Source organism: Mytilus californianus, unplaced genomic scaffold, assembly GCF_021869535.1.
Source record: "Mytilus californianus isolate M0D057914Y unplaced genomic scaffold, xbMytCali1.0.p SCAF_14, whole genome shotgun sequence".
In the NCBI taxonomy this organism is placed as follows: domain Eukaryota; kingdom Metazoa; phylum Mollusca; class Bivalvia; order Mytilida; family Mytilidae; genus Mytilus; species Mytilus californianus.
This window is the reverse complement of record NW_026262626.1, coordinates 11,620,155-11,908,512: the sequence shown is the minus strand read 5'-3', so window position 1 is coordinate 11,908,512 and position 288,358 is coordinate 11,620,155. Positions and strand designations below refer to the sequence as shown.

The 288,358-nt window shown below is 32.3% G+C and overlaps 3 protein-coding genes across 7 annotated transcripts; 1 reads left to right on the top strand and 2 right to left on the bottom strand.

The window, feature by feature from the left end:
* The first annotated feature begins 163,630 nt into the window (after positions 1–163,630).
* Positions 163,631–187,234, top strand: LOC127724184 (uncharacterized). Of its 3 annotated transcripts, none has more exons than XM_052231082.1 (2): positions 163,631–163,802; positions 184,881–187,234. In XM_052231082.1, coding segments are annotated over exons 1-2 (2,217 nt in total). In that variant the 5' UTR covers positions 163,631–163,800; the 3' UTR covers positions 187,096–187,234. The 3 variants fall into 3 exon arrangements, with proteins under 3 accessions (XP_052087042.1, XP_052087043.1, XP_052087044.1); XM_052231083.1 differs by lacking the exon at positions 163,631–163,802 and adding an exon at positions 174,392–174,722; XM_052231084.1 differs by lacking the exon at positions 163,631–163,802 and adding an exon at positions 180,825–180,908.
* A 12,194-nt stretch (positions 187,235–199,428) lies between these two features.
* On the bottom strand, positions 199,429–202,011 carry LOC127724892 (serine protease inhibitor dipetalogastin-like). The gene is made up of 3 exons (XM_052231895.1): positions 201,899–202,011; positions 200,751–200,791; positions 199,429–199,595 (listed from the first exon to the last, which is right to left on the bottom strand). The coding sequence occupies exons 1-3, from the start codon at positions 202,009–202,011 to the stop codon at positions 199,429–199,431; spliced, it is 321 nt and encodes a 106-aa protein (XP_052087855.1).
* Positions 202,012–232,546: 30,535 nt separating this feature from the next.
* LOC127724180 (agrin-like) lies at positions 232,547–287,489 on the bottom strand. 3 transcript variants are annotated; one of them, XM_052231075.1, is made up of 24 exons: positions 287,456–287,489; positions 285,701–285,810; positions 283,943–284,045; positions 282,790–282,915; positions 266,213–266,338; positions 262,653–262,778; positions 261,671–261,796; positions 260,622–260,747; positions 259,323–259,451; positions 257,477–257,602; positions 256,068–256,193; positions 254,934–255,059; positions 253,013–253,138; positions 251,823–251,954; positions 249,463–249,582; positions 248,603–248,731; positions 244,949–245,083; positions 242,820–242,945; positions 241,196–241,315; positions 238,309–238,437; positions 237,359–237,493; positions 235,281–235,430; positions 234,379–234,398; positions 232,547–232,654 (listed from the first exon to the last, which is right to left on the bottom strand). In XM_052231075.1, the coding sequence occupies exons 2-24, from the start codon at positions 285,765–285,767 to the stop codon at positions 232,626–232,628; spliced, it is 2,658 nt and encodes an 885-aa protein (XP_052087035.1). In that variant the 5' UTR covers positions 285,768–285,810; positions 287,456–287,489; the 3' UTR covers positions 232,547–232,625. The 3 variants fall into 3 exon arrangements, with proteins under 3 accessions (XP_052087035.1, XP_052087036.1, XP_052087037.1); XM_052231076.1 differs by having other exon boundaries at positions 285,701–285,804; positions 287,456–287,473; XM_052231077.1 differs by lacking the exons at positions 238,309–238,437; positions 241,196–241,315; positions 242,820–242,945; positions 244,949–245,083.
* Between the last annotated feature and the right edge of the window lie 869 nt (positions 287,490–288,358).

The following is a 288,358-nucleotide window of genomic DNA, read 5'->3' as shown; positions in this document are numbered from 1 at the left end:
GAACTTACTCTTTTCCGATCACCCGAGACCCCCCTTCTCGAATTTTAGCGATGTTAGTGTTGCCCAATCTTTAGTTTTCTTTGTAATAAGTAATTATGCTTATTTTTATCGTTTTTCTTTTGGATAGCATTGTGTTGTCGGTTTTAATTCGACTGGGGTTTTAGTTTGCCCTTTGCATCCCCCTCCCACCCTTTTTTGTAGACAAATTTGACAATAACTGTTTGTATGTTCCCGCGCTCTTACTTAAGTTCGCCTCTTGCAAATTTAATGAAACTCATACACAATGCTAAGAACCAAAACTCGCATATAGAGTTCGAATTTGGGTAGTGAGTCACTATCTGTTCTAGAGTTATACCCCTTTATAACTTTCTAAATAGTTTCGTTTACTCATTTTAACTTAAGTTTGTCTCATCTTAATTTTATGAAACTTATACACAATGCTAAGAACTACTACACGCAGACATGGGCCGAATTTTGAACGCGAGTCAGTCACCGTTCTTGAGTTATCGTTCTTGAGTTATCCCCCTTTTTAATTTGTAAAATTGCAAAGATTGAGCGGTGGCATCCGTGTCCTCAGACACATTCTTCTTTTATCTTTCATAAAAGTCACTGACATTTACACAAAGTTTTAACGGTAACACAATCAAACAAATGCTCACATGTTAAAAACATGTTTCTAGGTTTCTTGGTATTGCAGCAAACCAAAATTTTGAACAAAAAGAACTTTCAGCGCTTTTATCGCATACATGTATGTACTAACACAATGAAAGGTTGGCTTTTTTAGTGGATGACAAATTGTTATTAGGAGCTGTTAATTGTGCAGCAGCTATTTTACTATTCTACTATTCTCTTATGGTTATTTCTAAGTTATTAAGACAGTTTTGTTATTGATTATCGTTGTCATTATTGCATATGCTATCTTTTCTATCTATTTTGTAACTGTAATAACTGATTACTTTAATAGGAGAAAACTGTAAAATTGTCAATATGACATAATATATGTAGTAGTGAACTAAGAATTGAGTAATAAGTCAGTAAAATAGTTGTACTAATATGGAATCGTGATATTTAAATGTAAAAATAGTTTAAATGACCATTTTAACTGTTATTAAGCAGAAGAGTTAAATGATTTCTGCGGTAAAAATACTTTTGAATAAATAATATATTTCCAACGATGGAGTTTTCTTACGAACTATTTTGAAAACGACGTTTCCTTTATTCAAATACGGTAATTGCATTATCATAACGCCCTCATTACAAAATTAGAAATATCTTTTCGATGAGCTATTCGATATATCTTTTCGTAAGATTCCCGCAAGGGTCCTCGGTGTATATACATTGATTCCAGTTTAACCGTTTGAGAGGTTCAAACTTCACATTAAGGGTCGTTATTTTGGCTGTTGAAGACGTTAAATACTTAACTACGCCTGGCCTGAATCCAATGACTCGTGGAGGGATAGTTCTGCTTAAGACTCTTTGAGTAGTCCTTGGGTGACATGTTGCAAGGAAATGTTTTGTCCCTATTCCTCCTTTTCAAATGGAAGTTCAAATTTCTCGCCATCACTATGGTCGACCCACTTTGTGGAGTTATATTATATCTTTTGTTAATTTGTTCTCGTCTTTAAAATTTTCATGAAATATTCGTAACTGAACGTTAAGAGATCGAATTATCCATAAATAGTATACGCGTAACCACGGACGACTCCCACTCCCTCTTTGAATACAAAAACTACTTGTATAAAACTATCAAAATAGAGTTTACGATTGAAGTGTGCCTATTGAAGTCAGAGCTTCACATCCTAAAATGATACTCCTCAGAGACATCTGACTACGGGCCTTATATAGCTAGACTATATTCAATGATTGTAATATAAAAACGTTTGTGTCGCAATACTTTGAAGGCAATGTTTGTAAAAATCAGCTGACAATGCTGTGAACTATGTTATTTTTGTTTCTGGGGCCGGTAACAAGAAGCTCTCTTAGCACTTAAGCTCATCTTAAGACTGTCTTAGTGACAAAGAGTGTAACAAGAAGCAATCTTGTATCAATCTTAGAATGATTGACAGCCCCTTATACATTCAAATTACTTACGGAAATAGTGGAATTCTTCGCATCCCCTTATCATAAACTTATATGATCCTCAAATTTTCTCCAAAACAATAAAACATTGTCGTTTGGGATCACGAAAATGAATGAAATCTTTCCTTTATTATAGATCGATAACCAATGAAAATGCATCGGAAATAAACTGGTCATTTCAAATTTTCCTGTTGGGGAAAATGAGGATATTTCCTCTTGTTTAAAATTCGGTTTTCGTGGTCTTTTGCACTGAGCCATTATATTCTTTTTTCTTTTAATTTTCCCACGTTGTGAACTTTATCTGGATAAATAAATTAACAGACTATGTAAGCGAAAAATCATGTTACTTCAAAAACGCACGAGAGATTTTTATTTGGCAATGATTAAATCAAAGAAAGAAAACGTTGACGGACAGGACGGAAAGTTAGTAAGTGCACTTAGAATTAGACCACCTAAAGGGTATTCTTAAACGATGCTAGGAAAAAGAAAAGGGCGAGCAAAGCATGGTTCTGGTTACACTCTTAAAAGATTCTTAGCGCACTCTTTTTGCGATCGTAAACTATGACTAACGAGAACTTTAAGGGAAATATCTTGTTATTTGGTCTGTTCAAAACGTGTATTTAATGTTCTAGTACGTTAGTACCTACTGCTTCTGCTGAAGAAAAAAAAACATCGTAAAAACGTTTAAACTAGAAGCTACATCATAATGTTCACATTGTTTATTGGAATCCTATAAATATCACTCTATAGAAACCTTATAAATTTCTTTTTTTATTTCTACATCCAGAAATGTTTAACTACAAAATATATTGGCTCTTCTGACTTGTACTCTTGCAACTGTTCAGGAATATATGACTTTTTTGTGTACTCTTGCAAGTGTTCAGGAATATATTGTCAAATACTGACAAAGCTTATGATGATAACTGTTTTAACTAGCTCTGGAGTGTTAACAAATGTGTGGTAGTCCATTTGTACAATAAGCTGTGTTTAGTTTAAAGGTCAGTTTGTCTCCGCTGAACATTATGACTCATCTTCTTTGTATTCAAAATTATCATTATAGAAATTTCATATGGCTTGCGATGTGAATTGCAACGGTTTACAATGTTTATTTTCGAGGGTATTAATCTGCTCTGTCACCTTTTCAGCTATTCTCTATTTAATTTATTAGATGTATACGGAAAATTCTCTTATAATTTTCTTTAATTTTTGTTTTGTCAGTTCCTTAAATGTTTAGTAAAACGATATAGTAACATGATCATTGTTCCCCACCGGTCAATGTGTTCAGAGTAGAATGTTATCATGTACACGATTTAGTAATATTTGTAATACTCATTACAACTCCTGAAACTGAAACTGAAATTCATTGGACATATTTCTTGTTATGACTAAAACAAATGAGGTATAATCAATGAAACGTCAACCCAACAACACAAATAACCAAAATACAATAGACAAGTGTCATGAGCATCCTTCACGCGGTCTTTGGATTTTTATGTTTTATGGTGTTTTGTAGGTCTCAACATCTGTTCAACGTATTTCGTTTCTTGTCATATTTTTGTTAGTCCCTCTTTGACTTATGAGTTTTTATTCTCTTTTTGTTATCTTACGCCCCATTTATGACTTACTGTCTAATTAAAAAATGCACCACTCCATAAAAGGAGGCAGCATAAATGATAGTCTTGGTAGAATTTACAGAATAGAGAATAATGGCCAATAAAATAACGAATAGAGAAAACTAAGCAATATTTAAAAAGAATAAAGAATAGTTTGGTGCGAAAGAATAAAGAATAACTGTTAAAAATAAAAGAATTAAGTAATAACATACTGATTACAGAAATTAACAATATACAGAATAAAAAAATCCTTTAATTACAGAAAAATAATAGTAAAATCAAAAGGACGCCTCCGGGTGCGGGAGTTTCTTGCTGCAGTGAAGACCCATTGGTGGCCTTCAGCTGTTGTCTGCTCTATGGTCGGGTTGTTGCCTCTTTGACACATTCCCCATTTCCATTCTCAATTTTATCATGATTATTTTACAGAATAAGCATTATTTCTAAAGAAAAAGAAAAATGCCCTTAAATATTAAAGAAAACAGAACCAAGGACCCCATCCAGCCCCTCATGAAAGACATTATCATCAAAGAAAGTAAAACACAACCATATATTTTGGTATTTAGATTACGATTAGAGGTTCTGTATCGAGGCCTAACAATAACTAACCGCTAAATTTGACGATCACTATTAATGTTTGATGTAGTAAATATAAGTTAATAAAATTGAGAATGGAAATGGGGAATGTGTCAAAGAGACAACAACCCGACCAAAGAGCAGAAAACAGCAGAAGGACACCAATGGGTCTTCAACACAGCGAGAAAATCCCGCACCCGGAAGCTGATAAATTTCACTTGCAAATGTGATTTACGTGTAACATTTTTTTCCCTTTTTGTTCAAAGCAATTGAAATCACTCTTTTCTTCTGTAGTTGTTCTTGCATTTTGCAAAATATATTTCACCCAAAATGAGAATATACCTCGTATACAATAAGACGCTTTACGCAATATTGTGAAAATTTACTAAAGATTGATTCTTAAATATTCAGGCTATGAAATCGGATATTAAAATATGGATTTTCTGTGGGATGGCAAGTTTTGTGTCCAATTTCCTTTTTATGAAATTGACACACTTTCTTAAACATTAACAAAATTACATTTGAACCATTTATTAGTCATCCTATAACAATTCTCTGCAGCTTTACATTGATGCAAATTTCAATGAATTTCAGAACAAATAGAGACAATATAACTCCATGATCAATCCACGGGTAAAACTAACTAAATTTATAATATGATTAAAACGAATTTGAATAACTAGATGTTGAAAGCATTTTTCAGTTTTATATTTCGAAGAGTAATTATTCCGTATTGCATGTTAGCTGATTACTTTACTTTTGAAATAAAAGGAAAATACGTTGATGCATTTAAATAAAATTGGTATCAATTTTTAAGGGAATGCAATCGGTGCTTTGTTTTAAGATTTACTTGGATACATTTGAAACTCAATTCAAATACATTTACGGCAACAGACAGTTTAGTATGTTTTGCAATACAAACGTATTAACCCTATTTCAGTTGCTCTATACGCATGCGCGAGACCAAAAGATTTTGAAGCAAAGAGTATTTCAAAGCATCGATGTCAAAACAACTTAGTAATAAATTAAATACTGCAAAGTTGCATGTGAAACATTTAGGCCCGAGAACACAGTTATTTCGTAGTACATTTCTTCTAGACAATAAATGAAAATTAATATTTTAACCTTTTTCAGCTGGACCAAATCACTCCTTTGCTTTAAAATTCATGACCCAAACTATTTTACAGTGTAATTTCATCCCCCTACTTGCTCTTTGAGGCATACAAAAATGAAGAATTAATTTTGGAAGGGGTACATGTATGAAAAAAATTTGCAACTAATACACTGTCCACAGTAGGGACTATATTTGTAAGAAAACAAAAATTAAAGGACGATAACTGTGTCCCCGAATCATGTCCCGGACAGGAGAATATATTAAATACGACAAATAACGAATAAAATTATAATATGTGTTTATACGCACATAACTTTGTTTCATATATTCGTACTTGTTCAATCTAATTAAACTCATCATGGATACCAGGATTGAAATTTTGTATTTGCTCCAGACGCGCGTTTCGTCTACAAAAGACTCATCAATGACGCACGAATCAAAAAAAATAAAAAGGCCAAATAACTCATTTAGCTAGATAGACTTACCAATTTACTACATGTACACTTACCCTTTAATCTTACACCCAATTCCAACTTTTTTTTTGTATTATTGCGCAAGGACTCCAGAAACATTTTGACCTTAGTGTTAGTGTCAATATATAACAAAGGAAAGTTCAATAAATGCAGCAACTTCAGTACATTTTCCATTTATGAATTATATTAGTTACAGATAAATTTTCTGACAAAGTTTGTGCTTGTATTAGTTGTCTTAGAGCTTAACGACCATGCCTGCGATAATATATTTATGCTTGTTTTACATAAAAAAAAAACTGTGAAGTATGCACCCTAGGAGTCTGTGTTGATAACTTCCTCATAAGTGAAGTCAGTACGACTTTTTTTCTGTTTTCCTTTCTTTTTTTTTTTCCATTGATAATTGACAGTATTATGTTCCGTGCAAATTCACTGTTTTATCCAAATTACGTGATCAATTATGTAGTTCGAATGAGACAAGAGTGAAGTCATCCGATATTAACTACATTAAAAACATTTGATTTTAACTCACGTTCCTAAATAATTCAGTTTCTAGGATTTGATCGCAAATTGGTTCTTTCGTTCAGAAGATTGAAGCTCAGTGTTTAATAACTTTAACGTCACTCGATCTGGTCGACAATTTGCACCGAATAAGGCATATTTACACGTAGCAACACGGTAGCTAATATTGTACCTTAATATACTATACTTGATTGATTGGTGTTTGCTTTAAGCCGCCTCAGCACAAAAAAGGCTATATCGCGGCGACTTTAATATACTTGAATTGATTCATATATGTATTTGTTCTGGCGGTTTTTTTTTTTGAAAGTTTTTTTCTACATATTTCCAATACGCTACAATATAAAGCATAGACCAATGACCGTGATCATATTGCCCGGAACCTGACTTATAACCGATGTCATACTGTTTGACCTGAAATAGATAAGTTTTGAAGAAAAAAAATATTAAGTCATCTTTCTGGATAGTTTGTGGGACAAAATAAAATACTATGTTGTGTCAGGTCATATCTATTCTACATTATTGGTAACGTTTTCCAGAAATATTATATTGAGAACATTTTGTCAAATTCGGTTATCAATACATTATTGTTTCGGTGTGATACTTCACATTCTGGCAATGTAACGACGTATATATAGGTTGTCCTTAGTTCCAGATTCCAGACAGAAATAAACGCAAATTTTGCTTAATTGTCGTACGTGTAAATTTCTCTTTTTCTCTAAAAAAACAAACTAGATGCAATCAGATTTATTTTTCATTTTACATGTTATTTTATTATGAAGAAACAAGTGTTTTATGTCTATAAGAAGTCTCGTTTAAAGGCCTTTTTACGTTTATATAGATGATGATAAATATAACTTACATCATGCTTATGGTCAAGTTACACTGAACTTATTATATAAAATTTGTTTTGGCATACACTTTGAGGAAGTTGAACGTTTACTAAAAATTAAAATAAAATGTATAATGATGATCATGTATCTTGAACGAAGTTAGGCATTTGACAAAAATACACCAAAAAAATAAGAGGACAAATATTCTTCTATGATACAAATATTCAGTCAGAATAACGGTTGCGCGTGTCAGTCTAATCAAGTAGATCCGAATATAACCTTCGTGGGCTAGTGGATAATTTACCAGTTTACTTTTTTACGTACTTTGTATCATTTTAATAATAATAATGAAACTGAAACCAAACAAAAGTACCCAAAAAATTGAAAATAGTAGTAAACTAATACTTCTGAAATAAAAACTATCGTTTTCTCTAAAAATCTTTAAAAACCCACAAAAACAAAAGTTGAGTATTATACTGGGAAGCACTCCATTGCTTTTTGGAAAAGTTAAACTTGTCTAGCCTAATTTTTGCGTTACACAAACGTTATTTTAGTTGTTTTTTGTTTTAAGAAATAAGTACGAAGTTTCACGTATTTTTTTCTTTAGAAAAATCCAATACTGTAACTATTATATATGTCATTGAAACAGAAACTTTAATGTTGAAAGGGAAACAAGCGCGGTAAATTTCATCTCTAACTAAATTAATCGATTCACTTTAAGGCGGCTTAAATAAACAATCCTGACCTGAAATATAATATCACTCATTTTCATGGTTTTTTAAGCATTAGTTTTAGACTTATCATTTCTGTTTTCAGTATATTAAAAGTCTTTTATTTAATGAAAGTTATTTGCGTGCATGCAAAATATTTTATAGTATTACTATTGTTTGTTCTTAATCTTGGAAAATATTTGAAAACATAATTTTGGACGATTGCTAATAACAGTAATTATCGTTATGATACATATTTAATCGGAATTAACATCCTTCATCTCGATGTCTTTTGGTTTTCTTGTGTTGTTGGGTTAAGGTCTTATTGACGTATTCCACACACCTCCTTTTACTCATATCTGATATAAAGACGCGAAGATTTCAAATTTATTTCAGAACATAGTTTGTTTGTGGGTCTGGATAGGGGTTCATCATTTCTGTATTCTGTAATTTGTTAGTTCATTTTTCTCTATTCTTTATTTTGTCTGCCTATTATTCTCTATTCTGTAAACCCCATCCTGACACTCCTGTTTCCTTGTTTCAAACATTTTTTTATCTAGATCAAACGGAAGACCTGTTCGGTTCGTTATCTCAAAACAAAATATACTTATTTCCTAAAATAGTTGCCAATTTCTAAAGTTTCGTGCTTTAAGAAATATATATATAATGACATTTCCTCGTTAATCTTTAAATGTTTTTTTTACTTATTTAATATGTATGTTTAGGAGCTCATAGTACTAAGGTCCATCATTACCTGATATTATAGAGAAATAACCTGTCATTTTATCTAGCTTCAAAAGCATACGACATCAGATAAATATAGGTTTCATGTATGTACCGTCGTAGAAAATAAAAATTGCTATAGAAACGAAACAAAACCATATAATTTCAAATGATGACACAGTGCTATTTATTAGTAATATAAAAGATGTTCTTTTGAATAAAATCGATCTCAATATAAATGATATAAATCTTTAATGTATAGAGGTTATAAATTTTTGAAAAAAACTGTTCTGAGTACTTGGCTCTGTAACTTCATAACATTGGTAAGTATATAATTGTTCTTTTTATATACTAGTAATCATACTTTGAAAAAAAAGATTATAATAATTATTTATAATTCTATTTTATTTAGATTAAAATTTTTACAAGTTATTTGAAAAGACCGAATGCATTTGAGATTTAAATTAGTTGCAACGGAACGATGGAGCAGTAATTGCTTAGCTTCAATGACCTCAAGGGATTGTTAGCGTGAAATTTGAATTCACAAAAGTCCATAGAAAAACACACACAACAAAACAAAGTCAAGTGTTATTTTATTGATAAACAACGCCTTTTTAATAATGGATCAAAGGCGGTGCTGTTAATATGCAAATGAGACATCGACCCAAAGAGGGGAAAATATGTTTAACGAAATGTATACTAGTCAACAAGAGAAACGATCGGCTGTGCCTTTTCCGCATACAGAATGAAAATGGATGCACGGTACATAGCTAAAACAAGCCCTATTTGTCTAATGTTTACAGAGTGTTATATTTCTAATCAGAACCAATGACTTGGGGAAAGAAACGTGAAATGTTTTAACTCACAATTATTTGATTTCAAAAATCTTTTTTTTTTCAGGAATATTTCAAAAACCGACATTTGAACTTAAAACTGAAAACGTAAACAAAAGTCTGATTAAAAATCGTAATTTCTTTGCATACATTTTCATATTCGAAATTGGATTTCGATTTTTGCCATAATAATCCGAAAAATAAATTTATTTGACTCCTTTGTTATATAACACGATATTTTCATACTTTCCGACTGGTTCAGATTTTCTGACTCGTATACATTCTCTTTGCAAATTGAGTATTGCACCACTTAAAGCCTAGCATTGAACATTAAAAAGATTGATTTTGTTGCTGTTAATAGTGTAAAATAAGGACAACCAAACAAGCAACATTAAATCGAATCGATACAAAAGAATATATTAAACCAATTTTCGGTTAATTTGCAAATGAATATTAATAAGTGAATATCATCATCTATAATATCTAAAATCAAGTGAAAATTGTAACAATCGAGCGCATAATTAAATTTGACCGAGCGGGTTGTTCCTGACACTTATTTGATATTCTATGACCTTTACTGGGAGCTAATGTGAGAAATAAGTGACAATCTGTCGATAGATTGGCGGAAGAGATTTGCCAATCATAATGATAAAGCCTTTATTGACCTTTTGTAGGGGTATACATTAAGCTCAGATAAAGTAGCTAATATTCCATAAAATAATCGGTATTTATTTATATTATGGAGATTTAACTTTATATAAGAGATCAAAGGCGTCACTTAATATGATCAATGGCTTCAGGGTTTGGTTAAACTACTTGTTGGATACATCGGAGAATTAGCTGAAACAAATCAATAAATCAATTATAGCAATGATGGTATCGAGTCATCTTGCTTCAACCTTAGTAGTGGAATACTGTTTTTTTTTTTATTATTATTTTCAGCTAATATAGAAATAAGAAGATGTGGAATGATTGCTAATGAGAAAACTCTCCACCAGAGACTAAATGACGTAGAAGTTAACAACTATAATAGGTTACCGTACGACCTTCAAGAAGGAACAAACCCATACCGCGTAGTTAGCTATAAAAAGTCCAAAAATGACACAATATAACAATTCAAAAGAGAAAACTAACGGCCTGATTTATGGACAAAACAGTAAATGAAAAAACAAATATGATATACAGCAACAAAAGACAACCACTGAATTACAGGCTCCTGACTTGGGACTTAGTTTTCAAGTTTTTTAAAACATTACATTAACCAATTTCAAATAAATAATAGCTAACAAATTTAACCACTAAAACCATTAGAAAAAAATTAAAAAAAGTAGAAGTAATTACAGTAGAATATACGATAAAAAGATTTCAGACTTAACTGGGGAAATTTCACAACATTCATGCATTTTCAATTAATTTTGCATCATTGGAGCAATACTTTGGTATCTTCAAACAAATATTTATCATGTTTATGAAAACCAAATCTTATGTGATGCACAATTTATACATTCTCATAACTACGGTGGTACGTGGAAAAATTATCGGGATTCAAAAGTATCAGCAAGTATATGCCAGCAACGAGGCATCATAACTATGACATTTGAAGAGAACTCACTAGCTATGTAACTACTATGAGCCTCTTAAATTGATCGAAAGACATATGGGAGGGGGTCAGGATCATTACTGTAATATAAAATTGACATGCGATAAGCCGGTACATACTTTGAGAAATGTTAAACTTTAATTTGTTCATAAAAACTTGAGGAAAAAAAGGGATATTCTATATAAGGCATATGATTATACAATCATATGATATTAAGATAGCATTTAATTTACGATTTCAAAAAATAGTATTTAATTTACGAGTACAAAATGTAACAAAATAGTATTTAATATACGAGTGCAGAATGTAACTATAGTTAAGGACAACTATTCAGTATTTGAAATATAATTATCCGTATATATTACAAGCATCACGTACGGTCAGTGTCTTAATCAGATTGTTCTAATCATCATGCAAATCTCATACTGTATAAATTAGTGTGACTCAGCTGTCAACCAGTATCCCTTGTAATCACCCGTATTATTCTTCTCAAATTAATTCTCAGATACTTTTCTCTCTCTAATTTTAGGTAAAATGCCCAGATATGCAGTTTGGCTTCTTGTTTTTGTTTTTGTGATATATGCTTTCATCTGGCCTGTGCTTGCTGGATTTGAGAAGTATTGTATGTCACAGACAGAACGGTTTGGCGGTCATAAAGATGGAATTTGTGGAGACGAATTGTCGCTTGTCGTTACTCTTGTGTGTGAAGGAAAATTTAGTCTACCTAAAAAGCGTTCAGTTGACCATAAAAATCCTAATGAAGGTAAGTACTACAAAAACCGTCTGTTTCCAGGAAATATGCAAATTTTCTATTTATTTTATTACTTCGTCTTGTGTAACAAATGACAAAAGAAAGAGAAAACAAATTTACTTCGAGATTCTTAAGTACGTACATTTCAGTATCTTTTTACAACGATTATAATAATAATAAAACTATTAATAATAATATGAATTTAGTGTCAAAGAATTTGAAATTAACAAATAATAACAGAATATTGTGTTACCATTTTTTTATTTTGATTGTTTGTACATTTGGTTTGATTCTGTGTTTCTGTTTTTGTTTTTGTCTACAAACAATTCTACTTGGTAATACATTATCACGTGACATGGGATAATTCAGTTAATTTTCATTTAATTGCAAGGAAGGGCGAATAACCTGAAAAATGTACACCCAACGAGGATTATTCACCAGCGATTTATAACCTTTTTAGCTTCATGTTTTGTGCACGACTTATCTCCCTTCAAAGTGACGTCATTGGCGTATGTAAACAAAATGGCAACAGCCAGGTTAGAAGCCCATCTAGTGACGAGGAAACAAAATCAAACAAGGTTTGGAAATTCATCTAGTGCAGAGGATGAACGGCTCTTTTCAGGGCCATCAATATTTTACAGAAAGAGTCTATCATTGTTGTACATACGAGAAATTCTTAGACGAAAACTAATTTCTAACGTAAGAGTTTTCACAATCTGGTACTACAGTTAGACAAGTCATTTTTCAATGGTTCAAAGTCCCTTCCACTGTTAGTTCGGTATAAAAAAAATATGGGCCCTTAGAAGCGATCAATATCCAAAATTGTCAACCCTCAGTGAAATACCCTTTTACGATTGACAATTGTAGATTTTCACCTTTTCTACGGGCCATAATTGTATATTATTTATATTTTATTTATCTTTATACTGCACCTCTTACCCATTACCCTCTATTCTGTTAAGATCATCCAGACCCTCGTACATTACTCAAAGCATACAACAAAAGGTTGTGATTGGTTAACATCGTCCTAAGGGATGAATAACCAATGATGGCAGCCATTTTTTTATTTTGGAGTATACGAAGATTTTTTTTGTTATGACTCGGCTTAGAACTGGTATACAAAATATCCTAAAATAATATCATAAAGCTACCAAAAACACCCTACAGGATCCGAAACAATAAAAAAGCAAACAAATAACCGATGATGATGATGATGATGATGATGATGATGATGATGGATGGCTGCTTAACGTCTAGCGGCAAATTAAAATTCATAATCAGGACGAGAAAATGTTAATGCAATATGAATATTAACCCTGCTTTGTATTAGACCGACACGCGGATCCGTATTTTTAACGTGCTAGTTCACAAGTTCACAAGACAAGTTACCCTACCTGGACACATTATTCTGACTCCAAGCCGACTAGTCTTTGCTCTTGCTCCTTAAATTCATGTGTTTAGCGGAGAAGCAGCTAATACCAATTTTTAATTTGGTTTGACTTGGCCAGGGTTCACAAGTCCGAGAAGATAAGAAGTTAGCAATATCCTTTAACTTTACGTTCCGCTATATAGATGGTGTTCTCTCACTAAATAATACAAAATTTGGTGACTATGTTGAATCTATCCCATATAACTAGAGATAAAGGATACTACAGATACAGTTAAGTCTGCCTCATATCTTGACTTACATCTAAAATTGACAACAAAACTTTACGATAAAAGAGATGATTTCAGCTTCCCAATTGTGAACTTTCCATTTCTATGTAGCAACATTCCAGCAGCGCCTGCATACGGAGTATATATCTCCCAATTGATACGATATTCCTGGGCTTGTATTTCCTATCATGATTTCCTATTTAGAGGATTGCTGCTCACAAGGAAGCTATTAAACCAAGAGTTCCAAATGGTGAAGTTGAAATCATCCCTTCGTAAATTTTATGGACGCCATCACGAGTTGGTTGACCGTTATTGAATGACCGTTTCACAGATGATATCGGATATGTTCCTTATGTCGTAACTACAATACCCTTCCCTTTTCACGAATGTGACCTTCCGAATTAGACTATTTACCGGATTTGTAATAACATAAGCAACACGACGGGTGCCACATGTGGAGCAGGATCTGCTTACCCTTCCGGAGCAGGATCTGCTTACCCTTCCGGAGCACCTGAGATCACCCCCAGTTTTGCTTAGTCTTTAGTTTTCTCTGTTGTGTCATCTGTACTATTATTTGTCTGTTTGTCTTTTTATTTTTGGCCATGGCGTTGTCAGTTTGTTTTCGATCTATGAGTTTGACTGTCCCTCTGGTATCTTTCGTCCCTCTTTTATACTCTTGTCCGTTAAAAGAGAAGGGAATATTTAATTTTCAATAGCTACAATTCCTTTCTAGGTCGAAATAAAAAGTCCTTGATAAAACGGTTGATATTATGCAAAATTAAATGTCTGACATTCTGAAATTGAATATAAGAGAGGCGAAAGATACCAAAAGGACATTCAAATTCATAAGTTGAAAATAAAGTGACAACGCAATGGCTAAAAAAGAAAAAGACAAACAGACAAACAACAGAACACAAAACACAACATAGAAATCTAAAGACTGAGCAACACGAACCCCACCAAAAACTGAGGGTGATCTCAGGTGCTACGGAAGGGTAAGCAGATCCTGCTCCACATGTGGCACCCGTCGTGTTGCTTATGTTAGTACAAACCCGGTAATAAGTCTAATTCGGTAGGTCACATTCGGGGAAAAAGGGACGGGATTGTAGTTACGACAAATGGAACATATCCGCTGTAATCTGTGAAACGGTTATTCCAGATATATAGAATACTCCAGACTATAAGCATTAACACGTGATTTACTTCCCCCTGAACAGTGTTCACTTTTCTTGTAACTTCTCCATGCATTACATTTGTTCGGTATATGAAAGTATTATAACGAGATCAGTTCAAAGGTCAGGAGTTCAGCTGTAAACAGACACACGTGAGAGGGAAACCGGTTGGAATCGCATCGCCTAAAAACTCAACTGGCCCGATATTTTTTGTTTTTATTTTAATTATATTTTTAGTTAGACCAATTGGTCAATTGTTACAGGTGCATTTGTCTATAATCAATGTAAGACAGGCTTCCCTACTTCTTCCAGACTTTTGGTATCATTACCTATCACATTTTCTAGATGCTTTTGTTTCAAGTGAATTTGTATTGGTGCCTGGAAATCTGCTTAATGGCTCCTATTTCACAAGAAAATTGGTTCTGTATTTCCTTTCTCATAATTAATGCCTTAAGTTAACAAATTGATATTAACTAGTCTGGCGCATTCTATTTATAGCTAAATGTCTTTTACGGCCTAATTGTCAGTAGGAATTAAACTTTAAGGAAATTCATACTGGCTTTTCTGATTAGTGGTTATAAACGTGATTTGATAACCGTGGCAAATATTCAATTACCGTATATCATCTTTCGTTGTATAGCTATCATGCTCATTAGGTTATTTCAAATCTCTCCCACACGAGTTTCTGCGTGGTTTACATTTAATTTGTTGATAATTTTTGGAAAACCAAATTATTTACTTTTATAAAGATTAATCTAGTTTTGAAATTATTACTTTTATTTTACAATCTCTTATTGGAATGTGCAAGTTTTATGAAAAACAAACGATAAAACCATTGTGTTCACCGGCATGGTGAAATCTAAAGATCCATTATTTACTGTATACCGCTATCCTGAAATATAAGTTCCAAGCGGAAGAAACATTCTGTAATATTTTTTTCCACTGGAACAATTGTTACAGAATTTGTTCCGTACGGAATGAAGGCTATATAATATTTGTTCCAACAAGAACAGATATAATGACATTGTTTATAACAAAGTTTGCAGGGGAACTTCTGTTAGGCGGAACAAATATGCGTTGACACCGCTTTCTAATAATGATATTATTAACCAATCAAACAATGCTTGTTTTTTCTGTGTTGTTGGGTTGTTGTCTCAATGACGTATACCCTACATTTCTTTTTATTCATGTCAATAAAATATTTAATCCATATCTACATTCACTTTAATTGTATATGTGTGTAAGGAAGCTGTGGGGTATACGTCAATGGGACTGTAACAACGACAAAAATTAAACAATTATAGACAACTAGATGGCAACCTAAAGTTCAAACATTCCTATAAAAATAGGAAAGATGTAGTGTCGTTTTATATCTGACCATCTTTAAGTCAATCAGAAATTTGTAAACAGAAGCTCCGTACAGTATTACCACGAATGTTGTTTAATACTATTAATATCTGGGAAACGTTAATACATGTATATCAAAACCCCGATGAATGTTAAATCTGAATGCAAAATCAATGATATAAAATCGTAAATTCGAAAATAATTTAGTAGTTAATAATAAGGCCATTTGCTCAACAGAGAGTCAAATAGTCATATCATTACTTCGTCCTGGCTTAAGGTCCCATTTGAACAGTTGAAATCCTCCTCTATGTTATGGCGACAATCAAAAACGACATAAACGTTTAATATTTCAATGATCGTCGTCTATTTGTTTGTTTATAATGCATTGGCTAGAGGTATAGAGGGAGGTTGAGATCTCGCAATACAAACTTAACCCCGCCGCATTTTTGTACCTGTCCCAAGTCAGGAACCTCTAGCCTTTGTTAGTCTTCAAAGTTGTGTGTGTGTTTTTTTTTTTTTTTATTATTTTGGTGCATTAGTATGTTTCGGAGGATAGTGTGGCGTCCATTTCGCTGAACTTGACATTAGGATACATTGTTGTTAAGGGGCCAGCTGAAGCCCGTTTCCGAGATTTTCTAAGACCCATTGGTGGCCTTTTGGCTGTTTTCTGATCTTTGGTTTAATATGTCTCTTTGATTAATTCCCCGTTTCCATTATTTATTCTATGTGTATATGTAACTGGTATTTTTACATTATGGCATATAGCGACTTTTTGTAGCTTATTTCACGGTATGGGTTTTGATCATTGTTGAAGGTTGTACTTTGATATATATGATTGTTTATATCCTTTGGTCTCTGGTGAATAATTGTCTCATGCGCAAACATACCAGATGTATTTTTTATCCACTAAAACGGGTTGTATGTCCTGATATGATTAAATCAAGCTCAATTAATGTAAAATAGAAAGCAAGCAATGTTTTATTCAAAGGAAAGGGTATTTGGAATGATGTTTTTTGTTAATATTTCATAAGACATGTATTAAGGATGGCAGTTCTAATAGAATTAATTATCATAAAAGGCTAACACAAACGTAATATGATACTGGTTTCAGTTCTAGTTACACATCTTTCTGCGATAACATTTTAAACCTGCATACTAAATGTTAAAGTATCAAATACTTGAAATTGGCGAACATCAAAACTAAATAGGGTTTCTTTACTTGAAAAAATTTACCGGTTCAGAACTTATGCATTCTTGGAAACATTTTCAAAAGCGTACACAAATGTTGTGATTGGCTGAAAACGCCCAAACAATGGACATGTAACCAATGACACGACGTTATTATCGGGTACGAACAACGATACTAGTCATAAATCTTTGCTTTACGAAACGGCATATTGCAACCTATGTTGTAGTAGAACTAAACAAAAACTGTACCCGATCAGTTAACTTTTAAGTACAATTGTTTTCTTAAAAATATGTAGGCTAATCCATTCATCCAATTAATTAAATTTTCTAAAAATAAAAACATTACGCCTAAATGACATATATCGAATTCTGTAACAAGCTTTGAAAATCTAGACTTCTCAATAAATCTGTTTGAACAAGGCCATAACAAACATTACATGCGTTTTATCTTTTATTTGTTAATTAAAAGAGCAATTAAAGGCTATTCCAGATACCATTTCACGGCATCAGAATCAATGATAACTACTTGACATATGAGATCTTAATCTAAATTTGTTTGTTCAGCTGTTGAGATACCCATTAGAACGAAATATTTTTGTAAAGGAGTGTAGTTCTTAAAAACTGTTATCTAAATATACAAGTTGTAGGATGTTTTTATCATTTAATAGAATGTTGTCATTCGTCTTTTTTTCAGACAATGAAATGTAATCTTTAAATTCTTGTCATTCTATAATCTACGTTTGTTCGTATTTGTGAGAACTTTTAATGTAGTGTTATACCAACGAAAGAGCATTTCACAAATAATCACAAAATTTTATAACAATTCACATATGAATAAAAAATATCAATACATATTATCAGACTAATGTCAGAAAGCGATCTATTTAACATTCTATAATTACCTTTCTCTAGAATCTGATTTTTATTCTGTCTATTACGCAATCCATATCTATAGGTATCCGTATTTATCCTGTAATTAGCCTTGAAGTTCTATTGTACAAATAACAGGTACACAAATGATGTTTTGTTTTATAAATAAAGTCTCCTTTGACTCTGCTTCATATTGAGAATACGGTAATATGAATATTTCTTTTTGTGTGACAGTTCATTTTTGGGTCTTGTCCGCGGTCCGCGCTCAAACAATGCTGTTTTCTTAGGAAAATCCGAAAACTATTTGGATTCAAACAACTGAAGCTTAAAGTTGTAAACACAGGATAAAAAACAATAAATTTACTTTTTGGGAAATATGATCTGTAGAGAGCCTCCATTTTCGTCCTGTTTCAAAAGCTCGTACAAACAAATTTTATATTTTCCGACAATGTATTTATATTTTATATTGTTTATATATATGCAAACTAAGCACTTTATTTCATCAAAATTTATATCACAAATCATTTAGAAGCCGGACAGATTTTTTTTTATTGGGTACACATTAACCAAAAGAAATCTTAACAAAAAGTATAGAGAGTGATATATATATTTCTCTAATTCTTCGTCAATTTATCCCTTTCTGCACCCATTGTATAAAAAAAATTTAATCAACGTGTGGTTCGTTTGATCTCAGTTCTTCATTGGTTAAAATCCGATTATGACGTAGAATTTTCTTGCTTTCCTCTGAATTTCCTATTGTGACGGCATGAAAAAAGGCGACCATGCCTGATGACGTCACATAGAAAGAACACATCTTTTTGCAGATCATTCAAAAAGAAGGAAGAAGTTTGTCTGCATATTGTTTGAAAATTATTAGAGAAACAGATTCCACCACCAAATCTCGTGTAATACGATATTTATCCACTCTCGACAGTTAAATTTTAAATATTTAAGACGCTCGGCGAGCCTCGCGTTTTAAATTTGAAAATTTAACTGTCTCGAGTGGATAAATATCGTATCACACTCGATGCAGTGGTAGAATCTATATATATCGTTCATTAAATTAGACACAAATTAAGGTAAAAACTAAAACTGAGGGAATCGCATAAACAGCAAAAGAAATGAGATCTGATGCTTCGACAGGGTAGCGTAAAGAAACACATGATAACATAACTATAATACACAATACTTGAATTCCGTTTGGTAGAGAGAAAACTAATATTGTCTGTATCCACCGGTGCTATCGATATTCTCTATTTATCATTCAAAGTCTGTTAATTTTTACAGCTTACTCAGGTTATAATTAGACAGGTGTATTTGCGATCAGAATAAGAAGGATAAAAAAAGTCAATGGATTAATGTAATCGGACAGAGGATACATTACTAAATGAAATTTTGTCTTAAACGGTCATTTTGATCTCAACATCATCTGAAAGTCTGAACAAGAAATTTTTTAATTACGTTCTGTTTTTCAGTCAAATTACACACTATTTACTACAGTAAATTTTAAGTAGTTTCAAAACATTTGCTGGCAGTCAATTCAGGACTGTTCAGCAGCTTTTTCAGACAATTCAGTATGTTGTTGATGTACAGGTAAAAAACATCTATTGAAAAGTCTTTAACTAACTGTAAGAAAATTGTCTGAACTGTACCAGTTTACCACAGTGCATAAGTATGAAAATTGACTGTAAGACCGAATGTGACTTAATAATTTATAGTTTTTTAAGACTTGTTCATATCAAAATGACCGTTGCAGCTTAAAATTTGTTTACTAGTGGTGGATAGAACTATCTAATAATTGACTGGATTTTAAGATACAATTAATTGATTCGGGATTTTTTTTTCCCTATTTCTATTTAATGTCTAATTCTTTATTTGTAACACATTTTAACAGTCATATCCATATATGTATCAGACAGCAAAGCCAAATTGGTTCAATTCACGTCACAGGTGTAGCATCTACTCGTAATTTCAACTCTCAATGAAACATGTCAATTTCTCAAATAAAGAATATTCGGATGCATTGACGTATATGATAAAACTCCACTACAAATATACAGTTGTTAGAATTTAAACGGCATGAAAATACATTGAATGGGTTAACAAATTCAAATAAGAATGAAAAAGATAAGCATTTATCTTCTAACTTAATTGAGTCCTCTGTCGTATCGATAACAGGTAGACGTTATTGTGAAAAGTAGTGGGTTCGTATTGCTCTATATTTTATTTCTTGTAAGTGAACTATGAACTGTTGCTTTTTTTTTTGTATTCTATTCTATGGCTATTGTGCTTTCTGTTTGTCTTCGACTGATAAGTTATTTTATTAACCCTCTGCATCATCTTATAAATAAAGGCAACAGTAGTATACAGCTGTTCAATATACATAAGTCGAATAAACGAAAACAAATCCGGGTCACAAACCACAACCGAGGGAAACACATCAACTATTAGAGGAAAACAACGGAACAACAGAAACACTGAACTGCTATAAAAAACCAACGCCGACATACATAGAAACGGATTATTTGATAACAACTGCCATATTCCTGACTTGGTATATGAAAATTTAAGAAAAAAGTGGCGGGTTGAACCTGGTTTTATGGCTAGCCAAACCTTAACATTATAACATAGGTAGAGGAGAAATATTCAAAAACAGTTTGTATTTGGTGAAAAGTTTTTATCGACTAGTGTGCATTGAGGATAATATGTTAGTCCTTCTTTAAACCTTGTAATTATGGTATCGATGGATACTCTTAGATTGCGAGCATTGCGTACATTATTTTAATATTAACCGCTTAAGGAAGTACACCACTAATTCATGGCCCGATTGCTTTCTATGTTAAATTCCTAAATTTCAAGCAAGCACAGCTCTTTTGTTTTAAGTTCAAATAAAGTGACAATCATTGCATGTCAAAGCAACACTTCATGGTGCCTTGTACTGAAAAAATCAACACACCTTTAATGGCATATAAGAAAGAACTAGTTCCCGGAACTTCGGATATACCAAAACAGGTACTCCAGATCTGACAAACAGGCAAAATGTACCCTCTTTTTTAAATTTCATGCATTTTTTTTATTATCCAAAATTATAAGTCAAAAAGTGTTCTACAATGATCACCAGTCATTCAGCTTTCATTTGATACCAAAATTACATAAATATTCTACATATTTTGAAAGTTACACCCATGCGTAGAAACTATTTTGTGTTAAATATGTACTACTTTCTGGTATGTGCTTTCTGGCCGGGCCGGAATTAGTGGTGTTTCACCTTAAAGATACATGTGACGATAATTTCTTGGAAAACCATCATAGACATGTATTGTATTATGTATGAATGATGGTTAATATGATAATCCAGCATTAAATATATAAATATGATGACGACCTGAAATCTAACATGGCCTCAGAATATAGTAAACATCAATGCTATATAGGACTTATAAACTTTGAATAAAATTATGTTCGAAGGACCATATAACGGTCTTTCCTAGTACTTGTACAGTTCGGTTCAGGGTCTATAGTCATTAAACTTGACTCAGTGCTCGGAGTATAAAATGTGTTGCTCAAAACACTAAACACAGTATTTGTATTGGTTAAATTCTTAGTGTTAGTACAACAATCGTACTCCAAATGTTTATGACCGCAAGTCCAGGTCTAACCTCTCTTAAAATCTGTCTGGAACTGTCAGGAGAACAGAATATAACAGAATCTGTCTAAGGGTACAACTGTCCAAAATATCTGAAAATCTATCACTGAATATACTCTGACAGCTCTACACTGAACAGATTCTGAGAACTTGAGAACACTTTTAATCAATACGTTTTTCTTATATTTCAAACAAAATATTCTATGATATCCTATTTCCTTTTCATGATTACTTAGTATTCCTTTTATTACTGTCAGTATCATTTTTTTCGATTTTTTTTTTCAAATTTAACTACTTTCTCAGTTGTTGCTATAAGCGGACATCAAAATTTACATAATAATACTAAACCATATTTTCAAAAAGAGAAAAATCATGGTAACACACACATAAGCTTGTCATTGTGTTCAATCATGTTAACTCAAGTATTCCCGATGAGAACATGATATGGCAAATGTATAATCCAAATATTTTACCGGTAGTAAACACCCCTAGAGTACTCTTCGAACTGTTTAATTATCTCTTAAAAGACAATATAATAGTTAGATAATATTTACGAAAACATGTATGATTACAAATTAATCATAAACACGGAGAAAAAACAGGACTTGCATGCATGCAAGACTTTTATTCATTTTGACTCATTAATTCTCTTCTCTAATATGCCTTACATGGAAAGTCCAAATAGCTTCCGCATCAATTAGAAATATTATAAATCAGAATCAGAAAACTGCTGGAAATAACGGCGTATGAAACTGCTCTTCACTGAACAGATCTTCACAGTTCTAATACTAAAGATTTAGACAGTTCTAACCTAAAACCGATCCTGATTTCTCTACCTTGGAAACCACAGAACATGTTTGGACAGTTCTACACTAAAACAGTTCTGGGATAGAACCTTTCAAGAGCAATGCATAACAATTTTATGGTAGAATATTCTAACATTTCTGAAGAGAGGAACGCCAACTGCGGATGTTAATATATAGAACGATATATAGTTGGGTAGTCCCTCCTAACCTTCTTTCGATTTGCATTTATGAGCACTTCCACAGTAAGGGCCAAGTGAGCAATTACATCAATCCAATAGCTCCAGTCGTTCGTCATCATTCGTTATTTGTTTTTACAAAAACCGTCTACTCTAAAACTACATGTACTAGGTTAAATTAGACCAAACTTAGCCTCAATTATCATTATAGTATATAGTTGGCAAATTGTGTCCGATGGACCCGCCTCCCAAACCAACATGCCTGACATGGCTAAAAGTAGAACATAGAGGTAAAATGCAAGTTTTGTCTATTAGCTTGAAACCGTTATAGAAATAGAAAAATCAGACAGGTAATAAAATGATTACAATATTGAGATCTTACTTATATCGATTAACATCAAAACTACCAGACGACTTCTTATATGAGTTATTGTCCTTAAATGACGTATTTAAACAATTCTTTTAACTTTTTTTGCCTATTTTCATAAAAACTATAATAGAAAGAAAGAAAATTCTAATAACAAAAACCAGCAAATCAGGATCTTCAGATGTGTGATCATGGTTAAAATTGTCAGACGACTCCTGATATGAGTAATTGCCCTTGATTAATGATTTTTTACCACTTTTGTTTTTTTTTTTTTTTGTTTTTTCCTATTGTCTTGAAAACTGTAAACGATGGATAGAAATTGTATACAGTTAAAATGATCAGCAAGACGTAATATTCAGATAGGTAAATATTCGTTTTTGGCAAACTATTGTAGATATAAATAGACTTAACAGAAAAATTATCAGTAATACGATATCATCAAAAAAAAGAGATTGAAGCCTTGAATGTTTTTCTAGACTACAATGTTGAATTGACATTTGTTGAAGATTCACATAGATCCAAGTGGGCGCCACCGACTCTTGAGATTCATTACTTATCCTTGGAATAAAAGGTTTAATTCACATTCATCCATATAACATGACTTATATAGATCATGTATTGTTTTTTTAAACTAATATAAAACACATTTAACAGCACTTCTGTGTTGACATGAATTATCATTGATATGGTCATAATTATAAATTAACTGAAGAATAAGTATTAATACTAAGGATTTTCTACCTCAGGAATAGATTACCTTAGCTGTATTTGGCAAAACTTTTAGGAATTTTGGTCCTCAATGCTCTTCAACTTCGTATTGATTCGAGCGTCACTGATGAGTCTTTTGTAGACGAAACGCGCGTCTGACGCAAATACCAAAATTAAATCCTGGTATCTATGATGAGTTTTTTTAAGATAAGTTAATACTAAAATTGTGGTGTATGTAACCTTTGGTACGCTAGGAGTTTGCTAGGCGAGGCATGCATGCTCCTCTGCTTAAGTGTCCTTTGGTTTGAATGGTTAAATCACGGTAATATGAATTCTGATAGAGTAACAACAAAACATTTCTATAAATAACTTATTATATAATAATAAAGAAACAAAGAAATTTATACATGTTGTGATATACACAAAATTATTGAAAAAATGATAATAATGATACGATTTGGAATATTATATTCCTTTAAAATCTGTTCATACACACCCCCTATTTTGTTTCTTTTAAAACTATAGCCTTGTTCTTGTGTCCTCTATATTTCTTTCTGAAATAAGGTTTTATCTACGTTCAATGTCAAATGTTAAAAAAGCTAAATACGGATACAAAATGTAGAGTATGAACACGAAAAGGACTTCAATATGAAGACAGAACACCCATGACTGTTAAAAAACTGTATCTCAAAGACATTTGTCGTTGAAGAAAAGGGGGGATTACAAATCATAAGTCCATTAAATACAAACAACACCGTGACCAAAAAGTTACTCAAGATACATCATAGTGTTGGATAGTTTTGTTTGATCTTAATTACTGTTACACGTACACAAATTTGTATAATTAAAATTGTCTCATGGTGTCTTCTTATATATGTCGTATGAATTACAATGTATGTTATTATTCACAGTTCTGTAATTTATTTTCGCCACCCGTATTGATTGCCTAAATGTTAACTTGGATGGAGAGTTGTCTCAATGCACTCATACCACATTTTCTTATATCTATTGGCATGCCATATTTGATAGAAATGCGGACGTGAAAGAAACAACTCTTCACAAAAGCGTCAACGGGGATGACATTCCCACGGAGGTTACATTTCGACGATTTCGTCATTTATAAAACAAAATACGCGTTTCTGAAGGGAAAAGTTATACTAAAATTTAAGGTTGACACCAATATCGATCTGCTGGGTATAGAATTTATATTTGAAATTTGTTTTGTTCAGAATACACCATTCCACAAAAATTGCAAGCTTAACAAATCTCTGCAGTTTTTACGTTACAAAAGACGTTTTTATGCTTCGACATGTCGATCCGCGACTAACGTCGCAGTGTCACAGTTTTTTAAAATAAATATTGAAATTTAGTTAAATAAGAACTGTTTGAGTATGAATCAGTTATTAAATAACTATGGTTTCATTTATATTCCCAACATTCTCCCAAAGTTTGTCACAGTTCCTTTTAATTTTGTGTCAAAACTCGACGATCTGCTAAAATCTCCCTTTTAATGTAAAATTAAAGTAATGAAGAAACTAGCCATTAAAGCAAGAAGATGAGTTTGTCGTCGGATCCAGTGAAGACAGGAAATCATATCCAGTCCGCCGTTCGTTTAAATATTTTGATGATTCAATGAAAACTACGACAATTTTTTCACCTTTTTTCAATTTTTAACTATTTGAACTGCATTAACATTTGTATTCAAGGAATGTCAAGTATGAATGTGATCGTGGGCCGTAGGTACGCTCATAGTTTAAAATGCAGAAAAACGTTTTAAAACTGCCATTTTTCTACCCTTTTCGCGAATCTTGAGATGTTTACGGCAACGTTTTCTGCATTATTGAAAAAAGGGCCTGATTGACCAAGTGGTCTAAAAAGTTTATCGACTGTAACACATCCTGTCAACACTAAGGTTGTGAGTTCTAACCCCGTACGCGGCAGGTGCGTTCGATTCCAATCTTGATTGACAATGAATGTCGGTTTTCCTGCCGACGGTCGGTTGTTCTCTCCGTCTTTCTCCATCAATAACAACTGATCACCGTAATATAGCTAAAAGTGCTGAAATAGCGTTTAAATCAACAATCAACCAATCAATATTAAAAAGAAAGTGTCTTATAAAAGTACTTAAAGTCAAATAAAATTATCCACAAACAAGTGCCAAAAGATGTTTTATTTTTCATATTTTTATGTATTTGTCCTTAGTACATTTTCAGTTTCAGTTGTCTTAAGCTAGTTACTTTCCTAAATAATGTTCACTGTCTATGTTCAATATATATTGCGCATTACACACTACATCATGGGCAGATAAGGATGTTGGGATACAATAATTTGAATTTGAATCAATGTATACATACGGGAAATGGATTTGGAAAATTAATTTTTAATACTTTCTTATTAAATACTTGCTTCTTAGGTCCAATATCAAAATTTCATTAACAAGGTAATAAGGAGTCAGATGTTTTGTTTATAATTCTATACACTATTTCTAATATAATTTACATATGAGGGTCTGGATGGAGTTAACAGAATAGAGAATAATTGGGAGAAAGTGCAAAATAAACGGCTAAAATAAAAGAATACAAATATAGGTAAAAAAAAATTTAACAAGAGAGAACAATGTGCAAAATAGATAAATAATATAGAAAAATGGTTGAAAGAATAAAGAAATGAAGGATCTCCATCCAGACCCTCAAATATCAAAGGAGAATATCTTGGTCAAGACACTGCCATTTTAATTTAAATTAGTTACAAGTTAAAAGCTGCTGTGATAAAAAAAAACATAACTCCCTCTGTATATTTTTGAGCATTTAATAGCAATAAGATTAATTTAGCCACTAGATGCGAAATTGGGATTGTTAGTTATTTATTTTTTAAGATCTAAATAACTCAAATGAACAATAATAAATGTATCAGAAATAGTAAGAATTTCGAAATATGTTACCAAAAGTGTATTAGAGGTCCGTGTACTCGTAACGTTACGAGAAATATAGGGGTTGCTGGGCAAAACTTTTGAATTCATTGCGTGTAGAAACATAAGACATTAAAAAAAATATAAGGAAAACGTGAGTGATATGTACCCTTTCGGATTGTCTTACAAACGATTTAGGCTCTCAAACTCTGTAACGATTTACATGTGACCAGTTATGTAACTCTTTATTACTTTTATTACTGATCAAATACCAAATGAAATGTTATCGAACATCTGTCCATTGTAAGTGCACATGTACTTTGTACTAAATAAGTGTTTTCCCCATATCCACACATTAACAGGAATAATGACATTTCTATTCTTAATTACGACAACTAAGAACACTACGCTATAAAAATAACTGGTTACGATTATCTGAAATAAGAAAACATATATGGTTAACGATAAGAAAATAGTCACCTTCGACGGTTATCGAGCGACAAGTAATTAGGGAGAATTTTCCAAACAGAGAGAAAGTTGACAACTGTAATTATATAAATTTATGCCCAATTGTGTAGGCGTCTGGTCGAAAAATTATTTTGTCGTTTTGTATTGTCTAGGTTTTATTATACAAAAACCTGAAATGATTCAGGGTGCAAACGAAGGTCACAATTACAAATGAAATTAAATAGAGCAAAGTAACTGAACTATCTTGAAAGAAAACATATTAACTTCAGATTTATTGCACTTCTTCACAATTAGATTTACACAAGTTTTAAACAATTGGAATCGAATATTCTGATATTAATTCTTAAAATGTTGAAATTACTTGAAGCTGTTAATTGATCTGAGAATATACAACTGTATGCATGTAAGACAGTGTATATTCACCAAATACATGTAGTGTATTGTTTTAATAAAAAAAATATACAAATAGTAAGATGCTCTACAATTACTTCCAACTAACAACACTGAGAAACAAAAGATGAGAGTGTTTTCTATTGATCCACAGCGAATCATTGTTCGACAATTTTGGACAAAATTGAAAATGAAAAATGACAATTGTTCCACTGTTATAAATAAGTTTTAAAGATTTAAAAAAAAACGGGCAATTATAGTTTCCATTTCCAATTTCTTTAATTAAGAAAAGTTTTGCTTACACAAAAAATAAACTATTGTAGAAAGTTCATTTGTATTATGTTTGGAGGGACTTTAGATATGTTAGAGGAGTATGTTCATGTGTATTAAATTGTGTGGGTTATTAACTGTAACTGGAAATATGTGTTATGCAGCCACATACGATTAAGGAAACGTTTTGCTCTTCTCCATATATTTTTTGAAACGAAGATTCATTAGTTATTACCATTCTGTACCATCTTCTCACATTATATAAAAAAAAATTGAGGCTAATTTTGTCCTCAGACTGGTTCTGAATTGGGCAAAACAGGTAAACTACAGGTTTGTAGTGGCCTGAATAGTTAATCTAGTAAATAAATTGCTCAAGAAAAGGTAACATTTGACAAATTTAGCTAAAGATGATTTTCATTTTATCTATCCCCTGAAGTTTAATTACTACTTCCCTTGAAGTTTCAAAAGAGAAAGAAAACTATTTTTAAAGAATCTTCAATATATCATGTCTGCCATGTTTCGTTTAAATTGAGCTCTTTTTTTTTAGCATATTTTTTTTTAAATAATGAAAATAGTAAGGACGAACGAGCTGATCATGCATCTTATGTCTTTCTAACACTTTTCTATACTCGATCTTGGTATAAAATGACCTGTTGCAAGCAAAGCAGAAAACGCTTTTCCTATCGACGCACCCGGTCTCGCATTAATTTTTTGAATTCATGCGATTCCGTAGGATTTTTCGTTTCCTTTGTTTGTTTCTACTAAATCAGTTTATGAGATTTGAACATCGGTAAATTATCATTGTCCTCCTTTGGAAAGGTCAAATGTATTCTTCATATGATAGGACTAAACTGTTTATGTTGATTATGATGTCATTCCTTTATTTAAAACTGATTTAGTCTTTTAATATTGTATCAGTGATTCGATGTACTTTTTGTATTGTTCGTCATGGCGAACACTTTCCAAGTAAGCATCAAAGAAAAGCATTCCACACGTGTAGTTGATAATGTGAATTACAGTAACTGTTACACATTGGTTAAACCGAATGAAGTTATTGCCGAAAGGTTAATGAAGAGCAATCTATGTCTTTATCGTTCGTTCCTGCATACTACATATTATCGGTGTTAATTTGAATCACACACCATTAGTATGCCTCTCTTAGATCCTTTAAAACATGTTGAAATATACTTTAGTGTTACATATTAAATTAAAATATTGCAGACGAGTAGTTGCAAAAATGAGAGGTAATCAAGGGACCACGACTGAAATAAATTAAAAGCACAAAATAATATTAAACGTATTATGAAATTAAATAATTTGCTCATAGACCAAAATTACCTTTTATTTATTTTTTTTTTAGAATAAAATAACTTGCAGCATTTAAACGAGGCAATAATCAGACCTAACTAATTCCATTGTCCTACAAAACATTATTCATACACGCGTAGTAATGCGCTTTTTTTATATTGTAGATACTTTCCCAAGGTTTTCACCACTACAAGGACAAATCCTGGGTAAAAGAAATGCACTATCATATCTTGGAAAGAATAAGAGATTTTATGATTATGGAAGTTCGTACCAAGGAATAGTGTGTGAGTGTTGCTACAATCATTGCAGTCTGGATGAGCTTTCTCAATACTGCCTCCTAGACAAGAAAGATTCATAACATCAGCAGACAACATCGAAAATGTACTGGATGGTATTCATTATCTACAAAAAAGACAAATGTGTTAGTAAAGACCAGAATATTGTCCTGCTACCAACTTTTGTAAAATGATTTATTTCGAAATATTTAAGTGTATTATGTAATGATAACTGTAGTACATGTTGTATGAAAGCAAATGTGCACCTTACACAAAAGACACACTAAACAATTGTGTTGGTTTTATTTTATTTCATGGCAGCTTTAAACGTAAATGTAACTTTGACCTCGGCGGATGTGGTATTAGATATGAGGTTTTGCAATGTTGTAAAATCTGCGTTTATTCACATTCATTTGCAAAAACGAAGGACAATCATGGTCAATATCCAATTTTTCAACTAATGCTTTTAAATAAAACATGTGCGTATGCCCCGCTTATGTAGGGCGCACATTAATTTATAGTTTGTGCATTCGTCCTTTATAAAGTTAAGGTTGTGGTATAAGGTAATTTACCATGAAGTAGCGCCAAATCAACTTGAAACGTAGAACATATGTTTATTAACAACTGTTTTGAAAATGTGTCAAATAAGGTTCTTACCCAGACTTCGCAGTGCATTGTACATTACCGGGAAATAGTGTTCCTTGGAACACCTTTTCTTGTTTAAATATATCTTTGAAAGAAATGTATTTCATATTCCTTAGAACACATTTTCTTGTTTAAATATATCTTTGAAAGAAATGTATTTCATATTCCTAATGTTTCTTATTAATTTCTGTAATGTCTGTGCAAGTTTTAGGTGTCTTTACAAATGTACCCTGTCCTCTAAGTATTACGAAACACGGTTTCTTCCGTGACATGTTTATATATTTAAGTCTGCACCCTGCGAATAATAGGTTCATATGATAAACGCATTGAAAAGATACCAAAGGGGAAGTCAGAGAACTTAAGTCATAGAAATGAACACCACTATGGCTAAAAATAAAAATCTCTTTACGATTTATTGCAGTCACAGAAAACTGAAAACTGAGCAACACTTACCCGAATAAAAACTGGGTTGAACTTAGGTGCTCCTAAAGGGATAATAGTTTTGTTCCAATAGTGACATCTGTAGTGTTACTTTTGTTAACATACAAAAATACATAATCATTTGTTTTGATGTTTATGGATTTCATACTTTCTGTCATCAATTGCAATTTACTTTATCAATATTCATAAATTCAATAATGTTTTCATCAGTCATTAATGTGCACACATGTTTTCCGGGTTTTCTAAGAAAATATTCAGACAAGAAAATAAAACCTATCATTAGCGTATAATATAAACATAAGTGCAATTATCATTCTGCAAATCATCGTTTCCTTTCTCCACGTAATAGTTGAAAGTAGTCTGAGATATAATATGATATAGAAAATGCATACCCACAGGCTTTAAAGATTAAATTCTACTGTTTACCGGTACAGCACTTAACAACTTTATGATTCTACTGATACAGCATTTTGCATAGTGAAACAGTCAGTCGATACCAATCATCTTCAAAACAAAAACAAGTAAAAACAGCCTTCACAAACAGAAAAACAAATACGCAAAAAACAAAACCCCAAAAAAACAACAGAAACAAAAATATCCTCTGATATCTCAATAAGCCTACAATTGTAACTACTTTTTGAACTTAATGGACCTCTTTATAAAGACAAATAAATTAATATGTCAATTTTTGGACAACATCATCGCAGTCTTTTAAGAACTTTTCATTTTTTTTTTATTGTTCAGTCATTTACATATGGAGAATGAAAAATATTTTTTTGCTTGCGAATTGAATACACATTATTTTTATTGGGTCCAACAAGAGAAAAAAATGGAAAAAAAAAATATTCCGAACTCCACGGAGAGTCCATTATCAAATGGCAAAATCAAAAGCTCAAACAAATCAAACGAATGCAAAACAACCGTCATATTCCTGACTCGGTACAGGCCTTTACTAATGTAGAAAATGGTAGATTAAAACTGTTTTTATAGCTAGCTAAACCTCTTGTATGACAGTCGCATATAATTCTATTATATTGACAACAATGTGTCAGCAAAACAAACAGACATATTAGGTAAAAATGTCAAAACTTGGAGTACAGCAGTCAACATTGTGTTATAATCTTAATCACCTTAGAAACAAACACTATGTCAACAAAGAAAAAACAAAATGGCATATGGACACTCTATAGACAAAGCACATAAGCAAAAAAGAAAGACAAGAATACAAAAAATGACCATAGCACAATAACACAATGGCGGGATGTATAAATACCGAGCCACGTCGAAAGGATATTACCGAAAATTAAAAATAATAAGTTACATTGTTTTAGATTATTAGCTTTGACAATAATAGCGTAACATGACACAAGCTACGAGAAGAGAGGCAGATGACATCAAAACGATAGTCAAACTCATAAGTCGAAAACTGACAAAACCATAAAAAAACGGACAAACAATCAACAGACAAACATCGGCATACAAAAACACATCCCAGAAAACTAAAGATTACGAAAATATTCCGGGTTGTGTCCTTCAATCTTACATTTTTCCTTTATCTTTTTCGATAACAATACTCTATTTTTATTATACTCTAGTCTGGATTATTCATAGTGCTTAACATAATGAGAACTGCCCACAATGCAACATTGAGCTATGAACAAATAGGAAAATATGCTTGTATTGCATTTTTAAAAATTAAATGCAAAATGAAATGTTACGCGTGTCTTCAAAACAATAGGTTGTAAATCATTCACTACAAACATTTCAAAATTATTTCAAATTAGTTCGATGAAGATATATTTAGTTTAAACAGATTAAATTTTTATCCTGGTATCTATAATGAGTTTATCAATGACTGAAAAACATAATTAATTGCAGGAATATAGGATTATTTCTAAATAAAGTTTTTTAATTGGGTAAACAGATTAGCATTTGAACATTTAATCAATTCAAACAACACTTAACGAGGGTCATCTAGTTTAAGACATTCAATCAAACTGATTAATGTTATATCTTTTTTTGGTGTGTTTGTGAAAAATCTTTTTTTTTAACTCTTTTCGAGTTCCGAAATAACAGATCAGTAATTGATGCAAAGATAATTATTAAAAAAACGAAGAATGTAGTTTAACTTCTTGTTGAGTGACAATTTATCGCTAATAAAGTTAACACTGTTTAGAAAGTTAAAATGAAAATAATACTTTATAGAAAAAATTTCACCCGAAGCGCTTGTCTGGATTTACCTTCATCAGGAACGTTCAAAGCCAAGGATGTTAATACGCGAGGCACTTGAAGAGCTTTATTACCAACAATGACTTAAAATAATAGCTAAATTAATCTCTGGTCAACTTTACCTGAGGGAGTTCGAATCTTAGTTTCTTAATAATTTATTTTAATCTTATCAACGGAGAATTAGAAAAAAAACACTTTTGTTAAAAGTCAAGTCAGCATTTAAGCACTGACTACCGAGTATCGAATAGCTGCTTTTGAATTACTTTTCTATCATGAACACTCAGTAGCAGTCTTTAAACAAATTTATTCGTTAATTTGATTAAACAGCTATGCTATGCGTGCACCATCCACCTTGCAAATTTGTACTCAGTTAATATTGACACGAGATGGAAAATGAATTATTTTTATTATCAGTATGTTTTGAGATCAGACGACTATTATGGTGTTCGAAGACCGGGAACCGCGTATCTTATGAGTTAATCCACATACACTAAACATCTATCTTTGCATTCAAGATAGTTTTATAAAGCTTGTGAATTGTCCAATGCATGTCGTTCTTTGTCATAACCGGTAAGAATTGATCAGATGGTATGTTACTTATGAGATATGGGTAATAGATATTGTTAAAACTATAATCATATATTTTTCGTAGAACCTAGAAGATGTTCATTTGTGTCAATTTTAAGAAAAATGTTTAGTCTCGACTGCAAACTAAATTTTGATACAAAATAACAAGTCTGCACTCTTAATTCCTTTCGGAACATATCTACCATGAGTAAATGAGGAAATAGAATAAACTTCAAATTGTGGGATGCTGGGTGTATCGGCATGTTGGCGATTTTAGATCTTATACAAATGACTTAAACTTCATTATTGAGAGCATAATGTTCAATTATGTTCATGTTTATCATTCTTGTAATTTTACATTAACAAAAATGTTTTGAATGGTTTTGTCAAAGGATTAATTAAACATTTCTTACAAATGTACTCTATGTTCCTATAATTCTTTCGATTTAGAAAATGATAGTGGAATTTTAGTTTAATTCAATCAAAGACTATGCATTTTCGTGACTAATTTTAATATCTACTAAACTTCTCTGCACTAAGGAAAGGCTTTAATTTAATCAAATCAGTTCATGATTGATCAAAATAAAGCACTCAGACACGTTTAAATATAAAGTACATTACGTTTATTTTAAAAGTATAAAGGGAAAAGTGATATAGCATAATAGTTTTGGAAACGTAATGTTTTGTAAAACTTGTTAATTTAAATCAATATACAACTGTAAGTGACAAATTTAAAACAATAAAAAGAAATGACAAATTCCAATTATTTCTAATAAACAGATTTGCTTCATTTTGCTAATTCATCATTTAACAAAAATGGAGTCTGAACAAATCGAACTAGTGCATTAATCTTTTATAGTATAAACTTCTATATAAACGATATTTCCCCTGGGAGACAACTTTGAGATCTTTTTAGAAAATATGTAATATAAAAATATTTACTTCCTCAACCTTTGGTCTCAGATTGATAGTTGGCCTATTGATAAGCACACCATAAGTCCTTATTTCATGGTTGTGAAAACAAACACAATTGTTTCTATCAATGGCGTCTAATTGTATCAGTGAAATTTAAATAAAACCAAGTGTTATAATATTACTGTTCATGTAATCATAGGTTTTTATATTCAAATCGAAGACTGCAAAATTTCCCCTCTTTTATGAAAATCTTCGGCTTTTATTTTGCTGCACGTCTGCCATAGGTGGAAGGGGATCTGCTCACTTAGATCACCCCAGTTAGTGATTGAGTTCGTGTTGCTCAATCTTTTAAAAAAGAGGGAAAAGATACTAAAGGGACATTCAAACTCATTAGTCGAAAATAAACTGTTCTTGGACCTGTACAGGAAGTTTTATCTAGCACTAATTGTATATTGTTGATATTCACCCCATATGTACCAAGTGTTAGATTAGTTTTATTGATATTAAAGAAATTTCTTGGTATTCCCAAACGGAAGATTTTATAAACACAGAAGAAGAAGTATACTTAACAACAAAATTATTTTCATTTACCTGTGTATAATATGACAAAAGTGATGATTTTCTAAAAATTGTTTGACATTTCACAGTGATATCATACTTTAACTTTGTTTAAACCTGTTTATTTACTTTTGACTTTAATTATTTATCCCTTGTAATTTTTTATTAACTGTGTATTTGCATTCAGGTGTCACAGGTCAAATTTATTCGTTCATTGTGTGTTAATTTACGTTGTTTGATTGAGTTAAGCCTTCCAATTGACATTTTATAGTGTGTTTTTCTATGTAGTGATGTTATACTATTGTTTCATAAAAGGGAGAAGGTTTGGTACCATTAAAACGTTTAATCCCGCTGCAAATGTTTGCACCTGTCCTAAGTCAGGAATCTGATTACAGTAGTTGTAGTCTGTTTATGTAGTTTATACGAGTTTCTCGTTTCTCGTTTTTATATAGATTAGACCGTTGGTTTTTCCGTTTGAATGGTTTTACACTAGTAATTTCTTGGGGCGCTTTATAGCTTGCTGTTCGGTGTGAGCCAATGCTCCGTGTTGAAGGCCGTACCTTGACCTATAATAGTTTACTTTTATAATTGTATCTTGGATGGAAAGTTGTCTCAATGGCACTCATACCACATCTTCCTATATCTATCTAGGTTTTTTTGCCATGGCGTTGTCAGTTTATCTCGAATTATGAGTTTTGAATGTCAGCTTGGTATCCTCCACCTCGTTTTATGATTAAAATCCATGAAACTTCATGATTCATGTCCTTATTTTGGACAAGTGTTTGAACTTTATTATTTAGTCGTAACAAATAAACGATTAAACAGAATGTGATCATATAAAACTATTATTTACAAAAAAAATAAGGTTTTTTCCACACTTTCCAAATCGGCTTAAAAAGTAACATAACAAAAATACAGAACTACAAGGAAAATTCAAAACGATGAGTCCCTTATCAAATGGCAAAATCAAAAGCTCAAACACGTCAAACGAACGGAATAGAACTGTCATATTCCTGATTTGATACAGACATTCCCATATGTAAAACATGGTGCATTAAACCTGGTTTTATGGCTAGCTAATCCCTTCACTTGTATGACAGTCGTATAAGATTCCATTATATTGACAACAATGTGTGAACAAAACAAACAGTCAAAATAGGAAAAAATGTCAAAAATAGGGGTACAGTAGTCAACATTGTTTTATAAACCTCTGGACATTACGGCGGATATGTTATATTTAAAGAAAGAAATGTTTATCTTTGACTTGTGGTTGTTTAGAGAGTTTGTATAATTCAAAGCTTAAGTGTGAAATCTTTACTTTTTTTAGGTTTTATTTGATTGCACATACCTTCAGGATAATTTTAAAAGATAAATATTGAAAGTAGATGTGAGGTATACACGTACACGTCAATTAGAAACACAAGAGTTGTTACCATCCCTAAATTCCTTCAGATATTTACTTCAAATACACACGCTATTCTTCACTTCATATAGGCACATTTTCATTAAAAGCAATAACAGTTTTTTGTGTAGGCCAAATTAAAATTTTTCCGTGATTTGTTTAAAATTTAATGTAAACATTAAGCTTGATCATGTTTTGTAATATTACTTAATTTAACAATAATAAAGAACTCGACTAATAATTATTTTGATGAAAATTATACATGTCTGTTTATATCATCCCCGAGGGTACCACAAGCTCTGTAGTCATCATTGTTGTATTGACATGAAAAATCAATGACATATTAATTTTCTGTAAATTGTCCATTTATAATGATTCTTCAACTTCTTCGGTTCTTATACATCCTTGGCCTTCAACATGTTCAAATATTCGGCAGTGAGCGTTTTTGATGATAGGTAATCTAGAAAAATGCGTAGGCCGCATGAAATTTATAAAGTGTTGTTTAATTTCTTAAACTTCAATATCATAAATATCTTAAATAAAGTAAACATTTCCAGGTAAGTTAGACTATTAGTGACAATATGGACGTACAATGAAACAAATATAATTCGAACCGCTTGAAATTAAATATTTTCTACAAATTATACACATGTTCCTTTGTATGTTCTCGTGCTAAATAAAGGATTTTGGCTTTTGCATGGTTTGGTCGAGACAAGTTGAATGGAATTTAATCTTCAATATAATATTATTCATCAATTCAATTCAAGTCAATAAACAGCTCATAGAAAAAAGAGATAAATTAAATGCAAAGATCTGCAATTTCCTTCATTCTTTGTTGACATCAATTATCATTGATATGGTTATTATAATAAATTAACTGTGTACAAAACTATATTTTTTTCAAAATACTAAGAATTTTACCCCAGGAATAGATTACCATAGCTGTATTTGGCAAATAAGGAATTTTTGGTCCTCAATGCTCTTCAACGTCGTACTTTATTTGGCTTTTTGTAAACTATTATCATTCATGCGTCACTAGTGGATGAGTCTTTGTAGACGACACCTGCGTCTGGCGTACACAATTTTAAGTCTGGTATGGATGATGAGTTTATTCACACCAACACATGTTTATCTATGCACATAAAACATCACGAATACACGATTGGAAAGTTGGGATCTCCTTCTACACTCTAAATTTTTAATATAAAAACACTCTAAATTTTTAATATAAAAAGGAAACTACGAAAAACAACAATTTTAGAACATATTACTGAAATTTTATAACATTGTTTGCAATGAATTACCGTGGTTTCCGGGTGAAATAAAAACCGATAATTTCATATGTGAAATAAACTCGGTTATTTCACTCGTCTGACGTCATACAACAATAGGTGTTGTCAAGACGTTGTCGATGACGTCGAATCAAAGAAATTGTGAATGCGTAGAAAACGATATAGTTTCTTGCATATTCTACTTTAATTCCATTAAAAAGCCCATTGTCAATGTAATAAAAAGAATAAGTAATCAAAAAATTAAAAGATCGAAAAACATTCAACTCGTGACCGAACAACACTGATAATTATTTCGTGAATTAATGTGTTGGTCGGTCACTCGTTGAATAGTTTTCGATATTTGTATTCTTCGATTAGTTATTCTATAAATATTTTAGAAATACAACTTATCAGATGAAGTTCCATTGAATATCAATATTTAAAGTTAAGGAATAGGTTTTAACTAATATAAGCAGTTTCACATCCCAAACAATAACTGAGAGATAAACGTACGAATCATAACTTATTTTATATTGATTATTTGGTGTTTAACGCCACTTTCAACACTATTGTGCTATTTCGTGGCGGTCAGTTATTATTGGTGGAGGAAGCCGGAGTGCCCGGAGACAACCACCGACCTTCGGTCGGAAAACTGACAATCCTAGTCATTTAAGATTGGAGTCGAGTGCACCTGACATATTTTATATATTCCATTACTAATGCAATATAACCAAGTGACAATCTTTCTTCCAAAACGAAAATCAGTATATTATTAATATTATGGTATTTTAAAACCATGTAAGTGAAATATTAACTGCATATATGTTAAACCGACGGTAAAATTAAAGTCTGATTAAATCATTTAAAATTGAGAATGGAAATGGAGAATGTGTCAGAGAGACAACAACCCGACCAAAGAGGCAACCAATGGGTCTTCAGCACAGCGAGAAAAAACCACACCCGGAGGCGGGCTTCAGCTGACCCTAAACAAAAATGTGTACTAGTTCAGTGAAAATGAACGTCACACTAGATTCCAAAACATATAAATGAACTAAAATAAAAAAAAACATACAAGACTAACAAATCCAGATTTGTATAATTAACAGCTGAATGATAATTGGTAAATTAATTATAAATATGAGACCACTAATACAAGTAATAGTACCATTTTTGCTTATGTGCTTTGTCTATATGCCATTTTGTTTTTCTTTGTTGACATATTTGGTTGTTTTTTTATAGTAATTAAGATTATAACACAATGTTGACTGCTGTATCCCTATTTTTGACATTTTTACCGATTATGTCTGTTTGTTTTGCTCACACATTGTTGTCAATATAATGGAACTGCATGTGACTGTCATACAAGTGATAGGTCTAGTTAGCTGTAACACCAGGTTTAATCCATCATTTTCTATATAAGAAAATGCCTGTACCAAGTCAGGAATATGACAGTTTCCATTCGTTTGATTGTTTGAGCTTTTGATTTTGCCATTTGATAAGAAACTTTTCGTTTTGAATTTTCCTTGGAGTTCGGTTTTTTTGTAATTTCATTTTTTAACATATATCATGTTGGATACAATTAATACACTGCAATAAGAATTTACCAATAGTTTCTGCCAAAAAAGTCTAAAAATCACCATTTTAGAACAATAAATCTTATATGGAGTCGACTGACGATTGCGGCCATTTATACTCAATTATATATTTTGTCCTGTGTATAATTTTTCATATTGGTACGGTATCCCTAGCTACTATAGTTTTGCTTACATATGCACATAAACACAAAAATAGGTAAAATTCGTTATTCTAAGGCAAAACTCTTATCAGAATTAAACTGACGATTTCGACCACTTGACTAATTTATAGATAATTTGTGTTTCCATAAAAAACACTAAAATGTGCAAAAATGTGATACAAGTACAATAATACCTATTAGCAAAAATGATTAGGAGTCGACTAAATCGACTTTTTTGCAAATTATTTGTATCTTTACAGTTCCTCCGTATCTTATACAGTGTATAAGATAATAGTCAACATAAAAAAAAGATCGAAAGTAATATAAGTACAATAACTCCAATAAGAAGTCGTCGGACAGTTTTTGGTCTTAATAGATTGTACGTAGATCTTGACATTCTGAATCACTTTTGCCACTGTTAGATTTCCTTCATATATAATGGTTCACAAAATAATATACTCTACTTAGATTTTACCAATGTGTTTTATTTTTCATGCGATTTGTGTTACACAATCATATTTTTACGTTGTGTTTTATTGTCCTTTTTTTGTCTTGGTGTTTGTTTCCATGTTCTTCAGCGTATGATTTTTATTAATTTATTTGGTTTTCATATATTTGCATTCACGTTTTTTTTTATCCTTTTTCCTCCAAGTTTGGATTCAGTATTGACGTCTCATACATTTCTTATTTCTTATTTTATTAGCTTTGTGATGGGATAACTGCAAAATCAGACACAAGTTTATAATTCTTTTGTTTAGCATTGAAAGATTATTGGTTCTTCCTAAGGTAAAATTTTATATCAAACTCTCAAAATATATGACCCACAAATTCAGATACTAAATTGTCGATTTATGTTATTTTTCATAAGATTTTATCCGTCTTCTTGTGTTCATATTTTTTTTATGAACTGATGCATTATCTATCGATATTTTTCTTTGAATAAATATAATTACAAATTGAAACGAAAACTCATTCTTTTTCAAAGATAGATATAATAATTTGATGTGTTGTGCTTTTCATTGTTACAGTAACATTTCGTGGAAATCAATTTAATAATAGAATCCTCTTAGAACACTTTTTTGGCATATGATATGTCATTTTGTTTTCATAGAGAAACAAATGATTTCCGTTGTTAATTCGAACAAACATGGTCATAAATGCTTTGAATTTTATTTTTTAATATCACAATAAAGAATCATGAGTATAGATATCATAACAAAGTCGATTTATGACAAAACAACAATTTTGTACACATTTATTTTAGCATATGAAATGATTTTTTCCTTCCGAATGATAGAAAAAAATCACTGTAGACAATTAAATAAATAAACGCATTTTATATACGTATTCTATTAATAGACTTGTTAGACAGGTCAATACGATTTCTGGCGCTGATGGTTGAAACATTGTAAAAGGAAGTAACTAAAAATTACTGGTGCCAGCTAGTTTTTATATCTAGGATAATAGGTAGAAGTAAATCTATTTTCGGCTGCCCTGTTAATTAGAAAACAAAATTGAAATAGTGAGAAAAAAGCAAAATAACTAAAATACCGAACTCCAAGGGAATTTAAAGACAGAAAGTCCTTTATGAAAGCTTAAACAGATTAAACAAAGGAAAACAACTGTCATATTCCTGAATTGGTACAGGCATTTCATAATGTAGAAAATGGTGGATTAAACCTCGTTTTATAGCTAGCTAAACCTCTCACTTGTATGACAGTCGCATTAAATTCCATTACATTGACAACAATGTGTGAGCAAAACAAACAGACATTATTAGGTAAAAATATCAAACATTGGGGTACAGCAGTTAATATTGTCATATAATCTTAATCACTTAAAAAGCAAATAACTACTTCAACAAAGAAAACCAAAATGGCATATAGACACAGTACAAAAGCAAAAATGAAAGACAAGTAAACAAAATTAACCATAACACAATAACACAACGGCGGGATGTATAAGTACCGAGCCACACCAAAAGTATATTACCAAAAATGGACTAAACAGTAAAGGTTAAAAAAAATTTACACGGGCAGATAAAAAGAACGCTATAACACGTAATTAAGATGATAAACAACGTCAGTACCTAGAATCTATACTATGAGAAATGAGTGTTGGCTATTGGTGTAGAAATAGCGAGAAATTTCGAGGAAACTCTCAGTGATGAGCAATATTTTCTGTGCAAAATTAAGCAAGGGTGTTCTTCATTCATACTTTTTCGAAAATTCCGGAACCATATATAGAGTACCTTTAAAAAATGCCACTTTTCTATCAAAAAAGCTGCGGCACCATATGAGTTTTGCTGTTTTGTTCACACCCCAAGGTGTTGAAAATTCAGAATTTGAGAGCTTTATCAACGGATCTGTTATAGTGAAAACGCAGAACCAAAACAGGTTACCATTGTCGCCTATGTAGATAGTTACTTCATTTTAACCTGATGTTAGCTACGAGTACTACTACAGGCTATAGGGGCCGGGGGGGGGGGGGGGGGGCATCTAAAAAAAACAGATAATCATTCAGTATGGTTAACGTATGGCTGTGTTTGATATTGCCGAGATGATTTTTGAACAATAAAAAAGAACAATATATGCCACATTACGCAGACGAGGGTAAAGCATAAAGTTAGATCGTTATTTAAATATAGTTATTAAGTCTCCAAAACAAAGTTTGGGAACTTATTGTTTTGGCTATTATTATTATAATTATTATTATTATTTTTTTTTTCTTCCTCTTTAGTCGCTTTTTTAAAATGATGTTGTCCGCATCCGTTCTCCAAAACCACTAATCAGATTTACTTAAGGTTCCACAATATGGACGGGGTGGAGGTGTCCCCAGGGAACTAACCCTTTATTTACATTTGATGTGCTTTAGACTAAAATGTCTAGTGGTGCAATTAGGGTTTTGTTTTTGTATTGGGGTCTATAAAGGGGTACTTTGAGAGGCCAAAACAAGGGAGGAGTTTACTATAGAACCCTATGGGTTTTAAATTTTGTTTATTTTCATATGACTATAACTTGAAAACAGTAAGTGATCGACACAATCTTTATAATTGAAAATGTTCTACACGATAAAGCACATCAAATAAAATAAAGGGTTTGTCCCCAGGGGTCACCCCACCCCCTGCCATTTGAGAAAGTTCTAATATCTATTAAGTGGTCAAGATCCCCACCCCTAAACCATATATATTCTGGTTTGTCATGATAAATCACATTGAATTTAAAAAGGGTTAGTCCCTAGGGATCACCTCCACCACCTGCCATTTGAGAAAGTTCTGATATCTATTAAGTGGTCAAGATCCCCACCCCTAAACCATCTATACTCTGGTTTGGCATGCCAAGATGATTTGAATGGTATAAAGGGTACGACCCAAGGGGTGATCCCCACCCCCGTCGTTTGAATATGTTCAAATATCTTGTAAATGGTAGAGATCCTCACATCTAACCATATAGTATTCTTGTTTGTCATGCCAAGAAGATTTGAATGATATACAGGGTAAGACCTAAAGGAGTCTTCCCAACCTTCTGTCATTCTGTCAATTTAATCAAATCACAAATCTAAGATAATACTCATATTCCTGTAAAATAGAAGTTATTTTAATTCCCTCAATTGTTTTCCATGAAACCCTATATATTTGTCATACCGAAAACATAACTATTTTTGAATTGTACATTATGTAAAAGACGGACATTTTACACTTTTTAAAAGCAGTTCAAAAACACATAAAAGCGATGCTCGAAAATTTTCTTCCCTCGTCTTGATCATTTAATATAAATGTTTAGTCATGTCTAATTTAAGAAACTTCGTCATCGGGTCATCGGTCAATTCGGGTTGTCTGTGGAGTCGAAGATATAAAGGCAATATTAATGTGCATGAAAAAGATGTATTTTCCTTATTTACAAATCATCAATATGTATTTGCCGCTCTTGTAGTAAAACACTATACAACAAGAGCTGAGAACAATTTGACCGAGAATACACGATAGTTCTATTGGAAAACCACATCAATTTTCGCCTTTTGATTGTCTCATCTCATTATGTTTGTACACAAAAGCCTTTATACCGATTTTATGGGAAATGTATTCTCAAAAGATAGGCTGCCATAGTTATGGACAATGGTTTTAAACACATTGAAACTAATCGAAGCTTACAAATGCTTTGGCAACCATTGATGATTCCATGTGGTATACAGACCTCAAATTGAACCACAGGAGCGACTTTACTCGGGACATCCCAATAGTCACTGTAATTATTACCTTGTTTCAAAAATTGGGATTAACTTGGAATTAGATTTTCCTCCAAAATGTGTAACTTTATGTGATAAGATTTATGCAAACCATCTACCAACAGTTATGCTATATAGGAGACACCAATTAAACAAAAAAATGTAAGACAAAACCACGAAGCAAAAAAATAGAAAATGCAAAAAATCATAAATAGAAAAATTTCAGAGTGTCGAGTTCATGTTAAACACGCCATAATAAGTTTTTAGACATTTTCGACTTTGGAACTTGAACTGTGGACTGGACGTTTGGGGGATTGGTCTATTAAAAGTGTTTTTCTCTATATCATTCAATGTATATATTTGGGCTTTGGCCGTAAACATCACTATCCCCATTTTCATTATTTTTATTTTGCACTCCTATATAAAACAAATACCAATACATAATTATATTAATATTTGTGAAATCCCAATGCACGTCTTAAAATTACGAGACGTTTTGGCTACACGTATATTGTATCAAACACACCACAAAGGTAAACTATACTACGCCTCGATACTTTTCATTGCGATTGTATTTTGAGAAAATCCGCACTTAAATCTTTTATCAATATTGTTATTTTACATCACCGCAGTATTCAAATTCCTTTCCTAGCACGTCTATATTAATCTATGCAATTATGATTATAGCGTTTGTATGCAATGAATTGGAAGTCTGAATCGCTCCCTAGGTACATTTACCTCATATAATTATAGGCTCAAATATACGTTAGCTTCAAATGTTTTGTTTTCGTCAATCCCGTTAACTTTCAATATAGTCGTAGTTTTAAGAGAAAACTATTTAGAAAAGAAGATTACATCTCATGACAAAGTTATTCATCAGATGGGAATCAACTTATTATCATTTGGAGAAGACTTTCAATACATGATTGTATGAGATATTTCATTGCTGATTGGTTTCTATAGTTAGGGAGCGGGAAAGGAAATTTGCGTATATCAGATGTGAAACTGGATGTTATTTCATCAAAAACGGGATATGTTTTACTTGCTAACACACATATGACAACACTAGTGGCTACTAGTGAAAATTATTCATCCACAGACCGAATCTGTTACCCAAGTCAAGGTTGGCAAAAACCCGGGTTTTATGAGTATTGTCCAACCCAGTGAAAACTACATGTGGAGGGAAAACATGCGTTTTATGACAACAGTATTAAAATATGACCTGTATAGATAAGTCTAATAATCAGTCAAAAAGAATTATTTTAAAAAGTCAAAAACGATAGACAAGCGCAAATACAATATGTCAAGCTCAAAATATACCAGAGTATAGAAAAGCTGTGATAAAATAAATTAAACAGAGGTGTTTAATTTGATTTCCACATCAAGTTCCTTAAATGTCACAAATAAATGTTAAGACGCAATGCTTGAACTTCGTATACAACAGAATAAAATATAACTTTCTAGTATTAAGCAAAAAATAAATATTTAATAGCAATTTCAAGAAAATGTTTTAAAAAGAGAATTTGTTACTGTAAAAAGCTGTTATCCATGTTGAAATTTAATGTAATAACTGTTAATGTTGGAAGTATTTAACTGGGAAAAGGTACACAAAATTAGAATGTATACTTTGAAAAAGCTGTATTGTTCAGAGAAAATGTCTCGTCTTAACAACAATATTGTTATAAATACTTAACAGTGGTGTTTGTTTAGAAACTAACTCAATTATGCAAGGCTTAAAATGTGGTTCACCAGACGCGCGTTTCGTCTACATATGACTCATCAGTGACGCTCGAATAAAAACACTCGAAAAGCCTAATCAAATACGAGGTAGACGAATGAAATATTTGCCACTGGACGTTAAGCAACCAACATTCAATCAATCAATCAATCAATGGAATAATTGCGCATAATGACGTTACGAAAATGTTGAAATCATAGATATTTATTCTTTTATTTTAGGTTACTCTTGACCAGAACATTCAATGATTGACTCGTATTGTAAATGCTATAATTATATGCATTGAAAGCGACATGAATTTAAAACAAGATGTTTAATGATTTAATTTTTTATATGCAATTTCGTGTAAGTAATGACAACATGAATGGTCACGGTATTTGAGGATACGCATGCTTTGATCGTGTATGTCTCAATTTGTTCATCAATTCTTCCCAATTTGCTCTTCCTGTTTATCAAATTAATTTCAGTCAATTTATTCCTTTTGCAATTTTCACGACTTTCCGAAACCAAATTTTCATTACTTCCTTTTTACTGGGTTTGTAGAAAACACTAACATGTTTATCCCCGCCATTTTCTTTTTTGTGCCTGTTCCTATTTCGTCATATTTGTTTTTCTTTTATTATTTTGACATAAATCAGAACATTTCATTTTCTTTATTTTAATTGTTTCAAATTTTGTCATGTTGGGCTTTTTATAGCTGACTATACGATATTGGTTTTACTCATTGTTGAAAACTTACGATGACTTACAGTTACTCACATCGACGGCATTTAGTGGATATTTGTATACGACATCTCTGTATTTTACATTGTTTTCCATTGTGCCTTTTCCCAACAATTTTTCTTATGATGAAAACGGCAAACATCAGAGTGAGGAATTTTAGTACTAATCTAATACCAATTATATCTTTTGCAAATGTACACTTTTTTATTTTTTATATTTTTGTTCAGGAATAAAAGACTGGGGATGTTCAAAATGATTGGGTTAGCTGAGATGGTATTTAAAAACTTGTGCAGTAACACGCTTTGTGAATAACGGAGCGCTTTTATAATGAGTCTTCTGATCCCGGATTCTTAAAGGTAAAGCTAGACAGAATTAAGTCTTTAAACTTTTTACTGGTACCATGAATGATTTGTTTAAATGTCAATAGTTATACCACACATTGCAACAACAACCCAACAACTGAACAATATATATGATTTCAAAAGGTACATTAATAGATAAATATGTTGTGTGCAATCGTTGACAGGTGTCAATACCATGTGGCAGCCTATAAATATTTCGAGATTTAAATGAGTAGTGGATTGCTTGCGTGTAGGCTCATACGAACAAGATGGCCTTTTTCGGCAACCCAGATTTCCAAGTCCGGATTTTTGTTCCTTCAGTGAGTAAACTCCACTAACTGCGATCTAAAACAGCCGAATCATTTGCAAAAGTGTTTGCTTGTTCCACAGGTGGCGAATTATTTTCTTGTTGCGGAGGTATTTTCTGTTAAAATATAATAAAATTGAGAATGGAAATGGGGAATGTGTCAAAGAGACAACAACCCGACCACAGAACAGACAACAGCAGAAGGCCACCAACAGGTCTTCAATGCAGCGAGAAATTCCCGCACCCGGAGGCGTCCTTCAGCTGGCCCCTAAACAAATATATATACTAGTTCAGTGATAATGAACGCCATACTAAACTCCAAATTGTACACAAGAAACTAAAATTAAAAATAATACAAGACTAACAAAGGCTAGAGGCTCCTGACTTGGGACAGGCGCAAAAATGCGGCGGGGTTAAACATGTTTATGAGATCTCAACCCTCCCCCTATACCTCTAGCCAATGTAGAAAAGTAAACGCATAACAATACGCACATTAAAATTCAGTTCAAGAGAAGTCCGAGTCTGATGTCAGAAGATGTAACCAAAGAAAATAAACAAAATGACATTAATACATAAATAACAACAGACTACTAGCAGTTATCTGACATGCCAGCTCCAGACTTCAATTAAACTGATTGAAAGATTATGTCTTCATCATATGAATATCAGGCACAATCCTTCCCGTTAGGGGTTTAGTATCATACCATCATAACATATATGAGAAGAACATAACCCGTGTCATGCCAACAACTGGTTTTTAAATAAATGTGTTTAGTGCCGATGCAAAGACCTTATAAGTGAATCAATATTAACGCCAAAATATTCAATCTTTAATGACCTGACAACAGTATCGTAACTATATCCCTTCTTAATAAGTCTATTTAAAGGTTTTGTTAGTTTCAGAGGTGAATACTGACATTTTTGTGCTTTATAAAGAATATTTCCATAAAAAATTGGATGTGAAATACCTGAACGTATAAGAAGTCTGCATGTTGAGCTATATTTACGAATGATGTCCTTATACCGATGATAAAATTTAGTAAATGTTTTGACTAGTTTGTGATATCGAAAACCCTGGTGTAATAATTTTTCAGTAATACATAAATTTCTCTCGTTAAAATCTAAAACATTGTTACATACACGAGCGAATCGTACAAGTTGAGATATATAAACACCGTAAGATGGTGACAAGGGAACGTCACCATCTAAAAATGGATAATTAACGATAGGAAATGAAAAATCATCTCTTTTATCATATATTTTAGTATTAAGCTTTCCGTTAATGATATGGATATCAAGATCGAGGAAAGGGCAGTGGTCATTGTTAGTATTAGCTTTATTTAAAGTAAGTTCAACAGGATAAATTTCTTTACTATACATACTGAAGTCGTCATTATTGAGAGCCAAAATATCATCCAAATATCTAAAAGTATTATTAAATTTGTGTATCAGATGTTGTTTCGATGGGTCTTTACTGATTTTTGTCATAAATTGTAACTCATAGCAATACAAAAAAAGGTCCGCAATAAGTGGTGCACAGTTAGTCCCCATTGGAATTCCGATAACCTGACGATATACGGAATCTCCAAAGCGAACAAAAATGTTATCTAGTAAAAATTCAAGGGCATATATAGTATCAAAGCATGTCCAATTGACATAGTTTTTTTGTTTATTGCTACTAAAAAATGACCTAAAAGAGTTTGAACATATATATTCACATTCTGACTTTTTAAATGCCCATTTAATTAGGTGTGTGAATTTTTTCTTAATGAGAATGTGAGGCAATGTGGTATATAGGGTAGAAAAATCAAAACTTTGAACAGATTCAAAATCACCAATATATGCATGCAATTTATCAAGTACTTCCAACGAGTTCTTGACACTCCAAAAGTAATTAATTCCACTATTTTCGAAGGCCTTATTTGAACAATGAATTTATATCCAAATGAATATATGGAACAACAAGAAAGGTATTAAATCAAAAGACTGAACCCGAGTGGCAAAAGTAAATTGCTTCGTAGGCAGCATTCAATTGACGTAACCTTGTTGTAATGTGTTTATCAAACAACAATACCATTTGATTTCAGTTCATTTCTATAAAGGTTTAAATCTACGGCTTTAAAAACAAGGTCATACCTTTTGTTTAAAGCATGAAAGGAGAGATGATTAATGACATACAAACTAGATGCTTTTGGCAAAAGAAAATGTATTATTAGGCCACTGTTTAGCCTTTGTATTCGAAATCAAAACAAATTACAAATTATCATCTTACCACCTTCAAATATTAACATGACATCAGTCTGTCAAAAATAAATACTTTACTTTAGAATTGTGTTTTGTATTTTTATTTCACAGCTTTAAGTACATCGGTACTGGCTTGAAATTACGGATATTGTCTTGTCTAGTTTGCTGGAATAACATATTTGAAATTAATAGATATATCTTCCTCATGCAAAGCCCTAATTCCTTGCCCTGCTTTGGCCATACTTTGTGTCCTTTCTATTTTGTTTTATAAGGTTTTAAATTTTTGAATAACTTTTGGATTTTCAAATATTTTGGCCTCGGGCATCACTGAAGAGACATTAATATTCGAAAAGCGCATCTGTTGCAGTAACATTGGAACCGTTAATGTCATTAAAACATTTTGCATAAAAAGAAAGCCAGAAATAATTGCCAAAATAACCCCATTCTGAAGGCTTTTTATTCATATTTTAATCTCCTTAACGGTCATACTCTAAAAGATATCTTGGTAAAAAAATGTTAATGTGGGTAACATATCATATTGGGTGGTTTTTGTTCGTATTTACTTTTGTCCAAAACTATTAGTGATCGTCATTTAAGGTCATATTACCATTTTTGACATGTTAATGACATCAAAGTGACATAGCAACTGTTATTTTAACACTGAAGTGTCAAGATCATATCATCTTTTTCATATTTATCGATAAAATTAACACAATTTTGAAAGTATTGACTATTTTAGGCATATTGCAATTTCAGGGGCAAAATAGGGTCTTTTATCATAATCTTTTGGGAATTTATTCGGCTGCATAAAAAGACACTATAAAGCAATATACCCGTTGAGATCATTCACAGTAAATAATACAGAAACACCATTGTAAGGAATTTAAGAGCATTAACGTTATCAATTTTACTGCATATAATGCTAATTTCAGATCTACTGTAGAAAAAGACGAAACTTTTTCTCTAATGTACCATTCATAACAAAGTTAGTAAAGAGAATCAAGGCAATAATATTTAAGAGTTTCCTTTTGCAAAATAAGATAAAACTAACAAATATACTGAAAATAACTTTATCCATAAAATAACATTATATAACATGAACATTTTAATATAAATATAATTCTCATTACGTAAACAATAACAGTTATGGACATTTTCATATCTCCTAAACATGTAAAACATAGACTCACAACTGTCTTATATGTTCACCCGGCTTCAATCATACTTTTTCTGTATTTACAGATATACAAAGATGATCTTGTAAACTGTGCTCACCAAAAGCGTACGAAAAGGACAATATCGAATACAGTTAGTCAAAGTGAGTTTTTGGACAGCAACTCGTCATGGTTTTCCCAATTGATCAATTCAAAATATTATATGACTATACATTTTTTTCTATCTCATTGGCTAAAATCAAAGAGAATATTCTTTGATAAAATATTTTATTTACCGCATGAGAGGTTAATATAAATTTGGTACAGTTATTGTGTACCTAAAAAGTTATTTTCCTAGGCATCGTCAATACGTAGGTTTATGACGTCATGTAATTTCTCGAGGTTTGTTTTTCTTCTTCTTTGTTTTGTGTTAATTTTTTTAGTAAATTTTATTAAATATTTTAACTTGTGAAAATAAGCAACTGCAAAAACAGATAATATACATAGTGTAAAAACAAAGACCATTTAATATCTCGTTCAAATGCTAAAAATTGGAGATGAACAAAAAAGTCATATAATAAAATAATTGTTGACTAGTTATCAGCTGATACAATGATTTATCAACCATATCAAAATTATATTATTGTATAATAGTATTGGTAAAACAAAGCAATTATGTTCAAGATAACTAAGACTATGCAACGTAATCTACCTGAAGGGAAGTAGAAATTCATATTTTGTCTATTCAAACTTAAACGAAAGTAGAAATTCTTACTCTGCCCAATTATCTATTTAAACTCAAACTGCGCCTTATTCTTAGTGGGGCAAATCAGATATCAACTTTGCAGTGCCACAGAGTACTCTCTTTTTTGCGACGATTATTCTCTCTATGTAATATTTATACAAAATTAACTTAATATATGTAAGCGTATATTTCATAAATCATTCCAAGCATATCACATATTGGATAAATATTATCATTAGATTTATAAACTACAGGAAAAAAACATTTAGCTCAATTGTACATTTTCCCTACTAATTTTGATTACTGCAGATTGATTATTATTTATACATTTGTAGGACACTAATTTTTGGTGGATTTCTAGGGTAAAGTTGAACCATAACTTTACGTTTTTGGTACAAATTCCTATTAGCTTGTACACATACATACATGCACAATTTGTGATAAAAACCAAATTAATATCTCACAACCTTGCAAGTTTACCTCAATCCAGAAAATATGGTACTCTCGAAAAATAAAAACCCCACAGTAGAAAAAATAAGATTTTGGGCAATTATTTCAATTAGTTCGTATTGAGAGCATACATGTACATTGAAACATTCAGCAGCGTCTTTGATAAAAATAGGCCTTAAAAATCAAATTTATTTAAGATTTCCCAATTGTGTAGAAATAAATGGTGTACAGGTTGTTACTACATATTTTTTTTAAAAAGACTGACAGTTCAGGTTTGAAAAAAAAACCTTTAATCGTTTATACAATCATGAAATGACAGTGGCCGAACTAAAACGATCTTGATTGTTTAACTATATGCAGTGCTTATCTATGAACGAGTCTGTTTTATGAAAACACAGACAAACTGTGTCATTACGTTCAAACTGAAATTGACACATTCTTGAAATCCTTAACTCTGACGATTGTAAAATTACGATTGATAATAATATCAAACTATTTGTATGTTTGCGAATTTGAAGGACTAAATCATAAGTACATTGTTGTTGTAGATATTTTTCCTCATATGATACTTTTCATTAATGATGATAATTTTGGGAGAAAGAGCATTTTACATACTGTTGTTTTACAAACAATTTGAATAAATAATATTTTCGTATAAAAAAAACCTTTAAGCATATTACCTTTAACAAAGGTTAATTGATTTCCAAAATTTAAATTTATTGTTTCAATCTTAGTTGCAGTACTGTTCCATTTCGCTGTATTCGCAAGAATTATGACAACATTCACAAACAATGTGTGTCCGTCGTTTAGTGAAATATGAAATCGCTTTTCTTTTACCCAAAATGATTCCATGAAGTGGTGATTCTGTAGTATCTGAAATAACAAACGATTTAGTTTTAAATGAGATAAGCAAATGTATAGAACACGAGATAGGAATATGTATTGAACACAAAGATATTCAACAATTCACATAAATATGTAGTTTACGTTGGAGAAATCGATCATCAGCATAAATCTTCACAAGTGGTCCTGACTTCATTCGGTCAGTGATTATGGTTTTCAAAACTTTCCATTTGTTGAACAGTCTATAAGGGTTTAAATAAACTCATCATTGATACCAGTATTAGACTTTAGTACGCCAGACCAGCTTTTCTTTTACAAAAGACTCATCAGTGAAGTTCGAATCAAAGCTGTTAAAATGGCCAAATGAAGTACGAAGTTAAAGACCATTGAGGACCAAAATATCCAAAAGGTTTTGCAAAATACAGCTACGGTAATCTATTATGGTGAAGCTTCACAAAAAAAAATGATATATGCGTAATGAATTCTTTTGCACAACTTTGACTCTGTTTTGGCTCCTAATTGCTCTTCAACTTAGTACCAGTACCTTATTTTGCCTTTTTTAATTTTTAAATTCGAGCGTCAATAATAAGTGTTTTGTAGACGAAACGCGCGCCTGGTGTACAATGTTTAAACAACAACTACTAAACAGTGTGAACAAAAACTGAACAGATCTTAATTTACTGACTGCAATGGAATTACTAAATAAACCGCATTGAATAAGTCTGAAAATTGACTGAAAGTCTGAAAATTACTAAATCATTTACGTTTAATCTTTTCAGAGCTGTTCAGATCAAAATGACCGTTTTAAATTAAACTTGGTTTAGCAGTGACTACCAGAATATTTTACTTCATGCAGAACTATACTGCCAATACCAATGACATATATTTTGGCCTTTTTTAAATTTTAAGTATCGATCTATATATAGTTGTCGTTTCATTATCTGTTGCATAGCATTTACGTTTGGATTCTAACACGTAAGCAGCATATTGTATCAAATCCTAATTATTTTACTTCTTGGTTGATATTTCTGCATAGAACCAACTATGGCCGACAGAAAGCCCATAAGAATAATACTTCCTTTGTAGGCTTAATATATAAAATTATAACTATTGTATATTCTGTCAGGGAGATGATACTGTTATCTCCAAAATAAATATTCTGGGTATGCTCACAAGTAAGCACACTAGGTTTATAATATAAACAAACGAAGTTAAAGTCAACTACCTTCTATAACTTCGCCTCGTTTTGACATTCTTGAGTTGAACCCGCGATCTCCACATATAAGTTGCATTATATTTGACAATTCGCTTCCACACACACCAAACGGGTGGGGAGTACTTTGAGAACTGCATATTCTGTGTGTCACTACAAATGGTACAAGCAAATGTGTTGATAGTATAACAAGAATCATATAAGACCAAGGATCACCACTACTCATATTAGAAAATAAATCTGAAAAAAAAAGTTTAACGAATTAAGTAATCTGAAAATAAAATGTTCAAATAAATAAGTAACTTGGATTCAAAATGCAATGTTCTGAAGAATAATCATTGTTAATGTTAGTAAGACAATAGTATCTAAATTATGCATTTAAAATCACTATTCATAACCTAAATCAACTTTAAGTATTTGAACTTGATTTAAGTAATTTGAAGTTTTCTTTGATAAAGTATTGTATTGCGCCTGTTCTTTTGTTATCTTTCAAACTGGAATATCTCATCAACGTCTTCTTATGTGTTTGTCTTATCGCACGTTCTATTACTTATCTTCAGTCCTTCAACTTATTGTTAGAAAATAGAGGGAGAAATGAGATCTGAACAAATAACTCGCATATTTGTTCATGTATCTGTTCCAAGTCAGTAACTTAGTCACTATCTTAAAATGATAGGTTGAATCGGTATTTTTTTAGTTTGCCTTTGTTTTTCAAATTTTTAGTTGCCTTTCTGATGAAGATAAATCAGTAAAAGCTCTTCGGACGCACCATATTCATTAATGGTTATTTTAATTGTATTGCTCCTTGCTACTGTAATGTGCATGTGACATTGATGTCAAGTTCATTTCTGTGATGTTTGATCTCCAATAATGCTTAGATAAAATAATGCAAGATAAATTTGTCAATGAGTTCTTTCTACGAAATAAAATAATAAATAACAAATGTTCAAATTAACAAAAAGGAAGGATAACTCGTAATTAAAAAATGAACGATGTGTACACAATGATGCTATTAGTAAGTTAAAAATTTTGAAGTATCATGAAATGTTTTAACATATTTTAGGAACAAACTTTCTTGCTAGAAAGACATACAATTCATTAAAAGATGTCAGGAAATTTAATACACACGATGTTTAAGAACGTTTAAAATATGTGTTGAGCGCTTTGAACATCACTGAAGAGACATTGAAATAATGAAAACAACACGTTATAAATTTCATGCTTCCGAAGCGCTTTTCTGGATTTACCTTCATCAGGAACGCTCAAAGCCGAATATTAGAAAGCCAACATAAACAGTCGAAGAGCTATATAACTCAAAAGGACCTTAAACAAACCAAATCCAATTAAGGCCTACTTTGCCTGAGGGATCTGAAATCTTAGTTTCTATATAATTTCACAATTTAGAAATGAGCAATCTGGTGCAGTAAAATTAGTACCGTTAATGTCATTTAGATACATTTAAGTTCTAAATATTTTTGAATTTATTACTTCCTATCCATTGCAGATTTAAAATTCTCTTAGTTCTTAAAGCTACTGTCAAATAATGATTTCAGCTAAAATATGATTTCAACTTATAACCTTCAACATTTAATAGTATCACCATAATCTGGTCAATTAAACTGCTTAAGAACATGTAGCTCATCAGTATTCTTTTAAATTCGGAAATTGAAAGGCAGTAAATTGTCTAAATTAAGTTTGAAACTTCCTTATATAAAATATAATTGTACAGATGATACTGTACCTGACAATTTCTTCATCTGTTCTTTTTACTTTTTTAGATATTTTCCTTGTCATATGTAATGCATCATCATAAAGGAGGAATACAATATATATTTACCTTTTTATATCTTCAGACAAAACCAAGTAAAGCCTACAGTGTGCTTAATTTCCGATATTAACCATAATTTGTATATCAGCATAAAGTCATATTTATTATCCAGATAGGAGTGTGAAAACAAAAGTTAAACTATACGCCAATAATTATCAGCTATTTTCCGTCGTTCGTAGGTTTCTATATTCAAGTATAAATCACCTTCCATTTATATATTGCTTAAATATTGATTTGAATTTCTAACCTTTTATTATTGGCTAATTTGAGAATTTGTCCACAAAACATAATGCCTACGAATGATTTCGAGATTTTTGTAACTTCTTCTATATGGTATACAGACATACATCTCAATACCCAAACAGAATTGGAGATGTGTTTTGATTTTAGAAGATTTTTGGCGGGAAGTTTTTTGTACGACAATTTATACACATTATCCAGTAAAATTATTGCTAAATTTATCAAAATGAAGATTTAAAATACATTCTTTTCATTTGTACATTTATTAATAAATTCATATTTTTCTTATGTGTCCACACATTCCCTCCAATTTGAATATATATGGTATGGTCATTTAAGTCATAGAATGGACAATTTAGAATTTTAAACAACTATTTGAATAATAAACAAATTACCAAATGATTTCCCCATTTTTTTGCTTAAAAATTGACATGGTGTTAAATATGAACAACTGAACACATTTTTAGTCGTATATTTATAAATCGAGTGTATATTGCTTTACGTTCACTGGCAATTGTATATGTATGCTAAGGACGAGAACATATTAAAATAAAAAGTCAATTGTTCATGAACAATTGAAAGGTCTTTCCTTTTTTCTTTTATTGATAGCCTTCTTAGTTTAAAAATATATGGTTGCTAAGGACTTTTATGTTCATAACAAGTGTTTGTTAAGGACAAAAATCATTCCTAAGGATAAAAATATTACTTCCAGTATTAAAAATGTCATATACTATTCATAGTCTTTCAAGTTAAAAAAATAAGTGATTGCTAAGGACTTATATGTCGTTGCTAGGGACAAAAATGTCATTTCCAGTATTAAAAATTTCATATTTATATTATTCATAGCCTTCTAAGTTCAAAAATATATTGTTGCTAAGGTGTTTTATGTCGTTGCTAGGGACCTTGACCACTGATATTGAACTAATTTTTTAGATCTTATTATGCTGAACATTTTGGCAATTAAAAGTTTCCTTCTATCTCTTACCTCTTTTGATTAATAAGCAAAAAATCGTCATTTCGGACCCGAAAAACAGTTTTGGTGCCCTAGGTCAATAATTGTTGGTCCAATAATTTTAAACCCAACATAACAAATGTAGATATCGCCAAGACACTTATTTTCTCTGTTACATTTTATCAGCCATCTTTTACGGTTATTGAGTAAATCCGATAACAAGCTAAGGTCAAAATCTAGGTCATGACCTTGACCTTTGACCTTAGGTCAATTTATCATGGTCACATAAATTGATGATCATTGGTGAAGATCCTAGGTGGCTACAACTTACGGTTTCTGAGTTTTAGTGGCCAACCGACATTGGTTATTTTTTAAAGGGGCATAACCCTACCAATGAGTCGTTGAATCTTTTCGATCCTAATGTAACGAAGAACCAGGGTTTGCTCCTGAACAAATTCCACACTTCGTTTTTTTTCTAGCTACTAGTATTATGGTTATGGAGTTATAAAGGAAATGTTACGCGGTCGTGCCCTCACCACAAGATAGCTTTTGGTCAACCGATACTAGATACCTAATATCATTATAACATGTCGCGTACTTTTTTTGGAAAATGTCGTTAAAGTTTGGCGGAAAGAATAATAATAATAATAATAATAATAATAATAATAATAATAATAATCAGAAGAAATACAGTATATACTTGATCATGATGAAATTCTCAATTTTCAAAATTTCAAAGTTATACAGCTGTAAATTTTACCTCATCTGCATGTTTTTGTGATGTGATAATGTAACAGTTTAACAAAATAAAACCTGTGGGAAACATTATCGCTTATTTAGTTTAATTGATAACAAAATTGCCCACAACTGCTGCTGTTATCATTATAAGTTGAACATGCACGTGACAAACTTAATTGTACATTTCAATAAAGATGAGTGTGCAAAATTGTCAAAACATTTTCGAAAATAGTTTTCGTTTGGCAAACCTACATCTTTGATGGTCTGAATTTCGTTGAAAGCTTAAGATAGTTTGCCAATTAAACAGTGTATGCCTCTTGCTCTTTATTGACAAGAACTTTGTTTAAATAACTTCTGCGTTTCAATCTTATATACGAATACATAAAAGCCAATCATGTTTCAGTTTTGTACCAAAGGAAAAGAGGCATGACAGTCTCTAAGCGATAACGAATTGAATTGAGAAATCACATCAAATTTTTTGTAAACGCTTGTTCTATTTCATGCTTTATAGATACAAAGATAAGGTATTCACATGCCATCTCATTTTTATATTGCTGTCACACCCATTTACGGTAAGCCCTAATCTTTTTAACAATGGAACTATCGCTGTATTTTAAAAATTGCTTCCATTTTGTTTTAATTGCAAAAAAACTACAACAAATAAAAACTTTTGACTTTTCATAATTAGTTCCTAAAACAAATATAGAATATTTAAAGTTACACAAAGGGAAGTAACTCATACATCCAACTTATTACCCTGTACAATGTCAGATAGTATAATGATGTCCATTGTATACCATTGACAGATGGTTAGTGTGAATATTTGTTTATATATATCTCACAATTAATAAATACCTTTTTTTTTATTATTTTACAAACTTAATATTGCCCTCTTTAAGTATGTTTCACGTGGTTTTAAATTGCATAACTTCACTTAACAAAAATTGTTAAAAAAATATTTTTAAACATTTTCCCTGATGTCTTATAAATAGGTAGGTGGAAAAAATGAATTTAGTCACGATATAAAAATAATTTCCGCATAATTCCACGCTACTCTAAAGCAAAAGTAATAGCACTTTTATGTTTGTATAACATGCAGAGTCAGCAGCAATAAATCCAGGATTTATTAAATACATAACGCAGAGTAAGTAGAAATCCGTGAGAATATCTGATAAATGTTAACATTTTTATTAAATTAAATGTCGTACACTTTGGACATGGTGATAATTGCCTTTTTGACAATTATCTACCAATGACATGTCACAGTATGATTGTTTAGCCATACTATGAGGTACATATAAGCTTTTTAATTCCCATGAAAATAAAAAAAAAAAGATGAAACAATTAAACTAATAGCTTTGAATAAAAATTTAACAAAAATGAAGCGTAAATCATCCACACATGAACTACAGGCAGGCAAGTGCAGTTCCATTTTAGCCTTAATGTGCTTCCTATATAAGAGTATTAAAGTCGGTGGTCAAAAGATCACCAGGTAACTAGTATGCACATTAAATTTATCTGTGTTTTCCTAGTTTGATTTCAGTAAGTCTTTTATGACTTTAAAGACACTTAGCTATATTTCATATGCTTATAGTACATGTATATCTGATACTACGAAGCTTCGGACGCTTCGAAAATATTTTTCTTCACTGTACGATTTATCAGTATACCAAAGAAAAGATTTCTATAAGCAAACTTCTGTAAGAAAATCATTCATTCAAGTAAAACGTATTTTCTTGTTTTAAACCGTCATAGCATCTTCGCTGGTTTAAAACAAGAAAGACGCAATTTGTATAATGTTCTATGTCTTATGCATTGATAGCCTTTCTTTTATGTTTCTTTATCTGTTTATTTTATTGGTGATATATTACTGAAACCATCACTTCGTAAATTTTACAGACGCCATCACGAGTTGGTTGACCGTTATGGAATATCCGTTTCACATATGATATTGGATATGTTCCTAATGTCGTAACTACAATACCGTTCCCTTATCACGAATGTGACCTGCCGAATTAGACTATTTACCGGTTTTGTAATAACATGAGCAACACGACGGGTGCCACAGGTGGAGCAGGATCTGCTTACCCTTCCGGAGCACCTGAGATCACCCCCAGTTTTTGGTGAGGTTCGTGTTGCTTAGTCTTTAGTTTTCTATGTTGTGTCATCTGTACTATTATTTGTCTGTTTGTCTTTTTATTTTTGGCCATGGCGTTGTCAGTTTGTTTTCGATCTATGAGTTTGACTGGTATCTTTCGTCCCTCTTTTCTTTTACTAACACTGCATGATCACTCATTCAGCAACTAATTCAGTTTGTTTACTACATTTTTCGTTGATTTGTAAATTTTTCCGATTAATTCACAATCTGAATAAAAGTCCCAAACACTGTTTAAACCTTGAGAAAAAAGGTGTTAAATTCTTACGGTTTTAAATCCAGACATTTGGGGTTTTCTTGTGTATCGTGCATGAGAATATCACACTGAAATCTACATAGTGTTTATATAAATTGCGAAAGTAGTTCTGGTAAAATGGTTTATTGAAGTGTGAACCAAGAAAAACACTTATAATCAGATTTAAGTATTTGCAGATATGCAAATCTTATAAGAATTATCTCGTATACTTATTTGTTTAGGGTTTTATTTTATTTACTTTAAAAAATACTTTGGCAATGTTTGAAGAAAGGCCGCTGCCGACTTCCCGTTTTGAAACTGTTTGAAATGAATGCTGGCAACATCGAGAAATACTTCCAAAATTGACAATTCTATAGACACATTTATTGCAGTAGACAAATAAAATACATAAGCACTTGGTATAGTTAACCCATAAAAAGACAACTATTATTCATCCATCCCAATTAATCGACAAACGCTTTGAAAACAGTTAAAGGTAAAATTCTTAATCAGCGACAAATAGGACTTCGTGTACTCTATTAGAAGAAGAAAAGCTGAATAATCATTTTTTCAGGTAATCTTATAGAATACAGTTAATAGGTTATTATCAAAATACAAAAGATTGTATTAACACCATCATTAATACACATATTTGCTTACTTACATGTAAATAATAACTTGATAAATTTCATGATTCAGGTTAATTGAAAAAACATGCTCATATATGACACTGACCGAAAAAGCAGCCAATCTACACGGAAATTCTAAATAATTATTGATTCTTATTCATACAGGTCCATCCGATCTAAGAGAGCTAAACAGTAAACTATAATATCATCATCTACAAGTCCGCCTTACGCCTCCTTTGAACATTTGAATGTCCCCAGGACGTATTGGCTGCATTAACTACACAAATAACCTCTCATAATATTATTCCATCTCTGCCTCCAGTATGTGTTCTACAACAAATCTGTTTTTGCTTTTAACTAGCTCTTTATTACTCTCAAAGAACCCATCATTACTTCTGTAATAAAGCATATGAACATAATGGCATTAAATATTTCTGGATTGTAAAGAAACCAATGAATATCTTATATAAAGTATGTGCGTTTGATGGTCCTTTCTATTCGGTTAACAGTTTTGAATTTTTGACTCTGTTCAAAACAATATCACACAATTTTATTAAACAAAAGTTTTCCTTTTCAATTAAATGCTCCTTTGAAAAATCTGATTGCATATTTATTTGCTGCAATTCATATAAAGCTTTTTTCCAGAGAGGGTGAATAATCTAGATATACTTACTGTTATATACTTTTGTTGTATATCAAGCAATTGGTACTACAGGATCCAAATTACTATCAGGTTAACTAATTATGTCTGTTTGGGTTGCTCACACAATTTTGTCAATATAGCAGATAACTATATAAATGTCAAATAATTAGAGCTTTAGCTAGCGGAAAATGTCTGTACCAAGTCATGAATATGACAGGTGTTTTCCAGTCGTATCCTTTTTTAATTAATTTTGCAGTTTTTTTTTTGTTTTGTTTTTTTGACACATTTTTACTTGAAGTGTGATGAAATGTAAAAGCTGTAAATTTTCTCCTTCACAACAGCTGTGTACGTTTCGGCAAAAAGGTTTTATTGACCGATTGTATGTATTTCCATAGGCATTACTTATACACTTGTTCCTGTACAGTGTATGAAACAAATCAGTAAATATTTATCGAACTTCTTGTATGCAATGTATGCAGTGTAAGTGCAAAAAATCATCAATTTCGCTTATATATGATCTATCGTCTTCCTCCGTCTCGGAAAATACAACTACAAAATAAGACATATTTTATGGAGTGCTCTGACATTTTTAACAACACTGTTGAAATCCCAAAGGAAATTATTCTGACTGGGGACTTGAATTTCCATCTCGACGAAAAGATTGATTGTGACTGTCGTAAATTTGAAGAGATTATCAACGACCATGGTATCGTACAGCACATTGTCGGCGCTACGCATATCTCCTAAAAGAGCAGAATACTTCGATTGAAAATTTAGGTACGTCATATGAATTTGCGCTTCGATCTGTCCTCAACACGTATGCTTCAATACTGTCAAAAGTGATCACTCTAAAACCAAACACAGAATGGTACACTGATGAGTTGTGATTTGTTAAGCAGAAACGCTGGATAGTTGAGCAACAAATGCGAAAGACAAAGCTCGAGATTCATAAACAGATTTACAAATAACATTGTTCCAACTCCTCTTCAAATGCAAGACAGACTGTTATTCAAATAAAATTTCGGCAGTTGAACACGATCAAAAGAAACTACTTAAGCTCACCAACGGTCTAATGGTAGACACGAACGCTGTCATTTTGCCTTCATGCCACACTGAAATTAAACTATCAATTAGATTTAGAATGTTTGGCCTTGGTAAAATTAAAACCATAAGGACCAATCTATGTATAGTAAATGAATTGTCTGACAATGCCAATGAACTTAAATACGAATTAAAATTTGAAGGCCGCCCACTCACTGTCCGTTAATAAATTTCAAAATTATTATAAACTAGGGTTTTAACTCCCTCAGGCAAAGTTGACCTTAGATGGATTTCACTAATTTTTTTTTATGTCCTTCTTGGTAATATAGCTCTTCAACTGTTTCGGTTCTTGTACATCCTTCACTTTCAAATATTTGCTTTGAGCGTTCCTGATGAAGGTAAATCCAGAAAAGCGCTTCGGACGCATCGAATTTATAACGTGTTATTTTCATTTTTTCACACCTGCATCTTTAGAGGAAGTACGTAAGATTGTTCTGAAAGCTCTAACCAAATCATTCGAATTAAATCCACCTCCGACAAAGATACTCAAACCTTGTCTGCACAGTTTTGCTATCGTCATCACAACGATAGTGAACTTGTCACTGGAACAATCTTGTGTACCACTATCTTTCAAGGAGAAGGTTGTCTGACCACTCTTGAAAAAGGCGGCCTAGACAAAGATGTGTGGAAACATTATCGACCCGTTTCGAATCTTCCGTTTGTATCATAAGTGCATGAAAACCATCCTATGTCAAGCGCTCTTCACAACAATATACAACTAGCTTAAAACTCTATTGTAATTTTTTCAAGCCCATTTGCGAAACATGTAAATGCCAAACTATGTGCTATCACTGCTATGCAGACGACACATAAGTTTATCTTGTTTTCAAACCACTTGTTAATTGGACAAACATATCAAGGAGATTTGAGGCTTGTGTGACTGACATCAGTAAGTGGGTGAGCTCGAACAAGGATAAAACTGAACTGAACTCAAAACAATTGAGTGAAGGACCTTTCAGACTTTCATCTCAATTTTGATGGAAACATTGTCAGTGATGTTGCGTGCGTTACAAACCTAGGTATTTATTTTGATCAAACTTCGCAATAACAAACAAATTAGTTCTGTTTCGAAATTCTGTTCCAATCAAATTAGAAACATTGGACGAATTCGTCCATTTATTATCGAAGAAGCAAACAAAACATTTGTATACACTCTAGTAACCTCTCGTTTTTTTTTACTATGGGAACACATTGCTGTATGGAATTCTAGCTACCATCATTCTGAGATTATAGTGCGTCCAAAACACAGCAGCCAGGTTCATTACAAGGAAGAAGAAGTACGACCACATCACACCAATCCTTGAGTCACTTCAGTGGATGCCTGTAACCTTTCGATGCCAATATAAACTTCTTCCGTGTGTAGTCAAGGCTTTGCACGAGAGGGCACGGGTCTGCCTACAAGAATTCGTTACAAACCGATGAGAGCACTGAGATTTGAAAATGACATGTTTTTAACAAGCCAAATGTTGAAACTAAAACGTTCGAAGAAAGAAGATTCGGCAAAACAGCCGTTGTTCTAAGGAATGATATGCGAAACATACATTCTGTGAACGTTTTTATGAAAAATCTTTAAAAAATCATTTTTTCAGATATGATTTTTTTATAGTTCTTAAAATGTTTCTACCTCGTTGTGATTTTTAAATTTTTAACTAAATATTTTTGAATTTCTTACTACTTTTTATTTGTATTTTATTGTCTTTTTATTTTACCATGTACATTCTTTCCACATTTTTGTTGTTTGTCAGTAAATTTAATAGCATAGTTTTATATGCAAGATACATAAAAAATCACACTTTTATAAATTTTAACATCTCTTTTTCATCTTTTTAAAAATTATCAGTGATCATTTCTCATATTCTAAATTTTTATCATTTGCTTTCATATTTTGTAAATACTTGTATCGGTGAATTGATAATATATTGTAAAGCGCTTAGGGTTATTATCATATTATATAATGCGCTATGTAAAATACTGTAAAATAAACAGTATAATAAAATATCCGTCTAAATTTCTTTAATTGATTAATTCAATTAACATCTATCATTACCTTGATAACATTTTTTCGTTAGACTATAATGAATGCAAAATGGATACTGCCGAATAGTTCCCAATTTAACACTTTAATAAGATATTTGAAAATAGTTTTTTATCGGTACTAACATTGATGTTGTTATCGATAAATTAAAGCATAACTTAAAATGCCAGACAGTTATTTTCACTTTAATACTGTTCTATTTTCTGTCGATACTTAAAGTTTAGCATTGCACAAGGTCATGTTGTCCTGTACTGTTGATGACCTATTTACACTTTTTATCAGTGAATGTAAACTGATTGATATTTAGCCTTGGATACATGATCTTTTTATAAGTTGTTATTGGCTTCTTACTTGCTTTTCGTTACTGTGAATACTCTCTGATTGATACTTTTTGAATTTGGTGTATTCTGGTAGTTGTTTTTGAGCTTAGAATCGATCTAAGGATTCGAGCTTTTCTCAAATGATTATTATAGTTTGTTCGTATATTGTACTGTTACTCCATTGTCATTGGGAAAGTGTTGGGAACTCACAAACACGTTTAACACCTTCACATTATGTATGTGACGGTCATAAGTCAGGAACCAACAAATCACTGGATTCTTTTGTATATTGTTTTTCGTATGTCGTGTTTTATACAAATCGGGCCATTGTTTTTACCATTTAAAATGTCTAGAATGTTTAAAATCTAGTCATGTCTTTTATGTGTTGATATGCGGTATATTCATTAGATCCATTAGGTTATAAAAGTCTGTTCCTTCGTGCAGCCTACTTTAAAAGTTGTTTGGCGGTTGAATTCTTTATCGAGTCTCGTTACACGGAATCTCAACACGTCTCGTTTATTTAACAAGTAATGTCGTCTGATTATATTTCTATGGGCACTGAAAACATCAAGAAGACCTGCCAAATTACGATCAGATGAGCCTAATGAACACATTAATTGATAGTGCTCTGGAACTTCAGAGAAAGTCCTTCATAGAAACAGAAGAAAAATTTGAAAGTTGTAAGTAAGCAATGATTTATACACGTTAAAGTCACAAATATGATAAAATACGAATTAAAGTCCTAATTACTTTCATACTGAAATTCCAGAAATATTTCAATATTTTTGAATATCTTGGAATTCTTCAAACGATAAATATATGTATTAAGAATTTTGCCGTTTGGGCTGGGTGTATTTGGCGGTATATTAACTTCTTGTTAAACGTTGACGCTCGTTTGGTTACCATATCAATACGTATTTATATGACGGCTGAACTTAACACGATGAAGCAAATAGTCGCATCGTTAGCAATCACGTCCAGCAAGATTTCAATATGCAAGTTTTGTTGTTAATAATGAAAAAAGGATTTTTTGATCCTACTGAAAGGCTAGAATGTTTGGGTTTTATCTTGGGTTTGAAAAAAGGTAGCATTGAAATTTCCATAAAAGAAATATTTGATCTGAGAATCAGTCTTTTTGCTCTACCCCATGATAAAAAAGTAGTATCTGCTAGATTTTTGACTCTCACTACATATCTAATCATTTCAATGCCTTATGCTATTGGAAGTGTTCGTTAGATAATGTATAGGTACATATTCCGTGCAGAGTGTCATGGGACAAGACAGTAACTTTGGATAATTCAGTTTTGGTAAAAATTGTTGTCAATATAATAGAATTATTTGCGACTGTCATACAAGTGAGAGCTTTAGCTAGCTTTGAAACCAGGTTAAATCCACTATTTTCTACACGAGGAAATACCTCTACCAAGTTAGGAATAAGACAGTTTGGGCTCTTAATTTTGCCATTTGATAAAGAACTTTTCGTTTTGAATTTTCCTTTGTATTTTTGTTATTTTACTTGTTATGAATTAAGCTTTTGCAGAAAAGCTTCCACATATATCTCTAGTCCTATCAATAAGGAGCCGGAAATAAATTTATATTTTGACGCCAGTGCGTATCCTGACGCTTTTGTTTTATTCGAAGCACAAAATAAATCTCTCATTTTATGTTTTTTATGTTTCTGATAACGGCCGCACATACGTGCATGGTTTACTTTTTATTTTTGGCCATGGCGTTGTCAGTTTGTTTTCGATCTATGAGTTTGACTGTCCCTTTGGTATCTTTCGTCCCTCTTTTACTATCCTTTCAAATTTTTCCATCATGGCTTGGAAAACTTTCATAATTATGCCTTTGAGTCATTCATTTCGAAGAAGATCACCTTCTGACAGATTCGGATTTTCAATTTCACTTTTGTGTCTTGTTTGTTAAGTATGAACGTATTCGATTCGCCATCTGTTCCATAAAGTTTCGGTTAAAGATGGTGCTTACTTCCATTGAGACTTGTGCATATCCTTTTTAAGTCAAGTTGAGAAAATGTATTGTCAGATAGTTCACTTTTCACCGTAAGAAGAGTTGATGGACTCAAAATTTCTATAAAAAATCAGAATCGTTTGATCCAGTAACAATTTGGCGCCTATTTACTATAGCACTGACTTCAGTCATAAGTGTAGAAAGTACATCTCCAGTGAAATGTTTTGTCCCAGTTTCGGATAACAAAGAATCTACAATTTACCTTGCTGTCACAATCATTCGTTCCCAAACTCCTTCAAAGTTGGAAGAGTCTGGCGGATTGAAACATCATGTCGTTCCTTTGTCATATAAAAAATGCTTTATCGATTCGTCTTCTACATTTACCACATGTATGCCTAAGGCATCTGTAGCGGCTACAAAATTTGTTCCCCTGTCAGATTGTATTTCTTTAATATTTCCACGGATGGCAATACATCTTCTTAACACATCTATAAAAGCGGAAGAACTCATATCACAGGTAAAGTTAATGGGCCAGCACTTGCAATGTGCTTATCCACCTCTGGTACGCCTGGTAGAACGGACCATGGACATAAGGGTCAACACCAACAAAAGGAAATGGCGGTGAACAACTCAAACGGTCACAGGGTAGGTCTTACAAGTTTAAACATATTTTATTGTTCAGAAACTAAACAAATGGATGAGACACAAGTTTTACAACTTAGTAATGTCTTCTCCAGAAGTTCCAACGTTCCTCTGTATTACCTACTGCGTGTCCATTATCTACTATATTTTTTTACAGTTGTTGACACTGAAGATGACATCGACGTTTTCAACATCCGAAGATTACTTTAGAACTTAATCGCTTACCACCGGTTGCCAAATATCCTGCACTTCTTACAGCATTCTCTGTGATTTGCCTTCCCTGATGTGCAACTAATTGGTGATAGTGACGTTTTAACAATATTGCGATATGAATTCTTCCAGGAATTATTATTGGGTATTTTTCACTTTAGCTAACAACTAACATTCGACCTATTCAAACGACCACCGACTCTAATTTACACCATTGTCATCAATATACGGATTCAAATTCATGTTTCGGGTCATTATTTCTGTAACATAAGAATCGTTGGAAATTTCTATGTTCTTCATGAACCATGAAGCAGTAAAAATCTGTTCAATATCTGCGGTAATTACGACTGGACCCTTTCGTACGAAATCGTAGAAATATGCCTATTAGGCCGTTTTTGTTTTGTTTTTCATCTGGACCTGCTTACAACAAATCATTTAAAAATACGTTGACGAATCAAACACTATTCTGATCTTATTCGGTTTCTTTGGGTGGTAAACCCCGAATATATACCAACGTTCCTCTGTCTTACCCACTGCGTGTCCATTATCTACTATATTTTGCATAAAATCCACAAAATATTCCGATTTAACTGTGTCCTTCAGTAAGGTACTATGCAGTAATTTAGCTCTTTTCAGAGCTTGATCCCTGTTGGTAGGCAGCCGTTGCCTTGTCCGACGGAATGGACGCTTATAGAATTACCCTGTGAGTCCTTTTGAAATTCCTTATACGTAATTTGAAGAAACTTCAATAGACAGACCCTGGTTTGCTTTTATTTTCTGTTCGTGTAAATACAGTTCTACTTTCATGTTCATCACCATTAAGTATGTTTTCTGTGTGATTCTGTTTTGATAGACGGTCGATTGTTTCGTAGAATGTAAATTTTATTCACATTGACATGTTCTTGTTGGTGAACCTTTCCCGAACATGTCTTACCAATAACTACAAAACCAAGGCTCAGTATTTGCGCGTCAGGAGATTTATACGATGCAAACCTGTGTTCGTGTACATAATGATTTGCTATTGAGTCCCTGCCTATCAGTAAAAGTATTTGAGCTTCATCATCAAGTGGAGGAAAACTGCTACGAATATCCCTTAAATTATCATGGTAGTAAATAAACTCATCATATATACCAGGATTCAAATTTTGTATACCAGACGCTCGTTTCGTCTAAAAAAAGACGCTCGAATCAATCTTTGATAGGTATGCAGCTTTTTTTAACTGGTGTAATTTTTGTCCTTTGTATGTTAATGGCCTCTCTCTTTTGTCTGTTGTTCCATGGAAAACTGTTTGTTTTAATGTAGCCATTCTAATGCAAATGTAATGTGTGTACTGTTCACTGAAAAAAACGTTTAAATAATGTTAAGGCAATGACTATAGTCTTTCCTGCGTAGCATTTCGTAATTGTTTTCCTCTGGTTTAATGGAGTCATTTTACTGTACTGGCCTTAACAATTCAAAACTTTCCAATTGTAATTTGCAGTATGGGACACCAAACAGTTTAACAATAAGATCTGAATTATCGTTATTTTAATGTTAATGTATGCACTGTTGTATGTTAAGATAATGTTATTTCTGTTGTTTTTTTTTTGTCGCTATTTGGGAATCTGCGACACTTGACCCGTTAATCTGCGACACTTGAAAAATTGACGTCATACAACAATCACTTTTTCTTTGTTGCGTCAGACATTTCTATTGGGACGTCAAAATTTTTCGGGAGCCTTTGTAATGTCCAGTTATGGCAAACAAATAGCGATATGGTGTTTGAGGTATTAGCTGTTTGATAAAATGATCATATATGGAACTTACATTGTGCTGTGTTCAAGAAAACAACTGTTTTAAGTTTGCTGGTATGAAATTCGTAACGTTATATCTTGTTAAGACAAATAAAGGGAGATAATTCAAACAAAACCTACGTAAAAAGCAAATTTTACAAAAAGCTGGCGGCACAACGCTAAATAAAGTTGAAGAGCATTGATCACAAAAAAATTAGAAAGGTTTTGCCAAATACAGCGAATGTATCTTTTATTCCTTAACCGCAACAAAAAACACACACAACAAAACAAACACACAAAAAAAACATAACAAGTAAATATAACAGCTATCTTTCAACAATGTGTATGAAAAATAGTGAATTAAAATGTCGTTTTCATAATTTTATCAATATAATAAATTATACAAGAACGACAATTATCCTCAAGATTCAATTATGACTTTAAACACGTTAAATACGTTTTTAAACTCAGATAGATCCAAACGGTTGCTCCATAACATGTTGAAAAAAAAATTTTAAGATCTCTTAAACAAGCCATTAAAGAGGAACCTCATGTTTTGAGGTCTCGTAAGAATATATTTAACCAATTACTCTGAGTGTGACAATCGATTAACTGTGTGTGGAAGGGATTCAACAAATATAGGCGATGACAGTATTAACAATATTGTTATTGAGACTACAAAGTCGTCATAATATCTTTGCTGTCGTCTTTCCAACAAGGTCATGACTTTTTTTTTGTATTTGATTGATCACATATTGGATAATATGCATTTTATATTATCACATTTTTATAATGTAAAATCCTTATCTTATCACATTTTTATAATGTAAATACTAATAAAGTGGTTTTGGGTTTGTTTTATCCATGTGTTTCATTGGCATTATTTTAAAGATATCTTAAAAAAAAGGTGACAGACAGATGATAAATTTTTACTGGGATAGAGAGAAAAAGACTGACAAGGGAATCAATCTCTACTTGCATATTTGAAACTCCCTCTTCTACCCAAACTATGAAAGTAGAACTTTCTACAGTTCATTGAGGAAAACATTTTGCTATATATTTTATCAATATGAAACTATACACAGAAATATTTTACTTTAACATGTGTATCCTTTATACCAAAGCCTAACAGAACTTAAAAAATTGGACTAAATGCCAATATTGAACGAAACCCAAATGTAAAAATCTGAATTCATTTATGGTTCATCGCATAGTTTAATTTAGATATTGAACTCGCGATATCCTCCTTTTCATTTAATGAAAGCACGGTAAAACGGACAAGGTGTAATAAAGTCCTTATACAACCTAATTTTGGTACTTGTTTGGCTTTATACTGTTTTGATCTGAGCGTCACTGATGAGTCTTATGTAGACGAAACGGGCGTCAGGCGTATTAAATTATAATCCTGGTACCTTTGATAACTATTTACACCACTGGGTCGATGCCACTGCTGGTAGACGTTTCGTCCCCGAGGGTATCACCAGCCCAGTAGTCAGCACTTCGGTGTTGACATGAATATCAATTATATGGTCATTTTTATAAATTTCCTGTTATAAAACTTTGAATTTTTCGAAAAACTAAGGATTTTCTTATCCCAGGAATAGATTACCTTAGCCGTATTTGGCACAACTTTTTGGAATTTTGGGTACTCAATGCTCTTCAACTTTGTACTTGTTTGGCGTTATACTATTTTAATCTGAGCGTCACTGATGAGTCTTGTGTAGACGAAACGCGCGTCTGGCGTATTAAATTATAATCCTGGTACCTTTGATAACTATTTTCACAGAATTTTGATTTGTGTATCCAAGATTTCCATGTATGTCTAATTTCAAAATGAAAAGATACGAAATCCAAGCAGGTAGTGTACTACATCATAATAAATGTAGCTATGACATCAGAGAAAACAACCTTACTGACGTTTATTGTGAAAAATGATTTTAATTTAGGGCCCTCGGCGCATCATCCTCTTTCTTGGAATAACATAGATAATATTTAGGTTTATCATTTAAAAAATGTCATTAGTTGTAGACTTTAAACACCTTTTTCTTAACTGACTTATTGTTTTCTTTTGTAGCAAATTCGGATATATTTTAATGACCAACTAGGCTGAAACCGACTCGATTAAAAACAAAAGCTGCTTAATATAATGTATTCAAAGGAAGATCTCATTACAGAAGGAACATTCGTATTCAATTAAAACAACGCAAAAACAGAACGAACTTAACTAACGAAAAATTAAATACAGATAACGAAAGATTCAAAAGGAAGACCCGACTACAGAAATAGTTTAAAAAAAACAACTAGAACTTAGTAAAGATTGGAAACGGAGATCATTTCAAAGAGGAGTTTGAATGAAGAGGAAAATCCGATTCAATTAGGAACGATTCGAAAATGAAATAAAAAAGGATAAGGAGAGACTTTAAATGATCAAGTCTTAGATACTTGACTTTTAAATTTATTTGTTATTGGCTTTGAACTAGCTGTAAGTAACTGCGAGTATTCTCAGGTCTGTACTTAACCTTTTCAACTGATTCTTATAGTTTGTTCTTATGTTGTACTATTACCAAACTGTCCCAGGCTAGGGGGAGGGATTGGTGCCAGAAAACAAGTTTATCCCCACAACATTTTGTATGTGCCTGTTCCAAGTCAGGATCCTGTAATTCAGTGGTTGTCGTTTGTTGCTGTTGTCATATAATTTGTTTTTCGTTCATTGTTCTGTACATAAATCAGACCATTAGTTTTTCTCGTTTGAATTGTTTTACATTTGCTATTTCGGAGCATTTTATAGCTGACTATTATGGAAAGGAATATCCGCCATAATTATACATTTCTTAATTTGTAACATGTATGTTTTCCATCCGTTAAATGCATTTCTACATTTCTTGATTTGTGAAATGTAACTTCTTAATGTGTAAATGCAATTTCTTAATTTGTTAACGTATTTTCATCGTTCGTTACATGAATTTCTACATTTCTTAATTTGTGAAACGTAATTCTTTGTTTGAGTCACGTTTTTGGAGAATGTGTCAGTGTGATTGTTACCGCTTCCAGCCAATGAGAAGTTCCGTTTCTCAAGAAAAATTACAAGTTACAAATTAAGAAGTTTTACAAATCTAGAATGAAATAGTTCCACAATCTTCCGCACGAGGTCGCTGTGGATCCATATCAACTCGCACCTTAGCCAACTCGTACTCAATATTTACCAGCTCGTACTTTTTATACACATTAAAGTTTTTATGTTCTTTTATAGAATATACAAAATACAATACGGTACAACTTTATTGATTGGTAATCTGATGCAGTTTCTTTTCAAATCACAAATATGTAGAAGTAAGTGATTAATATGTGAAAGTGTTTGAACGATGATTTATTTCATATACATGTTGAATAATTATAATCATACAATATTCTAATCAGTGACCATTAGTCAGTGGCGGGTTGGGGTCCAGGGGTTGATACCCCTATATGTTTAACAAATAATGCTTTTGTATTGAGACATATGGTAGGAAACCTCCCTTTTCATATGACTTGCATGTGATGGAACCCCTTTTTAAAAATTGCTGGATCCGCGCCTGATTAGTTTGTTAATAGGCTCGGACCTACAAAAATAGAATGGGGTTGTTTAAATGAATAATAAACATAGAAGGGTTTATGAAAATACAGATTTCGGATGAATGCTGCACTTTTAACACAAAAGTCCGTTGAGTTTTACTTATTAGCTTAAGTTTGTAAAAACCAAGCTTGGGGAAAAAAGGTCAAAATGTATGATATTACATTTGTAATCATGGTTCGTATCTGTTATAGTTTCTAAATAACTGTTTATGTAAAAACGTTTGGGCTATGTTTAATTCCTGTACTGGCTTTATCGCTTCAAAAAGATTAGAAAGGCCTTCATATTCTATGGAGCTTTGTTTTTACTAATTTTTGCGTTGAACATGTGTTCAAGAAGATTTTTCTAGTTAGTTTACATATGAATGCCTTTCGAATCTCTTTGAGGTGATAAATTCAGCACAGAAATTAAACATAGTCCAAAAAATATAGATATAATCGTCTGGTAAGTTTAAATTATCTAAGTCGGTTAACATCGTTTAACAAAAATACAGATAGCATGTCCAAGCAAAATTCCATTGAAATCCGGAGACAGCAGTCTTTTCTTCAGCCTACAAACATTTAAAAAACAAAACTTTTAGCTATCGTTGTTCAATTTATATTTACTATTTACAGTTCCATTACTGGTCGATTTCTTTTTAGATAGTAATCTTGCACCAATCCCTTATCTGTCAGAAGTCGGTAGAGCATTTGGGTTCGGTGGACGAGGGGACGGCCAAAATTTTGTCATTTGCTAGGTAGGGTATCACAAGAGTAAGACCCTTTGGGGTCGTGGCATGATTTGTTGACGAAGAGCTGGTACGATCTGTTCTAGATTCGTCTAATACAATGCCAGGAATAAAGAGCTAATTGTCTAAGGCGAATGATTAACTTTAGATACTTCTGATTTGAAAACAAATTGCATCAGATTACCAATCAATAAAGTTGTACTTTAATATAAAATAAGGAAATGTGATATGATTGCCAATGAGACAACTATCTACCAAAGTTCAAATAAAGTGGATGTAAGCAATTAGAGGCAACCGTACGTCCTTCAACACTAAACTACAGACTCCTTAAAAAATGTGGCGGGGTTAAACATGTTTGAGAGCGCTCAACTCTCCCATAACCTGGGACAGTGGTATAACAGCACAACATAAGAACAAACTATAAAAATCAGTTAAAAAAGGCTTAACTCATCAGATCGATAGAAAGCAGAAAATCATAAAAAAAAAATACCAACACAGACCGGACGTGGCAGAGTATTATCCATCCCTCATCCCAAACATCAAAAATGACACTTTGCCAATGAGACAACTCTCCATCCAATTCACAATTTGTAAAAGTAAACCATTATAGGTCAAAGTCCGGCCTTCAACACGGAGCCTTGGCTCACACCGAACAGCAAGCTATAAAGGGTCCCAAAAAATGACTAGTGTAAAACCATTCAAACAGGAAAACCAACGGTCTAATTTATATAAAAAACGAGAAACGAAAAACACTTATGAACCACATCAACAAACGACAACCACTGACCATCAGGTTCCTGACTTAGGACAGGTGAAAACAAATGCATCTAAGACTAAAATATCAATCAGAAACATAACAACTTTAATGCGTCTAAATAAAAAAACTATTGGGTATGAGTTGGTAGAAATGCGAGTTGGTAAATATTAGGTACGAGTTGGCTAAGGTAAGAGTTGACACGGATCCAAAGCGACCTCGTGCGGAATAATGTGGAACTATTTCATTCTTGATTTGTAAAACTTCTTGATTTGTAACTTGTTGATTTGTAACTTGTAGTTTTTCTTCAAGAACGGAACTTCTCATTGGCTGGCAGCGGTAACAATTACACTGACACATTCTCCCAAAACGTGACTCAAACTAAGAAATTACATTTCACAAGTTAAGGAAAGAGAATTTCATGTAGCGAACAGAGAAAATAAGTTAACAAATTAAGAAATTGCATTTTACAAATTAAGCAATGTATAATTATGGCGGCTATTCCCTTCCATAGACTATGTGGTATGGATTTTGATCATTATCAACGGCCGTACGGTGACCTATAGTTGATAACTTCTGTGTCATTTTGGTCTCTGGTGGAGAGCTGTCTCATTGACAGTCATACCACATCTCCTTATTTTTATATAAATATCATGAAATAAACTAAAATAAAGTAAAGATGAGGAAAACCGATTGAATTAATAAAAGTCTCTGAAAGGAAATATGATAACACCATTGCAGAGTTTAAATGATGAAGAAAATGAAGTAGAGCGTTTTCATATTTCCACATGAAAATCAAACTTCAGAAAGAATTTAGATCATTTATAGAAACTAGAATAAAGTAAAGATTCTTAAAAGAATTCTGATAAAATAAAAAGTTTATCAATAAATAATGGAAAAAACTCAAGGAACGAAATAAGTTTACCATCCTCTTCATATATTTATCCGTTTTGAATTTCCCTTGGAGTTCGGTATAATTTTAGTTATTTTACTTTTTATATATTATAATATTAGTTTTTATTTCACTGTGTTTTGAATCAATAAATTCAATTCTTAATGTATCTTTTCATATTTTTATGTTATATGCATCTTATTTTATCAAACCAATAAAGTTTATCAAATTAATTTTCAAGGTCGGAATATTTAATTTTGTTCAATACGGAGAATAATGCGCGATGGTCCCTAATGGACTTTCCTGATTGCCCCATTTATACTTGTTATTATCAAACTTTAGAAAATCAGGATGCCGTCTTTATAATCGTTTATCGAAATAAAGTTGTCTGTATATGGCCATCTTGACACTGAGAACAAGACAATATCAACGTTATCGCTGTGTAAACAATCAAATATTGGTCCTGTTTTACAGCTACTTCATAACCAGATGAATTTATCTTAAAAGCGTAAGACAATTAATAATCAAACAATTGCTGTCATTAGTCAACATTTTAAAAGTTGTATCATCTTACTCGTTTCTTCGATATAAATATTGAATTCTTTTTTCTCAGAGGTGCAGTTTCCGCCAAAGTTTCATTTTAAGACTTTATATTTTAGGTCATTCAATCAATTCCATATGAGATTTTTCTGTTTATGTCAGGCATATATCCTGACAAATCAATATTTTAACAGTTTAGTAGAACGTAATAAATGCGTAAAAATATCATACCAACCAACAGGGTATACCACTTTTTTATTCAGTAGATTTCGGACGGAATGACTGACGCTGGTTACAAATCATTGTAATAATCATCCCCAACTTGTGTAAGAGTGCATTAACTACAAAGTTGATTTTGTTTTTCTTTGTTTTGCAATCTTCCTATTGCCATTGGTAGTTTTATGTTGTTTGTTCTCAATATACAGAAAAATATAGAACTTTTAAAATCTATGATATTAAAATATTCCTCCAACTCCAATTTAGTCTTAAAAATTCCTTTTTGAAGGAACTTGTTTACAAGTCTATGTTTCATGACAGCCTTCGACCATTCCTTATTATCAAAAAATGTGAGTTCCCATTCATATGTATATTTACAGTTATCAACATGTTTTTTTGTGAATATAAGATCCATGTAACATTCACATCATAATTTGTAACATATGATGTTGAAGTCGAATATTTATTTATTTTCGAAAAATAACACAATCCAAACAGGAGATACTTCTAGTTTTTACATCTACGTAAATTGAATGGCGACAAGGTCGCCATATACAGTGTAAATGTACAGTGTAAATGTTTTCGGGTTACATGTGGATTTTCTACCATCAAGGCTGTATCAACTGCGTACAGTAAAACTCATTTTCTTAGTCTTTATAAATTATTTGAAGACCAGAAATGTATTTGTTTGATAAAAAATTTCTAAACAATTTTAAAATGATGAAAAAAATAATTAAGAATGTGATAGAATTTTTCCTTTCCCTACACCATTTGCACATAGGAACTATTCATGCCCTTTTAGAGCAACAGAGTTCAATTAAATTTGATGCTTTTATATGTCTTCATCAATTTTTGTTTTTTTTTAATGCTGTTTGTCTTTTCGTCTTTCCTATTTTGTCCATGGTGATGTCTTTCGTTTTTTGAGTGATGGCTATTTTGCCCCATGGTATCGTCATGATATCAACTGTACTATCCATTAAAGGTCAAATTTAGAACGCTTTTCAGGGTTATAAATGTTCTATATTTACAACCAGACAGTCGAAACTCTTATAAAAATACTGAATATTTCGCTGTTAATCATTATTAAGATAAATTATGATTAACTATTGAAAAAACTTGTTCTTATTTCTTTGCCATTTGGGTTCTTATGCAGTCGTGGTTTGACAATGTACGATATATCGCTACCTACACGTATAAGACTTCTTTTCGGGAGTAGATTTGATATAATCCGATCCAACTCGCGTATTTTAAACACCTTTTGCAGGACATTTTAAAGTACAAATCTGCCTAAGAATCAAGCAGTGATGAAAACATAACAAACAAAACCCCACTAAAGTTTACATTAATGTATATAATGGTGCACGAATATAACATTCGTTTCCTTTCCCTGTTCTGGTAATTCAAGATATAATTTGGTTGAAATGCACTAGAACTTGACAATTAAGGGGAGATAACTCCGTAATTTGCTATCATTCTAACCGAAAGATCTACCATTTCTAACTCAAGATGAGGGTATCTTCAAAATAGGGTGGTTAGGTCGGTGGGTTTTTTTCGGCCATGTTTTGAAATTTTTCTAATTTGCCTGATTCTAAAAAAGACTGCGCTTTAAAAGCAACCAACAATAAGATGATGTAATCATTTATCATTATATGATATCACATTTCAGTCTATCATTTATTCCAAACAAAAGTTGACGAATAATAAAACCAATCGAGTTGCGAAAATGTATAATTAATTATGGGGTAATAATTTGTCATGGGTTCAGGAGGTCATGTGATCAAATCCGACAGAATAAAAAATCAATTTGCTTTTGCAACTTTTCTGAGTGGCACACCACTTTAAGAGTGAGAGCAAAGCCTGGTTGGCTCGGAGGGATTGGTTGGAATTGTATGTCTGTAGAAGATAAGAAGTCTTCTTGGTGGCAAAACTTTTTGAGTTTAGAACGTTTAAATCGACAAAAAACGTGTCGGCCTAGTACTAAGAGTTTTATACATACAATGTATACATGTACATATATGTCTTTAAGTAACATTTATTTGTGGCGTTGGGTCAATACACTTGGCATTTCCTTTTATTCAAATAAGTTAACAATCAATCATTTTATGTATCACTCAAAAATACCGCTACTGAACCTGAAATAAAAAATAATTGATCTGGACAAAACATATTACTCATGAAATACAGGTACATGTACTAAAATTTAAATGTCTAACTAACATGTAGGGGAGAATGGGGTAAGTGGACACATTAAGCGTATACACACGTTTCAGCTCGCTGGGGTATAGATAATATTTTCCACCTGCGTTCCAATAAATTCAGTGTAGACCTTTCTTCATATTTGTAGGCATTTTTTTCATTTCCTATCACGATGATAGTCCAGCAAACTATTGACAGCACAACCCACTATAATAACTGGTCATACTTTGAAACATGTCAATGTTTGTTACACACGAAGTGTGAAAGTTTATGCCCAAACTTTCCAGTACACAACTCATGATACCAATCGCTACATCTCGTACACTTAATCCAGTCTTCATCGTCAGAGTCGTCATCCATGTAGTTCCCGTTACAATAAGTATAGCAGGAGTCAGACTGATCTTTAGCCAATGACCTGTCATTCTCTTTTTTTTTTGGCCAAACGCTTCTGTGTGTTCTTCTTTGCCTTACTGCTCTTCTTCAATATTGGTTAAAGTTCTTTCGTCTTCTTCTTTTCCTTTGATCTTTTACCTCTTGAACTCTGTTTTTCTTTTCTTCTTTTCGTTTCAGTTCATCTAAAAATTCTATTTCTGTCAGACATCTAGCCTCAGTGTTCTTAGAATTTCCCTCAATTAGTTTCCTTCAGATGATGTTGATGGAACTTGCGGTGACACGACAGAGAAATGTTGCTCTTCATTGGCGGTTGCAGTTACTCGCGACTGGTTCTGCTCATTGTGATCCTCACTGCCATTCTCTGTTGATGTTTCAACCTCGACTTCAACCACAGACGTCGTTGATGGTCCATATGCCTCTATTGGGATTGCATTCGGTTTAAATGGAAATATCCCAGTAACTCTGAAGCCACTGAATATATTGACTAGAATCATTTTTACATTAAAGGCTTGCTTGAATAAGCCACAAAAATCGTAGCGCGTGACTATTCTTCCTGGATTCTGCCTACGAAATGCCTCACAGCATAGATTGTACGACTTTTTCAGCGATTCAAATACGCTTTTATCGAGTGGCTGTGTCCAGTGCGTAGTATGGGGAGGAAGACAGAACATTTCTATCTGATTATATACGGCTGTTTCAAACAGATCCACTGTTATTTGTGAAGAATGTCCATCTAGTATGAGCAAAACAGGTCTCTGAGGAGGAAGATTAGGTATAAACAGCTTCTGAAACCAATTACTGAATAAATCTGAATCAATAAATGAACTCTTACTGCATGCAAATAATGTGTGTTCTGGTGCATTGCCCATCAATGCTTGGCTTATTCTTTGTCCCTTAATTAGCTGGGGCTTATCCTTAATGTTCAGTTTATCCATGAAACTTCCAAGCTTTTGAAAGTAAGCTGAGATGACATTTGGATTCATCATTGAACTGCGGGCTGCGATAAGACCCTCTGGTATACGTACAGATAAACATAGATGTCGATCTCTAAACCCTTGCACCAATCATATCCGGCACTTTTCTTATCATTGTTAAAACAATGCTTTTTTCCCCGACATCACGGCTATCTCGTAGGCTAGCTTTCGGACATCTGTGATGGTTAAACCAAACCCTCTTTCCTCCATTCTTAGTATATTCCCGGCCAGAGCTTCTTCATCCTTTATAGCAAGTACTGTGGGTTTTGTTGCTTGTGAATCCAGGTCCATAGTTTTTAGTCTCCGAAGTAGTGTTGTTCTGGTATAGTATATATCTTTGATGCTTTTAATTTATACATGCTCCCACTCTTTACTTGGCGAACCGCTTCTATCAGACCCTCTTTTGACCACTTTCCTTGCTTTGGAGTCCATCCTTTTTTTCTTTCTAGCCATTTTGCTGAAATAAAAAAGATGTAGATTGTATTGCTTTATATGAGTGTTTTAAACGCTATATATTTAAGACCTGAGACTGGCGTCGATATACAGACTTAAAACCAAGAAGATTGCGGGAAACAAATATTGTTTTACAGACATTGGCTAGTATCAGTAACTTTTTTATCAGATTCTCGAGCTCTTTGGGATGTATCCAATCCAACATGTTATTGACCGCGAGTCCGCACTCCCCCTCCCCCTTTCTTCGTTTGGATTTGTTCATATCAATGTACCTAAAATTCCTCTGGAAAACCTTTTATAACCTTTTTGTTAGTTTTCATAAATTTTGATGCACAATACAAAACAATTGAAAAGCAAAGACACATACCAAGTATTTAACAAATTTATTCCTTGTAGACCATTTAATGTTATACATTTTATAATGATGCATTTGTTGTAGCTATTGAATTATAACTAAGCTTAAATGGGGTTTGTGTGCACTGTTCTGCTTTAGGATATATTTTATGCAAATTTATGTTTTTTTAATGAATGCTATGACGTCATATTGCAAGCTACTTGCAACGCGGCACCTCTTCTTCTATTTCACTCAAAGCAGCAATTTCCGGAACAGGTAAATAAGTCTTTGGGTTTGGATCGTAGTCCTTGATATCCAAGTTAGATCAAGTCAAGTTATTTTCAACGGAATCCCGCAAACATTTATTGTAAAAGACAATTTTGAGAAACGTACATATTTGGCGGGTATACGACATGTACGCCGCCATATTCCAGAAGCAGGATATTTTCATTCATTGTACTATCAAAAGCATCATTGAAAGTCTCTTTTAAGGCATATTTGACGTTTTGAGAATCTCAAGTATGCATTCACGAACGTTTGTCGCCAAACAGGACATCTTTCTGTGTGTTTTATCATTAAAACAAACGTATGATACATTAGAAATACTAATTATCTCTCACTTCAACTATCGTTACCAGCAAAAAAATAATATGCATGAATATTAACTGCTACGGTGCATTGACCTTCAATTTACCAGTCAACTTTTCTTTGTCTTTGTCCGTTGTTTTGATCATCTATGTGTCCGACGTAGACGACCACTTACCCCACATGTCCACTTACCCCACTCTCCCCTATAGTGCTATGAACCGATCGTACTCATTAAAAGGTTACACATGCTCTTGATCACTTGCATTGCATATGTAATCAACGGAAATAATTTCCGGCTTCAATTACTACTTAATAAATCTGGGTAGTTTAATGTTTCCAGGGATCTTTGCGATTAAAGGCAAAGTGGTACACGTACAAAAAAGTTTATTCATATTCATGATTTGCGTTTTCAAACAAATACGGCGTGTGACATGTATTGCTGATATTCATTTTGACACTGGCTTATTTTTTTTGTGAAAAAATCCAGGATTATGTTAGTAGTCGACCTTAGCTCAGGAATAATTTACAGGAAAAAAACGTAATTCCTTTCGGAAAATTGTATAATCGTCATATTTGAAATATATTTTTTTGATTATTTTATTCTTGATCAATCTACAAATCCAAGTGTTAAGCAATTACGGTTCTACGAAATTATAGGGTTGGCTATGGAATTTTCATTACAATCCAACCTTCTTGCTCTGAAAGTAAAAATCCATGTTAGTTCGCTAATCATTTCCTAATGTTGTACAATATGACAATTACACAGATTTATTTCTAAGTATTTGTGTTATACTAGGAGACTTAGGTATTATTTATGACATATTTTCTATTTAATTTGACTATCAATAACTAGTGCATGATAATTGGACTAATTCATTACTGTTTTATAACTATATTGTTTAGCCTTTATCGTGGAAGTTCTTCTGGCTGACCTTATTATGATAAAATAAACGGATTCAATATGTCTCTTATATCAAAATTATTCTAACAAATAAGATAGTTCATACGTACCAAATAAATAAAATTTTGTAATATATGATATGATCGAATCAGCCCTAATACGAATACATCACCATGCGAAAAGCTGATGAAGTCGCACTGTTAATACTAATAGGCGCATGATATTTTAGCGAAATTTTAAAACTATTAGAGGACATTTTAGCGAAATTTATAAATAAGAAGATGTGGTATGAATGCCAATGAGACAACTCTCCATCCAAGTCACAATGTATAAAAAGTAAACAATTATAGGTCAATGTACGGCCTTCAACACGGAGCCTTGGCTCACACCGAACAGCAAGCTATAAAGGGCACCAAAAGGACTAGTGTAAAACAATTCAAACAGGAAAACCAACGGTCTAATCTTTTAAAAAACGAGAAACAACTATGAACCACACCAACAAACGACAACCACTGCACAACAGACTCCTGACTTAGGACAGGTGCATAAAAATGCAGCGGGTTTAAACGTTTTAACAGGCGCCAACCTTCACCCTAACCTGAGACAGTAGTGTAACATTACAACATAAAAAGACACACTATAAAATATCAATTGAAACGGCTTAACTCGATCAAATAGACATTTAAACAAAAACAAGTAAACATACACTGAACGAAGAAGTTTGATTTATGACACAATATAAATATAATATTAAAACGTAGGTGCCTACATAACATTATGATATATACCTGGTTTAATAAAACTCACCATTCTAAAACCGTGAACATCAATTTTTGCTGGCTTAATGGTTAAGTTGTTTGCATTTATACAGTTGGGTTAATTATAGAAACAAATGTTGTTGAAACAAACAGAGGAAACGTCAACCAGCCATTTACGTTTTCTGGAATTTTCATCAATTTAAAAACAACAACATATATCAAAATAAGAAGTATCGATGAATATGCACCTCTATCTAGACAAGATAAAGATAAGGAAGAGTTCACATCACAAGTTTAGGAACAGAATTTCACAAGGGGCATCGATAATTTCACTTTTCGCTAAAATGGGTAAAAACATATGCGTTGAAATGGGCTATACTTTGACGCTAAAACGTCTGATTTTGTTTTGTTTTGTTTTTTTTTTTTTTCGCTAAAATGTCGTCCGCAGATATTTATACACCTTTTCTCTACAACGGGTAAAAAATGACAAATTTTTTGTAATATGTTATAATGTCAATATAATCAGTTCCGATTATTGCCTAGATCATAAGAATAGATATTCATTACAATAATAAAGGAACAAGTTTGCAAGAAGATGATCATCCTTTCTTCTCACAGGAAAGCCGGTTGACTGTTTCAAAAAAGTAATGAGTACAGGCAATTACTCTTTATAAGAAATAATTTCATAAAAATTGAACAATGCGTTTATGGTTTCATAAAATTATTTATCCTTGTGTACTTTTCTCAAGCAAATAAATCATCTTTGGAGCGTAGTGATTGGATTGAGAGTATGAAATTGATTTTTCTTGATTTTTTAGCTACTGCGGAATGTAGAATTCCAGTTTATTAGAAATGTTTAAACACTTGACAAATTTTTGGGAACATGTAAGAAAACGGATTTTTTCATAAAATGGTTAAAACACATGGACCTATTTTTGATATTTTTTTCCAAAATATGTTTTGATTTTCATAAAAAATTGTGTAAAATGCAGTTTCTATTGATGATTATTACTACTGTAAAGCTCAATACGACTTGCTGCTTCTTGGGTTTAATATCAAAAACTAAAATACATCTTGAACAAAGGCCTTGTCCTGATTTCCATCATGAAAAGTAGCAAAACTAGATTTTATGACCATTATTGCCTTTAATTAGTTATCTAATACTACTACATGTAGTTGTGTAATTCGATGGATGCTTACCATTCCAAAGCAACTTGCATCAAACTTGTTTTATTGGCGATTAATTTTAGTGTTGTCAGTTCAGTACATGAAAATGGGAGCAATACCGTGCAAATCTTTTTTAAAAAGATTGATAAATTGATGATTGATTATTGTTTAACGCCACTTTCAGCACTATTGTGCTATTTCGTGGTGGTCAGTTTTTATTGGTGGTGGAAGCTGGAGTGTCCTGAGAGAACCGCCGACCCTAGGTAGGAAAACTGACAATCCTATAGTCAATTAAGATTCAAGTCGAGCGCACCTGCCACATGTACATGAGGATTGGAGCAATATTGTGCAATCTTTTTAAAAATAAGAAGATGTGGGGTTTTTTTTGACAATGAGACAACTCTCCACCAGAGATCAAATGACGTAGACATAGTAATTTAGTTGCTTTGTAGTTTTACTCGATACATTGTTTTTGTCCTATGGATTAACGACGTGAGCAGGATAACCAAAAGTAAAGCAGAAACTTATTTTGCTTCAGGAACACCCGAGATAATTACCATGGTAATAATACCCTTTTTGATAGGCTTTATATTATACAATATTTAAAAATTCTTTTGACATAACGTTGTCTGAAATTCCTTGGCATTTTGTATTTAACCTGGACATTTTCTTATATTGAAAACTTTCTAGAGAATAATCGCTATGAAATTTTAAGTCTATACTAGTCCTCTAACAATTAAAACAGGAGACTTAATGATATCCTGGTATTGTAAATGCATATAAATACGATTAAAAGACAATAAAAGAAAAAACATAATCAAACTTAAGAAAAGATTTATTTTCTCTTTGTTAAAATCTTTTCTAAACAGAAAGATACCGTAGAATCTTGGTGAAGAAATGAAAAGGAAATTGAAATTTGAACTTAGTTATAACAAAGGTACCTTTAATACGCTGAATCCTTGGAGGTGATATGTAAGTCCGGGAAACTAAGGTATATCCATTAGATTTCGGTAACTGCAAGTACTCTAATATTGGCACCTTGTATCTTTTGTCATGCTGTTTGTCATTTTTGGTGCTTAGTAAAGATCCGATCAGTCTATAGCCCTTTTTCAATATTTTTTTTTTTAATGTGGTTCTATTATTGTACTGTTACACTATTGCCCTTAATTAAGGAGAGGGTTTGGTCGCTCTCGAATATGTTTTACCCCGCAATACAACTTCTATATGTGCATGTACCATACAAGGAACTGTAATCCAGTAGTTATCGCCGGTTACCGTCTGCCATTATTATTTTGAGCATAAACAAAACCTTTGGTGTTCTCCTTAGAATTGTTTACGAGAGACATGTTGTCACTCTGGGGCTTCTTAAAGCTTACTATACGGAATGGGTATTGCTAATTGAAGGCCGTATGATGACCTGTATTTGTTTACATTCTTGTTCTTTGATAGACCCCATCCCCATTTTTATATTAAGTTCCAAATATGTTTTTTTTAAATAGTAGAAAATAGGAAGTTTGGGATTTTTTTTTTCATTCAAAATGTTGGAGATTTGCTGTTATTGTTCTTATGTGCTGTAGATACCTTCTTACTAGTATAAAAATGCACTTTAGAATAATGTTTTTGATTTTTCGGTTCTGTGTTGTTAGGAACATGAAACAATATATTCAAACATGCGAAATACAATTGCATGAAATACTATTTTGAAACTTAAATGTAAATGAGTGCGTGCTAAATTAATTGAACAGTATTGTTTGAGGGTCTGAATGGAAGGTCTTCATTTAATTTTTTCAGGCCATTTTTCTCAATGTTTTTTTTTTTTTTTTTTTGCCTCATTTTTCTCTCTATTCTTTAAATTTTAGCACCACGTTATTTTGTATTCTATAACAATAATAAGAGCTGGTTTAATTGCAAATGAGACAGCTCTCCACCAGATACCAAAATGACATAGAAGATAACAACTATAGGTCACCGTACGGCTTTCAACGATGAGCAAAACCCATACCGGATAGTCAGTTATAATAAAAGGCCCTGAAATGACAAATGTAAAACAATTCAAACGAGAACTAACGGCCTGATCTATGTACAAAATAATGAACGAAAAACAAATATGATATACAGCAACAAACGACAACCACTGAATTACAGGCTCCTGACTTGGGACAGGCGCATACAGAATGTGGCGGAGTTAAAATAGTTTGAAGGTGCCAGCCCTCCCCTAACCTGGGACAGTGGCGTAACAGTACAATATAAGAACAAACTATAAAGATCAGTTGAAAAGGGCTTAACTCATCAGATCGTTACAAAGCAGAAATACATCTAACAAAAACACAGACCGGTCGTGGCTGGGTACTTATACATCTCCACAACAAAAAAGACGCTAATAGTTATATAAGTACAGATCTGAGAATACTCGCAGTTACTGACAGCTAGTTCAAAGCCAATAACAACTAATCAAAAATCATGCATATAAGACTAAAATATCTATCAGTTCACATCCAACATCCAATGAATTTAGTGTACAGACGTCATTAAGAGTCGGAGAAAACATGACCTTGTGCAATGTCAAGATACACAGATTGTAGAGTCATGGATGTGCATATGTATATAAAAATAAATATTTAGTTTAATTTTAATTTACTGATTACAAAATCAATATTAATACCAATAAAAACAATATTCAAAGATTTAATTACAGTGTTGAATTTGTAACCTTTTATTATATGTTTATTTAAATGGATCGATAAGTTTACCTGGATTATATCTTAATTTTCAGGATCTCCGTAAAAATTAGGATGATTGCGATATCCCGTTTGAAATAAGTTTTCTACGGGTACAACCAAAATCCAAACCACATCTTTGTATCTATGGAAAATTTAGTAAAGGTTTTAAGTAATTTGTGGTAACGAAATCCCTAACTACATAATTTACTAGTAATACATTGAAATCTAAAACATCACAACAGACACGGGTATAGAGAACGAGTTGTGATATATAAACACCGTAAGATGGTGCCAAAGGAACATCACCGTCCAAAAAAGGAAAAGTAACAATAGGGAACGAAAAATCGTCCCTTTTGTCGTAAATTTTAGTGTAGAGTTTCTCGTGTAAACTGAAATATCTAAATCTATGAAAGGACAGTTATTACTGTTTATATTTGATTTATTTAAAGCGAGTTCCTTTGGGTAAATGTTTTGGGCTATTTTGCTCTACTCTTTAATTTGGTGTGCGCTATACTCTGTACCTTTTGCCCATTATTATCTTATCTGTAAACTACATCCAGACCCTCTTGTTTATGTAGTGAGAGAAAAAAAAACAAATTCATACTTTTTCTATTTTTATTTCCTCAAAAGATCGAGTAACAAATATAACAACTGCATTCGTTTTTCTTTGAATGCTTGAAGACACAAGCTGGTATACAATTTTACAAAAAGCAACATAAATTTTAGGACTATTGGACCCTTGATGTTACAAACATCAGCTAAATGAAAATTTTTCTTATTCATGCATCTTATGAACAAGCCTATAATGATTTCATATTCAAACCTTAGATTCACTAACTTGCAAGAGAACCTCTAATATTCATTTTTCTTACAATATTAATTCTAAACTGAAATAATGCCCTTTAAAGAATCCTTTGATTTGAAACCTGTTACAAAAAAACAAATATGAAATATTATCTTGAGCAAACTTTCTGACAAAACAATATTCGTATGACTGATACAGACAGTGCTACTATACCTATGGTTAAATGTGTTAAAGAATTCGACAATGACGACATTTTTTTAAAATACCAAACCATCTTTCCTTGGTTCAAATGCTAGTACTAAAAGAGACATTGCTCTGCACACAATACAAGTACCGAATATTGCAAAAAGAAAAACCAACAACCGTCATTCTTTTCCAGACAGGTATACCAGTAATGTCGAAATTGTATTTTAATGAATCTTGACGGAAAGGTTGTCGTGTGTTGTTGAGAAATAAGGCGCCTTAAAGTGTTAAAAAGTAGCAAGTGTAAAATTTACATGATAAAAAGTGATAGACACAGTAAAAAGCGTTTTCTAGCCAAATTAGCCTTTTTTCCTTGAAAATGGAAAATAAATTTTAAAATTTTATATTTAAAATATTTCTATCTTAAAAATTCTGAAACAATTTATTTCATGGAATATGATATCGTAGGTGAATGTGTGTAAAAAATAAATATACTTGTAAATAAAAGATACATACAAGTGGTATTTATATATATATATATATATATATAATAAGTTTAAACCTTAAAATAAAAATAAGGTGTAGAATGATTGCCAATGAGACAACTCTCCACCAGAGACCAAATGACATAGAAGTTAACAACTATAATTCACCGTACGGCCTTCAATAATGAGCAAAACTCATACCGTAAAGTAAGCCATAAAAGGCCCCAAAATGACAAATGTAAAACGGGAAAAAACAAACGACCCGATTAAAAGACAATTCTATCTAAACATTTCGTGCTTTCAAAGGTATTTATGTTTTAAAAACATTCTAAGTGTTATAATTTCAGTACTGCTTTTAATAAATCAGATATTTTGCTGGAAGATAAAGAAAATATGTACAGTTCATTGTAGAATTGTTATTGGGTAAATGTCAATGAGACAGCAAACCAACAATGAGATCAGTAACCCCAAATGCATACAATTTGTATTGGTATCTATCGTATTGTTTGGCAATGCATTGATATTTAACTAAATACTTTACTTTAGGGGACAAAAAACTAAAGCACTTAATGGGAAATATGGATATAAAAGTATAGATTTCCTTTCAGATTTGATATTACAGAAATCAGATGATATTTTCCACAATTTATGATGATACCGAAAAAATTTTGAACAGTCCATCATTGATCAAAATAAACAGATCGTACTGTGTTGAAATTAATTTAATTGTAAAGTTCAGTCTGATTTGAGAAAAATCTGAGTAAAATATAGACATTTTCGCGATCCTTGGTAACTTGGTTTAGCAATAAATACTTTTATAAAAATTTTATAGCAGAAATTTCATTGGTTCACAATATAATTATCAAACAGAAGGTAAAACGGGGCGTAGTCATATCCTTGACACGGGGCCTGCATTTCAATCGGATTGTTTTAAAAACAAGAACAGCTACAGCATAAAAAATCACACCAAATTTTCTACTTCGTAAATGGTAATATATAATATAAAGACGTTTTATCATATTTTTGTTTACTAAAACCTTACTTTAATTAAATGCTTGAAACCCGTCAAAGTACCCGTAAGAAAAATATTTTAAACAACATGCCTGCCAATATTGTTCATTTAATATCACCATCTCAGGAGATTCTTATATCACTGAGATCAAAATGAATCACAGGGAAACATGTATAAGTAAAATCTATTTGTGAGGTAAATCTCTCTTTTTTCGAAACGAACAATATTGAAGTAATTCGTCATAAGCGCATTGATTGTAACAACATTCACAAATTATCCCTTGAAATTGTATGGCTGAAGATCTCTTAGAAAGATATGAAAATGCTTCCCTTTTTCCTAATATTATTCCTTGCAATCGAGAAACTCGTGGATATTGATCTGAAATATAAAAAAAACATTGTAAAACATAAGGGATTACTTTTTCAAATTAACATGATTAAGATTACTTAGAATGAATAGGAAATGTCAGTAAAGGATCTGGTTGGGGGGTCTTTCATTTCTATATTCTATACTTTAAGTCTATTGTTCACTATTCTACATGTATATTAAATTTGTTTTGCCCATAATTTTATTTTCTTTATATTTTTTGTCTATTCTATTCTATTCTTTTCTTTTCTTTATTTCTTTGGTTCTTTATTCTGTGCTTTTGCCATTATTCTCTATTGTGTAAACCCGAACCGGACTCTCATAGCTACGTTATATTTGTGGATCAAAACCAACTATCTACAGTCAGTTTTGTAAGTCCTGAATTTCATCAGCTCTTTTGAAAGTCCTGAATTTCATCAGCTCTTTTGTAAGTCCTGAATTTCATCAGTTCTGTTTTCTGTCTCGTAACACGTTTGTCTACTGAGAGTTTGGTATTTTGTCGTTTTTTTAATTAATTTCCGTGTCTAGTTCGAAACAATTTAGAGGATGCCAAGCAATGGGTGTATTTTCCATCATTAAAGAGAAATGTTGTAACCTACATACACATCGTTGGACTTATTTTGTTGCTTTGTGATACTCTTACCCCATATTCCCATTTATAAATATATACTAAAAGTTTCAGTGCTGTATAATATAAGAAACCGTTCTGGATACACCCAGAAAAAAACCTGGAACATCCCATTATAAAAGAAAGTCTGTGAATAATATAAATTTCAAAAAGGGGCTGTCGTTCGTAATTGGAACAAACAGAATATTGCATTACGTAGATTGCCAGAGAAAGTGACTGGGAATAATCTTTTTTCAAGACTGGTTTCATTTTTCCATCCGAACAAAATATTCCAGCAGTGTTAACGAAATTTATTAATTTATGCAATTGATAGGGTTATTACTGCAAAACACAAAAAACACAAGTTCAACATTACATAACGAATATGAAAAAAAAATATAGGATTTTTGTTTTCATAACATTAAGTGATCCTCTTATTTTATTTTACGTAGATAAAAAGGGTAGATTTCTAACCCACACATTCATCGAAAAGTAGTATCGTCATATTTAACCAGAACCAAAAATGTAAATAACTTTTCGGAAAATTTCATACATTTCTTTATATAATATTTAGTTTAATATATGTTGGATTGATCGATTGTTGCTTGCTTCAAGTCCAGTAGCAAATATTCCATGCATATTCACAATTATTAATCTAATAAAATTGAGAATGGAAATGGGGAATGTGTCAAAGAGACAACAACCCGACCATAGAGCAGAAAACAGCCGAAGGCCACCAATGGGTCTTCAATGCAGCGAGAAACTCCCGCACCCGGAGGCGTCCTTCAGCTGGCCCCTAAACAAATAAATATACTAGTTCAATGATAATGGACGTCATACTAAACTCCAAATTATACACAAGAAACTAAAATTAAAAATGATACAAGACTAACAAAGGCCAGAGGCTCCTGACTTGGGACAGGCGCAAAAATGCGGCGGGGTTAAACATGTTTTTTGAGATCTCAACCCTCCCCCAATACCTCTAGCCAATGTAGAAAAAACAAACGCACAACAGTACGCACAGTAAAACTCAGTTTAAGAGAAGTCCGAGTCCGATGTCAGAATAGGAAACAAAAGAAAATAAACAAAATGACAATAATACATAAATAACAACAGACTACTAGCAGTTACTGACATGCCAGCTCCAGACCTCAATTAAACTGTTTGAAAGATTATGTCTTCGTCATATGAATATCAGGCACAATCCCTCCTGTTAGGGGTTTAGTATTATACCATCATAAAATATATGAGAAGAACATAACCCGTGTCATGCCAACAACTGGTTTTAGAATAAATATGTTTAATTCCGATGCAAAGACCCTATAAGTGAATCAATATTAAAGCCAAAATATGCAATTTTTAATGACCTGACAACAGTATCGTAACTATATCCCTTCTTAATAAGTCTGTTTAAAGGTTTTGTTAGCTTTTGAGGTGAATACTGACATTTTTGTGCTTTGTAAAGAATATTACCATTAAAGATTGGATGTGAAATACCCGAACGTATAAGATGTCTGCATGTTGAGTTATATTTACGAATGATGTCCTAAGTATAGGTTCTACAAGGTAGATCAAGATGGGGGATGGGAAATTTGAACTGCGACTGAAAAATGGGTAGATATTTTAACGTTCATAGAGCGAGGTTAATCAATTCATAGGATTAAACGTTCCATTCAGACCCGACGCGGTTGTGTATTTATCGGTGCTTTGCTTTTGCGCCAATTGACATTTCATTTACGCCAAAATTATCTTTCATTTGCGCCACAAACCATATTTCATTTGCGCCAAAATAAATCATTTCATTTGCGCCAATTATACAAGTAAATACTTGTAAATAGTAAAAAAAAATAGTTTTATTCAAAAGAGACTTATAATAATAATTTTAAAACACAGTTTTTGATTGCATAATAAAATATATTCCTCCGAAATCAGTCATCGTAACCATAATAGAAGCACTATACAATGATACGTTCTTAATAAGATACTTTTCATAATAATGTTAAAACACAGTTAATTCTGTTATAAACTAACGTGATCATAAAACCTTAAAGAAAGCACTATACACTGGAGTAAAACCAAAAGTTTTTTCTGTCTCGAGACTTGTAAGCAATCGGCAACCGTACGGCCTTCAAAAATGAGAAAAACACATACCGTATAGTCGCCTATAAACGGCCCCAACATGCAAAATATGAAACAATCCAATTCTGAGAAAACTAACGGCCTGTTTGTCTCAGAATTGACAATGTCCATCTTGACACCTCAAACATGTGAACACTATATAATTTTAAACCTAAGTGACTCTCAGTTTTATATTAGAAATGAGTATGAACTTACTTAGTTTCCCAGGGGAATACTCTAAAAAAAAATCTTATTCACGATGTAGCAATGAATATTTTAAACTTTTCTGTTATATGTTACCTGTAAATATATAAAATGGCACAAATGTAGTTTTTTTTTTGGCGCAAATGATATATAACCTTGTGGTGCAAATGAAAGACTGGATTTGGAAAAATTGGCGCAAATACAAGGCGTCCGTATTCATATATCCCTAAAAGCCAAACGGACGCCCTTCTTCAGCGAGGGTTTACTGCCAAATGAGAAAATGCAAGGGATGACAATTTTTCTATAACCCAGTCAACCATGCAGAAATGAAAGATTTAACGCCCATTTGTGCATCCTAAATATATGACTGTTTATAATTTTAAATTCTAATGCAAATACTATTTTATATTTTTTGGAATGTTTGCAGAGATCTAATGTATAATTATATATATTAGCTAATAGATATAAGAAGATGTGGTATGAGTGCCAATGAGACAACTCTCCATCCAAGTCAAATTTTATAAAAGTAAACCATTATAGGTCAAAGTACGGTCTTCAACACGGAGCCTTGGCTCACACCGAACAGTAAACTATAAAGGGCCCCAAAAATTACTAGTGTAAAACCATTCAAACGGGAAAACCAACGGTCTAATCTATATAAAAAAAACGAGAAACGAGAAACACTTATGAACCACATCAACAAATGACAACTACTGAACATCAGATTCCTGACTTAGGACAGGTGCAAACAAATGCAGCGGGTTTAAACGTTTTAATGGTACCAAACCTTCACCCTTTTTCTGAAACAATAAGTATACGTGAAAATATTACCTTCGTGAACATCTCGTTTCCTTGGTATTGGAATGTTATATTGTCCCATACATATTAGTTGTAATGTCTCTGAAAGACCTCGTCCACATAAACCATGTTGGTGAGCACGTGCCTCTGACGAACAAGTTTTGTCAAGCCCGGCCAGCGTTGGAGAAATTGGCATTAATATCACAAATAAAACGTAGGACCAAAGGCCACTAATGCTCATCTTCTTCCTGCAGCACTACAAAAAGAAATTAAATTGAGGATTACCGCTTGGATGAATTCAAATAATTCCGGGCTTTAGTGGGAACCATGTTTAGGTTTGTTTTTTTTTTTTTTTTTTTTTTTTTTTGGGGGGGGGGGGGGGGTATTTTTATTAACTTCATGGGCATGTAATGGCCGTTATAGAAGTAACAAATTTTGAGAAACTTCTGACGGTTTACCGAATAGAGAATGATGGCAAAAAAAATAATGAATAGAAAAAAATTGGCAAAATATATAGAATAGAGAATAATGGGGAACAAAAGTATAAAGAATAGATAACTGTGTAAAATAAAAGAATTAGTTTAAACAATATTGGTTACAAAAATGAACGATGCACAGAATAAAGAATAAAGAAATCGTCTACTTGTAAAAAGAATTAATAGTAAAATCATTTTCGTGAGAATTTTAAAGAATAACCGGTTTTTTTTCAGAAAGAGAGAAATGTCCTTAAAATTTGAAAGAATACAATAATAAAGCCCCCCCCCCCCCCCCCCCCCCCCCCCAAATCCAGACCTTATACTTGGGGCTTAACGTGCACACTCGTCTAACAATTTTTCTTATATTTATTTCAAAACCAATTCTCACTGATTTTACAATTTATCTGCAACTGCAGTATACATCTTTAATCTATTGAATATTCTCGGAAAACTAGATTTTATTAATTGGGAGATGATCAGTGTAGACTCTGACATCTAGAATATCAATCGTAAACGATATGAAAAAAATCTTGAATTAATAAGAAGACCATAAACTGGAGGCAGTCTGTTTTAATGGTCTATCAAATTACGTCACGATCTAAGTTATATAGACAGGTCAATATTATGTTACATATAAAACATGAGGAAGAATTAATGGTACTTTTTAAGTGCTGAAAGGAACGTTATTCCAGAAATCGTCGCCCAAAATAGTGTTTGATGAAAGTTTTATTCGCAAATAGATATACCTTGCATTGAAACAATATATTGAGGACTGTCTAAAATTCCTGAGTTACGCACAAGTTATAAATAAGATATTATTGAAAGTTTAATTCGCAAATAGATATACCTTGCATTGAAACAATATATTGAGGACTCTAAAATTGCTGAGTTACGCACAAGTTATAAATAAGATATTTCATAATGGGATCATTAAGGTTAAAGTTAAAATGGAAATTATGTCCAGTGTCTCATCTCAGATTAATGACAGATGCAATGTGTCTATGATCAATGAAAATGAAAGGTCAACAAGATTAGAACGTCTTAACTGTGCTGAAACTCTCGAAGAGATACTTAATTACGTAAAAATTCAATACAGTCGGATGATGGGTCATATTAAGGCGCACAAGATACAATCAAATTTAAATAACAAATTTCATTTTAAATCTATGTTGAAAAGACATTCATTTCCCAAGAATTTAGGACAAGATAATAAATATTTAATTGTACTTGTAGGTACATTGTCTAAAATAATTTAAGAGCTGCCTAAAGTGTCATTTGTTATAGATCGCGTTTAAAGATATAATTGAAAAATATCTGATTTAAAAAATACCAATATTATAGGGTAATAGCATGAATATTTGTGAATATTGTTCGAGCTTCCGAGTGCGATATATATTCTACAAGGGATGATATTCACTTATATTCATGCATAATTTGAAAACTTAAAAACGATTGTGTTACTGATGACGTTGATAATTTGAAGCTATATTTGCATTAATGCAATATTATACAATTACTGTCTTTTGATGAGGTAAATATGCGGTTTTATTGACTTTTGAAAAATTAATATTCACTGAGGCCGACGGCCGAAGTTAATATCAGTTTTTCAAAAGTCAATTTAACCACATATTTACCGAAACAAACGACAGTTATTGTTTTATTCCATTTTCCCAGAGAAAACAATGTATTTGAAGTCAAATATTTACCAAAACCAACTGTATATCAAACATTTTACCATAACGTTACAGTTAAAAGCGCGTGACGTTCAGCACGGTGAATATCACTTTTCACCAGGTGAATATGCTTTTTTATTCAAAATCCAATTCATAAAGAGAAAACGTACTGAAATAATAACAATATGGAATAATATACAATTACTGTCTTTTGATGAGGTAAATTTGTGGTTTTATTGACTTTTGAAAAACTGATATTCACTGAGGCCAACGGCACTATGGGCACTAGTTCTCATGGTCAAAGTCGAGTTTATATTGTCGGATGTACTACGTAATTCAACCGTTAGACAGATAGGATATTACACATGTAGAATAATAATAAACTCATTCAAATTACCCTGTTTACACTTGACAACTGCACGTGTTCTCTTAAACGATGATGGACTGTGGAGATCACTTCTAACCTCTCATTAGAACTGTCAGAATAATCTATCATAGAACTGTTCTAAACTGTCATAGAACAGTTCTATCTAGAACAGTTCTACCTAGAATAGTTCTACCCTAGAACTGTTCTAAGTAGAACTGTCAGAATCAGTTCTAGGTAGAACTGACCAAATCAGTTCTAGGTAGAACTGTCAGGATCAGTTCTAGGGTAGAACTGTCCAAATCAGTTGTAGTCGTAGAACTGTCAGCAGAACTGACCAAATCAGTTCTAACCGTAGAACTGTCAGCAGAACTGACTAAATCAGTTCTAACCGTAGAACTGTCAGGATTGTAGAACAGTTCTAAATGACGTCACTGCAGTTAGAGAAATGTTAAAACAGTGCTGTGATGAGAATTTTTTAATATATATTATATTCTTTTGACTTATTAATATTTTAGACAAAGAGTTCTTAAAACTGTTCTATGGAACGAACTGACTAAATCAATTCTAGCCGTAGAACTGACCAAATCAGTTCTAATCGTAGAACTGTTCTAGCCGTAGAGCTGTTCTAGTCCTAGAACTGTCAGGATCAGTTCTAGGTAGAACTGACCAAATCAGTTCTAGGTTAGAACTGTTCTAGCTAGAACTGTCTAAAAGGTGTCAGGATGACAGTTCTACATACTGTCCTAGAACAGTTCTCCTGACAGATTCTGACAGATTTGATGAGAGGTTAGAAGTGATCTCCACTGTATATAGTTGTTAACTTCTATATCATTTTGTCTCTGGTGGAGAGTTGTCTCATTGACAATCATATCATATCTTCTTAATTCTATATCAATCGTATTTTTAAATACACTGTATTATTTGATACGCAAAAGCTTCCTACCTTAAAATTTTGCCTGAAAATCAGGTTGGAATGGAAACTGTATTCTTGTACAATTTGTAAATAATAAATTGTCCAAATTTAAATAATCCAGTGACAAAGATTACATTTACGTCCTTCATTAAACTGAATGTAAGCTGTTAAGCACATTTGCCGGATCATTGTTAAACAAAATACGACGTTATGTAATAAGAAGCGTACATTTTGTTTATATGTAGGCGAGACTTTGTGTTTCGATCATTATTTTCACGCTACTGTCATAGACAATGAAAGGGATAATTCAGTATATGAGTGTCTAATGAATAACTTAACAAAACAGCATTGTATCAACAAGATGAAAAAATAATCCTATATATTTTAGTAATGATCTTAACAGATGCAAATCGGTTAATATAGATATTAACACAAGACCCAGTGATTTATACTACACGATTGCCGAGGTGGGCCGACAATGAGATATTTTCTAACTCCAGTAAAGTGTATAAGTTCTGTACATCAACCTTGTACATTTAACTGCTATTGTTTTTACATTTGGGTAATTAATTATACCTGGCTGTACATAAAATACGTACATGTACATTTGACTACTATTTCTTCACTTCCGGGTTAAGAAGTGTTACTATATTAACTGACTCAGTACATACGATCTGTACATTTAATCACAGCTATTGGTTTGACTCCCGGGTAACTGAATCATACAATTTGTACATATTACTACTATGTTTTTGGTTTCTTTTTTTTTTTGTTACTTCCGGGTACCTAAGTAACTGCTCATAAATAGAGTAATTATAAAACACACCCATGCAATACAACCATGCATGCAATATTGCCTGATAGGACCAGAGATGGTCAACTAATTCATATGTACCAATAGAGATAAAAAAAAAGTTATCGGTTTAAGAATAGGTTGAAGAAAGGACAGAAAGTAAGCCATCGGAAAACTCAAATCTAACGACAAAATACTACAATAAGACGAAACAAAATCATCAAAATTACCAGCCTTATAATTTTGTACGCTAGACGCGCGTTTCGTCTACCAAAGACTAATCAGTGACGCTCGAATCATAAACGTAAAAAGGCGCTATAAAGTACGAATCTTAACAGCATTAAAATGACTCTGATTATAACGACGATGAAACCAAGGATGCTATTTTCACATCACAGTAATCATCTCGCTTCTATTCATGATACATCACATGCAGTAATCATGGAAATAGTAGCCTTGGTATCATCGATGTAGTTATTAATAACCTGTTCTTATTGTATTTTGTCGTTACTTATAATTATAATTTGCATTTTTCGCAGGCTCTATCAGAAACAGAAGCTAACTAAAAGACTATCAATTACTTGCAACGTAATTTTAGAATACTAAAAAGCTATTGAGCGAAAGGTTCCGTGGTATCATTACATCCTAGTAGCTATTTTAAACTAATGCGCCCTTTTATAATTTGTATTGGAAATTATACAATGAGGAAAGAGGATGATCTTTACGACATGTGACCAATGAATGTAATTGATAATAAGAAATTTCTTCAAAGATAGATGAAACATAACGAAAATAATTTGTCCACAAACGTTGTATGGAGCGCGTTTCGCGTCTTTTTAGAATAACCCTTGACACCAAAAGTTTGATATGCCAACAAAACCACCAAGTCCCTAAACAGACAACTGACGGTATTTTTACCTCTAAATGGCTTTTTGATTATTTGGGTATTTCCTTTGCCTTACAATTGAAATATATAAAAATCTCCCTTTTTAATTTACGTATTAAAGACCACAACTGAACATGCATTTAAAAATATATTTGCCAGTGCCAAGAATTAATGAGTCGGTTTCATTGTGGGACTCTATCCCGTTGGATCCATTCTATTCTTCAACAAGACCAATATCGGGTCTTGACCTGCGTCGCTCAGATGTGGATCCAGGATTTAAAAAAAGGGGTGGGGCCCGAAACTTAGCAACGTTTTGAGTGGAATAGGTAAAAAGTCTGCATTAACCATAAATGTAGCTCCATAATGGGTAGGGGTGGGCATCCTGCCCCCCCCCCCCCTTAAATCCGCCTCTGTCGCTGCATGCATTTGATTGAGGATACATGATCAGTATACTGATCATTCCCCTCCATGAAAGCTAAGAAAACTTTGACGAAAATTTTCCTTGTACAGTGGATGTTGTAAAATTTCAAACCATTGGAAAAAAAGGAAATGGTTGCACCACTGATGTAAACATTGCTTAAATACTACCACTTTAACACGCTTTATACCAACAATAAAATCATTCCCTTCCATAGAAGCCAAGAATAATTTGACAAAAAATTTTCCATGTACAAGGAGTTGTGTAAAACTTATACGATTACAACTCAACATTATCAAGCTTCAGACTAAATATTAAATCACCGATGAGATAACTATCTATCAGAGACCAAACACGTGGATACGGCTCTCAACAATGTACTAAACCCCTATACGGTACGGTAAGCTTATATGTATTATAATCGCTAGTTACGAAATTTTCCTTAATCTAAATTTGATCTTACTGACTGATAATTTCCTTTCTCAGCACAGTAGAGTAATATGAAAAATTATCGCTAGAAACTAACGGCGCACGTGCCGTTATCAATGAAATTAACAACGTCGTCATAGGTAAAATAGCGATAAACAGATTATCATTGGTCATCCCAACTCGATTGCTTTTCTCACTTTCGCCGTACCGGCTCAAGCGAGAAAATCAATCTCGTTGAGATGACCAACGATAATCTATAATTATAAGTTTATTTAAACATTATTTGACCCAATTGTAATCAGTTCTCGTTCAAATTTTGCTGATTATACTAGTTTCTTACATATTGTACTAACTCATTTATAGACCAGAAACTAAAACGGTCAAACCCTTTGACTTTCAATGTTAGCAAACTTAACACTCGTAGATATTTTGTGTTGAAGTTAACATTTTTTTTTAATTTTCTATGAAATTAAAACGCCAACTTTACACTTTCGTGCACAAAGGGCAATATACGTCATACTCAAATATCAATTTATCAAGTACCAAGTATTTACTTAATCGATTAAATCTGCCCCTAAATAACAGCATTTCATAAGCAAACAATTTTTAAAAGCAATTAAGCCAATGTGTCTTTCTTGTTGTTCGATCAAAAGAAATTGTCATCGTTAAAAAGGAAGTTTCAAATGAATAGTTGATTACATTTTTTATTTAATTAAACAAAAATATTCCATTAGTCTATTTCTAGCTGCAATGGTTGCCTTTGTGGACTACAAAATCAGTGATTCCCTTTCATAGAAGCGAAGAAAAGTTTGACGAAAATTTCCCTTCATCAGTGAGTGTTGTAAAATTCAAACTATCGTCAAACAGGAAGTGGTTGCATAACTGATGTAAAAATTGCTAAAACGCTGCAACTTGACTTAATCAAGCTCTATACCAACTATAAAATCATTACCTTCAATATAAGCCAAGAAAAGGTTGAAGAATGTTTTCTACCCAAGGCCAGTCTTTCGGACGGACAGACGATTGCGGTTACTAGACCTGCGCCTATAATAATACTTATTTGAACATTCATTTTGTATGACCCAATTGTATTCATTTTTCATTCCGTGCACAAAGGCAACATACGTCATAATCAAATATCAACTTATCAATTATTACAAGTATTTACTTAATCGATTAAATCTGTCCATAAATAAGAGCATTTTAGTAGGCAAAAACTTTTTAAAAGCAAACCAACGTGATTCTGTTGTTCGATCAAAAGAAATTGTCATGATTACAAAGAAAGTTTCAGATGAATAGTTCATTAAATTTTGTATCTAATTTAACAAAAATATTCTGTCTTTAATTTTTAGCTCCTTTCGTTTACTTTGTTGACGACAATATCAGTGATTTGTAATCTAATTCACAAGCCCAAATTTAACTTCGTCATGGAAATTAATTAAATATTTGCCACTGGACGATAAGTAAACCTAAATTAATTAATCGAAGAACCCCCTCCTAAACTAAGAACGTATAAAACACCCTTCAGCTGCCATATTGGAACACGTTTCAGTTTTTCGCGAAATGAAAAATGATCAGACTCTTCACATGTCATCTATCAGGTATAATTAAATCAAACAGCATCGTTTTTTATTATATTTACATCATTATTACTAACTTAATAAAAGCTTAAGTGTCACTAGCTGAAATGTACGCAAAAATCAATTGTGTAGGACACCTTTCATATATTACTATAAAATTGAATTGGCGCTAATTTGTTGATCCAATTACGGGACACTTTCCTTTACGTAATTTGATCAAGTTAATTAATTGCACTTAGATGTTAATTTCAATAAATCATATATAGATAGATAAAAACAGACAACATGAAACATATTAATGAGTAATCGAACAAACCATTAAATAAAAAATAGTATATGCTCATGATAATATTATATAACAATAAAATCAGAACAAAATTTGTTATAAAATTTTTACATTTTCGTACATTTTGCAACATGAAAAAAAACTGAAAAAACATACCAGACTTATAATTTTGTATGCGTGGCTGAAATGACACGATATTAATACGCAATTAAAAGTGCACTATTTTTTAAACACTGTTTCAAACAGAAATAACTTTAAAAAATCGTTGATAATTTTATTCCAATTGAATTCCAATATAAAAAAAATCAATTTAAAACCATAATAAAGAAAATACATACCTTCGGCCGTTCGGCCTTTGTGCGACGCATTAACTTCTTTTTCAACACAGTCCTTATCTCTTTCGCAAAAGTGCCTTAGATCTTTTTCTTTATATTTACAGATAAATAAATAAAGCCATATGAAGTCCTTAATTTCCTATAAAAACCATGAATATATTTCAAATGTAGGAAAAAAGACCTCCAATATCCTCAATTTCCAGACAAAACCCAACTATTGTACAGTTTGTCACCGGTTTGTAACACACCATTCGTTATTTATTCGACGGGGATACTTTCTCACACTTTTCCATTAATTACCACTCATCGTTTATAATGCTTTCGATTCTCTCCAAATCGATCCGAATTACATATCAATGATTGGACAAACGAATCTAACACGACAGCAAAAAAATATTGTCATATTTGCTGATTTTTATTTTTTATTTTATTTCTTGTTTAAATATCGGTCTTGTTATATTGCTGATTTTTTGATAACTCCTAGTCTGAATATCGGTCTCTAGAAAAAAAATAACGGTGTCTGTTTGAGAAATATTTCAGTCAAACACACGATGACAAGATCAAATATTCTACTTCATAATCAGAGTACATTGCTAATTTATCAGACGATAATGATTAACATCTAAATTCCTTTCATTCGTAAGGAACTTTATATACAATCACAGATACTAGTCACAATTTCAAAATTTTAATTTTTGATTTTTTGGAATTTTTCAAAATTTATGAAACTATTTTTTTGTATGATTTAAACTGCCAATTTCTTGTGAAATAATTGAGATTGATCAGTGCATTTTGTTATACGCTGGTCATGTTCAATTCTCCTCTAATTAGAACGCGGGGCCTTTTATTTCGCCTATTAGTTCCATGTACTTTTATTATAATTGAAGGGCAGATTTTTTTTATTTCCTATATTTGACTGCAAAATTTCTATTGCTTTTCTATTCTTGTAGCATGCACCCTTTGTGTTTTCTGGAAGAATTTTTAAAGGGTCCTTTAGGAGAGCAATACAGTTTTGAGTATAAATAGGGTCATTCTTTAACTTCTTTGTTAAATTTGAAACGAAATTTGGTTCATTTACTCAAACAATCATCCACAATATACATTTCAGAATCGCACAAAATTTTATAGTTTTTGAAAGTTTGATGGATTCCCTTTGAATATACTACATGTTTAAGCACCTTAACATATTCAGTGTCATCTTGGCAAAATATCCCATTTAAAACATGATAGATTTATTAGGGGCTTCATTTGTAGGTATTTCAATTATATTGGCTGATGACAAGACCCATTATAAAACAAAAAAAAAACGTTGTTCAGAACAAAATTACCACGTATAAAGTTGAACCATATATATAGCAAAAACACACTATTATAGCATAATTATGTGTGCACGTCTTTCCTTAACCTATTAAGTAAGATACAATTATCATGGTACATGTAGCATGAAAACTCGAATATTATAATATATCCCCAATATTTTAATAGGCATTGCTGCTAAGAAAAAAATCTTAAGCAAAATATACATATTTCTGTTTTCTGTCACCCTACTCTATACGTGCATACCTACACAGTCTTTTTTTGGTTAAGCACTGTTACGGTACAAACTTCGGTTTTAAAAGCTCTTCAGAGCTTATGTTTTATACTTGTATTTGTACATACCGACTCTAAATAAAGCTTTTTGTCTTTTGTCTTTTTTTTGGTTAAGCACTCGGAGTTTAAAGTAAAGTCATTCTGGGTAAGCACGGTTAAAGTACAGACATTTTTGTTGAGCACAATTTAAATCTCGAACATTTTCTTACACAGTCGATGTAAAATAATTTGAAATTATTTTACCTACCTACCCGCCCTATTTTTTCTGTCACGTGGCAGGAAACGAGGACATTTTTTTTTGTAGCTATCTGTGTAGATACATTATAATCTGTCAACCAGATGTTCTAAAAGTAAATGATCATCAATCAGTTCCATCGTATTAGATTGCATGTAATTAAAAAAGCGGAAAAAGCAAACCAATATATATTTATATTTCTAGAAATGGACACCATAATATCAACATCTAAACGAAAGATAGAACCGCTGTCATACATTAAGCGACTCAAATTCTACGAAAAAGAAACTTTAAGGCTATGTACAAAAATAGGCACGTCTTACTATTTTTAAAACAAAAAAGCCCTACATTTTAAACAAGATTTCTTGAAACCATAGTACTTAATTGGTCTATGAAGTGTGATGAATATCTCATATTTTGACTATTTTTAAAAGTGAACCGGAACTTAAAAACTATATTGACTATTTCAAACATGATAACCTTAAAGTTTCCTGGAGGGTTTCTGTATCAACAATGTTGCATGTTTGCATGACAGACGATACGACAAATTAGGCGTGAAATTGTCTATTATAACGGAAATGATTACCAACAGGCAGGGATACCGGCGTTTCAAGTTGCAAAAAACATTGTGTCACATTAAGAAACGTTATGTATACACTTGTTGTTCCTGCGGTTTAAACACTAAGGGAGCTACCATTTGATTTTTATGGGGGGTGGGGGGCTAGGATGAAAAATTTTGTCCTGCATTTTTTTTTAGTTGTAATCTCTGTCCTGCCTTTTTATTTTTCACTCTATTCGGTCCTGCATTTTTTTTTATTAGTTTATCCGGACTTTTTTTACATAAATTGTCATCCTGCATTTTTTTTTTTTGCCAAGTTGCTCATCCTGCCTTTTTTTTTACTCAAAACTCCTGTCCTGCCTTTTTTTCAAATTTCATCCTAGCCCCCCCCCCCCCATAAAAATCAAATGGTAGCTCCCTAAACATTCATCTTTTGTGTGGTTATTGGTTTTTTTAATGAATAATTTGATTCACTTTCTTAAACAAAATTAATTTATTTCAGTTGGGAAGAAAAAACATAATTTGATTCTATTGAAAATAACTTGTAAAACATGTAAAAAAATTAAATATTGCATTAAAAAAATTTTCCTGTATGTTAAAGAATCATTAAAATTTGATTTTGAATAACACTTTGCAAAAAAAAATTTCTCTACAAAATCGAAAACAAAAAGAAGAATGGTTGAAGCCTAAAATGAAATAGAGTTCTCGTCAACATTAGATATACATCATGTACATAGCATTTGATTAAATGTTAAATATTTAATTTGTCAAAGAGGCATTGATTTTGTATTCAATATTTTATCACCCTGATTGAGAAGAGAATTTAAATATGAAACCAACGAAAATATTTTATCACCTTGATTGAGAAGATAATTTAAATATGAAAACAACGAAAAAGCAGAGCACGACCTTTTTCTATAAATAGATATTATAGTGCCAGATGTATATGTAGTATTGAGACATGCATCCAGTTATCTGACATCTCAATGAATAGACGTTAAGTGCATAGTTTGGGTGTGTTATAATTATGAATGAAATGAACGTCAATATCAACAAACAAAAAATGACACATTGACATTTTTAGATCACATTTTCTTTATCTTATGTTTTTAATTGAATACAACTCCTGCCCATGAATATATTCTGTATTATGGGATGTCCACTAAAAATTGAAAACTTATCAAAAAAACTTGAAACAGTAATTAGCATATTCCAACGTAGTCAAATGTAAACACCGGGCATTTTCAGGCTTCTTGTACGCCTCAGAATGAATTCCACGTAAACGGATTATAAATCCATTTCATGCATACAACTTGTTTTAACGGAATGAATATTTAACGTCTAGTGTAAACATTTCTGAAAAAATCCAACCAAGTGCTAATAATATTCAGTGCGTTCAACAACCGATAACCTCTTAATTTAAAGCAATGCACTTTTAACTGTACAAATAGCAAAATACTTCCCAACATGTTAAAACTATACAAATCATGTGACCTGAAATAAGCAATATCTCTGTTATACTCAATGATGATATTTTTGGCTTAATATCAAATTTGTACGTATATCTGGCTGATTATCAGAATGTGAGGGCAAACTGACATTTATCGATATGATAAACTAACAATAAAAACAGCTGAGTAAGCAATAACTGTTCTATTAGTGTTTAATAAAGGGCGGCAAAATAAACTTTTCAATTGATATTCCATATTTCAAAATTAACGCAAAATGATTTTTTTACATTAAACAAGGTCGGTTGGTAGAGGTTAGAAGGACTTTAGTATATTGTGAAAAGATATACTTTACCAACGTTTTTGTGTAAATATTATTCAAAAACAATAAAAGCAGAATATGACATGATGTCGTATCTTTTATTTCAAGAAAATATCAGATAACAATCCAACGTTAGAATAACAGAAAATATCTGAAGTTAATATATGTAAGTGATCGATCAATTTATCGGGGAAGGGGAAACAGGGGGGGGGGGGGGGGGATTTCTCATTTTCTTAAAAATAAATTTGTTTGGGAATGTAAAAACATATTTCGTTTCAATTGCGAATTAGCACGATTAGAGAAAAAGTAAATACAACATTTGTGTTTGAAAACAAAATGTCTTGGTCATGCGTGTCATTGAAAAAAATAGTTTTCTTTTGATTACTGTCGAAATAAATGTTTGTACGGAGGAAAAAAAACATTCCCCACAAAAAAAATGAATAGTCGGTGCCTAATAGAATCCCACACACTGAAATCAAAGATAAACGTTTAAACTCTGCAGATTTGAGCCGCTTCGGATTGCGTATTGTTTTCTTTCTCTCTGTTGAAAAGTCAAATATAAGAAACTATTTTCTTTGTTCAAAATATCGAATTAATCATATTCATTATGTTTTGTTTATTTCACGAGTTTAAACAGCAGAAGTAAGGCAAAGTTTATTTGTGGACGAAGAAACCCGGGTTAAACATTGACCTTAGGAAAACTGTATAAAACTACTGACAACAATGCTGAGAACCTCCACAACGGTTTTTGCATACGCTTTGTTGCATAGTAGTCGTTTCAATTTCATAGAACAAATGTCCTTAAAAGAAGTCGATCGCATGCATGTTTACGCGAAATAGATATTAATATCTTGTTTTGCATGTAAACAAATTTATTCTGATCGGTTTTGCAGAATAAGCATCTTAAAATAAAGACGTTTCAAGGCTACAAGTGAATTGCAAATGTTATTATAATCAAACCAAAATGCTTGTGGTCATCCAATGGTCAAGGTCGAAATTAATTTGCTGAGGTCAATGGTCTTTGAATAGCTTTTGTATTTCAGGAAATTATAGCAGAAATCTTCTGTTGCTGTCGTTGTGTCGAAGTTGTTCAAGAATGTAATTGATGTACATTGTACACGGTGTCCAAGATAGCTTATTTTGACAATTTCTTTTCCAGATTTGTTACAAATTGATATAAAGGCACAACTATTAAATAAAAAAGAAAAATTAATTCCATTTTCATTCATATCGTTACCAGTATTCTTTCTAATTTTCAATTGTTGACCAACCCCACCCATTGTTCGATTTGATATTTAGAGAGTTGGAAAGCACATTCAAAAATTTTAATTACATTTCAGGCGTAGTAATATTATTTTCATATTATGAATCCCCCCCCCCCTTTTTTTCCATAAAATGTAAGGATTTGAGTTGCAACATGAATTTATTGCTACATATGCCCTATTTCGTATTTAAGAAAGTTATCCCCGATTTCTTAAACCAACAACAGCTGACACTCTTTTGAAGATACATATATTTATTTATTTTTAAATAGAGATAAAAAATATGTTTTAATGACAATTTCTCATGGTTCTACATATACAGCTTTTAGAAAGCCGTACGGACATTAGAAATATTTGTTTCTATTAATTTCTATTAAAACTTTAGTATTCCAAAAGTAAGATTCCCTGGTCCACTCAGTGCTTCACTAATAAAAAGTATCCGAAAACAATACATGACCCCACACCACCTGTCAATTATAAGTAAGAATGCAATTTTATTATTTTATAATTTTAAATGATTCTTTGACCATGTTGGTAGTTAATTTGTCATAGCAGATATTCCAACTTTTATATTTAAAAAAATGTTTAGCAAATTATCAGCGTCTTGAGACAAATTTGGGGTTAAAAAAATAACTTATGTCTTGAAGGCAACTTTTAAGGCACACTATTGTCTCAAAATATTGGTAAGAGTGTACTACATTTGTAATTTAATACAGATACAAAAATAAGACGCCAAATCCACAAGAGACCAAATGACGTAGGAACTATAAATTAGTTTTTGACGGACACACACAACTCATTTCAAACTATCCCCCTTTTTGTTTTGTTAGTCATTTTCAGTAACCTTCAAATATAGCATAGTACCCTCGTGTAGTTTGTGTCCATAGTCCTCACAATTATATCGTCGTTAATTCAGATTTATCAATTAACAAATTATACAACTGTTAGCTAGGCACGTGTCAATTCATCAGGGTCAAGAGATTAAGACATTCATCGAGGTCAAGAGATTAAGAAACCCATTAGTACATGCTGATATAATACATTTACAAGATTGTAAAGTCCGAATGCTGACCATCATCTGCTAAGAAATGAGGTACAATCGGGGGTAGTAACAAAGTATATATAACTAAAGTAATCTATAATCTATGAATGAAGCAATAAATAAAATGGCAAATACATTTACTTGTGATGCAATGAAAATAATATTTATTCATGCGATTATTTTGCAAGATAACCAATCTGTCGTACTTGATAATATAAACCTTCAACGAACTGTATGTTTACTATAGAAAATAAAAGAAAACCCTTACCTTTTTTTAGCGTTATTTTGTATTTCTATATAAACTGGTTAAATTTCTGGGGTAGATATTCTTCCCGGAGTATGATTTGACAGTCAACGGACTTCGTTTTGGGCACATTGGGACGAGGAGCTTCGCTTTGGGTGTGCACCTTTCTCTCGTCAAATTTGAAGTGAACGCTTTCCATTGCCGAATGTTTTCGTGTCAAGGTCAATTTCTGATCAACGATAGTTACTGGCTTTTGATAGAATACAGTTATGTTTAATAGGATATGCGATAATCCCTCAGAACTGTCATTAATAACCCATTTAGCAATCAAAGGATTAGCTGTTTTTTGTTTACTTGTGTACATTTGTTAAAGGTTTTTTGTTTGTTTATTTCTCTAAAAAAATTTGGAATGTATTATATGCAACAATATATTATTTAACAATTTGAACATTTTAGATATCATTTTATTTATTTTTTTTTTTTTAATATATTTGTTCATATCAAAGAGAAGTAGAAACTAATCATATAAAAAGTGTATTTTTTTATACATGTAGTACTGGGCTGTTATGCATAAAACTACTTATTATAAGTTAAGATTTTTTTCCGAACGGACGGATTTCTCTACATGTCCTACGATAAATAAGTTAGTGCTACGATTGGATATCTTCACTTAAGTGGTTTTATGCATATCAGCAATAGACTATCCTAGGACATATATTTGTCCTAAGTGGGTTTATCACACATGTCGATAAAAGAGGGACGAAAGATACCAGAGGGACAGTCAAACTCATAGATCGAAAACAAACTGACAACGCCATGCCCAAAAATAAAAAGACAAACAGACAAATAATAGTACAGATGACACAACATAGAAAACTAAAGACTAAGCAACACGAGCCCCACCAAAAACTGGGGGTGATCTCAGGTGCTCCGGAAGGGTAAACTGGCCCCAGCTTTGTTACCTAGAAAATTATATACATATTTAATGACATATTCAAGCCGCTAAGTATCTGAGCAAAAAGTTGATGAACCAGGGTTATGTCAAAGAACGTCTCGTCCCTTTTCTAAAAAAGTTCATCGGAAGATGCCAAGACCTTGTTGATAAATATTCCGTATCAACTTCACAAATAATACATGATGGTCTTGATGTATAGATTCTAGGTACTGACGTTGTTTATCGTCTTAATTACGTGTTATAGTGTTCTTTTATTTGTCTTTGTAAATTATCAACGTTTACTGCTTGGTCCATTTTTGGTAATATCCTTTAGACGTGGCTCGGTACTTGTACATCCCGCCACTGTGTTGTTGTGCTGTTGAAATTTTTTTTATTCTTGTGATTCAATGTTGCGTATGTGCTTTGTCTATATGTCATTTTGTTTTTCTTTGTTGACATATTTGTTTGTTTTTATAGTGATTGAGATTATAACACAATGTTGACTGCTGTACCCCTATTTTTGACATTTTTACCTGTTATGTCTGTTTGTTTTGTTCACACATTGTTGTCAATATAATGGAATTTTATGCACCTGTCATACAAGTGAGAGGTTTAGCTAGCTTTAAAACCAGGTTTAATCCATCATTTTCTGCATAAGAAAATGTCTGTACCAAGTCAGGAATATGACAGTTGTGTTCCATTAGTTTGATGTGTTTGAGGTTTCGATTTTGCCAATTGTCAAGGGACTTTCCGTTTTGAATTTTCCTTGGAGTTCGGTATTTTTGTTGTTTTAGTTTTTACATAGTAACTACCCCTCCAGAGTATGATATTCAACACGCACGATAGCCATGATAACGTAGTGTTGAAGAATGTTATCTGCATTTCAACGTGAATTTTATCGGATTGACGTATGCTAACTTTGAGGGTTGATTGACGATGTCAATGCGATAAGTGTAGTTTTTGCTTGACGGGCGTCATATATCAGGGTCTGGGTGGGGTTTACAGAATAGAGACTAAAAGGCAAAAAATGTAGAATAAAGGTTTAAAAAAGATAGGCCAAAAAAATCAAGAATAGAGAATAAGAGGGTGCTAAAATATAAAGAATAAAGAATAATGGAAAAAAATAAAAGAATAGAGAAAAATGGACTAAAAAGTTTAAAGAATACAGAAATGAAGTACCTCCCCCCCTCACCTTTTCTAGAACTTGCTCATTTTTTTTTCTTTTTGTGTTTTGATTGACAATGAAACATTTGTTTAAATGTTAATTAAATACTTCTTTTTGAAACAACCAATTATCATATGATTGTGTCTGTTATGCAACGTTTTATTATAATTAATAAATAAATAAATATTTAAAATCAAAGTACTGAAGTACTGAACATCGGATGACCGCAAATTATGGTGGATCATAAGCACTTGCTTCAGAAAAAAATCATATCTCTTTGCCTGAAAGTTAAGTTAAGGTACATAGATATATATTTTTCTGAGACAAGTTCCTGTGTGGATAATGAATAAATGACAGGGAATTCAACCTCACCGTAATAACTATTACATTGTAGTGATATAATCATTTGTTATCAGTATACTCTGGTTTGTTGTTTTATAGATCTATTATGTTAGCATGTGTATAGCAGTTATATATATAGCAGATCATCTTAATAACTCTACAGGCAAATTTTCATCTATCTGTATATCATTCTATTCTACTATTCTAATGATAGTGCAGTGCAAGTGCATGGTGGACACTCTTCTGTAATGATTCGTTTTTCTAATAGATTGGATTTGAGTACTCATTCATATTTTCCCGCTTTTGTTGCAAAACGGTCTTGAGATATTCTTCCGCATGTGTTAACACAAATTTTCTGATATATATATTTCTCACGACAAAACATTGTCATATCATTTATCTATGTTCGTAAAAAATATTTTCATGAATATTTATTGATGAAATTACAAGCGATAAGGAATGTGTTATTTTGCACTCGATAATGTCCGCGTATTTATACGATCGGTTACCAGTCAAAATCGAAAGTTAAAGTACGTGAGTAGAAATCTCTGTGGCAACAATACACCGGAATGCTCTAACGGTCATCCGATGTAAAAAGCCTACATTTACCCTTCGTGTGAACAACAGTTAAATCGATTAATTCCCTATTTAGTCCAGCTGATTCGTGGAAATTTTAGAAGAATTGTTGGTTTGATAATAAAAGCATGAAACTTTGCACAACTGTAGAAGATAGAAGGTAGTCAATTTAAGCTAAGGACCCACTCTGAAAAATCCAATATGGCGACCATTTTCAAGATGTCTGCCAAATAATTCGAATTTCACATCCATGTATATATAATAAAGCAAATAATATTCAAAACAAATCTTTTAAAAAACATATGAAATGTATTCCAACGTTTTAATAAGTCAGGACGTCATATTCGACTTTTCTTTTTTTTTTTCAAAATGGCGGAAAATATCAATATGTCCGCCAAAGAGTGAAAATGAACAAAACTAAGATTTTGCTGATGCATGTATATTACTTTTATCGAATTGCATTTTACAGTTCGTACAATATTCTATATAGAATATTTGTTTGACCGTTAAGTACCATCTGACTCACAAATGATAATGGATATGTTCAACTTCTCTTTGCCACAATCCTTTCTTTTTCCTCGATTGTGATAACTTCAAGAAAATCAATAACAACGACTAATCCCCGAACTTCAATTAGTAACATCACGAGTACTACCAGTTCCGGAACACCTGAGTTGACCCCTTGTTTTGATGAAAAAGGACTCGTGTTGTTTATGCTTTCAATGTTGTGTTGTATACCAGTGAAGGTCGTGTTTTTCCATCTTATAGGCATGGGAAACCTCATTTCGTTTCAAACATTCACATTCGATCAAGTTTTAGATAATTAACATGTACATATGGTTTTTACATGTTTTAAATTTTGTGATTCTAAGGGTTAAAAAAGAGAAATATATAAATCCACTATTATATGATATACGCCTAATTATTGGATACGACTCATCAATCTATTTAAACAAGAGCACCCAGGCTGGTATCACTTGAAGAAAAGGAACTGATGACACTTCTTGAGCACCTGGAATCATACCCAGTTTTTTGTGGGGTTGGTGTTACTCAATTTTTAGATTTTTGTGTAGTGACTTCTTGACTGCACACGGTCTTTTTTCCCGTTTTTTATCCCATTGTCTTGTCTGGTTTTGTTTTACTAATGCTTTTTTGAGTGGCTTAATTAGTATCTTCTCCATTTTTTTTATCATCTAAACAACAACATATTTTTAATGCAGTTTTCAAAATGGTTTCTTAAGGACAGCCCATTTAGTCTTTGACCCCCTCCTTATCACATTTTAAACAGCACCGTACATAACATCATTGTCCTCGCGCATTTTCATCATCTACTGTGACATCCGTTTTATATCTGTCGACCACATTTTATTAGCTCATTACAATAACATAAACAGAGATGAAAGATATTGTACAATGTGTAACGAAGATTAATTGAAGATAAGTGTCATTTTATTTAACAAGCATTCTGAGAGTATTGCATGGCAATACATAGTCCCCTACCGGATAAAAATTCATTATACTGGAAAAAAATGCTAACTTGTTCTATAACTTGTCATGGTGTAAACAAAAAGTAAATATCATGTCAATATCTTCAAGCATGACTAAAAACAGTGTGGAAAACTAGCTGATTATATGCGTGAATTTTTCAAGTCCAAGGACCATAACTCTGCACAAAATTATTAGACCGAAACAAAAATTTGAACTTGATCTGTAACTTGTCATGATAAAACTAGTATATATATATACCAATTATCAATATCTTATAAGCATGATGAAAAAAAACCATCAGATATGATTAATAGTTCTCTAAAATTAGATATGATGTAATACAGTGTATATCTATTTTCAAATTATAATCAAATATAATTAATAGTTCCAAATATTTTTTTCTTTCATTTGTCACAAACTAATATAGATTTGTAACTTGTCTATAAAATGTCAACAACTTTTATCTACACAATGTAATGTATTGAAATATATACATTAATGAAAATAGATTATTATCTAATTAAAGGATTTCTCTTCATAATTTTTTATATATATATATAGCATTCAGAAAATTAGTTTATACTAAATAACAAACAAACCTGCCAAAATATTCTTCAAATAATTTAACAAAGAATGTCTTTTAAAAAATGAGTTATCTCCCTTTGTACAGAAAATATGGTTTAACATAGTACTCTAACTTTAGATATGGTCCAGAGTTATGGTCCATAACTCTGGACTTAATCATCAGACCGGAACAAAATTCGAACTTGATCTATAACTTGTCATGATAAAACTATATAACAAATATCAAATCAATATCTTCAAGAACGAAGAAAAAAAGTGTGGAAAGCTGATTTGCCGGACTGACGGATGGACAGACGGATGGACGGAGGACGGAGTGCAAACCTAAAGTCCCCTTCGACTTCGTCGGTAGGGGACTAATAAGTAAAAAATATGAAGATATATAAAACAGTACTATTGGAGAAATCCTTCAACTTTAAAACTTGTTCAGTTATTATCAGTAATTAAATAACACATGCATATCTGACTGTTACCCCTCGAAAAGACATTGTCAACCTTGGCTTCGCCTCAGTTGACAATGTTTTCTCGGGGTAACAATCTGCTCTATCACCCTCTCAGCTATGTGTTATTTATATGATATCGATATTCGCTAATTATTACTGTTTATATGTATGTGTATTGACATTTGATGTGTATTTTGTTATATGCCTATAAGCTGTATTGCTTTTGGAAATAAAGTATTATTATTATTACAAATTCTGATACCCAATAAGGTATATGCCATCCACATTTACTCGAAGTAGTACTCTGTGGAAAAGGCCGAAACATCTCCCCCGCCTAAAACTTTCACATGGTTTGATTATGTAGTGTGTTTGCTTTTAAACCGTTCTTGTGGATTACCTTATCACGTTATATTATTCCATAGGTGGATTGAAACTTGTAATCTACTATGGTAATTCTAAACAAAACACCATTAAGTGCTGTAGTTGTGTGATATTGATGGTCGATCTGATTGCCCCACCTCCTCCTTTTTCAAGTGTATAATTCTACTCATGTGCTTGATCTACATCTATCCTTTTCAAATTAAGTTTGCAACACTTTACCTGTATAGTTAAATGGCATAATATTGCGCGCGGGTACTAGACGCTATAATTTGGATGGGAAAATGCAAAGAACCAATGCATAAGCAGTATAATGGAACTTAACATGTGAGAGGTTTAGCAAGCTATAATACTAGGTTTAATTCACCATTTTCTACATAAGGAAATGCCTGTACCAAGTCAGGTATATGATCATAGTTGTTTACCATTTGTTTAATGTGTTTGAGTTTTTGATTTTGCCATTTGATAAAGGACTTTCCGTTTTGAATTTTCCTTGGAGTTCGGTATTTTTGTTATTTTTACTTTTTTTTTTATACATTCTCTTAAAGATCTCACATCAACATGTCTAGTTCAATCTTTAATGTTACAGACCACTTGTGGTTAAGTGGAATCTAAATTTCCCTATTATTACTCCATTTTAGGAATGTTCCATATAGGTCTCGTTCCTCAGCAAAAAATATTTGCATAAGAATGAGAAGTACACCAGTCCTACTGTAACCTCATGGAAATGTCTTGTTCTTGATGCATTAGAGCCTCTAAAATAATCTGCTGTTCATGAAGTACTATGTTTCCTTGACTGAACAACTGTTCAACTATTGGTTTCTAACCAATCACATAAGGTTCTCAACAATGCCATTTCTAAATAAGGACCCAAAAGAAAACTATTATTTGTTCTGCTAGAAATATGTTTGCCCAGTTCCACTGTTCCGATTTTAGAAAAGCAAAACAACGATTGATCATAAGTGATAATTGATAACTATCATAAGTGATAATTGATACATGTCTCGGAAAAAATTAACACATTGTTGGATTGTATTCATGGAATGTCGAATCGTTGTGACATATATGATCTCTTCCTGAAAAATTGGTTAATGCGGAATGATTTATATAAAGGCGGATAGAATTTGTCTTGGCTCTACATGCGTGGAATGATGTCCAGACTTATTTAATGTTTTCATTATCATCTGCTTCAAGCCATCTGTGTTATCATTTTGTTAACTTATTTATACCATGAAAGGATAGAGTTGTGCAATTGACTAAGTATACCAGATTGGCATACATGTATTTATGGTTAGACAATTGACAGAATGCATGCCCATAAAACGGTAATTATAATATTGGAATAACGCCAGTACCTATACGTGATCCCTCGTTGTAGACAATTGTTCTGCAAGAATAGTACCGTAGTTACGATTTTCTATACTTTCCTCACTTTACATTTACATAAACTTACATGTTTGGCTTTAGTATATAAATGTGGCATACACTTGGTCTTATAGGGCACTTAGGTTTACTGAAGATACGTCAAAACAAAACACTTTGTAACTTTCTTATAGCGGCCATCTTGGAAAAAGCCGCCATATTGAAATGTTAAGGTGGGTTCATAGCAAATATTTTTTTGAAACACCCAGCACTACTACCATGCCAAATTTGACCTTAAATGTAACCTTATATAAGTGATATATGTTGATTTTGATATTTTATGGCGGTCATCTTGACAATAGTCGCCATATTAAAATTTCAAGGTTGGTCCATTGCTTCTATTGTTTAAAACACCCAGAACTACTACCATGCCAAATTTAGTGCTTTTATCATCAAACCCACAATGTTGTCACCGATCTGCAGGACTAATTAGATTTCTTATCGGAATAAAATACACCACTGCTTTCGGAAATATTCTAAAACGGAGTTTGAGTAAAGGTAATTTATTATTACATACTGGACGATCAGTACTCGTTGTCTTAGCTATTTCAATTACTATTTGTTTTTTAAGAATCTGTGGTTATTACAATGCAGAAGGAGATACACTTAAATATATGATGACTTTTGAGAAATATTGATATAAAAAAGGGTCTACAATTTAGAAATATATTTTTATGAATATTGTAAATTTCGGTCATTAATTTATTTTTTCCAGTACAAACTTTCAGGTTAGCTATAAAAAAAGGTGAATTAGACAGTTTTGGACAACTTTTCTGTTTTTATATAAACTTTTAAATTTGATTTTAAACCATTCAATTGCACACCAGTACATAAGTATAAAGGTGACCCACGTCTTTCCTGGTACGCAGCTTTGATTGTTTATACAATCTGTAGCGTTACTCGCCTTTCAGTCTGTCAAAGAATGGGAACGCTCATCTGTATCCTAAAACGAGTGCATGGCTCAAATAGTTACAGTGAAAAAGTAGGCGAAACCAGTGTAAACCAATCAATAAAGCTTAAACAAAATGAAGACGTAATAAACACGTGTAAAATAAATGTAAAAGGGGCGTCAATTTTTGTTTGACAATAATCAATACTGACCGATGGCATATAACGCTTGAGAGGGGCACATAAAACATTTACCTATAAATATTTACTTACTTAAATTGTAAGAATTAATTATATATATATATATAAACGTCATCATTGTATGTGTTTTGTACGTCACACTAAAATATAATTAAAAAAACTTATCAAAGATGCCAGGCTTCTACTTTGTTTTGTCTAAGATTTAAGGAGAACCACTTATGGTCCGGGAACACAAAATAAAGTTCCTAGTGTGGGCAGTGTATTACTTTCAAATTTTTTTTCATACTCCTTCCTAGTTTATTTCTTCATGTTTTATGCATCAAATAGTAAGGAGGGGGGTGAAATTGCAATGTAAAAAAATTGGGTCATGAATTGTTAGGTAAAGTAGTGATTTGGTCCAGTTGAAAAAGTCTACAAATTAGTATGGTTGATGCTATCAAACAGAATTCAAGACCCCCTTAACATAAAATTGTTCATATTTTGAGTCACAGCTGATGAAGTTTTCTATAATTCTGAGAAAATTTGTCTCAAAATTAGCACACCACACTGTAAAAATATTATTGAGAAAGACCTGGTGCGATTTTTTAATTTGCATTTGTTGTCTAAAAGAAATGCACTATACGAAATAACTGTGTTCTCGGGCCTTATGGTAAATCAAATATATTTAGTATGCAGTTGTATCAGCATTGGCACATCTCTTTTCCATGGAGATCATTTGGCCCTACCCCCTCAGTCATGCATGGTCTATTGAAGTGGAAACTTGCGAATGGTTTACATGTTAAAGTTTATGATTATGTCAGTTTAAGGGGAACCACTTATGCTATTATTAAGTCAATGATATTTGATATGCAGTTGTATAAGCATTGGCGCATGTAATTTCCATGGAGATTAGTTGGCACGCCCCTCAGTCATGGTCTATTGACTTTTAAACTTTTACATAGTTCACATGTTAAAGTTTGTGATTAGGTCAGACCAAGGGGAACCACTTATGGTACATGTATGTCAATGATATTTCGTTTGCAGTTGTATTAGCATTGACATGTCTTATATCTCATAAATCATCTGGACTTCTTCCTTCTGTCATGGTTCATTGACTTTAAATATTTTGCTTAATTTACATGTAAAAGCATTGCTATTTTCATTTCAACAGTTGCATTTTACTATCAAATTATATTCAGGCGAGACATATCTCTGTGTCGACAGTTTACGTAAATATTAAATTCTTCGGCCGCGGGTCCATGATTTTTTTCTGTGTGTGCACATGTGTTGGGGAAAGGGCTTTGAAATGTTAAAAAGAAATCTTCTTAATAAAAATAACTTGTTTTGTTTAATTTCGGGGCAGCGGATGTGCCCTTGTCTTTTAAAAGAGCAGTTATAAGAATAAAAACACGAAGCACTGACTATCTGACTTCTAAGATCGATGAACTATAGTGTGCTTGTACCCTTTTATCGCCATTGCTTCCTGGATAAGATTGCGGTTTATAAAAAATTATTCACGTCAACGGTGAGATTATTGTTGCAAATGAATGGTAATTTAGCGACCTTTTCTTCTCATTAAGATAAATAATGTCGTTAAGGATAGTGCGTTATTTATAATACTGTTTCATTTAGTAGGTTTATAAAGGACAGATTCCATGTCCAGTAGCTAGACCATAGAGCCATGTCTGTAAAGCATGCAGCATGATTTCAATATCATTATGTATATATTTGTATAAAATGATAATTATTATCATACATGTAATAATATGGTATGTTAATCTTTAATCTTAATAAACTGAGTGAAAAAAGGTTAAGCGACATGAACTTTACTTCAAAACATAACGGTGTGAATGGGGTTTTACAGAATAGAGAATAATTGGGAAAATGTGCAGAATAAAGAGCAAAAAAAAATGAAGAATAGAGAAAAATATGTTAAAGAATAACGTATAAAGAATAATGGGGTGCTCAAATATAAAGAATAGAGAATAACAGGCAAAATTTATAAAGAATATAGAACAATTAATGGCCTAAAACATTAAAGAATACAGAAATGAGGATCCCCTCCCATCCAGAGCCTCATACATTATTGTAAAGGAGAAAAATAAATCAAAAGTTGCTATAGTTTTCAATTTTCTAATCATCACACGGGTAACCAGTAAAGTTGACATAATTCTTATTAAACCAGTAACATACAGAGTTATCGAACGTAACTATGACTGGAATAGTTGCATATGTTTACACAACAACAAATAATCTTAAAAAAATATTGCAGCAACTCTGATTTTTTTAATCTTAAGCTTTTCAATTATACTTCATCTTGGGTTGCTAAACCTTTTTTACTCAGTATATATAATTGATTGATTAATTTATTGATCAGAAGCAGATATTTCAGGCATGTTCAGGAAGAGAACAAATTAACAATAAATACAATAGGAAGGTCCTTTAAAAGAGGCCATCCGGGGTGACGATCGGAGATGTTATGACTGCCACTGGAAAATGAGGATATATAGGATAGCGACAGTAACTATGAAGATGGGCACATACTTCAATGAGACAACTATTAAAGATATACGTATAATTTATGCAGACATACAGAGAGAGATTTTTAAACAACAGACCTAGGAACCATAAATAATAAGGATATCCGCAAGGTAAAAGTAATTCCGAACTTTGCAGGAAAATATGTACAATTTCCTACGCTTAAGTACTTACCTGGCTGACTTTTTTACCACGAAAGGATCTGTATGATTGGTAAATTGTATAATCATTAAGGTCCCGTGGCCAATATCACATATATTTTAAAGTAAAGGACGAAATTAATATCATAAACTTACATCGGTTCTTACGTTGCAGTTCGGAACATGAATGCAGACATGGAGTGATAGACAATAATTCAATTATAAATAAGTAAGAAAAGGGGGAGACTAAAAAGGGGACAGTAACGGAAACTCAAGTATCATTCTGTTCCAAAACGAGTTTCAGGCGAGACAAAAACTGCATGTTGGTCAGTGTTAAATTTATAAACCTCCTTAATGAATTAGGATTGATGATCGAAATCAATCCCTGAGCCCTGTCATTTTTTCTCCAAAAAAGATTGCCACCGCTACAAACATATATATATTCTACAATGAGATTACTGGAGAAAAGTACACTATATTTCCGAAATGTTATTACATAAATTGTATGATCCCCATTTGATAAAGCCAACTGCAATCAGAAACATTGGCATCAATCAGTCTGATAGTGAAATAGTGTTACATAATTTGCTATTTGCTTTTAAAACTATTTTCTTCCGTATTTTGTATTTCGTAATTGTTTCATCGATAAAGTACAATCTATTGTATAACGAATTTGTCCAAGTAAGAACAACCTCATAAATATGTTTCCCTAACCATAAAATATATTTTAATTTTTAGAATTCCTGTTTAAGAACACATATCTGATTTTAGCATTATACTGTATGCTGCTACTTGCTTTGATGGAAAAGGAAGATTTGGTCATAATAATGTATAACTTTTTACAAACGCTATGGTCTGTTAGAGGAACCACCGCTTGATGGAGATGAGGGGAGAGCAAAGAATTCAGTTAATTTGAACAAGCTAAAAGGTAAAATAAAAGAGGAAGAATTGAGAATATATATAATAAATATAAAAGAAGAATGTGTCCGAGGACACGAATACTCCCGCTCAAGCATTGCTATTCTCCAAGTTAAAAATGGGCATAACTCGGACTTCTCTTGAACTGAATTTTAATGTGCGTATTGTTATGCGTTTACTTTTCTACATTGGCTAGAGGTATAGGGGGAGGGTTGAGATCTCATAAACATGTTTAACCCCGCCGCGTTTTTGCGCCTGTCCCAAGTCAGGAGCCTCTAGCCTTTCTTAGTCTTGTATTATTTTTAATTTTAGTTTCTTGTGTACAATTTGGAGTTTAGTATGGCGTTCATTATCACTGAACTAGTATATATATTTGTTTAGGGGCCAGCTGAAGGACGCCTCCGGGTGCGGGAATTTCTCGCTGCATTGAAGACCTGTTGGTGACCTTCTGCTGTTGTCTGTTCTATGGTCGGGTTGTTGTCTCTTTGACACATTCCCCATTTCCATTCTCAATTTTATAACTACAGTATATAACAGTGCATGAATGCCTCGCTGCTTATAATAAATTCGAATTTTGTCTGAAATCTATTCACCGTCAATTTTACATATAGTTGACAATCATCCGTGATCACTAGTAATTTTTTGCCACTTTTTTCTGAAAAAAACACGCCGTTACCTTGTTTTGATTTCTATTCTATAACAAATTAAAGAAAATCGAGAAAAAATAGATGCATTTTTCACAAGACAGATATTTTTTTATATTTCCTTTGTGTATATTCGTAAGATCTTATTAACTCAACAGGTATGTAAGCCCTTGTATGTGTAAATTGTTGGCATACCTGAAAATACTTAAAATCAAATGGTTCGACATCGAACTAAACATAATATGCAATTTACCCAATTTTATGCTCAAATATTGTATTCCTCGATAGTGAAAAGTAGGGTGAATTAAAAAATGTTAGCCCGAAATATCTCAAGTCTGATTTTGTCCTTTGATAAAGTCTGTTGTACAAAATGTAGAGTGCTAAAGTTGTGCAGAATTTTAAAAAGAGTGGTCAAAAGGTTTTTTATTAAATCACAACTTTTGACATTTTGGACAATGTTTCTGTAATCCCTCATGAAACTGAGACAAAGACTCTATGGAATCATGCTCTGGAAATGTTGCACAAAATCAGCTTGTCATATATACGCCTGATTGCCAGAGATTAGTGACGTATACGTTTTGTGTTCATTTAACATGAATTCAATGCGAAGTGAATATGTTTCTTCGGTTTAAGCACACCAATTTCTGAAATTCAATGATCTGAAGACATAATGTAACTTTTAAAAAGGTGAAAAGTACGTAATGGGGGTTGTTCTAAAATAACTTTGGTTTCATGAAATAAAGCAGTATGGGCAATGCCTCTTACATTTGTTTTAATCATAGATGCAGAATTAGAAAGTTGTGGATACTCAAATAAATTTGAAAATTAAAGAGTTTATATGATAATAATCTAACATTTAACAATTAAGATAATTTTGTTACGTTCTTGTATTTTAAACACGTGTTCGCAAAATTTAAATCGACTATTTTAATCCGGAAATGTAAGCCATATTGTACATAGCTACATGTATTAATGCTTTCCGGTATCTTTGTTTTGAACGCACTTTTTTTTTGTGGATAAATGTTTTAAAAAATCTATCAAGAGTGCACTTTTGGATAGATATAAGAAGATGTGGTATGAGTGCCAATGAGACAACTCTCCATCCAAGTCACAATTTGTGAAAGTAAACCATTATAGGTCAAAGTAACCTATTTAAGCAGATATTATATTGTTTAAAAAGCACGAATGACATTATCATATAAACAAATTAACTTCGAGTATGCTAAAAAGTATCCTAGTCTCATTGCATATATCCTACACCCCGTTTGATTAACTTGCATGAAGCTATATTTTTAACTTTCCTCAAGATTGAAAGACATTTTGAAAATGGTGTTGTTGTGTCATATATGAAGGGGAATGGCGAAGATATGATATTAAGGCCTCGTTTTGGACTTTTCAATTCGAAAATAAAAAAGATGGAAGAAATCTATCGAATTACACCCTTCAGATATTCAAACGACACCAATCTGTCAGATATTAGTTATTGTATATTTTTTTCAGTTGGGTTATTAAAAATCTAAATTAGAGAAGAACTACTCTGATTCCAACAACAAATACACACGAGATGATAAAGAAATGAAAATGGAGATTTTGTTCGACAACATATTTGTTGAGTTTGTTAGAATGATAATTCAACAGGCAGTCGTTATTCCAATGGGTACTTAGTGTGCACTACTATACTGGCCGACTGTTTTTCGTTCATATTGAGCCTTCTCAAACACAAACAGAAAAAGCATCTTACAAAGATCTTTAATTAATCTGTCAGATATATTGGTGATGTCCTGTTGCTCAAGAACCCCCATTTCAGTGATCTTGAGATTAAGGATACTACGGAAGCAAGACGGTTTGCTTCATATATTGATCCTTTCCTCGATATTGACACAGATGAATGACTTCAACTTTTAAATTGAAAACTTCCCATTTCTCAGCAGTAACATACTCTCTGTCCATCGTATATGGCGTCTATACATATCTCAATTAATATGCTACTCTCGTGTATGTTCACACACAACGAATTCATTAGCAGTGGTGTGCTCCTAACATCAAAACTGTACCAAAAAATGATGAAAAACGACTGAAATCGACACTACATAAAAGTTTGACTGTCACCATCACGAATTATTTGACTGATTTGATGTTTCTGTGTCACATCTCACTTTCGCAGATTAAGTTCTCTAGATACCAAGATTATGGTCCGATCTGTAAATTCACATGATGGAGTGACGCTTTTAACGCATCCAGTTTCGCTCCTTTTAAAGTTTATGAGATTACCACAGTTTTTGTAGTTTACCTTGATTTATATCTTCTTTATGCAAAACAGCCTCGTTTTGAGATCGTTTCATTTATATTTTGGGCATAAGCAAAGGTCTTACCAAAAATATATTTTGATATATAGAAAATGTTGATATGCTGTTTTTACTTTAAGTTATGTTAATGTAGCAAATTAAACTTTCTATAGTAACGGGGAAGGGGCATTTTTCAGAACAAGCTGTCTATGAAGATATATAACAGCTACGGAGAAAGCGACGGCATTATCTGATATCAGCTTTGGATCTCTTGTACTTGGGCGATTGCAATACTGGTACATGTATATACCAGTATTGGAATAACAATTTTTTATTCCAGTACTGTATAAAAAAAATAAAAAAAGAGTACTACATGTATACTGGTATACCAGTATTTTACACAATACTGATGGTATTTTTTGCTTAAATCTGATTGTCATGTCATGTTTCCTTTATTATGTTTTTCCACCTGGTATAGTTTTCTTTTAAAAACCACAATACTGGTACAATACTGGAGCAAAAAATGTATTCCAGTATTGTACAATACTGGTATACCAGTAATGCGATCACCAAGTACAGGAGATCCCCGATTTAAATGGAGCATTTCCTATTCCGAATTTTAATATACTCTTTATTAAAATGGGAGAAGATTGAGATCTCAAAATTCTAGTTTAACCCCGCAATATCGCTACTCCAAAGTCATGAACCTCATCAGTGGTTGTCTTTTGTGATATTTTAGTGGACATTTGTCCTTTTGAAAATGTAATGATGAGGGAACATCTTTGTTTTATCTTCTATTAAATTTATTTAAAGTTGGCATAATGTTTAGACATTTGAAAACAGTATACTGACTTATAGATATATTTTTGTGTCGTTGTTCTCGTTGACTTTATTCCAATTGTTTCATTTATATCGTTTTTTAACTAATAAATAATTAGATGTTTGGTTCAAACATTAACAAATGGTTTATCCAAGGATAATTAAATAGTCTTGAAGTACAAGGGTGTCATTCGATCTATCAACGACTCAGTCCGTTGATCTAAATCTATGTTCGAGTGAAGTTACATTGGAAATAACTCCGTTGAGAGTACTATTTGTTAAAGCTTGCTATTTATATGGTAGAATTTCATAATATTCTGTCATTCATATATATAAATAAATGATTGCATTCACTTGATTTTATTTCTGCAATATTTGACTCATTTTACAGAAAAATCTCTTGTATAATCTATAAAATTACTTTCAGAATTATGGTTTTGATATGCCTCAAAAAACCGTTCCAAAAAAGCGCTCCGGACGCATGATATTTCTAGTATATAAAGTATTATTTTCATTTAGAGAAGTAAATTTCTTAAAACATTTTCTCAACGAACCGAGTTTCAAGAACATCATAATGATTCATCAATGGACAATTATATTAAATTTAAGTGAAAAACCTTGAAAATTAGACCAGACAAAAATTTTACGTCTTAAAAAGTAAAATTACAAAAATACCGAACTCCAAGTAAAATTCAAAACCCTTATCAAAACGGAAAATAAAAAAAATGTATGTTATTTAGGGTAGTATTTTTTATGATCAAAATAGAACTGTAAGGTCTCAATATATTTAGGTAAATTATCGCGTTTATAAAAATAAGGAGATATGGTACATGTACATGTATGATGGCCAATTAGAGAACTATCCACACTATAGAGACTACAGAAAGAGGATGTAAAAAACTATAAAGGTCACCGTGAGGCCTTCAACAATGAACAAAACCTTTTCATTACGGTCCCGACATGACAAAATGTAAAACAATTAAAAAAAGAAAAAAACATCGGCCTTTTTAATGCTAAAACAATAAACGAAAAATAACCATGGAAGATATATGTAACGATGGCGACACTATTCACTAGAAGAAGATTATTAGTTACATAGTGTGCTAGTGACCTAATACGATATATATGGGGTCAGTAAATTCCATATGGGGTGAGAGCGAAGCTTGAATCCCCATATGGAATTTACTGACCCCATATATATCGTATTAGGTCACTAGCACACTATGTAACGAATTTATCTTACCGACTATCTTAACATGTGGTATTGAGACTAGTGGCCTATCAAAGTGATCAATTCTTCAATACCGTTAGTATTAAGAACCCACTTCCATGGGTCTATACAAAAACAAATGCCAACAATAACAACTAGTTAGCTTTAAATGTGTTTTATGAATTTATTTCAATCGTTCATCATAAATTTCTTCGTCTGTTAAAACCTTTAAGATTTTTCCTCAACGCCGTGTTGTTTTTATAAAGGGACGTACCACCACTACTAACCGTGTATTGAAATAAGCCCCGCCTACTAACCCAATATGGAACCCTACTAACCCAATATGGAACCCTACTAACCCAATATGGAATATACACGGTCTCCACGCGGTTGCTTTTAACCAATCATATTCCTAGAAATGGATAGGAGTTAAGATAAATATAGCTGTCCGTAGCTTAAATAACAATCACCTCAAGATCGAAGATCGGAAACGGTTGAATCGAATTTTCGATGTCATCACATTTTGCTACAACTTGAGAGAAACATGTTTTGAACAATAGTGATCATGTACAATACAAAGACGAAGATGCGTCTCTGTAACTCTGTTTAAATTTTCAGACCTGGAGAAAGGAACGAGGAAATACCTTAATTTAAATACTGTGATAATGGTAACGGCGAAATTGTAATAATGACAGCAACTAAATGTATACTTTAAAATATTATATTAAGGGATTATAGAACAAGTTACCAAACTGAATGTGTACCGAAGTATGGCCTTCATTTTTTGTAAATTACAAGCAATTGGTTCACTATACGTCTGCTCTGACAACGAGCTATCCGCCTGTGTATCTCTTTGATTGGTACCATTCTTCATTATATTGATCAAGTTCATGGTCATACAATGTTGTAGCTCAATGGTGTACCTTTGAAATAATGTAATTGTAATCCTAGTTATCAGTATATAAATAGTCTTGTTTCTGGTAAATGACGCAAAACACGTAATTCATTGGCTGATTTCTATGAAAGTGAGGGTCCTTCATTTCTGTAGTTTTTACTTTTTTTGGCAACTTTTCCTTATTCTTTATATTTTTTGCCCATTTTTCTCTATTCTTTATATTTTAGAACCTCATTATTCTCTATTCTTTATTTTTTTGGTCCATTTTTATCTATTCTTTATATTTCAAAAGTTTGCCCATTATTCTCTATTCTGTAAACCCCCATCCACACCCTCTTTTATAATACTAAATCTGTTGCACAATTCGCAATAAGTAAAGCATATTGGAAAATAGAATGAAGTTATGTACACAAACGTGTATACAGTTAAAAATTTTAAAGATGTGTCAATTGAATGACATTAATAGGAAATAAAATAAGATTATCACACTGTTTTCAACACAAAGTGTTTTGCTATATTGATATGAATTTTAACATAATTACATGCATTTACACCATGATTATTTGTATTATACATTTCAAATAATTCGTCTGACTATTTTAGTCCTGTAAACCGTCTCTGTGGTCTCGTGCTCGATTCGAGTCATGGAGATTGGAGGTTCAATCTCTGGCCAGATCAACCTACAGAATTGAAAATTGGTATTTGTTGTTTCTCCGCTAAGTATTTGTTCTGTGAAATGAGCAAAATATTGCAGAAATAAATAACGAGTTTTATGTGTAGCTCTCAAACAGTAAAAATTCATTTATCCGTAACCTTAATACAATATCACGCGACGGGTGCCACATGTAGAACAGAATCTGCTTACTCTTCCGGAGCACCTGCGATCACCCCACGGTTTTTGGTGGGGTTCGTGTTGCTCAATCTTTAGTTTTCTATTTTGTGTTTGCATAGAGTTTATTGTCTTTAGGTCTTTATCGTTTTTTGCCATGGCGTTGTCAGTTTATTTTCGACTTATGAGTTTGAATGTTCCTTTGGTACATGTACCATTTGCCTCTTTTTCACATGTATCATTACAGTTAACTATGTTCCTTTATAATTTAGATGCAGACAATTTTGAGACAAACAGTATATGTACAATTAAACAAAAGTTCACTGACAGAAGAGAAGAAATATACTACTTTAGCTTTCCATCATTCAATTGTACGTGATTTGTATTACATATAGTCAGACATCGCTGTTGTGACGAAATTTGCGTCTGGCGTAACAAATCATAAGCCTGGTATCTTTGAAGAGATTTTTCCTGCTTTGTTTATGTACACTTATTGTTCAATCGAGTGTGAAATGCGATGTAGAAATATCGTCATCCCTGAACTTTTTCCGTCCGGCGGGGAAAATTCTTGCTTTAGTGGTGACCTTTTGACCGTACTGGATTTAAAAATACGCAACCACTTTCGATCGCAAAGAAAACTTTAAATCTGATGCTTCATATAGGTTGAGGGACACACTCTTCGCAAGTTAAAGAACTATTGCATTAACTCTATAAAGGATCCTATAGTTCCAATGGACGTTAATCAATCAATCAATGTCATTTGGTTTATTTAAAACCTGCTACAGGTGTCACACTACTAATTCAAAATCCTTACTAATTCAACCAATTGAAATCTTTTCATTTTCACAGCTCACTAAATATTCTACCTTAAATTCAATTTCTGGAAAACCATGTTTATCTTGAATTATACATTTACCATTGTCAACATGCCAATTTTCAACCCATATATAAAGTCTTGAAGTGACTCTAATCTTCTGGAATTACGTTAAATAACACTCTGGTTATCTGAAAATCTTAATAATCATACTATTTAGCACATCTACCAAAAATTGTGATTTAAGTTCACGCACACAAGTAAATTTGGGCTAAAAATGGTCAATATATATTTCTCATTCAAAAAAACATTTGATTGAGGTAATTTCTTTGCAAATTTAGATCAAAGGCAATATTTTTTCTATTAACATGGCTACTTTTACGTTCTAAATGCGAGTGGTGAATTGATAGCGTGACACCTTCTTATTATAAAAGTAGAAATTTTGAAACCAATAGAAAAAAAAATAATAATTTTTTTCGAAAAGGTACGGTGTTACAAATAAAAATGATTTAAACTTACGGTTGCTATGTATACTATTATTCATAGGCTAGCACAAGAGACATGAATTTAATTTCTTAATGTACTTCGTGCATCTAGGGGGAAATGCTGCTCCTCGTTTTAATAATAAATAGTACCAAATTTAGAATAGCAGAAAATGTTAGTATTTTTTTTTTTGTTTTGTTCGATCTAAATTAATTTTAGATATTTATTACAACTCATTAGCTTTGATCTGTATAAAGTTTACTATATCTAGTCATTACAATGTGTTTGAACACTTTCTCTTCGTGTACAAGTCATGCAATATTAGTTGGAATATAACACGTAAATGATTCATAAGAATAAGATATGAAGCTTTAATTTTCTGCTCCAAAGAGTATATGATTGATAAATTATACATGTAATTGGTATATTCATTTCTTAAAATAACTTTCTTTGTTCCACATTTACCAAAGTACATTTTTGGGTCGGTGCTCTTGTCAACTCGGTATAGTTATTTATATTGCAACACGATGTTAAGTTTGTTTTCACTCTGATTGGAAAAAAAGGTTAACGCAAAAGAATTTTTTTCGTCTTAATTGTTTATAAATTTGTATCTTTTTTAGAATAACTCTTAATAATTTCTGAGAGTCTGAATTTAATTTATAATGTATAATTTGATGAGTTTTTGCATTGCTTAAGAAATATATCTAGCTGGATTTAGTTATTAGCTTATATTCCTGCTTCTTTTTTGGGTGTAACTTTTTGAGAATAACCCTTTCTAGAAAGTTATTTCTGAGAGCCTGATTTGAAACTCTGATTTATAATTCGATAAAGAGTTACTGCACTGCTGAAGGAGTATCGTTGATTTGTTATAAGGTAATGTTTCCGGTTCTTTTGGGGTGTCACATTTTGAGAATAACCCTTAGTTTCTGGAAAGTCATTTCGGAGAGCCTGATTTGAAACTCTAATTTATAATCTTATAAAAGAGTCATTGCATTGCATTGCTTACGAAGTATCGTTGGTTTCTTATAAGCACTTTATGAGAATAACCCTTTATAGAAGTCATTTCTGAGAGACTGAATTGAAATTCCTATTTATAATTTGATAAACAGTCTTTGCACTACTTACGAAGTATAATTTGTGGTTCGTTATAAGTTAATATTTCTGGTTCTTTTTGAGTGTCAATTGAGAATAAACTTTTCTAAAAAGTCATTTCTGAGAGCTTAAATTGAAATTTTTGATAAAGAGTCATATCACTACGTAAGAAGTCAGAGGTTTGTTATAAGTTAATATTTCCGATTTTTATAGGCACTGCTCGGTTTAAAAAGAGAGACGGAAGATACCAAAGGAATAGTCAAACTCATGTTGAAAACAAAAAAACTGACCTAAGGACAAACAGTTCTACAAAACACCATATAGAAAACTACAGATTGAGCAACACGAATCCTACCAAAACCGGTGTGATATCAGGTGCATCGGAAAGACAAGCAATTCCTGCTCCACACGTGGCACATAATAAATAATCATCTCAACTGCTGTCTGTCGCTTTATTCCGAAGATACCTTTTAACCTGCCTGCAATATTGTTTAGACATCTGCCTATTCTTGAAGATGATATATTGACCTCTCGATGTTTTTTGTCTTTTTTGTCGTTCGGTTACTGTCTTAATATAAATCATATAATTTCTTTTATTCATTATATCTTTTTAAAAAAGACGAATATGATAATAAATTAAAGCTATCTACATTCATACCTACCTATTTCTCCTCATTGGAGCGAGCCAATTATATCAATCAGAATGGATAATAATTGTTCGGTCATGTTTGCAATTTTATTTCGCGTTCTTCCGTGCAGATACCCACCTTCACGCCCCTCAATAATGAACGAGTTATGATATATAGTTACTTGTTTGTCCCTTGAAATCAAAAAATTATTATTATAGCATTATAATGTTTTCAATATCATTCTTTGAATACTCAAAAGACATTTTTCTGCCAGCTATCAGTACTTATAGTTTGGAATTTTGTCTCGCGTCTTACATGTATGACTTCTGGGCTACAAACATCACAAATGACACTTCTGACTGTGGCAATTAACTTATATTTGAAAGGATTGAAGAATTTCTCTATATTTGATATTTTAAGGGCCAAATAATAGATCTTACATGTATTTCACTTTCTCCTTTCCGTCAAATTATAATTTGGCCTCAAATTCAGGCTTCAGTAGATAATTTTACGGAAAAGCTTATGCAGCACGGTGAATGCACGCAAGTCATAGCAGTGTGGCGTTTATATTAACATTCTTTATAATTCCTCGTACATATTGTAAAACTGATTTACTTTACTCTTTTCCAAAAAAGAAAGGTTCTCAGATATTTGGGTCAATTCATGCAATTTAGCGGATTCAGAAGGGCTATTTTTGCTGTTGCATTCGGACTGAAAAATCACATTTTTTTCACATTTTTCAAGTGATAACGAGGTGTATACAATCTTACGTTCATCTGGATTGCTACAGAATTGCAATGTGTTAAAATGAAGATCTTAGGAATTTCGGAAATATCTGTTCTCAGAAAATCATTACTTCTTCTCTTGAAGTACAGTATTGAATACATCTTTATCATATGATTATTATTTACTTAATAGGTACAAATTCATTTTTTCAGAAGTGACTTTCAAGAAAGAGCTATTCTCATGAAAAGAAAATTTACTTAACAAAATTGCGAAAACATTTTTTGCTTTAACGTTTTTTTTTTTTTTAAGTTTGGTTTGTCAAGTCCGGTTGTCACTATCAAAGTTAACTTGGTCAAACATTTTGACCAGGTTAACTTGGTCCAACTGATCTGTTGTCGCTATCAAAGTTTTTCATCAAAAACTCGGTAAAAGAAAACTTTGACCAGGTAAACTTGGTCCAAGTCATCGGTTGTCACTATCAAAGGTTTTCATCAAAAACTTGGTCAAAGAAAAACTGCACTGTGATTGGATATAATTCCCGTCCAAGTCGATCGAAGTCCAGGGGAAAAAATCAAATTCTATTCCATCAAAGTCGACGTTATTTATCAAAGTTTTTTCGAGTTGTCACTATTAAAAAATCCACTAAGACTAAGAAAACTTGTACAAGAAAACTGTGATAGTGACAATGGACATTCAAACTGTTCAAACACAGCAAACAATGGGGAAAAGTTATCGAAAGGTGTTGAATCAAAATTATTTGTACCCCGAATGGTTGATATGGTATAGTAATAAATTCACCTTCTATCATCTAGCAGTAAAACTCATACTGAAGACGGGTGCACGTTTGACTCTCCGGGATGTATAAATACACAAGCCCGGTCAAAATGTTAAATCTGATGCCACATGTAGAACTAATTCTACGTTTTGTCACGTGGATGAAGTCTTACATGTACGACATATAGAGATGTCGAACCCGAATAATTCAGTCTCTCACTGTCTAATTGAGCTATCTTACTTGTTAATGGAGCCATCGAAGAGCAGCGAAATATAACGACTGAATTGTTCTGGTTAAGAGATGTTTAATGTTATGTACTATTACTACTACTAGTAGATGTTAACCTATGAATGAATGTTAACCGTTGGCATGTCATTGACACAATCATGCACTCTGATATATGTACAACATACGTACGTACGACGTTATTTAAAGACATGAATACATCCATTATATATGTAATTAATCAAAACAATTCTCATTCAAGCAGAAAATTGATGCTATATTTTTTCTAGTATTTTATTCTGATGAATGTGCATGCGATAGATTTTGACTGACTTAACTTTAGAGGAAGTTAACCAACACTGACTGATTCTAGACTAAAAACAAGTATATCATGCCTAACTTGTGTGTGTGTGACTGATGAATTATGTAAGCTGTATTACTATCAAAAGATTGATTGATTGTGTTTACCGCCATTTTCAGCACTATTGCCTATTTCATGGCGGTCAGTTTTTATTGGTGAAGGAAGTCGGAGTACTCGGAGAGAACCAGCGACCTTCGACTGGAAAACTGACAATCGTAGTCAAGTCATATTGGAGTCGAACGCACCTGCCACGTTCGGGGTGATCGAACGCACAACGTCAGTGTTACCAGGCTAGTGATACAGTGATCAACTATTTAGAACACTCGGCCACAGAGGCCCACAAAAATATCAAAAGGAGTGCAGCTGCTTAACAAACCAACTTTCAAAATGTACTACACCTAATACGGCAAACAAGAGCGAGTGTAAAACAAACCACACTCAACCATCCAACCGTTGTAATAGCTTTTGTTTCCAATCTTCATCAATCTTCATTGAAACTTTTTGCTTATTTTAAAGCTTCAAAATTGGTCGCATTGAAGTTAAAACAGAGTAATTTTAAAACAATATATTCTATCTTGTTGTTTGGGAGGATTGTTCAGTATATTCTAGTGGTTATAGAAAGACAGTTTCTCATCGGGGAATCATGTGCTCGCACTAACCCTTATGTATAACCCACGATTGGGTACAACATGAACAGATAATATCCAGCAGCACATACATGTATTATACCATTCGGAACATCTCTGCAGATCTACATTTGTAACTATCTAACATTATATGTAAGCTGGTTCTCTCCCTTTGCAACATACGGATATCAGAGCCAAATAGATAAAGGACAGGGAACCAGTCTAACGTTATCAAATGGTTATATGTAGGATAGCAGAATCCTATCGAGTTTTGTCGATTGATATTATACTTTACTAAACCAATTTTGCCAAATTGTTAAACTGATTAATAAAGGAAGTACAATTTGACAATGTCTAAACGTTAATGTTGATTAAGAGGATTGTCTGCTATAAATACACCAGTGCATGAAAAAAATCAACAATCGTAGAACAGTGAGATATCCCCCATTAGTCATTCCTCTGATGACTTCGAAACACATTAAGGAAATGTGAATGCATATTAAACTAGTCATAATGTGTCAAGATGCTTAAAAACTCTCCATTACCCAATGCTTGAGTGGTTACCAAAATTACAATATTTTCATCTTGGTATGTATTGTTACACCATTATCATAGACTAGAGGAGGGTTGAGCCATCGCAAAAAAGTTTGTCTTACCGAATCCTGTTTCGTTTATTGGTGTGGTATATAAGTCATACCATTAGTTTTCCCTTTTGAATGACTTCAAATTTTGTAATCCCGGAACGGTTTATAGCTATGCAGTTGTTGAAGGAAGTGCAGTGACGTGCAATTCTTTACTTCTTTGTACTTTTTTCAAAAGGATAGTAGTCTCATTGGTAAATATGCCAAATTTCCTTATTATACGACCGTTTACGGGACGTATTATGGTATACCGTTATCCATCCGTCCGTAGTCAACATGTCGGACAATAACTCAAAAAAGCTTAATCCAATTTGCATGAAACTTTGGTGAATTGTTTATATCTATTTTCGATTTTTATGAATTTTAGATTTTACGTTTCTAAGTTATGGGATTTTATTCATAAAAAGGGATGATTTTCAAGTTTTAGGACACTAACTCAAAAGAGCTTTAAGCAGTTTTCATGAAACGTTGGTGACTGGTTTATATCTATCAAAACAACCTCCCTTCACTTTTTTTTTAATAAATTTCTGATTTGACATTGAGGAGTAATTGAACTTTATTCTTTGAAAAGCGACGGGTGTATCATGCGCTCATGGCGCAGTTGTTTATTTTTGTATTGGGTAACCTATATTATATATGGGACGGCACTGCTTATTGAAGTTGGTTCAAAAAAGAATTTATTGGGTTGTATATAAAAGAACTTCAAAAGTTAACTACAGCATTGTTGCAATATTGTCCATTTGTCATGCATTTTAAATACATGTAATGTCAGTGAATGTTGTGACTGCAAAAAATAAAAACATTGCATATATATATATAATATATAAAATTTGTCCACGCTGTGCATAAAATAGGGGAAAACATAAGGCTGAACATGCACTAAATATTTGTATTCAATATGAATAATCACATTTTGTCTATTAAGACATCAAATTGTTCTTAAATGTTCTCCAGTCCAATCAACACATGTTCCCTATGATATGAGCTTTCTAATTTTAATGCCAAATTAGAGTTTTTACCCCAATTTCACGGTCCACTGAACATAGAAAATGATAGTGCGAGTGGGACATCCGTGTACTATGGACACATTTTTGTTATTTATTTGTGTATACATAATTTTTGTTTCTTTTCATGGTTGACTTTATGTAAATTAAGAATTGTGTTTTATCAACCTAATGTTGATAACATACAATGGTTTAACGTAAGAGAGCTTAAAAGCTGTGTTTTCGTAGATGGCAGTATTTTGGGCATCTGTATGAGTTGTTATGATGAGAAATAAGAAGATGTGGTATGAGACAACTCTCCATCCAAGTCACAATTTGTAATAGTAAACCATTATAGGTCAAAGTACGGCCTTCAATACGGAGCCTTGGCTCACTACGAACAGCAAGCTATAAAGGGCCCCAAAAATGACTAATGTAAAACCATTCAAACAGGAAAACCAACGGTCTAATCTATATAAAAGGTTCCTGACTTAGGACAGGTGCAAACAAATGCAGCGGGTTTAAACGTTTTAATAGGCGCCAACCTTCACCCTACCTGAAACAATAGTGTAAAATCACAACATAGAAAGACACACTATAAAATATCAATTGAAACGGCTTAACTCAATCAAAAGACATATTAACAAAAACAAGTGAACATACACTGAACGAATAAGTTTGATCTATGACACAATGTAAATACAAAATTAAGAAAATAAGGGAGTTAGATGTAAAACAATATCAGAAAGACAACCATAACCTTGGACAAAATGCCGCCAAATAAAATAACGTACACAGGTTAATGAAAATAATTTTGTTGTAGGGTATACATGGAGTATAGAAATATTTTTTACAAAATAAATAATTTTGTTGGTACGAGAACAAAAGTGAAAATTTATCGTCATACTAAACACTTATCAAAGGTAAGTATATATTAGAAATAAAGAGACTAGAAATAACACTGAATAACACTGAATAAGTAAACATTGAATAACAAAAATACATTACAAATTGTATCAACAGGTCAAATTAACACGAAAGTATATATAATCCGTGCAAGACAACAATTTGGCACAAAGCACCAACGCCTCCGAATTCAAAATTAAAATGATGACAATATAACATGCATGAAAATAAAAGAGAATCCCGAAGATGACGGTACATGCATTGAAATGGCAACGCAATGATACTATTATATTTTTTACTTTTTTTTTATCTTTTAGAATAAAAGTTTTTTTCCCTTGAAACTTTTATTTATATTTGATAGTATCATTACAAAGTTATAAAGCATGGAATTTAACAAGAAAGTGTTTGTGGTAATTGAATATAACACATCAATCCAACTTGACAAATGATTGTTATAATATTGTCAATGAGACAAACTTCCAGAGACCAAATTTGTAGAGGTTTGCAACCAGTAAAGTTTACGGTATGGCCTTCAACACAAAGCAATATCCCCATATACATAAAGATTTGATTGCTATTAAATTCTTCTTCCCCCAAGACTGACTTGGGAATAGAAATATGGTCACCGTAGGTCTTCCTCCGACTGGCAGTAAAACCCTTGCCAGAGTGGGGCATTCGAATGACTGTGCGGGATGTATAAGTACACAGCCACGCCCGGTCAGGATGGGGACGTTAAATCTGATGCCTCGTTTTGGGAGAGTGCCACACTCTTTGCACGTTAAAAACCCTTTGCAACAACTCTTTTCCTGTTGCAAGGCTGAATTTCTGTCCCTGTCTAATGTACCCTCATTTTCCTGTGGCGGTTCAAATATCACCGACCTTCGTCCCGGACGGCCTCTGTTACAGGACCTACCCATTGTATTTATTGTTAATTTGTTCTCGTCCTGAAAATGCATGAAATATTTGCCACTGGATGATAAGCAACCAACAATCAATCAATCATATTAAATTCTACAGCAAAGCATTATTATCAAGTGGAATGTATTAACATTTCTTTTTGTTTAATTAGTATATACATGTAGCATCTGGTGTGATGCATTTGAATACGTAGTAGTATAAATTGGTGTAGTTTTTGAAGGACAATCCTTTATAAATTTTCATCTTGTTGTATACACAAATATGTATAGTTGTATATAAAAGCTTGATACATTCATACGTTTATTTGAAACAACATACCATTCTATATGTGATTGTTCCAAGGCAGGAGCATGTAGTTTACTGGTTGTTGTTGGTTCATGTCTCTCAAATTTGTTTTTACGAAAAAAAAACAAATAAAAAAATTTTGCTCTCTCGCTACTCTTTTTTACGGAAAGTGTCCGAAGAACTAGAAATCAATTTGGTGTGGCCTAAGAATCTTTTAAGAGTGTAACCCGAATCATTCTTTCCTCGTCCTTTTCTTTCTCTTAACATCGTTTAAGAATACCATTAAGGCGGTCTTATTCTAAGCACACTTACTAACTTTCCGTCCTATCCGTCAACGTTTTCTTTCTTTTATTAAGTCATTGCCAAACAAAAATCTCTCGTGCGTTTTAAAGTAACAGGATTTTTTGCTTACATAGTTTGCTAAATTATTGATCCTGATAAAGTTAACAACGTGGGAAATTTTAGAGAAAAAAGAGTATGATGACTCAGTGCAAAAGACCGTGAAAACCGAATATTCAAATATTCAGCATGAAGAAATATCCTCGTGCAGTAATTTTGTTAGTTCTGGTGGAAATTTGAGGATCAGTCTTAATTATGAGCTACTATTTTATAATTTTAGGGGAAATTTGAGAATCAGTATAATTTATGTATATATATAAGACAATGTTTTAAAAGTTAAGGGGGAAATTTGAAAATCAGTATATATAAGGCAGTATTTTAAAGTCTTTAGGGGAAATTTGAGGATCAGTATATATAAGAATGTATTTCATATTTTGGTTGGTTGGTTTGTGGGGGGATTTGAGGATCAGTATATATAAGACAGTTGTTAGAAGTATACATTTAACATTTCTTTAATATTTTAGTGTCTAAATGGGTCTCTTTTGGGGAGTATCAGCAAAAAATGGGGCTCGGTATTATAATGGGATAAAAAAAAAGGAAAATTTGTTCTTTTCTTAATGATTTTTTTCTTTTCTTCAAAATAAAGGATATAACCATAAGTCATATATGCTCGCTTTGTCTAACCGATGTTTCTTGATAATTTGTTGTTTCTTGATAATTTGTCCATCTGTCACCAAATAAAGAGGATTTCAGTGGTCATGGAATAAACGTCTTGTGATAACATTAAAGGTACCAATTTTTCTGCATCAGATGCACATTTGGACAATAAATGTCTCTTCAGTGATGATCGAGGCCAAACAAAGCTTCTTAAAAATATGAAGAGCTTATAAACCAAAAATGACAAAAGAGTATAGCCAAAGTCGGGCAATGAATAAGATCTTTGCGTGAGGGAGATATATTCCTTAATTTAAAATAATTTTCAAAAGTTTGTAACAGTCAATTTTAATAACACAAAATCCGTATGTTCATGCCAGTAAAGCGATCTTGATTTCTTCACCTGTTAATTATTCATCATATTTAAAACAAGCGCCATTTTCATTCAAAGAGTAGTTAAGGGGTGAGTAGAACAACACTTACATTAAAACGAGTTAAGTAAGAATCGTGTTACGCTCGTAAATGATTAAGTTGATGCAAAGAGTTCTTACTAAAGGACAAGAAAATTAAGACCTGTTTCGAGTTACCGGAATTGATAAGTTTATGATAAGGGAAGCAAAGAATTCCCTTAAATCCGTAAGAAATTCGAAATTCTTAAGGGCTGTCAATCATTCTAAGATTGATATAAGATTGCTTCTTGTTACACTCTTTGTCACTAAGACAGTCTTAAGATGATGTTAAGTGTTAAGAGAGCTTCTTGTTATCGGCCCCTGGTATCTTTGAAGAATTATTTCACGTACATCAATGACTACTTTGTTTTGTAATTTACGTTACGGATTTTTTAACGGTATATATGTATTCTGTAAACTATAACCTCTCCATGATATGCATTCCAGTAATTCAAATATAAACATAAAAAGTGTTAAGCATTTTTGTATTCGTAAATATTTTTACTAAATTCTTCGTCCTCCGTCTTTGGATGTTCAAGATGTCCAAGATGGAGGACGATAAATTCGGTAAAACTAATTTCCACAAAATGACAGACCTTATTTTAACCCCTTTTAGTACTGTGCATTATTAGTTACACAGTGTGCTAGTGACCTAATACGATATATATGGGGTCAGTAAATTTCCTATTGGGTGAGAGAGCAAAGCTCGAACCCCCATATTAAATTTACTGACCCCGTATATATCGTATTCGGTCACTAGCACACTGTGTAACGAATTTATCTTACCGAGTATCTTGACATGTGGAATTCAGACTAGTGGCTTATTAAAGTTGCCAAGTCTTCAATATTAACAACCTACTTTCATTGGTCTATACAAAAACAAATACCAACAATAGCAATGTGTTAGCCTTTTATATGTTTTCTGCATTTAATTTCAATCGTTTACCATCAATTTCATTATCTGTTGTCTGGGCGAAACGTTTCAGATTTTTCTTTTTCATGTTGTTTATATAAAGGGACGTAACACTGCTACTAACCTGTTATAAAATACTAACCTAATATTTAATATACAGGGTCTCCGCGTGTTTGCTTTTTACCAATGATATTCTAGAAATGTATAGGAGGTAAGATAATTGAAAATACAAGCTATAAGAGTCCCCGACATGACAAATGTAAAACAAAGCAAACGAGAAAATTAACGGCCTGATTTTATGCACAAAACAAAAAAACGAAAAACAAGTATGATATACAGCAACAAACGGCACCAACTGACTTTTATGCTCCTGACTTGGACAAGCAAATGCAGAATGCGGTGTGGCGCCCAACTCTCCCCTAACCTAGGACCGTGATATAACAGCACAACGTAGTATATGATATGTCCTATACTCTTTCGACAATTGTTTGATGATGATATAAACGGATCAGTAAGTGACCACAGAAAAGAACAAACCATAATAATTTTGCAAAACAAAAGTCATATCTTAAGCGCGAGTGGTGAGGAAGAGTGGACCGATAATGGCAATAAAGTGTGGTGACAGAAAAAATGTAATTATCCTCTCAACGATAAGTACACCAAAGTAAGATATCTATAAAATTGTCAGTGTTATTTGGATAAAATAGATAATATGTTTTTTTTTAAACTGGCCAGTGTTAAAGACATTTTTAAATATACTTTAAGTTTAGAATATCTGTTTGTCAAACATTTTTTCTGCAATAATAGAAATGTTCATCTAAAATGTATGATATTTTCCTAGGTTTAATGTTATATAAAATAGAATTTATAAGATCACTTAATTGTGCATTCAATTGCTGACATCAGCCTCTATTTGGGAAAAATTAGTAATGTCATGCAGAACAGTTACAAATTATTACATACCATAGTCTGTGTCGATATGTTATTATATATCATTTAGCTACTCATGATAGTACGTATCAATTATTGTAATTTACTTAAATATCATTTATGCCAAGGCTGTTCTAAAACAAAAATACCACATACATATATATATTTATTCTTTTCTGTTTGGTATCAAATTAATAGTTATGATCCATTTTGTTACATCTGGTGATCCGTTCATTTGGCAATCGCCAATGGCAGTCAACAGGGTTTAAGAACATCTGTTGTTCGACCTGCTAGTCAAATGCGTTTTGTTAAAATATTCTTTTTCTCTTTTTTGGTCTTTTGGAAAATGTTGTTTGTGCTGTATTTAGACCCTTCTACCAAGAAATTTGTTTTGCATGCACACGTATAAAAATTGAGGTTTTTATCCAACGCAATCATAGGTTTGAACGTTGTTTTCAATTTAGACTTGTATATATATATATATTGTTTTCAATTTATACTTGTTTATATTTTTTCGTTTGGGCTTGTATTATATTTGCCTTCGGGTTTATATGATCCGTTCATCCTATTTTGACTCTTTCAAAATTCAAGAGTCTATGCTAAATTGAGGTAAATTATATGGCCTTCCAAATACCGTTTCGATTCCTAACATCACTGAAGAGACATTAATTGTCGAAATCCGGATACAGTGTACAAATGTTTGCACCTCATGTTTGCGGTATACCACCTTTTCCGCAAGTTTATTGTTTTCTGTTTAGTAATAATTTAATAATAAGATCTGTTTTGTTACATCTTGTGATCCGTTTATTTGGCAATCGCCAATGGCAGTCAACAGGGTTTAAGAACATCTGTTGTTCGACCTGCTAGTCAAATGCGTTTTGTTAAAATATACTTTTTCACTCATTTGGTCTTTTGAAAAATGTTGTTTGTGCTGTATTTAGACCCCTCTTCCAAGAAAATTTGTTTTGCATGCACACGTAAATAAATTGCGGTTTTTATCCAACGCAATCATAGGTTTGAACGTTGTTTTCAATTTAGACTTGTTTATATTTTTCGTTTGGGCTTGTATTATATTTGCCTTCGGGTTTATATGATCCGTTCATCCTATTTTGACTCTTTCAAAATTCAAGAGTCTATGCTAAATTGAGGTAAATTTTATGGCCTTCTAAATACCGTTTCGATTCCTAACATCACTGAAGAGACAATAATTGTCGAAATCCGGATATGGTGTACAAATGTATGCACCTCATGTTTGCGGTATACCATCTTTACCGCAAGTTTATTGTTTTCTGTTTAGTAATAATTTAATAATAAGATCTGTTTTGTTTCATCTTGTGATCCGTTTATTTGGCAATCGCCAATGGCAGTCAACAGGGTTTAAGAACATCAGTTGTTCGACCTGCTAATCAAATGCGTTTTGTTAAAATATACTTTTTCACTCATTCAATTGGTCCTTTAGAAAATGTTGTTTGTGCTGTATTTAGACCCCTCTACCAAGAACTTTGTTTTGCATGCACACGTATAAAAATTGCGGTTTTTATCCAACGCAATCATAGGTTTGAACGTTATATATATACTTTATGGTTGTAAATGATTATATAGCATTAAACTCTCTCAGAATATACAATTCCATGTAATTAACAAGATAAATCGTAAAGATTATACAAATTAAGAAGATACAAAATGTAGATCACAACAGTAGTGCCAATTTGTACAGACGTTGTGCACGATGTTCATATAAATGTACTAGTCGTTCTCTTTAAAAAGACGAGTTTGACGTTGTTCCAAAGAAAGATCTTATATCTGCTAAGCTTAATCAACTGTCATTAATTTGGTAACCTCAATTCGTTTTGTCAAAAAATGCATAGTTTTTACAAATGAAACTCAAAGTGGTCGCATATATATTTTTTTAAATGAATACTTATTTTCAGGAATTGTCAGTCTTTCAGGTCCATAATTTAAAAAATGTCTTTTTCCTGCACTTCGCATAAATGAATGCATGATACATTAATTTCCAAATTTACACAGAAATTTTTTTAATACAAGTTAGATATTGAATTTATTTTCCATGCTTTTTGTATATTTATACTCCTTTCATTGCATTTCTTTCAGTCTATGTTATATTTCCCGATGCCTTCTTTGTCGCAAAAGAATTAGGCTAGTTAAATATTTTTCTCATTTCCCTTTTTTCGTGGCATTATGCATGGCCTTTGCTTGTTACAAATTGCCGGCAATAGTGTTACTCTATTATTTTTATTATTTTTATTAACGATAATATTATACTTTTTTCTTTTGACAATTTGAAATCTGTAGATAGTCAACGTTCCTTAAGTAAAAAAGGGTACTAAAATACGATGATCCCGATATTTTTTTCTATATTAATCTCATTTGATCAACATTAATTTTGATTTTTAACTTAAAATTATCTTTTCTTATACGTGGGTTATATTATAACTTATATTTCTTATTTTTATTCGAATTTTAACTTGAAACAATTAATCATAATATAATTTTTAAACATGCGCAGGACATCAATTACGTGTTGCGGACGTTGTGACAAAACGGCTATACTTTTTGATACGATCTAAAAATCTTGTTGCCTAACAAAAAACGTTATGATAAACTATTTAGTTTTAAACAGAAAAAAACGAAAGAGCTTTTACCAACAAATTTTGTTGTCTATGATCTAAACATCATGATGTTTATTTGATATACAGCCGGACGAAACCTCAACTGAAAGAAAGCATGACTTTGTACCGTTTTTTTTTTTTCTCGTTGTGACAAGATGTCTATACTTTTGGAAGCCATTGCGGTATTAACTATACTCAAGTTTCCGACAAGAAAATATTATGAACCAGGAATAAAGTAAATGAACTTTTCGATTTTGCTGTCTGCCTTCAAACATATTTTACTTGTTGTATTTATGTATTTATTTGTTTTTAATTATGATCATACCTCGGTAGGGGTAGAAAATTAAACTTTAAACTTGAAAAGTTCTGTAAACAACACATTAAATGTGATCTTTCCTGTACATTTTGTGATTGAAAAAAAACAGACGGAAATATTCCATTATTTTTTTCCAACAACTCCAAATTTAATGACCGACAGACCTGCGGCTAGCAAATCTCGTTAACATTTAGAAGAATGTCCAGAAAAGACACTCGAAAAATGATATTAATAATTGGGAAACATTATATCGAGAGAAAAAAAACTTATTTTCGTCAAGGATTTTTACCGGAAATACACCGTGTATCATGTCTATAGGACAATTTTGAAAGCATAATAAACGCTTCGACAGATTTTATTCGATGGGTAGTAAATTCGCAGGAAAAAAATATTTATATGACCACAGAATGTGTAATGAAAAATTGCAATTTACCCCAATCATAAAATTATGTAAAAGTAGAAAGTGAGAAATGTGGCAAAGCAAATCATTTACTAATTCACAGCCAGTATTTAATAATGCGAGTTTAAAATATTTTTTTTTTTTGGAAATTCATCAAGCGTTATTACCGTATACTTGATTAGTGTGAACATCATGTCAACTAAGAAAATACAATGAAGCATCGACAATGGCCCAAAAGACTTCAGAAACTTCCTCATAATTTATTAATTTTAAAACTGAAGGCATATGGACTATCTGAATCAGCTTTAAGCTTGATAGACATCTATTTAAGTAAAAGAAAACAATGTGTAAAGGTTGGTATAGATATAAGTACATGGAAAGATATATATAAAGGTGTGCCGCAAGGCTCTATATTAGGACCTGTACTTTTTAATATTTTCTTGAATGATATTTTTCATTTTGTATCAAGCAGTTCATTATATAATTATGCAGATGACAATACTTTGTCATATTGACATTCTGATATAGACACTGTTGTAAATATTTTAGAAAAAGAAAGCTTAGAGCTAATTAACTGATTTAGTTTAAATCATATGAAGGCCATGACAAGTTTCAGGCAATATCCATTGGCAAGAAAACTGAAAATAAAAATATTTCTTTTAATCTAGATGGTAATATCATACATTGTGAAAAAAAAGTGGAAATACTTGGTGTAACAATTGACTATCAGCTTAAATTTTATGCCCATATTTCTAACATTTGTAAAAAGGCATCAAGACAGTTACATGTACTTCAACGTATTGGTAAACATTTAACCATTTTAGGTAGACTTACTATATATTATTCATTTATCATTTCAAATTTTGATTATTGTCCTGTAGTATGGCACTTCTGTGGTGATTGTAATACCAGAAAAATAGAGAAAATACAGGAACGTGCCTTAAGATTTATTTATGAAGACTATTGTAGTAATTATCAACAACTGTTAATTAAATCAAAACTACCAAGTTTAAAATCAGAAGAATTAGAATGATAGCAATAGAGGTGTATAAAATTATTAATAAACAATGTCCATTATATCTACATGATCTTATTGAAATTAAAAACTGTAATTACTCTTTCAGAAATAATAATATAGCAGATATTCCCAGGGTAAGGACAACTATCCATGGTCTACACTCATTCAGATATGCAGGAGTCAAACTCTGGAACGAACTGCCGAATAAGATGAGGGAAGATATGCCTTTGGGACAGTTCAAAAGTTTGGTTGGTAATTGGGAGGGCAGTTCGTGTCAGTATTCCTCCTGCAGATCTCGGTGAGCTGTAGATCACTTATTTATCTTGTATACTCTGGCTTTTATATCTTGATGCATACCATTTTATTTGTGTTTTTTTAAATGCTAGAATTACTTTTGGTGCTTTATATAATAGCTATTGCATGAATGTTAGTTTATCTGCATTTTATGTTTGCTTTATATGCTTTAATTTTGCTTATTAATTGCATTAATTTGCTGTGCTGATACCATTTATTTATTCTATGCATGATGTGCTTACTGTTTTATGTGTTTTATGTCTTGTGCTTATCATATATATGTATGTCGGATAAAAGCTCTACAGAGCTTATATTGTATTGTTATATGTATAACCGACTTTAAATAAATCTTTTATGCTTTATGCTTATGCTTATGCAACGTCAGTACTATAAAAGCTAAATTCTAATTTTAAATTGATGAATAAATATACAGCTTGTTTTTATCAAAATAAGAGGATGCGATATGATTGTCAATGAAACAACTCTCCACCAAAGACCTAATGAACACAATAGGTCACCGTACGGCCCTCAACAATAAATAAAACCTATACTGCATAGCAAGCTATTATTAAAAACCCCAAAATGACAAATGTAAAACAATTCAAACGACAAAAAACTAACGGCCTGAATTCTGTACAAAACAATAAACGAAATTAAATATGATATACAGCATGAAACGACAACCACTGAATCACTGGCTCATGACTTGGGACAGGAACATATATAATGTGGCGGGCTTAAACATGTTTGCAGGCGCCCAACCCTCCCCTAACCATGGACAATGGTGTGACAGCACACCATAAGAACAAACCGTGTAAAAATCAGTTGAAAAGGGCTCAAATGATCAGATCGATACAAAGCATAAAACTTAACAAAAACACTGAAGACACTAAGTACAGATTTGAGAGTACAAATGCACTTGCAGTTACTGAAAGCTAGTTAAAAAACAATAACAATTTATAAAAGTAAGAACCTAAGACTAATATGTCAACCAATACACATCTAACACCTAATGGATTTAGTGTAAAGACGTGATAGAAAAACATGACCTTGTTCAATATCAAAACATTTCTTTCACAAAAAAGTGTTGATTAGCAACTGTTACAGTATTAAAACTTTCAGCTGGTATTTTATGGTCATTACATGGAACAAATTCACACTTACAAAATACATTCGAGGCAAAAGTAATATTGCAGATGTTACGAAAAACTCAACAACAAACAAGACAAAAATAGATATTTAAAAATATAAAAGGTTCTTTTAATAACCAGATGAAACTAATACAAACAAAAATATCATTGGAATAACAAGTTTTCAATCCGACTTTTGTCGGATCATATAACATCTTTTTGCAGATAAGATGACCGAAAAAAACGTAGTCATTTTATAATGCATATACGTGTAAACTTTGTGATGAGGATCTGAAAAATGTACTAGAAGTATATTACTTTTCAATTTGGAGAGAAGAAACTTGACTTTCGAAAATTAGAGGAAACATTGTATCAATTAATGAATTTTTAATCTCAAAATATATGAAGTTCTATCTTTGAACCCTGTAGAAAGTCGCGTCAATGATATTGTACTATAGAGAATGAAAAAAAAATTAACTCGTCATACATTAGCCAGAGATAGTTAGGTGTATGTCATTGTGACAGTTTAAATCTTGGATTAGCAGGGTTATAGAATTATGGTCAACTGTACGTCTCCCTTTCGGCAGTAAAATTTCTTAAAAGTGACGTCAGTTTAGTTGTGCTGGACGTATAAATACACAGCCACGTCTGATCGGAAGGGGATGTTATATATCTCACTCACGCAAAGCTATCACTCCTTGTCCGGATTTGGCTATACATGTACATTAGGTCCTTTTTTGGTTTGAAAAGCACTTCAACGGTTTTATAAGGTTTTGGATTTTCAAATACTTTGGCCTCGCGCATTAAATGAAGACATTAATTGTCGGAATGAACATCTAGTGCAGTAAAATTGGTATCATTTAAGTAAAGGAAGATTGCCATGCCCTCTGTACTATAAAAAAAATCCTTGCACCAATGAAAGTTTAATATGAAATGTCCTTTCATTACAAGACAAAAATCCTGTCCTCGTCAACAGTACCCTCCTTTTCCAGTAGAAATCATATAGTCCTATTTTGCCAAACCTATCTTTTGGATCCATTGCTTAATTCGGCAGTTTAATTGCCTGTCAGGCTCTCTGTTAGTAAATAATTGCATGTTCCTAGTCAGTACTAATACAGACCTTCTAAAATTCAAACTGACCACACGCACGATACACGCACGCACGATACACGCACGGTGAATGCACGATACACGATACACGCACGATGAGCGATGAGCGTTACACGGAGGATTAACGAAAAATGAATGATGAATGATGAACGCACGATACACGCACGATGCACGATGAATGATGAACACACGATACACGCACGATACACGCACGATACACGCACGGTGAATGATTCATTGACGAATGAACTATAAGCGCTAAATACACGGTTCTCAAAGCCATTTTATTTGGAATTGCATTTAAAATTGATGTTTGATAATGAAAATCTATAAGGGTATACAAATTTTAGATATCTCGCTTTCTGTGTTGATTGGTCGACAGTTTTACTAAACACTCCATTTATTAAATAAATTAATTGTAGTATAGTATTTCCAATATCAATGAGTGTTGTCAAATTATAAAACTCATCGATTTTATAATTCTACTTAATATAAATAATTTATAAATTGCTACGTTTTAAAGAGTGGCGATTCCAGCCATTTTTAAAAAGAGGGTTCTCAACCCAGGATAAAAGGGGTGGTTTTAACCATATGTCCCCATTCAAATGCATTGACCACCACCCCTCCCCCCTCTTTTTATCTGCCTAAATTTGTAACCTTAACTAATTAATTATCATATGTTTACGTTCCGAAATTTAGGAAATATTTGTATGTTTCGAAGTTTAGTATGATGTTCATTATCACTGAACTAAAATTCATTTTTGTTTAGGGACCAGCTGAAAAACGCCTTCGGTACGGGATTTTCTGCCCATTGGTGGCCTTCGACTGTTTTCTGCATGTACGTCTAAACACTGCTAAGGACTTATAATATGCCACTAAGGACTAGAAAGGACGTGTTACTTGTACTCTGTTTTCATACTATGGTAGAGATAGATAGATTTTTATTACATAAATTCCAATTTTTAAAGAAAAAGAATCACCATTAAATGAGTAGTTGAACAATATTTGGAACGTGCCGGGTTTTCCTTGATATTGCCGAAAATCAGTGATCCGACTGACACGAGCGAACTTACATAACAACTGATTAAACAATCATAATCTCTTTTTTTTTTACTTAAGTTACAATGTTCCTTATATTATCAGAATCGTATGAGTTAATTTAGAGCAAAATATATAATTTGTCAGAAAAATCTGATTCGTACAAATTAATTAGAAATAGCTAAGAAAATAAAATTTACCAAATAATGAGAAAATTTAAACATTTGTAATACCAAATACTTCATAATATACTTCTGAAACGACTTTTCGTCCTGAATATGCATGAAATTTTTGCCACTGGACGTTTAAACAACCACTGAATAATCAATCAATCAAATTTTGCTCTCAGTAAAAATGAATTAAACAATACAAGCCGCAATTGTATCCATCACTTGGTGTCTGTTGTTTGTTTGTACAGTAAACATACTGAATCTTTTTTATACTCCTAATACAATTTCAAATATGTAATAAAATTCATACATATTTTCAAACATCCTGGCACTTCAAATTTCTAGGAGGTAAGATTCTCGGGGTTTTACCTGAAACTCTTTGGGAAATGCAATTTTTATTTCCAATTCCAATTCCAAACTGTAAAAGATATCCCAAGGTTTTTTAAAATGCATTTCTAATTTGATAAGGAGATTTGAAAAAAAAACCGATCTCAATGGTAGTTGAAATTATTCAGTGCAATCATTTTGTGTCCGCCGTTGTCTTTCATACATATCAATTGGTTTATCCACTGTTTGCTGGTCGTTATCTGTTGTTTATGGCAGTCAGGCCTCGCGATCGGTCTCCAAATTTAAGCCCCAACTTAGGTAAATTAATGATCATTTATATAGGGGGTGGGCTTTTTTCTCCGGACAAACATTATTTTCCTTCCTTAAAAACAACTTAACAATTTTCTATATTTTTCATTTAATCATAAACCGATGAATATTAAATGATTTTTGAAAAATTAAAAAAATATTTTTATTCTAATATATCTAAATATCTGGGTTATTTTCTTATCCAAATAATTATTTTTTTCATTTTTTTAAGGAAAAAGTGTTATCAGTTATGGCCCCCTCATTTTAGACATGACATTTTGCTTGATACCTTATGAAGATTATTCGTTGCAACTTTTATGAAGAAATTACCGACTTTTTTGTAACTAGATAAATATACAACAAAAATACCGTTTTTTCTTCTTGTATCAATTTCTTTTCACAAAAATTAAATATTAACAAAGAATTGTGACACAAATGTAGAGCCCAATTTTATAACGAAGATATTCCTAATCTCTTTACCGAAATCCGCATATCTTTATCTTTTGAAACAAAAAAGTTAAGGATGTCTGTTCAAAGGACAAAAATGTCCAAGAAACCGAAATGTTATAAGTAAATTTTTTTAATGTCGAATAATTCAAACCCATTTGTCTTTTAAATTTAGCACATGAAGATATAATTTTTATAACATATACAAATTGATTTTGTAAAAGTTAGCTTGTATATATCTGAACTTTTGTAAAAAAATCAGTGTGGTTCTAAAACTGTATCACATGCCCATAATTGTCCTAAAGCTAAATGTCACCGTCAGATTATGAGGGTCTGAATAGGGATTCATTATTTCTGTATTCTATCATTTTAGGCAATTTTTTCTAATCGTTATACCTTTTGTCGATCATTCTTTATTCCATATATTCTAGTACCTCATCATTTTCTTTTTTATATATTTGTCTGGTTATTTTTTGTATTCTTTATTTTTTGGTCAATAATTTTCTATTCTATAAACCCCCATCCACACCCTCATGTATAATGGAAGACGATAAACATTTTAGTATACATACCACCCGTTGTCACTTTCACCTGACATACAAACCACAAATTGTTAATTTTACCTGGACACGGGACTTATATAATTACGTAATAATAACGGATATAGTAAATTCAAATATAGAATATAACCTGTATCAACGCACTGGCTTGTTAAATGAATATTGATCTGACAACTGTTTATCATATTTTTAGTTATTTTAAAATTGAGAATGGAAATGATGAATATGTCAAAGAGACAACAACCCGAAAAGAGCAGATGACAGCCGAAGGCCACCATATTTGATAAGGTTTTAGTTTCTAATGAGACAGTAACCATCGTATTTTCAGAAAATCTCTAAACGGATAATGAGAGTTTAGCGACCTTGACTGGCTATACAGCCCAAGCACGGTCGGTCTCTAAAAGTTGCCGAGTTTAAGAGCCTATATCAAGAGATAGGCTTTACCTAGCTTTAGGTGTTTAAAAAATATCCATTTAAGAACCAAATGTGGCTTCTTTATATTTATACCAATATTGAGTTCAAGGCAGTATTTTGTCGAAGAGAACAATTACACAAAGTGCAACATGCGAGAAGAGGTTTCATTTCCCTTATTTATTTCTTATTGAAGTGAGTAATCTTTTGAGATTACTTCACGGAAATATATTTTAAATGAAAAAGTGCAACTGGATGCATCCCTAAAAAATAAATTTAAATATATATATATATTACCTGAAGATCTGTAAAAGCAGTGAAAGCGCTATTAAAAGTGATGAATTGAAACCGTTATTATCTTTTATTAATTTTCTTATATGGTACCAGCATACGGATTCTACTTAACTTTTCTTTATATATATATATATATATATATAATTTAAATTTGTTTGTTTTATATATATATATATATATAAAATGACGGATATTCGTCAATCAGACAGCAATCCAACATAAACACGAGTAAGTTACCTGACATCTAGAATAAGAGGTTTAAGCATACCCCGCGCTGGTCAACTTTCTGAGTTGTGGGTAAAATTCAATATACATGTAGGACTGTGAAACGGGAAATATACGAAAGATTTGTTTTTACGTACGATGAAGTGTCATTCCCTCAATACATACGGGTCCACCGTGAAACTATTCTTATGATTATATAACGGTAAATGATGATCTCATTAGAGGAACAAATTAAGTAAAGATACATGTTGAAGCAAGAATAATTTCCACATGCAAAACATCAAATAGGACGATTTCTAAATTAGTACGCGGCAACTTTAACTATTATATTCATAGACATTAACACTAGTAAATGCTTTATATACTGACATTGAAACAAATATACTGCTCATAACAATTGCACATCTGTAGACTTTAATCTAGGTATCCCGCGTTATATACACCATCGCAAACCATCTAACAGCTCATCGCACTTCGGCGCAGACCAGCGCACTTCACGCGTGGCCATCAAACTTTATGATCTCCATTGCACCTCCGAGTCATACATACATATATATTCCGATTTTCTAATAATGGTTTTTATTATTTTAATTCCCGTAGGTATTGCCCAAAGAAATAGGGTTTATTTAAGGGTTTACACATCTTCATAGCTAAATTTATTTTGATACTTCAAGTTATCTATGAAGTCAGATATCTATGACAAACATTTCTTAAATTGTCAGTATATAAATTTAGATTTTTTTTTAAGAAACGTAGGTTTCAGCTACAGCAGACTAAATTGGCTTTTGATGGATTGAAGGCTTATATAGAAATAAGAAAATGTGGTATAATTGCTAGTGAGTCAACTATTCAAGAAAGTTCAAATCAAGAGGAATGCTAGCAGTTATATCTATACGACCGTCAATAATGAAAAAATACGGGAACTGTAAAGTCGGTTATTAAAGGCCCCGCCCCGACATGAAAAAAATATGAAACAATTCAATTGAGCAAACTAACGGCCTTCTTTATTTCAAAGCTACATGTATCTTGCCACATAAAAAAGCCCAAATACATGTATATAACAGAATTGATGTTACGAAAACCACTGAACTACGTGCTTTTGACTTTGGACAGACACATAAATACACAGAATGTTGTGAATGTGTATAGGCCCTTTATTGGTCATATAGCTCTACACTCCTATCTATTTTATACATTCTTTGGCTTTCAAATATTTAGCATTGAGCGTTCCTAGTGAAAGTAAATCCAGAAAAGCGTTATAGATGCATGAAATTTATAAAGTGTTGTTTTGTGAGGGGATCAAAACGTAGGGATCGATGTTAATGTCTGTTTTATATGTGCAATAATATCGGCCTTCTAACTTTAGTGAAACTCTGCAGTTGTTCAGTGACGGACCCAGGGGGAGGGTTCAGGGGGTTGGAACCCCCTTTTTTTGGACGATCAATGCATTTGAATAGGGACATATAGTTGGAACCCCCCCCCCCCCTTTTTTGCCCTGGGTTGGGAACCCCCCTTTTTAAAATGGCTGGATCCGCCCCTGTTGTTTCATGTATTTGATATGCAAATTATCACAAAACTAAAAGGATAAGATGGATGAATTAATAGTTGATCGTTTAACGTCCAGTGGCATATATTATAGATTCATTATTAGGGGGAGTACAATAATTATGATAAAATGATGAACATTGGAAATCATACCACAACTTCTTTTTTATAAGAACGTACATGTGTAGATTTTCGTCTTTTACTCTAAACGACAGTGTCCCCGGGAGTCAAAGCCGAAATCAAACTTGTGTAAATTTCTGAAACATACATTTCATTATTTAACCCAATGTAAAGCAAAACAAATGATACCGTTTTGAGCTATAAAACCAAGGCAACCCTTTATACTAGTCAAAAGTTGCTGGATCGTGATAGATGCATACGAAACTTCAATTAATTGTTTGTATTTTTCAATCTTTTATATCCGATAAAGATGAACACAAAATCTATCGGATAAAAACTACCAATTTTTCTATAAGATAAAATGTATCCTTATTGGAGTCAAATTTGTCATATGGATTCATAAAGGACAAAAAAATGTCCCCAGTAACGGAACAAAAAATACCCCCATGGTGAAATAATCCGTCATTCTTTAATACAAAGTACTATTGTGAATTATTTTTTCGGATATTAATCTTTTAGACACATTAAAAACGGTGTCCTTGATATGCAACCATGAACACAATGAAAAGTGAATCTGTGAAAGTGTTCCATGTTTATTCCATTTAAATAAAGACTTGTTATGATAATACAATATATTTAACTATTTTATCAAAAAATTTAAATAAAAAAGAAAATCTTAAACTCGTAAACACAATTTCAAGTTTAAAAAGTTCCTCAATTTAAAATCCTTCTTAAGGAATACGGGATATATTTGCGTGATCTTATACTTGTTTAATTAAAAAAATGCCTTCAAATACATATGTTTATTTGTATTCAATTTTCCACAAAACATATTTAGCTTATTTTAAATGAAAATAAAGAACAGAGAATAAAAACACTGTTGAAGAGAAAATACATATTCGTGTTAAATTCGCCTCAGTTTAATTTGTTAATTCAAGTTTGACATCTAAAATCTTAATCCGCAATCCACATTTACCCGACAATCTTGTATATTGTATTTTCTCAATGGAATAACCTTACCTGCACGCGACCATCAGAAACGAAGACAAAAATTGTATTTGTAATGGTATTTATCAAAACTTAAATGTTTGAATATTTAGTAGAATATGAATTTGCCAAATAAGCGAAGAATTATAATCTTGCATTGTTCAACATTGGAGAAATGACTCAAGTTGAACATTAATCATGTTAATACTGATTCAATATTTTATTATAGTCTCACCACATACAAACATAAAATGAGAATCACAGAAATAAACATAAAACATTAAAACATTTGCATTGTATGAAACAATCTTAAAAAGAATAATGAGAGACTTTTAAGACACAATATATTTACTCATTTACATTTAAAATTTACAGTGTCCACCTGCACTATATGAAAATAAAACAGTTTTTCTTTGAGAACTAGGAAATAAAATGCCGTTTCTTTTCAATGAAATATTGTTGATGTTTTTGGCAACTATAGCAGCAACATTGCCGTTATTAAATAAAAATATAAATTTTTCGCTATCTGATAATTAAAGGTTAAAATGTTCATTAAAATGTTTAGCTTAATGTATCATAATTTGTCTTAAATCTACATATAATGGGCATTTTAAAATGACATGAAGTTCATCTTCAATAGTAGAGCTACAACACATGTCATCTCGTGGACTTCTTTTCTTTCATACTTTCCAGTTTCTATTTTTAGTGGAGCTACCCACATCTAAATTTTGCAAAAGCACTGTTGTTTTTAATTGGCGGAATATTTTTTAACAAATAACAGTTGGCCAACAGTATATTTTTAAGCCCATTTTGCTCAGTTGAATAGAAATTCCAATTTTTAACTGTTCTGTCGTAGAAATGTCATCATGTTATTATTTGTACGTAGAACATGTATCATTATATTAAAATGTGTCAGTCCCAGCCAAGATTCACTGAATAACCACGAAATGTTTACAGATGATAAATAAATTTTACACAAAAATTCATGAATCTGTATGAACGTTATGTACGATGAAGTTAATTAAGTGTTCACAAGAAAGTAAGTATGAATGTAAATTTTATTTAAAGTCGGAACATATATATACACTTTAACCGTGAGATAAAATATAAGCTTTGATGAGCTCTATAACCGACTATCATATAAAAACCGCAATGAATGAACGTTACCCGATTAGAGATGAATGTTTGACAAATGCACGTTATCTGATGTACACAGTTATACACGATTGACGAACGCACGATACACGGTTAAGAATGAATGATTGATAAACGCACGATACACGCACCATACACGATTAAGAATACACGATGCACGCACGTTACACGGAAAATACACGGAACGATGAATGATGAGCGCACGATTGGTAAACGCACGATACACGCACGATACACGCACGCAACACGCACGATACACGATGAACGCACGGAATAATGGTCAGTTTGAATTGTAGAAGGTCTGTACTTTCAATCGCCAATTCTATGAGTGTTGATATGTTCAGAATAGTTATTTACTCAAAATAGGACAGTATATAGACAACATTTTTATATATCCTAAGGTGTAGTATATTTTCGAGTCTCTTTTTATATACTATTTTAGTATTTCTGATGTTTCACTTTTTTTTTTTTTTTTTTTGAAAATGGAGACCATTATTGCTGACCATTAGGTGTGTTCTAACAAAATGCTTAAAGCCAGTCTCACTCTCAGAATTTTAACTGCTGTCCATGATACTACTAGGACCATTCCCAAATTTAAATTTGTCAAAAGTCGGATCGAGATCCAGTGATTCATGGCCAATAATTCAAAAAGCTGTAAAACATTTATTGAATCTCGACAACAATCAGAATTTGTTCAGAAAGCGTCTCGATTCAACCGTTTTCACTAAAATTCGTCCCTAATACCCCGTTTTCCATCCGATTTGTATCTTACTCATTATAATAAAATAAACAGCTGTGCCATGAGCGCATGATACGCCTGTCGCTTTTTCAAAGAATAAAGTTCAGTAACTTCTCAATATGTCATATCAGAAATTAAAAAAAAGTTAAAGGGAGGTTATCTTAATAGATATAAACCAGTCACCAAAGTTTTACGAAAACCGCTCAAAGCACTTTAAAGATATTGTCCGAAAACTGGAAAATCCCCCCTTCTTTTAATGAATAAAACCTCATAACTCGGAAACGTAAAATCAAAAATTTATAAAAATTGAAAGGGAGCTCATGTCAATAGTTATGAACAATTCACCAAAGTTTCTTGCAAATTGGTGAAAGTGTTTTTGAGTAATTGTGCGAAAACTGGAAAATCCCCCTTTTTTAATGAATAAAACCCCCATAACTTGGAAACGTAAAATCTAAAATTTATAAAAAAAACGAAAGGGAGCTCACGTCAATAGATATAAACAATTCACCAAAGTTTCATGCAAATTGTTTAAAGTGTTTTTGAGTTATTGTCCGGCATGTAGACGACGGACGGACGGACGGACAACGGTATACCATAATACGTCTAAAAACGATTGAATATGTCCCGATAGCATCCCGATTCTCCTCGATGCGATCCGATAGATTTCAGACTATGAACCGACGCAGATGGAAAATATTCGGCAAGATCTGGACTTATTGACTAGAAATGTCAATGAAAATTTTTCTCAAGGTCATGTCCGTTCCACAGTACACCGTCCAGACAACATATGCCTGCAATACCTACTAACACCATTTTTTTCTTTACATGTTTAACTGCAGCAGGGAAAAAAGAAGAACACATATTTTATCGGAAACAATTTTAGTTCATGTATAGTTGAGCTAAAGTAGGTTATATTAGTACCCCAATTACAAGGGGCATAAAAATTAACATAACTACGTGTGTAATAGAAAAAATTACAAAAAAGTTGAATCAAGGAAAATATTGATAAGGCAGGCTTTGATAAAAATTAATAGAAGATTCTGCATTTATTTAAAACTCGGCAACTTTGTTATGAAACTTGTATCGAAATCCTTCGTATTAAAAAAAAACACTGCGCTTATTGTATATTATTTTTAAGTACGAGGAACCGGCTGTGTGGGAAGTATGAATCCGCAGCCTTGTCCGGAATTAAGACATTAAAACCCAATGCCTCGCCGAATCTCTTTCCGTTAAAGATCCCTTGATAAAACTCTTTAAATTTCCAAATGGACATCCTTTTCTCCTGGTCAACCCCTACCTTGCAGAAAATACATATTGTTTGTATTGATAATTTGTTCTCCCTGAATATGCATGACTTTTTGCCACTGGACGTAAAGCAAACAACAATCAATTTAATCACGCGGCATGTACACGCGTTTTATGTCTTAAAATGCGATCACACGTTATCTCGTACTTTTTTGTAAACTATAAATATTCTATCATGAAAATGTCTACTCGGAGTTTTACTTTTTAGATTTTATAATCTAGGTAACTTCTGTGGTTAAGAAATTAAAACAGATTGATAAAAATGCTCATATTTAATTAAAACCTTCCAACAACATGTATATGCACCTATACCTAGGGTTGAACGCTCAAACACATGTGTAGGCCCGCTATAGTATTTACTAGTATTCGCCTGTCCTAAGTCCTGCTACCGGAAAATGAGATCATTATACTTGATTTAACGTCCCCATTCCGTGGATGCGTATTATTACATCCCGCACAACCAAACGAACGGCCCACACTGGTAAGGGGTTTACTGCCTATCACAAGAAGACCATATTGCTATTCTCCAGTCAGAGGGTTTGAGACCACGAATGAAAAAATGACATTTGAAGATATAATGATATAGCCTTAAATAGTTGTAGATAGGTGTCTCTAAGCCATAATCCCTCAAAAATGCAAATTTGTTTCAATTGGACGGTCAAAATAAGATGTCCTATGCCCTGGATTTTACAAACAAATGTGAACTTTCATTTAAAAAAAATAACGATATAAATAAAAACTAATACATAAATCAACATCAAACATGCAGAGTTTGACCCAATACAATGATACAAGAAGATGTGGTATGAGTGCCAATGAGACAACTCTCCATCCAAGTCACAATTTGTAAAATTAAACCATTATAGGTCAAAGTACGACCTTCAACACGGAGCCTTGGCTCACACCGAACAGCAAGCTACAAAGGGCCCCAAACATGACTAGTGTAAAACCATTCAAACAGGAAAACCAACGGTCTAATCTATATAAAAATCGAGAAACGAGAAACACTGATGAACCACATCAACAAACGACAACCACTGATGATCAGGTTCCTGACTTAGGACAGGTGCAAACAAATGCAGCGTGTATTTTTTTTAAGTTTTTCATGTAGATTACGTGATTAAAAGACATATATCTTATTAAAGGTACTTTTTTAAATTTATTTTTAACTGCGGTATAATATTAGAAGTTTACTTATATAAAAGGATTTTGAAAAAAGGTCAACGAAATGTTTTTTTTATTATTAATTGGGGTTTACAAATACATATAATAGTACAATTGTCGTCAACTTTAATTACTGGATAAGATAAAATACTAGAAATGTAAGTGCAATTTAAAAATGTCTTTTATGATTGACATTTTCGAGCATTTATGAGTATGAAGGTGATGTTTACTTCTTAACCCGTATACTCCTTAGTTCTTTAACCCATATCCTATAATAGAAAGCCAAATAAAGACTTTAAATCCACCATGCTTTTGACACATTAATTTAACAATCATGATACATGTCGATTTTGTAATTTTGGACAAAAGTATCTAATTTAAAAGCTTTAAAAATCATATAAAACAGAACTCTTTATATATTATTTAACCACAACCAAAACCAAGACAAAATTAATCCATTGACAGATTAAACTATAAAATTGTATATTACTTGCAAGAAAACAATATTAATAAACACATGGTCCCTGTATATAACAGACTGTTTTATACATATACGTATGTGGGATATAGCCCTAGTATAAGATTACTTTCGTGCAGGGTAAAAGTTCCCTACTTCAAGTCTTGAGTGGCAGTCACGATTATTTGACCCTGCTGCATGTCATCCAAATGAAACATTCCAAATTTACAAATATATTGGTTTTTATACATGCACATTTGCAAATTGATATTAAGTAAGCTGTTCGAATCAAATTACAACCTCAAATATCGACTTAGGCATAGAAAGAAATGTAGTCACCTAGATTGTCCCATTCGGCATAGAAGTCAAGCTAAAGAAATGCATTCCTTTTGCTATGTTGGATGTATAAATACGCAGTCACTTCCGGTCGAAATGGGGGCATTATGTAGAGAGTATTCCATGTTTTCAGCACGTTGATAAACCTCTGAAACCGTATATATGGTAGGTATCATATTAACATAATACTAAGTTGATGACTGAATGAAGAAACGGTAAATTGAGTATTAATACTGTTATATTTTTTTTTTATCTTCAATCTGCGTCTAGTGGTTGGTTTGCGCTCAGGTTTGAAGTAAAACTTCGATTGTTCCACGTTTACGTTCCATTTCAATCTAATTTGTGATAGATCATTTTAGATTTCAGGAAGTGAAAGTTTTTAATTATCTTTTTTTTTATCCGATAAAACAGATTTCATCACGTTACCCGTTAATTATAAATACCAATAAACCACATTTCTCAACAAGCTAATTAGTTTTAGAAGTTCTTGTTTTATGACACACATACCACTTTTCTTTGTTTATGTTTACCCTAATGATTGACTTGGGTATAAAGATACAATGTATGATCTACTGGACGTACCCCACCTGCAGTAAAACTTACACTAAATGAAGGCGTCTCGTTAGCTGTACTACGGGATGTATAGATACGAAGCCACGTCTGGTTAAATCATATGCTTCGCGTAAAGAGATTGCCGAGCTCTGTGTACGTGAAAGAACTCTTGCAACAACTCTAGATTGATCCATATGAGACGATGACGCGAAGCATTCGGATTTTAGGAAGAAATTAAAAATATCAAATATTATTGTCTCGAGCTTTTCTAATGACGTTTTTTTTTTGCTATAGAATCATTGTCGTTTACCTTGAAATTAAAGTTTGGTTTATTGAACTTACGGTTCTAAGAATCACTGAGCTATTGAAATATGGATGCCCTGGACGTCTGTCAGTCCGCAGTAAGATCTGTGCTCAAGAGGAGTCCATTTCGTTTTTACAAAATGTATAAATGCGCAGTCACGTCAAACTCGAATTGGAACGTTAAATCATGTAATGAATTGTTATGGATATTGTCCTATTTATAAATCCACTGTTTAAAATTTTTTGAATTGTTCGAAATAATAAGGATATTCTTCCCCTGGAGTAGATTACCTTCGCGGTATTTAGACAAACTTTCGGCATTTTAGGTCCCCTATGTTCTTCATCTTCATATTTGGTCTTTTAAATTTTGTAGACGAAAAGTGCGACTGACGTACAAAATTATTAGTCTGGTATCTTTGATGAATTTTTTCTCGTGCAGGAAGAGCACCACGTTCTCTGCACGTTATAGAACCCTTGCATGTGACATGTTGCATCAATGCAACATATCTGCATCTATCCAACATAGATTTACCTTCCCGTCCTTCATTCTGGGCGGCCGACTCGGCATAGTTTTGCAAAATCTACATTTTATATGATTTTTGTGATGCTTCTCGTCCTAGATATACTGGGAATAGTTGCCACTGGACATGGGACAAACAATAAAAACATCGAGCTAACAGTCTGTTTGTAAAATTATTAGTCGCAAGATTTGTCATCAGTTAAACATAGCACAAAGAAAACAGAACTGTGCCTCTTATATTCTGATGGGAGTGTTAGCGTAATATGGGATATGTGAGAAAGGCGAGTAGGGACGTTCTGTTTTCAAACTTCACCATTTCAAACGTGATATTTTTTTTCCTATTTGACATTTCTCACTTCCAATTTGCCATTTTATTCTTAGTTGACATTTCTCAATTCTAATCAATTTGCCATTTTTACAGAGGATGACCTTGAGGTCACTCCGATGTATTGCTATCGCCTAAATTTCCATTATGCAAATTAGTTTTGGGATTTCAACCGATCTATAAAAATTATAGATCCGCGGTCATTACAAGGGAAAAAAGTGCATTTTTATACCTGCGATTCCGTTCTCCGTTCGTACGATGTTTCATCAAAAAATGGAATCATTTCAGTTGTTGATTTAGTACTGAAAATTTGACTGAATTATCTCCTTATTAAATACGGGTTTATATGTTTAATAGGTGTTTAAGAAAGAGGTCAGGTGCTCATGTTCATTCTTAAAATTATCGTTCAACTACACAGGTCACACAGGTTGTATACGTAGTGTCAAAAGATTACCTGAATAGTATCTAAAAAATAGACAAACTTAACTGACTCCCCTTACTGTAGTGTGTGATAACATTTTGTGAGGGAATTCGATGTTTGCTATACCACTGTTCATTTCAACGCACTTTATGACGATACCACTTTATCAATATGAATGAAATTTTTTGCAGTGTTTTAAGAAATAATTTTACTTTAAAATCGCGTATCATTTGTGAACTATTAAATGTTTTACAAGGACGAATTTTCTGTATAAAGTCAATAATTGTGTGAACTTTTGAAGCCCAAACTTTTTATAGCCTTAAATACGCTAATGAAAGATCCGAAAACTATACCCACACAGAACGACATGTTTTTGAAATTGTAGCAAAACTTTTGGTTGACAAATTTTAATTCGTTATTGCATAAATATTAACTTGAAATATCTGTCATTTTCTCCCTACCCAGTTTACCTCTATTACTCATTATGATGTGGACTTGACATTGTTATTGAATCTTATGCAATTTGATTGGATTAAGTTATTATTAGATTACCTTCAAACTGTTCATGCTTTTTCGTACGAGTATATTGATTAAATCAGAGCGTGCATGAATGTGTACAGAAAATTAAATGACCTGCAAACTGGACACTGGACCAGTCCATATTACGTTTTATCATTGAATAGATTTTTTTTTTATTTCCCAAATTACAGGGCCCATAAAGGGCATAAAATCAGATACAATTGATTTACATAATTGGTAACAACAACAATAATAGCGGCATATAAATAGATATTTAGTATATAAGCATTGGTCAGAATCAGATGAACGAAACTTAAGGTATGAAAGGTAACAATTGCCACTTTTTATCTTTTCACATAATTTTCCACATACACATTAGATAAATTATTTTTGAAAGCCTATTGCGGAGAAAAAAGAGAAAGTTTACTGTATTAACGTTCTATTCCATTAAATACGCCATTTTTCGAAGATAAATGCAGAAAAACATTTATGAACGGCTACGCCAGGTAAAATTGTTGTTTATCCTAAAAAAAATACAATTTTCAGTTTCATTAGAATATTATAATAATAATAAATCCCAAATTTATGTAGTCATTAGATAAAGTCCTTATATGTCCGATCTGCCTATTTTTGGACATCAAAAGACAATACGATCGTTTTAAGGTCAATTTCGTCTACCTCACGCAATCTTGTTAGGCACTATAATGAAATGGACCTGAAATTTATTTCACATGTTTCCTGAAAATTGATAAATATCAAAGCAACATAGAGCTGTTTGTTCTAGTTCGTATAATGACAATTTAATGTCATGTTTGTTTGTGATGACCCCCCTTTTCGGGATTGCATCAGAATTATAGTTATCTCGTATCGCATGAGGATGACACATGTCAACTGAGCAATTATGTTTGGGACTTAGTTTTAAGGAATGATGTCAAAGTAACATTATGAAAATATTTTTAGTAAGCTGAAATATATATTTATTTTTTACATGTTTATGTCTTGTAAGATATTTTATTTCTGTCCCGTTTTTCAACATTTGCGTCTGGAAAGTTGAAATGTTTTAACTGAATGGTTAATTTAAATTAATTATGAAAATGGTTAAAATTAAATCAATAAAGGAAATTATTGCCCAGTTACAAACACTACCAGGGGATAATCCATAATGATTTTTTTTTTCAGTTATATGTTTCAGCACATGTATAATTAACCCCAACTTTAGCCTGGTAAACTTGTTGTCTCCTTGTAAAATATAAAACATATTTAAAATGATTTCCTGCTAAAGTCTTATATTGATATAAAGTTAAAACCGTCTTGCTTCTCACTAGTCAACACTCCTGTCCTGTCAGGTTTAATTCTTATATATATGGATGAAAAATAAAAGTCCACAAAACATTAACATGGCAGCAATTGCTATTACAGCCTTTAAGACTTTGATTTTTTTTACAGAAGAGTGTCCACCATGCACTTGCATTACACTATAATAATAGTAGAATAGTATGATATACATATAGATGAAAATTATATATACATGCAACCGTAATATTAATATAATATATAACAACAAACCAGTGTATTCTCTGGAACTATTATTATATTAGTATAATAGTCTAAGGTATACTGATTTGTATCACTACAATATAATAGTTATTACGGTGAGGTTGAATTTCCTGTCATTTATTCATCATCCAAGCACGAACTTGTATAAGAAAAAAAAATCTGTGGAAGTTAACCTCAGTTTCAGGTATAGAAATGTGATCTGTTTCTGTGACATGTGCTTTTGACCATCCACAAGAACCTGCGGTCATCCGATGTTCAGTACTTCAGTACTTTGATTTTCAAAGTTGACATTTCTTACTTCCCACTTTGTGCTGAGAAAAGTAAACTTAGAAACTCCTTCAAATTTTTGAAACCCCATATGTTGTAGATCAATAGGTAAGCCTATGTTCCTAATTCAATGAAATAAGGACATGTGCAAATCCTTTTGCGATTACCCTAAGTCTAGTGTATCGACACCTTGAGACTTTCATTCAACCTTTTAAATTTCGTTATTTATTTTCCTTATCTATTTTTTTTTTTAGAGAAAATGAAAACGTTCGTTTTATAAATACATTAGTTTCCAGCTGATCATGCTGATACGGTATTCTTCACTTTTTTTCTGAGAAATCTAGCAGTTTATGTGTGACTTCGCAAAACTATGTCATTAGCATATAAAGAAATACACATAGTTTGATTGCATAATGGAGCTTATCTCTGACAAACTGATCAACAACTTCTAGATCTTGAAAAAGAGAGGCGAAAGATACCAAAGGGGCATTCAAACTCATAAGTCAAAAAATAAACCGACAACGCCATGAATAAAAAAGAAAAAGACCAACAGATAAACAGATAAACAACAGTACACAAAACACAACATAGAAAACTAAAGACTGAGCAACACGAACCCCTCCAAAAACTGGGGGTTAGGGGGGGGGTCTCAGGTGCTCTGGAAGGGTAAGCAGATCCTGCTCAACATGTGACATGAATTTTTTTGTCATCCAAGCTTGATAAACGATCCTATACAGCTACAGGGAAAAAAACGATCCTATACAGCAACAGGGAAAGGGAAAGATTTTCGCTCGGTCTTTCTCCTACTTCACATGGGGAAATAGATAAAAATATTTTCCGTCTTTGATTACTTACATGTATTATTGTATGTCACTATATAAACCTATCACTTTTAATTAGATACCGGGTAGTTCTCTAGTAATTTAATCTATTAATTTATCATTAAATTTCACTCCACAGACCTATTCTCCATACTTTGTAAAACGCAATTTAAAAATATATGAAGCAAGAAAATATGTTTTGTTCAATAGATAGGTATAACGAAATAAAATAAAATAAAATGTATGTTTTGTTTAATAGATAGATATAATGAAATATATGAGTATGTAATTGTCATATTGTCAGTAGTGGAATACAAAAAGAACACAAAATCCAGCTTTGACAATTGAGATTTAGCCTTTTGTTCAGAAATGCGGCAAACAGTTTTAACAGAGTAATTGTCTGGGGTTTCGGTATCTTCTTTATTTTAGAAAATGTGTATAATTATGCCACCGAGCTACATTTTGGCGACAGTTTCAAGCTTTAAATTGAATAATTTTACATATACATCAACGTATTGTAATACAATGTGAAATGTACTCTTAATATTTTCATTTGCTATCTTGTCAATACGAGTTTTTAATATTTTTATTAATGTGATTATTGTATGGTCAACCACTTCTGCTGTGATTTCAGCAGTGAGAGGGATGTTTCGTTATGTAACATTTCTTGATCTTGTTCAGTCGGGTATGTATTCAAGTTTTGAAATATCCATATATAAATTATCTGAAAGATACATTGTCACTGTTTTCTTTAGAACCAGAATTAGACAACACTCCATCAAAGACAAAAAGTATTCAACAGCAGAGAAAGATTAGAGGATAACGTTCTACTTGATCGTAATAGCATATGAGACAGCGAATAGGCACTAGCTATTAGAAAGAGAGAAAGGGGAGGGTAATTTTTCACGATCAAGTGAAATATATATCTTCTCTGTTGTTGTGTGTGATAAAAGATGAATTACATATCTGAAGTTTAAAATGTCAATTTTTAGATAATTACAGACATTTAATTCCATATCTAAGCGTTTCAGTCAATATTTTTTCAGACATTAATTTACACAGTGTAATATTACCTACTCAATGCAACATTTAAATAACTAATTATTTTTTTATTTTCAAATTTCATAAAGATCATTCTGGTGTCCACAATAGAAATTTACCCATGCACATAGTATTGTTTTGAATCGTTGAAATGAATGACAGTTTGTTAAAATCGAGTCCCGACGTTTTAAAATGCACTGATAATTTGGATGTTTGTTAGTTAAAACGTAATAGTGTTTTGATAGCGATTATCAACGCTTACCAACGGATTACTTGAGTGTGCCTTCAGTCTCATTTTCGATGTTTAATTAACTCTATGTAAGTATGCTTAACATCATATAACTGGTTCCATAAAATCTTTCTCATAACATCAAATTCATGAACACAAATATTGTATATATGGCATGTAATGGAAATTGATTTCAAATTAGTTTGAAAAAAAAAAAAATATTTAATTGAATTTTCCTATTGGATCTTGGGTAATATGAAATTGTTCAGCTCATCTATTGTATAATTCGGTAACACTATATGCTCCTTTTATCAATCAATTAATTCCAAAATAAGGTTTTTTGTACTGCAGTAAATCTTGTATTAATAATTCGTATTTTAAAAAGGAAAATCATAGGCATAGTTATACCTTTAAACAGATTTTATTATTAAGAAATTATTTAGAAACTAAGGTTTTTTACTCCCCTTGGCAAAGTTGACCATAGACGACTCAGTTGGCTTTTCTTTTTGCGTTGCTTTTGGTCCTATAGCACCTAACGTGTCTACTGATTTTTACATTCCTTGCTTTCAAATGTGTCGGTTGGCGTGTTCCTGTTGAAAGTTAATCCAGAAAATTTACTGAATTTATAAAGTAATATTTTCATTCATTACATGATTAACACCATCATATTAGATAAATCGCCTGCAAACAAACTTATGAAAACAAACAGTATGCGTTTTAATTTTTGATAATTTGTATTCGTACTCAAAGATTTATTGAATAAATGTAAGATGTAAAGTATCCTATATTTCTGACATGTATATATTTCCGATATATATTTGTTAAAGATATCCCAATTTCCATTTTATATAAAAAAAAATTATCAAACCATATTTTTTTTATTTAAAAACAAAACTTAGCTGAAACTTCATATGAACATAAAAAAAGCCACCCAATTTACTTGGTAAAGTTATCTTTTACTTAAAGGTCTTGCTTCTGATACATCAATTAATATAGTATATGACCTGTACTTCAAAAGTTAAATTTTCGTTCATGTACTTTTCATTTGATTGTATTAAACTTAAATCACTTAACTGACATGTTTACAATGAACTGGTCTATCTTTTTCTTTTATTTTGTAAACCCTGTTAAAACACTGATTGTATTTCAAATTGGTGTTATCCTATACTTTCCAATAAAGTACGTCTACTTTAATAGGTGGAAAGAGGTTAAATTCTGTATAAAGCACAACAATTTTTTTTATTGGCAAACATTACATTCCAGACTTTTATATCCTTACAAAATTTAAGTAAATGCCATGACAATATTAAATGTATGGATTTCTCAATGAATAAACTGTTCATATTTATTAGAGAGCAATTGCACATAAAAAAAAAACATTTGACGTCAAGTTTTGGAATCTGTGTATTGATGAATAATCTTTCTCAAAGAGAATTACATGCATCTCTAAGTTGATATCATAATCTTAAGTGTTAGCAAAATCTTTTTAAATAGCTTGATACATATATTAGTAATAAACCAATTTATTTCAAAATCTTCTTTTAAGAACATTTGAAATTCGATTGGATTGTATTGTTAATGTCTGTTTGTCTGCATATAAGAATAAGAAGATGTGGTATGATTGTTAGCGAGACAACTATCCATCAGAGACCAAATGAGGAGCATGTAAACAATTAAAAGCTAAAGTGACTCTACGGTCTTCGACAGTAATCAAAACAAAAACCGTATAGTTATGGAAAGCTATATAGGTAAAAGTTCTAACATTGCAATTCTTAAATTGTAAGAACGTAACTCCGTAATATCGAAATTCCAACATTGCAATTCTTAAATTGTAAGAACGTAACTCCGTAATATCGAAATTCCAACATTGCAATTCTTAAATTGTAAGAACGTAACTCCGTAATATCGAAATTCCAACATTGCAATTCTTAAATTGTAAGAACGTAACTCCGTAATATCGAAATTCCAACATTGCAATTCTTAAATTGTAAGAACGTAACTCCGTAATATCGAAATTCCAACATTGCAATTCTTAAATTGTAAGAACGTAACTCCGTAATATTGAAATTCCAACATTGCAATTATTCTTAATGTGTAACAGTGCAACTTAGTAAACATCTGAGAATTGGAACTCTTATTTTGCAACTCTGCTATTCTAAGTTCAAACTTTGATGTTCCATAAATGCGGGTATATGTGTGACATGTTCATTAATGATTGAACGCGTGCTTTAACATTTATAGACCATACATGTAATCCGTACTAACCCAACATGGCTTAGTTTTTATAAATCTCACAAAGCCAACCTTGCGGAAGTCTTACTCCTAGACGGGAAGAGTGAAGCTAAAAAAAGTACTTGATTCAGTAGAGATTTTGTTCTTTACTTTTTCTACCACCTACAGGTTCATTTAGGAGGGTTTGGATCGGGGGTTTACAGAATAGAGAATAATGGGCAAAAAATATAAATAATAGAGAAAAATGGACCAAAAAAATAAAGAATAAAGAATAATGAGGTGCTAAAATATATAGAATAGAGAATAATGGGTCAAAAGTATAAACAATAGAGAAAATGGTCTAAAAAATTGAAGATTACAGAAATGAAGGACCCCCATCCAGATCCTCATTTAGGTTTAGAACGTAAATGTTTTATTCATTTTTTTTAGCGTATAATAGATAAATTGTACATCGGTCTGAATACTGGGAAACTTGCTTACTTGAGCACTAAAATATAAAATGTACAGTAAATGTAAAACCATTTGCGATATCTGTTGAAAAGCTCTTTTTATGGTTTTACAAAGTTAGAGATGTGATGAGATTTTTTATTTCATTTGAAACCTTTATTTTCTCGTAGTAATGTTGATATGCTAAACTTTATTGCCTTAATATTAACGTATCTCTTGGCTATCTTAGGACTGAAATGTATGTCAACTGGACAACTTTTCCCTTCTCATAGGCATGCAGTCCTTGCAGTGACGTTTAAATGAACATTATAGTTTCCTTACTAAAGAGGTTTTACTGTATAACTATTGATATCATAAACTGGTCAAACTACATTCTATCACATACATATGTATGTAGTGATATATTGTGAGAGTATAATTCTATCACATATGTGTATGTAGTGATACATTGTGAGAGTATAATTAGGACCCCAGTCTGTCCGTCCGTAACAAATTGTCCCTCTGTATCTAGAGAACCGTTATAATTTCATACTTTATACTTGACATGTATATTAACCAACACCAGAGGGTGTGTCATAATGTTTGTACAACTTCATAGGTCAAAGGTCAAGATCAAAAACTTTGATTTCAGTTGACAACCCCATGTCCTAAGGTAAAGATCGTGTCCGCTCTATATCTTGAGAACTGTTATGATTTCAAAGTTTATATTTGGCAGGTATATAAACCAACATCAGAGGGTGTACCATAATGTATGTACAACTTCCTAGGTCGAAGGTCAAGGTCAAAAACTTTGGTTTCAGTTGACAACCCCATGTCCTATGGTAAAGATACAAATTTTTACCACACGTTATTCACAGCAGGGCCCATAGAGATGGCTCCCATCTCAATGATGTCTAATTCTATCATATTATGTATATATACATATGTAGTGATAGATTGTAAGAGTATGATTTTACCTGCAGGAATTTATTAGAAAGTTCTTTAAATTACGTCTTATATTTTTCAACTCGCTTATTTTATTAAAATACAAGACTAGTGTTGTTTTTCTGCTTTTTTTTGCATTGGCATGTCGAACAGATTTACTCTGAGCATTGCATAAGTGTCGTCTCTTTCTTTTTTTAATGCTAATGTACAAAATCTACTCCAAATTATAGCCTCTACTATTAAAATAAGTTATTGATTTATTAAGATTGAAAAGAAAGTGTTGAATCTTTTAAGTTTTCATTGTTAATACATGTATAGTGTTACCATAAGAGGGATTGGTATGAAATACTGAGCCTCATCGTGGGCTTTTTGATTATGTGATTACTTGACCGTTTTTATAGTGATTATTTGATTACCAGACCAAATATTTCATGATTATTTGATTATTTGATTATATAGAACTGTATTTTGGATTATTTGATTATCTTGTTTAAAAAGATAATTATTGATTATGTGATTATATTTGCAAAACATTTGTGATTATGTGATTACTTGGACACCCATTGGAGGGGCCTCAATACTGCTCAGCTACCACTTTCAAAAATGTTTGCTAGAATACAAATTACACTCGAAATTGTCGTGACAACCACACAGTATTAAAATGCTGTCTTTCTAACCGATTAAGAAGACTGATTTACAAGAAATATATTTTTATATTTGTTTCATGTAGACAATGGATTTATTTAGCACCACGTGGATTTAATGTCTGCGTTGCTATGTTTAACACCCACGTGCAACATTAGGGTACATTTAAACAAGAATTAAAATAGGCTCTAAAATTTATATCGTCAAAATATTACTTTATGTCTCAAAATATTTTGAACAAAGCTTTTAAAATCCATTTTAATGGAAAACCATATTTTTAAAACACTTCAAATTTTTGACGCATGCAGGTGTTTAAGAATGTAGTGTATATAGAATTACATTTAATTGTATACTATGAAACTTGAGACCAGACAAAGTTTTTATTTTAAATATGATCGATCGCTTTGAGTATTTTACAATCACTTAACTCTTTTGTATTCATAGCTATCAAGTTATGAAAATTGAATTGTTTTCTGACAAGCTTAAAGCGCTGCATATCAATAACAACAAAGTAAAATATTTCAGTCCAACGCTTAATGTAATTTCCTTGTTACGAAACAATAAATATTTATTTAATAAATATTTTATGAAACCATGCCAGTTTGAAAATGAAATTCAAATTCAAAAACAGCTGTAATGTTCTTTGAAAAATAGTATCTATCTACATGCTTTAAAGTCTAATACAATACAAAGACTATGCAGTGGTTCTTTTATCGTACATTTAGTTGCTGATAAAAAGTTGTATTTACATATTTAGCATCTTCTTTTTTTTGAAAAAAAGATTTGTAAGTAGTTTGCTGTTTGTTTTGTATACGATTTTTTAAATCTGGTTGTACATGTACATCAGCATTACATAACTAGTCAGTTTGTCTTCAGAAATGGTCCGGTTCCCTCTTCAATGAGAACGCCTGTAACTTACTAGTATCTTCTTAACGTTCATACGTTTTCCTGTCATCGACATCCTTTTTTTACGGATCGCATTATTAATTTGCTGCAAATATTTTCGTTATTTTGATTTTAATCATCTTGTCTCAAACTTTAGATTACGTTTTTGTTCTTCTATAGCTTGCAACCACTTGATGGTAAGTTTCTGCTGGACGGTTTGATATCAACTCTTTATTAAAAGAGTTATCTCCCATTATACGGCTAAGATGAAAAGAACAAAAACAAAAAATATTTTATATTTGTTGAAACAGTCTAAATGATTTAACATCTTCAAACTAATTGACAATCTGTCTCAAAACTTGCAGATTTAAGCAAAGAACTAAGACCGATTGCGTACTGCTATTTTACAATCCAAGATGGCGGTTTAAGTTTATCTACCATAAAATGGCGTCAAACACTACGGCGTGTTTAATTTATGGGTGTTTTTATTCTTGGCTAGATCCATAGTGGCATGTTGCAAGTTTTTTTTCTGTCCTACGAATATACATTGTATCCTCATTTTCCAGCAGCAGTCGGTATTACTGCCCTTCAAACCAATACACACCCTTTGCAGGACATATCTATTAGATTTATTGTTAAGTTGTTCTCCACCCGATTCTGCAGGACATATTTGTCACTGGGCGTTAGGCAAACGATAATCAATCCATCTTTCTGACTATGTGATGTGTTAGGAAAATTTGACTTGATCCCCCTTTTAGTATTATTTTCGGACACATAAAGGGGCATTGGCTATGATTTTGCAAAAGAATTAAAATATTTTTTCTTTCTATCAAACATTTAGCTAATAGCATGATTAGCAGTGAGCTTGGTTCAATTTCGTCAAAATAAGCTAAAAAAACATCGGTAATATATATTATTGGCTTGCAAGTCAATATTCAACTCATTTGAACACGTATTCATCTGACCTTCAATTTAACCTTCAGCCGATGATATGTAACGCTTGTGTAAATAAAATTGAGAATGGAAATGGGGAATGTGTCAAAGAGACAACAACCCGACCAAAGAGCAGAAAACAGCCGAAGGCCACCAAAGGGTTTTCAACACAGCGAGACTATCCCGCACCCGGAGGCGACCTTCAGCTGGCCCCTAAACAAAAATGTGTACTAGTTCAGTGAAAATGGACGTCACACAAAACTCTAAAACATATAAATGAACTATTAAAAATTACAAAAACAAATACTTGTTCAGTTATTAAAGAGAAAAGAAAGTTAACATTGGAAAGTAAAACTAGGTAGCCACGGGGAAAATCCATTTCATTGACTGATTCTTATTCAGGTAAAACGATGATTTAGTTTTCTATATTGTGTCTTGTGTACTATTATTTGTCTTTTTGTCTTTATTTTTTAGCCTCGGCGTTGTCGGTTTGTTTTCGATCTATGAGTTTGACTGTCCCTCTGGTATCTTTCGCCTCTCTTTTACATATTTTTCAATCGATGACATGAAATCAAACAGACCTAGAAAAAATGCCGTCTATATTATGATTACACGTATCTGTTAGTGTAATATTTATGTTTATGTTATTATAATTATATCGAGTTGTATGGCAATGAGTTCATTTGAATGGTTAATTTAACTACACAAGTCTAAATTACACACGAAATGCTAATTTAAAAGGAGTCCATGAATTGTAAATTGTTTCTGTTGGAGTTTTTGTAATGTGGATATTAGTATGTTATAAATCAAATATGAAAATCTGAGTAATCGGTGAACATCAATTTGACAGTTTTTGTTATCTAGAATCACAGTGTTTCCGATTACGTAAACTGTACTTCAAGAAAATATTTACGACTGCAAACAAATTATGGAAATGTTTTAATAGCTATTATTGGATATAAATTGTTGTTCAATTGTGTGGAAAATCAAACGTTATTGCAAATGTATCTTCAAGTTTAGCATATAATTTAATATAGAAATTGTTAAGTAACAATGCAGGTTATATCTCAAAATCTTTAAATCTCCATTTGGGAGGAAGTTCTATGTATGTGAATGCATGTCAATTTAACTGGCCCTATTAGTCACTGAATTCAGGTGTGATGTTCAAATGAACTTTTCTAGTATTTCTACACATCGATTTTGTCATTTGCGACACAAACATTTAAATTATAGTTTGCAGCTTGTACATATTAACAGGTGCTTTACATACACGGTAGATAAATTAATTTAGCAACAACAAACAGCGCCAAAAAGAGAGCATGGGAGGCTGCATGTGCAAAGACAAATGCAGTAAATGACACTGATCACCTTAGAACAGTAAAAGAGATTCGAAAAAAATAGACCTGTTAAGTTAGTAGTATTGAAAAGAAGCTAGCAGAAAATAAACGAAAATCACGCCGGACTTATAATAATCATAAGACCATCATCAGTCATGTCGCGAGGTGTCTTAAGTTTACGATAAAAGTTATTACATATCGTAACTTAGGAAACTTTCGAACAAATGTCTTTCGTTATGACATGTCCTAATATCATCGTAAGATAGGTCTTAGTCATAAGCAGGCCCCTATATTTTTTACCAATTTTGAACAGAAACCGAAATCTATGTCAATATAGATTCTGTATTAAATAGGGACATGGAATACACATATACGATTTAGAGAATATATACCACACCTAAGATATGAGCTTTTTTGCCTCCATCAAACAACATATACGAAAACAATCCCGTTTTACTTTCTGTTCTGGTAATAATTAGATCAGCCAATAAAATGTTAGCCTTCAGATTTTTTAAGGTCTGTATTAATCCGACAAAACCAGAGGATCCCGAAATATCTTTTAAACACAATCTGGTTGAAAAACAGATCATGTGTTCAAGCTTTGCTTACACGGATCTGACTACAACCCGTTTTACTTTCTATTCTGGTGGTTATTACATCAGCCAAGGAAATTTCAGCCTTCAAATATTAGAAGTTGTGTATTAATCCGACAATACCTGAGGATCCCGAAAAGTCTTTAAAACAGAAAGGAAGAGCCTAAGCTAAGCTTGGACACATAATCTGTATTTTAATCAGATTGGTACTAAAATAAAGGTTCATATTAAATGTGGCCATTTTTGAATTATTTGCCTCAGTATTGTTTTATTGTTTTGTGGATCGAAACTTTTTCTTTTTTTTTTGGAAAAGGGGATTGTTTTGATATTAAACAGAAAACGAACCATGTATATGGTTATTTCATTGTATTAAAAAGATGGAATATTCAATAAATATGCAAATCAAACATGTAGACTGTTCGTGTTCGACCATACATATATAATAACGCCTTTTAATCAATAGTGAAAGAATTATTTTTTGAAATCGTCTTCGAGACAATTATATCTGAATGCAGTGTTATTCGACTTATTGAATGTATAAATAAATATTTTAAACTTTAAAGATCACAAGAAAAAGTCATATAAATTTGTCTAATTAAAAACAAATGCAAATATATGTGACCAACATCACACCCTCCTTTTGCGTTGAATAACAGAAACATCTGTTACACTAATCTAAATATCAGCATAAACGTCAACCGTCATTCCATTTACCAAACAGCTAGGCCGAGAACACAGTTATTTCGTGGTGCATTTCTTTACAAATTTAAAACATCGCACCTGCTCTGTCTCAAACATTTTTTTTACAGTGTAGTGTGCTACTTTTGGGACAAATTATATCAAAATTATAGGAAAGACTATACAGAGCTACCAGCTCTAACTCAAAATAAGGACAATTTTATCTTAAGGGGACCTTAAACTCAGTTTGACAGTTTAAGACTTACTAATTTTTTATCCTTTTCAACTGGACAAAATCACTCCTTTACCTAAACATTCATTTCCCAAATTTGTTTACATGAAATTTCATCCCCTACATTTGTACTTACTATTTTTTACTTTAAGTATAAAGAAATAAATTTGGAAATTTAAAAAATTAAAAAAAAATCAAAAAATATTTTAAGTTAAACAATGTCCACACTTGACAAGCAACGAAAATCAAAGGATGAATGAAAACTATGTTCCCGAACCAGTGTTGGAAGCTGGCATATATTAGTTTTTGCCGTAATGTACGAATGATTGTTGCAAATATTGTTTCTATATTCAGAGCAAAAAAAATCAGTAATGTTCTATATTAGGTCATTTAAATACATATATTAAGGCACGTTCTGCAAATTGATCAGCAGGGAGGATGCCCCCATGAATTATCAATGCCACGATAAACTGATGGCATGATGGTTAGGTCTCCTTTCCAGAAATTGCTGAACATCGAACCCAAAAAGTCAAACCCTACCCGTAATCGATCTCTCCTACATGCGAGGTTAATATAGTCATCGTAGAGCACCAGAATAAATAACGACTGAATCTTATTCGGATTACTGGAACTATCTGGTATTCCATCCGATTCTGATTTGCTGTTTTTTTTTTGCCAACCCACCCGACCGGACAAATAAATCATACCGTTATATACTACAATGTCAAATTGCCTTAATTCTTCAGATGTAGCTAATTTTGAAACTATAATTGACTGTTTTAACAAAATGTACATTTAATTTCATTAAACATGTTTGAAAATAAGTAAATAAAAGAGAATGCGGGGTATACGTAAATGAGCCAGCAATCCAAAGGCACAGAAACCAAATGATATATACATGTAGATGTCAACACATGGTCTTCAACATAAAAAGATGTATACACAATATGTTAAACTCTAAAACCTCTAAACGCAAAGAGTCTCAAAGAGGTGAATACATTTGAAAGAGACAATCAAATGATCTGTTACTAACGGCAACTTCTCCAAATGACGAAAAATCATTACGACAAAAACAATCACTCAGGCGTTCGCCCCCTCCCTTTGATCGCAAAAAAAAAACAAAGCTTCTTATGTTTTTCACGATATATATAAAGTGTTAGCATAAAATCGTCGGTATATATGGAGAATCACCCCCCGCCCCCCTCTTCAAAAATCCTGGATCCGCATCTGGTTACTTACTTGGAACAGCACATAAAATTATTGAGGGATTGAAGTATACTTTTGAGGTTTCATTTCTCCCCCGTTTCAATCTCTACCATGCAAATATATATTCAAAAGTAACACAAAAGAATATAATATATACATATGAAAAATCAGTACTTAACTCTATACCAATTCAAGTGTGCAACTTAAAAATCGTTAAGTTTCAATGTTTATTTTAAAAATACTTAACGTTGAATATGTGTAACAATGTTAAAATAGTTGTAACGCAGTCTTTTTTCAAATTCAGTCTAGTTTTTTGTTAAATTTTTTAAAGACTTTAAAGTATTAGCACTTTGTCCCGTGTTAAATGTCTTTGTTCTTGTTTTAACGACGTACTATCGGGTCAAAACTATTTTTATATACTGACCTTCGCTGTTAAACAAACATGGTTTCTTTTTGTATTTTAATTGAATAATTAAACAAATTTAAAAAGGATTTAGCTAATAACTAAACTGAATGGTCTTTAAAAATTATAATTGTGTGTTGGGTAATATAAACAGAGCTACGTGAAAAATCAACAGCTACGTGAAAAAATCAACAATTTCATTGATGATCCGGAATTTTACGAACCTGTAAAATTAATAGTTTAAATTTTAACATAGTCATCGATCTAGCAAAGAAAATTAATTTTGAACAGAATAATTCACAGCTGAAATATTTACTTTAACGACAATACATAAAAACCGAAAGGAAAATATCCTGTACAAAAGTGTCTTTTCGGAAGTTATATATAGGAATCAATTTAACGAATACTGGTTGTTGAATGGAGAATTAAAGTTGATTTACATGTATTAATGTGGATACATTTTTTGGATGAATTTAGCATGCTGTTGATTCCAGGTAAGAAAATATAAGATGGTAAAGAAAGCATATTGGGTAGATACACGAAAGGGCTGAGCTTACTACAGTCCCCTTCGTTTGTATGCCTCACCTTCGATAGAAGGGGGCATTATGTTTTCTGATCTGTATATCCGTTCGTTTAATTCTCCCATCTCAAATCGGGTTGAAATTTTGGTTTAAGGTAGTTACCATGAAGTTGTGGTCACATCAATTTGAAGAAAAATGGTTATACACATGTTCATTGTAATGTAAACTTTTAGATACATGTACTCGTGTATAAATGAAATAGATTCCCCCCCCCCCCCCCCCCCCCAGATTTCACAGTTCACTGAACATGAATATATGAAAGTGTGATCTGGGCAAGGTTGGTGTCCAAGGGACGCATATTCTTGTTTGTCTTTGAATTTTGAAAATTCGTCTGTATTACAAGTCCATACGAAACACATGTTGTAGTTGTTAACTTTAAATACTAGTAGTTGGTCATAATGTAATTTGTGCAATTTTTACATGATAAATGGGAGATAAATAGCATTTGCTTTTGAAATTTTTCCAGAAGGTGAAAAGAAAAAACGAAACTGATAAATTGGAGATGTGTTTCATTTTTAGATCATTGGCCTTTATACTGTTAAAATAAAGGTTGCATGTCCGAAAACCTTCTTAAATGACTATCAAAAATTCAAGTATCTATTAACAATTAGCCTAAACGTTAAGCAAATCTTTTTCGTTGTTAATACAAATATTTGAAAGAAAATAATCCTACAATCACTCAGAAAGCTGTACCTACAATTAGTTAATGTAGGAATATATATTGAGAACTACAATGAGCAGAAGATTCAATTGGGACAAAAAGGGGGACTGAAAACGACACCCGTATTTTAAAACAATTTGTATAAGCTCTCATCTGCATTATTCCACGTCTATTAATTTTATTTATCTTTAAAAAAAGTGAACAAATTAAAGCGAGGTATAAAGAACAAATTTGAATTAAGCTGTATAAAGATCAAGTAGGTTATAGTTCTATTAAATAACACATTTTCAATCTTATTGTAAAACGGGTCAAAAGTGAACAATATGGGTATCAAAATACTGTTATTCTCCTGTAAGTTACTCTTAAGTAAACTGCGCACACCGAAATAGACTATTGACATCACTTTACACATAAAACACCTTAAGTAAACAAAATTATATTGTGGAAGCCCTTGAACTAAAATTGGTTTCCCCTCTTGTTGTAATAAAACCATCAATTGGTCATCATTATTATTAATACGGAGGATGTCGTCTGGTGTTTGTAAGAATTTGAACGGGATGTAAAGAAGACACTGACTGTCATATAAAGTATGTTTTTTTTCTTTCTGATATTTTATATCTTATCCTTGAGCGTCTAAATACAACAAAAGTGTAACGTGAAGATTACAATGTTCATTTGCCTAAAGGTACAATTTATATTTCAAACTGAAAATTATTCCCTAATATACAAATATTTTTATATTTCTCAGTGAACTCGTATGTGGTAGTGAGCCGTTACAATGACAAAGGTCGTACATGTAATCATCCCTAATATGTACCCTTTTCACTAAGAGACAATTTTATTGAAGAATATTATACCGGTCCCAACCCCTAACTGGAGCGCTGGTGTCTTGCGATTTGTAATATCAATCGGATGATACAATGTTTTATCTCCAAGCCGTTTACTTTTGGATCAGATTAAAATAATCTTTAGAAGAAGAAAAAAACATAGCTGGGACCCTTATTATTACTATCATTATGTTCATTTTCTTGGATTTGAAATTTGATCTGAAATTACAGTTAAGCCAAATATATGTACAATATATGTACATGTTTCTGTATAGTTTTACGTCCAGTGGAAAGTATATCATACATGTTCAGGACGATGGATTTTAAGCTAGTGACATAAAGTTGAACGGTTTCTTGCCACTTTCAGCATTTTCATATTTATATATAAATTTGTTCTGTAAATAGATGTCCGATCTCACCACAAATTTAACTTTGTTTTGACCTATATATATATATATGGAATTGTATGACCCTCCACTCCTGTATACAAATCGAGAGTTTGTTAAGCACTTATACGTTACTCTGTTGGATGAATATTTAACCAGACAATATCCGCCCGGATCGCATAGCAATCTTTCCCATACTTTACTTAAAAATTATGAATGCCTCCATAATAAGTGGTAGTCAAGCAGAATGATTCCTATTCTGGATTTAACTTCATCATGAATTCTCTAACCCACAGATTTGAAAGCCAAGGATGTAGAAATACTTCTCCACGTGAAGAGCTATATGACCGAAAGGGACCTAACAAGATAGACAAATTCTTATGATATGTTCTCTGTAAGAATTTTAAACAGCCAAAGCTAATCTGGCATCCCTACAATGCATATTATTACGGACACCCGTAAAACAAAGAATAGGAAAAAATTGAAGCGTACAAGAGAGGCGAAAGATACCAAAGGGACATTAAAACTCATAAGTCAAAAATAAAGTGACAACGCCAAGGCTAAAAAAGAAAAAGACAAACAGACATTTTTTGGGGCCCTTTATAGCTTACTGTTCGGTGTGAGCCAAGGCTCCGTGTTGAAGACCGTACTGTGACCTATAATGGTTTACTTTTATAAATTTTGACTTGGATGGAGAGTTGTCTCATTGGCACTCATACCACATCTTCTTATATCTATAAACAACAGTAGACAAAACACAACATAGAAAACTAAAGACTGAGCAACATGAACCCCACCAAAATCAATGGGTGATCTCAGGTTTTCCGGTAGGCACCCGTCGTGTTGCTCTTGTTAGTACAAACCCGGTAATAAGTCTAAACTGGTAGGTCACATTCGGGGAAAAAAGGGGGATCGGGATTGTAGTTACGACAAATGGAACATATCCGCTGTCATCTGTGAAACGGATATTCCATAACGGTCAACCAACTCGTGATGGCGTCCGAAAATTTACGAAGAGATGATTTCAACTTCGCCACTTGGAACTCTTGGTTTAATAGCTTCGTTTTGAGCATCAACTCTCTATCAAGGAAATCATGATAGGAAATACAAGCCCTGGAATTTCGTATCAACTGGGAGATATATACTCCGTATGCAGGCGCTGCTGGAATGTTGCTACATAGAAATGGAAAGTTCTGAAATCATCTCTTTTGTCGTGAAGTTTTGTTTTCAAATTAATCGACCCTCATTGTCAATTTCTAGATGAAGTTAAGATATGAGGCAGACAAACATCTTTTTTTCTTCAGTGTGTCAAAAAGTCATATAGTTATGAGAATTTCTTATTCTTTAAACACATTTAAACATTTAAACAAATATTATTTCATATCAACTCACTACGCGTGTATCTTTTTGAGAACACATAAAGCTTTATTGATTTATATTAAAAGTGTTTTAAAATAGGTCTTCGTTTTTATTGCAACCTACTTTAAATTGTTTTCATTTTAATGCTCAGATAATCTAATACTGTAATCGATATTATTTTCTATGTTTTTATTGAAAAAAACATTTTTAATGGAAGGTTATGTGGTGCATTGCTGTATTCCTTTTCTTTGGATAATTATAGTTCATCCATTTCTTTTGAGCTATTTCATTTGATACGTATAATATAAGAGTTCAATAACTGTAACAATAAAAAAAAAGCTATACTGAAAATTCAAACTGTTTTTAACAAACTGTCAGTTCGAGGAGAATTTAAATGATGAAATTTCCATATTTCTTTTTTTTTGTCCTGTACGTGATGCAATATTTTTCTACGGTTCTATTATAAAATCATCACATTTAACTTATCTGAAGTATCATGGTGCTTCTTGGGTAATTTAAATTGATTAGAATTCAAATTATTTTATTGTACGTTGCCTAGGCTATAAGCTATATGTCAGCTCCTCAATGTAATACGTTCATATACATTTATATGTATTGCATCAACTTCATATTATGTTTTGAAACATTAAAAAGCCGTTCACTCAGGGAGTATCTGTTTTTTTAAACAATCGTTAAGAAATACATTTGCATTGGGGAGTACACTTCTACACTCGTCTAGGTCAAATTAACGGAATACTATAATACTATTTTTCTGATTCGTGACAAGAAAGGTCACTAAGGGTATAATGTCCAGACATTATGAAAGCGATTTTTTTAGTGGAAATATTTAGCTTTTGTAACTGTTGACTTAGGGTAGGAAAATATGGCCACCTGAAATTGTCCCCTTCGGCAGTACAACCAACAGTAAAGAGGAGCATATGCGATTTATAAATACCCTATAACGTCCGATTGGAACCGATGCCTCGTGTAGGGAGAGTGTCGTGGTCTATTCGCGTGAAGAATTTTTGTATCAAATCTTTTTGGGGTCTAAAGGTAGCTGTTTCAAGACAAAATGAAGGTCCTTATAACCAGTATTCCATGTTTTTCAGTGCAAACTCATTTGTCGCTGCAGGTTTATAACGTTTGTAAGGGTCTTTCTAAGCAGGATAAACTTTCCTAGATATATCATCTGACACGTTGGGTTTGATCTTGCACAACCTACCTATTGTATAGATTGTTAATGAATTTGAGTGCTGAATATATGCATGAAATAATTGCAACTGAACGTTAAGCAAGCAATTTAAATCAATCGTATTTTCAGTACATGACAATGTTACATAGTAGTTATATTGTTTTTTTTACAATGTTTGTGTCGTGAACAGCTGGCTACCGCGTGGTCACCACGTTTCCAATGCTACTAATTTACAAAATGGACGTGACTGTTAGACTTCACAGTTCACCAGAGCATTCTATATATTGAACATACCTGATTTTATGATCAATAAATAGTTTCTTTACGACCGAATAAAAACATAAACAACTCAAACTGGTAATAATTACTATCTTGATAGTGCTTCCGTGACGAAAAACATTTAAACAACCTAAAATCTAGTTTAAATATATAGAATTTCGATTAATCTTCACAAGGAAGGTCAATGCCAATTAAGTTATCAAGACATATCAAATGACTTTTTTTTAAATCCGAAAGTTTAGATAAGATGAAATTATTGGGCAATTAGATTAAACTGAAAGTTAGTTGAAGATTTTTTAAGAAATCTGAAAAAATAAAACGCTAAAAGTATACAATATATTTGATTCTGAAATTCCAATAAAAGATTATATTTGATTTAGAAACTTAAGGCCTTGCGTTTTGCAAAATATCCCATTGAGGCTGATTTGTGACACCCTTTCAACTTAAAACTTTCAATTTGGTTCTCACTATATACATATTTTTTACGAATGTCGCATATTTGGTGGTTAATATAGACACCTACCTCCTGTACTTTGTACAAAAGAATACTATGCTTCAAATAAATTCCACTGAAATAATATATCATTTGTAACGTTATATCATAATTTTATAGGTCTGAAATGCTAAGTAAATTACAAGGCAGAAAATAAAGCATCGATAGAACAATATATATATATATACATGTAAGTCAAACAGGACTTAAATAATACAAGAAAAAACACTTCAAACAATCGGCTGTAAAAGAGTTGATACAAGTAAACAAATAAATGTTTTTGAAACCAGAATGATACTTCTTCACTTGTTAAAACGTGTGCGGGATTTTCTCGCTGCGTTGAAGACCCATTGGTGGCTTTTGGCTGTTTGGTCGGGTTGTTGTCTCTTTGGAACATTTTTCGTTTCCATTCTCGATTCTATTCTATGTCGAAAAGAATATAATTTATTTGATATACTCTGCCTTGCTTATACGCCATACTTTATATAGTATGTGAAGGCATCCAAAACTCTCAAGCATTTTAATATTTGTATCCACATTTATTTCTACTTTGTAAAAACCGAATTTTCACAAATTTATGTACCCAGTGCACTATTTACACTATACTTATCTCTGGATTTTCCCATTTTGATCGCAAAAAACCTATATAATATATATAGGTGAGTGTTGATTTAAAAATTTAATACAAAAATTAAGAATTTAATGTTGATTATATTAACAAACCAAGCATGGTTAAACAGGGATTAATCGTGTAGAAAAGATCAAGTTGACTGAGCACAGTTACAAAAGAAAAACATAGGATTTAGTTGCTCAGCCATAATCCCAGTTTGTTTAATTAAATACGGAGGTTGATCAAATATGTGTATTGCTTAGCGATGGATTTTGATGTTGATTATATAAAGGTAAATATGAAAATTTAACCAATACTTTTGTATTAATTTTGCTGTTTATAACGGAATATTATATGGGTTTATAAATCCGATAAAATTGGGTTTGTTAACTGTTTTTACCTACGTGTGGGCTGGAATATTTTTTTCATTTTCTACCCAAGTGTTCGGGCATAATGAACTTACATTCTGTACGTGCCTGTCCCAATCAGGAGCCTATAATTCAGTGGTTGTTGTTTGTTGCTGTATATCTTATATTTGTTTTTCATTTATTGTTTTTGTACATAAATCAGGCCGTTAATTTTCTTGTATAAAGCTCATTAAGCGCTATGGGTTTTGCTCATTGTTTGAAGGCCGTACGGTGACCTATAGTTGTTAAATTCTATATCATTTGGTCTCTGGTGGAGATTTGTCTCATTGGCAATTATACCACATCTTCTTATTATTATAAATCATACAAAAACATACGAAGGTAACGCAAATTACAAGTCGAGGAAGGAAAGTTTTCATGATCAAAGGAAACAGACAAACAATAGTCACAATAACATTACACAGAAAACCAAAGATCCGCAAATATAGGGTGGAAACGGGACAAACAGTTTAACCATTAATCGTTCTTGTAACAAAATTAAATATAATGTTAAATTAAGTCACCAAGTAGGTGTAGCTACTCGGGTTTTTTGAGAGACAAAAAGAGTTATTAGCGAGCGAGCAAAAGTTTATTCATCTACTTATTTAACAATGTTAGGAGGGAATGATGAGAGGCGGTATTTTTAGTTGACATAAAACAAAAACGACTATGACTAAGGAAGAAGGTTCACGAAGGGTTCAAATCGGTTCTAAGATGTTGATTTTTTTGGTCTGGCTAAAAGACTTGTTAGAAAATCTTCTGAACTAACAATTAATACAAATTAAGTTAGTACACATAAACTACGACGTTATGAACTCAAATAAAACTTTAACTTTGGTTATATTTTCATACTAATAATTCATGACTGTTTTTTTCGCAAAGATAACTTTGACCACAATCCTTGATCCAGAAAAGTGTTGTGTTTAGGGTTTCAATTTTAACATTGACACATTTTGGTAACAGTTTATTTTGGATGCAGCGTAGGTTGCGGCCAAGGTTTCTCTGAAACTTTTAAGTCAAAATATTGCACAGAATCGGCATGTTTTGACAACACATCCCAAATGTGCTGACTTTGGATCATACAACCTGTACAATAATATAATCTTAGGGAGCTACCATTTGAATTTTATGGGGGGCTAGGTTTGAAAATTTTGTCCTGCATTTTTAGTTGTAATCTCTGTCCTGCCTTTTTATTTTTCACTCTATTCGGTCTGTCTTTTTTAATATTTAATTTAGTTTATCCTGAATTTTTCCCCACCCCACCCCCAATCCCCCACACCCCTATAAAAATCAAATGGTATCTCCCATATGAAGATATGTGCTTTACGTAGCATTAAAGCTTTTGAAATACACCCATTTAAGAACCAAAAGAATGAGGAATTTAGCATGTTTTATCATAAAGTTGAAATTCATGGCCAAATTTTGGCAAAAGTGAACCTGGTTCTTAATAGAAGCAAGTAATAACACTATAGTTTAAGTTCTCCTTAGTTGTAAAATTAACAATGTCATACGACGGTTTGGAGGTTACCTCTGCAGGAGGAGGACAAAAGATAATTTTAGTTAAAAAAAATCCTGAGCTGCATATAACTGATACTTATGTGGCTTAATTCAAAGAGTGAAGTTCACCACTTCATTCTAATTGGATTTAGCACAGGCCAATGTCCGAATAAGAACAGCCCTTTTTAATCGTGATACATGTTAAAATATAAAACATTTGCTAATATTTGTATCTTTCTGGTGACCAATATCAAATATAAAAGACATAAGTCATGATACATATTTTCAAAGTACATGTGTACCTTGATTTGATGGGGTTTAATTTTTGCGAAAAGTAATATACAAAAATACCGAACTCCCAGGAAAATTCAAACGGAAAGTCCCTTATGAAATGGCAAAATCAAAATCTCAAACACATCGAACGAATTGAAAAAAACTGTCATATTTCTGACTTGGTACAGGCATTTCCCTTAATAAAAACACAGTTTTGTCATTAGTCGAGCTTTGTGAAGAAATTTTTATAAAGTTTCCACCGTAATGATGCAAACGGTCTCTAATAGCTCTTTTAACAAGTAGTAGGTTTACAATATTAGACATTTTTTTATCGAAACATTACTTCAATAGTTCGAACATTATTCTACCCGACGTTTACAGTGATATCCGATGAAAACGTTATACATAGAAATAAGAAGATGTGGTATGAGTGCCAATGAGACAACTCTCAATCCAAGTCATAATGTGTAAAAAGTAGACAATTATAGGTCAAAGTACGGCCTTCAACACGGAGCCTTGGCTCACACCGAACAGTAAGCTATAAAGGGCCCCAAAATGACTAGTGTAAAACAATTCAAACAGGAAAATCATAGGTCTAATCTATAAAAAAACGAGAAAAGCGAAACGCTCAAGACCACATCAACAAACGACAAACAGTGAAACAGGTTCCTGACTTAGGACAGGTGCAAACAAATGCAGCGGTTTAAACGTTTTAACAGGCGCCAACCTTCACCCTAACTTGAAATAGTAGTGTAGCATTACAACATAGAAAGACACACTATAAAATATCAATTGAAATGGTATGCATCAATTCTTGATTTAAATGTACTTGCATATACCCGACTCCTGGTTTTGATGGGATTCGTGTTGCCCAATCTTAAGTTTTATGTGTAGTGTTTTATGGACTTGTCTTTTTTTCTCTCGTCAGTTTCATTTATTGAACATGGTGTTTCTGTTTATCTTCCGTTTGTGGCTTTTTATCAAACTTTTAGTCTCTTGTCCGATGATCATCCTAAAACAATTTAAAATTCATTCTGTCGGTGCGCTGACATTTTCAATATTCATTTGTAAAGAAATGAATGGGAAAAAGTAATGCGGGAATTCATGTCTTGGAAAAACAAGTGGGAGGTTTAGCTACCTATAAAATCAGGTTTAACCCTTCCATCTTCTTCGGAAAATGCCTGTGCCAAGTCAGCTGGAATTTAACACTTGTTTTTCACTCGTTCAATTGATTGATAACTTTTGATTTTGTCAATTTTTGTGGACTTTCCCTTTTTGAATTTACATTGGAGTTCGTTTTTTTAATACTTTTTCATTAACGCGCATTGGTTCATTTCACATATAAATCGACAATTTAGCGTTTTTATAATCCGACTAGAACTAATTTTGCATTTTAAACACCTACACTTTAATTTTTTTATTAACGGAATTTGTTCTTTTCAAATACATTGTAATGATTCCGGCAGTGAAAATTAAAGCTGAATTATTCAAAGGTTACATAACTTCATCTCAGACATAACATGAAACTAGATAACTTCGAGGAGAGCCTGTTCAAAATGTCAAATTTACATAAATGAGTCAACAAAAGCGGACGTACTGGTTTTTGTCTGTGATATAGCTCAGACGAAAATCGATCCTCGGAATAACAACAATATACTTAATTATGAATATAGGAGCTCGAAAACAGATAACTAATTCCGTGAAATACGTCAATATACTTTTATTAAGGGTAATTGTATCCTATAAGCATTACTGTATTCATAACATATTTTAATAAAGTAAGAAACAACCTTTAAATAGTTCGTAATCTTACTTTCATGAAGACGATGTCTTAATTTTTAAATCACTATTCCTTAATATGTATATATAGCTTCATTACATTTCCGTATAAAAATATATCCTTAATCAATATATCTATTCTAGGTTATATACAATTTTCCTGACGTTTTTATTCAGTAAAGTCTTTAACAACTTCACATGCAGAATGCAGGTATGACAAGATTGTTACTCATATGTTAAAACAATTCTCACTTATTTTACCGTATTTCTTACATTTTTCATTTATTAATTTCAATTTTTATTTTCAGGGCTCTTGAAGTAGCAAACTATCCAGGGCCGCGGACTGCGCCTGGTGGTCTGAGGCGCTTTTATAACAGAGGATCTGACACACCTAGAAATACTCAAAGTCAAAATGAACCAGAACAAGCAATTGAAAATACTATCGAGATCGATTATGATCTTTTGGTTTCAAACGTAGAGAATATGTTAACTGCCGACAAAAAGTTACTTAAAAAGGAACTAAGACCAAAAGATTTACTTGTAAAAAGTAATCCAGCATTATTTGGTAATATGCATCCGGATATCACAAATCCACGTGACATGTACAACTTTCTGTCAAGACGAAAGTTTCCTAAAATTGCAGATGACTTGTCCTTTTCCGGACAGAAAAGTAATTATGAGGAACGCCTCCAACGTAGTAGTAGTTTCAAGGATTTAAATAAGTCTTCAAATGCAAAAATGCAGAAGAAATATCATTTCCATAGTCACGTTGACTTAAGTTTAATGGAAAAGAAAGATCCAAGTTTAGCAGCGCTAAATAGTAACGCCCCATACTTTGGGCCAGAAGATATGGCCAGACTTCCCGAACGAGAGAAAACTATGATGACAAACTTTAATTTACCTTCTTTAAATGAAGTAGGAAACCAAACCGGGAATGTGGATGTAAACGAACCTGAGAATAAGGCTGTTTCCTTACCCGTGATTCAATCTAACGACCCCAATAAAAGAACACAATCAGAACAAAAGGTTAAACGCACTAAATCACTCGGTCCTAGAAGTAAAACGAATGTTACTTTCAGCAATAAAATTGACAAATGGTTTTCAGAGATGCCATCAGACGTGACTGACAAAGCTGATAGAGCAATCATGGCGGATATGATTCGCGAACGAATGACGGCGTACCAGAACAACTACCGGTCTGATGAGATGATTTCGAAAATGAAACGACGCCACACCAACTTGAAATCTTTGAATCAAATTCAGCATCAATATCTTGAATTAAGGGCGGACACTGCTCCGAAACCTCGTCGGAATGATCTCACTTTAAGCCATTACAAAATGAAGCAAAAATCTTCGCTTAATCTAAAAACCGATATGAATGATCTTGAAAAGTGTGAAAACCCTTTTGATTTATCAGATAAAACTCAAAACGTACAAAATTCAGATGAAAATGGAAACGATGAAAATAAATCAGCTCGTAGAGATATAACAAAGTCAAAGAGCCATGGAATAAATGGATTAAAAAGAATAAATTTAGACCAATTTGCTGTTGATGCTTATAACCTGAATCCAAATCACCGCTTTACATTTGCACAACTTCAAAACGTGCACAGCAATAGATTTATAGAAGAAATAGATGAAGAAAGTCTTCGTCGAAAGGCTGATAAAGAACACTGGCTACGAATGAGTCAGGCAAAAACACACCCATCTATAGTAAATATTAGATTAGATAAAGAGAAAAAAGAAAATTCAAGGTCTTCTCACCTGCGACAAGCATTGTCGGTTGTGAAAATGGATGCCAACAAGGATGACGAAAACGACAATCAACATGCGCAGATTCAACTTCCCAACGGAAGAGACAACCATAGTTCATCTTCAGCGTCAAGTTCGGATAACATAAGAAGAAAGCAGACATCAAAAGCTGCTTTATCAAAATTTAAGACTTTAGACGTATTTGAAGGAACCAAGAATGTCCTTCCCGATAACCATGTCCTTATAGAAGCCGAACAATATACAAATCCTTTAGTAAAATTAGATTTAAGAAGAGCTCGTACACAACATAGACATTCAAAAGAACTGGAAAATTCTAATACTGGTGTTTTAGGTAGAAAGCCACATGAGATAGCTACCGTCGACTTTCAGTTTGGACAAGGCGAGGTTATAATTACGCGGAAGGCTAGTGGCGGCCTGGTATCACCTGAATTAAGGGCACTTAAATCCCCTAATGCTCCACCAAACAATACTGAGTATTCAGGTATAACTCCTTTAAACGAATACAGTGTAAATACTGAAAGGTCAAAAGAAGATCACGTGTTATTAAAGGGAAACAATGATCCAATTACTTCGGAGACTGCAGGCTTAGTACAAGCACCAGATTGTTCATTTTCAGAAACAGACGAAGCCCTTGAACAAGGAGACATTCCAGAGGAAAAAGAAACTAATGATATTTCACAACAAAACAGTGTTAAAAATCAGGAAAATGACAATGAACACCAAGAATTAAGTGCTCCAACCGAAAGGTGATGTAAAGTTTTAAATAGTTGTAAAACTACTAGTACCTTACAGTATTTTAATTTATTATCTTAACACTCATATTTATTATTATATAAAAACCCACATGTTCTGTGTGATTACGGACAATAAATAATTTATTTTGTTAAAATTTTCTACAGGACCTTTTCGTGCATTTGAAGAAGGTTCCTCGGATAATCAGTCAAGTGGTACTTGCACTATGAGGAAGTCATATGACCTGCCGAAATAATTTACTGTCCGCAATTATTAGAAAACTGTTAGATTAAAAAAAAAATGGTCAAAACTGTTAGATAAAGAAAATTTGGCACATTTATAGATTGCATTGCTTCATCAAAAATTTAGAACTTCGGTACGGCTAGATTTTTGTCTCGCCTGCGACTTTTCACAAATTTTTGGTTCGCATTCCGCTCCAAAATTAGTTTCTCCTTGAAATTTTTTTCACAAAAAAGTTTTTCTATTGCATATAATGCTCCGATCGATTCAAACGCACATGTGATAAATCGATTTGTAAATAAAAGGTCAAAAATTGGGATGCCAACATGCAGTTGTTTCCAGTTCATTGCCGTGGACAAGTAGTTATTGAACACACAGTTATCCGAAATGCATCTCGTTTGTTTTACCTTTGAAGACCTGTTCTAGGAGACAAAAAATAAAAATATTTCGTTAGATGATCACAATCACATCAATATTTGTTAGAACCATCGTCATCCTCGATCCCTGTTTCAACAGACATAGACCTATCTGTCTTGGATGAAATTAATTGTAACTTTCCCATGAACTTTTTAAAAAATCACAGAATTATCTTATTTTGATGAAACCCCATATCCCCTTGTTAGTCCATTGGCATGCAAGCAGAACTCTTTTGTAAAGGGGAATTTAAGACTGTTCCAATGTACGAGACCAAGGTGGCGCATGGTATTGTGATTGACATGCTCATAATAATAATAAGGGATGTGTAATTGGTTCAACCACTTCTAGTCAAGCTAAAGAGTGTTAAATGCATTGCAGCTTTAAGAGTCTCGCTTTAAGAGCAAAAGGAAAGAGTATTTTGCTCAGTCAGAATAATGCATGTGAATGTGGAGACAGGTCCTTTAAGGGAATATTTTAATACATTGAGATCTACATGAATAGCAATATAACTATCTTAATCAGGATGTTGTTTTAGTACAAAGCAAGAAATATTCACCTCACTCATTATGTTGATCCTAAATATAGATAAATATTTCCAACTGGATGTCAAGCAGCCAAAAAACAATCATTACCATTTACATGTAATGAAAACAACTATATCAGAAAATATTTAATATCTTTCAGGGGCATTTTTGTGGATACATACACATATTTTAATTTTATTCAACATATGTCATTTACCTAACTAACATAATTCCTCTTGTAAAACTGCTATATTTCCTTAATATATATACATATATGGATTTAAATGAAAATCCACGCAGACAAAGCTTATTTGACGAAAATAATCAAAATTAACTAAACCACAGTGAGACAAGAAAGTCTGGTATGGAAAAGGCACCAATAAATGTAACAGACATCACAACACCAGCTGTGTGTCTGAGATACTAGACACCATTAATTGGCAAACATTACAAGAACGCAGACTAAGAACAAGGCTAATAATGCTCCACAAAATTATAAATGAAAATATTGCCATTCCATCGCAAAATGTATTACAGCAGAGTCAGTCTAATACAAGCATGATCCACCAATGAAGATGCCTACCGACAAATTCAATGTAACAAAGACAGCTACCGATTTTCTTTCTTTTGTCAAACCATAAAAGACTGGAACAAATTACCCTCCGACATAACTAAAAACACCACTACAGAAACCTTCAAGGGTGCACTCACTCACGATACAAGTAAACAGGCAATCATGTTTTTATCTTAGATTAAAAAAATTAAATAAAAAATTAAATATTAGAAAAAAATAAATAAAAATGAAAAATCTAAAAGCATTATTGCGGAAAACTAAAAATTTTTGATAATCTACGTTTGATAATACTTGATAAATTATAAATTTGGAAACATTTACCAGGCATGCGCCGGAAGGTAAACATCAGTATGTTGATGGTTTTCTGAAACTGAAGAAAAAAAATCAAGTAATATGCATTAGAGCATGTTTCTCCTCGTTTTTCTATGAAGTAACCCAGTTATAACATGTACATAAATTCTAAATCGCACAATTTAAAAAAAAATACATACCTCTCGCTTCACTTGTAGAGCACTCGCCTCAAAAAACTAATTTTCAAGAAAAAATTAAAATGAAAAAATTTCGCTCGCTCGCCCAAGAGCTTTTGTCCGAAGAACTGTAAATCAAATTGGTGTGGACTAACTAATTACTTTAGAATTGAAATGTTTCAGAGGGTGTAGAAGATCTTGATGCATCATACTTTGTATATAGATGCCTTACGTTTTGAAGTTTCCGTCTGTCATATTTTCATTGTCCTTGACCTATTTTCATGGTTCAGTGAACACTTAAAAAAGTTTGTATTTTTAAAATGTTAATTTCTCTCTTATTATGAGTTATACGATAACTATATTTCATATGAGCGTAACTTACAAGGTCTTTACGCCTGTCAGACAGTTTTCACATGACCTCGACCTCATTTCATGGATCAGCGAACAAGGTTATTTTTTAGTATTCAAGTCCTATGTCAGATACTATAGGTCACAGGTCTACTAATTTACTATATTTGGTGAATGTAATGATTTTGAGGTGTCCAACTGGCAGGTGTCTCATCTGACCTTGACCTCATATTCATGGTTTATTGGACAATGTTTAGTTTTTGTGGTTTGGTCTTTTTCTCAGATATGATAAGCAATAGATCAACTATATTTTGGTATACGGAATGATGATAAGGTGTACATGTCTGTCTGGCAGGGTTCATATGACCTTGACCTCATTTTCATAGAACATTGATAATGTTAAGTTTATGTGAAACTTGTATTAAAACCTTCATATTACAACATGAAACCGATGAAAGAAAAACTGGCGTGACATTTCAGCGTGTGCACTGTTGTTTGAGTACAACATCATACGAGTCTTCTTTTTATTTAGTTATACAGAAGTATAGATGTGTGATTTTTCCTATTTATCATGCTACTTTTTAACCTCTTATTTTTTTTTCTTATCAATTTAACTTGTTTTAATCAATACAAACAACTGTCATCTCGGATTTGTAAAACATATTGACGTGGAGAAATGTTTGAAAAAATATTTTGCAAAGAAATATCCTAAATGCCCTTAATTTTAGATCTATCCTTTAAGCAGATGAAAAACTGGATCTTCCTTCACTCTACTGTAAATATATACATATATATATATTACGAAAATGGCCTTACAAACAACATAACATTGCTGGGTCTGCCAATTACTCAACAAAACGTCTTTCAAAATTACCATCATCAATGCTATTACCAGCTATGAAGACCGGTTTTAGAATTATTGTGAAACCATTTGCTTTGGGAGTGGTATGGGTTATATTGTGATACCGTATATTGGTAAATTTTCGCCCGTCTCTGATTTCGATTTTTTTAGCGGTATGCGTTTTCTCGCGGAATTTACACTAATAAAACATCTCACTGTACATTCATAAAACGCGAACAATAAAAATAGCGAATATTGAGCTACCCATTTTAACATCCAAACTGCCAACAAGACCCCATGCGAAAACAATTCGATATACGGCCTTAGGACATTCCAAAGCTTTTTGAGAATATATCGCATCTTAGTTCCTCTACTCCTGCAGCAGTATACACACATTGGGAATCTTTCATTCATCGACAACCTTTCCGGAATACTTCAGTTTATTCCGATTTATTTTGTAGAGTTCGTATTGTTCAATCTTTAGTTAATTGTTTTTCGTAATGTTAATTGTTTCTCGTCTCAATTGGCAATGGTGTTATCCGTCTTTTAACACTAAAAACCAATCGAACTGCACACACTTGACAACATTAAACTATAGAGACATGTTCCCATGTAATGACCTTCAACCAATGAGATGTTATGTATATTTATAAAGTAACAAAGTATTATCATTCGATTATTGGTTTAAAAGAATTGCATGTATTAAGAATATGTGGTTTGGGTTTTGCTCATTGTTGAAGGCCGCACGGTGACTTGTAGTCGTTAACTTCTACGTCATTTGGTCTCTGGTGGAGATTTGTGTATTTGGCTATCGTACCACATCTTGTTATTCTGATAATGAACAGAATGAGATCTTAGGCATTTATCTGTGTTACAACAACCTAACGTGAACAGCTTTTTACAATTTAAAAATTATTTCGAGTTAATTTTGTTCGCCATTGAAGGAAATAAAACAGGTTTTAAACGTCACAACATAAACTATTTGACGTCACTGACCAAAAGAGATTGTTCTGCAAACGGTATTCAGTCAATCTGCGCAATAAAGAAGTCAGTCGGACTAAATCGGAAATCGAAATTGCTGTATAGGCCTATATATTGTTTTCGACAATATTCCATATGTAAAAGTTCGAAATCATGCCGGATCTTGACTAGTAGATGATGAATTTTGCAGAGACTGAAAATAAACTGCTAACACCGTGGTATAAAGACACACAACTGACGATGTCCCTAATCTAGGATGATAAAAACAACATGTTGAGGTATTAATTTAACCCAATTATTCCAAATAACGTGAATTTAAGCAACAATAGATATACGTTCTTTGAAAAGTATCAAAATCCACACCGCTATAAAAAGACCTGGCATGACAAAATGTGAAACATTTTATTATAAATAATACAAAAACGGCCTCAAATATGACAGACAGCAAAAAACGACAACCACTGCATTACAGTATACTGACTTGTGGCGGGCGGATATAGAATGGGTCGGGGTTTACATATCCAGAAATCAACGCCACTTTGCTTATTTGAATATTATACTAAAGAATCGGATACGGGTCACGGAAATTATATTGAAATGATACGGAATTTTGAAAAAAATGTCTGTTTTAACTTTAATTTAAGTGATAGGCAGGTTCAAGAACAGAAAATAAATAGACACAAAAATATACACCATTTAAACGAAACACAATGACTGTCGTTGCAAAAATCAAGGTTCCTGAGCTATTTTAAAAATCGAAGCGAGAGGCTTTTAACATTGCAGTATAGGCTAAAATGGCTGAAACGTCAAATTTGCAAACTTCGTGTTGAAAATTGGCTAACAAGGTCATTACAAAAACAGGTTGCGGGGATGAAACTTGAAACTTGAATGTCCAAAGAATAAGCAAGTCCAAACCTTGTATGTGTAGTCGTTGAACTCTTGGTTCCCTCGTAAAGTTAAAATGCCCGTATTTCAAGAAGAATAAACTCACGAAAACACGAAAAATTCACTAAATTCGCGTTCATTGTTTTGATTTTCACCGCCTGACAATTTTACGGAAATATCAGAGTGATTATAAACAAGGACTCTGTGACGGGCAACTTATAATATCCGTGTTTTAAAAGATTTTAATGATATCAAGCCAGTCCAGTTCAAACTATTATCACGTGGTACAATTCTCATTTACATATTATGAATATTAATTAGCAAAAGTACTACTAATTTCTGGCTATGACGTGTTTGTGAACACCCAACACAACCGTAACCCGGACAGTTGTGTAACAACACAACATAATAACAAAGTGTAAAAATCAGTGTGAAATGACTTGACTCAACAGAGTGGCACGAAGAACTTAAAACTACTTACATAAAATTAAAAGACTCAAAGTACCAATCTAACAGTACTCGTACAGAAGTTACTGAAAGCTAGTACAAAGCCAATATTAACTAATAGATGAATCAGGTTTTCCCTTGCTCCTTTTTAATATTTCTCCTTTTGCAGTCTCCTAATTATACCGCTTAAAATAGGCTTAAAGTTCCAATATTTTAGATTTCCGGTCAATAACGCTATTGATTGATTGTTGTTTGCTTAACGCCCAGTGGAAAATATTCTTTTCGTATTCGAGGCGAGATAAAAACCAAACAATAAATGCAACTGAAATGTTCTCCAAAGTGTGTCGTGAAGGCCGGACATATGGACTCTTTACAGCTTTAAAAGTTGATGTAATATGCCGGGACTTTAGAACTATCCATATTACAGGCGGTGGTTCATCCTGGACGACTTGGTCAAACCTACTTAACAGATTTATAGTTCAATTATCCTTTCCCTGAATATAAAAATTATGCCAACGGGCTTCAAATTTAAAAAAAAAAATCATTTAATCAATCAATCGCAAAGAACCGCTCTAGCACTTTTCATGTACGTTTACACCACATTTTAGAATCGTGGATCTAAATTTAGGACCCTAATTAGTAATTAAACATTAAGCTTAACTGATGATTTTTTGAAAATCTTTTTAATTAATTGAATACAAAAATCCTATATAAAACTAAGAAGATGTGGTATGATTGCCAATGAGACAACAGTAACTCTCCACCATAATCCAAATGACGAAGATGTTAGCAATAAAATTGAGAATGGAAATGGGGAATATGTCAAAGAGAGAAGAACCCGGCCAAAGAGCATATAACAGCTGAAGGCCACCAATGGGTCTTCAACGCAGCGAGAAAATCCCGCATCCGGAGGTGGTCCTCACCTGGCCCCTAAATAAAATTGTGTACTAGTTCAGTGAAAATGGACGTCACATTAAATTCCAAAACATAAAAATGAACTCAAATTAAAACACATACAAGAATAACAAAGGCCAGAAGCTCCTGACTTGGGACAGGCGCAAAAATGCGGCGGGGTTAAACATGTTTTGTGAGATCTCAACCCTCCCCCTATACTTATAGATCACCGTATGGCTACACCAATGACCAAAACCCACACCGCTAGCAAGCTATAAACGGCCCAGAAATGACTAACGTAAAAAAATGTATACGAGAAAATTATGTACTGATTTATGTACAAAACAATAAAAGAAAAACAATTATGATTTACAGCAACAATCGACAACCACTGAATTAAAGGCTTCGGAATTGGGATAAGCACGTACATAATTTACATAAATTACCTTTTTTTAAATGTCTTTGTAAATTGATTTTTTTCGATATTTATAGTTTTTCCCCCTGTGTGTTTAGTTTGTTGAATGTTTGATTGGTTGATTGAGGAATATTAAAGAACGATAGAAATTATAATACCTTAATACAGAAGCGGTGGTTTATATTTCAATGAGACAAAGAGGTCCAGAACCAAATAAGCCAAACAAGACATCTGGATGATGATGATTGATGGTTGTTTCCAGTAGAAAGTTAAAATTTAATGCATATTCAGGACAAGAACATGTTGATGTGAAGAATATGAACCCTGCTTTGTACTTGTTCCAATAGCCTTAATCGGGTTTTTAACTTGCTTATTCACAAGGTAACAGTAAGAATATCTTCTTTCTCCGACACATTATTTTGACTCAGAGGTGATCAGTCTAAAGTTTGCCACCTCCTTCAAATAAATGCCACGTACTTAGCGGAGAAGCAGAAAATACAAGTTTTCACGTCTTTGATTTGATTCGGCCGGTGGCGGCCGAACCAACGACCTTTCAATGTAATTATTTAAATAAAGTTTTTACATATAACTTTAAAATGTTTTACAAGAACAGCATGTGAAAGAATGAGATGATTCCGATTTTATAAAGTAAGATTATTCACCAGTGACACGCATTTGCTTAACAAACTGATGAAGGGGCCTCGGTGACCGAGTGGTCTTAATTAGTAGTTACTAATGTAATCACTAGCCAGTCAACACTCGAACCCCGCTCGTGCGGGTGCACTCGACTCCAATCTTAATTGACTAGGATTGTCAGTTTTCCTATCGAAGGTCGGTGGTTTTCTCCGGGCACTCTGGCTTCCTCCACTAATAAAAACTGGCCGCCACGAAATAGCCCAAAAGCGGTGCTTAAAAGTGGCGTTAAAACACCAAAAAATCAAATCAAACTGGTGAAAACCATTTTTCATGTCGGGGACTATACGATATGGGTTTTTCACATGGCTGAAAGCCGTGCAGTGACATATAATTGCTTGTATCTTCGTCATTTTTAACTCTGGCGGATAGTTGTCTCATTGCCATTCATACCACCTTCTATTTATAAGGATGCAGATCCAAAATTATAACAATACTCCTCTCAGTCTTTTGTAGTCTCAAAAAACCACAGATAACATGACATTCGTCGAATACACAATAAAAATAAATATATAGTAAGACCAAATTTATTAACAAATTCTAATGCCTTGTTCTAATGCTCTCCATAATAATTACTAGTATAACCGTCACCTATAAAATAAATAGTATACGGAAAACATTATCCTGACATTCATGCTTTAATACAATTTGAATACCAATTTTTTCTCACTTTGTACATTAATATGCAGTAACATATTTTAGAAATACGTTTGATTACTTTTTATCAGATATATATATTCATAATAATAATAACGGTACCAATTTTACTGCACCCAATGCGCTTTTCGACAAAAATGTCTCTTCAGTGATGCTCGAGACGGAAATATTTGAAAAACCAAGACTTATACAAACGTAATAAAGAGCTGACCAAACCAAAAAGGACATAAAGTTTAGTTAAATCTGGACAAATGGTTGTGGATTTTTAAATATTCTGTTTATACCTCCCAGTTTGCATTTTCCACTAGCCGTTGCCTATGTTAAGGTATTTTATTATTTCACGAATTCGAGATTCTATAATACAAGAGAATTGTTAAGATCGAGTTTCGTGAATCTCATTGATTCAAAAACATTTAAAGATCATGAGGTTATGAATATACATGTACTAGTCCGATGAATACTACAAAATCGAAGAAATGTAAATTTGATGTTTATGTTTATTTTTAATATCACGTTGTTAACTGATGAAGATGTAGTCATTACTAATATCAACTTCTATTGTTGTTTTCCGTTTGCCATGGACTCAATTTTGTTAGTCCTCGAGTTTTTTTTGTTTTTTTTTAATTTTAATAGAAAACATTGTTTGTGCAATTTTCCTTGATTTTTTGTATGGTTTTGTCCTATCTTGTTTCATTTAGGAACGCTGGCCTTTGTTGTTGTTCGAATGAATTTTTTTGTATTATGTTTACTGATTCTAGAAGTTTGTTGCACATGCGTGTGGCTGTATAAGAAAAGTCAAACCCATAAAAACTACAAAAAGGTTTTCTTAATACAAATTTATGAAATGCATATGCCGCAATATGTAAATGATAATTACACTCTACCACAATTTATCTTTTTAAGGGAATATCTTGGCTCGCGATTTAAAGGATTGAAAGTTGCTTTGGCTTAACCCGGTTTTACTGTAGTATGAGTTTAGTCAAAGAAAATATATACGTCCCTTTGAAACCGTGATATATATATATATATATATATATATATATATATATATATATATATACTAGTCAACAAAAGAAACTCTACAAGGCAATGATAAATGGTACCGAATGTGAAATGTAAAGCTTACATTTGCCAAATTGGTCTAATATTAAGTTTACGAAATGCTTTTTTCTCATTTAAACCATTATTGTAAAGGGGAAAAAACTTTTCTGATTTTTTTGGTTTTTCAAAACTGATAAATTTGGAAATTTTTCGCTTAAAAATAATTTATAGTCTGATGAAAAATTTAAATACTTTGTAGATATATGAAAACTAAATTTTCATTAGCAAACTGAAGTGCTGTGTTAGTGATTATTTTCCGTCAAAACACTGGACCTGTTTGTTCAATAATACGGTATTTTCTCACTCACCGTCCTGGTAAGATTTATTAATCACATGCACTAACTTTGCATAGATTTTTTTAAAAATTTCATTCTGAATCATTGTTTCCCCTACTTTTTATAGTCTATGAAAAAGGCATGTTCACACTTGTGTCTCGTTACTTCTAGAATATTTTATTTATCATAACTTACATGGCCAATATTCCTCGCCCCTGAATAATACAAAAAGTCATTAAAAGAGGAGTCAGAATTAAAAAGAAAGTTACCAGAGGGTTTTTTTTTTTTACACAAAAGTGTTTTTTCATGAATAATCTATACAAAAATGGTCAATTTTGCACATTTTGTAGCTTGAAAAATAGCACGGTGACTTACACATTTCATTATATTTTTGTAAAAGCATAGTAAAATCTACATTTGGCAAAGAATCAGAAAATTCTAACTGAAGGATCCACCTCAATACATATATGACGAAGGCATGGTGCATTTTTTCTGAACGATCTAACATTTCGATAGAGTTGTCTTTCTTTTACCGGAAAACAATATAGCAAGTGACGATAATATGGTAGATGTAGTAGGCTGTTAATTTATAATTTCTATTAAGGCAGTTAATACAGACAATAACTCTTTATGATATCAACTTAGAAAATATCTCTTTTAATTGTTGACATTATACTAGCTTGTTTGAATTTTAAAGCATTACTGTAAATATTAATCTCCTTTTGTTGAAGTCATTTTTTACCGAGTCGGGTTGCATGTATTGCATGAGACGCACCCATCCTTACTCCGTTTTGTCTGATAAAATTGAGAATGGAAATGGGGAATGTGTCAAAGAGGCAACAACCCGACCATAGAACAGACAACAGCAGAAGGTCACCAACAGGTCTTCAATGCAGCGAGAAATTCCCGCACCCGGAGGCGTCCTTCAGCTGGCCCCTAAACAAATATATATACTAGTTCAGTGATAATGAACGCCATACTAAACTCCAAATTGTACACAAGAAACTAAAATTAAAAATAATACAAGACTGACAAAGGCTAGAGGGATGGTGAACACGATTTTGTTTATGTTCAAATATATTCGTCGCATATCAATTGATATGTTACATACCCCTATCTTCGAATTAAAATGAAGTAATTAACAGTGGCATTCTTGAGTTCCCAACGCAAACAATTTTCCTGCATCAATATTAAAACGAACGACTAAAGTCGAGTTTACGCATGTTTTGCTATCTCCATTACGAATTAGTTGACCACCAATACGATGTTTCTGTATCTTAAATCCGGAAAAACATTCTTAAACCGTCCATGATCCTATAAACACCAGAATAATCGTCTGATCTTTAAATTTATGTCCTTTTCCCCTTTTTTTATCTTTTTAGACGACACTGAATTTTCATGATGAAGGATACATTTAGAACAGGAGAAGTTGACCGTTTAAAGCACCCACTCGGTTTGAAGTTGATGCTATTACCTCCTCTATTCTTTGGTTGTTTTTTTGTGGATAGTAGTATTGATTACTGTATTCTTACTGATAGATACTTACGAGCATTTTGCAACACATGCATTCGTATACTCCTTGCCATAGCTTCCACAAACTTTCGGTCCGCCTGACTTGCAGTTTGATTCGCATGATGGACAGGGACATTTTCCGTCACATTTTACGGTAATTTTTCTATAACGGAAAATTAATTTGATTTACAATACGTATAATTCTATGTTAAAACTCAGTACTTTTGGGGGTAAGAGTATAATGTAACTTGAAAAAATACTGCGTTTTAACATAGAATTATACGTATAATAAATCAAATCTCCGATTAAAAAGTTATTGATCGGTTTAAAAATTGAAAAGACAAATCGTTTTACGATTTAGGTAAATGTTTGTATTCAAAACTATTATTAGCTAAAATTAGTTAAATAGCTGCTTAAAGCCAAACGAAATTACGCAACATGGATCGATCAAAATGATTAAATTGTTTCTATTGATGAGTTGCTTATGAGACTAAAACATATAATATGAATAATAAGATGTGGTATGAGTGCCAATGAGACAACTCTCCATTCAAGTCACAATGTATAAAAAGTAAACAATTTTAGGTCAAAGTACGGCCTTCAACACGGCTCACACGGAACAGCAAGCTATAAACGGCCCCCAAAAAAATTATAGTGTGAAACAATTCAAACAGGAAAACCAACGATCTAATCTACATAAAAAACGAGAAACGAGAAACACTTATGAACCGCACCAACAAACGACAACCACTGAACAACAACCTTAATACACCTTTCCTCCATTAAGTGAAAAATCAATAAAAAAAACTTTTAACCATAATTTTAATAATCAGCCTCAAATAAATTTTAGTCAATTAATAAAGATTATAAAGCTGTAAAATATGTGCCTGAAAAATTATGAAAATATCCTTTTATTAAGTGTTCTACCTTTCTTCGCATTTCATATTTTGTTAAACCAGCAATTTATTTTAATGATGAAGTAAACGATCACTGTAATTTACTGATTTGACGAAGAAGGCATGTTGTTGTTAAATGTGGAATAATTCAAAGATAAGGAATCTTAGTTATCAGTTTATTGTCTTACTTGCACTTCGCATGGCATTTTGATTGATGTGTTTTGCCATCCTTCCCACACACTGGACTGTAAGTATACGGACAATGGTCTTTACAATCACAAGGACATCGTTTGTTACAAACTATTTTGATGTTCCTGTAATATTTGAATTGCTCATTATGAAAGAGAAATACTGAAAAAACAGAGGTGTATGAAAAACAAATGCTACAGGGCGAATATCGCAAAAATGAAATCTCATTTTGTCCGCAGTGAAGGGGGGATTACAAAAATACTGTGACACTGTTTTCTCGCGTAGTGGCATTAAGCATACGTGGATTCATTAGAAATCAAAAGAACTTCTAGAAAATTTTAAATTTCGGTCATTTTCGGAAATAAATTCTATCAAAATATTCGATTTTATAAAGTAACTTGAAAAAATACTGCGTTTTAACATAGAATTATACGTAAAATAAATCAAATCTCCGATTAAAAAGTTAGTGATCGGTTTAAAAATTGAAAAGACAAATCGTTTAACGAAAAAGGTAAATGTTTGTATTCAAAACTATTATTAGCTAAAATTAGTTAAATAGCTGCTTAAAGCCAAACGAAATTACGCAACATGGATCGATCAAAATGATTTAATTGTTTCTATTGATGAGTTGCTTATGAGACTAAACCATATAATATGAATAATAAGATGTGGTATGAGTGCCAATGAGACAACTCTCCATTCAAGTCACAATGTATAAAAAGTAAACAATTTTAGGTCAAAGTACGGCCTTCAACACGACTCACACCGAACAGCAAGCTATAAAGGGCCCCAAAAATATAGTGTAAAACAATTCAAACAGGAAAACCAACGATCTAATCTACATAAAAAACGAGAAGCGAGAAACACTTATGAACTGCACCAACAAACAACAACCACTGAACAACTACCCATTTAATACATCTTTCCTCCATTAAGTGAAAAATCATTAAAAGACTTTTAACCATAATTTTAATAATCAGCCTCAAATAAATTTTAGTCAAATAATAAAGATTATAAAGTTGTAAAATATGTGCCTGAAAAATTATGAAAATATCCTTTTATTAAGTGTTCTACCTTTCTTCGCATTTCATATTTTGTTAAACCAGCAATTTATTTTAATGATGAAGTAAACGATCACTGTAATTTACTGATTTGACGAAGAAGGCATGTTGTTGTTAAATGCGGAATAATTCCAAAGATTAGGAATCTGAGTTATCAGTTTATTGTCTTACTTGCACTTCGCATGGCATTTTGATTGATGTGTTTTGCCATCCTTCCCACACACTGGACTGTAAGTATACGGACAATGGTCTTTACAATCACAAGGACATCGTTTGTTACACATTATTTTGATGTTCCTGTAATATTTGAATTGCTCATTATGAAAGAGAAATACTGAAAAAACAGAGGTGTATGAAAAACAAATGCTACAGGGCGAATATCGCAAAAATGAAATCTCATTTTGTCCGCAGTGAAGGGGGGATTACAAAAATACTGTGACACTGTTTTCTCGCGTAGTGGCATTAAGCATACGTGGATTCATTAGAAATCAAAAGAACTTCTAGAAAATTTTAAATTTCGGTCATTTTCGGAAATAAATTCTATCAAAATATTCGATTTTATAAAGTAACTTGAAAAAATACTGCGTTTTAACATAGAATTATACGTAAAATAAATCAAATCTCCGATTAAAAAGTTAGTGATCGGTTTAAAAATTGAAAAGACAAATCGTTTAACGAAAAAGGTAAATGTTTGTATTCAAAACTATTATTAGCTAAAATTAGTTAAATAGCTGCTTAAAGCCAAACGAAATTACGCAACATGGATCGATCAAAATGATTTAATTGTTTCTATTGATGAGTTGCTTATGAGACTAAACCATATAATATGAATAATAAGATGTGGTATGAGTGCCAATGAGACAACTCTCCATTCAAGTCACAATGTATAAAAAGTAAACAATTTTAGGTCAAAGTACGGCCTTCAACACGACTCACACCGAACAGCAAGCTATAAAGGGCCCCAAAAATATAGTGTAAAACAATTCAAACAGGAAAACCAACGATCTAATCTACATAAAAAACGAGAAGCGAGAAACACTTATGAACTGCACCAACAAACAACAACCACTGAACAACTACCCATTTAATACATCTTTCCTCCATTAAGTGAAAAATCATTAAAAGACTTTTAACCATAATTTTAATAATCAGCCTCAAATAAATTTTAGTCAAATAATAAAGATTATAAAGTTGTAAAATATGTGCCTGAAAAATTATGAAAATATCCTTTTATTAAGTGTTCTACCTTTCTTCGCATTTCATATTTTGTTAAACCAGCAATTTATTTTAATGATGAAGTAAACGATCACTGTAATTTACTGATTTGACGAAGAAGGCATGTTGTTGTTAAATGCGGAATAATTCCAAAGATTAGGAATCTGAGTTATCAGTTTATTGTCTTACTTGCACTTCGCATGGCATTTTGATTGATGTGTTTTGCCATCCTTCCCACACACTGGACTGTAAGTATACGGACAATGGTCTTTACAATCACAAGGACATCGTTTGTTACACATTATTTTGATGTTCCTGTAATATTTGAATTGCTCATTATGAAAGAGAAATACTGAAAAAACAGAGGTGTATGAAAAACAAATGCTACAGGGCGAATATCGCAAAAATGAAATCTCATTTTGTCCGCAGTGAAGGGGGGATTACAAAAATACTGTGACACTGTTTTCTCGCGTAGTGGCATTAAGCATACGTGGATTCATTAGAAATCAAAAGAACTTCTAGAAAATTTTAAATTTCGGTCATTTTCGGAAATAAATTCTATCAAAATATTCGATTTTATAAAGTAACTTGAAAAAATACTGCGTTTTAACATAGAATTATACGTAAAATAAATCAAATCTCCGATTAAAAAGTTAGTGATCGGTTTAAAAATTGAAAAGACAAATCGTTTAACGAAAAAGGTAAATGTTTGTATTCAAAACTATTATTAGCTAAAATTAGTTAAATAGCTGCTTAAAGCCAAACGAAATTACGCAACATGGATCGATCAAAATGATTTAATTGTTTCTATTGATGAGTTGCTTATGAGACTAAACCATATAATATGAATAATAAGATGTGGTATGAGTGCCAATGAGACAACTCTCCATTCAAGTCACAATGTATAAAAAGTAAACAATTTTAGGTCAAAGTACGGCCTTCAACACGACTCACACCGAACAGCAAGCTATAAAGGGCCCCAAAAATATAGTGTAAAACAATTCAAACAGGAAAACCAACGATCTAATCTACATAAAAAACGAGAAGCGAGAAACACTTATGAACTGCACCAACAAACAACAACCACTGAACAACTACCCATTTAATACATCTTTCCTCCATTAAGTGAAAAATCATTAAAAGACTTTTAACCATAATTTTAATAATCAGCCTCAAATAAATTTTAGTCAAATAATAAAGATTATAAAGTTGTAAAATATGTGCCTGAAAAATTATGAAAATATCCTTTTATTAAGTGTTCTACCTTTCTTCGCATTTCATATTTTGTTAAACCAGCAATTTATTTTAATGATGAAGTAAACGATCACTGTAATTTACTGATTTGACGAAGAAGGCATGTTGTTGTTAAATGCGGAATAATTCCAAAGATTAGGAATCTGAGTTATCAGTTTATTGTCTTACTTGCACTTCGCATGGCATTTTGATTGATGTGTTTTGCCATCCTTCCCACACACTGGACTGTAAGTATACGGACAATGGTCTTTACAATCACAAGGACATCGTTTGTTACACATTATTTTGATGTTCCTGTAATATTTGAATTGCTCATTATGAAAGGGAAATACTGAAAAGACAGAGGTATATGAAAAACAAATGCTACAGGGTGAATATCGCAAAAATGAAATCTCATTTTGTCCGCAGTGAAGGAGGGATTACAAAAATACTGTGACACTGTTTTCTCGCGTAGTGGCATTAAGCATACGTGGATTCATTAGAAATTAAAAGAACTTCTAGAAAATTTAAATTTTCTGTCATTTTCGGAAATAAATTCTGTCAAAATATTCGATTTTATAATGTAACTTGAAAAAATACTGCGTTTTAACATAGAATTATACGTATAATAAATAAAATCTCCGATTAAAAAGTTAGTGATCGGTTTAAAAATTGAAAAGACAAATCGTTTAACGATTAAGGTAAATGTTTGTATTCAAAACTATTATTAGTTAAAATTAGTTAAATAGCTGCTTATTGCCAAACGAAATTAAGCAATATGGATCGATCAAAATGATTAAATTGTTTCTATTGATGAGTTGGTTATGAGACTAAAACATATAATATGAATAATAAGATGTGATATGAGTGCCAATGAGACAACTCTCCATTCAAGTCACAATGTATAAAAAGTAAACAATTTTAGGTCAAAGTACGGCCTTCAACACGGCTCACACCGAACAGCAAGCTATAAAGTGCCCCAAAATGAATAGTGAAAAACAATTCAAACAGGAACACCAACGATCTAATCTACATAAAAAACGAGAAGCGAGAAACACTTATGAACCGCACCAACAAACGACAACCACTTAACAACTACCCATTTAATACACGAGTGAAAAATTAATAAAAGACTTTTAACCATAATTTTAATAATCAGCGTCAAATAAATTTGAGTCAATTAATAAAGATTATAAAGCTGTAAAATATGTGCCTGAAAAATTATGAAAATATGAAATGAAATTTCGGTCATTTTCGGAAATAAATTCTATCAAAATATTCGATTTTATAATGTAACTTGAAAAAATACTGCGTTTTAACATAGAATTATACGTATAATAAATCAAATCTCCGATTAAAAAGTTAGTGATCGGTTTAAAAATTGAAAAGACAAATCGTTTAACGATTAAGGTAAATGTTTGTATTCAAAACTATTATTAGTTAAAATTAGTTAAATAGCTGATTAAAGCCAAACGAAATTAAGCAACATGGATCGATCAAAATAATTAAATTGTTTCTATTGATGAGTTGGTTATGAGACTAAAACATATAATATGAATAATAAGATGTGGTATGAGTGCCAATGAGACAACTCTCCATTCAAGTCACAATGTATAAAAAGTAAACAATTTTAGGTCAAAGTACGGCCTTCAACACGGCTCACACCGAACAGCAAGCTATAAAGTGCCTCAAAATGAATAGTGAAAAACAATTCAAACAGGAACGCCAACGATCTAATCTACGTAAAAAACGAGAAGCGAGAAACACTTATGAACCGCACCAACAAACGACAACCACTTAACAACTACCCATTTAATACACGAGTGAAAAATTAATAAAAGACTTTTAACCATAATTTTAATAATCAGCGTCAAATAAATTTTAGTCAATTAATAAAGATTATAAAGCTGTAAAATATGTGCCTGAAAAATTATGAAAATATGAAATGAAATTTCGGTTATTTTCGGAAATAAATTCTATCAAAATATTCGATTTTATAATATAACTTGAAAAAATACTGCGTTTTAACATAGAATTATACGTATAATAAATCAAATCTCCGATTAAAAAGTTTGTGATCGGTTTAAAAATTGAAAAGACAAATCGTTTAACGATTAAGGTAAATGCTTGTATTCAAAACTATTATTAGTTAAAATTAGTTAAATAGCTGCTTAAAGCCAAACGAAATTAAGCAGCATGGATCGATCAAAATGATTAAATTGTTTCTATTGATGAGTTGGTTATGAGACTAAAACATATAATATGAACAATAAGATGTGGTATGAGTGCCAATGAGACAACTCTCCATTCAAGTCACAATGTATAAAAAGTAAACAATTTTAGGTCAAAGTACGGCCTTCAACACGGCTCACACCGAACAGCAAGCTATAAAGTGCCCCAAAATGAATAGTGAAAAACAATTCAAACAGGAACACCAACGATCTAATCTACATAAAAAACGAGAAGCGAGAAACACTTATGAACCGCACCAACAAACGACAACCACTTAACAACTACCCATTTAATACACGAGTGAAAAATTAATAAAAGACTTTTAACCATAATTTTGATAATCAGCGTCAAATAAATTTGAGTCAATTAATAAAGATTATAAAGCTGTAAAATATGTGCCTGAAAAATTATGAAAATATCCTTTTATTAAGTGTTCTACCTTTCTTCGCGTTTCATATTTTGTTAAACCAGCAATTTATTTTAATGATGAAGTAAACGATCACTGTAATTTACTGATTTGACGAAGAAGGCATGTTGTTGTTAAATGTGGAATAATTCCAAAGATTAGGAATCTTAGTTATCAGTTTATTGTCTTACTTGCACTTCGCATGGCATTTTGATTGATGTGTTTTGCCATCCTTCCCACACACTGGACTGTAAGTATACGGACAATGGTCTTTACAATCACAAGGACATCGTTTGTTACAAACTATTTTGATGTTCCTGTAATATTTGAATTGCTCATTATGAAAGAGAAATACTGAAAAAACAGAGGTGTATGAAAAACAAATGCTACAGGGTGAATATCGCAAAAATGAAATCTCATTTTGTCCGCAGTGAAGGAGGGATTACAAAAATACTGTGACACTGTTTTCTCGCGTAGTGGCATTAAGCATACGTGGATTCATTAGAAATCAAAAGAACTTCTAAAAAATTTAAAATTTCGGTCATTTTCGGAAATAAATTCTATCAAAATATTCGATTTTATAAAGTAACTTGAAAAAATACTGCGTTTTAACATAGACTTATACGTATAATAAATCAAATCTCCGATTAAAAAGTTAGTGATCGGTTTAAAAATTGAAAAGACAAATCGTTTAACGAAAAAGGTAAATGTTTGTATTCAAAACTATTATTAGCTAAAATTAGTTAAATAGCTGCTTAAAGCCAAACGAAATTACGCAACATGGATCGATCAAAATGATTTAATTGTTTCTATTGATGAGTTGCTTATGAGACTAAACCATATAATATGAATCATAAGATGTGGTATGAGTGCCAATGAGACAACTCTCCATTCATGTCACAATGTATAAAAACTAAACAATTTTAGGTCAAAGTACGGCCTTCAACACGACTCACACCGAACAGCAAGCTATAAAGTGCCCCAAAAATATAGTGTAATGCAATTCAAACAGGAAAACCAACGATCTAATCTACATAAAAAACGAGAAGCGAGAAACACTTATGAACTGCACCAACAAACAACAACCACTGAACAACTACCCATTTAATACACCTTTCCTCCATTAAGTGAAAAATCAATAAAAGACTTTTAACCATAATTTTAATAATCAGCCTCAAATAAATTTTAGTCAATTAATAAAGATTATAAAGCTGTAAAATATGTGCCTGAAAAATTATGAAAATATCCTTTTATTAAGTGTTCTTCCTTTCTTCGCGTTTCATATTTTGTTAAACCAGCAATTTATTTTAATGATGAAGTAAATGATCATTGTAATTTACTGATTTGACGAAGAAGGCATGTTGTTGTTAAATGTGGAATAATTCCAAAGATTAGGAATCTGAGTTATCAGTTTATTGTCTTACTTGCACTTCGCATGGCATTTTGATTGATGTGTTTTGCCATCCTTCCCACACACTGGACTGTAAGTATACGGACAATGGTCTTTACAATCACAAGGACATCGTTTGTTACACATTATTTTGATGTTCCTGTAATATTTGAATTGCTCATTATGAAAGGGAAATACTGAAAAAACAAAGGTGTATGAAAAACAAATGCTACAGGGTGAATATCGCAAAAATGAAATCTCATTTTGTCTGCAGTGAAGGAGGGATTACAAAAATACTGTGACACTGTTTTCTCGCGTAGTGGCATTAAGCATACGTGGATTCATTAGAAATCAAAAGAACTTCTAGAAAATTTTAAATTTCGGTAATTTTCGGAAATAAATTCTATCAAAATATTCGATTTAATAAAGTAACTTGAAAAAATACTGCGTTTTAACATAGAATTATACGTATAATAAATAAAATCTCCGATTAAAAAGTTAGTGATCGGTTTAAAAATTGAAAAGACAAATCGTTTTACGAAAAAGGTAAATGTTTGTATTCAAAACTATTATTAGCTAAAATTAGTTAAATTGCTGCTTAAAGCCAAACGAAATTACGCAACATGGATCGATCAAAATGATTTAATTGTTTCTATTGATGAGTTGCTTATGAGACTAAACCATATAATATGAATAATAAGATGTGATATGAGTGCCAATGAGACAACTCTCCATTCAAGTCACAATGTATAAAAAGTAAACAATTTTAGGTCAAAGTACGGCCTTCAACACGGCTCACACCGAACAGCAAGCTATAAAGTGCCCCAAAATGAATAGTGTAAAACAATTCAAACAGGAACACCAACGATCTAATCTACATAAAAAACGAGAGGCGAGAAACACTTATGAACCGCACCAACAAACGACAACCACTGAACAACTACCCATTTAATACACCTTTCCTCCATTAAGTGAAAAATCAATAAAAGACTTTAAATCATAATTTTAATAATCAGCCCCAAATAAATTGTAGTCAATTAATAAAGATTATAAAGCTGTAAAATATGTGCCTGAAAAATTATGAAAATATCCTTTTATTAAGTGTTCTACCTTTTTTCGCGTTTCATATTTTGTTAAACCAGCAATTTATTTTAATGATGAAGTAAACGATCACTGTAATTTACTGATTTGACGAAGAAGGCATGTTGTTGTTAAATGTGGAATAATTCAAAAGATAAGGAATCTGAGTTATCAGTTTATTGTCTTACTTGCACTTCGCATGGCATTTTGATTGATGTGTTTTGCCATCCTTCCCACACACTGGACTGTAAGTATACGGACAATGGTCTTTACAATCACAAGGACATCGTTTGTTACAAACTATTTTGATGTTCCTGTAATATTTGAATTGCTCATTATGAAAGAGAAATACTGAAAAAACAGAGGTGTATGAAAAACAAATGCTACAGGGTGAATATCGCAAAAATGAAATCTCATTTTGTCCGCAGTGAAGGAGGGATTACAAAAATACTGTGACACTGTTTTCTCCCGTAGTGGCATTAAACATACGTGGATTCATTAGAAATCAAAAGAACTTCTAGAAAATTTTAAATTTCGGTCATTTTCGGAAATAAATTCTATCAAAATATTCGATTTTATAAAGTAACTTGAAAAAATACTGCGTTTTAACATAGAATTAAACGTATAATAAATCAAATCTCCGATTAAAAAGTTAGTGATCGGTTTAAAAATTGAAAAGACAAATCGTTTTACGAAAAAGGTAAATGTTTGTATTCAAAACTATTATTAGCTAAAATTAGTTAAATAGCTGCTTAAAGCCAAACGAAATTACGCAACATGGATCGATCAAAATGATTTAATTGTTTCTATTGATGAGTTGCTTATGAGACTAAACCATATAATATGAATAATAAGATGTGATATGAGTGCCAATGAGACAACTCTCCATTCAAGTCACAATGTATAAAAAGTAATCAATTTTAGGTCAAAGTACGGCCTTCAACACGGCTCACACCGAACAGTAAGCTATAAAGTGCCCCAAAATGAATAGTGTAAAACAATTCAAACAGGAAAACCAACGATCTAATCTACATAAAAAACGAGAAGCGAGAAACACTTATGAACCGCACCAACAAACAACAACCACTGAACAACTACCCATTTAATACACCTTTCCTCCATTAAGTGAAAAATCAATAAAAGACTTTAAACCATAATTTTAATAATCAGCCCCAAATAAATTGTAGTCAATTAATAAAGATAATAAAGCTGTAAAATATGTGCCTGAAAAATTATGAAAATATCCTTTTATTAAGTGTTCTACCTTTCTTCGCGTTTCATATTTTGTTAAACCAGCAATTTATTTTAATGATGAAGTAAACGATCACTGTAATTTACTGATTTGACGAAGAAGGCATATTGTTGTTAAATGTGGAATAATTCCAAAGATTAGGAATCTGAGTAATCAGATGGCATGGCATTTTGATTGATGTGTTTTGCCATCCTTCCCACACACTGGACTGTAAGTATACGGACAATGGTCTTTACAATCACAAGGACATCGTTTGTTACACATTATTTTGATGTTCCTGTAATATTTGAATTGCTCATTATGAAAGGGAAATACTGAAAAAAACAGAGGTGTATGAAAAACAAATGCTACAGCGTGAATATCGCAAAAATGAAATCTCATTTTGTCCGCAGTGAAGGAGGGATTACAAAAATACTGTGACACTGTTTTCTCGCGTAGTGGCATAAACCATACGTGGATTCTTTAGAAATCAAAAGAACTTCTAGAAAATTTTAAATTTCGCTCATTTTCTGAAATAAATTGTATCAAAATATTCCACAATGCTTTCTGTCATAAAAAAAATCTATGACAAACGAGATGATTTCAAGTTTGAAATTATAAATTTTCCTCACCTAAGCAGTAATATACCAACTTCACCCGCGTATGGAGTATACATTTCTAAACTCATACGATATTCAAGAGCATGCAGCTGCTGCTCAGACTTTGTAAAACGTCACCGGTGTCTGAGCAAAAAATAATGAGCCAGGATTTTGTCAAATAATGTATCGTCCTTTTTCTCAAAAATTTTATCGAAAAGTACCAAGGCCTAATAGATAAGTATTAAGTGTCTAACGTGAGGGTACCCAAATTGCACCTATTTTGACAGTTTTTTCACCTACGTTTATTTATGATCCAGACAAAAGTTTCCATTCTGTGTTTATTTTGTAGATGTATCCTTATTTACTATATAATTCCACCAATTTTAATTTTGAATTCATATTAAATCATAGAAAAATGGGTTTCAGCCGACCTCTAAACGATCCCTGATTCTGTAGTGAGGAGTACCCAAATTGCATCCATGTTTAAATTCACATCATTAAAAATCAAATAACAGATGTTTTGTTTTATTTTTCAAGTATTTAGAACAATTTGACATTATTCTATGCTTTCTATTCATTTTTTTTAATGGATACTTGTAACATATTTTATTTGCTCATTTTTAAAAGATGACTTTTTGTGGGCGTCGCATGGCGAACAGTGAATACTTCATCTGTTGATATACTGTGAACGTTTTGTGTACATTTAAATATATTTACCTATGCTGGAAGACGTGCATAATGTCAATTCATTAAAATACGAATTTTTTAGTCTCTAAGAAAACTTGTAAGATTTCCGCTGCTATTTTTGCTAAATAGGTGCAATTTTGGTACTCGGTGCAATTTGGGTACAGTGACGTTACATCACAAATAATTCAAGATAGTCTTGAATTATATATTTTAGGTGCTGAAGTTGTGTATTTTGTTTATTTTACTTTAGTTTACCCGCTATTTGTCTTCGTGCTTCCTTTTTTTTCTATGGCTTTTGACGTGATTCGAAATTTATGCATACCACCATCGTGTTTTCACTTTTTACCTTTGGGCATTCCTGGTGCAGGTGGGTCCTGAGTAGTGATTCGGACACAGGGTTTTTACAGTGTCGTTTCTATTTTGTTTATCCTTGTATTTCTATTTACTTTATTTTAACTTTATCAAGAAAGTGTATACTATACAAGGTTTGTACTGTCAACTCTTTTTTTTGGGGGGTTGGTGACGTCTTTATTTAATTTACGTCACTGTGATGAGTGTTTTATAGACGAAACGCTCGTCTGGCGTACAAATATTTGTCTTGGCATCTATGATGAGTTAGTACTATTTACTACACATTTTTTGTTGGCGTCTTTGTTAGATTAATTTATTTGTTTGTTTGAATTTTTTAGTCAGTTTAGTGTTGTATTTCTGTGATGTATGTTTACACAGTTATGACTGCTCGATCCCAATTATTGTCACATTAACCTAATTTTATTATGTCTGTTTGGGTTGTTTACCAATTTTGTCACTACAACGGACTATAAACAACGGTCATACAAGTGGGAGGCTTAGCTATAAAACCAGGTTTAACCCACAATTTTCTTCGGATTTTTTTCAAAATGCCTGTATCAAGAAAGAAACACGGCAGTTTTTTCATTTGTTCCGTGTATTGATAGCGTTTGATTTTGTCTATTTTTTATGAACTTACCCTTTTTGAATTTGGCTTGGGTTTTAGAATTTTTGTTATATTTTTTGCATTCCGCATATTTTGATTTGTATGTTTTGCCATCATTCCCACAAACTGGAATTGTCGTAATGATGGACAACTATTTTGTCGTAAAGTTTTGTACTCAACCTACCCTCGCTGTCAATTTCTAGATGTAAGTCAAGATATGAGACAGACTTAACTGTTACCGTTGTATCATTTATTTCATGTTTGTTGAGATAGATGCGTTCAACATAGTCACCAAACTTTGAATTTTTAGTGAGAGGACATCATTTATAAAGCGGAACGTGAAGTTAAAGGATAATGCTACATGTAGCTTGTTTCGTTCTTTCTAAGAAGCTCCTGTATGAAGTCAGCCTCATATGAATAAAGGAACAAGTCGACAAGAAAAGGAGCACAGTTGGTTCTCATTTGAAACTATAATATTTTATCTGTCCAAGGTGCAAGGGCAGGGGCAATAACTAATAAAACGAAGGCTTGAGAGCAAATGCAATACAATTCCTGATATAATCAATATTTTCAAGGGGCATATATAACTCGTTAAAAATATTTGATCAGCACTTATTTTCAAAATTGTCAGAGAAATTGCTGATTTAAACCTATGATAAAAGTTTCATAAAAATCTGGCAAGAATTGTACACATGAGAGCGCTCACAATGCAATTTTCCATATAATCAATATTTCAAAGGTGCATGACTCTTTTAAAAATAATTAATCGGCACTGATTTTCCAATTTGTCCCAGACATTGCTGATATAAACCTATGATATAAATTTCATAACAATCTGGTAAGAATTTTTTACCCCAGGAATAGACAATCTTAGCTTTATTTGGCTAAACCTTTGCTAATTCCGTATACTCAATGCTTTTCAACTTCGTACTTAATTCGAGCGCTACTGATGAGTCTTGTGTAGACGGAACGCGCGTCTGGCGTACAAAGTTTTAAAACTGGTATCTATAATGAGTTTATTGTAAAATGATTATTTCGTCAGTTGGACACGAAGCTCAAAAGCAAATTACATAAAGACAAAAGACCCAGTGAAAACTAGTCTAAAAGCCAATAAAAAATAATAAATACTAGAACACACCCGCGAAATCGCGGCTCCGTGACTAAATTAATATTTCAATTTTCAGCCTATAGATATTTGTCAAGTTACAATTTTTAGCCGTCAAATATATGTCTTTAAACTATAACTTAAAAAAATACATTTGATTCAGTTTTCTACGACTCTAACGTTTCATAAATGTTATATTAATAAAAAGGTTATTTACCACGGAGTTCCTGTTACAATAGTTTATGTGCTAAGACCTTACCACAAAAAGATGTGTTTATCAGCAATCAGATATTTTAAGGCCAAGCATCTTTTAGGGAAACCCTTGTCTCATATCAAGAAAGTAATAACAAAATCTCTAGTCTATTTTTGAATATTTTGCATTTTTTTTTAAATGCAAGAAATGTAAAGCCTTAAAGCAAATTGTATGTCAGACTAAATGTATAGATATAACTTCTTATATTTGACAGGTTAAAGTGTTCTGAACTTCATAAGCATGATAAGGCTGTCGTTGAATACTTTATAATAGTTGTTAATTTTCGAATTCAAGGGGTTAACAAATTGGCCTTATGATATTTCTCCTTTAAAAATGTTCGTTATGTTCTTTGTACTTACCTGCTTTACAAGTGAGGCCATACATTTACTTTTCATACTTACTTGCACATTACAATACAAGCATTGCCAAAAGTAATATCCTTCGTGCTTACTCCCTCTTTGCCATACAATCATTTCCTGTTTTTTTTTTCTCTTCGTACTTACTCGCGCATTGCCACAAACACATTGCCATAAGTTTAACCCTTCGTACTTACTCACATTTTGCCATACAAGCATTACCATACATTTTATTTTTCGTACTTAAGCACACTTTGTCATACAAACATTACCATAAGTTTAACCATTTGTACTTACTCGCACTTTGCCATAAAAGCAATGCCATAAGTATTTCATTTCGTACTTACTTGCACTTTGCCATACAAGCATTACTATACGTTTTCTTATCCGATCCACAAACTGGACGGTACATTCTACTACATACACAGGGCTCCTTGCAGGGACATCTCCTGAAGCAGTTTACTTTCACATTCCTGTGTCGATGAATTATGTGTTTTATTATAGTATACTCGTAGTTACTTTTTTCTTGATACGATTTTCGAGAAAGGTAATCCAATAAAATTACATTAGATGTATGTTTTATTATTATACGTTATTTTGATTGGCTAACAGCAATCTCGCGTCATTCTTCATTTCAAAATGAATTTCATGAATTGTAACATACATGATGACACACGTTTCCACAATAAAGTGCACAGGTAAATAAAACAAAAAAATGATAGTAATCGTGTTTTCATGACCATAGCGAAAAAATGTAATTATAAGTATTGAATGCTTCTTTTAGTAATTTCATAGGGTTGTAAAAGCGTTGACCGTGCGTACATTTTTAAAATGAAGCGCTTCTGCGCTTCAAACAAAATGTACTTCGGTCAACGCTTTTACACCCCAATGAATTTACAAAAAGAAGCATTCAATTCTTAAATAACTACATTACATGTATGTTTCATTAGAAGCCGTAATTTTTGATTGGCTGACAACAATCGTGATGCACTCCAATATCATATTGTATTTTCGTATACAATACAACAGGTACCATGCATGCACGTGCTATCCGTTACAATGTAAAAACAAAGCATAGAAAAACATGATATAACTTTAATGTAATGGTTGTATAGCATAAAATGTAATTATAAGATTCGAACGCTTCTTTTTATAATTTTTTAGGGTTGTAAAAGCGTTGATTGTGCTCACATATTTAGAATAAGGCGCGTCCGTGTTTCAAATAAAGTGTGCTTCAATCAACGCTTTTACACCCCAATAAAATAATAAAAAGAAGCATTCAATTCTTAAATAAAATTACAATTACACGTTATAAATGTTATGCGTTCGGTTTTCTGATTTAAGCTTTCGTAAAAATCAGGAACGATCAAAATCAAAAATGTTAGACGTCTTGGTTCAGATGTTTTTATGTAGAAAAATGATTTTCAAATAACCAAACTATCTTTATGAAATGCATGATGTGCAATTTCTTGAAATATTAAATATTAAATAATAAATACTAGCCATTGAGATCAGATCAAACAAAACATTTAGTCAATATTCTTACATTACTGCAGATATGCTGTTACCTAACAACCTTACAAAAGGGACTATTGTATGCAATGCTTGCATTGTGAATCAACATTTTGTTTGAAATCAAAATAGTTACCAAAATGCTCAGCAAACCGATCTATGTTCAAGGATGAAGGTTCAAGTTAAAGTTTATTATAACCACGAACGTTGTTTATTAAGATCGAATATGCCAATATACATATTTTTTGTATATGAACATGAATGTACCTTGTCTACATCACAATAATAAAATCTTTCATGCGCAAGTGTTTTCTTCATACACCTACACCACGTCGTCATAATCTTAGTAAATGTTTTGGGGAAAACTTGAATACTTATTTATCTGATTTATTATTAAACATCTGCAATGAACTCGTACAGTTTCCTGTTGTTATCCCTGTTTTCTTCAGTGTTTAAAAGTGCTTTAAAAAAAATTTCTGATCTCGATCCGTATAAGATGTGAAAATTTATGATAACACCACGTGACGAAATGTTTAGCCAACAGAAAAGCGCGTATGTGAAAGTTGATATATCGATATTAAAGATTAAAAGATACATGCATAACAAAGAATACCCATACCTTAACGTGAATGATACAAGACATGAATAAACTGAAATACGATTATACTAACGAATTAACAGCTTGACATTCACTGTAATATGTTTTGTTATTTGTTCCACACACAGGTCCAGAATAGCGGTTACAGTGCTTATAACCATATATTGGCCTCCCTGGAAAACAATTTTACTTTCGCTTTATCTACTTTCAGGAAAATTTATCACAACATAATCAAATTTGTTCGAGTTAAAGTTATTGTTATCGTGTTGTATGTGTAAAAGTCCGGAATCTGAAAAATAGATACATTTTACCTAGACTGATTTTTTTTAATAATTTTAATTTGTTTTTCTCATAAAAACATATATAGGCTTGACTAGGGTGTGTATCAACACAAACCACAAAGTAAACTGGACAAGCCTAATCAAGAACCTAGAGCCTTGCACATGAGAATTTCAGTTACCCAATTTCTTGGAAAAAAAAGGATTTTATACACAGATTTGATAAAGATATTATCTGTACTAAAATGTGTAGATGAAAAACTAAAAACATATATGAACTGTTATACATGTACGATTGTCAATGAGACAGTAATCCACAATAGACACAGTGATTCAGAGGTAACAGCTCTAGTTCATCAAACATAAAGTTTTTTTAACGACCTTCAATATAAAGTAAACCACTTAACCTATAGAAAGGTATAAGGACCCAGGGATAACACAATGTGTATTTACTTTTTAGGGCCAGCATCTACGGGTTTCACAATAAATTTGTTGACATCTTTTTTCAAGAATACAGTATATTTGGAGATAAAATAATAATGGCAGCCTTTTTGTGCAAATATTTAATATCTTTTCACATTAATTCACTTTTAATTAAGAAGTTAAATATTCATCAATCCAACAAAAAACTGATTTGAAAACCTGCACTATTCTCGTATAACGCTGGATTAACCATATAAAAAACCATTGGATCGATGCCACTGCTTGTGGTGGTTTCCTCACACCAAGAGTGTCACATGCTCAGCAATCAGCACGTCTGTGTTGACATGAACTATCATTGATATGATCATAATTATAAATTAACTGTTTACAAACCGTTGAATTTTTCGAAATACTGAGGATTTTCTACCCCATAAATAGATCACCTTACCTGTATTTAGCAAAACCTTTTGAATGTTTTGGGTCCTCAATGCTCTTTAACTTCGTACTTTATTTGTCTTTTAAAATTATTCGGGCGTCACTGATGAGTCTTTTGTAGACGAAATGTGCGTCTTGTGTACAAAAGTTTGATCCTGGTATCTATAATGAGTTTATTTTCCAGAAGGTTAGGTCATTCACGTGACTTGAGATATCATTCTTGTATCATTGATCAGGTCTGGTCTAACAGATGACATAAAGGCTTTGTCCTCTTAATTACATCGATTGGAATGCTGACAATGAAATATCTTTTCATTGGCTTCCATCAAATCGCCGCATTTTCACGGCTTTTAAAAACTTTCGTAGATAGCGTATCCTTAAAAAGAAATGCACTATTGATATGCTTAATGCATTAACCAAATAAAGGCAACAGTAGTATACCGCTGTTCGAAATTCATAAATCGATTGAGAAAAAAAACAAATCCGGGTTACAAACTAAAACTGAGGGAAACAAATCAAATATAAGAGGAGAACTACGACACAACAAAAACACAACATGAAAATGTAACACACACAGAAACGAACTATAATATAACAATGGCCAACAAACACATTTGCACAAACGACAATTGCTGTACCACATGTTGCTGGTCGAACATAGCGACATAAATAATAAAATAGGTTTAAATATGTTTGTGACTACTCAACCCGAGACAGCGGTGCAAATGCACAACATTAGAACGACTCTTAAAATCAATTGAGAGGGAAGATGACTCATCTCTTCGGTACTAAGCACATAACATGCAATGAAATGAGTACCAATCTTAATCTACTCGCAGTTACTCAGAGCTAGACAAAAAATCATAATGTATTTATAAAAAAAGTACGTACTTATAATTCTTGTCGCAGACGTTAGCCCAATAAGAATACTACAAAGGACGAGTAAACATATAATGCTGACGTTCTTCATTTCTCAGCTGTGTTCAACTTTCCCTTTCGATGAACTGAAACTAAAGAATTGAAGTGGAAAAAACTGATTTTTTATTAATTAATAACTATAACAGTATCGACATAGAGTAAATGTTGGCAGTGAATCTGAAGCATAAATAGTGTCCGTACATTATCAATGTAGTAGAATATAGTACATATTTGACACAACATAGTTCCTACACACGGTCTAACAATCAAAATCTTTAGAATAATTCAGTACTTTTGTATCAATTGAAAGCTGAAGGACCGTTGATCAGTGTAGATAACTTTTTTTAATGTTAATTTTAAATAATAAAGAAGATTGCAGGAAAAGAGTTAATATTTTCCTGTTTCTCAGATCTGAAGTACTTGTTTTGGTACTTTACAAGTTCTGGGGAAAAAGTGCTTTCCGATATGCCATTTACGGTTTGTAGATTTTTTACAGCACAAGACACGTTATGTAGTGCTCTGACATGAAATGACTTTCTCTTTTTTTAACAGAGGACAAAAAATATAGGTATGTCTGAAATTGTCAAAAATGTAAACCTTTTTTGTCATTACAATGATATCTAAATTTAGATTTAACAGTGATAAATTGAATATGAACATTATTATTCCAAACTTCACAAGCATCCACCGATAGTGTGGATATATGGAAAGAGAGACGAAAGATGCCAAAGGGATGATCAAACTCATAAATCAGAAACAAACTGATAATGCCATGGCAAAAAAAACCGAAAACGATTAAAAGACAAACAATAGTATACAAAACACAGAATAGGAAACTAAAGACTTAGAAACCCGAATCCGAACCGTGGACGATATCATGTGCTCAGGAGGGGTAAGCAGATCCTGATCCACATGTATGCATCTTAAGATAATTAAGTTTTCAAGGTTAATCAACAAGTTATTACAAATCAACAGGTACGCGTTACTTGTGCTTATTAAAATTGTATTCCAAACACTCGTCACATTAAACAGACGACCATTTGCAACGGAACGTAAATATATTTGGCGCAGACCTTTCGTTGTTTTTACGATGAAGGGTTTATTTTTTGGACAAACCATTCGTCTAATTTTTATAAAAAAAACTATTAAAATCTTTTTCACTATTTAGGAACATAATTTTGGAAACAATCATCGTTGTATTTTTTTTAAAAAAAAAATCTTTCTTTTTTTCAAAGAAATAAAGAATCAAATACATCATTTAAAAAACAGGCCTCCCCTTTTACACCCTCAATAAGAATGATCGTTGCCTTGGAGAAATAATATCAGCTTTATACTTTACATTTTCTAGTTGTATTACAAAAAATGGTCAAAATTATATAATTGTATTACCTGTTTTCAAAGACACTCAAAATGTATGGAAGTAGTATACTGGTATGAGGAAATAGGAAGTCTTATATATCTGAATACATATTAATTAATCGATTCCAATAATGACAGCTGCAAACAAATTTGAATATATGCATGTATAAATGCATCACGTATTACATAAAATCTATGAACATGACTTTTTATATGTTTAAAAGTACTACATATATGTACTTTAATATAATGACCAGCTGAAAAAGAAATGAAATTTACACTTTATAAATTGTATAGATGTATGATAATTGGAATTTTGCTCTACTATGAAGCGTTCCAAAAACGGTTAATTTTCTATAATTCAGATTGGCAAGTTTTATTAGTAAGAAAACATTGATGTTACACTTTGTATTATTAGTATCAATTACAATAATAAGGGTGTGGGGTATAAGTCGATAAGACAGCAACTGAAACATGAAAAATGATCAAAAGACATTTACCTGAAGAAACCATCTTAATGTTTTGATTAACTCGATCATAGTCTATGAAGGAAATGGCCCCGTTCATTTTTATCACTCATCAAAATCTACTAATCGTTACTTGATGTTTGAATGTTTCATTCATTTTGTCAACTCGACAGATCAACCACACTCTGATTTTTTTTAACTTTGCACATTCTATTATAAGCGGGAATATCGAATGCATTTAGCCATTTTTACAGTAATACTGGTAGTTCGAATGCACCTTGCCATTTTTGCTCTTGATAAGTTCAATCAAAGACTAATAATTTTCATATGATTTGCATATTTACCAATGTAAATGGTCCATTGGGACTTTCCTGGGTCAAAAGTTCGAAAGATCTTGTTGCCGGAGCCACCTTCGAGACCCAAGTACATTGAGAACATTGTGTCGATTTCAAAATAAGATATTCATGCGCCATACACAAAGGATATGATGGGAATTGTATTCAATTTGTGAGTTTATCGGCAACTTTTTTTTTTACAAATTAATGACCTCTAATAAAAATGTGTTTAATATTTACGCTTTTATGAAATATGAACAATAAAGAATTTTAAATATTCTAATATCTTTAAAACAAGTACACCTTTTAAGGTCAATTACTAAAAATCCCACAGTAAGGTTGTGAATATGAATGTTGTCTTCACGATACATTGCAAACAGTAAAATAAGTAATTAATAAATACAAAGAAAATAAACTTTACTTATTTTCCAGACATTACAAAACCATTGACTCTTGATTGATTAAACATCGTTTCAACTGATCTAAAAAATTACCAATTGTTTTATCATATAGCGTTTTGGTCAATTTCCAACTGCTATTTACACAAGTTATTTAACTGCTCCTTTCATTTATACTCAAAATTTATTATCTGCCAAATTATATTTTGTAGAGATCTATTTTTGTGTGTTTTTGTTGTATTTTAATTTGCATGTATCTCTTTAATTTTAACTTTAGATTTTTTTTAATTGAATACATGAGCCTTAGTTGTCAGTGTCTTTTCAATATTTGTAGATTTTGAAATATATCAAAAAGACCTTTGGTTCATTTCACAACCGCATGGCGTTTAGTTTTGTTACTTTACACTCGTGCACGTTCGCACTATACGGAATTCATTAACAAGGGTGACTGTGCTCATTACACAAAAACTGCTCCAACAGAGTTATGAAGAATGACTGAAACCGATACAAGTTTCACGGTCATCTTTATGAATTTGTTAAACGATACGATGTGTCTGTGTCTCAGCTCACTAGCGACATGGATTTGCGTTCTTAAATATGTGGATACTAGTATAGTCGTATGCTCTGTAGTTTACCGACTGTCCTATTTCCTATTGTGGTTTTATATTGCACAAAACTCTTATATGGAGTGTCCGGTTTGTTCTGTTCAAAATTTTATTCTTGACACCCTGAAGATGTAACGAGCAATTTGGGAAAAGACTGTTATCAGAATCTTTTACGTTTCAGAGGGATGGGAGGAGAAGTGCTCACAAGATTGTTTGTGGAGAAACCTTCTAGAAGGAAAAGTGTTCGGTGCCTTCATATTAGTTGGTCTTTTTCTTTTTAAGCCATGGCGTTGTCAGTTTATTTTTGACTTATGAGTTTGAATATCCTTTTGGTATCTTTCGCCTTTCTTTTGCAAACGCGTATATGCTGTACGATAACATATACCAAATATCTAAGCGACATCTTGCGAAACAACAAAACAGAATAAGAAAGGAAATTAGCAGAAAAACACCCATTATCACAATAACTCCTAATATAGAAAGTAAGCAATTTATGCATCTTAAGATATTTAAGTTTTGTTAATCAAAAAAATAACACAGACTTACTGGTAAGCTCATTCGTTAAGTTTCAAAGCGTAAATTCTTGTTTTTTTTCTCATAAAGATACATGTACTTCTTTCTTTAAACCCATCACATTCAACAAACGACCTGTTGTAACGGAAATGAATGTATAAAGCACAGATCACTCATCTTTTTTTAGGGGTGGTTGGGGGTTTGTGGATTCTGGGATTAAACATTTGTTTAACTTTATGAGAACACAAAATATTTAATAGAAAAAAGACATGAACATCAAATTTATTTAAACAATTGATGTTGTTTTTTTTTTGTTTCTTTTTCTTATTTTCAATTACTAATAGTAAGAAATTTCGTTTTCACTTTCACTTCCCTATCGAAACAAATGTATTTTTCCCAGAAATTTCTAATAAAAAAAAAACATTTAAAAAATACTCCTCTCTGGCTACACACACAATATTTATGATCGTTGCCAAAAGAATAATGTTCTACAATACATGTTCTTGTTTAAAAACAAAAAACGGTCAACACAATTTAATTGCATTGATTATTCTCAGAAACAAACATATAGAATGTTAGATAGATATAGGAAAATGTGGTATGAGTGCCAATGAGACAACTCTCCATCGAAGTTACAATTTATAAAAGTAAACCATTATAGGTCAAGGTACGGCCTTCAACATGGAGCATTGGCTCACACCAAACAGCAAGCTATAAAGGGCCCCAAAAAATTACTAGTGTAAAACAATTAAAACGGAAAAACCAGCATGGAAAGACCATATTGGTATGTTCAAGGACTATATTGGTATGTTGAAAGACTAAATTGGTGTGTTGAAGGACTATATTGGTGTGTTGAAGGACTATATTGGTGTGCGAAAAGACTGCATTAGTATTTGAAGGATAATTTAGTATGTAAAAGTACATGTATGAAGTATATGAACGTATGCTGATTAATCGATTCAAATAATGACAGCTGGGTAAAAATTAAACATAAACGTATCATTTTTACATAAGTCAGAGGAATATGTTTTCTACAAGTACAATAATAGCTGAAATATAAATGTACTTTACACATGACGCAGGCCAAATCTCTGTTTTATTAAAGTGCTATAATCTTGATAATTTTCTCTCATATGCGGCACATTATATCAAATGTTAAGTTACTTACATCTGGTAATCCGAACCTCTCGTATGAACAAAACGTCAATATATTTAAAGATGTATTCGAGTTTATTAAAATGTCTGAGAGATTTCTTGTTATATGATACTAATAGTGTGTTTGCAGTACATTCACGTAATCATCCTCATCATCATTACCAATTTTTTCCGTTACTATTGTTTTATCGTTTTTTAGTTTTTTTTTCAATAGATAGACTCTTATAGTATTGTATATTCTAAATTATTGCATGCTCATATTAATATTGTATTGTTATTTATTGTTATTCGGAGAGGACTTTATAAGTATGGTTTACTTGTGTCCAATCCATTTTACTTAAAGAGTAAATAAAATATGTTTAAACTATATACGGCACATATCAAATGTACCCTTGCTTGTCAATTTCCGACTTACTTGATCAATTACATGTAACAACTTTGTGCAAACCTCATTGTTTCGAAATTGGAAATAAATTTAATATTGTTAACGTGCTTGCAGTAAGAGAAAAGCTCCTTCCTAAAAATGGGATTTTTTAAAAACGTGTTTGTACCATGTAAACCAAATCTAACTAGATATTTTTGTTGTTGTAATTTCTAAAGAAGAAGAAGAAAAAAAAAACAAATGTAAGTTTTAGAAAATCCAAATAACTATAATATGATTTGGATATGAGTTGTGCTCAACGGAATTATTTTTACAATTTATGACATATCTAATTCTGTTATTGTACTTTTCCTTGCAGAATTTAATGAGGATCCCATTTTAAGTATGTGCTTAAACAGGACAAAAATAAGACACATAATGCAATTTGTTTCGATGCGACATGTTTTCAAAATGGTTGGTGAATAAAATTGAAAATAAGAGGGGGATTAAATAACGTAAACGATTACGTTTTTTAACATATAAGTGTGTCAAATAAAGTTGGGCAAACCTCTGTTTAATTAATCCTTATTTGCACATATTATTGAAAGAAAGATAATCACTTACTCTTTACTTTATAACCCTTTAAGTTTTGTTATGAACCGATTTTATTTTTAAAATCCATCTATCGGCTTCAAAACGGTACGAATACAAGAAAATGGGGGTATTCCTCAATGAGATAACAACCCAACGAAACAAACAACTCAAGGGCATCATACAGGTACAGGTGTCTGCACAATTCCAAACTCTAAATCCTCCCGTATCTATTATTCAAAAATGCAATAAATTTAACAAAAACAACCAAAGTTGTGCCATTCAAACTCACTGTTTTTAACTTTTCCAAATAACAGGCAGGCAATTGCAGTCAAGGTCATATTAATCTTACATGTAGTTTTGAACTTTGCTTGTTATCGCAACTCCTTAGAAACCATAAATGTTTTCGACATTATTTTTTTGTTAAATTGTACGTTACGACTTGGGGCAATGCTAATACATTTGGGTTAAAGCGCTATGGTGACATTATATTAGTTTTATCTGCCTAAGTATTCAAAATTAGGTGTTTGGTAGGACAACATTTCATTACCATAAATGACGTAAAACTTTTACTAAATTCTTTCATAGATACAAAGATTTGATAAGAAAATTTGGCTATACCTGTAGAAAACTGATTAAAAACGGTATTTCACATCCTAAATTTTACGGTAATATTGTACTTAGAGCGGAAATCACAATGTGATCCGTCTAAACTCATCGAACCTTTAAACAAACTTATTAGTAAAGGTTATCTTACCAATGTTGTAATTAGATCTTTGAATATAGTTTACTTTGGCACTTCAAATTAAAACATAACTAAATTTGTATTCTTTTAAAACGGGATGCATAAAGACACACCCACGTTCATTTTGATCTATAAAGAGGTTAACTCCTACCTATCCTACTGCCTGTCGATACATTTATTTTTGGCATTGCACAAGTCATGTCTTCTTTGACTGTCCATGACGTTAAAATACTAAATCCCTGGGATGTGTTTTAGTTGAATTTTATCTCTGATAGATGAATTTTTATTCTTAATTGTTTTTGGCTTTTAACTAGCTGTCAGTAACTGCGAGTACTCTCAAATCGTACTTTCTTGTTCATTTGACCTGTTGATACTAACTGTAATGCTGTTTTGTTATTTAATGTTATTCGTGGTTATATCTGGTCTATATACCAGCTTTGATAAGTGTTTGGTATTACTACAAATTTTCACTTCTTCGTACTAAAAACATCAAAATTATTTATTTTGTAAACATATTTCCTTTCTCTATTTGAACTATACACATATACCTAATAACAAAATTATTTTCATTTACGTATGTTTAAAGTAATTGCAAATGGCTGATATTTTTGTTCAAGCATATCCTTTTCTTAAATTGTTTAACATTTCACAGCGGTATAACACGTTACTTTAATTATTCTTCCCTTAGTTTATTTATTTTGTATTTACATTCTATCATGGATCAAATTTATTTGTTCAGTGTATGTTCACCGGTGTTAATATGTCTTTTGATTGAGTTAAGCCATATCAATTGATATTTTATAGTGTGTCTTTCTATGTTGTGATGTTACGCTATTGTTTAAGATAAGGGTGAAGGTTTGGTACCATTAAAACGTTTAAACCCGCTGCAATTTTTTGCACCTGTCCTAAGTCAGGAATCTGATGTTCAATAGTTGTCGTTTGTTGAAGTGTTTCTCGTTTCTCGTCTTTTATATAGATTAGACCGTTGGTTTTCCCGTTTGAATTGTTTTACACTAGTAATTTTTGGAACCCTTTATAGCTTGCTGTTCGGTGTGAGCCAAGGCTTCGTGTTGAAGACCGTACTTTGACCTATAATGGTTTACTTTTATAAATTTTGACTTGGATGGAGAGTTGTCTCATTGGCACTCATACCACATCTTCTTATATCTATATATTAAAAAGTTGGGATATTTCGATTTGAAATCCATGATCTTTGATCTAAGAATTGAGGTCACGATCGAAATCTTCTTTTGTAGATTTTTACTTTTGCTTGTTACTGCTATTTGACTTAAACTGAAAAGTGAGAGGAAGAAAGAAATTGAGTAAAATATTTGGGACATTGTGGTAAAGATTTATAACATTCAGTTCAAACCAATTTATTGTCAATTTATAGGAGTCATAGTTTCATATTGATGATTTATTGGTTGAAGCTTCGTACTAGTACAAAAATGTATGTGATAAAGCCACGTGGTCGTACGTATTTGGTTAAGAACTATTTTTCACTTATTACTTGCAAAAATATGTAAAAACCATAAATGTTTTGAATCAGCAAAAGTCGCCTTCATTCGACACTGAAAGTAACATTATGCAAGCCGAAAGTAGCAAATTATCTCTCTTACTTAAACTAAATATAAACAGAAACCATACATTTTTAGAATCAGTTTATTGTAAGCTATCATAGGACAGCGAAGTGACTATATTAATCCGGAAGTAGCAAATCAGCTCCCCTATTTCAAACGGATGAAGATACCATTTATTTTGGGAATCAATAAAATGGAAGTTAACACCCAACAACGGCAGCGACTTTTCATAACCAGACGTAGTGAATATTTTTCATTTTTTGAGAAAAACATAAAAAAAAACTCATATGTTGGAATCTAATATAGGCTATCAATTGATTCAGTCAGAAATTGCTGATTATCTCCCTTACTTCATAGAAGAATCAATAAAGAGGAACACTACTAATTCATTGCCCCGTTGCTTTTTTGTTTAATATTCCTCATTTGTAAACAGTCAGCTGTATTTTACTAAGTTCAAATAACGAAATTATCATTCTGCATGTCAAAGCAACACCTTTATAATTTTCTCTCATATGCGGCACATTATATCAAATGTTAAGTTACTTACATCTGGTAATCCGAACCTCTCGTATGAACAAAACGTCAATATATTTAAACATGTATTCGAGTTTATTAAAATGTCTGAGAGATTTCTTGTTATATGATACTAATAGTGTGTTTGCAGTACATTCACGTAATCATCCTCATCATCATTACAAATTTTTCCGTTACTATTGTTTTATCGTGTTTTAGTTTTTTTTTTTCAATAGATAGACTCTTATAGTATTGTATATTCTAAATTATTGCATGCTCATATTAATATTGTATTGTTATTTATTGTTATTCGGAGAGGACTTTATAAGTATGGTTTACTTGTGTCCAATCCATTTTACTTAAAGAGTAAATAAAATATGTTTAAACTATATACGGCACATATCAAATGTACCCTTGCGTGTCAATTTCCGACTTACTTGATCAATTACATGTAACAACTTTGTGCAAACCTCATTGTTTTGAAATCGGAAATAAATTTAATATTGTTAACGTGCTTGCAGTAAGAGAAAAGCTCCTTCCTAAAAATGGGATTTTTTAAAAACGTGTTTGTACCATGTAAACCAAATCTAACTAGATATTTTTGATGTTGTAATTTCTAAAGAAGAAAAAGAAGAAAAAAACAAATGTAAGTTTTAGAAAATCCAAATAACTATAATATGATTTGGATATGGGTTGTGCTCAACGGAATTATTTTTACAATTTATGACATATCTAATTCTGTTATTGTACTTTTCCTTGTAGAATTTAATGAGGATCCCATTTTAAGTTTGTGCTTAAACAGGACAAAAATAAGACACATAATGCAATTTGTTTCGATGCGACATGTTTTCAAAATGGTTGGTGAATAAAATTGAAAATAAGAGTGGGATTAAATAACGAAAACGATTACGTTTTTTAACATATAAGTGTGTCAAATAAAGTTGGGTAAACCTTTGTTTAATTAATCCTTATTTGCACATATTATTGAAAGAAAGATAATCACTTACTCTCTACTTTATAACCGTTTAAGTTTTGTTATGAACCGATTTTATATTTAAAATCCATCAATCGGTTTCAAAACGTTACGAATACAAGAAAATGGGGTATTCCTCGATGAGATAACAACCCAACGAAACAAACCACACAAGGGCATCATACAGGTACAGGTGTCTACACAATTTCAAACTCTAAATCCTCCCGTATCTATTATACAAAAACATAATAAATTTAACAAAAACAACCAAAGTCGCGCCAGCCATTCAAACTCACTGTCCTAAACTCTTCCAAATAACAGGCAGGAAATTGCGGTCAAGGTCATCTTCTAATTATTGAACTTTGCTTGTTATCGCAACTTCTTGGAAACCATAAAAGTTTTCGACATAATGTTTTTTTTGTCAAATTCTACGTTACGACTTGGAGCAACGCTAATACATTTGAGTTGAAGTGCTGTGGTGACATTATACAAGTTTTATCCCCTTAAGTATTCAAAAAAAGGTGTTTGGTAGGAAAACTTCCTTAACCGTTTCACTTATTACTTGCAAAAATATGTAAAAACCATAATTGTTTTATATCAGCAAAAGTCGCCTTCATTCGATACTGAAATTAAGTAACATTATGTAAGCCGAAAGTATCAAATTATCTCCCTTATGTCAAGCAAATATAAATAGAAACCATACACTTTTAGTTTAATGTAAGCTATCATAGGACAGCAAAGTGACTATATTGATCCGGAAGTAGCAATTCATCTCCCCTATTTGAAACAGATGTATATAGATACCATTTATTTTGTGAATCAGTAAAATGTAAGTTAACATCCAACAAAGGAAGCGACTTTTGATAACCAAACGTAGTGAATATTTTTCATTTTTTGAGAAAAACATAAAAAAACTCATATGTTGGAATCTAATATAGGCTATCAATTGATTCAGTCAGAAATTGCTGATTATCTCCCTTACTTCATATACGAATCAATAATCATTTGTAAACAGTCAGCTGTATTTTACTCCCTTTTAACGAATGTGACTTACCAAATTAGACTATTTACCGGATTTGTAATAACATAAGCAACACGAAGGGTGCCACATGTGGAGCAGGATCTGCTTACCCTTCCGGAGCACCTGAGATCACCCCCAGTTTTTGGTGGTGTTCGTGTTGCTTAGTCTTTGGTTTTCTATGTTGTGTCATCTGTACTATTATTTGTCTGTTTGTCTTTTTATTTTTGGTCATGGCGTTGTTAGTTTGTTTTCGATCTATGAGTTTGACTGTCCCTCTAGAATCTTTCGTCCCTCCTTTACTAAGTTCAAATAAAGAAACTATCATTCTGCATGTCAAAGCAACACTTTATGGTGCCTTGTACTGATAAAACCAACATACTTTAAATTGCAAATAAGAAAGTACTGGTTCACGGAACTTCGGAACAGGTATATATCCTCAGTAACTCCATCTAAATAAACATAAGGAAGTATGCTAATTTCAATCTGTATACTGTTTTTTAGGACAGACATCCACATATTATATAGTAATTATCTGAAAGTTTGTGAAGCGACAGCAAAATAAAGTTTTTTTAAACACATTTTGCCTAAAATATATGTACACGATGTATGCCTGTCCAATTTAAGGAATCTCGTCAATGATTGTCTTGATATATCTAACTGTTTTGTCACTCAGACAATTTGCTATCTATTACATATCTGCAGTGGTTTCTGCTATTTCTAGAGTCATGGCGATTTCATGTTTGGACGATTGAATGGACACATAGTTCTAATAAGAGGATTTATATTTAGCTACGGGACAAAACTGCTGTAAGCACAAAAAGTACAATAAATTCGTTTTTTATATCTTGTTTTATTACCTGCTATAATATGACTTTACATTTTTTGGCCACTTTTACCCAGATATTTTTATATCATCTCGCTAACACTAAAAGTTGCAAGAAAATCTTGTGAATATATCAGATGCTTCCTATTTCTTAAGTAAAGATTACTCATAAGTGACACACATTTGCAATACAAACTCACCAAAAATGTAAATCCACTCATCACAGTCAAATTGTCACAATCCGGAATGTCACAATCGGTGCAATCACAGATTAGACGACTGTTCTGGTATCTTAAAATCCAAGACTTCGAAATCATGTCGCTAGTGAGTTGAGTCACAGACATACGGTTTCGTTTAATCAATGTTTGATGATAACCGTGAAATTATGTCGATTCCAGTCGTTCTTCCTCAAACTTTTGTTGTCGTAGTTTTTGTTTAACGTGTTTAACCCCGCCGCATTTTTTTTGCGCCTGTCTCAAGTCATGGGCCTCTGGCCTTTGTTAGTCTTGTATGATTTTTAATTTTAGTTTCTTTTATATATTTCGGAGTTTAGTATGACGTCCATTATTACTGAACTAGTACATATTTTTGTTTAGGGGCCAGCACAAGCACTCCTCCGGGTGCGGGATTTTCTCGCTGTATTGAAGACCCATTGGTTGCCTTCGGCTGTTTTCTGCTGTTGGTCGAGTTGTTGTCTCTTTGACACATTCCCCATTTCCATTCTCAATTTTATTTGTATAAGAAGCCAATCGGAATTTTATGCGACTGTCATACAAGTGAGAGGTTTAGCTAGCTATAAAACCAGGTTTCATCAACCATTTTCTACATAAGGAAATGCCTGTACCAAAACAGGAATATGACAGTTGTTTTCCATTCGTTTGATGTGTTTGAGCTTTTGATTTTGCCATTTAATAAGGGGCTTTCCGATTTGAATTTTACCTTGGAGTTCGATCATTTTGTTAGTTTACTTTTTATCCATACTAATAAAGTATGTATAGTGTAAATGCACAAATGTAGAGTATAAATTGAGATATACAAACGCTATACGATCGAGAAGAGTCTGAATTTTGGCAGCTGGGTCCCAACTGGTCACACTTACCAATTATGTCTGTTTGCATTGCTTGCACCATTTTGTCAATATAACGGATTTTTTTAAAACTGTCACACAAGTTGAAGGGTTAGCTAACTAAGAAACCAGGTTTAACTTCTTCGGAAAATGCCTGTTCCAGTTCAGGAGTATGACAGTTGTTTTCCAGTTTGTTGATTTAGCCGAATATTTGTTATATTTTATGGAGTTTTTGAAATTAACTTAGAGTTTTGTATTTTTGTTAATACAATTTTTACTGCCGAGAAATAAAAAGTTGACTTTTAGAAAGTTGAAATCATTGCGTTTGTTATAGATTGTTGTTTGAAGGCGTCTACTGTGTCTATTTCGTGGAAAAGATCAAGATATGAAAAAGAAATTCTTGTATCGGTAATATCCTTAATTCCTAAGTTTACTTGGATCTATAGATATATAAGATGCAAACATTCACTGAAATGTACTTATTGAGTAAAAGTGTTTCATGAATATGTTTGTGCAAGATGTTGTTTATCTTTTTCTTTTTGAGACTGTTTCGTATGAACTCTGCTTCATATAAGTACAAAAAGGTTGGTAAATTGGGGTGAACAATAATTACTCATTGGAATACCGACTGTCTCTTGGAATATCAATTTACCAACTCAACGAATATGTTGTCGAAAAAACAAATCCTGATTTTTTATTATATTATCCTCGGTGTTTTTATTTTTGGAATCAGTGCCTTTTTTCACAAAGAAACAATATTCATGAATTAAATCAAGAATTATGTATTTAATGTTTAATTTCTGTTTAATGGAACGATGTATTCGATCTTTCAATTGAGTATAGGAAATAGTAGTATAAAGCAATTAAACATAAAACCTATTACAAAACTGTAAAGAATGTGATTAGATGATGATGGATAGCTGTTTAACCTTCAGCGCCAAAATAAATCTATATTGAGGACAAGAAATTATTGTTAATGTGAATATTAATCTTGCGTTGTGAAGACCGACACCCTGAGTCGGAGCTTAAAAGTGCTAGTTCGCAAGGTAACAGTCCACCGGTAGACATGTCACCCTATCAAGACACATTATTCTGACACCGAGCCGACAAGTCTTATCCACCACTCCTTAATGTTGCCTTCTAAGCAGAGAAGCAGCAAATACCAATTTTAAAGTCCTTGGTTTGACCCGACTGAGGTTTGAATCAACTACAACTCGCACTCGAGTCAAAATCGCTACCACGATACCACCGAAACGAATATATTAGAGGTTTTGTAGTAGAATTTTCAAGAAAGGACACATGTTTGACACCACTTGTAGAATATATCTCCGAAAGATAGACGAATGATGGTCAGAACTTAAGAAAGATGTTAAGTTGAACATTATATATCGTTTTTGTATATAATTAGGTATCCAGTCAAAGGATGGAAGTTTTTAGTAGTCTTTTAAAATGCCTAAACCCAAGAAGAAACGGACGGGTTTGTCATTTTCTTATCCCAGACATATAACCTTAGCCATATTTGGCACAACTTTTTGGAACTTTTGGTCCTCAATGCTCTTCAACTTTGTACTTGTTTTGGCTTTTGTAACTTTTTGATCTGAGCGTCACTGGTTAGTCTTGTGTGGACGAAATGCGCGTCTTGCGTATTAAATTTAAAACCTGGTACCTTTTGTTAGCTATTATTCGTATGTTTCTCTGTCCTATATGTTCTCCCATTTATTTGTATTGTAGTCCTGTCATGTAATGTTGTCATTTTAATGTTATATTTAACATTGCCATAAAAGCGGGAGGTTTGGCTAGCCACAAAACCAGGTTCAACCCACCATTTTTTTCTTAAAATGTCCTGTACCAAGTCAGGAAAATGGCCATTGTTATATTATAGTTCGTTTCTGTGTGTGTTACGTTTTAATGTTGTGTTTCTGTTGTGTCGTAGTTCTCTTATATTTGATGTGTTTCCCTCAGTTTTAGTTTATAACCCTGATTTGTTTTTTCTCAATCGATTTATGAATTTCGAACAGCGGTATACTACTGTTGCCTTTATCTAATAGCTTCTCTTTCATGGTTTTTCTATGGGTATATGTGTGAATTTCGATTTTTTTAGTTAGACATTCCAAATAATGTTTTTGCATTTAAAACAAAATTGTTAGAGACTTTGTTTGCCGGGACAACAACTTATGTGTAGTGGAGAGAGGATAAGGCATCCACAACCTTGGGATTCTAGAAAGTGTTAAAAACCCGTGTTTAAATTGTACGTCGTATGTTTTGGTTAGGAATTAATAACCGATTCAATTCAGATATGGTGTCCGGTTTCGTCTGAATCGCGATTTATCCATATTCTGGCATAGTCTTCCACTTAATTCATCAGAAACCTTACGTTTTCATTCCAGTTCATCAGCTTGGGAATTCAATATTTCAGGCCTTTAGCTAAAAACTCTCCGGGTTGTTCATTGTTAATCCATGCCAATGTCTACAGTAGTAACATGACAAGCAGGACTATATTTGTTTATGGACGATGAAGAAGATAACCGGGGGGTTCAGTTTTTTTCATCTTTGAGGAGGAAGGTCTCTTATAGCTTCTTGTGGTTACAAAACAAGCAATGATGCAAATAAAAAAAACAGCCTTCCCAATCAAACGTAACATGACATCCAGCCATTTATTTCAAAATAAATAAATATTTTGTATATACAAATTTATTAACAAACGCTCAGGTCCTGTTTTATTAATCCTCGTAAAATTTAGAACCTTTACCTATAACAGAAAAAAATATATAAAACAATTCATGCTTTAATAGAATAATCCTATTACAATTAAAATACAATTTTTTTTCACTTTTCCTTGAAAACGACACTGCCTCTTCGTACATGATCATGCAGTCACATTTAAAACAAAATACTTATGATAACATCATAAGGGAGCTACCATTTGATTTTTAGGGGGGAGGGGGAGGGGGCTAGGATGAAATTTGAAAAAAGGCAGGACAGGACTTTTGAGTAAAAAAAAAGGCAGGGTGAACAACTTGGCAAAAAAAAAAGGCAGGATGACAATTTATGTAAAAAAAGTCAGGATAAAATAATAAAAAAAAAGGCAGGACCGAATTGAGTGAAAAATATTCATCCTAGCACCCCCCCCCCCTCCCCATAAAAATCAAATGGTAGCTCCCTAAGGTATAAAATGTTGAATATTTAAGGTGATTGCAATCACCTTAACTAAAATTAATTTTGCTCGTTTAATTTATCATAAAATTTTGAAAAAATATCTACTTTGACAAAAATTTCAAAATTCCAAAAAGACTTGAACCACACACTTTATCGGAAAAAAAATCACTGGATATATAGCAGTTTGATAAACACTAATTTTGATCATTGAAGCTGATTTTAACAGAGTTATCTCCCTGTAGTGTTATGTTCCACCTTAAAATCTTTTCTAAATATTATTTTGAAGGTACATTTCTTATAAAGGTTGTGTATTTTGTTAGATCAATTCTTATTATTGCTTTTTTTTCAGTAAATTTATTTGTCTCAAAATTGGCAATGAATGTATTCAGCAAGATTTCTTAAAAGTCGAATTACGTGCAATCTCGATACTTTTTGTTTGGTTTTGGTAAAGTCCTTTTTCATTTAAGTATGTTGAAGTGCGTTATTGTTTGAGTATATTTTGGGGTTTCAGTTATGTATTAGCTCATTCTAGAGTATTGGCCTTGTGTGTGACAGTATATACAGGGTCAAATACGATTTCCTGATTCCATAGTTTTTTTTTAAACTCATACAACTACAAAAAAGAATTTGTTTCAAACTTAAGAAGTGCATTTTGTAAGAAACAAATGGGATACCTCGTACACAACTGTCTTGAAGTTTCTGAGTACTCTTAGCAAGTCAAAACTACATTTTAGTCTTTGAATTTATCAGAACAAACTAGGTATATATATAGTCAAGAACATTTTGCTTAATAATTCATCAAATTGAATAATTTATATGAAGCCTTGACTGTTTAAAATATACATAAAATTAGTCTTATGTTTAAAGAGTATAGATTTCTCATTAAAAACTTTGATTTAATGAAAAAACGCGAAATATTTTATTCACAATTTCATTGATTTCAAGAATCATTTTGTTTTACCCAAAATGAAAATAGACCAAGTTTTAATTTGAAATATGAGCACAAATACGGTCTGAATAAAATGTAAAATACCTCGAAGATGTTTATATCATGAATTATCATAGAAATTGGTTGCCGATTTTTGTCATATTTTCGGCCAAAAAAAGTTTGACCCCTGGGTTAAATAATACGGTATCTTCTCATTTTTTGGTCCGGTCCGATTTTCTGAATCAAATGTCCTTGCTCTGCAAATAAATGTTTTCCATAGCATATTTCATTACTTTTTTCCTATTTTTTCCCTATTTTATGAAAACTCTTGTTCAAACGTGTGTATCATTACATTTTTTTACTAGAATATTTCATTCATCAATACTTACAATGCACAAAGTCCTCTCCCCTGGAAATAATAAAAAAGTCATCTAAAAGATCTTAAGTTAAAATTGAAAAGCATGTTAAACTATGACTGTTACCAGAGATTTTTGTAACACATAGTTAGCCGGGATATTTTTTTAAGAACATTATCTTCATAATCCTTCGAAGGATCAAATTAACATTATTGTATTGACGAATCGTACGTTGCTATAATGCTTTGTATCATTTATGAACTAGTCTATGAAAATAACACTTTAGGCAGGTAATACAGATAACTCTGTATAAACGTGATGTACAAATTATCTCTATTGTTGACATTTAAGCGTGTTTGAATTGATGACATATATATATATATATATATATATATACAGAACCAATTGTTCTGCACCAGACGCGTATTTTGATAGCAGGAGACACACTCATTCCGGCTTCGTTTTGAGTTTTACTTAAAATTAGTTTATTACCAATATTCATCACTTGTATTCAAGCATTTTTGTTCAATATTTTATAAGTGTGTCTGTATTGGCATATTTTATTAGAGAAAAGAATATCACTGCTTCGCAATTGCGGTGGACCGTTGGTGAGATTCACTGTCGAGTGAAACCAAAGACTTGATATTTGGCATTTACCGCTTCACATCTAAGCATGCGGCATTTTAAAGTAACATCATATACAGAACGACCTGTAATATTTGCCACATGGCGTTAACAAACCTAACCATCCATCCATATCTTATTACTATAAGTGAAAAACTATAGAAGTATGAAGTACAGAATACCAACATCATTATCAACAATGCGTGCAAGTATTGTATATAGATAAAAAAAAAAGCATAATCAATCAGTCATTGATTGGTTAACTTTATCAATCAGTTAATTTTATCAATCAATATCAGCCATATACTTACATGCACTTAGCCACGCAATGGTTCAGATATTTGGTGTTAGAAAGAAGTCCACAAACAGGAAACCGGAAATGTGGACATGAATTTTCGCATTCTGCTATCGTTTTACCATTTGTACATGGACACTTTGATTGGCATTTTACTGTGGCTTTACTGTGAGATCAAAATACATTAATTAATTTCCTTAATCACGTGTCAAAAATTATGAACTACTTAAATATGTGTATGAATTGAAATAAGATATTGATCATGCTAAGGGATAGTCTGGAAAACCGTGATAAATAAATATTGCTGAGATATATAATAAGCTTGAAACATTTGCAGAATAATGGACGAGTTTTGAACGTAGCTTGTTAAAAGAGTAACTAATTATGAGATTCAAATAGATCTATTAACTCCGTCACATTCTGTATGTGCCTGTCCCAAGTAAGGAGCCTGTAATTCTGTGGTTGTCGTTTGTTGCTGTATATCATATCTGTTTTTTCGTTCATTGTTTTGCTCATAAATCAGGCCGTTTTCTCGTTTGAGTTGTTTTACATTTGTCATTTCGGAGCCTTTTATAGCTGACTTTGCCGTATGGGTTTTACTCATTGTTGAAGGCCGTACGGTAATTTATTCCATATATCAATTCAAGATTTCTTAAATATAATTTGCAACAGCTATAGGCCAAAGTAAACCGTGATAACAAAATCATCATATTATTTTGCTTTAGCACCACACTAGTTATATGTATCTTGTATAAAATAAAGTATCAGTCTAAAAACACTGAAATGCTAATGGAACTAAAATTGATAAGTCTCCATACTGTGTTTTAAGTACCCTTATACTAATTCCTTGCTATCGCCAAAACTTGTTTAATAAAATTTTAATACATTTGTTGTATTACTTTGAGATTTTTTAAAACTCCTACTTTTCAAACGTATAGCGACAGGACATTCTGAATTTGTCTGAACAGAGTAATGTTATCATGAAACAATTTATTAAAAAAAAGCTTATACTGTACATGTGCAGGTTTAAGGATGTTCGCTCCTCTTGTTTTTGAATTTTTGCCAAATATTCGGAATCCTCTGGTTTTATCCATGAAGTGCCATTAAAACTTTTTGCCCACTAACCCCTACTTTTCTTTTCATAATTTGATTAAATATAGTTTAAAATGCCATCTTTGAAAATCTTATTAAATCCTTGTTATTTTTTCATACGTTTATACAGAAAAAAGGTGCCAATGTTAAATGTATGAAAAATCTAGAGAGAATCATTTCCCGCCAAATTTTCAATGGCTTATATCTCGAAAACAAGCACACGGACCCTTCATTTACATCAGCTTTTTTACTTCCTTTATTTATATACTATCAATTTATAACAGTCTTTTGAAAAGCTTATTATTTTGAAACAGAGTAGCGAACATCCTAAATAAAAAAAAAAAAATGATATCTAAAATGTTTAAATGTCCTCGACACTATCAGGGTGCGCTTACACTGTTGAGCATGTGTTGAGAAAAATTCAGACAGTGTTAAGAATGCACGGAGACAATTTCAGACCGTGTTAAGAATGGATAGAGACAATATCAGACAGTGTTATTATATATATATAATAAGACTAGTACACAAAATTTACAAAATTCAGAAAAATGTAAGAAAATTAAGACATGCAGTGATGATAAAACTGAGAAATACTCTTACGAATGTTACGACGATATTTATACAAATTCAGACAGAAAATGAACAGTTCAGAATCTAGTGAATCCGTAGTACTGTTTAAGTATCTCAGAAGGTTGTACATATGCAAGCCTTTTTCATAACAACTGAACATAAACTCACTCTACAACCACACATCATACCAATATCTGGATCCAACCGACTAATGAAATTTTGAACTTTATAGTTTGACTCCATAAGATGAATCCATGTGTTCTTGTTTGAAACCTTGCTGGGGAAAGTAAGATAAGTAAATGTTGCCAAGACAAAAAATGCAAAAAGAATACAAATATTGATTTAAAAAACTCATGTATTTCAATCGTGTTTTTATATATGGATATAAAGTTTAAATATCGTATTGAAACAAAACGAATACACTTTACTTACGCACAATCAGCAGCACATTTGTTTGGATATGTTTTATGTACCCTACCAACCACACCACAAACATGCCTTCCACCACTTGGACATTTACTCTCACATGAACATGGACAAGGACCTTTACATGCTACCTCTGTTTTACTGTAACACATTTATGACATTGCGTTGAAAGAACTTAAAAAAAATTTTCAGCTGCCTGGATGTGTTTAATTTGTCTTTTTGTTAAGATAATGATATATACAGATTGTTTTATAGCTATAACGGTTACAGAAATATAAAAGTCCCATTAAGTTTTAGACTTATGAAAATTTCGTTTTTTTTTCTTTTTTTTCTTTTCTGGAGGGAAACATCATAATATTGTGGAAATACTCTTAATGATATTGTGTAAATGGTTGATCAAAAACTAAATTATTTCTGAAGAAGAACATTTATATTATTAAACATCATTTTAAAATAAGGACATAACAAACTGCATTGCCGGATTCCGATTTTTATTGTAAAAAACTGACATCATATTATTAGCACAAAAAGTCATAAAATATGAGATGTAAGAAACACGTACCATACTGATAGTGGTGATCTGCAATGCATCACATCTGTTTGATTTTGTCCCTTTCTTATAAAAGATAACGATATTCTTCTCTTTGTTCACACGTAATTATTGTGCTTGGAACCTCTGTGTGTCCATGACGTAGTGACCAAATATCTAAAAGTCAACATGTTGTCATCTGATCTCTGGTGGAGAGTTAGTTGTGTCATTGGCAATCATATGATATCTTCCTATTTTTATAATTGCTTGTATATTTAACGGTACATATGTCCTGAACATTTGTTTTCAGCTTAATTGTAATTATAAACATGCTCGTCACCAAGCATATCGCCGTGTTTTTTTTTAAGGATTTTGTCTTACCTGACATTGTAAGAAGTTATTTTTTTCTCCGACCTTAGTAACTCACCTGCATTTGGCAAAACATACAGTAGGGTAGACATTATTATCTTTACCACAAACCAAATCGTTATTTGTCGGCATGGGACATCCACATGGAGTACACGGACAAGGTGTTTTACATTCTATTGTAGCCTTACTGTAATTATAATATTAATTTGATTTAATAGTATACAATACAATGAAGGTTTGTTAAGATTCTAAACTATTACAAGATAGGCTCAACAATGAATCTAACACAAATTCCAAACACGTACTAAACGAGAACTAAACAAAAATATAATTCAGTTATTCAGGTTCAAAATAATTATGAACAACTGTTTCCCCAATATTCAATATATTTGTACTTTTTATTCCTAAATACAAAATCGGATACAAACATATATTGAAATCTTACATGAAATGCGTTAAGGGAATATGCTACAGTTTTGATCCCACGGTGATTTTTTACCAAAATTTGCGTACAAGCTATTTTCACCTAGTAAATTCAAATAACAAATATACTTGCATATGCTACTTTGAGATAAATCGGGTTTAAGTTTAATAAATGTGCTCAAAATTTCGGTTTCCTTGCCATTTTTATCTTTTGAACCTAACTTTTTTGTTTTAAAAAATAAAAACGAACGGATTTTTGAGAAAACATTTGGAATATCTTTTATACATTACAATGTTTTAAATATATGTAATAATTCTTTGTAAATAATCACTTATTATTGAATTTTCATGATTTAAGAAAAAAAACGGCATTTTTGCTGTACATGTATATTTATATATATTTTTTTTAAATCATAAAAAATGGTATAAATAAACTTCATACATAATCAGGGCAAGTATCGTTTTAAAAAAAGAGAGTTCCATGCACTCATTTTTAAGCTTATGATTAAAATCAGTAGAAAAAAATGCATCTTTTCCCAATATGTTACAGTTTGACGTTAGCGACGTCGTTATCTCCCCTGTAACTGTATCGTATGACCTTAAACTGCTTGACAATATGATGCATCAGAGTTCGTCACCAGATTTCTTTATGATCTAGTTACGATTTAAGTTGCCTTGAAGCTCTTTTATTTGTTTTTCAAAGAACCAGTACTTATACTTAAATATTCGCTCTAACGTCCTTGCATCTCGTATTTTGAGATGATTTATTATACGGTTAGCACAAAAGTTTAAATTTAAAATAATTATTAATGTCATAATGAAATGAATATTGGATGATGCACTCAAACAATACGTAATAATTTGATGTAGAACAAATGTCAAATACAAACAAAGGGAGGCTATACAAGTATTTTTCCCCAGACTAGTATGTTTTTATTTATGGGAAAAAAACGGAGAGGTTCAATTTATAAGGGAGCTACCATTTGATTTTTATTGGGAGGGGGAGGGGCTAGGATGAAATTTGAAAATGAGCAACTTGGCAAAAAAAGGCAGGATGACGATTTATGTAAAAAAAAAATCAGGATAAACTAATGAAAAAAGGCAGGACCGAATTGAGTGCAAAATAAAAAGGCAGGTAAGAAATTACAACTAAAACAAAAATGCAGGACAAAATTTTTCATACTAGACCCCCCTCTATAAAAATCAAATGGTAGCTCTTTAAGAAGTCGAACATAAGAAACATGATTACAAAATGCGTAGTCTTTTTTAAAAAGCTTCTTGCTCTATTAGTTGCACCTTGTTCTAGCAATAAAATTCCTGTATGATATCATAACGATAAAATCGGACAGGGAATGTAGATTCATGTGAAAAAAAGAAGTAGATAATACTAAGGGCACCACAAACAACATTTGCCCAAAACACTTGTAATTGTTTTTGCCATTGTGTTTGCAGTTTGTAAACTTACGAGTTTGATGAATGTTCCTATTGGTATCTTCTATCTCTCGTTTAGTTTTTAATCGACCCTCATTGTCTATCTTAAGTATCCTTGATATCAATATTTTTGTTCGTGAATGTAATCGACAAAAAGACGATAAGTTAAAACATTGCATTATTCAAAACTAGGCCTGGATTTTTACTCTTTATTAAATATTTTGTAAATGCTCTAATTGGCCCAACTTACATTTATGATATTCACAAGCAAAACGTTATTCTAAACCACTAACTTCGAAAGAAATGTCTTCAATAAGAAACAAAACATTTCGACAGATAAAAGTTCAAAACTTACCAGTAAAAATTAAAAAAAGACAATTTATTAACAAATGAAAATACTTATACGAGCCTGCATACGGAGTATATTTCTCCCAATTGATACGATATTCCCGGGCTTGTATTTCCTATCATGATTTCCTTGATAGAGGATTGCTGCTCATAAGGAAGCTATTAAACCAAGAGTTCCAAATGGTGAAGTTGAAATCATCCCTTCGTAAATTTTACGGACGCCATCACGAGTTGGTTGACCGTTGAATAACCGTTTCACAGATAATATCGGATATGTTCCTTATGTCGTAACTACAATACCCTTCCCTTTTCACGAATGTGACCTACCGAATCAGACTATTTACCGGATTTGTAATAACATAAGCAACACGACCGGTGCCACATGTGGAGCAGGATGTGCTTACCCTTCCGGAGCACCTGAGATCACCCCCAGTTTTTGGTGGGGTTCGTGTTGCTTAGTCTTTAGTTTTCTATGTTGTGTCATCTGTACTCTTATTTGTCTTTTTATTTTTGGCCATGGCGTTGTCAGTTTGTCTTCGATCTATGAGTTTGACTGTCCCTCTGGTATCTTTCGTCCCTCTTTTGTGTATATGGATCCTTTTGAAAACAGGAGTGAATTTAGGGTTTCACCCGGGAAAATACGTCGTTCCTCTAGTTGCACAGATTTAGGCAAAAGATATACCGTTACCAACAGCTAAATTATGTGTATGCACAACGTTAATAATATTATGCGTTTAGCTTACTTGCATGTAGCCTCACATTCATTGTTGTATGTAGTTGCGTCTGTAGCACAAACTGGTTTGTTTTCTGCTGGACAATTGCATGGACAGGGACAAGCATGGTTACATTCAACAGTTGTTCCTCTTTAAAAAAGATCACGAAATATAATTATATTTGTTTTACAAGTTAAATACAATCTTTAGAATAGAAAGGTTTAGACAAATTTAAAAATCATAAGAGTGAAAGGTATGCGCAATGCATTTTAAACCATTCAATGAATTCATTTTGAAACAGAATCATGTCATTGTCTCCGTCTATATATATAACGTCATAAGTAACCTTTATGCTTTGTCCAGGTTAGGCTCTTTTTTGCCCTTTTTAGTTTTATCAGCTCTACAACGTTTGCATTATGTTTACATGTATCCCCAGCCCAGTCGCCAGTAGTTCGGTAATGGCATGAAAATACGGATATTCTTTTATTCAAATTTACTATGATGAACATTTTAAATGAGTTGGCTCTGATTTCTTATATTGTTTTAGCTTTCTTGTTTTGGTCCTTTTATGTTTGATCAGCTCTTCAACGTTGCTATTAGGTTTTAGACTTTCAATCTGCTTTGCTTCGAGCATCACTTAAGTGACATTTATTGTGTAAGCACGGTAGCAGTAAAGTTTGTACTGTTAATGTTATTACTTTCAAATGTCTATAAACTGATTTTGTTGTTCATTTATCTTTATACTCTCTAAGTCCCAGATCCTGTATTGAAGAAGCTAATCTAACTGCAGAATTGACCAATTTAAGTTGATTACACATGCATAAAACATAATTCATTGGTGTGAACAATAAAGTTCATGATGCAATTGTACCGGGTTTTAACAGGATTTTGGCACCCGTCTAAACTCGGCCGAGTCCGTTCCGTTCCTTTATCTAACAAGAAGAGTAGAAAAAATAAATACTGAACTCCGAGGAAAATTCAAAACGGAAAGTCCCTAATCAAATGGCAAAATAAAAAGCATCAACACATCAAAGGAATGGACAACAACTGTCATATTCCTGACTTGGTACAGGCATTTTTTATGTAAAAAACGGTGGATTGAACCTGGTTTAATAGCGCTAAACCTCTCACTTATGACAGTCGCATCAAATTCCATTATATTGACAACGATGCGTGAATAAAACAAACAGACATAATAGGTAAAAATGTCAAAATAGGGGTACAGCAGTCAACACCGTGTCACAATCTTAATCACAACAAAAACAAACAAATATTTAACAAAGAAGCACAAAAAAGCATATATCACATTTAACAACCTCGTTCATTGCTTACTAGTAGAGGATTCACTCGAGGATTGTCAATTGAGGGTTTTGGCTCATTTGAATTTGGACTTCCAATAATGAAAAACTTCCTGTATGAATCAGTCTATATACAGAAATTTGCTTTAAACAAAACATTACTGATATTCGTTTTATTTCTTTCCCGCCAATTGAATCGATTTTTCTGTTAAATCCTCTCCATGCCAGATGAATGAGTGGTGTTCATGGAGAAAACATTGGGGTTAATTGTTACAATTATAAATTTTAACATTTCAAAAGGGATTCTATTATACCGCATACTTCAACATGATAACCATATTTTTAACAGTACTCACGCACAGACAGCAAGACATTTAGATGCGTAGGTCTTTTCATCTTTACCACAGACCTTCTGTGCATTCGCTGGGCACTGACTTTCACATGAACATGGACACTTTCCGGAACACTTAACTGCTACTTTTCTACAGATTGAAATTTAAGAAAGTAAAACCTTAGCAGTATCTGCGCGACTATAATAAATGAAACAAGACATAGATAAGTCAAAACAAAAATAAGAACATCAAATAATACAGGATATAAAAATTCGGACTTGAGCATACAAACTTTTAAACATTGAAGACCTGTTGGTGACCTTCTGCTGTTGTCTGTTTTATGGTCGGGTTGTTGTCTCTTTGACACATTCCCCATTTCCATTCTCAATTTTATTTTAAAAACATCCAATGTACAATTAAATGCATTGCAATGTTGGTGAAATTCTGTTTCATGCACTGACAATACAGTCATAGATTAAAATGTATGTAAATGTTGGTAGCACATCACTTCATCCCAATGGTTTTAGTCGAGGAAATGTAGGGTCTTGTTGCTCAAGGGACCACGGTGGCCGAGTGGTCGAATTAGTTCAACTACTATATATCTAGCCTGTCAACACTGAGGTTATGAGTGCGAATCCCGCACGTGGTTGGTGCATTCGACTCTAATCTTAATTGGACTGGATCTTCCTTCACTGTATTGGATACCCATAACAAACAATGTTATATTGCTAGATCTTCAAGTGCTCCACGAAACCCTTTTTAAATTATTAACATCAATTTTATAAGCAAACAAAGCTTGGCTTCAAAACCATTGTGAAACTACATAATCTAGAGGTGGAGTGAATCAGATGTAGATACTAAAAATTGTTTTGGAGTACAAACAATCTTTCATCTTGCAAAAGTATAAAAATATTTGACTTTTCTACACTCTACTTAAGTATTCCCCATTCCAAACTAAAAGACAAATTGAAAGATTTGGTCATGCTTTGTTTCATCAAAAACGAATAGCCAACGTAGATACAACTATCTTGTATTAGGAAGAGATAAATCGTACTTGGTAAAAAAAGTTTATTTTCGACTTGTGAGTTTGAATGTCCCTTTTAATGTCTTTCGCCTCTCTTTTAATTGACTAGGATTGTCAGTTTTCCTGCCGATTGTCGGTGTTTCTCTTCTGGCACTCCGGCTTCCTCTACCATTAGAGACCGACCCGAAATAATCAATAGTGCTGAAAGTGGTGTTAAATACCAATCAATCAATATTGTTTCTGAATCTCAAGTTTCTGTGTGTTGTTTGTAGTCTTTGTCTGTGTGTGTATGCTCATGGCGTTGCACGTCTTTCTTCGACTTATGTGTGCCTTTTTATTGCATCAAAACTATCTCCCCCAGTTTTAGTAATAATCTTTTTTTTTTAATAAACAGTGACAAACAGTAGGTACGAAGATCAACGTAAGTATTCCTATGCAATAATTATGAACATCAGGCACGTGTATCATAAATGAAACAAAAATAGGCTTTCAACTTTCAAGATTATGTTTTTATAATAGGCACTTGTTTTGTTTTATTTACAAAGTTTTCTATGAAATGTGTTGTGGACTTGTTCCTCTAGTCGTCGTTTTTTGTTTTCAGAGGCGTATTTAGGGGATGCTACATATATGGCTAATACACGCACTTCTTACATGTCTCGCTCCCAATTTCGTCTAGTGTGGGTTCCCTTCCCTTTTGAAAGTCCTGAATTCATATTTGTTTTTACCATGTCGTTGTCAGTGTTTCTTTAACGTATGAGTTTTGAATGAACCCTCGATATCTTTTGCCTCTTTCTTATGGAAAGTTTTAAAAAAGATACAAGAAATAGAGGATGGCAGTCTTTCTATCCAAGATATAGTAAACATATAGAGGAAAGCTAATTTCTACACAAGGTAAAGATGCCTTAGTCGAATTTGTAATAACCTTTTTGATATTTTGGTTGTCAAAGGTCTTCAACCAGTGATATATGAGGGTCAGGATGGGGTTTACAGAATAGAGAACAATAGGCAAAAAGTACAGAATAAATGGTCAAAACAAATATATTGTCTAAATAATTTTGTTGATCATAAGTCAACTGTTAAATTCGTGAAATATCCTTTTTTGAACGATTCCGTTTAAATCAAAACTTACGCACAATCAGCGTGGCATTTGTTCGGATATGTTTTAAACACTTTTCCATCCTGCCCACAGACAGGACGACCACCGCTTGGACATTTACTTTCGCACGAACAAGGACAGCTCCCTTTACACGCTACCTCTGTTTTACTGAAATATACACATGATATATGATATTGAATAGCACAATGGTTAGTGACCAAAAGGCAACACCACATACCAATCAAAATAACCATCAAGAGATTTAACATACACTTCCATCCAGAGAGGTTTAACATTCACTGGTCAAGAAGTACAAAATAATTCAACAGAGAAGCCAAAATACGAAGCCAAAATCATATTTAAGATAAACAAACGAGGCATCACGTAGTGCACAACGTATACAAACAAAAATATAAATCAATTGTTTTGTAAACAATTGTTAGCGGCGGTCTTTCTCCTCTAAAACATAAATGATTGATTGATCGATCAATGGCAGGGGCGGATTTAGAGGGGGGCAGGGGGCCCGGGCCCCTCCCCCTTTTGTGGGAAAAATTTGGTTGATTATATAGTGAATCACTGAAGCATGACTGGAGCGGGGCCCCCTCTCAGGCAGTCAGTGGGCCCCCTCTTATGAAAATTTCTGGATCCGCCACTGAATGGATGGGTTGGTTGGTTGGTTGGTTAGTTAGTTGATTGGTTGATTGGTTGATTGGTTGGTTAATTAATTTGCCAAAAAACACATTGGGCCTTGACTGTAGGGACATGCTAAAAAACAAAAGATAATCCCTCATCCAATATTAAACACATGGACCAGACACCTGCATAACTGATTAGTTGGTTGGTTGGTTGTTTGGTCGGTCGATTGATTGATTGATAGATTGATTGATTGATTGATTGATTGATTGATTGATAGCATGGCATCTAGCTTCTCTGTGCGACGCAGCTAACTTAAATAACGCCTATATTCTGACCGAACGTGACTGCGTACTTATACATCCCGCACAGCCAAACGGACGCCTGAGATGTCTTCATAAAAATTGATCCTAGTATCATTCGTTTATAAATTTTCTCTAGTTTCTATGTTACCTCGGACTTCCATTTTTCATCTATATTTTTTTGTGTTGTGTATGCATTTTGTTTGAATTTGTAGGAAAACGGAGTAAATTTTGTCTTGGAAGTTTCATTTTCCTTATTTGGATATGAAATGTTTTATTCTAAATTTAGGTCCGCGCGCGAGATTGTGTTGTGAAGTCACGTGACCCTCGAATTATATATGTCTGGAGTTATTAATATCAATATCTTTTCAAGAGAGACCGTTGAACACAGCACATGTGTATTGATTAGAGTAACACGATGACTATTGGTTTTATTATTTACAGGTCCTTGATGTCCGATCATGCATGCATTTTACATACACATGTTAACTGGAGCACAAATTTGTATTTTAATCCATGTTTAGAAATTTGATTGTAGGATTTAAGATATATTTTCAAACTTGGGAGCCATTTCTACGTCATTGAATTTTATTTCCAAATCAAGCGGACCGCGCCTAACGGCAAAAATAATGCTGTTAACCAAACGTTTATCGATTAATTTCAGAAAATACATGAATTGGAGCAGATTTTTGCAGGGATGAATTTCTATTTAAAAAGTTCGTACATAAGAAGGATTGCATTTTTACAGTAAAATGTACAGGACTGAACTTCAAGGCGAAATGGGATTCCTCAAAAAAAAAAAAAAAAAAAAGTAGGGGGGGGGGGGACGACTGTGTGGAGGATGGTGGACCTTGGTTGGTTAATTAAGATAAGATGCATGTATACATCATGATAGCTGCAAAGGTATGAGGCTATAATTACTTAATTTTGTTCATTTTTACGTTTCAGTTGCATGGAACCCGTACAACAATAACACGTGCCACTTCGACACTTTCCAGTTATATATCATGTCGCGACTAGCATTTTGGTCAAATTTTTTTTATACGGCTTACGGTTTATGAATTACAAAAACAAAACGACAAATTTATTTGGTAAAGGCAGATAACTCCTATAAGATCTCACTTGGTCGCTTCAATCCAAATTAGCTAAAAATTCCTGAGGATGTAACAAACAATTTAGAAAAAGAATTTTGTCGTTATCTTTTTGTGTTACGGAGGAGATGCATACACTTGATAAACAGTGAATTGGGGGATAACTCTTACTACATGTAAGGAAATTGTTCGGCTTAGCAGAAAAGTGGAAAGACCTAATAAAACTGTGAACACTGTACAAACGGATGATTCATGAAACAAGAATTGCAATGCTTTGTAATGCTTCATGCATTGCTAATAGTTGTCGGTCTCAAGAAATATATGACTGTTTCAAAAGTATCTTCCAGGAAACATGTCAAAGAATCTTCGTATAATGTTATTACAGTTGGAATACAAACTTCTTGAAAATTCCAAGATCCTTTCATTTCAGGTATTACATAAATAATAACAGTTAAACAAGTTTCATCAATTGACAACTGCAAATCTTGATAATTCATTCAAAGTTTTTCATATATAGGGCAATTTGTTTAAATTTTCATTGTTTTCAGAATTTATAGTTAAAAATTATTTAATTTTCTAAAATAAAATCATGATAGGTCTACTTTTACAAATTGTGACTTGGATGGAGAGTTGTCTCATTGGCACTCATACCACATCTTCTTATATCTACTGAAAGATTTATAACAACGTGTGGACGGACATATTTTAACCCCTATACATTCACATAATAACTGTTGCTGTTTAAGTAGATCTTAAACCCTTCAATACTATTTAATCATACTTTGAAATCATCTAAATGCTAAATGTTTAGTGCAGTAGCAATCTTTTTATTTCAGAAATGCAATAGTTGAACATACTTTTCCTAGGATTACAAAAGTGTGGATTATATTCTTCCAGATACAAAATCAACTCATACACAAGATAAGTTTTACATGTCAAAATCGAATAAATGATAATTTGTTTTATTTTTCCCCGTTTTTTTTAACTGTTGACAATAGTCCAAGCTTGTTATGCATTTTGCGTAAAATGGATGTTTGTGACATATTTTAATTTTTCATTTTTAAAGGTCAATTTTTTGTAGACGTCGCATGCAACGTTTCCGTAAATTTTACTGTTTCCACTGTAGACTGCATGAATTATGTTGATATATGAATTGACCATTTTGTGTATCTTTGAGAATATCTATCAATGTTGAAAGATGTACATAATGATAAATTAAAACACTACGAGTTGTTTTGTCTCTTAAGAAAACATAAGTAAAGATATCCGTCGCTTTTTATACAAATTGGATCTTGGTGCAATTTTGGTACTGTGAAGTTACATTTATAACATTTCATAAAATCACAGAATAATTTTCGAAACAGACGAACTGATTATGTAATGTTTTTAGCTGATATATCAATGACCAAAATAATATCCATCTAAAGAAAAATAAAAAAATGCTAAGCTGTAACAAAATACTCACTCTATCACCATGATAACTTTAAAGGTTTTAGGTTTATTTTGCCAAAGAGAAAAGGAAACATCTCTAAAACTTACATACATAACAGTGCCAAAATTTACCCAATTTTATATATAAAATTAAGCTATATTTGGTGTTAAATTTAAAAACAAAATAGTTGATGAAATCTAAATGTTAGATTTCTTCTTTTAATACACACCTGCACTTGGCAAAACATATGGTAGGGTAGGTAATTTCATCTTTGCCACAAAACAAATCGTTACTTTTCGGTTGAGGACATCCACAAGGAGTACATGGGCAGGCTTGTTTACATTCTATTGTAGCTTTACTGTAATTATAATTTTATATGTTTTCTTAAGTACATGTATATTGATAGTTGAAACAATGTTTTTTTCAGAAATATAGAAAAAATCGTCTGTAACATCGGTATCTATTCTATTAAGGAAACTTGAATGAACTCTTTTGTTTTAATTTTTGCATAAAGTCGTTGGTTGGACAAGTGTGCAGTTTTTGCTTCAGCGAAAGAAAACTCTTTTAAAGGTTTGATTAGTTGACAGGTCTGAGTTTGGCAAAATTGAACCAAGCTTTCTTACAGTAGTGCGAGGTATGTTCGAAGCGGGCCGAGTTTGTGAAAAAAGGACACAAGATGTCCTGTTTCCATTGCGGCATTAAAGGTATTATTATGAATTCATTATAACGTTATTTCATATTAATATTTGTTCTGTCTTTTCCTACAAATTTCCATTAAGGAAAAGTGCCAGATTTGTATTTCCTGAAAATTATATTCATCTAAATAGTTGTCTTTATGTAATCAAATCGTTCTATCGATCACTAAGTTTTAATTTTTGCCGGATTGGCTACTCAAAGTTTTCTACCATTAGAATAAAATCACCTTTTTTCCGTTATAATTTCGCTGCCATAACAAATACATTGTAACATTTGAAGCCAAAACACAAAAATAATCGTTCAGCAAATATCACCCGGTCAATTGGCGTGAAATGGATGCCAGTCGATTTTTAATTACAGAACTCGATATTGATGTTTACTTATAAAGCTTACTTGCAGTTAGCTTCACAGGCATTGCTGTATGTAGTTGAGTCTGTAGAACATACTGGTTTGTTGTCGACTGGACAGACACATGGGCAAGGACATGCTTGGTTACATTCAACAGCTGTTTTTCTTCATAACAAATAAAATACAAGTTTTTTTTTTTATTTTTCGTTTGACAAACATTCATTACATATATTATCTTACATAGTATTGGTATTTTTTTTATTATAAGGCGACGTTAGATACTTAATTCGTAAATGAATATAACACCACAATATTAAGAGAGAAGCGAAAGATACCAAAAGGACATTCAAACTCATAAGTCTAAAATATACTGACAACGCCATGGCAAAAAAAAAAGAAAAAGACCAAAAAGACAAACAACAGAATACAAACAACAGAATATAAACACAGCAAAGAAAACTAAAGACTGAAAAACACGAACCCCACCAAAATCTGGAGTTAATCTCAGATGCTCCGGAAGGGTAAGCAGACCCTGCTCCACATGTGGCACCCGTCGTGTTGTTCATGTAAGTACAAACCCAGTGATAAGTCTAATTCAGTAGGTCACATCCGGGGAAAAGGAGGACAAGATTGTGGGTACAACGATTTGAACGATTGCATGTTCTTATTTTGTTACCTATTGCGACGTTCAGAGAACGGATGAAACTGAACATTATTTGTACTTAACGTGGGTATCGGACTTAAAATGCATTTGTTATCAACAAATTACTAACAAAAATACCGAACTCCAAGGTAAATTTAAAAAAAAGAAGTCCATAAAAACAATCAAACTTTCAATTTTATCAACCAATGAAACGAATTAATTAACAGCTGCGCCATGAGCGCATGATACTCCCGTCGCTTTTTCAAAGAATAAAGTTCAATAACTTCTCAATGTCATATCAGAAATTTATGAAAAAACTAAAGGAAGATTATCTTTATAGATATAATTCAGTCACCAAGGTTTCATGAAAACTACTCAAAGTATTTTTGAGATATTGTCCGAAAACTCCTAAAATCCCCATTTTTTTTTATGAACAAAACCTGATAACTCATAAACGTAAAATCTAAAATTTATAAAAATCGAAAGGGAGCTCACATCAATAGATATAAACAATTCACTAATGTTTTTTGCAAATTGGTGAAAGTGTTTTTCCGAAAACTGGAAAATCCCCCTTTTTTAATGAATAAAACCCCATAACTCGGAAACGTAAATCTAAAATTTATACAAAACGAAAGGGAGCTCACATCAATAGATATACACATTTCACCAAAGTTTCATGTAAATTGGTTAAAGCATTTTTTAGTTATTGTCCGACATGTTGACGACGGACGGACAGACGGACGGACGGACGTACAGCCAAAAGGACGGACGGACGGACAACGGTATACATAATACGTCCCGCAACAATTGGGATACAGCAGCCAAAACTGTATGAACATTTATCACAAACATACAACACAAATGACTTCAATATTCAAACAAACAAACATAAAAGCAAATATAACTAAGACGACAACATAAAAGTTGTTATCATTGATAGTTTGACAAAGACGCCAATAAAGAAGTTTATGTCGTTGATAGCAAATTTGACCAAGACGGCAACAAAAACGTTTTTGTAAAGTGGACACGTCTTCCAAATTTGTTTAACAGAAGAAGAAACACAATTGTAAAATGCGTTTTATCGCCATTTATAAATGCGTTTAAACGTATCTAATGGGGATGATTTTAAGTAAAGTATAAACTGTGTTGCTTTTCTTGAAGTCTCCAATATCAAATGATACTTATAGAATAGATCCCGGTAATTCAAATAAGAGTGATAGTACATGCAGTGTGCCAAGTATCTTTTCGCTGTCAGTTGAGCACGTTCGTACATTTTTCGCCCATTTGTTAAGGATATTAGTTAGGGTAAGTTGATCTAGGTATAAACATATTTTTCTACCTCTAAGTGTATAAAAACCCTCATTAGTACCTCAGGGTAGTACCAATAAACTTTGGTATAGATGATCTCAAATGAATGTTAAACATTGAATTACATGTATAGTTTAATGTTTTTATAGCATTAAAAAAAATAAAGATGAAGACATTGCAAAATTATTATGAATTAATAATCATCCCGACGGAACTAATTTCGTTGTTTGCGTGCGTATTGGTGAACCCTGAATCTTAGTATTCATTAAACTGCAGATATTTTTTTCTTGAATATGCATTTAATGATAAATCACAAAACAGTTAATCCCGCGAAACAAACTATATTTCATCAATACATGAAAATTGGTACTCATGAAAATAAATGAATCCACTGTACTTAAAAAAAATGGTCAATAATTTTAATATTTAATTATCTGAATTTTCATTATCTTACTTGCATGCTGCATGGCATTTTGATTTATACGTTATTCCATCATTCCCACACACAGATTTAGTAGCAGGTCCTGCTGGACAACTATCTTCACAAGCACACGGACAACGTTTATTACATCGTATTTTGATATTTCTGAAATAGAAGAATAAAATTCTATTATTTTTAATCATAACTTTAAAATCATAAAAATACGATACACGGAATTTTTTTAAGCTAACAGTTTTTATATATTTTGTGATTTTAAGGGTTTTTTTTTTTTTGTTTGTTTATTTATCAATCTTCTTGCTTAGAAATCAACTACTAAAACATAGGCATTTTGAAGTTTGCACATTTTGACTGAAACAGTAATCTATTTATTCAATCGTGAATACAATCAACATATAGATTTTAAGCTAAACAAGCTGCAGTTTTTTCAGAATCATTTTGTTTCAAAATCACTCAGTATTTTTTTTTTAAATGTAATTTGATCAGTTCAATACTGTTTAAAAAGTTCAACTCATTTTCTATCTATAATTCATTTTCATTCAAGATCTGCTTTCGACAACAATGCCATGAAACGGAAAACTCACAGATAATGAAAGGTCATCAATGATTACAGTAGTCGAGCATTGGTTATGTACCGTTGATGGTGGACTATCGGTCCATCATCAGCTCAGTAGTCAGTAATACGGCCTGATATTATTTATACAAACCTTTCTTAAATTGTCTATTTACAAATTTATAACTTATAAGAAATGACGGTTGTTTCGACTCCCTCAGGCAAAGTTGACCTTCGATGGATTATGCTATTTCTTAGGTTCTTTTTGGTCATATAGCCCTTCACCTGTTTCGGTTCTTATACATCATTGGCTTTTGAATATTTCAGCTTTGAGAGTTCCTGATGAAGGTAAATTCAGATAAGCGCTTCGGACGCATGAAACTTATAAAGGCTGTTTTTATTTTTTAAATCGACATCAAGACCTTTCCTTTGAAAAATTACTGTTTAGGTTTTTTTTTTTATAAACAGTCAAATTTATTATCGAACTGCATAAAAGTTATAAACATCTGAATTTTTGAATGCACAATATCATACTTGAACAATTATACATTGTATATCATTGCTGCTTCGAACTACGAAGAGTATAAATGACAATACAAATCCCCGCAAGGCGTGATTGAAACAATCAGGTCTTATTAATACTAATACTCACTTGCATTTCGCAAGGCATTTGTTTACATATTGTTTTCCGTCAACTCCACAAACGGGTCGGTTAATTTTGGGACACTGGCTTTCACAGGAACACGGACAGCTTCCTGTACACTTAACAGCCACTTTACTAGAAATGTGTTTATGTATGATAATTAATAATTCACTAAAATACAATAATAAAATAAGTAATTTGAATTTTCCTTAATCAGCTTTATTTGAAAGTAATCAAAACGATTTGTTCTCAAACGTTTCATTGTGTGAACGTGAAAATATAACACGGTTATTAAGTTGTTATTAAAGATGTCATATCTAATGTAAAAGACTGTCCATCACAACACAATTTACTATATTAGAGATATAAATCATAAAACGAAACATTCACAACGAGAACATTCACTGAAAGGTCAAAAATGGTTAAAACAGTCGAGCCTTGAAGATAAATCAAAACTTTCCCATTGAAACTATAATGTTCGGTTCTTCTTTTTATCAACAATCAAATGTATGATTGAACTGCATAATAGTTATAAACATATCTGAATTTATTTGATAAACATACTACTACCAATAAACGTCTTTAATACGCAGTTTACATGTAACTTTCGACACAAATAATGTGTCGTTTTGTTAATTTATAGCTGTGATAAAGAGACATTATGTGAGATAAATTAAAAATGCAGAACTTTTAAAACAAATATTCATATGTAGGATTATTGAAAAACAAAAGTAAGAAAATATTGTTGAATCGCAGCGTTTTGGAAATCGTGCAATGAATTAAGGATATCAATTTTAATTCATGTTACATGCACACTACGATTTTGTGCTCTCTTCGTGCTAGTCATTGATTTTTACATTTGTATATACGATAACTATCAAATTACCCATTTTTTCTCATGTCTATAGGATATACCTACGTTATTTAATGTTCGGTTTTTGGGAAGGGGGGATAATATATACTGATTCTAATTGTTTTTAAGTCTTAAGAAAGATTGTTTTGCCAGGCAAATAAGAACACAATAATTCTACATAAGTTCGTTTTATATTGTTAGAAAATATTAATCTGCTTTTTCGCGATAAAAATGTCATGAAACCAGAGAAAAAACGTAGCACCCCTTTTATAAAGTTAATTAATAATAAATTACGTTCCAAGTGACTTTCGTATAAAACACTTAGGGATGACAGGATTGCCAGCAAAACACCCCCGTACGACCGGTCTTTCGTTTGACAATCCTGACACTACTTGGTGTGTTATGCGACAAGAAAAATCTTAAAGTATGCATTATCTATAACATAATTTGACATATTGTTTATATGTATATTTTTGAAGCCCTCGTGTTGCCCTCCAGATTTCCCTTAGTTTATCGTTGTCGTTGGGTTACTGTCTCATTGAAATATTCTCCACATCTCATTTTATTCATATTCTCATAGTTATAAGATATTCAAACATGCATGCATAAACAAAATGCCAAAATAAAAAAAAATCTGAACTTTACCTGACCATAAAAATATCTACTTTCTCATATTTTTACGGACAAAAAACCTAATCCGTAGATTCTGAGAAAATAAGAAATGATTGACTTTCATTTAAAAAAAAACATTAATATATGTGTGTAGAGCGAAAGATACTTTTCACAGCAATCACAGTTAGTCATTGCATTGAATCTACATTTATTTGATAAGAACCAACAGACTTGCGAACAAAACAGCATACCATTGAAAATCCTTATTCGTTTTTTATTTAATAATAAAAAAAACAAAGAAAATCGCCGAAAGCGACTAGGCCGTAAAATAAATAAGAGATTTTCCCATGGTTCCTAAGGTAAATGTTTTACAGTTTCGTATAATTTTTCTCTTCACACTTCAATTGATTAACATATAAAAGAAATACTTCTTAATTTCGTTAGTAAAAAGAAAAAGAAACGTACGCGCACTTGGCATGACATTCCGATGAATACTCCTGTCCATTAGCACCACAAACTGGACTAACCGTCTGTGGACATTGACTTTCACACGAACATGGACATTTCCCTTGACACTGTACATCAACATCACTGAAATATATTTCAAAATATATTTACAGAGGCAATCAACCATATAGATATGTATGCATTAACTGTAGGCTCAACAAATATGCTAATAAACACTTTTAATCATAACGTTTAAGCTATTTGAAAAGGACACTACGAAGATTTGAAGCTAACATATCTTAATATCGTGATAATATTCCTTATTATTTCCTACAGGTTTTGATGTCTTTTTGTTATTTCAATGTTTTAATTTAATTGTTTTTATCTTATTTTAATGTATTGACTGTCTAGTTTAGAAACGAACTTTTAAATTTTATTTAACAGGCATTCCGAATGCTGCACATTGAAAAACTTTTAAATTAAACAGTAATATATTTTTAATCGTGAATGAGCAAACAGAGTCAATATATATATTTTTGAGTTTTAAAAAAATATAAGCTTGTAATCTGAACAAATCTGAAGTTGATGAGGTCTATACATTTTCCCTCAATATATGTTATGACAAATTTACTTTGCTAAGTTCCATGCTTTAATATTTCCACTACCATTTTTGAACTATCATTCGTTTTCATTCAAGATCTGCTTTTGATAACAATGACATGAAACGGAAAATTCACACTCAGAACTGTAACTGGAAGGTGATAAATGGTTAACTGCAGTAGTCAAACCTTCAAGCAAGATCAAGACCTTCCAATTGTATCATCATTGTCAAGATTTTTTATTAACAAGTTTGATATACTGCATAAAATGATAAGCAAGTCTGATTTTTGAATTTGACCTAATTAAAGCTGAAGAATTTTTTTAATTGTAAATAGATAGTACTATTCATTCGCAACAACTATTGCATAAAAGGTTTGATATAGTTAAAACGAATTTTAAAAAAGGACATACATTATTTATTAATTTTAATAAAAACTGTCACATCATTGTTTTGTAACTGGCATATCTGAAGAGTGGAAAGTAGCAGAACAAACTAATGTTAATGTCTCTTGTGTGTTAGGCTGTATACTATATTGTATAAATGACACTTACGCGCATTCAGCATGACATTCAGTTGCATACTCCTGCCCATCAGCACCACATACTGGTTGAATAGTCTGAGGACATTGGCTTTCACACGAACATGGACACTTTCCTGTACATTTTACAGCAACTTTACTGAAAATGTTTGTCATTGTGATAAGAACTGCTCATATATCTCTAGGAACAATCATTCAACTGAAACACGTCGCCTGCTAAGCAACAAATGGATTTAAAACTAGATGTTGATTAACTGTCATACTTTGCATGCAGATAAATATAAATCTTGGGAAGTTGTTCATAACTGATCAGTTTCAGAAAATTTCACATTGAACTTAGTGGAAGGTGATTCGGGACCTAGCAATCTACAATTATTCAAAAAGGTACAAATATTTAAATTGTTGTACAGTCTCCACATCCACGTCTGATATGAAAATCTAACATTTAATCATTTCAAACCTTCGAAGATATTTCAACATGACTAAAACAGAAAATTGAAGGCTTATATATAATGTTAAAAACCTTATTGTTGTATCATAATTCAAAGAAAAATGTTCTTTAAAAATCACGCCAAATTACACATAAAACTTATATTTTTGTAAGTAATACATGCTTCTGATGCATTGTAAATACGGAGTTATTAACCATGTTAAAGTAGGTTCAGCAGACGACGTCTAATTAAAACAAAATGTCGCATGAAGACGAAGCAATAGTATACCTTTGATCTAAAAGTTATTCTATCGTGAGCCTAATTAGATTTGTTTTCATTAAAAGGCGGCAATGCATTTAAAGACATAGTTTATTTGACAGTTGCGCCTTTTTGTTTGAACAGCAAAATGGTAATTAAATTTCCGTCTTTTATTTTTAATCGTCAAAATGTGTGTTGGTAATTTTATCACCTTGGTCTTGTTGTAAGGCGATAAAAATTGATTCTATCATTAAAGGCCCTCAAGCAACTGTCAAGATAAATAATTCATTAAAAGTATAGTTCCGATTGTTACTTGCAAGTATATCATGGAACTAACGTTAATATAGCTTCAACACAAATTGTTTGAATTGTGCCAACATCTGTTTTTCTTTTTTTTTTTTTTTGAATGTTGATTTGTAACATATAAATGTCTTTATTCATATATCATTCTAGCTAAAACTTTTCACATAATGCATGAGAAACAAAGTAATCTGTAAGCAAAGCCAAAACATTTTGATACATGATCTTTAGAATTTGTAATCAATATAGTTTGAACAGAAAACGTACTAACATTTTGCATAGCACGTATTCGCATATACTTTTATATGAGCACAACACAGTAGTTTATTCATTGTTGAGAACCATACGATGTTCTATGGTTGCTTATATCTTTGTCCTTTGTTTTGATGGGGAATTACCTTGAAAACTGTATTGTTATTTATAATCTACTTACGAGCATTTGGCAAAACATGCATTCCTATACTCCTTGTCATTAACTCCGCACACTTTTGGTCCGCTTGGCTTGCAGTTTGTTGTGCAAGGACAGGGACATTTTCCGTTACATTTTACCACAACTTTCCTAGTAAGGAAAAGGTAGTTCGATTTTTTATCCTTGAATGCTTAAGCGCAGTATTTTATTTGGTAACATTTTACTATTAACACCTAGCATAGTTAAAAACACAATTTACTCTATCCCATGGTAAATACTCTATATCCCTTCACGTTGCTCAAGTGTGCACTTTAATAAATACTGATGATTGGTATGTACAAGACGTCGTAGTTTATTACTTTGAATTTGAAATTTAATTGACAGTAATAAAAGAATATTCAGTATAATAAATTAAATAACACATATCTGAGAGGGTGATAGAGCAGATTGTTACCCCTCGAAAAGAAATATTGTCAACCTTGGCTTCGCCTTAGTTGACAAATGTTTTCTCGGGGTAACAATCTGCTCTATCATCCTCTCAGCTATGTGTTATTTGTATAATAACCGGGACTATCAGTGTTATTAATAGTCTAATGTATTAATGAGAGCGTGATAAAGCTGATTGAATCGTTACTCTCAACTTCTAATTGATTGGCAATGTTCAAGTCGTGCAAACAATCTGCACTATCATCCTCATACCAATGTGCTATTTACATATTTATATATAAATTGAAGTGAAGGTCAAAGGTCAAGGTCGTTTTCAAAATTTTGTTTTCGGTCAAACTGTAAATAACGACTTGATGAAATTCTTATACATTTGGTTCGAAGTGTTCCGATGACTTTTTATTTGAGTTTTCTCTCTTTAAATATTTAATACGTTGTTAGGTAGAATAACTTTTTAATAATACCTAATGAAGACTTTGGATCTTTGATCTTTGACCTTGAGTGTGAGGTCAAGATCGAAGGTTGATTTGACGTTCTAGATTTTGATTTATACAAACATAGAGGTTACTTTTGATTAACTAGAAAACTAAAGGAAATTGTTTTTGCATATCAGTTAGAAGTGTATTTTAACCGTGATTATTAACATCTAAGGTGGAAAGACACGCTATTGTTTTCTGAACAATCTGTTTTTAATTTATTCGTAAATTGCAAATGAAAATGATTTAGCACACGTGTATCAACTGTTTTTCAGCCTCCAAAAAAAGGATATTTGTGAAGTAATAAATATATAGCTCTATGTGTCTGAAACATTATGAAAACATCCTTCTATTTGGTTTCTTTCACTTTGTTTTACGTATGGTGTATATAATATACTGTAAACCCAGTAAGTCATTTTATTATTGAGGTCATGGAAATCATTCTATTTCAGATACATTGAGGAAACATGCATATTTGTTGAAACATTTTCAATAATCAAAAAATTAAAAATTAAAGTATAACGGAAATACCGAATTCCACGGTAAATTAATAAAAGTGGGTTGTAAATAAAAACTGACAAAATCAACCAAAGGAACGAGTGAAAAAAGCTGTGGTATTCCGGACTTGGTACAGGGATTTTCCGAAGAAAATGGTTGGTTAAACCTGGTTTTATATATAGCTATACCTTCCACTTGTATGACAGTTGTTTATAGTTCCGTTATATTGACCCAATTGGGTGAGCAACCCAAATAGACATAAAAGGTATTGTGACAATGATTGGGATCCAGCAGCCGGTACTGTGTAAACACTGCATCACTGACATACAACGCAACTGACTTTATAATTCATACAAACATTCAAATAAATGTAACAAAGACGCCAAGAAAAAAAAATTGTTGTTGTTGATAATAAATTTGACAAAATCTGAGCTATCAGTTTATGGTCTTACTTGCATGCCGCATGGCATTTTGATTGATATGTTTTGGCATCCCTCCCACACACTGGACTGGTAGACGATGGTGAACAACTATCTTCACAATTACAAGGACATCGTTTGTTACATAATACTTTGATTTTCCTGCAATATTGGATAAAACGCTTTGATTTAATCGATATAACAGGGTAATAATGAACTATAAGGACAGATGTCAACGCAAAAAAAACCCAAAACTACATTTTGAATGTCGCAAAAATGATAAGTAGATTTAATTCTTGCTCTTATATTATACTACAAAGACATTGAATACATTTAATGTCAGATAATCGTTGTCATTTGTCTAGGATTCGCAATAACTAGACGCCTCAATTTTTTAAAAATGTTTGCAAGGTTTGCACATAGCACATATATATATTCGTATTCAATTTCTTCAACAGGATTAGATTGTACCACTGACACCAAAAGCTTTTTTTTTTTTTTTGTTATTATCATTGTTTTGAGTAACTGAAAGGTAATTTGGATTTTTTTTTAATTGCATAGAAGAAGACGTGTACCCTGTCGACGCAATAGTTCTTGTTCCCCTTGGAGTTCCGGTGATTCCCTTTTTTTTATTTCTACGTTGATTGTTTTCTGACTATATTTCTGATATTTAACCATCGGCACACTACTGTGTCATATACTTACATAAATGAGAGGTAAGTTTTAGTGAGTTTGCAACTCTTTGTCTTACTTCCGAAGGTTTTAAACGGTATGTTGAAGAGGGTAAGATTCAAGTCAATTCGGTGAAGATTTCAAGTATGATGTCAGAGTTTTCAATTTTCTATTGTGCTCTTTTTGGGCCATCAGTTCAAAGTGATAAGGTTTGTTTGAAATTGGAGATCTATCAATGACAAAAACTCTACTGTAGTAGCACTGGGTCGATACCACTGCTGATGTAGTATTAGACCTCGAGGGTATCATCAGCTTAGTAGTCAGTGATTGGGTATGGACATTATTTATAACGTACTATTCTAGAAATAACCTCTGCTGATTAAGAAGACAAAGTTTATTGTAGATATATTTTGCTATTTCTTTTTATGCCCCTTTCATCATATAGCTCTTCACGTTTCAAAGTATTTATACAACTCTGACTTTCAAATGATTAGGTTTAAGCGTTCCTGCTGACGTGAAATACACCAAAGCATTTTGGACGCACGAAATTTATAAAGCGGTTTTTTTCTAATTAATTAGTCTTGTATTGAACATTATGCTGTTGGTGTGTGTAAGCTCATTGAAAACGTTAAACAGCTATGAAAATAGTAAAATACTAACTTGCATTTTGCAACGCATGAATTGACATATGTTTTGGTGTCTACGCCACAAACAGGACTGTATTCTTTGGAACATTTGCATACCTTTGGACAAGGACAGGACTTTCTACATTGTATCTTCTGACCCCTGCATAGATGAACAATATTTTGAGTAATGAATTAGGTATAATAATTATGTTATGCTCATTGCACAACAGTTAAACAGCTTAAAATTACATATAGCAACTTTTAGAACTTCTTAGAATAGCATTATCTTTGTCATTTTGTTCTCAATTTTAAAATTGATTAAGAGAAGTGTTTGAAAGGCAGCAAAACCTCTTAGTTAAATATTGATTTTCTAAAATATCGTTTTATATTCGGAGAATGTTTTGTAATAATTAAAAATGATACGGCTTTTCTTTAAGATTAAGTGTTCCTGATTAAGGTAAATTTATAAAAGTGCTTTTGATCAACGAAATTTGTAGAGAGTTTTTTAATTGAAATTAGCCGAGAAGGAATTCGGAAATTTGCACTCTAACAAACATGAAGTGGAGAATCGTTTCATATATGGAAAATCCTATCGACGGAGTAAAGCAGTGCGCTCTTCATTATTTCTGTATTAAAAATATTAATGCACTTTTGGTAGATAAATAAAAATTCAATAAGCCACTCATTGCTATTCTGAACGATTTTTCAAGTAGGCGTGATTATTTGCACACGGTAAAACCGTTTGTCATCTTACATCATGTGTTACCTTTTTCCGATGCATCAGATGTGACTTTCAACTACGTATTATCTTTTAAAAGATTCTAAAAGCTGGCACATTTGAATAACCAAAACCTTTACGAACATTTTAGAGCTAGAATCACCAAACGATACATTTATGTCACCCCGAGTTTTTTGTTGTATTTGTGTTCCTCTGTCATAAGTTTTAAATGAAGTGTTTTGTGTACTTGTCTTGGTTTTTTTTTTTTTTTCCGTCTTCCGGTTTTTACTATTGTGTTCTCATGTTCTATTTCACTTATGAGGTTTGAATGTCCTATTGGTATCGTCCGCCTCTTGTATACTTACGCACACTTTGCATGGCAGTCTGTAATATATGTAATGCCATCTCCACCACAACTTGGTTTTCCTTTAGGGGGACATTTATTAATACAAGAGCATGGACATTTACCGTGGCAATCAACTTTAACGTTTCTGTAAAAAAAATATACTTTAGAAAAATCAAGAAAAAAAAAACAAGAGAATAAAAGACGTCAAATAAAAAAAAATCTAATTTGAATAATAAGTATCAAACATTTGATGAGATCAATGAACTTTTGTAAATTGCAGATTATTTAAATTTTCTGCGATCAGATGACTATTTTATATAATACATTTTTTACGTTGTTTTGTCAAAAACATGGTAGCATATAATGTTTAATAACGATCTGTGCCTTTTCAGAAACTAAAACTGACTATTCAATGTGTATTACTGTGGATTCATTATTATTCGTGGGATTACTGTTTTCGGTAATTTTGTGGGTGTAGGTAAATTACAAATTTATGCATAATCATGAAATCAAAATATCCACGAAAATAAACATTTTCCTCAATCCACGAAAGTAAATGAATCCACAGTATCGCAGCTGACGACCAAACCTACCTTAAAAAAAAAGTAATAAGTGGATATACTATAAAAATGGACAAAACAAATAGTCAAAAAAATTAAAACGTTCAAAAAATATGCCAGTATTATGACAAAATTCAATTAAAGGCAACTTTATTAAGAAATGGAAAATTTGTTTTAAGCATTTATTAACCGGTTATTTTTGTCTTTTATCCTTCTATTTCTATTACCCAGTTGTGGTTTCAACTTCAAATGAAGGGATACATTGTAGTTTATTAGGAGGCAAACCTTTTTTCCTGTATCATTTCGGGGGCTTTTATAGCTGTCTTTGTGGTATGGATTTTGATCATTGTTGAAGGCCATACGATGACCTATAGGTGTTAACCTCTATTTCATTTGGTCTCTGTTGGAAAGTTGTCTCATATACAATCGGATATTTCTTACTCGCATTTTGCTAAACATTTGTTTCTGTATTGTTTTCCATTTGTTCCACATACTGGGGCTAATGTACGTGGACATGTACATGGCTTCTTACAAGGACAAGAACCCTGACATCGTACTTTGACTTTTCTACAAAATATAATCATTGGACAGACATGTTAAGGATGTTCGCTCCTCTGTTTAACAAGCTTTTTCAAAGACTGTAATACATTAAAAGAATATAAATAAAGGAATTTAAAAAGCAATGAAAAAAATTAAAGGTCCGTGCCCTTCTTTTTGAAATATAATCAATTCAAATTTTGGCGGGAAATGATTTTCTCTAGATTTTTCATACATTTAACATTGGCAACTTTTTTCTTTCAAAAACTATGAAAAATAATAAGGATATTCTAAGATTTCTGAAAATGGCTTTTAAAAATATTTGTAATAAAATTCTGAAAAGAAAAGTAGGGGTTAGCGGGCAAAATATGTATTGGCACTAAAACTAGAGGATTCCGAATATCTGACAAAGAGTCAAAAACAAGGGTAGCGAACGTCCTTAAATGTTTTAATATGATTGTAGAAAAATGAAGTACTGAAAGAAAAGATAAACAAGAACATAAAGTGAAAACCTTCAAGCAACTGTTTAGATTGGGAATTCAAGTATAAGCGTCGTTTACCTTATTTTGATATGGATTGTTGAGGAACATGAGGGAGGGTTTAATTCAAAGTATATAGTCAGAAAATGTTTTTACTATGTGTAACGGTTACGTCAAATCGAACCGACGGCGTGAAATCCTCGTTTGACCAACATATAACTGTACCCATTTTATGTTATGGAACTTGACAGTAATGGGGAACTTTTTCAATTATTTGGAAGTTGGATATAGTTTTTAAAGGAAAACAAAATTCTGTAGTCTGATTTAAAAACAAAAAATAATTTGCTGGGAAAGGGCAAATTTTGAATTTCACTAAGAGATTTTCACACTATAAATCATGTATGACTTGAAGTTTAGATAACTTAAACTTTCTAAATATTGGAAGTACATGTGTGGTCGATCTTTTGATATTTTCAAGAATTATTTGATAATTATGTGTAAATAGACGCTTGATCCGGTTTTAATGATAAAAAAATTATCAAAGATAACAGGCAAATAGTTTTGTACGCCAAACCCAGACGTGTGTTTCGTCTACCAAAGACTCATCAGTGACGCTCGAGTCAGAAAAGTTAAAAGGCACTCTAAAGTTCGAAGTTAAAGAGCATTGAGGACCCAAAATTCCGAAAGGTTTTTTTTTACAAATAAAGCTAAGGTAATCTATTCGTAGGGGTAGAAAATCCTTAGTATTTCGAACAATTCGTGCAACACGTGTAATGGTTGAACAAAAACTACATGTATGATCCTTCCTTCTGATGAAAGATTGCATACCATTCAGCTTAACGTTATTTTAAAGCATATCATAGAAAAGCAAAATTTATAATGCTGTAAAACTAAAATGATTTCAGGTAGTAAGGGTCAAATCAAATTTGCAACCAATGTTATCATAAACTAATTAATTCAAACTGTCTTAACTTATTCAAAACTTATCAATGTATTATCTCAAAGAAGGACAAGATTCATTTATTAATTCTACAAGTATTTAACTTTATCACGAACTATATAACATGAATAGCACGAGAGTTGTGACAAGTGAAACAAGAACTAGCCTTTCGGAGCATCTGTGTTTCTCCTGGGTAAAGTTGATACGTAGTTCGTGTTACCCATTCATTAGTGTTATGTGTCGTATTTTGTAAACGCGTGATTGCCTTTTCGATTTGTTTCTCCTTCGACATTGGTGTTTTCTGTCTTATGACTGGTTTTTTTTCTTGTTCCTTTGCATCTTTTTGATTTTGTCTATGCGTAGGACATTATAAAATGCACTCACTTTAAAAGAAAATTTCGAACAAGAACAAATGTCCATTGGCGACAATGCCCAGCTCTGACTATTCTATGTCCATATTTATTGAACCGTGATCAGGGTAAAAATCGTAATTTTGAACGTTCGCATCAGAATAGACATGCGTACTGTTTCAAGTTAATTGGACCACACCTCATGATGAATTTCCTAAACCAAAAAAAAATCAACCTGATACGGGAAGGGTTTAAGAGACGGAATGGCGCATAGACCAGACAATATATTGTTCCACTATTATCGTAAGTAAGGCATGAAAATAGTTACCAATTGTTAACAAAGGATCGACCAGGGTTTAGGATTCTAAACATCACCTATCCGGCAGTAAAACTCGCGAGGGACGTCTGTTTTGATGTGCAGGATGTATAAATAAGCATCCATGTCAGGGCGAAACGGTAATGTTAATGTGAAACCCGATGTCTGTTAAAGGGAGGGTACCATGCTCTTTGCACATAAAATTAACTGTTTCAACAACTTTTTGATTTTTTTTTTGTATGTGGCTTTGTTGCAAGGCTACGGTTCGGTCCTTATCAAACATACCCTCATTTTCTAGTGACGGTTCATATCTTCGACCCTTAGTCCTGGTCATTTCACTTTTCAGAACCTACATATGTACCTATTAGATTTATTGTTTATTTGTATTCGTTCTATGTATGCTGCTGGACAATAGGTAAACAACAATGAATAATCAATCATACAAGCTACTTTCTGGAATATCGCAGACTGTCATATTGAAGTGTAGGGTTATACTAGTTTATTGCGGCGCATTAAACCTCAAAACTAAAACCAGTATGACAGTCATTTTTAGTTTCAATCAGTCTTTGCATAGTGAAGCTAAAATACTTAAACATACCGGTTTATCTGTATTAATAAGTCCTCCTAAGCAATGCACTAGAAATTATTACATGTACAAAAAATGGAATTTAAAAAGCAATAAAAAAAATTAAAGGTCCGTGCCCTTCTTTTTGAAATATAATCAATTCAAATTTTGGCGGGAAATGATTTTCTCTAGATTTTTCATACATTTAACATTGACAACTTTTTCTTTCAAAAACTATGAAAAATAACAAGGATATTCTAAGATTTCTGAAAATGGCTTTTAAAAATATTTGTAATAAAATTCTGAAAAGAAAAGTAGGGGTTAGCCGGCAAAATTTGTATTGGCACTAAAACTAGAGGATTCCGAATATCTGACAAAAAGTCAAAAACAAGGGTAGCGAACATCCTTAAATGTTTTAATATGATTGTAGAAAAATGAAGTACTGAAAGAAAAGATAAACAAGAACATAAAGTGAAAACCTTCCATCAACTGTTTAGATTGGGAATTCAAGTATGACAGTCATTTCTAGTTTCAATCAGTCTTTGCATAGTGAAGCTAAAATACTTAAACATACCGGTTTATCTGTATTAATAAGTCCTCCTAAGCAATGCACTAGAAATTATTACATGTACAAAAAAATGGCCGCTGTTTAGTACATATATAATCATATATTTCTTTTCCGTTTCTTATATATGTCCACAATACTTCGGTTTTCAAAAATTAAACTAAGTTCACTTGTTACAGTTTCATTTTTTATAATCCCCTTTTTGATGTAAATTTAGATTCGTATTCCGTATATTAGTTAACAACTTACTTGCATTTTGCTGTGCATTCATTGCTATAGGTATTGCCATCCACTCCGCAAACTGGTTTGAAAATTTTAGTACAAATGCAAGGTTTTACACATGGGCATTTTCTGTTGCATTTTACTTTTACTTTCCTGAGAAAAGACAAAGCAATTGCATATTGGTAGACATATTTACATCATTGTCCTTTGCTAAAAATACAGTAGTTTATATGTTGCATGGCCATGATCCTAAAATTTTAAGTGTTTGTTTAGGGGTAAAATACTGCACACATTGCATTTACCTAAAGATATAAAAAAGTTTCACAAATATGTATTGTAAAGAGAAAAGGGTAATAAGTCAATTTAACAACAACCCAACAATGAGAAAAACAAAATCATCTAATTAACTTTATACGGTTATCAATAATAAACATGTGTCTATACAATATGCCAAGCTATAAATCCATCATAGCCTATACCATAATCTTGTAATAATATGCTGAGAGTCTACATTTTAAATTATTGATCACGGTCATATTTCATTTGGTACTTTGCAGAGCGTATTATTAGAACTGAGATGTATTGTTAATTTGTTCTCGTCCAGAATATACATCAAATATTTGCAACTTGACTTTAAGCAAAGAACAATCAATCCTACAAGTAAAATAATAAAAATACCGAACTCCAAAGGAAATTCAAATCGGAAAGTCCCTTACCAAATGGCCAAATCAAAAGCTCAAACACATCAAACGAATGGATAACAACTGTCAGATATAAAGGCAACAGTAGTATACCGCTGTTCGAAACTCATAAATCGATAGAGATAAAAACAAATCCGGGTTACAAACTAAAACTGAGGGAAACGCATCAAATATAAGAGGAGAATAACGTATCAACTATAAGAGGAGAACAACGACACAATATTCCTGAATTGGTGCAGGCATTTCCTTATGTAAAAAATGGTGAATTAAACCTGGTTTTATAGCTAGCTAAACCTCTCACTTGTATGATAGTCGCATAAAATTCCATTATATTGACAACAATGTGTAAAAAAAGACATAATAGGCAAACATGTCAAAAATAGGGGTACAGCAGTCAACATTGTGTTATAATCTTAACCACTATAAAAACAACCAAATATGTCAACAAAGAAAAACAAAATGGCATTAAGACAAAGCACATAAGCAAAAATGAAAAAGAAGAGTACAAAAAATGACCACAGCACAATAACACATTGGTGGGATGCATAAGTACCGAGACACGCCAAAAAGATATTACCAAAAAAAAAGACCAAACAGTAAAGGTTTATAATTTACAAAGACAAATAAAAGAACACTATAACACGTAATTAAGATGATCAACAACGTCAGTACCTAGAATCTATACTTCAAGACCATCATGTATTATTTGTGAAGTTGATACGGAATACTTATCAACAAAGTCCTTCTACGCTATTGGAGTCATTGAAAATAAGAATAATTGTCACTGTTCAGTATCACATATGACTCTTATATATTTCCATAGTAATATCAAAAATTGTATAAAGTGAATGTTATTTGTAGGGTTTTACTTATTTTAATCACCACTCTCATTTAACAATGATTAAGATCATAATAGTTTTCTGAATATCAGTTGACATCTTACTTGCATTTTGCTTTGCATGAGTTGCCGTAGGTTTTCCCATCCACACCTCAAACTAAACGTTTTTTTCTTCTACATTTGCAAAATTTTTTGCATGGACACCTCTTGTAGCATTTTATCTTTATGTTCCTTAAGACGACAAAACACAAATGACATTTGGAGGTCAATATACGGTTATCAACATTAGACTGGTGTCTAAACATTATGCCAAGCTCCAAATCATCCCTTGTCTAGAAATGTTTTGAATCAACTTAACACATTATATGCTTATTATGAAATAAGGAGATTTGGTATGATTAGCAATGAGATAACGTTCACCTGAGATCAAATAACATTAGAAGTTAGCAAGTATTGCCCATACCGCATAGCAAGCGATAAAAGGCCCCGACATAACAAAGCATTAAACAATTCAAACGAGGAAACAAACGGCCTAATTCAGGTACAAAACAACAAAGGAAAACAGATATGATATTTTATTACCTGTACCAAGTCAGAAATATGACTGTTGTTTTACATTTGCAATCGTTGCAGCTTTTGTTTTGCCATTTAAAAAGGGACTTTCCGTTTTGAATTTTCCTTGTAGTTCGGTATTTTTGTTATTTTACTTTTTATACACCAACAAACGACAACCACTTAATTACAGACTTGGGACAGGAATACAGAATTCTGCGCGGTAAAACATTGTTTGGGGTCCCGAAGCATCCCCTGACCTGGAACAGGGGTGCATAAGTGCAAACTATAAAAATAAGCTGAAAAGGGCTTGAATATAACTGGTATCATTATCTGTTGTATGTTCATAAGACTGCGGTTATCAAAAAGTAAATTAAGTGCACGTTTTTATAGTTTCACGTATTACAATCATCTCATTAGTTTTAGCTTATAATAGTTTCCTATATATCAGTTGACAACTAACTTGCATTCAGCTATGCATTTATTGTTAACGGTATTATTAACATCCACACTGCAACTGATTTGAAAACGTTAGTACATATGTAAGGTTTTTTTACATGGATAATGACTTTTGCAATTTACTTGTATTTCACGAGAAAAATCAAAAAGTGTGTTTACTTGTTTCATCAAAAGCATCTTTTTTAAATGTTATGTTGACTAAACCATAATGCTCTCCGAGCAAAATAAAATAATATAAATGCAGGTTGGTCATGATGTTTCTATTTGATTGTTTAGGTGTAATACTGAACAGCTTGCGTCACCCTCGATATAAAATAGCATGACATATTTGTATGAAAGCAAAAAAGGGGAAATAAGCCAATGGAGTAGCAATACAGCATAATGAGGAGAAACAAATATACACCTGGAGGTTAATATACCGTAATCAACAATAGACATATGTATATACTACTAGTCAAGATCTACATCCACACGAGTCTAGAAACGTTTGAATCAAATAAATGTTTACGTGTATATCCTTAAGTTTGTTTGAATACGCCTGCGATAGTTTGGTTATATTAAATGTGTTCTTTCTACGTTAAAGATAATTTGTGGTCTCTTTTAGTTGTCCTGGATATACATAAAATATTCATCATTGGATATTAAGCAATTAACAATCAATCGTCTTTTTGATACGTCTTTTCAAAGGACACTGATTTTATAAAATAACCGCATATTAAGGATGGCATTTAGTGTAAATTCATTGTCACTTTCCAAACAGTTAAATTCATTTTAAAATTACTTTCTGGTGTTACGATTTTTTTAATCATGTTGTTGGGTTGCTTTCTTATGGACGTAAACTCCATATCCTCTGTTATTTACACATGTTACATATCAGCTTTCTCGGAACCATTTTGTTTACATAAAACAATATATTTGTAATTAAATTACAAAAGAGGAGGTATGATACGATCCATGATTATTTGTAATTGGACATTTATCAATGAACAGTCAATCATACAAGATACTTTTGGGAATAAATCACAGACTGTCATATTTAAGTGTAGGTTAAAAGCAATTTTTTTACGAAGCATCAAACACCAAACCAACCGTTATGACAATCTTTTCTGGCTTTGATTAGTCTATGCATTGTGGAGTTACAGTTCCCAATTAGGCCGACGTGACTGTAAAAGTCATTCAACGTCATTTGAATCATTACACTTACAAATAATGGCCACTATTCAGTATCACATATGACTGTTCCCCGACTCTAATATATTTCCATAGTAACATGATTATCAAAACATTGATTAAGTGTACGTTATGGTTATGGTTTCACCTATCTTAATCATCACTATAATTTAAGTATATAATTGTTTTTCTGAATACCAGTTGACATCTTACTTGCATTTTGCTTTGCACGAATTGCGATAGGTTTTACCATCTACTCCGCAAACTAATCTTTTAATTCTTCTACATTTACAAGATTTCTTGCATGGACACCTCTTCTTGCATTTTACCTTTATTTTCCTTAGGACGACAAAAAACTAAAGATATTTAGAGGTCATTATACGGTTATCAACATTAGGCAGGTGTCTAAACACTATTCCAAGCTCAAAATCCAACCAAGTCTTGAAACGATTTGAATCAACTTAACATACTATTTGCTTAATAATAAAATAAGGAGATTTGGTATGATTTGCAATGGGACCTTCTCAAAAGACAAGAGGCAAATGATTGGACATTTATCAATGAACAGTCAATCATACAAGATATTTTTGGGAATAAATCACAGACTGTCATATTTAAGTGTAGGTTAAAAGCAATTTTTTTAAGAAGCATCAAACACCAAACCAACCGTTATGACAATCTTTTCTGGCTTTGATTAGTCTATGCATTGTGGAGTTACAGTTCCCAATCAGGCCGACGTGACTGTAAAAGTCATTCAACGTCATTTGAATCATTACATATACCATTAATGGCCACTATTCAGTATCACATATGACTGTTCCCCGACTCTAATATATTTCCATAGTAACATGATTATCAAAACATTGATTAAGTGTACGTTATGATTATGGTTTCACTTATCTTAATCATCACTATAATTTAAGTGTATAATTGTTTTTCTGAATACCAGTTGACATCTTACTTGCATTTTGCTTTGCACGAATTGCGATAGGTTTTACCATCCACTCCGCAAACTAATCTTTTAATTCTTCTACATTTACAAGATTTCTTGCATGGACACCTCTTCTTGCATTTTACCTTTATTTTCCTTAGGACGACAAAAAACTAAAGATATTTGGAGGTCATTATACGGTTATCAACATTAGGCAGGTGTCTAAACACTATTCCAAGCTCAAAATCCGACCAAGTCTTGAAACGATTTGAATCAACTTAACATACTATTTGCTTAATAATAAATAAGGAGATTTGGTATGATTTGCAATGGGACCTTCTCAAAAGACAAGAGGAAAATGATTTATAAATTAGCAAGTACAGGTCATACCGGATAGCAAGCAGGGGCGTAGCTGGACTTTAAGAAAGTGCAATCCTAACGAACGCCGAGCAAAGCGAGGCGAAAATTTTTTTTGGACCATTTTATGCAGAAAATGATAACTTTTTTCGGGCATTTTCCCGGTATGCCATGCTTATAAAATTCACATCACATTCACGCCCGAACTCCTATTTTGTGAATACTTGTGGACTTTATAGTGATTCGGCAAGGGAGGAGGCTATGGACCGCTCAAAGTCCCCAGCTGGTCCTTGATAGCATCCTAGTCGGGGATTCAGGGCAGCACCGTAGACGGTGGTCCAGGGAAGCGAATCCCCATGAAGCTCCGGGCATATGAGTAATTACAGTGACTGCTTTGAACATGAAAAATACCCTATCTGTTTCTAACTATACCATATTTTCATGAAACGATAGTAAAAGTCTAGTGAGTTCCGTAATTTGCTGCTTATATTATTAACATGGTTATTTTCAAATATAAAAAAAAAAATTATAAAACGGGAAGATCAGGAAGCGTTAATCAATGGACAATTGACAAACCTGGGAACAGATAAGACACAAAAGGAGAAACAAAAACATTCAACATTGAAAACTAAATACAGATGAAAAACACGGACCCAGAAAACAATGTGGCGACCTCCGCTGCTCCGGCCAAAAGGGTAAGCAGTTCCTGCTTCTTGCAAGACACCCGTAGTGTGTCTCACGAAGGTCATTCTCAAATCAAAGGAGAGGTTTCTACGACAACGGTAGAAGGTCATTTGGGACACAGATACCCCAGGTGAATCAATAGTCTTTTTGGACGAACGGACAATGGGAATACAAAATCTAACGGCCACTTTAAGTCTTGACTTATAAGTAAGGGATATAAATCTAAGATGTTTTCAAGGTGATTGTATTGAGCCTGTATTATTAAATGTTAATACTGCATGTAAGACTTAAATTATAGTTAATATCGAAAGTCCATATATCTATTTTTTGCCAAGGCAAATGATCGCAGAACTCTCTCGGTTTTAATATCCATTTCTTTGTGAACATGTATGAGCGCCAACGAAGATAGTCTGTCCTGTACCATGGTTGAACGGAGATAAGTTTTCGGTCGCCTTAATGCACTAAATGACCGTTCAGTAGTTGATGTAGTTACTGGCATTGTAATTAGAATTGAGAAGATTGCGAATATTGAAGGATATATAGTTCCTTATTAGTCACTGCTACAGACGACATCAAAGATTTGAGCTTTAAACACCGCCCGACACGATAATCTATAATGACTAAAGACTATCCGTAATTCAATTTCAGAATTATTTTTTTTTTTTTGGTGAAAAAAATGTGCAAGCAAATAATTTTTTGCGTAAAGGCAGCTACGCGCCTGCCCCAAAGCTATAAAAGTCCCCAGCACACAAAGCGTAAAAGCATTTCAAACGAGGAAACCAACGACCTGATTTAGGTACATAAAAAACGAAAAAACAAATATTATATACACCAACGACAAGCAAATAATTACAGGCTCCTGACTCCGGATAGGAATACAGAATGCATCCCGAAGAATCCCCTAACAGGGTTGTAACAGCACAACATATATAAGAACAAACTATAAAAATCAGCTGAAAAAGGCTGAAATATGACTGTTATCTCTGTCTTTTGCATGTCCATAATAGTACAGTTATCAAAAAGTAAATTAAATGCAAGTTTTTATAGTTTCACATATTTCCATCACTTCAGTATTTTGAGTTTAGAATAGTTTTCCATATATCAGTTGACAACTAACTTGCATTCATTGCTATAGGTATTGCCATCCAAACTGCAAACTGATTAAGAAATTTAATTACTATATAAAGTTTTTCACATGGACATTGACAGTCGCAGTTTACTTTTATTTTCTCGAGGAAAATCAAACCGTGTGTATATTTTTCAAATACAACATCTCTATTGTATGACATGTTCATTTATCAGACTAAACTATAATGCTTTCTTTGCAAAAAATAAATCAATATAGATGCAGGTTTGGCATGATCTCTCTGTTTGATTGCTTAGTTGTAATACTGAACATCTTGCGTCTGCCTCAATATAAAATAGCATCGCAAAATGGTATGAAAGCAAATAAGGGGAATCAGTCAATGAAGCAGCAACACATCAAAATGACGAAAAACCAAAATACATCTGGAGCTTAATATACGGTAATCACAATAGACATATGTATATATTACATGTAGAAACGTTTGAATCAAATTAATGTTTACATGTAAAAGCTTAAGTTTGTTTGAATACGCTTGCAATTGTTCAGTTCTGTAAATTGTGCCTTTTTCTTTGTTAAAAATGGTATTTTGTCTCGTTTTAGTTATCCTGGATATACATGATATATTTCCCATTGGACATTAGGCTAATAACCAATCAATCGCCTTTTCATACGACACTTCTTAGGAGAAAGATTGTATAAAGTAACCACATATTTGAGATGACATTAATTGCAAATGCATTGGCCACCTTTAAAAGATTAAGATTATTTTCAAAATTAATTTCTGATATGGTTATGATTTTTTTAACCGTGTTTTGGGGTTGCCTTATCATCAACGTATGCTCCAGATACCCTATTATTTAAACATCTCACATGTCAGCTTTCTTGATACCATTTTGTACACATAAAACAATATATTTGTAATAAAAATATAAAAGAGAAGGTATGATCAGATCCAGGATTATTTGTAACTGGACATTTAGTAATGAACTGTCAATTTAACAAGATATTTTCTGGAATATATCACAGACTAACATATTAAAGTGTTGGTTCGAAACAGTTGTTTACGGCGCATCAAACACCGAACCAACCAGTATGATAATTATTTTTAGTTTCGATCAGACTATGCAGTGTGGAGGTACAGTTCCCAATAAGACCGACATGGCTGAATTCATAAATCCTTCAAAGCCATTGAAATTAATACATGTACAAATAATAGTTACTGTTCAGTATCATTTATGACTGTTCCCTGTCTCAAGTATATTTCTATAGTAAAATGGTAATCAGAAGTTTGATTCAGTGTACGTTATTTCTATAGTTTCACTTATTTATTCATCACTTTAATTTCAGTGCACAATTGCTTCCTGAATATCAGTTGACATCTTACTTGCATTTTGCTGAGCATGGATTGCGATAGGTTTTACCATCCGCTCCGCAAACTAATCTTTTAATTCTTCTACATTTGCAAGATTTTTTGCATGGACACCTCTTGTTGCATGTAACCTTTTTTTTCCTTAAGACGACAAAAAAAATAAACTAAAGACATTTGGAGGTCAATATACGGTTATCAACATTAGCCAGGTGTTTAAACAATATGCCAAGCTCAAAATCCACCCGTGCCTAGAAACGTTTTGAATTAACTTCATAGTATATGCTTAATACGAATAAAGGAGATTTGGTATGATTGGTAATGAGACAACATTCACCTGATACCAAATGACATTAAAATTCAGCAATTACGGGCCATACCACATAGCAAGTTATAAAAAGCCCCGACACAACAAAGCGTTTAAACAATTTAAACAAGGAACCCAACGGCATTATTAACGTACAAAATAACAAAAGAAAAACAAATATGATATAACAAACAACAACCACTTTATTGAAGGCGCCCGACTTAGGACAGGAATACAGAATGATTCTGGGTTGAACATTGTTTTGCGCCCTGAAGCATCCCCTAACCTGGAATAGTGTTGTAATTGGACAACATAAAGACAAACTATAGAAAGCAGCTTAAAAGGGCTAAAATATGACTGTTACCTTTATATTTTGTATGTCCACAGTTATCAAAATGCAAATTAAATGCACGTTTTTATAATTTCACGTATTTCCATCACCTCAGTATTTTGAGTTAAGAATATCTTTCCATATGTCAGCTGACAACTAACTTGCATTTAGCTGTGCATTCATTGCTATAGGTATTACCATCAAAACTGCAAACTTATTAGGAAATTTAAGTACATATATAAGATTTATCACATGGACATTGACTGTTGCAATTTACTTTTATTCCGCGAGGAAAAACAAACCGTGTGGATATTTGTTTAAATAAAACATCTCTATTTTATGAAATGTTGATTTATCAAACTAAACTATAATGCTTTCTTTGCCAAAAAAAAAAACAATATATATTCAGGACGGTCATGATCCCTCTGTTTGATTGCTTAGGTGTAATAATGAACATCTTGTGTACGCCCAATATAAAACAGCATTGCAAATTTGTATGCAAGCAAAAATAAAGGGGGGAATCAGTCAAAGAAGCAGCAACTCAACATAATGACGAGAAACCGAAATACATCCGGAGGTTAATATACGGTTATCAAAAATAGACATATGTATATACTACATGTCAAGTTCTAAGCAACAATAGACATATGTATATACTATATGTCAAGTACCACGAGTCTAGAAAAGTTTGAATCGAATTAATGTTTACATGTTAAAGCTTAAGTTTGTTTGAATACGCTTGCGATTGTTCGGTTCAGTTAATTGTGGGTTTTTTCTTTGTTAAAAATGGTGTTTGTTCTCGTTTTAGTCATCCTGGATATACATGATATATTTCCCATTGGATACTTAGCAAAAACAATCAATTGTCTTTTTATACATTTCGTAGGAGAATGATTTTATGAAATAACCACATATTTGAGATGGCATTTATTTTAAATGCATTTTCCACCTTTCAAAGATTAAGATTCAATTTAAAATTAATTTCTGGTGTGCTTAAGATTTTTTTTCACCGTGTTGTTGGGTTGCCTTCTCATTAACGTATGCTCCATACGCACTTTTATTTAAAAAACTTACATATCAGCTTTCTTGATTTTTTTGTGCACATAAAACAACATATTTGTCATAAAGATATAAAAGAAGAGGTATGATCGGATCCAGGATTATTTGTAACTGGACATTTAGTAATGAACTGTCAATTAAACAAGATATTTTCTGGAATATAGTAAAGACTAACACATCCAAGTGTTGGTTCAAAACAGTTTTTACAGTGCATCAAATACCGAACCAACCAGTATGACAATCATTTCTAGTTCGATCAGAGTATGCAGTGTGGAGTTAAAATTTCCAATCAGACCGACATGACTCTATTTATAAAACTTCAACTCCATTGAAATCATTACATGTACAAATGACAGTTACTGTTCAGTATCATATATGACTGTTCTCTGTCTCTTATACATTTCCATAGTAACATGGTAATCAAAAGTTTGATTAAGTGTACGTTATTTTTAGTTTCACTTATTTATTCATCACTTTAATTTAAGTGTATAATTGTTTTCCTGAAAAGCAGTAAACATCTTACTTGCATTTGGTCGTGCATGGATTGCGATAGGTTTAACCATCCACTCCTCAATCTAATATTTTAATTCTTCTACAATTGCAAGATTTTTTGCATGGACATCACTTGTTGTATTTTACCTTTACTTTCCTTAGGACGACAAAAAAAAAATAAATATATTTGGAGGTCAGTATTCGGTTATCAACATCGGACAGGTGTCTAAACAGTACGCAATGCTCAAACTCCACCCGTGTCTAGAAACGTTTTGAATCAACTTAACATTATGTATGCTTAATATGAAATAAGGAGATTTGGTATGATTGGCAATGAGACAACATTCACCTGAGATCAAATGACATAGAAGCTAGCAATTATAGGTCACCGTATGGCATTCAGCAATGAGAAAAACCCATACCGTATAGCAAGCTATAAAACGGTTCTGACATAGCAAAGCTTAAATATAATCCAAACGAGGAAACCAACGGCCTGATTTTTGTACAAAACAAAACAAAAACTTAATATGATAAACAACAACAATTCAAACGATAGGACTGAAATACAGACTCCTGACTCGGGACAGGAACATACAGAATGTGTCAGGGTTAAACGTGTTTTCGACCGCCCGATATTCATCCCTAAACTGGGAAAGTGGTGCAGCATCACAACATAAGGACAACCAATTGAAATCAGTGGAGAAGTGATTGAATATGATATATTCTCCTCATTCTCTTGTGTATGTCAACAATACTACGGTTATCAAAAAGTAATTCTAATATGACGTGCTTCTTTCGCTTTGTAAACAACAGCGTAATAAAATTCTCAATATATCTATACTTAGCGCAGACTCAGAGATTATATATTGATGGCTGTTACTATTTACCTCCCACGTAAATCCACATGTATCGTAAACTATGTGCAAACACTATGTCGATTTCGTTGTGTTTAAATTGAAATTGAAAAAGAAACTACAGAACCGTTATTCCTATTCTAATGCAAAATAAATAGAACTAATTCACAAAAGCTTAAAAAATGTATAAAATCAAAATAAAATAAAATTCCGCGGAATTTCGTGAATGATCTTGGCGCATTAACGTCATGTCATAACATGACGTCATATGAATGAAAACTCTCAAGCTGGAGGTTTTCCGTTACGTATACGCCCTAAGTTTGGATAATATCGTACTGAAACGGAGTTTTGAGGTAGGTTTTGTTTCATTTTCTATTCTATTGCATTATTTGCACATTTGTGGATTTCAGCAAGTCAACATGGCGGCTCACTCCTTAGTTACGACATGTCAGCTGTGAATTTGACAGTAAATAGTAGTCAACGAAAAAAGAATGTTTGGGTAAAGAATTATAAGGATTGAACACATTTTTTCTACTGGTTATTTAAGAAATAGTTCAAGCAAGACTTAGATTTATATGAAATTTGTAGCTTTTGTCTTACAGGGGTAAATTAGAACAGCCATACCCACAGCAATCTTACCTTCGCTTCAGTTTTTAAATTACCGTATTTGTCCTATTAGAATCGAAATAATTCATGGAAGCCATAGATTTGTTGGACAATTACACATGGCCTGGGCGGTGATATTCGTTAATTTTATCCCTCGCTAACGCTCAGGATAAAATTCGAATATCACGGTCCAGGTCATGTGTAAATGTCCAACAAATCTTTCGCTTCCATTAATTATTTCTTAATTAAGTTCACGTTTTTATAGTTTTAGAACGGTATTCTGTATATCAGTTGACAACTTACTTGCAAAATTTGTAGTGCAGTCATCGTTTTTGGTATTACCATTCTTTCCTCAAACAGATTTCATAATTTTAGTAAATATGCAAGATTCGTTGCATGTACAACGCCTGTAACATTTTACTTTTATTTTAGGGAGAAAAGCAAGGCGTGTGTATAGTTGTTAAATAGCATCTCTTTTGTATGACATGATGATTGATAAAACTAAATTATAATGCTTTCTTTGCTTTTTTATATATGCAGGTTGGTCATGGTCTATCAAATTGATTGCTTAGGTGTATGTAAAACTGAACATTTTGCGTCCACCTTATTATAACATAGCATCGAAAAATTGTATGAAATGAGGAAAGGGGAATAAGTCAAAGAAGCAGCAACACAACACAATGACGAGAAACCAAAATAAGTCTGAAGGTCAATAAACGATAAACACCAATAGAAAGCTAGTTCAAAGCTTATAACAATTAAAAATAAAGCAAGTTATCTCAGACTTCTTTTAACAAAGATTAAGATTCATTTTAAAACTAGTTTCTGATGTGGTTATGATTTGTTTCATCGTATTATTGGGTTGCTTTCTCATTAAAGTATGCCCTTATACCCCGTTTAAACATGTTACTTGTAACCTTTCTTGATACCATTTTGTATATAAATAAGAAGATGTGGTATAATTGCCAATGAGACAACACTCCCCCAGAGACCAACTGACATAGGAGTTAACAGTTATAAGTCACGTATAGTCTTCAACAATGTGCAAATCCCATACTGTATAGTCAGATATAAAAGGCACCCAAATGACAAAACAAAAAACAATTTAAACGAGAAAACTAACAGCCTGATTTATTTACAAAATAATCAGCGAAAAACAAGTATGATACACAGCAACAAACGACAACCACTGACAGGCGCACACAAAATGTGACGGAGTTAAACTAGTTTGAAGGCGCCAACCCTCCCTCTAACCTGGAACAGTGGTATAACAGCACAACATAAGAACAAACAATTGAAATCAGTCGAAACAGGTCTTAAATCATCAGATCGATACAAATCAGGAAAACATCTAACAAAAATACTGACCGGACGTGACGGTGTACTTATACATCCCCACAACAAAAACGACACTAAGTACAGATCTGAGAGTACTCGCAGGTTACTGACAGTTAGTTCAAAGCCAATAACAAATAATAAACATCGTGCATCTAACATGTTTAAGAGTTAAATATCAATCAGTGCACATCCAACATCCTATTGTTTTAGTGTAAAGACGTTATCAACAGTCAGAGAAAAACATGACCTTGTGCAGTTCCAAAATGCAGGTATCGACAGATTGTAGAGCCATGGATGTGCTTATGTATATAAACAATAATATTTAGTTTGATATTAATTTACTGATAACAAAATCAATATCAATACCGATAAAAACAATATTCAAATATCTTATTACAGTGTTGAATTGGAAACCTTATAGAATAAGTTATCTAAAGGATCGATGACTTTACCCGGATCGTATCTAAATTTCCGGGTTCGGTAAACAACATATTCGTAATAATAAGGATGTGCTATATAATTATAAGTAATTTGTGGTAACGAAATCCCTGACTTAATAATTTTCCAGCTATACATAGATTACGTTCATTGAAATCCAAAATGTCACAACCGACAAAGGCATAGCGAATGAGCTGTGATATATAAACACCGTAAGGTCGTGCCAAAGGAACATTACCGTACAAAAAAAGGAAAAATTAACAATCGGGAACGAAAAATCGTCCCTTTTGTCGTAAATGTTAGTGTAGAGTTTCCTTTGTAAAACTGAAATATCTGTACATAAAACAACATATTTGTAATAAAATGACTAAAGAGGAGGTACAAGTATATCCATTATTTTGTCCCTTAATTATGAAAAAAGCAAACCTCTTAAATCTGATAAACAAAATGGGCTGGTTAAACAGATTAATGTATAGAGCATAATAATCTTGACACTTCTGAGTTTAGAAAAGTTGAAGTTGATGTATTTGACCTACACAGGTATTCTTACACATAGTTCTTGGTACAATAAAATATTAACCATGGTTTTACCCAAAAAGATATTTTACCCACATTCACAGCTTTATAATGCATCAAATCTGGAGATGTGGTGTAATTGCCTATGAGTCAACTATCCAACAGAGTCTAAATGAAGTAGATTAAACCAGTTATAGGTGACCTTACGGCCTTCAACAATGAGCAAACCCCATACTGTATAGTCAGATATAAAAAGCATCGACTTCCAAAATGTGAAACAATTTAAACGAAAAAAAATACGGCTGTATTAATGACAATACAATAAACAAAAATCAAATATGACAGACAACAACCAGTGAATTACAGGATGTTGACACGGGGCAGGCACATGTAGAATTTGGAAGAGTTAAACATGTGTGTGAGTGTCTAGAACACAATGTAAAAATCAGTTGCAAATGACTTGACTCATCACATAGCCCGAAGCACAAAACAACTAACATGAACAAGATAAAAGACACAAAGTACCGATCTAATACTATCCGCAGTTACTGCACGCTAGTTCAAATCTAATAACAACAAATAAATAAATCATGTTCTGTCAGACGTCTTTCGGCAAAATCTGTTTTGGAGCAAAGACTTGGTTCATATTTAATAGTAATGACAAGATCTCAAAATGAGGCTGTTTTGGCAGATTTTGCAGTCTTTTATGAAATCAATTAAAAAACGCTGAAGCCCTAAAAGAAATATATCAGTGCAAAATATAAAATATGAAATTTTGAAATTTCATAAACTAATATTATGTCTTCAAAACTTTTGAAGATTGTTATTTGATAGGTTTATTAGATATTATATTTTTTTAATTCAAGGGATCGGAAAATTAGTCCTGTTATAACTTCTCCTTTTTACATCGCGATGACCGTGAGGGCATTCCAATGTATTGCTATCGCCTAGATTTCCATTTCGTAACTTTCGTTTTGGGTTTGTTACCGATTTATACACATGATAAATACGCGGACATTAAGGAGTGCAAAAGTAACATTTCTTATCGTTTGTTATAAATACATCTCTTCAAAGAATACTGATAAAAATATTTTTGTTTAGAAAATAAATTAATAATATGAAAATGTTTTGTCGTTAGATATATATGTATAAGTAAAAAAACATTGATAATATCTATGCACACGTACCGAAAAATTGTGTTAACGCATGCGGAAGAATATCTCAAGAACGTTTTGCGGCAATCCCCGCAAGGACCGGTAACTCTGCATGGAATATTGGTTTTGAGGGAAAATATGAATGCCTACTCATGTCCAATAGTAGAATAGAATGATGTAGAAATGGATGAAAATTATATATTCATGTAACTGTTATATTAATATAATATATAACAAAAACCAGTGTATACTGATTTGTATCACTACAATATAATAGTTATTACGGTGAGGTTGAATTTCCTGTCATTTATTCATCATCACGCACGAACTTGTCTCAGAAAAATATATATATCTGTATATTAACTTCAGTTTCAGGTATAGAGATGTGATTTTTTTCTGAGACAAGTGCTTTTGACCATCCACAAGAACTTGCGGTAATCCGATTTTTAGTACTTCAGTACTTTGATTAAATATTTACTGTGCTCTTCGTACCTACTCGCATTTTGCCATACGTGCATTAATAAAAATTATTAGCATTGCCAAGCATTTCAATAGATTTTTCCCTCAATTATTATATGCACTTTGCCAAACAAGCATTTCCATAAGTTTTATCCGTCCGTACTTGCTCGCGCTTTGCCATACAATAATTGGCATAAGTTTTACCCTTTGTACTTACTTCATTTTGCCACACAAACATTGCCATGAAGGAGGAAGTACGATAAGAGCCATTATTTGGCCCCTAAAATTGCAAAAAAAATAAACTTGTTCAAGCGTTTCAAAATTATGTTAATTTTATTTCGATAAATTGAGAGGTTAAAATAATCTTGCCACCTAAGTACAGGAAGGTCACTTGTAATGTCACTATGACATCTTAAACACGTCGAAATTGACATTCGTTCTAATGGTTGATAAAGTCGAACGTTCGATTATGTCAATTTTTATAGACTTTCCCCTTTTTGAATTTACCTTAGAGTTCGGTATTTTTGTTATATTTTGTTTACATATTTGACATTTCATGCACAGTTTTGGTCAAAATACATATGAGCAACATCTTTATTGAAAAGATATTAAACATGCTTAAACATCTTTGCAAAATACATTTTGCAGCAAAATATCTTTTTTCGAATGAAGCTGTTAATCATATCTTAATACTAATGACAAGATCTCAAGCTATTTTGGCAGTTTTTTGTTTAGTTTTGCACTAAATGTAAGATTGAAGCCCTTACATGTATATCAATATGTAAGACTAACTGATGCTCAATAGACAAAATGTCTTATGGTAGATAGTTTTTTTTTTATTTTCGAATTCCAGGGGCCATAAATTTGGCCTTATCATAATTACTCCTTTGAAAGTTCGTACTTACTCACACTTTGCCATACATGCATTGCCATACGTTTTACCATCTGATCCACAAACTGGACGGTACACTTTACTACATACGCAGGGCTTCTTACATGGACATCTTTTGACGCAATTTACTTTTACATTCCTGTGTAAATGTATCATTTATTCTTTCTTGTATTTTTTAAGTAATATATAAAAATAAGGAGATGAGGCATGACTGTCAAGGAGACAACAATCGACAAGAGCTTGAATGACGAAGATATAAGCAGTTATAGGTGACTGTACGGCCTGAAACAGGGAGAAAAACACACACCGTATAGTCAGCTATTAAAGGCACGACATCGTCTTACCCAGATCTTCATACAATAATTTTGTATAATTGCTTATCTCGAGTTGGTTGGTAGAAGGATTTTGAATGTCTAAAAGGAAACTTTCACTCTAAACATCATCCAGGACGATATCAGATGATGCCTTAAGTGTCACATTCAATATAAAGTCTTAGAGCTTGTTGTATTCAAACATTTGATCGTAAATTCATAAAACCAACGTTCGAAACACACATGTTTTTTTTAATTATTAAACGGGATATGCGACTGACTTATTATTAGTAACTGAACATACAGCAAGGCCAATAACTCATACAAGAAGTTGACTGAAGGTTTCAGCCATGTTGTCATGAAAAACGGTGAATTCGTCTTTCAAGAACAATAACTCATAAGAATCGACTGAACGTTTCGACCAGGTTGTCTTATTTGTACCTCTTGGGACCTGCCTTTGTGATCCTTTTTGTACAGTTTAACAATTAATGTTTCAAAAAACTTTCAGAACCGACAATTACTACTAACATTAAATGTACATATGGAATGATACAACATCAAAATAGAACAATATTGATTAATGCTGAAAGTATGTAGTATTGAAGTAATTTCGACAGATTTCTCTGTTGTTTACCATATATATTAGTGCTCAAAAATGTAATCCGATTTAATCTGTATACGAAATGAACATTTGTTATAAAACCACGTGACGTAATTTTTAGCCAATAGAAAACCACAGATTTGAAAAGTGGACCTACTTTGAATTTAAAAGTTAAAAGATAACAAATAAAGTATTATATTACATAAACGGGTACGAAACAAGACTTGAATAATCTGAAGTTACATTATACTAACGAATTAACAGCTTGACATTCACTGTAATATGTTTTGCCATTTGTACCACAAACAGGTCCAGAATAATGGTTACATGGATTATAACCATATTTTCGCGGCCTCCCTGGAAAAATCATAAGAAAAATAAAGTTCTATTTTATATTTTCTCTATCTGATATAAAAACATTTTATCAGGACATAAATTCAAACGGGTTCGAATTCGAGTTCCTGTAATTGTTATCATAGTCACTGTGTTGTTTGTGTGGAATTTGAAGAATTTTTTTTTTCCTCTAGTATTTTTTTTTTTCTTTATTGAAGAGAGGGCGGGGCAGGATGCTGTCTTAAAAACATATACATCACATTTTTTTCTGACTAGATTAGAGTGTGTATGCTTAACAGACCGCAGAGCCAAATTGACAACCCACAGCAAGAATCATGTGCAGAACACATGATAACTTCAGATAACCCATTACTTAAACATACTGTTTTCATATATATAATAGATAAAAAGCATATGGGGTATCCATCCATAAAACAAAATCAGTACATGCACAGCAAAAACACAAAAAGCAAAGGAACAGCGCTTTAATTGTTGTTTTTCATCTGAAAGTCACAGTGAGGCTTTCGTCACGGAGCTCAAAAAAAAACTCTCCCCTCACTGCAAGTTTAAGACGGCCTATTACTTTATTGCAAAAGTAAACCCATTGAGGTCAAGCAATAAAAAAATAAAATGCATACATATACAAGAATAAAACAAATGAACATTTAACTAAATACACAGATGTAAGATGATATTTACTGCAGGAGTATCATGCACCTGTCTGACATGGGTACGTCGACCTCAGTTCTGAAGACTGTTTAATAAAGACTCCAAACTTGCAAGCAAATTCAGAGGTGGGGCAAAGAATGTGTATTAATTTTTTTAAAGGATCAAGATGTTGATATGATCGATGGCACATTGTCACTTAGATAAGCAAATACATCTGAACGTATTGACATATTTATATCACAATAAAAAAAGAAATGACATTCATCATCTAAGGCTCTACATTTGTTTACATAATCTTTGTTCTTTTAGGGATGTGCATATACCTTTCCACGTCTATATTTAGATGATAATTATCAAAAACAATTGTCTATATGTATGTGACATTATTGCAATTTAGATATTCTTGGCCTCAGGTTGACAATTAGTTTTAAGCTTACCATAAAAAAAAGTTTAGATGAGGAATTGAATTTAGGGAGCTACCATTTGATTTTAAGGGGGGGGGGGGGGGGGGGGGGGGGCTAGGATGAAAAATTGTGTCCTGCATTTGTTTTTAGTTGTAATCTCGGTCCTGCCTTTTTATTTTTCACTTTATTCGGTCCTCCCTTTTTTTTTTATTAGTTTATCCCGACTTTTTATACATAATTTGTCATCCTGCCTTTTTTTTTTGCCAAGTTGCTCATCCTGCCTTTTTTACTCAAAACTTCTGTCCTGACAACCCTAGTCAATTAAGATTGGAGTCGGGCGCACCTGACACGTGCGGGATATGAACTCACAACCTCGGTGTTGACAGGCTAGTGATCCAGTAGTTTGACAACTTAGATCACTCGTCAACTGAGGCCCCTATATCGGAATGATGTTCAGGGTTTATAATTTCCACATTTTTGGAAACTTTATCAATTAATGAGTACCAAGAATAAAGTACTTCTTTGTGTAAGACTCGCTAACGATCGTTCTTAATCATCAAACAGAAACGGATTATCATTTTTTTTTACATATAAAAAGATACGTACATGCCGCAGACGATAACACAAATATGTTACTACAAAGGACGATTAAACTTGTTATGTAGACGTTCATCTTTTAACAGGTGTGATCAACTTTCCTTCCCAATGATCTGAAACTAAAGAATTGTAGTTTAATTTTTTTTATCAATAAATAACTATAACATTACCGAAGCAAATGTGTTGATGAGAAACGCAAGTGAAGCTTAACACTTAGTTCATAGTCATCTGTAGAATATATACTAGTAGGTTCTTACAATTGGGCATTTATATACAACTAGCCTGTAACTAAACGAGGAAATACAGAAGGAAATGTGTGACTGCTAAAAGCCATGGTAAGGTTCACATTTATGGCATGGCCACTGTAGGGCACTTGGTGGCCTAAAATTGAATAATTTATTGAGATTGGTTCCGTATTCCATGGATTCTGTGATCTAATGATTCATTAAAATTTGTTACAAACGTCCGTATTTCAAAAATTAAAATTGGTTTCGCGTAGTGAACGGTTCATCAACACGTCTTCTTTTAACCAATGAGTCTTTTGAAAAATGATTATCCGGAATTTTGCACTAATTTGGTGTTTTGAATATCTACCAATAGCATGTTTTTCTTCAATTTGGAGAGTTTGAAACTAAAAGGGGTTTGTTAAATACAATGTATATTCATGTACTTTTAGAAACACTCACTGCAAATTTGCTTGAAATCTCTAGGACTTTACTAACATCTTCAGTACTGGAGTTTAAATCTTCAGCACGGATGTTTATATTAGTAGCGCTGGCTTTGAAATCGTCAGCCTTCGAGTTTTAATATTTAGCTCTGCAGAATACATGTTTACATTATCGTAGCGTCAAATTTTTAAATAACCAGCACTGGACTTGACATCGTAAGCGCTAGACTTTACATGAACATTTTCCGCGCTGGATTTTATTATGCTACTTAGAAGTACATGTATATATGTACATATCTACATTATTCTATTAAAATATGATACCTAACTAGCGCTGGACTTAACATCGTAAGTGCTGGACTTGACATTGTAAGCGGTGGAATTTATATTGTAAGCGCTCGACTTTACACATCCAGCACTAATATATTTAGAAAACATAATGATATTTTTTTTCTCAATGAGGCCAACAGGCCTAGGACTCCGTGCAGACCCAAATTGAATAATCGCACTGTTTGGTTTATAGTCATTTGATATATTTAGTATATTTTTTCAAGTATTTATTTAATTTTTCTATTTTCTAGTATTTAATTTGATAGTTCCCTTATGTACAAATGTACAACACGCTATATCCTTTCTTTAGCCTTTTTTTTTACCTAAGAATTGAATGCTTCTTTTAGGAATTTTAGTAGGGCGTAAAAGCGTTGACCGAAACATATTAATATTAACAATGCGCGCACGTTCATCGTTTTTACATACCAATAAAATTACAAAAAGAAGGATTCAATTCTTAATTACTTTTTATGCTACAACCATGATATTAGAAGTTAAATCAAGCCTATCATTCGTTTTTTCTGTGCATTGTTTTAATGTTTTCACGGATAGCACGTGCAATCCTAGATTCTGCATTTTATAAGGAAATAAAATATAATTTTTGAAATGCATCGGTCAATTAAAGTTACGGAATTGTATGTAACTTATATGTTATGATTGTAATTATTTTATTATGTATATATATATCAGAGGAAAAACAATAGCATGAAACATATAAGTGGGAAGTAAAAAATTTGCGTATTATCCATCTTGTATATCAAACTAACCTCTGACAGGGTACAAAATGTCCTTTCTTCTGTGAGAAAAAGTGTTCCTACTGATTGGGTTTCATATACAACTGGTCCATTACCACCTTACATCCAAACAATAGGATTGCCCTGTCATGTGAAAGCTAAACCCTGGAAAATATTTATGTTACAGGTTCATTTCAAGTCAATTATCAATCGATGTATTTTAATCTGATTTCGTTTCCTTTGATTTTAACCAATTTAAGAAATGTACATCGTAACAGGTGTAATGTAATTTTCGTTTGTAGTATTATAATTATCTGGGGTTGGCAGAATTTATAAACAATATAAGTACCAAAGGGCGTAGTATAGGTACTTACTACATTACAGATGATTAAGTTCAGCAAGAATAATTATTGATAATTAAAAGTATGCTTCGTTATAAAATGTTTACAGTAAAAATGACATACGTTATTCTGTGCAAATTGAGATTTAACCAAATATACATATCTAATCAATGAAAGCTGACGTTTTATAATCGGTATGTAGCTATAACAGGATTTCTCTCTAGTCTTTATACATGTACTACATACAGATTAGTACATGGCCTCTTCCATATCGGCCCGTGTATCATCCCGACATGTAAGTCGAGAGCTGATATGGGTCGAGGGATGATACCGGGGCCTTTATGGAAAAGGACATGTATTAATCGTTTTATCATATACTACCGATGTACAAACGCACCCAGGCTGATAATCCCATAGCAGCCAGACCACGTGACGTCACACATGGGCTGATATGGGTTATCAGCCTGGGTGTGAATGTGTGGCTAGTTTACTTCCGCAAAAACTTACATTTTAATGCTATATGATAAATGTAAGTGTTAATACTGAGGATGTTTGTTTTTCTTGACCCAAACGACATTGGCAAAGATTCTGGAAT

Bases quoted from the DNA above. Each gene is read 5' to 3' on its own strand.
- LOC127724892 (XM_052231895.1), bottom strand. From the start codon at position 202,011: ATGTGTAACAAACGATGTCCTTGTGATTGTAAAGACCATTGTCCGTAT. The intron at 200,792-201,898 runs GTAAGACAATAA...CAAATATTACAG, and splicing joins AAATGCCATGCGAAGTGCAA to GAACATCAAAATAATGTGTA. The intron at 199,596-200,750 runs GTAAAGACCATT...CTGTTTTTTCAG, and splicing joins CAAACGATGTCCTTGTGATT to TATTTCTCTTTCATAATGAG.
- LOC127724180 (XM_052231075.1), bottom strand. From the start codon at position 285,767: ATGAACGTCTACATAACAAGTTTAATCGTCCTTTGTAGTAACATATTT. The intron at 245,084-248,602 runs GTGTGTATTAAA...TGTATATTTCAG, and splicing joins ATATGTTTTGCCAAGTGCAG to TAAAACAGAGGTAGCGTGTA. The intron at 234,399-235,280 runs GTAAGTATATGG...TATTATTTCCAG, and splicing joins CATTGCGTGGCTAAGTGCAT to GGGAGAGGACTTTGTGCATT.